We start from the raw sequence: 241639 nt of genomic DNA, 5'->3' as shown, positions 1-241639 counted from the left end.
GGACTTACGCCGTAAAGACACAGAGTTCCACCTGCAGTTGGGGTGAAAATCCAAAGTTAACTCTCCCAGAAGTAACCGGGGCAGGCTTATGTATAGGGTCCCCACCTAAAAGTAAACAACGTATATGTACCCAGATAAGGGAAATTAATGTTACGCAGGGCTTTGTAGTCCCCGAGAAAGGAACCTGGTGGGCATGTGACTCAGGATTAACTCCTTGCATTTCAGTCCAGGTGTTTGACAGCTCAGTAAACTATTGTGTGATGGTGCAGGTACTCCCCAGGGTGCTTTTTCATGATGCAAAATCATTTGAGGGTTTAGTAGGGGGACAAATAACCCGTTTCCGTCGGGAACCAGTGTCCCTCACTCTGGCCATACTATTGGGGATAGGAGCTGCTGCAGGAGTTGGTACAGGAGCTGCTGCCATGATCCGGGGGTCGCAGCAAATGGCCCAATTGGAGACAGCAATAGATCAGGACTTGAAGACATTAGAGACTTCTATCACAGCCTTGCAGGAATCTTTGACCTCTCTCTCTGAGGTTGTTTTGCAAAATAGACGAGGGTTAGATCTTCTTTTTATGAGGGAAGGAGGCCTCTGTGTAGCTCTAAGGGAAGAATGTTGTTTTTATGCTGACCATACTGGAGTTGTAAAAGAATCCATGAGTAAATTAAGAAAACGCCTTGAAGAGCGCCAGAGAGAGAGGGAAACTCAGCAAGGGTGGTTTGAATCTTGGTTTGCTCAGTCCCCCTGGTTAACTACACTCCTATCAGCTCTAGCTGGACCCTTGATCATTCTTACGCTGTTACTAACTGTGGGTCCCTGTTTGCTTAACCGCATAGTTTCTTTTCTCCAGGCTCAGATTGGACAGGTGAAACTCATGGTAATCAGACAACAATATGCTTCACTGGCAGAAATGGAAAATGAGACCCACCAATAATTATGATTCCGTACTTTTTAAGATTAAAAGTGGTCAAAAAAAAAAAAAAGTGGGGAATGTAAAGGTAAAATTTCCAAGCTGACTCTAAGCTGCAAGAGTTTGAGTTAAAGTGTAAAAGATTGGGCATTGTAAAGTTTCTAAATTGAAAGGCTTGGGCTAAAAAAAGAAAATAATAGACCAGGTATTGTTAAAATTCCTCTGCAACTCCCGGAACCTGTAATCTCTGTAGCTGTTAGGACAATACCTGAACTGCTCAGTAATATTTCCATTGAATCCCTGGTTGTTCATTAGCTAAGGGCTCCAAATAACTCGGTAGGAAAACATCCAGGCCACCAAACCAATCAGTTTAAATGTGTACCCCACTTAGTAGTGACCAATCGCCCATGCCCAGACTGTTCCCGCCAATAAATGTACTAATCAGGGCTCAGGGTTGTTGTTCAATTTTCCCGCGCCTCAAGATGATTTGTTCTGATGTATGCAAAGCCCCTTACCCTCTCCAAAAAGTGTACTTAAGCCCTGCTTGACCTCTGCTCTGGGCTCTGGGCTGCTCTCCTTTTCTGAGTGAGCCTTGAGCCCCAGCATGCTGGTTCAATAAACTCCCTCCTGCCTATTGCATGAAGCTGGTCTCTTGTGTGGTCTCTTCCTCCGACGCTCCGCCGGACCCTTACAAAAGTATTAATGTGTCTTTTGTAACAAGTAAAGTTATCCAAGTAGGCTGTTGGAGCACAGGAGATAGTGCAGAGGAAGTGATGACTGATATTTTAAATCTCCTAGAAGGAAAAGGTGCAGGGAGAAGAGAGTTCACCAGGGTTGCTTATTGGGGCAGACAAGACAGAACTGGGGGGGATGACAGCTCTGAGCAGCTTGCTGCCCACCGCATGCTCCGATTTCCTCCTAAAGGAGACAGAAATGGCCCCGGCTAGTGCTTGCTGCGTTTCGGCTCTCTAAACTTGCCTGCCTGCAAAGCCCCGGCCCTGGCAGCATCCAGGCAAGAACCATCAGGGCCCGCGTGGCTGCACGTGCGAGAAGCAAAGCGCGCGAAAGGATGCGGGAGCTCGTTCGATTGCGCTGGCGCAGTAGCAGGCTGTCGGTTAGGCAGGCACAGGCAGGCCCCTGCGGAGCATGGCGGAATGGCGCAGCCACAGGACACCCCGAAGATTCCCGCCTCGCTCCCTGCTGATACCCGCAGCGGGACACTTAAACTTCCCACCGCAGCCGATAACCGCAGCGGGCGGGTCCATTCCCTGTTCACAGACCCAGTACTTAAGAGGAGTACCCTGGCCCTCCCGGAAGCCATACACCTGAGGACGTCGGATGGGAAGCCGGTGGAGTTGAGAGGATCAGAGACCACTTACTTCCGCAGTGCCCAGGAAGCTGAGAGGTCGTCCGGGGTAACGGACAAGGAGAAGGAGACCACCGGGCATAGGCTGCTGAACGTGAGTGCGGGCCTGGTGACTGAAGGGTGGGGTCTAGCCGAGGGGGTGGGGGCCGAGAACCTGGGGCCAGCGCAGAGGGCGGGGGAGACCTGCCCGCAGCCGGAAGTCGGTAATATCTGAGCAGTTTACTCGTTGGCACCTGGACAGTTAGTTAACTTCTCAGAGCCTCATTTGCTAATTGTTAAAGACAATAATTGCTACCCACCTTACTTAGGGACAGCTAAAGGGGCTGATGATATAACGTGATTAGGGGAGTGCAGGGACAAGGAGCCAATCAATGTTAGCTGCTGTCCTTATCATCATCTCTGGGATCTCATCTAAATGATTACAGGGCTACAGTCTGGAAACTTTAGCTACTTTTGTTTTCATTCCCAAGGTTCTTACATAGTGAATCTGCAGAATCTCTGTCTGTCTGCAGAGTGAATTATTGGCCTCCTGAAACTTCTGGGAGTTTTCCAGTGTATATAGCGGTACCGTTAGAGCCTGGGGACCTAAATGGCAAAGGAGAATCAAATTGAAATTTGCTTTGTGAAAGTTCTTAGAAAAAATTTGAGGAGCTTTTATATCCTTGTTGGTCTTAAGCTATTAAATTCTAGTATTAGGAAATAAATGTTATGCAAAAGATGAAATCCTTCTCAGTGACATTAAGGAGTTGAATTACTTGATCTTTGAGCTATCCTTTTAATTCCCCCAATTTAAAACGCTATTGAAGCATTGTTATGATAAATTGAGATAGTATTAGGAGTAAGCTATAAGGAAAATCATCAGGGAAAAAAATCATAAATGTCGTGTAAGAGAGGTGTGCTTGGAAATCTAGCCCATGGGAGGTATTAGTTGTGTGTCATTTTAAGGAATTTGGACTTTTTACTATAAAATGGTGATTTCCAATATTTTTTTGAGTATGAGGGTCCCTTTTTAATGTAAACAATGAAATTCACCCACCTAAAAATAAGTGGTTATTTATTATTATTATTTATTATTATTCACTGATTGGGAAAATATGTAATCACAAAAGGCTGCCAAGTAGTCAGGGTGTTATTAAAGGAGTTTGCTCCAGACCAGTGTTTCTTTTTTTCCTGGATCCAGCTCTTCTGGGGCATTTGTTGAAATGAGCCTCCACCATAGTCCTCCTGAATCGAAAGGGTGGGTCCACAGTCATGTGTTCAAATTTAAACCTATTCAGGTCTTAGATTCAGGCTTGATAATCACTAGAGAGGGAAAGGATTGACATTAATGTTGTAAATTGACGATGTAGGATGGAGAAGGAAGCAGATACAGCCAGAGGAATTGGATGACTGGATGAAAGAAGAAGGAGGGATAAAAGAGAAGTCTCAAAGAGTTTTTAAAAAAGGTTTATTAATCCAGGTGCAGTGCTGCATGCCTGTAAATAGTAACTCAGGAGGCTGAGGGTAGAGGGATTGCAAGTTTAAGGCCAGCCTTAGCAATTTAGTGAGGCCCTAAGCAACTTAGTGAGAACTTGTCTCAAAATAAAAAGGGCTGGGGACTTTCAGTGGTGAAGCGCCCCTGAGTTCAATCCCTGGTACCAAAAAATAAAAATAAAATAAAAATAAATTATTAAATGGAGGTTACTAAGAGAATTAGATCCACTAGAGATAGTGCTTAAACTGAGAGATATTGTGGTTTATAACTTAAGTAAAAATGTGGATAACCTACCTCACATTTTATTATCAATTCTTTGAACCTCCTTAATTCCTTTCAGTAACTCACTGTAATTCTTCATATTGAACTTATCTTCACTCTGGTGATTTCACTGTCAAATCCCATAACTTAGTATTCTGTTTCCTGAACTGTAATTACTTCACTTTTCTTGCATATGCTAGACATGGAGGATATGATGGTGAACAAACCAGACAAAGCACTTTTTCTTAGGAAGCTGATATTCAAATTGGATAGTGTAGGTTATGCTGTGATAAAATGAATTAACAACAGCTGTGGTGGAGGGACAGTTAGTACTTTGGATAGGGGATCCAGAGAAGGCTTCTTTGAGGAGGTGGCTTGTAAGTGAAAACCTGAAGAATGAGAGGAGGTGAGCTGTTCAAGGAGTTGGGGGTAGAACCTTAAGGTGAACAAGCATCACATATTCTAAACTTCCTTCTACGGAGGAAAAAAGTTTAGAATATTCTAGGAATACAATGAATGAGAGGAGGAATGACTTGAGATGAAGTTATAACATATTTTGTATGTTTAAGTCCTTTTAAAATATTTTGTGTTTGTGAATTGTTGGTTTGAGAGTCATGTTTATTTTTTTTTCCTATCAGATTATGTTCTTTCCCTTTTCAGTTTTTCAAAAGCTCTATCTTTATTATGGGCATCTGAACTCATCTCTAATAAACATCACAAATATTTTCCTACAACTAACAGTTATCTTTTGACTATGGTACTTTTTGCTATTCAACTCTTAGTTTCGTTGATTCTCAGAATTTCTATTCTTTAGTGTGTTTCTGCTCTGGGATTTATTATTTCTTTCCTTCTGCTAACTTTGAGCTTACCTTTTTGTTTTTTACTTAGTTCATTTAGGTATCAAATTATCTTGTTTATTTGAGATCTTTCTTTTTTGATGAGGCTTTTATTGTTATAAACTTCCATCTTGGAGCCGCTTTTGCTATATTCATAACATTTGGTATTTCATATTTCTATTTTTTCTCAAGATATTTTTGTTTCTCTTTTGATATCTTCTTTCATACGTTGTTTGTTCAGAAACATGTTTAATTTCCACATATTTATAAATTTTCCAAATTTCCTCCTATATTTATTCCTAGTTTCATACCACTATGATCAGAAAAAAAATACTTGATATAATTTCAGTCTTCGTAAGTTTATTAAAACTTTCTTTTGGCCTAACATACGGTCTATGCTGTAGAATGTTCCATGTGCCCTTGATAAGAATGTGTATTTTGCTGCTTTTCGATGGAATGTTCTGAATATATTTGTTAGATCCATTAGGTCTAAAGTATAGTTGAAGTCCAATGACTTCTTATTGATTTTAATTGAAATTAGGGCATTGAAGTCTTGTACTATTGTTGTGTTGCTATCTCTTTCTCCTTTCAGTTACATTAATATTTGCTTTCTATGTTTATGTGCCCCAACCTTGGGTTTGTATATGTTTATAGTCATTATATCCTCTTGATTAATAGAATCCTTTATTATCATATAATGATCTTCATTGTCTCCTTTTACATTTTTGACTTAAAGTCTATTTTGACTGATAGTATGTATAGCCATGCCTGTTCTCTTTTAGTTTCTATTTGCATAGACTATAAGCCTATGTGTGTTTTGCCTTTTTTTTTTTTTTTTTGACAGTGCTAGGGATTGAACCTCAAGTGTGCTAGGCTCTACTATTGAGCTATATTCTTACCCCCCATGTGTGTGTATTTTTTTTTGTACTGGTTATAAACCCAGGGGCAGTTAACCACTGAACTATATACCCAGCCTACACCACCCAACATCCCATCCTTTTTTTGGGGGACAGGATCTCACTAAGTTGCTTAGGGCCTTGCAAAGTTGCTAAGATTGGCTTTGAACTCATGATCCTCCTGCTTCAATCTCCCAAGTAGCTGGTATTGCAGACATGTCACTGTGCCCAGCCCCAGGTGTGTTTTTAAAGCTGAAGTGAATCTTGCAGTATATACTTAGGTTTTGTTTTTGTTTTAGTCATTTGACTTCCTGTGTCTTTTGATTAGAAAATTTAATCCATTTACATTTAAAGTAATTGTTAATAAGTAAAGACTTATTGTCCTCTTGTAACTTATTTTCTGGCTATTTTGTAGTTCTTTTATTCCTGTCTTCTTCTTTTACTGTATTCCTTTGTGATTTGATGATTTTCTATAGTGGTTTGTTTTGATTTCTTTAACTTATCCACTGTAAGTTTTTTTCTTTATATGGTTACCATGTGGCTTACATAAAATATCTTATTTTCTTGTATGGGAGGGTGCTGGGCATTGAACACAGAGGCTCTGAACCACTTAGCCACATCCCCAGTCCTATTTTGTATTTTATTTAGAGACAGGGTCTCACTGAGTTGCTTAGTGAGACCATTGCTGAGACTGGCTTTGAACTTGTGATCCTCCTGCCTTAGCCTCCCGATTACAGGCATGTACCACCACACCCATCTATCTTACAGTTTTAATAGTATTTTAAGCCTGTAGCAACTTGATTTTAATACACAAGAACTCCACCTTTTTAATGCTTCCCACCCATTTTATGTTTTGATGTTACTATTTACATCTTACTGCATTGTGTATTCATTAACAAATTATTGTGACAAAGTTATTTTTAATACTTTTGTCTTTTAACTTTTATACTAGGGTTTAGTGATTTACATATCACTATTATAGTATTAGAATATTCTGAATTCAACTGTGTAGTTATCACTAACAGTTCATACTTTTGTATATTTTATGTTATTAATTAACATGTTTTTATTTCAGCTTTAAAAACTCCCTTTATTATTTCTTATAAGACAATATAGTGGTGATGAATTCTCCCAAATTTTATTTGGAAAAGTTTTATCTTGCCTTCATTTCTGAAGGATGGCTTTGCTGAATAAAATATTTTTGGTTGACAGGTTTTTGTTTTTGTTAGTCTGTCCCCCCCCCCCCCACAACCCCATTCAACACTTTTAGTATATTATCTCATTCTCTCCTGGCCTGGGAATTTCTGCTGGGAAATCTGCTGATAGCCTTATGAGTGTTCCATTCTATGAAATAAGTTTCTTTTCCCTTGATGTATTCAAAATTATCTTTGTTTTTTAACGGTTTTATTATAATTTGCTTTGGTGAAGTCTTCTTTCAGTTGAATCTGTGTGGGGACATATGAACTTCATATAGTAGGATGATCACATAACTTCCCAGATCCAGAAAGTTTTCAGCCATTATTTCTTTAAATAAATGTTTTTTCCTCTTTCTCTCTTTTTTTGGACTGCTCATAATGCATATACTGGTTTGCTTGTTGGTGCTCCATGACTCATGAAGGTTTTTTTCATTCATTTTTTCTCCTCTGACTGAATAGTTTCAAGCAACTTGGGTTTGAGTTCACATATTCTTTCTTCTGCTTTATGAAGTCTACTTTGGGTATTCTTTGTTGCATTTTTAATTGCATTCCTTGTGTTAATCAAACTGAAGAGTTTGGTTCTTTTAATAATTGCTTTCTCGATATTGAACTTCAAATTTTATTTCTGATTTGCTTTTCTGATTTTTGTTGAGTTGTCTGTGTTCTCTTGGAGTTCACTAAGTCTCCTTAAAACAATAATTTGAAATTAGTTGTCCAGCAATTCATAGATCTTCATTTTTTTTTTAATTGGAAAATTATGTTTCCTTGGTGGTATCATGTATTCTCTTTCTATTTTTTTTGGGGGGGGGGTGTTTCTTTTTCTTTCTTTGTTTTTGGCAGGCAGGGGTGGGGGGGTGTTTCTTATAGCCTTATGTTTATCTGTGCATTTGATGGAGCAGTTACCTTTATGAACTTTGCAGATTGGTTTTGATAGGGTGGATGTGATTAGGCTGACTGAATGGGCTGTTGGCTTCTGGCTCCAGGGAAGACCAGTGGCATAGCCTTTGTGCATCTCTATTATCTGGGGTCATAGTTGGTGAAGGGGCTCTTAACAGTCAGTCTTCAGACACTTTTGGTGGTATTGAGGGCTCGTGGGGTATTCAGTGATGATGGCTTCTGGGAATCTCCTGACAACTTTTTCTTCCATGAGGGATGCCATAGCTGAGGAGAACACCTCTTGGCACCAGGTTTAACTTGAGGACTCTGAGATCTGATGTTCAAGCACCTGAGCAGATTTGGAACCATTGTCTAGAGTGTGGGTGCTCATAAAGCAACAGCAACTCTGGGGTCCAGAGGCTGGGTAACTATAATGGCAGGAGCTTTCTTACCTGAGATGTGGGCGTCCACAGTAGCCTTTGAGCTGGGTCTGGAGAACAGGTATGGACAGAGTGGCCACAGAGCCAAAGTTGGATTGTGAGCATGAACAAAGCAGTTGCAGAGCCAAGATCTGAAGTGCAGGTGCATGTGGAGCAGCATTAGCTCTGGGATCTGGAGTATATGTGGAGTTTGGGGAGGAATGGAATCCCTGGTCCTGGAGTGGTGCAATAGCGGCTCGCTCTTCAAGAATGATTGCAGTAGTGGTGGTTATCTCAGTAGTGAAAGATGTGTCCACTGTAGAATGGGTCACTGGGACTGATACCAAAGAACAGTATTGCGTCCTGTTCTGGAAAGTTGTGGGTAGTCTTCAGCTGTTTTGGTAATCGAGGTCCTGAGCAGCAAAGGCTACCAGGTTCTCCATGGAGCAGGCCAGTGTGAATCATGATAGCATTTACTCTGTAGTTAATACAGATAGTTTGTGCCCTTCCTCATTGCTCCTACATATCTCCATTAAACTGATCTCCCTAGTGACCCACTGTTGCTTTACTATTTTGATATAGGTTTCTAATTGGACTCTTTTGTCCTCCTAGAGCTATTTTTGTTTGTGGTTAGCTGATTTTGTGTGTGTGTGAGTGTGTGTGTGTGTGTGTGTGTGTGTGTGTGACGGGAAGAATGCTAGTATCTCCTACTCTGTCATCTTGCTGATATCACCTTTCTATTATTTTGCCTTTAAATGTTTGATAGAATTCACCAATGAAACCATCTGGGCCTGGGTTTTTTATTGTGTAAAATTTTTAATTATTAATCCAATTTCTTTTTGTAAATCTTTTCATATATTCTTTTTCTTCTTGAATCAGTTTTGGTTATTTGTGTCTATTTCTTTCAATTCATTTAAAGTGTCTAATTTTTTAGTATAAAATTGGTATAGTTGTAGTAGTTACCTTACACAGCAAAATAGACTTTGGAAATATAATGAAATTTAGAATACTGATACGGAGAGATTATTCTGTGCCCTAGATGTAATCAATGTGTCATTAAATGAGAGTGTTGGAGATTTGTACACGAACAGAAGGGGAAAAGGCAATGTGATTACAGAGGAAGAGACAGTCACAAATCAAGAAATGTTGGTTGCCATCAGAATCTGGGAGAAGCAAGAACTTCTTGTAAACCCTCCTGAGGGAGAATGCCAATGGTAGTCATCTGATTTCGGCTGAGTGTTAGACTCAGACTTCTGGCACATGTTTGGAATCTGGCAGTTTAAAGTCTTCAGAAAGGCAGATTTAGCAAAGCAAGATATGATAATAGACATCTAGGGCTGGGGATATAGCTCATTGGTAGAGCACTTCTGTAGTGATTCATGAGACCTTGGGTTCAATCCCTTAGCCCTGTAAACATATACACACACACATACACACAGGCATCTAGTTGCAATACTATAGAAGTAGTCTAAATTTCTTTGATTGTGTAACCTTTATTAGTAGAAACATGAGTATTTATCAATTATCAATTTATCAGTGTTTCTATGTATATTCATACATTATTTAAAATACTATAATTTATTTGTAAATTCTGAAATACAAAAAATTAAAAAGTACATGTATGAAGACACGAATTGGTGTCAACATACTTTATATATAACCAGAGATATGAAAAATTGTGCTGTATATGTGTAATAAGAATTGTAATGCATTCTGCTGGATTTGTTTTTTTAAAAAAATCAATAAAAAATGATCAATAAGTAATATTTTTAAAAATGACTTTTAGCTGTATTTTATTTATTAATAGTATAAAACCAAAAAGCATTACTATGTTTAAAAAGTGTGATTTAACACTTTGTCATAATATGATTTGAAGGTCTGGTTCTAAAGTCAATTTATTTCAGTGTTTGATTTTCAATTCTGTTACATTTGAACATGATATCTTTAAAGATTTGAAATTCCATATGGAAGAAATGCTTCTTGGTTGGTAAAAATCATTATTTTAAGTTTCTATTCTGTTATACAAAACTTTTAGTTTCAGTAAAATTCCATCTCCTATGATTAAATTAATGCTTGTAAACCAATTGGGAAGTATTGCATTTTATTTATATTAAAAAGAAAAATGATTTCTAATCTTCTGAAACTCTTGGAGACTTTTAAACAAATAAGAAAGTTGTTTCCAAGTTTTTAAAATATGAAGCTATGACGCTGTGCATTGATTGGCACATCATTTTCACACACTCAAAATAATGTTAGATGGAAATATTCCAAATGCTTTCAAATATTCTCACTTTAACGTGAGTATATTTCAAAAAGATGTTTCTTTTCCTATTAATTATTAAAGTACCATGACCTAACTCTGGAAGGACAGATTTTTAAAAAATGTATTTTAAAATATCTACTAGTTTACATACTAACACCCATTTGTCATCACAGAAAAGCCAGTAAATTTGGAACATTTGTCTTTTTATAAAATCAAAGTGTGTGACATTTCTTTACATTTTTCAACTTTTTTTTTCCTGTGCTAGGGTGGGAACCTAGACTCTGCTATTTGCATACTCTACCACTGATCTGCACTTCCAGCTCAAAGAATTTAAATGTTAGGGTTAGGAAGAAGAAGTAGAAGCTAACACACCTATATGCCTGGCACAAGGTAAACATTTAGTTAAAAATGTTTTCTAATTTTTTTTGAAGCAGGGTCTCGCTGAATTGCCCAGGCTGGCCTCAAACTTGTAACTCTCCTGCCTCAGACTTTCACATAGCTGGGATTACAGGTGTGCACTATCATGCCCAGTTACATTTGCCATCTTTGTTATTATTTTATTTCTTATCGGTTGTTTAGCAGACTAGACATTCAGTTATATAAGGTAACACAATTGATCAGTCCACTTAATTAGCAAATGCAGTGCCCTGAAAAAACAAGGAAAGTATGAGGCACTGTTATGAACCCAACTGAGTGTGAAACACTTCCTTAGGGTATTTGTCTGCTGCCCACAGCCAGCCAATTTACATTTACTTTCTTGTTGATTAAAAATGAAATTTCTAATATTTTCTCCTGCAACTGTAGGGATAAAGCCTGGAACCTGTTGTGGGTGTTCTTGTTTTTTCTTAGTTACAGAAAACTCCAGAGGATAAAGAGGAGTCATTGCTCTTGAGCTTGGTAGGGAAAAAGAAGATTGAAAAATATCTTTTTTGGGCTAATTCCACATACCTATAACTTGTGTGATGAATGGTAGGATCTGGATAATCAAATCAGTTAACTCATCTTATGTGGAAGTTGAGTTGGAGGAAGGTTGACAAAATTTTCCCTTTTTGGCAATATTTTTTTCTCTTCAAGCCAATTTTTAAAAAATATTTTTTAGTTATACATGGGTACAATGTCTTTATTTTGTTTATTCATTTTTATGTGGTGCTGAGGATCGAACCCAGTGCCTCTACATGTGTGAGGCAAGTGCTCTGCCACTGGGCCACAACCTCAGCCCCCAAGTTGTTTTTTAATCAGAACATTATATATATTAATAGTGGGATTCATTATTGCCATATTTATACATGTGCATAATGTAATTTGATCAATTTCATCCCCCAGTCCCTTCCTAATTCCTCTCCTCCCACCTCATGTTCTACATGCTCTACTCTGCTATTGTTGGTATTGTTACTATTTTGGCAACCATTTTTATATATTGAAACTGCAACTAGTTTTTACTTATCTGTCTTCAATACCAGACTGAAACTCTTTGAGAGTAAAAACACTTCAAGTTGGAAACTACCTTGTGCCAGGCATATAGTTGCGTTAGCTTCTACTTCTACTTCCTATTAATTATTATAATAATTAATTAATATAAGAATAGTGAGTACTCATTAGGGTTATAATTAATTAATGTAAGGATAGTGAGTGCTCAATTAGGGTTAGGAAGTAGAAGTATTCTAGGAAAATGCAAACATGTAGGCTAGTAGGTCTTCAAAGAAAAATATGGAATGGAGCAGAGTGGATCAAAAAAAGTCATTGGAGAAGGAAGTGCAGAGAATGCATATGATACACAGACTTTTTAATAGAAGTGCCACAAGGGGCTTCTATTCAAGGTGGAGCAAGAGGTATAGAGATGAATGGCATGGTGAAATTAACTGAAATCAAAATTCTCTGCAGGTTCAGGAGAAATTCTAGGTGGAGTCAGAGGCTTTATGAGATATGTTTAGAACTGTTGCTCAAGATTCTGATAGGAATTTGGCAAAGGCTTATTTTACTGATGCTGCTGCCACTGAAAAGAGGTCTGTCCAGCTGAGGAAGGAAAAAGGTAGTAATGTGAGCAGGGAGGCTCTATCTCATCTACCCACCCCCCTCTCAACCTCCAATAACCAGCCTTCTACTCTCTACTTCTGTGAGTTCTTTGTTTTTAGATTCCATATATGAGATTATGAAGTTTTGGTCTTTGTATTCCTTTATCAGTTAGCATGATGTTCTCTAGGTTCATCCATGTTATTGCAAATAACAGAATTTCCTTCTTTTTATTTTTTAAATAAAAAATATTTACTTCATTTGGTATCATGCAGCATCTTTCAGAGTTCCATATAAATTTTAAACAAAGTGCTTAAGTAGAAACATTCAACTAGCAACACAAATACTTACCTTTTTTCCATATGGGAGGGAGTTATCTATATTACATCCATCTTATTCATTATAGAGGGTTATGTGAAACAGATTGCCTTGAATTTTAAAATTTCTATTAGAAAATCCGACCTGGAGTTTTTTTTCTGCAAAAATTACATATAAATTTAACATATTCATTGAACCTTATTACAGGCATTTTAAAATTATTTTATTTTAAAATTATAATTATTAGTGCATATTAGTTGCATGAAACAATGGTATTCATTATGAAAGTTCTGTACATACACATAATGTATTTGAATATGCATCCTCCCTATTTCCTTCTTTTTCCCTTTTCCCCCTCTCACTACTCACTTTTCCCTTCCCTAATATCTCCCTTCTATTTACATGTTATCTTCTTTCTCCTAGATTCTACATATGAGAGAAAACAGTGTAAAACAGTGTAATACTTGCCTTTCTCAGTTTCACTTACTATGTTGTCCAGTTCCATCCATTTTCCTGCAAATGGCACAATTTCATTCTTATTTCTGAAATAAAACTCCAGTGTGTGTGTGTGCACACATACATATATCACATTTTCTTTATCCATTAATCTGTTGGTAAGCTAGGCTGAATCCATAGCTAGGCCATTATGAATAGTGGTACATTAAACATGGATATGCAGGTATGCTGATTTCTATCCTTCTATCCTTCAAGAATAATTGAATAGCTGTATCATTTGAAAACTCCATCTTCAGTTCTTTCTTTTTTTTTTTTTTAAGGAAATTCCATTCTGATTTCCAAGGTGGCTGTTCTAATTTACATTCTAACCAATAGTATACGAGGGTACCTTTTTTCCTTCAGCTGCAATAGCACTTATTATTTTTTGTGTTCTTGGTAATAGTCATTCTTACTGGGGTGAGATAGAATTTGAATGTAATTTTGATTTGTATTTTCCTAGTGATTAAAGATGGTGAACATTTTTTTTCATGTAATTATTGGCCATTTGGACTTCTTTGGAGAAGTGTATATTCAACTAATTTATTTATTAGATTATGTGTGCTTTTGGTAGCAAAAATTTTTAAATGAACTTGTATTTCTGATTCATGTTATGGTATTTAAAAAATTTAGTGCATTGTAGTTTTACATAATATATTATAATATTTTGGACATATTCATAAATGTATATAGCATAGTTTTCTTCATTTCAATCCCCATTATTTATCTCCTTCTGTTCTTCCTCCTTCGCTTTGATTGCTTTTCTCTATTGGTTTTCCTTCTGTGTGTTTATTTTTAATTGCTGCCTTATAGTTACATATAAAAATACAATACATTGTGATATACTCATATTGCACATAATAATAATTTGGTCAACTTTATTCCCTGGTTCTTCCCTTTTGCCTCCCCTCCTCACTCACCCTTTTCCCTGCTTCTACTTTGCTGCTCTCCATTCTATTTTTATGAGTTCTCCTTTTTTTATTCTTTTTTTCTAATTTCCATGTTTGGGAGAAAACATTTGACTCTTGACTTTCTAAGACTGGCTTATTTCACTTAGCATGATTTTCTCCAGTTCTATCCATTTGCCAGCAGATGACATAATTTCATTCTTCTTTGTGCTGAGTAAAACTACATTGCGTATATATTCCACATCTTCTTTATTGATTCATCTACTTCTGGGCACCTAAGCTGGTTCTATAACTTGGCTCTTGTTGATTGTACTGCTATTTATATTTATGAATCTATCATTATATAGCATGCTGATTTGATCTTTTGGATAAATATCAAGAAGTGGGATAGCTGTGTCATACGGTAGTTCCATTCCTAGTCTTTTTTTTAATATTTATTTTTTAGTTGTAGGTGGTCACAATACGTTTATTTTATTTATTTATATGTGGTGCTGAGAATCGACCCCAGGGCCTCACAAGTAATAGGCGAGTGCTCTACCATTGAGCCACAACCCCAGCCCCCATTCCTAGTTTTTTGAGAAAACTTGACCCTGCTTTCCAAAGTGGTATACTAATTTGTAGTCCCACCAACAATGTATAAGTGTACTCCCCCTAATATCCTAGCCAGCAATTCTTGTTATTTGTATTCTTTTTTGGATGGTGGGTCCTGGGGATTGAATTCAAGAGCACTTGACCACAGAGCCACACCCCCTTCCTATCTTGTGTTTTAGAGTTGCTTAGCACCTTGCTTTTGCTGAGGATGGCTTTGAACTCCTGATCCTCTTGCTTCAGGCTCCTGAGCCACTGGGATTATATGTGTGCACCACTGTACCCGGCTTGTATTCTTTTTTTTAAGTCGTCAGTGGATTATTTATTTATTTATATGTGGTGCTGAGAATTGAACTCAGTGCCTCACATATGCTGGGCAAGTGTTCTACCACTGAGCTATAACCCCAGTCCTTGTTATTTGTATTCTTGTTGATTGCCATTTTGAGGGTTGAAATGAAATCTTAGTGCAGTTTTGCTTTGAAATTCCATGATTGCTAAGGATGTTGAATATTTTTTCATATATTTGTCGGCCGTTTGTATTTCTTCTTTTGAGAAATGTCTAGATCATTCATCCATTTATTGAGTCAGTTATTAAGTCTTTTTAGTGTTAGGTCTTGTTCATGTGCGAGGAAAAAGTTCCTGTTGGAGGATGGGCTGGCTGTCAAATAAAAACTATGTAAATAGTACCATGAAATAAACATGAGAGATCAGAAATAATAAATGATGGACTCAACTGACCAGAGGTGTACAGCTTCTAACACAAAGAAGGAGCCCATGCTTGCTTTATATATAGCGGTACAGATCAAAAGGGTTTGATAGGAGCTTCTAGAAAAACAGGAATAGGGGTAGGGGTAAACAGGATCTTTGGTTCTTAATGGGTCATGCCCATCTCTGGTGTTGTGCTTAACCTCTGATGGAGCTATATAGGAAGTCACATGAATTGGGCATTCTCAAACCAGTAGAGTTATGCTGGGAGTTCCTGATACCAGACTTTCCTGCATAATGGCTTCCATGTTGATTCATGCACAGTTCATGGATGGCTCCCCACACATTTTTTAAATGCAAATGATGGACCATTATTTTGAGTTCCTAGGTCCTTGTTCTGAGCGTATGCACCAAAAAGAATTAGTAGCAAACATATCATTCCAATAATATACCATGCAGAATGTTTCAACATATTTCCAGGATTAAAGCCATTCAATTCATGAAGTATCTGATCAGCTTGAGATGCAGAATCCATAAGATTGATTTTACTTTTCTGAATATCCTGGATGTGATGATGTAATAAATGAATTGAATCTTCTCCAGAAGAGCCGAGCTATTATTATTGCTATGCCAAATACCCAATAGATGATTTTTAACCTTTTACCAATCCTATTGGGAAGCATTATATTTGGCAGTAACAGACATACTTGGAGTCAGCATGGCATTTAAGCCTTTGTTTAAATTTGAGAAAGGAAAGCTCATTACTTGTATTTATGACAGTAGTTTCCAAGGCATTTTAGTTTCAATCTTCTCATCAATATTATCTGATTATGGAGGGCTTTAGAAGTATTTTGAGCAAAATTATTAAGAAAATTTGCGTGTTGAATGTTTTGAGATATAGCTACTGAAGCTATTACTGTAGATGCCATAAAGGAGATTAAAGCGGCCACTCCAAGAATTATGAGACCAAGAGCTCATTTGGCTCTGGTTATCTGTTTTAAAAGTTGAACACCAGCATCAGCATACCATTGTTGTGAAATATTGGCTGGCAGTGAGACAGGAGAGTTCGTGAAGGATTAACATTCCTCTCTCTGTTAAATCTAGTGATGTAATTAGATTGCATCTTTTATAGGCTACAAGATATTTTTTACCTTTTTTTCTTAAGTCTTACAGTTACAGTAATTAAGGCATAAGGAAATTGAACACAGGCTCTCAGGCCACAGAGATGCAAAAATTGCCCTTTTTGCAATTCCTGCCTACAAAGTCAAGCATATGGCCATCTGTTTAATGTAGAAAAATTGAGGCTGCAATTAAACACCAGAGATCTTTTTGGATACCACCTTCACTGAAGATTAGAATATTACCAATGAAACCTCCAGGGGTCATGACATCCTTATGTAGTTGTCTTTTATCAATTCTTGGAGACCAATCCAAAATATATCCACCATTTCCAGAAGCTTTAAGTTGTACTGGAAAGACGTTTGCACATTCCATCCATTTAGGAAAGGTGCAAAATTCTATTGCAGAATGATTAGGGCAGTAAGGTATTGGTGGATGTTCTGTGGACTGGCTTGTTATGAGAAAGTCCCATTTTAATAACTGTCTGGACATATAATCTTGAGTCCCATGGGCCAATACAATTGGCTGGTCTAGGTCCCCCAAATGCTGTCTTTTTCTTTAAACATCCAGCATGTTTATTATGGGACCAGCATATAGGTAGTTGCCTACTGTAGCCAGTATAATTAGATTCAGTCACATGGATGGGTGTAATGTGAGTATCTATAAAACCTTCCATCATATGAGTAAATACTGGGATGGATTCTCCAGTCCATACCACTGGATGCACTAAAGGTAAATGGGTCCAATAAGTTTCTCCAGGGCCCCTACTTACGTGACAGCTCAATAGCGCTATCATGGCCACAAACATTATGGTTGGAGACTTTAATTTTTACTTGTTGATGAACCATCTGCTCGGTCTGTTGCATTAGATTCTTTAGTTGTTTCCACAAGGGCACAAGGGCACATGTTTGATCCAACAAGATCTTCCTCACCCTTTTCCTCCTTATTAGCTTCCTGATCTTGCTGGGGATCAGGGCTGACATCTCTGGATTGATCTTTAGTCATTTGAACTTTGGCTCCAGGTCCTCCATGCCTGATGGCACAATCAGGTACCCAAATAGGATGAAATGCACCTTCTGGGAAAACACAAGTATGACCTCTACCCCTTATGATCTCTACCCCATATGATCACTGAATCTTGTTTTTTGCATTGTCCTGTTTGTAGATCTTTCCACCAAACTAGGCCCAAACAGACCTGTTATAGCAGAAGATATGTGTCTCTTGGTAGCAGTGTGACCTTAGGAATAACAATTTGAAAACTTTAAAACAAAGCATGATTAAGGTTATTTTGTGGGGTCTTATTTCCCACTTTTTGTTTTTTGTGATTGCAGCTTAATAAATAAATGGCTTGACCTTGAGGATATAAGGAATGCCTGTTTTATGATCAATATGAAATTGGTGGCAAAACTGTTGACAAGAACTAGTATAAGATGGAGCATTGTCAGTTTAAAACTAATAAAGGACAGCACAATACTGCAAAAGCAGCTAGGCAATGAGAAATAACATGTTGAACATTCTCTTTTACACAGGCAGTGGCAAAGATAAATCGAGAATAAGTCTCAACAATAACATGAACATAGCAATTTTTGCCAAACTGAAGGATGTGAGTTACATCCATTTGCCATAACTAATTTGATCATAAACTGTGTGGAAGAATGCCCTGGGTAGTTTGATGGGAATTGCATTGAATCTATAGATTGATATTAATTCTACCTCTCAGTGAACATTGTAGGTATTTTCATCTTCTGTTCTTCAATATTTTATAATTCTCATTATGAAAGTCTTTAATCTCTTGTTAGATTTATTCTCAAATACATTTTTTGAGATTATTGTGAATGGAATAATTTTAAACTTTTTTTCTCAGTGCATTTTTTAATGGAATATAGAAACAGTTATTGATTTTTGTGTGTTGATATTGTATCCTATAACTTCAGTGATTTGCTTATCTAGATATCTTCTGGAGGAGTCTTCTAAGTTTAGCATTATGTCATCAGTAGAGATGTTTGACTTCTTTTACTATTTGTATCACTTTAATTTCCTTCTACTATCTGATTATTCTTGCTACAGTTTCAAGAACTATATGAAATAGGAGTGGTGGAATGAACATCCTTGTCTTATTTCTGATTTTAGAGGAAATGCACTCAGTTTTTCTCCATTTAGTATCATGATGACTATGGGTTTAGCATATATAGCCTGGATAGTATTCAGGGATTTCAGGGATGTTCCTTCTATACCTAGTTTCTTCAGTGTTTTTTTTTTTTGCCAATTTTAAATACAGTTATTTAAGACATTATATTTTCCCCTTACAATACGGTGTTTATAAAAAATATGGAATGCTTAACGAATTTGCATGTCATCCTTGCTCAGGGGCCATGCTAATCTTCTCTGTATCATTCCAATTTTAGTATATGTGCTGCCAAAGCAAGCACTCTTCAGTGTTTTTTACATGAATGGGTGCTGAATTTTGTCCAAGACTTTTTCTGTATTTATTGAGATGATCATATGATTTTTGTCCTTGATTCTATTTATGGGATGAATCACATTTATTGGTTTAAATATATTGAACTAAACTTGCATCCCTGGGATGAAACCCACTTGATCATGACATATAATCTTCTTAATGTGTTTTTGGATGCAGTTTGCAGATATTTATTTAGGATTTTTGCATCTGTGTTCATCAAGGATTATGGAGAACAGTGACTTGAACCATAGTCTCTGATCGCCTGTGGCTGCTTTGCACTGGAAACTTCCTGTGAAAAGGTACAGGTCAAGATGTCTCAGTTGCTATGGTGATGCTGGGCTGAGGAGGCTCTGTTCAAAGGTGCAGAGCTGTTGTCAGTTGAGACTTTGAGCTCAGGCACCAACTCCTGGGGATAGAGAATTCTGGGCATAACAAGATAATCCTAATATCTTGCCAGTCCTGCATTCTTCAGATTTCCTTCTTTGCTGAAACTTTCCCACAAATAACCTTTTAATGAAAAAAATCTATGTAATAAACATGCTGTACTAGCTCTGGGTCATTATTCCTCTATCAGAAGGTTATATTCCACCTAGCCCCAGAATTTTCAATCTTGTTGCTTGATATTGGTCTATTTAGGTTTTCTATATTCTCTTGGTTCAATTTGGGTAGGTAAAATGTGTCTATAAATTTGTCCTTATCTACCAGATTTTCCATTTAGTTTTAAAAATAGTTCCTTATGATCTTCTGTATTTCAGAATAGTCCTTTATTCTGTATAAAATAGTCCCTTATGATTGATCTTCTGTATGTCTGAGGTTATATCTCCTTTTTTAAATCTCTAACTTTGTTGATTTGGGTCTTCCCTCTCTTTTGGTTACTTTAGTGAAGGGTTTATCGATGTTGTTTATCTTTTCAAAGGACCAACTCTTGGTAATACTAAAAATACATTGTATAGTTTCTTTCCACCTCCTCCTCTTTTCAACCCTTAGTTATTTCCTGTGTTCTCCAGGTTTTGGAATTAGTTCACTCCTGCTTTTATAGGACTTGAGATTAAAGATTAGGTTGCTTATTTGGGATCTTTCTTTTAATATGGTCAGTTAATGTTATAAACTTTTCTCTTAGAACTGCTATCATAGTACCCCAGAGGTTTGATATGTTTTATCACTATTCTCATTTGATTCAAGGAGTATTTTAATTTCTCCTCTCATTTACTATATGATACATTCCTCTTTTAAAAGATTATTGTTCAATTTCCATGGGTTTATGTAGTTTCTATAGTTTTTTCTTCCTAATTTCATTCCATTATGATTTGATAATATGCACAAGATTATATCAATTTCTTTGTATTTGCTAAAACTTATAAATTGCCTGTTTTGGAAAAGATGCCTTGATTTGCTGAGAAGAAAGTAAATTCGGCTGTTTTTGGATGAACTATTCTATAGATATCTTTTAGGACCATTTTATTTATAGTATTATTTAGGTTAGAAGTATCTTTATTGATCTTATGTCTGGATAACCTGTCTATTTGTGAGAGGGGTGTGCTGAAATCCCCTAGTATTATTGTATTGGGGTCTATCTTGGATTTAATGTTGAGAAGTATTTATTAAATATAATTAGGTACACTGACATTTGGAGCATATGTATTTATTATTGTTATATCATCATGTTGGATTTACCCATATGTAGTGACCTTTACCCATATGTAGTGATCTTGTCTCTTTGGATTAATTTTTGCATGAAATCTACCTTGTTCCATATGTCCAACCTACTCCTACTTGTCTTTAGATTTGCATGGAAAATCTTTTCTTTTTTCCTTTTTAATCCTACATTTAGCCTGTGGATATCTTTGGTAATGAAATGAGTCTCTTGAAAACAGCATGTAAGAATGGGAAGTTATACTTAACGTACGTGTAATATGTCAAAATACACTCTATTGTCATGTATATCTAAAAAGAACAAATAAGAAAACAAAACAGCATATAATTGTATCTTCTTTTCTTCTTTTATTAAATCCATTCTACCACCCTATGACTTTAAGAGTTGAGACCATTTACATTCAGTGTTATTATGGACAGATGTTTGTTATTCCTGACACTTTTGTTTGTCTGCTGTATTTCTTTGTGAGTGTTATACAGGAGGGGTAGTTATTTTTTAATATTAAATCATATAAACTGCACAGATTAATTAATGGGTTTGACTGACATTTCCACACATGTGTGATGTACTTTTATCATATCCACCTCCCTTATCAGTCCCTCTCTCAGCATTCTCTTCCCCCTTTCCATCAGTCCCTTTTCCTTTTTGTTTTTGTTTTTTTAAAGTTTAGTTTCCACTATGAGAGAAAACACTTAATACTTGTCTTTCTGAATCTGGCTTATTTCACTTAACAAGGTGACTTAGTGGGGAGAGGGGTAGAACAGTGGTTCAAGCACCAGATTTTGAAATGGGACAAAATTGGATTTGAGCTACTTTTTGGGGGGTTCTTTTTAGTTATACACGACAATAGAATGTGTTTTTACATGTCATACATATATGAAGTATAACTTCCCATTCTTGTGGTTGTACATGATGTGGAGTTACACTGGTCATATATTCATATATGAGTATAGGAAAGTTATAATCTAATTCATTTTATTGCCTTTCCCAGTCCCATTCCTTTTCCTTTCCCCCATTCCCCACTGTCCAATCCAATAAAATTCCACTCCTCCCTCCCCTCCAGCCTATTATGAGTCAACATCCACATATCAGAAGATTTGGCCTTTGGTTTTTTGGGATTGGCTTATTTCACTTAAAAAAAAAACTATCTATTTACCAGCAAATGCCATAATTTCATTCTTTATGGCTGGGTAATATTCCATTGTATATATGTACCACATTTTCCTTATCTATTAATCTACTGAAAGTAACCTAGGTTGGTTCCATAGCTTAGCTGTTGTGAATTAAGCTGTTATGTACATTGATTGATATGGCTTTATCACTATAGTGTGCTGATTTTAAGTCATTAGTATATATGCCGAGAAGTGGGATAACTGGGTCAAATGGTGGTTTCACTCCAAGTTTTCTGAAAAATCTCTATACTACTTTCCAGAGTGGTTGCACCAATTACAGTCCCACCAGCAATGTATGAGTGTATCTTTTCCTCCACATCCTTGCCAACATTTATTGTTAACTTATATTCTTGATAATTGTCATTCTGCCTAGACTGAGATGAAATCTTGATTTTGTTTTGATTTGAATTTTTCTAATACTGGAGATGTTGAACATTTTTTCATATATATGTTGACCATTTGTATTTCTTCTGTGAAGTGTCTGCTCAGTACCTTTGCATATTTATTTATTGGGGTATGGGGTTTTTTGGTGTTAACTTTTTTGTGTTCTTTATATATCCTAGAGATTAATCTGAGGTACAGGTGGCAAACATTTTGTCTCATTCTGTAGGCTCTTTCTTCATGTTCTTGACTGTTTCCTTTGCTGTGAAGCAGCTTTTGAGTTTGTATAGTATTATTTATTGATTTTTTATTTTACTTCTTGTGCTTTAGGAATCTTGTTGAGAAATTCAGTTTCTAAGCCAACATGATGGAGAATGGGGCCTACTTTTTCTTCTAGTTAGGCACAGGGTCTCTGGTCTAATGCCTAAATCCTTGATCCACTTTGAGTTGACTTTTGTGTAGGATAAGAGATAGGGGATTAATTTCATTTTGCTACATATGGATTTCCAGTTTTCCCAGCACCATTTGTTGAAGAAGCTATCTTTTCTCCAATGTATGTTTTTTGGCACCTTTTTTTAGTATGAGATAACTGTATTGATGTGGATTTGTCTCTGTGTTTTCTATTTTGAACCATTGTTTTTTTTTTTAAATATTTATTTTTTAGTTTTTTTTTAGGTGGACACAATATCTTTATTCTTCATTTTTATGTGGTGTTGAGGATCAAACCCAGTGCCCTGCGCTTGCCAGGTGAGCGCACTACTGCTTAAGCCACATCCCCAGCCCCGTACCATTGGTTTTCATGTCTGTTTTGGTGCCAATACCATGTCATTTTTGTTACTATAGCTCTGTAGTATAATCTAACATCTGGTATTGTGATGCCTCCTGATTCATTTTTCTCACTGAGCATTACTTTGGCTATTCTAGGCCTCTTATTTTTCCAAATGAATTTCATGATTGCTTTTTCTAGTTCTATGAAGAACATCATTGGGGCCTTAATAGGAATTGCATTATATTTATATAGCACTTTTGGTAGTATGGCCATTTTGACAATATTAATTATGCCTATCCAATGACATGGGAGAGCTTTCCATCTTCTAAGGTCTTCTTCAATTTCTTTCTTTAGTGGTCTATAGTTTTCATTGTAGAAGTTTTTCACCTCTTTCATTAGATTGATTCCCAAATATTTTATTTTCTTTGAGGCTATTATGAATGGAATGGTTTTCATAATTTCTCTTTAAGTGGATTTATCAATGATGTATAGGAATGCAATTGATTTATGGGTGTTAATTTCATATCTTGTTACTTTGCTGAATTCATTTATGAGTTCTAAATGTCTTCTGGTGAAGTTTTATGGGGTCTTCTAAATATAGAATCGTGTCATCATGTCTGTTGTATTTCATTCAATCTTAATTTTCATTTAATTAATTACTCTATTATAGAACTTTTTTCCATTTTGGGGCTTAGGGGCTTGTTTTTGAGTTATTTTTGAATGTAGTATTTTCCTAAGTATTTTTTGGTAGAGCCTCCTTAGTGGTCAGGAATTCTTACCATGAAATGTTTTTATTTATCATCCTGTTTAGAAATATAGCTTTGCTAAATGTAACAATCATGACTGGCAATTGTTTTTTTCCACCCCGTAGAGCTTGAAATATCTCATTCTAAGCCCTCCTTGACTATATGGTCTCAATTGAAAAGTCAGAATGATCCTCACTGCTTTACCTCTAAATGTGACCTGAAATTTTTCTCCTGCAGCCTTTAATATTCTTTACTTTTTTCTATGTAAGGCATTTTAATTATAGTGTGTCTTAGAGCAGTTCTTTTTTTTTTAAGAGAGAGAGAGAAAAAAATTTTTTTAATATTTATTCTTTAGTTTTCGGTGGACACAACATCTTTATTTTATTTTTATGTGGTGCTGAGGATCGAACCCAGCACCCCACGCATGCCATGCAAGCATGCTACCACTTGAGCCACATCCCCAGCTCAGAGCAGTTCTTTTTAAATTTTGTCTATTTGGATTTCTGTATGCCTCCTGGATGTGAATAGTTCCTCTCATTTCTTTTTTTAAACTATTTTTTAAAATTTATATATGACAGCAGAATGCATTATAATTCTTATTATACATATAGAACACAATTTTTCATATCTCTGGTTGTGTACAAAGTATATTCAAACCAATTCATGTCTTCATACATGTACTTTGGATAGTAATGTCCATCACATTCACCATCATTGCTAATACCACACCCACTCCCTTTCCCCTTCCACCCCTCTGCCCTATCAAGAGTTCGTCTATTCCTCCTATGCTCCCTCTCCCTACCCCATTATGAATCAGCCTCCTTATATCAGAGAAAACATTCAGCATTTGGTTTGGGGGGATTGGCTAACTTCATTTAGCATTATCTTCTCTAACTCCATCCATTTACCTGCAAATGCCATAGTTGTATTCTCTTTTGTTGCTGAGTAATATTCCATTATGTATATATGCCATATTTTTTATCCATTCATCTATTGAAGGGCATCTAGGTTGGTTCCACAGTTTAGTTGTTTGAATTGTGCTGCTATAAACATTGATGAGGCTGTGTCCCTGTAGTATGCTGTTTTTAAGTCCTTTAGGTATAGACTGAGGAGAGGGATAGCTGAGTCAAATGGTGGTTCCATTTCCAATTTTCCAAGAAATCTCCATACTTCTTACCATATTGGCTGCACCAAATTGCAGTTCCACCCTCAGTATATGAGTGTACCTTTTCCCTATATTCTCATCAAACTTATTGCTGTTTGTCTTCATAATAGCTGCCATTCTGACTGGAATGAGATGAAATCTTAGAGTGGTTTTGATTTGCATTTCTCTAATTGCTAGCAATGATGAACATTTTTTTTCATATATTTGTTGATTGATTATATATCCTTTTCTGAGAAGTGTCTGTTCAGGTCATTTATTTATTTGTTTTTTTTGTGGGTTTTTTTTTTTTTTTTTTGGTGCTTAGCTTTTTGAGTTCTTTACATACCCTAGAGATTAGTGCTCTATCTGATGTGTGAGGGGTAAAGATTTGATCCCAGATGTAGGCTCTCTATTCACCTCACTGATTGTTTCTTTTGCTGAGAAGAAACTTTTTAGTTTGAGTCCATCCCATTTATTGATTCTTGATTTTAATTCTTGCACCAAAGGAGGCTTATTAAGGAAGTTGGGGCCTAATCCCACATGATGGAAATTAGGGCCTACTTTTTCTTCTATTAGACGCAGGTTCTCTGGTTTTATTCCTAGGTCCTTGATCCATTCTGAGTTGAGTTTTGTGCATGGTGAGAGATAGGGTTTAATTTCATTTTGTTTCATATGGATTTCCAGTTTCTCCAGTACCATTTGTTGAAGAAGCTATCTTTTCTCCAATGCATGTTTTTGTAACCTTTCTAATATAATTGTAATTTTGTGGGTTAGTCTCTATGTCCTCTGTTCTGTACTGTACCATTGGTCTACCAATCTGTTTTGGTGCCAATAACATGCTGTTTTTGTTACTATTGCTCTGTAGTATAGTTTAAGGTCTGGTATAGTGATGCCGCCTACTTCACTCTCCTGCTAGGGATTGCTTTAGTTATTCTGGGTCTCTTATTTTTCCAGATGAATTTCTTGATTGCATTTTCTATTTCTATGAGGAACCTCATTGGGATTTTGATTGGAATTGCATTAAGTCTGTATAGTGCTTTTCAAAGGATGGTCATTTTGATAATATTAATTCTGCCTATCCAAGAGCAAGATAGATCTTTTCATCTTCTAAGGTCTTTGACTTCTTTCTTTAGGGTTATATAGTTTTCATTATATAGATCTTTCACCTATTTCATTAAGTTGATTCCAAGTGGTTTTTTTTTTTGAGGCTATTGTAAATGGGGTGGTATTCTTTGTTTTCCTTTCTGAGGATTTGTCACTGATATACAGAAATGCCTTTGATTTATGGGTGTTTATTTTATTTTATATCCTGGTACTTTGATGAATTCATTTACTAGTTCTAGAAGTTTTCTGGTGGAACTTTTGAGTCTTCTAGGTATAGAATCATCATCAGCAAGTAGTGCCAATTTGAGTTCTTCTTTTCCTATGTGTATCTCTTTAATTTCTTTTGCCTGTCTAATTGCTCTGGTCAGTGTTTCAAGAACTATGATAGTGCATTCCTATCTTGTTCCAGTTTTTAGATGGAATACCTTCAGTTTTTCTCCATTTAGAATGATGTTGGCCTGGGGCTTAGCATAGATAGCCTTTATGATGTTGTGATATGTTTCTGTTATCCCTAATTTTTCCAGTGTAGGAGTGCTGTATTTTGTCAGATGCTTTTTTTTTTGCATCTATTGAGATGATCATATGATTCTTATCTTTAAGTCTACTGATGTAATGGATTACACTTATTGATTTCCGTATGTTGAACCAACCTTGCATCTATGGGATGAATCGCACTTGATCATGGTGCACGATCTTTTTGATACGTTTTTGTAATCGATTTGCCAGAATTTTATTGAGAATTTTTGCATCTATGTTTATTAGAGATATTGGTCTGAAGTTTTCTTTTTTTGATGTGTCTTAGCCTGGTTTTGGAATCAGGGTGATATTTGCCTCATAGAATGAGTTTGGAAGTGTTCCCTCTTTTTCTGTATCCTGAAATAAGTTGAAGAATATCAGTATTAGTTCTTCTTTTAAAGGTCTTGTAGAACTCGGCTGGGTGTGTATCTGGTCCTGGGCTTTTCTTGGTTGGAAGACTTTTGATGGCATCACTTAAAATTGATCTGTTTAAATTGTATATATCATTCTGGTTCAATTTGGGCAAATTATATGATTATAGAAATTTGTCAATGCCTTCGATATTTAGTTCCTCTCATTTCTAAAGGTAGAAAATTTTTCTGCTATTATTTCACTGAAAATGTGCTGCCACCCTCACAGTATCAACAAAGGATCTTGAGTAGGGGCAATGAGAGATGGAGAAAAATACCAAGACAAAGAAAACACACAGATATTTTTAGGTAAAGCTAGGTCCAGGAAGGACAGTGCACTCTGATGGAGGAACAGTGACTTAGAACTCACTCTGCAGGTTTATTATGTAGGGTCTCATAATCACAAGTTAACTATAGGGGCATTGTAAATAGTTTAAGGCTTGTGAGTTATCAAGAGGTTTCTTTGTGCACTAAAAAGTTACTGAGCTGGTAACATTTTTGTAGCTATCCTACTGTTGCAGTGCTGGGAACATTCTTCTATTATCCTGCTACACCTAGGGAGCCTATTGTCCTGGAATGTCTGAAAACTGTTAGTGTAAGAGCCAAGTGTTAATAACATCCTTGCCTTTTTGAAAAGGAATTTTTCCCCCCAGGCTTGGCTTTTGCTGACTCTGCAGGATCAACCAATGACCAGGGACTTATCTACTGTCCACAAAAATGTTTCTTAATGCCATTGCCTGTATCTTCAGGGTCTCTTCTAACCCAATGACTCTTAAATTTTGTCTTTTGCTGTCCCAGAGTTCTTATATATTCTTGTTGTATTTTTTTCCTTTATTGCATCCTGAGTATTCAAGTTTATATACTCTCTTCAAAGCATGAAGTTCTGTGTTTGAGGCCCAAAGTTCTATTTTCTACATAATCTAATCTGTTGGTCATACTTTCAAATGGAAGTTTTTATTTGATTCATTATGTTTTATTTTCAAAAAGTTCTGAATATTTTTAGTTACTCTTTTTTTTTTTTTTTAAATTGGAATGGCCTTTTACCTTCTGTATTTGCTCCTGTAATTTTTTCCTCAATTCTTTTAATGGATCAAACCTTTCAATAATCATTTTTATAGTCTTTTATAGAAGTAGAATTTCATCCACTTCTGTATCTATGGGTTCCTTTGTTGGGGAATTATAAATGGTAGGGGCTTAGCTGTTCCTTCATGTTTTCAGAGGTCTTGAATTTGCTCATCTGTTGAGATGGATTCCTCTTCTTTAGGTGTATAGTTTTTTTTTTTTTTTTTTGTGTGTGTGTGTGTGTGTGTGTGTGTGTGTGGTAAGTTCTGTGTTCTTTGTATCTTTTAGCTTTAACTTCTAAGCTCCATGTAATCTGAGTACTAATTTGAGTCTCCAATGCTACTCAGTTTAAATCAATTATTCTCCAGTGCCACTAAGTTTTCTGCTGTTGAACAACTGATTTAATTTATTCTTAGAGAGCTTCTGCAATCCTCTGGGTTTTTCTAAGCTATTTGCCACCTGCAAATTACTTCTACCTCAACTTTGTGACTTCTTTTTTTTTTTTTTTTTTTTCTGCTGTATGAGTAGATATCCAGGAGTGGGAACTGAGGTCTTCTTATAGCTCTTTATACTTGGGACCTGGTTTTGGTTTGGAGTTTTTATCTCCCCTATTCTTTGTGTTGAAGTATTGTTGGATCTCAAATGGGACTAGTTTGTGCATGGAGTGAGGTTCACTGATATTTGGCTGAGTTGTAGCTCTGCAGTAGGATCTCTACCCTGGGAACTTGTAATTTCTCAGTCACTGCTCAGACCCTTTTAGAAAAAGGAGGGGCAAGCAGTAGCAATAACGGTAATGACTAATACACAGCCTTAAAATAAATGTCTGGTGCCTACTTTGATGTCTATAACACTGATTGCCACATTGAAAGGAATGGTGTTGTCAGCATTTAACATCAGTATCAGTAACAAATACCTGTGAACTACATTTTCTCCTTTAACAACAGCTGTAAACTGTATCCTCCATCATACTAATAATTACAACAGCATGAATGGTGGGGGCAAGAATTCTACAGACAGTTAGTTTGTAGAATAGCTGACAGACAGTAAAGTTACAGTTACTTAAGTGAAGAGAAAATGAAGTAGGCAGGCATGAGAAAGTTTAAAAATATTTAAAAAGTGAACAGAGAGGAAGCAACGGAACAATTACTGATAATGCTACAAAGAATGAAGAATGAAAATAACTCAAAATAATAATATAAAGAGGAAGAGGAAACAAAAGAATTTGGCTATTAGAGGAGAAAGAAAGTGAGGAGGACATAATGAGAAGAACAAAAACAGATAAACAAAAAATCAAACCAAGACGAACCCACAAAGAATCTGCCCTTCCAAAGTTAAAAAAAAGGCTAAATAATAAAGAGGTAATTAAAATATGATTAAAGTGAAAGAAAAATTATCAAACAGATTAGTGCAGTGATAACACACAGAATAAAACAGAGTAAAAAAAAAACAAGTAAAAGAGACAGAGATGGAGAAAAACCTAGAGAAAAAACTCTCAATGAAAAATGAAGGGCTTGTCTGCACTGAGATGGTTAAAAACTGTTTTGCAAGGATGCATGTCACTGCCTATGCTGTTTCATCCTTCTGTGCATTTCTTCGAGGGCTATGAATCCCTTGGATCAAGGACTGACCTCTTTATGTTTCTCACCAAGATGCCAGGCTGTGTGGCCTGGAACTGGCATATGTTGTAGTAGCTCTCTGCTTCCTATCTTATGGTGTAGGGTAGTACAGGTTGGGGAGTACTGACAGTTGGAGTTTTGTCTGGATGGGAAGGTCCATGCTGTCACAGGGCTGATGCAGAGTTCTAAATGGAAACTTCCAGCAGCTGGGTTTAGTTCTGACTGTTCTTTTAAGTTCATTAGGAGGTATTTATTCCAGAGAGATTAGGTATTAGATTAGTATGGACTCCTGTTGCTGTGCAAATGCCAATCTCTGCTGGGTGTCTGGGTCTCACGGACCTCCTGAAAACTTCACTTATAGAATCCTCTCCATGTATTTCACTGCCATGGATGTGGATTTACCAGGATTAGACATGGAGTTCAGACATATCTATCTGATCAGTTTCTGGCCTTTCCCAACCTGGTCACATGAAACACCAGAAACAAAGGTAAAGCAAGCCTCTCTCCTCCCACTGTCCCCAGCCTGAATCTCCAGGGACACAATCCTGTCTGTGCCTATTTCTGGTTCCCATGGCAGACTGGCAGTGCTTTTTATGAACTTATGAGCTCCTGTCACTGAAAACTGCCACATGGCCACCTGCAAATTACTTCTACTTCAACTTTCCACTTGCCTGCAGAGAGATTTTGAGCTTGCCCTCACCACCTCTGGGTTGGTTAAGATAGCCACTTTTACTCCACAGGTTCTCCCACGCCAAATTTATTCACAGTGCTTTTTTCTCTTTCTACCTCAGTTATCCCTCTTCTCTGCAAGGAACAAAGCTGATGCATCTCAAATATATTTCTTGTTCTCTGGCTAAAGCTTTTGAATTTCTATATCTCTATTATGATTTTACTGTCAGATGTTGAATTTTATCACTAAAATTCTCTTAGAAACTCTCACCTTACTGAGAAGGAATATTCCTACTGCTTGAATCTGAAACTGGAGTAACTACAAAAATCTGTAGTGTTTTATACATTAATAGCAAACTATCTGAAATGTTGCATTTGTACTAGCTATAAAAAACAAAATATATGTGAATAAATTCATCCAAGGAAGTGAAATATTTCTACCCTGAAAACAACAAAACACTGATAAAAGAAATTGAAGTGAATACAAGTAAATGGAAAGGTATTTCCATGGATTAGAAGAATTAATGTTTAAATGGTTGTATTACCCAAAGCAATCTATAGATTTTATTTTTGGTATATAGGACATTAACACACTTTCAAAAAGTAAAAACCACTAAATAATATACTTAGGAAATTATCACTTTCCCTTTCAGCTCATTCTCTCCACTTCACCCTACCTTCTTTCCAATTTTGGTAACCTGTTTATGATTTATTCTTCCTATATGACTTCAGATGTGTACTTTATTTTTTCCCTGTAATACAAAATATGTTTTGCTTTTGTCATTTAATAGTAGTGTAAATCACTGTTATTTCATAGCAGTCTTCCTTATTGTTTTAAGTATATGTTATAGTTTATTCAACCAGTGTCCTATTTTGGCTGTTAGGTAGTTTGCAACATTTTGCTGTTGCAAATAATACTGTAATGAAAAACTTTGTGATGTGATTTCACATTTTAGCAGTGCATACTCAGGGAAAATGGTATAACTTTTAAATCTTTATTTCTGATTATGTCTTTTGGCGTTAAAAAGTGTTCTCATTTGTCTTGTGCAGTAGATGTTTTGCCTGAATTCTACTGTCTCATGTCATGGTCTAGATCTCTGCTTTCTTATTGTTTTCTTTTTATTTAGTGTATTTGTACCTGTCCCTTTACACTTGCCTTTTTGAATCACTGTTTTAGGTATATCTCTCATATTAATAGAGTGACTGTCTTGCTAAACTATCCTATCTGAAAGTCCAGAGTCCTAGACCTCAGTTCTGGGCAAACTGGAATGGTTGGTTACCCAATAATATTTATGCATAGACTTGAGTTTTGTGAATCCTTGAGCCCATTTAAATATCCTTTTCCTTTAGTATATAATTGATGTAACTGATAATGTTTGGTTTCAATATGTCATGTCATACTTCCTATGTCTTTTTCATATGTTGTGATTATCATTTTTCTTTAAAATTTTCTTTGGTACTTTGCAAAATGTTTTAATTTTTGTTCCTTGATCTTTTATACTTATTTCTCTGTATCATTTTCATTCTCTTCATTGTTTTCCTATCTTTTCCAGTGCCCTGTATCAAGTTTCATTTGAAACCATGCTATCTTGGGCACCTTGTCTTTATTTCTAAGATGGTTTTTCTTTTTTAGAAAATTTATTTCTTGAGTTGATACATACTCATTTTTTTTCTTTTCAGACATTGTTGAAATTGTGAATGTAGGCATTAAAAAATATCTCCAAATGCTTGTTTGAAGATCTTTAATTCAGTTTGAAAATTTGTGCTATAATTTACTTCTATTTTGTGTTGTTTTTGGAGGGCAGAATTTTTGTCAGTCACCCCCCACCCCCATTTCTTTTAATAAGAGCTTTTAATAGAGTTTGTCTGGGTTTTCTTATTTCTAATTACTTCACGTGTGCCGTGTATATGTGTGTGTGTGTGTGTGTGTGTGTGTGTGTGTGTGTGTGTAGGGGGGCTATGCATGCATTTAGGTGCAGTTAAAAAAAAAGATGAACTTGTAGATGATGAGAAGTGAGGGGATAGGTTGAATACAGTGGCCTATGGTTCCTTGTTATTTTGTTATTCTTAATTTCCCCTTGTCACATCCTTCTTTCTCATTACTAGATGTATTCAAGGGACACCTCTTTCTTCCTCAGCCCAGAAGTAGTGCTTTCCAGAGAAAGCCACCTGTAATCCTTCTCTTTCACTTCTCTTCTCTATAGCTGTTGCTATACCTCCAAATCCTAGACCCCCGGTCAGAATTTTTACTTAGTTTTGAACTTTCTCTTTCTCAGGATAATTGTGTCTGTTCTTTCTTTATGGTTTCCACTTCTCTCTGCTCTTTCCCACAGATTCTTTTAAGAGTTTTCTTCTCTTTATCTCTGTCCCCATAGGTTGTGGCAGGAATTTCAGGGAGAGCTCTGTTGGGATTTGTATTTATTCCTCTCCTTTAGGAAATTTGAAGTTTGTGACATGCTTTTTCAAATAATGTTGGAAGCATAAGCCTTGTGTGGTCTCATTTGTATTCCTTGTTTTGACATACTTATATTTGAGTAGAAATTCAGATTCAGGTGATTCCCATTCTAGGACCAATTGGAACTCTTTTTTTTTTTTATAGTTTTCAATAGGTCTTACTGTATGTTCAGTCTTTTGACAAACTGATTAGGTCATGCTTATACTAATATGCACTTTTCTCCTTTTTCATGATTCCCTTATTGATTTTATATTTAATTGTGTACGTTTTTATTTCCGTGATTACTTATTGATAAATTTATTGAGGATGGGAGTGAGTTTCTTAGGTATATTAGTATCTCACTGCTTAGACTACCTGCTACTTACTGGATACTCTTGAGATAATTACTGAATTAATCTTTTATCTTGTTGTATTCTTTTTCTTCTAAACCCTTTGTTTATTTACATGGTAGATGTTGAGAAAAACTCTTCAAGGGTCTGAGAGTGAAGAACTGGAAATAGCACCATCTGAGCTACCATCTTTGGTGCCATTTGGGGATGTGGTATGTATGATTAACCCTCAAAAACCCAGTGTAAATTATTTATGATTGGATATAAAGCATCATTGATGTTTATAATTTGGTAATCAAAGAGTATGTGCATAAAATGATATTCTCTGAAAACATACTCATGAAATTATTCTTTTTATGAGTCAGAGAAACATTATAATAGTTTCTGAAATTATGGAAATCATCCTGATTTCACAGAAACAGTGATTTTTTTAATATTTATTTTTATTTGTACAAAATACATTTATTTTGTTTACTTACTTTTATGTGGTGCTGAGGATCAAACCCAGGGCCTTGCATGTGCTAGGCAAGTGCTCTACCACTGAGCCACAACCCCAGCCCCAGAAACAGTGATTTTTATACTTAAGATTCCCAAATCCAGTTGTATCAGAATTACCCGGGATACTTTTTCAAATCATTGATTTGGGCATCATCTTAAGATCTGCTAAGTTGGAATCTCCTCCAGAAGATGGGCCTGGGAATCAGTGTTTTACTGAGCTTTTCTATTGATTTATATATTTATTGCCAGATTGACTTTTATTTTGAAATTGACCCCACACCCCTTTCCTGTCCAAAAAGTTCCCACAGAAACAAAAGCCAACATAGTCATCAGACATACATACACTGGGTCTGTTATTGAGGCAGAAAATCAGAAAAGTCTATCATTCTGTTTTGGGTGGTTTTGAGTATAGGACATGAGAATCTATGCATATTTGGAACTGTGAAATATCATGGCATTCCTTTACAAGAATAATGAATACCTTTATTCTTTTATAGCACTATTAGAGAAGTTACTGGGTATAAGAATTTCCCTTGTCCCTCTTCTTTATTTCCTGTCATATACAACCTTTAATATAATATTTCTTCTAATTTAATTGTTTTCTGATACTAAACATGGTTAAATATACTTTAATAGTAAATATTAGAATTAAAGTTTCCTATATTCATTTTATATTTGATTTATGGTTAAAGCACAAAGCACAATTTTCTTTAACATTTAGAAAAATCTTTTAAAGTGAGAATGACTATTTCTTAATCTCTGGTGTGTTGTAGGCAATGAATGATTGTTGAATGAATTAAGTGGTTTTAGGATACTGAGTAAAAGAGCTTATTCAAAACAAAGTATATTTCTTATTTTTAATGTGCAGTATGCTGTATTTTATCATTTTCACCTAATATAAAATAAAAACAATTCAAAGAATGATGATTAGATTTAAGTTTATAATGAAATATTCCTTTGCTTTGTGTTCTTGTTCCTGTAAGTTTATTGGGAACATAATCCTGCTCACTTTTTTTTTCCCTCTCTGCTTCTTTCTAATGCTTTCCATTAACTAGATATTTTAAATGAGAAGTAATATTTCTAATGAGAAAAAAATAATAAAGTGAACTTCATTCTTAAAATTTTAAATATAGTTCAGTGTGAAGTGGAAGATAAGTTAACTTTGTAAAACATGCATTTACTATCTGTGTTTTTGCTTTGATGGTTGTAGGTTGGCTGCCTGGCTGTTCATGTAAAGAACTGCAGAAATTTTGCACAGAGGAGTATCCTTTCTTTGGGTTTAAAACTCATAGTATGATTATATCTCATTGTTTTAGTTATCCACTGCTGCATTCCAAACCTCTCCAACGCTTTTAGGGCTATAAGACTTTAGCAGTTTTATTGTCAATAATTATCTGTGCATCCACTTGATGGTACCTCTGCTTCATAGTAGCATAGCTTGGGTAGCTGTAGTTACCTGGCAGTTCAAAAGGGCTGTGATATCTCAAGTACCATGTTCGCATGATGGTGCTTTAGTGAGGATGACTGGAAGGTTAGGCTTAGTTGGGTTGCTGAAATTGTTGGAAGTCTCATGTACTTTTTTTTGTGTGTGGTGCTTGAGTTTTGCATATGTCAGGTATACATAAGTCAGTGTTTTACTGAGCTTTTCAAGTATACTGAACTGTATTAGTTGAATTTTTCAAAACTTCTCTTTATATAAAAAGAAACACCAAGTCTCCATAATGAGTGGTTTTATGCCATAAGTTTAAAAATAAGCATTCAGTTTATTTAAGGGACTGATATAAAATAAATCTTTTAAAAATATTTAAAGGAAGCATATGTATTACTTACAAATTAGTATTATATCCAAGAAAAACTTTCATTCTTTCTGTGTGGTCCATCATGCTTATTTTTTTCCTGTACTAATTTTGATTTTAAAATGTTAATATTTTTTATCTTGATTACTAAGATTTTAGTATTCTATTAATTTTACACCCTAGGTGAATGCCATTTTAGTCCCAGTCCTAGTCATGTCCATTGCAAACAGTAATCATAAGGCCAGCTCAGATTCAAGGACAGAGAAGGTAAACTCCACTTTTTATGTGGAAGTGACAAAAGAATTTTGAACATCTGTAATCTATTCCAATCATCATGCAAGTTAAAGGAAAAGATATTATCTAGGATGTAATACTAATTTGTTTGAAAGTAGTATATATGCTTCCCTCAAATATTTTTAAAGGATTTATTTTATACCAGTCCCTTAAATAAACTGAATGCTTATTTTTAGACTTATGACATAAAACCATTCATTATGGAGACTTTGATGTTTCTTTTTATATAAAGAGAAGTTTTAAAAACATTTTGTGTGGAGATTTGTAAAAGATAATTAAATCATGAAAAAAAATTGTTTTAAAGCCTGGAGTACTATGAAAGATAATAAAACAGATCAATACAGTATAAACAGAGTGTATAGTAAGGTGAACTGGACAGTAGAACACTTTGCTCCAAATTCTGTTGCCTTAAAATTAAAATAATTCTTCCCAAGTGACAATTTTCTGACTATATAATTTTTCTACATAATTATGTTGTTATATATATTACATATACCTGGAAGTTAATATGTAGAAAATTTTGCAAAGAAATTATGATGTATATCATATTGTATCTATCAGTGATGGGCAAAATATTATTTTAAGATTTCTTTTCTCTTTTTAAATATACTTTACAATTACCTTGTTTACTTGGTTGATTTATTTTTTTTAGGACTTAGCCTGAATTCTATAATGAATTAATTTTATAATGTGTATTTGTTCAATTACAACAAAAATTTATTTCCTAAACATTCTATTTTCAGTCACTTCACAACCTTTCATCGATTTGTTCATTCGCATCTCTGTAAACAACATTATGAAATCTACAAAGCGTCGTATCTTACTGCTTAGAAGTAGTGAAAAGAGCACTGCAGTTCGGTTTGATGAAATTAAGTATTTTTCTGTGCAGGTAAAGTTATAATTCTCTTTAGGATATAATATTTCTTTATAGTTTCAAATATTCTACTCTAATTATACCTTTTTTAATAGGTAGGAAAGAAAGATAAGTAGTGACTTTTTATTTGGTATTTACAGTATTCTATTTCTGTACTGTGGTCTATAATGGTATTTTTAAATAAACAGATTGCTGGGAAATGCATAATTTAGTGGATTCTTTTTTGAGATGTTATAGTCTGTGATTTTGAGTGTTTCTTATGTATGTTTTTTCTGTAGTTTGGTTTTCCTTTTTCATCTACCTTCTTCTACCCTTTTTTATTTTTATCTACTTTCCTTCTTTTCTGATTTCCCCTTATATAAACTCTTAATTATGTTTACACAGATTAACATATTCAGTCTTTATAACAACTCCAAAAGATATATTTGTAAATCTGTCACACACATGGAGATAGACACAGAGATGTACATATACATTCTTTTATTATCATCCTTATTTTACAGGTGAGGTAACTGAAGTGCTGTGTGGTTAAAGAACTTTGTTAAGGTCATAGGGCTAATATGTGGTGAGCTGTAATATATGCACTCTGACTCCAGACCACCCATCATTAAAGTGCCTCTCACACCAGGACTTGCTGTGTTTCTATTTATAGTTAAACAGATTCTTAGATTGTAAAATGTATCTCAAACCTTTTTTTTTTTGAATAGTGACACTATTTCATAGACTTGTAGGATTCATTGATTAAAGCCCAATTATTTCTTAATAGTTTTATTATATTAGTTGAATTTTAGCAAAATTCTAAAGCATTTCCTTTATACACCATGTGTTTTTACAAAGTTTGAATGTTGGATATGAAAGCATGAATGGAAAAATAAAAGCAACAAATAAGACAGTTTTGCTTCAGGCAGTTCATATGGTTTCTTTTATTTTGCAAATAGCTTTCCTGAATTGATAGGCAAGTTCTCAAAAACACCAGGCATGGTGGAGCATTTTTTTAGAAAGAAACTGTGCCACTGTCAGGTATGTGAAGGTTCAGTGGGGGAGGGGAAGCTCTCCTTCTGTGAACCAAAAGAAAAAATTTTACTGATTTCAAGGAATGCACATTCCACCATCTGGCAAATACATAAGGAAACTATCATCCTGCATAGCTGCAGTAACAGAGAAGAGATTTCCAGCATTTTCCTGTGTATTCAGTGAGAGCTGGGGTGGGACTTTGTTGTCTAGGCTTTCTGCATGGGAGATGAGAAGTCCCTGCAGAGAGAGAGTAGGGGAGAATGTGGAGAGGAGAGAGGAAGAGAGAGTCTAAGACTCAACAACCTCTGATTTTCTTTTCACTGGGTTGGTGAGCACCAGCCCTGAAGGAAGAAGTCATTGAGCTGGGAGAATGGACCTGTTGGAGGCTCTGGGCAGCAGGAGTGAGATTGATTGTCATGCAGAGGAAGATGGAGCAGCTTTTCTTTTGAAATTAGCAGTCTGAGCTTTGCTTTGTGATAAGGGTCCAGTTTGTATGGATGTGGAATGAGATTGGGAATGGGTGTGCTTTGATTGGGTTTGGTGGAAAGCATGCCTGCCACACTCCACCCAACCCCAGACCTAGTGGGCAGCTACCTTCCCCATGCTCAGAGGTATTTGGAGGATTTGTTGGGGTAACTGAGACCCTAGCCATCCCTTGTTACCCCCATAAAACAAATGGAGGCTCTTGAGATATGGAATGCAGCACAATCAGGATCAATCTGCAGGTGAGTGTGTTGGTCAGAAGTTCTGCTATAGCCATGCCCTGTCCCTAGGCCTACTGAGGGTGAATTTAGTTTTGCAGTGAATAGCATACTCTTAGGACTTTCTGTTGTTAAGGAGGAGTGGAGCTCACCATACAAACTCCCCTAATAAATTTTGTCTATTTGGGTTGGAATTAATGAGGAACAAACTCGGATTATATCCAACACACCTACCTGTAGCTGGTGGATTCTAAAATGAAGCCCTGGAAAAAAGGGCTTAATTTTAATTACATTTTAATTGCTTCAGTAAGGAGAAATTTTAATCTTTTGTTTGTTTGTTTTCTGAGTTCATTTTTTTTGTAAATGATTTTGATCTATTTTCTCTCATTTGTTTTCCATATTTACATCTAATTTTATGTATATTTTTAATTAATTGACTCTTTTCAGTATTTCTTTTCTTTCTCAACTTTATTTCTATCCCATCCTTCCTCTCCACTTGCTCCTCTCCTCTTCCTTTCCCTTCCCTTCTTTTCCCTTCCCTTTCTTTTCCCTTGCTTCCTAAGATGTAATTTAAGATTTACATGCCTTGCCAGGCATAGTGGCACATTCCTGTAATCCCAGAGGCTTGGGAGGCTGAGGCAGGAGGATGATGAGTTCAAAGCCAGCCTCAGCAACTTAGTGAGTCCCTGTCTCTAAATAAAGTATTTTAAAATGGGGTGCTGGAAATGTGGCTCAATGATTAAACACACCTGAGTTCAATCCCTGGTCCCCTTTCCCCCTCAAAAAGATTTATTGGTCTTGAGGAAGGACTAGAGAATATAGGTTAATAGCATAGATAACCTATTCAGTGAAATAATGCCATAAAAGTTCCCAAAATTTGGAAATGAGATGGACATTCAGTTATGGAGACATTTAGAATCCCAAATAGTCAAGACTTGAAAGAAACCTCTCTATATTATAGCAGGGTTAAAATGCCAAAAATTCAGAACAAAGAAGGAACTTTAAAAGCTGCAAGAGAGAAATGCCAAGGCATCAATGGAGACAAACACATCAGACTAACATGTTTTTCAGAACTCTAAACAGGAGACCATGGAACTATGCATATCATACCATGAAAGGAAGCAACTGCCAATGCAGATTACTATATCTTGCAAAGTTATCCTTCAGGATATAAGGAAATATAAAAACCTTCCAAGATAAACATGAACTAAAAATAAAAAATTCATGACCACTAAGACAGCATTGAAGAAGATACTTAAAGGAATCCTGCTCACAGGATAAGAAGATAAAACATCCAAGTGAGCATGGAAAGGATAAATATCATTAGCAGAGTAGATAAGCATGAGAATTAGGAAAAAATAAAGCATTAGAAATAAAATGACAGGAAGTATACATACCTTTCTGTAGTAATACTGTAAATGGTCTTGATTCTCCAATTAAGATATATACTGTCTTATTGGATTAAAAAATAAGACTCAACTGTATGTTGTCTGTTTACACACACCTCACCAGGAAAGTTACTTTCAGACTGAAATTGAAAGGATGGAAAATTATATTCCATGCAAATGAAATCTGGAAGCAAGTGGGGGTAGCTTTTTTTAATCATAAAAAGCAAACTTCAAGCCAAAATTAAAATAGCCAAAGGTCACTATATTATTGATAAAAAGAACCATCCAACAAGAAGATATAACAGTTATAAATATTTGTGCCCCAAACGTTGGTACAATTTCATAAAACACTAATCAACATAAAGGAGCATATAGATCCTAATTCAATACATTACTCTCAGTAATGGTCATTCAGACTAAAAATTAAAAAAAAAAGACACTGCAGAGTTAAAGCAACACCTTAGATCAAATTTACTTAACAGACATCCTCAGAATATTTCATCTAACAACAACTGAATATACCCTCTTCTCAACTGCTCACAGAACTTTCTCCAAAATAGATCATATAATAGGCTACAAAGCAAGTTTTAGCAAATATAGAAAAAAAGAATTCCTTGCTTCTTATCAGATCATAATGTAATAGAAATCAACAGTAATAAAAGCTACAGAAACTCTACAAAAACATGGAGATTGAATTATTGTTCAGACTTTTGAATTATGACTGACAGGGTCTTCAAAGAAATCAGGGGAAAAATTAAAAAACTCTTATAATCAAATGGGAATGGAACCACCATTTTGACCCAGCTATTCCTCTTCTTGGATTATACCCAAAGGACCTAAAAACAGCATGCTACAGGGACACAGCCACATCAATGTTTATAGCAGCACAATTCACAATAGCTAAACTGTGGAGCCAACCTAGATGTCCTTCAGTGGATGAATGGGTAAAAAAAAATGTGGCATTTATACACAATGGAATATTACTCAGCAATAAAAAATAAGATCATGGCATTTGCAGGGAAATGGATAGCATTAGAGAAGATTATGTTAAGTTAGCCAATCCCCCCAGAACAAATGCCGAATGTCTTCTCTAATATAAGGGGGGGTGACTCAAAATGGGGTTGGGAGGGAGAGCAAGGGAGGAAGATTACCTCTAGATAGGGAATAGGGATGGGAGGGAAAGGAGAGAGAAGGGGAATAGCATGGATTATGAAAGGAGACCCTCATCATTATACAAAATACATGTATGAAGATGTGAATTTGGTGTCAGCATACCTTCTATATAATCAGAGATATGATAAATTATGATATAATGGTGTATTAAGAATTGTAATGCAAAAATAAAAAATATTTAAAAAACCAAATGAGAATAGAATCACAATATAGAAGAATCCGTCGGGTATAGTAAAGGCAGTTCTAAGAGGGAAGTTCTAAGAGGGAGTGCCTACATAAAAACAAAACAGAAATAAAATGAATGACCTAATGCTGTACCTCAAGAGTCTTAGAAAAATGAGACCAATTCCAAACCAGTACAAAGAAAGAATTAAGATCAGAGATGAAATTATTGAAGTAGAGAATTGAAGAATAGCACAAACAATAAATGAAAAAAAAGTTGTTTCTTTGAAAAGGTAAAAAAGATTGATAAAGAGAAGACCCAAACTAATAAAATAGAAATGGAAAAGGAGATATTATAACAGACACCACTGAAATCTAGAGGATCATTAGGGACTGTTTTGATAAACTTACATGTCAATTAAGTGGAAAATCTCTGAGAAATGGTTGCATTTCTAGACATATATTTCATTTCAAAATTGAAGCAAGAGAACATAGAAAACATAAACAGACCAACAAGCAATGAGATTGAAGCAGTAATAAAAAGTCTCCCATCAAAGAAAAAAAAAACCCAAGACCAGATGGATTCATGACTGATTTTTTAAGCCTTTTGAAGAAGAACTAACACCAATTCTTCTCAAATTATTCTGTGAAATACAAAGGAAAGAAACACTTCCAATGCTCCTTAAATTATTCCATGAAATACAAAGGAAAGGAATACTTCCAAACTCATTCTACAAAGACACTATCACCCTGAATTCAAAACTGGACAAGGACACATCAAAGAAAGAAAATTACAGGCCAATGTCCTTGATGAACATAGATGCAAAATTCTTTTTTTTTCAGTTGTTGATGGACTTTATTTTATTCATTTATTTATATATATGGTGCTGAGAATCAAACTCAGTGCCTCACAATGTGAAGCAAGTGCTCTATTACTGAGCCACAACCCCAGCCCACAAAAATTCTTAATATATAACATTTGCAAACCAAATTGAGTGGTGCATTAAAAAGATCATACACTATGACCAAATGGGTTTTATTCCAGGGATATAAGGATGATTCAGCAATGTAATTCATATAAATTAAATCAAGGACAAAAAGCACATAATTATCTCAGTAGATGCAGAAAAAAAATCTTTGACCAAATTCAGCACCCATTCATGATACAATCACCGAAGAAATTAGATTGAATGAACTTATTTCAACATTATAAAGATTTTATTATGACAAATTAAAGCCAACATTATAGTGAATGGGGGAAAACTGAAAGTATTTTCTCTAAAATCAAGAGCAAGATAAAAGTGTTCATTTTCACCATTCCTTCTCAGTGTAGTTTTGGTTTGCATTCTCTAATGCCTAGTGATGTTGAACTTTTTTTTTATATATTTGTTGATTGATTGTATTTTTTCTTCTGTGAAGTGCCGAAACAGTTTCTTAGCCCATATATTGATTGGGTTATTTGTTTTTTTGATGGTAATTAAGCATGAGAAAGAAATAAAAGGGATGACAAAAAGGGAGAAAAAGTCAAAATGTCAAGTGTTCCCTTTTTACACTTCATGAAATAGTTTGTGGAGCAATGGCATTCATTATTATTTAAAGGTCTGATGGAATTCAGCTGGGATTTGCTTTGTTGGAACGGTTTGTATGATATATTCAGCATCATTGCTTCCTATTGGTCTGTTAAGGTTTTTTTATATACTCTTGGTTCAAATTTCACAGGTCATATGTATTTAGAAATTTATCAAATTCCATTCAATTTATTGGAGTTTTCAAAATAGTCCCAAATGATCCTCTGGGTTTCAATGATGTCTAAGGTGATTTCTCCTTTTTCATCTCCAATTTTCCTTATTTGTGCCTTCTCTCTTTTTCATTTGGTAGTTTGGCTAAGGGTTTATAAATCTTGTTTATCTTTTTAAAGTACTAAATCTTCATTATGTTGTTCCTTTGTATTATTCTCTATTTTATTATTTTTAGCTCTCATATGAATTATTCCTTCTAATGGTTTTGAAATTGGTTCTTTTCTTTTTCTAAAACCTTAAGACACATCATTAGGTTCTTAATTTGTGATCTTTCTGATGTTTTAATGTGATACTCATAGCTATAAACTTTCCTCTTAGAACCATCTTCATCATGTTCTAGAGATGCTGTGTATGTCTCTTCTCAATTTCTTATTTCTTCCAATTTCTTTTATGACCCATTCACCATTCAAATATGTATTGTTCAATCTCCCTGTGTTTATATAGTTTTTGTAGTTTATTATACTATTGATTCCTAATTTCATTCCATTATACTCTGATAAAATAAAATGCAAGAAATTATATATTTTTTTTGTATTTGCTAAAACCTCTTTTGTGACCTAAAATATGGACTAATTTGGAGAAAGTTCCATGAGCAGCTGTTTTGGGATAAGAAATTCTGTAAATATCTGTTAATTCCATTTGATTTAAGGTATCTTTGAGGTCTGAGATGTCTTTGCTGATTTTATATCTTGATGACCTATTTTTTATTCTAATTAGTTATGTATGACAGTAGAATGCATTTTGATACATGATGTAGAGTTACACCAGTCATGTAATCATATATGCACACAGGGTAATAATGTCTGATTGATTGTACTATCATTACTACCCCCATATCACCCCCTTCACTCCCCCTCTGTCTAACCCAAAGTACCTTTATTCTTCCCTACCCATCCCCTGTGGTAGATTAGCTTCTACATATCAGAGAAAACATTTGGTCTTTGTTTGGTTCTTTGGGATTGGCTTATTTCACTTAGCATGATATTCTTCAGTTTCATCCATTTACTGGCAAATGCCATAATTTCATTCTTCTTTAAGGCTGAGTAATATTTCATTGTGTATGTATACTACATTTTCTTTATCCATATATCTGTTGGAGGGTACCTAGATTGGTTCCATAGCTTAACAATTGTGAATTGAGATGCTATAAACATTGATGTGGCTGCATTACTATAGTATACTGATTATAAGTCTTTTGGGTATAAACTGAGGAGCGGAATAACTGGGTCAATTGGTGGTTCCATTCCAAGTTTTCTGAGGATTCTCCATACTGCTTTCCATAGTGATTGCACCAATTTGCAGCCCCACAGCAATGTTTGAGTATACCTTTTTTCTCCCTACATCCTCGCCAACATTTATTGTTACTTGTATTCTCTTTTTAAAAAATTTTTTTTGTAGTTGTAAATGGACAGCATGCCTTTTTTTTAATTTTTATGTGGTGCTAAGGATAGAACCCAGTTTCTCATACATGCTAGGCAAGTTATTTGAGCTACAACACTGAGCTACAACCCCAGCCCTGCGTATTCTTTTCTTTAATTTTTTTTTAGTTGTAAATGGACACAATACCTTTATTTTATTTATTTTTATGTGAGGCTAAGAATTGAACCCAGTGCCTCACACATGCAAGGCAAGTGCTCTGCCACTGAGCCACAATCCCAGCCCCCCTGTGTATTCTTGATAATTGCCATTCTGACTGGAATGAGATAGAATCTCAGTGTAGTTTTGGTTTGCATTCTCTAATGCCTAGTGATGTTGAACTTTTTTTTTATATATTTGTTGATTGATTGTATTTTTTCTTCTGTGAAGTGCCGAAACAGTTTCTTAGCCCATATATTGATTGGGTTATTTGTTTTTTTGATGGTAAGTTTTTAGAGTTCTTTATATATCCTGGAGATTAATGCTGTATCTGAGTTCCATGTGGGAAAGATTTTCTCCCATTCTGTAGGCTCTCTCATCATGTTATTGATTGTTTCCTTTGCTTTGAAGAAACTTTTTAATTTGATTCATCCCATTTATTTAGTCTTGCTATTACTTTTGGGGCTTTAGGAGTCTAGTTAAGGAAGTCAGTTCCTAAGCTGACATGGTATAGATTTGCCTACTTTTTCTTCTAGTAGGCACAGAGTCTCTGGTCTAATGCCTGGGTCTTGATCCACTTTGAGTTGAATTTTGTGCAGGGTGAGAGATAGGGCTTTAATTTCATTTTGCTACATATGGATTTCCAGTTTTCCTAGCACCATTAGTTGAAGAGGTTATTTTTTTCCCCAGTTAATGTTCTTGGCACCTTTGTTTTTGTATAAGAAAACTGGATTTATGTGGGTTTTTCTCTATGGATGATGTATCTGTTGATGAGAAAAGCATGCTGAAATCACCCGCTATTTTTGGAATTTATCTGAGCCTTTGTTTCAATTACTATTCATTTCATGTACTTAGATACACCAATGTTTGGAGCATAAATATTTTACTTTCTGTGTTAGTCAGCTTTTCATTGCTGTGACCAAAATATCCTACAATGAAAATTTAAGAGGAGGAAAAGTTTATTTTGAGTTCATGGTTTCAGAAGTTCAGCCCATGATTGGCTTAGTTTTCTGTAAGCCCAAGCTAAGGCAGAATACCATGGTGACAGAATACCATTGGGGAAGAAAGATGTCCACTTTATGGTGGGGGGTGGGGGGGAGAGAGAGAGAGAGAGGGAGAGAGAGAGAGAGAGAGAGAGAGAGAGAAAGAAGAAGGAGGAGGAGGAGGAGGCAGAGGAGGAGAGAGAGAAGAAGAAGGAGGAGGAGGAGGAAGAAGGAAGAAGAAGAAGGAAGGGGAGGGGGAGAAGAGGGGAGGGACGAGGATATGTTATCTATCAGTCTTTCATTTTTGAAAATAATGTATCTTTTTCTATGTGTGAGTGTGTTTTTTTTTCTAGTTTTACTCTAATGTATTTGTATTTGGATATCTTTTTGTTATGTTGGGATATATTGACTACTTAAACCGTATTGCTGATATTCATTGGTTCTGGAAAATTTTTAGCTTTTATTTTTTCAAATAGTGCCTCTCTTGCCCATTTTCTTGATCCTCTATTTTATTTTTTGGCACTCTGAATAACGTGTGTTAGATGTTCTTATGTTATCTTTCATGTCTTTTTTTTCTTCCTCCATCTCTACCATTCTTCCTATCTTTCTTATTCTTTTTCTTTCTCTCTTGGTTTTTTTCCTATCACTTTGTGTCTCTGCCTTGCATTTTTGGGGCTGGGACTGTAGCTCAGGACTTGCCTAGCACATGCAAGACCCTGAGATTAATATCCAGCACTGCAGTACACACACACACACACACACACACACACACACACACTCACACTCACTCTTGCACCACACCTTTGAATATTTATTCCATTTCACTAATTTTGTTAAAATTTGAGTATTTTGTCATAAAATCCATTCAGTGAGTGCTTTTATTCAGTTATTTTAGTTTTCATTTCTTCAAGTTCTGTTTGAGTCTTCTTTGTTCAGGTGTGTTAAATGGTTTTTACATTTTCCTGTAAGAACATATCAGGAGGGTTTGGGGTTGTGGCTCAGCGGTAGCGCGCTTGCCTAGCATGCGTGAGGCACTGGGTTCGATTCTCAGCAACACATACAAATAAGTGAAAATAAAAGTCCATCAACAATGAAAAATAAATAAATAAATAAAAGAGCATATCAGGAATGTATTTTCAGATTTTTTTTACCTTAATTATTCTAAGCCTATTTCTCTAAAATTCCAACATTTGAGGATTTTGTGGGTCTGTTTCTACTGATCCTCATTCATGGTGTTTTATTTCCATGCTTACTTAGTTATTTTTTACTATGATCTTTCATTTTCTATGGAAAATTATTTGTGGAACTCCTTTGAGGCCTAGAATGAAAGTGGCAAATGTAAAAAAGATCTTTGTTTGCTTTTAAGGCATGTGAGACTACTACCAATTCGGGACCACTTTAAAACAAATGTTATATTTGAGAATTAAAAAAAAAAATTATGCCAGACATGGTAGTGCATACCTGTAATCCCGGTGACTGGAGGCTGAGGCAGGACGATTGCAAGTTCAAAGATAGCCTCAGCAACTTAGTGCTTAGTGAGGTCCTAAGCAACTTAGCAACATCCTGTCTCAAAAACAAAACAAATGGTCTATGGATGTGATTCAGTAGTTAAATGTCCCTGGATTCAATCCCTATTACCAATAAATAAATAATTGAATGAATGGATGAAATAATTAAGTTGTCCTATTTTAATTTTTTAATTTTGTGGCAGAATATACATAATATAAAATTTATCATCCATTTTAAATGTCAGGTTCAAGAGTTTTTATGCCATTAAGTGGATGTGAATTTAGGCTACAGTTTACCAAACAGGTTTTTGCTTATTACTTATTAGGAACTCCTTGCCTCCCCTTCTTCTGTATAGTGCAACTTTCCTTGCAGCCTCTATAAATGGGATGGGAGAATGGTTCCCCATTCACTGAAGCCACAGCTCTTTGAGTTCCTAGCATTATGGAAGAAGGGTTGAACAGGAAACCTTTGTTAATGCCTAAATGCCCCACTTGTTGTCTTCTTTTTTCTGTACCTTTCAAGGTCTTAAATACTGCAATTTTAGGTTAACTGATTGAGAAATACCCTATGGGAAAATGCAACTTAAGGATCAAGTTTACCTCTCTGAATGTTTACTGATACTTGGAGTTTATGTAATTACTTCTTACCATTTTATTTACACTTTCATGCTTTTAAGAAGATAACTTTTAATTTTTTATTTAGCATTGATAATTGTAAACAAACTGGTTCTAATAATCTATATTCCACATTGCTGAAAAATTGAGCCTGCTGCTCGCTCTCTTAATCACTGCACTGCATTACAGGGCCTCATTTCCTTTTTCTCATTTCTCAGGGGAAAACAGTTACAAACATAACTTTCAGAAGTTTCATACCAACTGTGTGGTATCAACCATGGGAAGAAACTTTATAGAAGGAACTAGGATCTCGGGAATGGGGAAGCATGTGATTTGTTTCTAATTAGCAAAATTGTATATAAAATGTAAACATTATATAATAATGGTATTGTACTTCAGACATCACAGGGTTGAGAATTTCACATTCAAGTTTAATGGTATGAGTTAAAAAACAAGGGCCAGAGTTATAGCTCAGTGGTAGACCATTTGCTGTACCTTAGGTTTGATCCCCAACACTTTAGGATTAAAAAAAAAAAAAGAAATGTGGCAAAATGTTAAAGAATAGAGACAGAAAAGGATATTAGATATTCTTTAATTTTGAATATATGGGTAACCTTAATTTGAATTACCTGGATTATTTGGATTTCATATTAGATATTGATGGGATTACCTTTGATAATATAGTTTCAGTAGTTCAGAGTGAAAGTTTGTGTAGCATTAAAAAAAGGATTGTTGGCAATGGATCATAATTAACATTAGATATAAACAAGGTCCTGATTTTATTAGTTATAATTAGTTATGCACATAATATAATTTATAGTATTGTACTTCAGACATCACAGGGTTGAGAGTTTCACATTCAGGTTTATTTGGAAATAATATCTGGATTTAAGACTGAAAATCTTATGGGTTTTTTTGTATATATTTTGATATTGAGGTTCCCCGACGTCAAGATGATACACGGAATAATATTTCCTTGGAACTAATGCAACATAGCAAGACAGAAGTTTATCCTGTCTTATTAGGGAATGCTGAGGTACATCTTTATGAAGTAATTCAGGTATGTATAAAAATCTTTTTGTTTTCACCTTGATTCCACATTGTCCAGTTGGTACTTCTTGTTGTGATTCTTTATACCTAATAGACTCCTTTTGTTTTTTATCTAATAAGAATTAGTGACGCAAATATCTGAAAAACAATAGAATCACCAAAAAGCATGAGACTTAAAAGAAGAAACTTTTTTATACTCCTTTGTAATAATACAATTTGAAAGCAATTGAGGGTTATGTGAAGTATACCTCTTGACCTGGAGGGCTTTGGAGAAAAAGTACCTTCACTTGAGCAGTCTATAAGAAAAGCATTGTATCTTCCATAGTGAGCTGGATCTTAGGTAAAGCAGAAAGGTAGAAGATATGTTTAGTGAGGCAGTTAAATGTAGGTTTGTTAACCATGGAAGTAGCAGAAGATTCTGGGAGAAAAGGGAAACATGGTTTGGGTGGATGTGGAGAGAAGACTGAACCCTGTTCTGGGTCTTTCCATGATGTATAGACCAATAGTTCTCAGACTGTGCCTAATTTTGTTCTCCATTTTATAAAGCAGTAGTTTACTATAAGCTATTCCATTCTGAGGTTAAGTAGTTAGGTAGAATGATTCTACACCTTGTTTGTACAAGTAAAAAACCACCATCTACCTCATACAGTGTATGGTACAAATGGATAAATAAATTAACCATGCTAATACAAATGACCACCTGTGAACTTATCAAATTAACCAGAAGCACAGGGATGCATGAATATATCAAACTCATATGGAAAAACCAGGCCCCTGAGCTTAATGAACATACTAGACCAGTGAATGAAGCAATCCCTCACTTAAGACTCACAAAAGAAGGAACACCCTTAGACTGAACCCTGTAGCACCTGATCACATCACCTGGTCACTTGTGATGAGCCTTGCCCAGGAAAATCACCACCGTGATGTAGTTTATGAATTTATTTTGGAAAGACATAAATTTGTTTGGTCTGTTAATGACATGGCTCATTCATAATAGTGGTCTAATTCAGGACATTAGAGATAAGTACAGATGGTGACCAACATACCAAGATTTATCTGGTTTACAAGAGCACAGCAGTTCTAGGGGGAGAAGCAAGGTATTCAGTCCTGTCAAGAATCAGATCATCATGTAGATTTATGTATAAGGAACCCCCCCTCACAAAGAATACAGGCATAGCAGTTGCTCTAAGATTTGCAAAATGGGGAACTATTAACTAGCAAAAACATTTTTGTCTAAAATATAAATGCAAATATTGACATTTCTGTTACTTGTACTCAAAATTCTTCTTTTGAACATTCATTTTATTTGTATTTTAGCTATTAGCTTCATATGTGCATTTGAAAAATCATTACCTGATTCTTTCTTGCTATAATATGTTTTAGATAATATATGGGAAAACATAGATGAGTAATTCTACATTGAAGAATTTTATTTTATTTTTTTCTAGAAAGGGTGCTTTACTGAAGAATTACAGTTATTGAATAAAAATACAGTAAGAACTTTACTAAAACTTTCTAAGTTTTGTGTGCATGGAATATTCTCTTAGCAGTTTATAGAACTTTATTCTGATATTGTTTGTATTCTACATCTTTTTGTTTTTTTATTATCCTAACAGTTACTTGAATTAGTAAATTACATTTAACTAACAGTTACTTATGTGTAAAATTAGTAAAAATGTAATTAAATATAAAGTACAAATATTTGCTCACAAAATTCTCACACCTCCCCTGCCCCTTTTAAAAGCTGCTCTATTATTGTTAAGTTGTGAAGGAGAAAATTAGAAATCCTCATGTGAGAGAATAGAATGGCTCTGACTGCTGCTTGGACCATGGAGCCTCAGGAACAACCCCCGCTGCACTGAGGGAGGATTATGTTTCTCCTTGGGGAGTTTCTGAACAGATATTCTCAGTGCTTTATTTGTAATTAAGTTCTTAAAATTAATTAACTTGATTATTTGCTCTTCTATTCCAAGAGACTTCTGTCTCAAGGCCAAAACAGGGGCAAGGAACACAGGGTTATCTCCTTTGACATCCTTCTTCATTTCACACATAAGCAACCTGGGATTCACAGGGGTGAGATCACTTACATAAATCAAAATTTTATCTGAAATTGGGAGTGGAGGTGTGAGGAATATGAGTAAATAATGTACATATATGTATATGAACATGTATTTATGCCAGTGTCTTTGCCTGTTAACAATTTTGAGTTGATATTTTCCATACTTTAATCATACAAAAATATTTAACTCTAACATGAAAGATTTTAACATTTCAGGAAATGAATAGGTTTTCTATAGGTACTCCTTGTGTAAATATTTATTTCTTAAAATCTGGAGATTCATACTTGGGCTTTTGTAACTTATACATTTGTGAAGTAAAACTATCACTTGCTATCACCTTTCTAGTGAAATACCATTCTGATCAAACAATAAAATACAGTTGCCATTTTTAGTTTATCTGCAGGTTGGAGGTGGAATTTATGTTCTCCTATGGAAATTTTGGTTATGGATTTTCACATCAGGTTAGTTCCCCTCTTTTAAAAACTTTGATTCTATTTTGGCTCTTCATTCAAATCATTTTCTTTTGAGCCTCTGTTTTTTTCCAGTTTGTTAAATTCTTCAAAATTAGTATTTTGCTGGGTATGGTGGTTCATGCCTATAATCCCAGCAGCTTGGGAGGACTGAGACAGGATGATCTCAGTTTTGCTGCCAGCCTCAGCAACTTAGAGAGAGGCTCTAAGCAACTTAGTGAGACCCTGTGTCTAAATAAAAAATAAAAAAAGTCCTGGGGAATATGGTTTAGTAAGTAAGTGCCTCTGGATTCAAACCCTGGTACCAAAATAAATGTTTTTGAAAGAATGCTGCTCTACTTTCTGCCCTTGAGGTGTATAGACTTTTCTTCTGCCTAAAAACAAGAGACTTTACCATTATTTCCTTATACATTTTTAAATGTATCTTTCATATCAGAAACTTTATTACAAAACTTGCTTTTGTGTTAAACCTACAACACGTTTATGAAATTAAAATTGAAAATGAACGTATTTTAAGTATTGAAGAAATGAGTGTGGATTTTTACACTTAAAAATATTAAAAATGGAGTTATTAAAATAATGTTATTTAGATAATGTTTTCTACTTTGATTTTTCCTCCATGGTTGTTTTCAATTGAAAAAACAACCATGATTGTTTCTGTTGTTGTTTGAACTTTTTCAATTCATCAAGAGAGTAATATACTGAGAGAAGATAGCTTCTTGCCTGTTCAAATTCACTACCATATAAAAATATTTGTGTACTAACCTGTATTCTTTTCTTTACATCCTTAGGCTAGATTCTTAGAAAGAAAATTATTGTTCAAAACAAGGGCCTTGTTAAGAATTTGTTCTAGAAAAGTTATACTAATATATACTCTTACCCACTGTTTAAAAGAACTCTTGATATCTTTGAGTATTATCACAGTTTTGGGACATTTAAAAATCCAGTCCCATTAGTGCTGCTATTAAATAGGGGAAATGATCCCTATATTTCAATATTTTTTAAAGTGTTGAGTGTTTTAAAATTAGTAATTGAAAGTGGGAACATCAGCCTTATTGACTAAGCATATTGCAATGTTAACTGAGAAATCTATATATTTTAAAATTTTGCCTATGGTATATCACAATTATCTTTAATGTATTTTGAAGAAGTAAATAATATACAGACAGATGAAAGCTTCTAGGAACAGGTTTTCTTTTCTATTTTGTTTTTCTTTCTGTTTTCTTATGATAAGTTAGGCTATCTAGGAACCCTTAATTATCAGACCTTTTGATGATAGTCATAGTTTATGAGCATGAATTTCAGAAGTAGGTTTTGAGTCCAGATAAAAGCATATCATGTAAACACAGCAATGCTTAAGGAGATAGATACTTTTCATATAAAACTGAGCAGGTATTGTCTTATATATGTGGAATTTACTAAAACAAGGAACAAAGATATACATATAGAAAAGAATGGGTTGTATCATAAAAATTCAGCTGATTTTATGCCTATGAACTATTTAGTTAGCCTTATCTATCATGATACAGTAAAAATAATACCATACTCAAGGAGAGAAAAGGCTATGTTCACATCCTGGCTCTCATGCTTATTGTTTAATTTTAAACAAATTACTGATCTCTGGTATCATCTGTAAAATAGGCAGTTACTACCTACCTCATTGATTTATTAAATGGATTGAATAAGATTAAAGTTATGAAAAAGCTTGTAAATATTTAATACCCCCAAAAGTTTATTCCTTTCTTCATGCCTTTTCTTCTTATATTGTCACTTAAGTACTCTCTCATCGTCGTGAGGGATTAATAATAATAGGATAAGTTGTAACTAAATAGTGTTAAAATATAATTACATTTTTCTTCAGTTAAAACCTCTTCAAAAAATTGTTGAACCATCTATGTTTATGAATATTGCACCACCTCCAGAAAGAACAGATCCCCTAACGTAAGTGTTTTAAGTCTCGTTAATATGGTCAGATCATGTACAATTTTAGTAAAATTTGACAAAGCAATTTAGTTATCTTAAAAAGCCTTGAGGACATGACCAGGATGGGCTAGAATCCAAGGTAAAGAAAATACTGACTTGTTTTGTTTAATAAGGTGGGAAAATATTTGAATTTCTGGGTGTAGTCTTGGAGAAAGGAGATGAGAAGATGTGGAGTCAAGAAAGAGAGAGAAAGAGCCTCCTTCATGCCTGAAGGAGGAGCAGGAGAGGCTTAATGAGAAAGTTGTCCAGTGAGAGACTCCTTTCTGGGAATAGAGGTCAGGGACTTTTAAGATCAGGGTGTCAGGTAGTTGTCAGTTTTCTGTTCTGCAGTATAGTAATGTTACTTCCACCTCCACAACACTCCAATTGTTACTTCCAAATCAACAGTAAAAAGACAGGTAAAAACCATCAATAGCAAAATAAAAGTAATTTAAAATATAATATGCTGATCTATCTTGAAATTTCAACAATAAAAATAAATTAAAGAAAAATGAGCACCCAAGAAAGAGATTTAATCTTTAGTGTTAAAGAATAAGAAGTGGAAAAAAATCTGAAATGGTATTGAGGGAACTCCATATAGAATGCAAAATTGTTTTCTAAATGCCTATTTTCCCTAGTCACACCAATACTGGGTATTAAAATATATATCACCTGTTTGGTATTGTGATTTGTGAAAATAATAAAGTTGTTGTATTGTTTCCTTTATATATTGACATTTTCCCCTCTGTTTATTGATTAAGTAAGAATTTACTGAATGTCTGCTATATCCCCCAGGCACTGAAACTACAAAGATAAATGAGATCTGGTTGCTGACCTCAATCTCATGGTTTAATGAAAAGATAATATGCAAAAAATTAATGATAACTAGCATTATAATGCAGATAGGATAAGAACCCTTCTAGACCCCTTCCAGAGCTAAACATAAAGAACCATGGGACAGTTAATATGCTTTTAATTCTCTGAGGAGTTGGGGAAGACAGTATTATCAAGTAAGGCTACAAAAAAGGAAATGTTTGAGGTAAGATTTTGGGGAAAAAAAAAAGATACATTGAGCTGATTTCAGAGGGGTGTGGGAACAAAATCTCCAAAGAGGGCACATATATAAGGCTATGCTGTACTGCAGTAGCTAGTTGTGAGTGGATAGTGAGTAGTTAGCTGTGAGTAGCTAAGAGCAGCACAGGAGCAAGGAGGGGAATAATGTGAGAGAGAGGAGTAGGTATAAGCAAGGTATAGCGATTAAGAATTCAGGAACAGGTGTGGTGGTGCCTGTGTAATCCTAGTGGCTCAGAAGGCTGAGATTATGAGTTCAAAGCCAGCCTCAGCAACTTAGAGAGGCACTAAGCAACTCAGTGAGACTCTGTCTCTTCTCTAAATAGAATACAAAATAGGGCTAGGGATGTGGCTCAGTGGTTGAGTGGCTCTGAGTTCAATTCCCAGTACCAAAAAAAAAAAAAAAAAAACAAACCAGGATCTACACTGGATAGTGTATGCCTGTAATCCCAGCAGCTTGAAAGTTTGAGGCAAGAGGATCATGAGTTCAAAGACTGCCCAGCAACGAAGCAAGGCCCCAAGTAACTAAGTGAAACCTATATATAAATAAAATATGAAAAAAAGGGCAAGGATGTGGCTTTGTGCTTAAGCACCCTAGGTTCAATCCCCAGTATAAAAAGAATTCAGGCACTAGAGCCAGACTAGTTGGGTTCCAGTACTAGCTATATGACTTTGGGCAAGTTACCTAGGTAATTGATCCTTTATTTATTGAATATTTGGTCTGTGCAGAGACATATGGCTTAGAGACTGACAGAGGATTATTGTGATATTAACTAGGTGATGAGTCCAGTTGCAGCTGTGGCACCAGTTTTGGAGTAAATTAACCCATCTGGTGGTATCTGGTATACAGCTATAGATCCAGTCAATGCTTCTTCTTCCTTAGTTGCTAGTAAAGACTATCAGAATCAGTTTGCATTTAGCTGGCAAGAAGAGAGCTACACTTTCCTTCTCCTGCCTCAGAGGTATATCAGCTCTCAGCCCTAGGTCATAATTTAGTTTCCCGGGATCTTGATCACGTTTTCCTTCTGTAAAATCTCATACTGGCCTATTGCATTGGTAAAATTTTGCTGATTGGACTAGTGAATAAGAAGTAGCAACTATCCTAGGTTTATCAATGAGACATTTTCACATCAGAGAGTAGGAAATAAATATGCAGAAATTCAGGAGCTTTCTACCTCAGTGGAATTTCTAAGGGCCAGTGATATTGGGCATGTTGAGATATCCCTTCTAAGGAGATTGTTGCATTTGGTCCCTCCTAGTTGTGAGTGGGCTAATTTGGATTTGAAGGTACCCTGTTCTTCATTTGAGTGTGTTAGTATGGCCTATTTACTGAGTGACCCCCAAAGCTGGTAGTTTTGCATGGAACCCAGAACACGAGAAGGCTCTGCAACAGTTGCAAGCTGCTTTGCCAGTTGCTCTGCCACTTGGACCCATATGATACAACAGATCTAGTGGCATAATACATATCAGTGACAGATGGAGACAGTATGTTTGGAGATTTTAGCAAGCCCCTATGGATGAATCATGGAACAGACCCTTAGAATTTTGGAATAAAGCCCTGTCACCACCTGCAGATAGCTACTCTACTTTTCAGAAAGAGTTCTAGTCTGACACTGGACTTAGTAGAGACTGAATGTTTAATCATAGGCTACCAAGTTACCATGCAAACTGAGCTGCTGTCATTAACTTGGTTGTCTGACCCACTAAGCCATAAAGTTGGCAGTGCACAGTGATACTTCATCATCAAACAGAAATGATATTATGTGACCAGGCCCAATCTTACATTAGTTACATATTTTTCTTCCCTACATGCAGTGCTTCTGACAAAACTACAGTTTATGAACTTGAAAGATGCCTTTTCCATGATCATGGTATTCCACACAGCATTGTTCTAATCAAGGAACTCACTTCATAGCAAACAAAATGCAGCTTTGTTTCCATGATCATTAAATTTGTTGGTCTTATCATGTTCCCTGCCATACTGAAGCATCTGGATTAACAATGGAATAGCCTTTTGAAGATTCAGTTACAGTAGCAGCTGGGTGGCACTTTTAAGTCTGGGGCAAGGTTCTTTAGAAGGTTGTTTGTGCTCTGAATCAGTGACTGATATATATTGTTTTTTTCTCCCATAGTCAAGATTCATGCATGGGTTCATGCATAAAGGTGTGGAAATGGAAGTTATGCTACTCAGTGTTACTCAGTGTTACCCATAGGGATCCTCTAGCAAAATTCTTGCTCTGTTTCATGTAACCTTATCCTCCACTGACCTAGAAGTCTTAGTTCTAAGGGGACAATTAGACATAATGACTTCCACAGAACTGGATGTGAATACTGCTATCTAGCCACTTTGGGCTCCTCATTCCTCTGCATCAGCAAGCAAACAAAGGAATTACTGCACTTGTAGGTGATTGATGTGGTGCTATTACTTCCTGAACCAGAGAATTCTGAGGCAATAATATATTTAAAGAAGGGGAAAAATGGTGAGCTCTGTTTTAGACATACTGAGTTTAAGGTGCTTACTACTATGCATAATACAGTTTAAGAACATGAGTTTTATTGTCATAGAAGCTGTGTTCAGATGTTTGCTTTGTCATTTCTCAGCTACAAGACTTTGGGGGTAGTTGCTTAACCTCTTTAAACCTAGCTTTTTTTTTTTTTTTAAAGAGAGAGAGAATTTTTTTTAATATATATATATATATATATATTTAGTTTTCGGCGGACACAACATCATTGTTTGTATGTGGTGCTGAGGATCAAACCCGGGCCACACGCATGCCAGTCAAGCGTGTTACCGATTGAGCCACATCCCCAGCCCCAAAACCTAGCTTTTTATATGTAAAGTAGGATCTAATGATTTTCATCTCATTACATGCATTTACTATGAAAACTGAGGTAATATTTTATATGGAGTCATATGAACACAGTGTCTAACACACAATATATTCCATAGAATTAATAGATTTAAAGATTGAGATACTTGGGAGACAGATTCAGCTGTAAATATTGGGAGAGAGGTCTGGGCTCAGATATTTTCTATTTTTCTTTCTTCAGGTCTCTCTTTTCCCCCTTGCTGCTCATGATCTTAGTAGAAAGCAGAGTGAAGTTAGCACTTTTCTCAGCAATAATTCCTGATTATTTTCTTCTTTCTTAACTCTATACTCTGATGGCTTAAGGTAGATAGGCAAGCTGAATAAAAGACAGAAGGTTTCAGAAGTAATAGCTACCACTGGATTTAGAAGTGCACTTTGATATATATCAATATTTAACTTTATTACCATTTTTCAGAAATGTTATTACACCACGACCAGTAGAATATCCAGCATTTTTATCCCCAGACCTGAATGTTACTGTTGGGACTCCAACTACTTCGAAGGAGACAAACCAGACACCTGTTGTGCGGCTTGAAAAACTTGAGCAACAACCCCGGGAAAGGTAAAAAACACAAAAGTTTTCATTTATTTATTATTTATGACATAGGTTAATTTCTTCCTTTGAGACATGGGCTTGGTATAGGTCCAGCCACATTGACTGTGTTATTTCATGGGTTCATGGATTATCCAATTCAGATGTTTTGTTTAAAAACAACAACAACAAAAAAGTCAGTTTATAGCAAGAAAAGAGTTGAAAATTCACTTATGAGGAAGAAAGCTTATTATTTCTTACTGTCTTCAATCAAAAATGTTTTCCGTAGCCTCTTGTTCTTTTGTGTATTTCTTATCCTTTTTTTTCTCTATGCTTCAGTCTAGATATTTTCTTCTGATTTACATTCTAGTTCAGTGGTTCTTCTTTGTTTCTAACCTGCTGTTAAACCAGTTGAATTCTTTATTTCAGTTACTTTCTTTTTCTGGAATGTCCATGTGTTTGTATACTTTCTATTTATCTTCCCAAACCCCTAGCCTTGTCTTCTAACACCTTAAACATATTATTTGTGTTGGTCAGCTCAGACCACTATTAAAAAAAATATCAGAGAGGAGGTGGCTAAAACTTTATACACTTATTTTTCATAGTCCTGGAAGTTAGGAAGTCCAGAATCAAGGTGCTGACTGATTTGATTCCTGCTGAGGGCCCTGTTCCTCATTTGCAAATCACCTTCTTGCTGTACCATCACAGAGTGGAAAGGGGGGGGGTATGTGATTTCTCTCATGTCTCTTCTTATATGGACACTAATTTCACTCAGAAAGAAATTACCTCCCAAATATCATTACATAGGGGATTAGGGCTTCAACATATTAATTTGGGTAGGGGGAGAGCACTCAAAGTACAGGAATTATTGCTGTTTTAATGTTAAGATCTAATGACTCCATTATCTGAATCTCTTATAAATATGTTTCAAATGTTGGTTTTTATATTAGTTTTCAGTCTTTTTATTTTTTATTTTTGGCACCCAATGCTGCTTAATCACTGAGACACATCCCCAGCCTTTTTTTGTTATTTTTATTTTGACATAGGTTCTTGCCAAGTTGCTGAGGCTGGCCTTGTACTTACAATCCTCCTGCCTCAGCCTCTTGAGCCTCTGAGATTATAGGTATGTGCCATTGCTCCTGGAAGATTTTACATTCTTTTATACCTAGTTGTGCTACTGGATATAGGTACTGTATTTGAAAAGTTTTAGAACTAATTTGAGGCTCTTAACTACATATTATTACAGAGAAAGTATTTATTTGCATCTGATAGCCAGTTAGGCAAAGAATACAGGAAATTCCCAGATCATTTAATGCAATTAAGATCAAGACTGAAATGATTTGTAGCTGGTCTTTAGTTCCTGTGATGATTAATCTTTTTCTGCTTTACTCTTACTCCTAGTGACAGAACTGGAATTAGGAGGAGGAAAGACAACCAACTCATGATATTTAAAGAAGCTAGATAAAATATATTTTTCAATTTTGTTAGAAAGCCTCAATGAGGGCCAGGTGTGGTGGTGCACACCTGCAATCCCAGAGACTTGGGAGGTTGAGGCAGGAAGATTACAGGTTCAAGGAGAGTCTCTGAAATAGTAAGACCCTAAGCAACTTAACAAGACCCTGTCTTAAAATAAAAAAATAAAACGTGTTAGAGATGTAGCTCAGTGACAAAGCACTCCCGAGTTAAATCCCAGTACCTTTCTCCCTTAAAATCAATGAGTTGTAGAGGTAGTGAAGGGTTGCAGATCCAAGATTCCATACAGAAAGCAAGCCCAGAGATGCTGAGCCCACAATTTGGTGCCATTTATTTTTCAAGGCATTTGTTGTGACCAAGAAAGTAAAGAACTGGTTCCATGGTTTGGCTATTGTGAGTTGTGCTGCATGAATGGCATGCATGTATCACTGTAGTATGATGACTTTAATTCTTTATGATGAATACTGATAAGTGGGATAGTTGGGTCTTATGTGGTTCCATTCCTAGTTTTTAGAGGAACCTCCATACTGATTTCCATAGGGGTTGTATTTTTTTTTTAATTTACAATCTCACCAACAGTGTAAAAGTGTTCCCTTTTCTCTACATCCTCTCCAGCATTTAGTATTGTTTGTATTTTTGATGGCTTCCATTTTAACTGCTGTGAGATGAAATCTCAGAGTAGTTTTGATTTGTATTCCCCTAATTGCTAATAATGTTGAGAAACTCACACACATATCATTGTTGTTCATTTCTGTATCTTCTTTTAAGAAGTGTCTTTTAATTCATTTGCCCACTTATTAAGTGCATTATTATTTTTATTTGGTGTTGAGTTTTTTGACTTTATATAGACTAGATACTAATCCTCTATAAGAAGAACAGCTAGCAAAGATTTCTCCATTATGTAGGTTTTCTCTTCACATTCTTAATTGTTTCCTTTGCTGTGCAGAAACTTTTTAAATTTGATGCCATTCCATTTATTAATAACTCTTGGTATTATTTCAGGAGCATTAGTAGTCCTGTTGAAAAAGTTGTTGCCTGTGTCTATATGCTAAAGTATTGACTATATATATATATATATATATTTTTTTTTCCCTAGCAATTGCATAGTTTCTGGTCTGATTCCTAGGTCTTTAATATGTATTTAGTTGATGTGTTGGGGCAGGGTGAGAGAAAAGATGTAGTCTCATTGTTCTACATATGGATAACCACTTTTCCCAGCTCCATTTGTTTAAAAGGCTGTTTTCTGCAGTGTGTTTTTGGTGCCTTTATCAAGGATCAGATGACTGTATCTGTGTGGATTTGTCTAGTGTCTCCTATTCTGTACCTATTTTTGGTCTATGTGACTGTTTTTATGTCAGTGACATGCAGTTTTTGTTACTATAACTCTTTAGTATAATTTGAAGTCAGATATTGTGATGCCACCAGCATTACTTTTTTGGCTTAGAATTGCTTAAACTATTCTGGATCTTTTATTTTTCTAAATGAATATTAGAACTGTTTTCTAGTTCTGTGAAGAATGTTATTGATATTTTGATGGGGATTGCATTGAATCTCTATATTGCTTTGGTAGTATGGCTACATTAACATTTTAATTCTGCCTATTCATGAATATGGGAGGTCTTTTCATCTTTGTGTGTCTTCTACAATTTCTTTCTTCAATGTTCTATAGTTTTCTTTACAGAGTCTTTCATCTTCTTTGTTAGATTTATTCCTAGATAATTTTTTGAGGCTATTGTGAATAGGATTGTTTTCCTGATTACTTTCAGAGCAGATTCATTGTTGGTATAAAAGAGATTTTTGTATATTACTTTTGTAATCAGCTACTTTGTTGAATTTGTTTATTTGATCTAGCAGTCTTTTGTTGGAGTTTTAATTTTTTTATCTTCTCAATATAGGACCATATTTGTAAGCACTGATAATTTGACTTCTTCCTTTCCTTTTTTTAAAAATTTTTCCTGTGTGTGTGTGTTTGATGCTAGGGATTGAACCCAGGCCCTTGTGCATGCAAGGCAAGCACTCTGCCAACTGAGCTATATCCCAGCCCTTTCCTATTTTTATTCCTTTTATTTTCTTCTCTTGCCTAATTGCTCTGACTAGAATTTCTAGTACTAAATAGGAATAGTGAGAGTTGACATCCTTGTCTTATTCTGGATTTTAAAGGAAATGCTTTTAGTTTTTCCTGATTTACTATGATGTTGGCTTGGTATATGTGTGTGTGTGTGTGTGTGTGTGTGTGTGTGTGTGTGTATATATATATATATATATATATATATAAAATCTCCTTTATGATGTTGAGCTAAGTTCCCTAGTTTCTTCAGTGTTCTTATTATGAATGGGTGCTGAATTTTGTCGTGTTTTTTTCTGAATCTATTGAGATGACCAAGTGTTTTTTGTCCTTAATTCTGTTTGTGTGATGGACTGCACTTATTGATTTGCATGTTAAACCATTCTTTCATCTCTGGGATAAAACCAAATTGGTCATGATGGTACAGTCTTCTTAATATGCTGTTGAATATGATTTGCTAATATTTTATTAAGTATTTCTGCACCTAAGTTCATCAGGAATATTGGTCTCTAGTTTTCTTTCCTGATGTTTCCTTATCTGGTTTTGGTATGAGTGTGATACTAGCTACATAAAATGGACTTGTAAGTATTCCATCTCTATTTCATGGAGCATTGGCATTAATTCTTCAACACAGATCTGGTAGAATTCAGGGTTTTTCTTTGTTAGACCTTTTTTTTTTTTTTTGCTTCTATCTCATTACTATTTGTTGGTCTGTTTACGTTTTTTTATGTCTTCTCAATTCAATTTTGCTGGTAATTTTTGTCTAGAGATGTTTCCATTTCTTGTAGGTTTTCCAGTTTATTAGAGTATTAAGTTTTCAGAATAGTTCTTAATGATCCACTGTATTTCTATTATATTTGTGGTGATTTCTCCTTTTTTCATCTCTAATTTTTAAATTTGGGTCTTGTCTCTTTTTCTTTTGGTTAGTTTGCCTATAGCTTAACAATGTTGTTTACTTTTTGAAAGAGTCAACTCTTTGTTTCATGGATTCTTTGTATTTTTTTTTAATTCTCAATTTCATTAATTTTGGTTCTGATTTTAATTATATCCTTCATTTTGCTGGTTTTGGAATTGGTTTATTGTTCCTTTTCAGGGGTCTTTAGATGCATCATTAGATTGTTTATTTGTTCTGATTTTCCTTTGTAGATATTCATAGCTGTAACATTTCCTCTTTGAACTGCTTTCCTAGTATTCCAGAGGTTCTGACATCCCATAGGAATTTTTAAATTTCTATCACACATTGATCATTCAGAAGTAAATTTTTCAATCTCCATCTGTTTATACAGTTTCTACAGGGTTGTTTTTTTTGTGTGTGTGTGTGTGTGTGTTGATTTCATTCTGTTATGATCTGATAAGATGTAAGGAATTATATCATTTTTTTTTAACTTTTAGAGAGTTACTTTGTGGCCTAAAATATGGTCTGATTTTGAGAAGGTTCCATGATTCTCTGAGAAGAAAGTATATTCAGCTGCTGTTGGATGAAATATTCTATAGATGTCTGTTAAGTTCATTTGATTTATAATATTTTTCAGGTCCAAAGAGTCTTTACTGAGTTTATATCTCAATGATCTATCTGATAGTGAGAAAAGTATGTTGAAATCACCCAGTATTATTGTACTAAGTTCTGTCAAAGGCTTTAATTTGAGTAGTATCTCTTTAATGTATCTCTTTTAGACCTTCTTTGTCTCTTCTGATTGATATTATTTTGAAGTCTGGTTTGTCAAATATAAGAATAGATACTTCTGCTTACTTCCAGGCTTTATTCACATGGTATATTAATTTACAGCCTTTCACTTTCAGCCTGTGACTGGCTTTGCCTAGAAGGTGTGTCTCTTGCAAACAACATATAGTTTGGTCTTGATTTTTTTCTTTTTTCTTTTTAAATTTATATATGACAGCAGAGTACATTACAATTCTTATTACACGGAGAGCACAATTTTTCATATCTCTGGTTGTGTACAAAATATATTCACATCATTTTATATCTTCATATATGTACTTTGGATAATACTATCCATCACATTCCACCATCATTTCTAACCCCATCTTCCCTCCCTTCCCCTCCAAATCCTCTGCCCTATCTAGAGTTCATCTATTCCTCCTATGCTTCCTCTCCCTATCCCACTATGAATCAGCCTTCTTATATCAGAGAAAACATTCAGCATTAGGTTTTGGGGGATTGGCTAACTTCACTTAGCATTATCTTCTCTAATTCCATCCATTTATCTGCAAATGCCATAGTTGTATTCTCTTTTGTTGCTGAGTAATATTCCATTATGTATATATGCCATATATTTTTTATGCATTCATCTATTGAAGGGCATCTAGGTTGGTTCCACAGTTTAGCTATTGTGAATTGTGTTGCTATAAACATTGATGTGGCTGTGTCCCTGTAGTACGCCGTTTTTAAGTCCTTTGGGTATAGACTGAGGAGAGGGATAGCTGGGTCGAATGGTGGTTCCATTTCCAATTTTCCAAGAAATCTCCATACTCCTTTCCATATTGGCTGCACCAAATTGCAGTTCCACCAGCAGTGTATGAGTATACTTTTTCCCCATATCCTCACCAACACTTATTGTTGTTTGTCTTCATAATAGCTGCCATTCTGACTGGAATGAGATGAAATCTTGGAGTGGTTTTGATTTGCATTTCTCTAATTGCTAGCAATGATGAACATTTTTTCATATATTTGTTGATTGATTGTATATTCTCTTCTGAGAAGTGTCTGTTCAGTTCCTTGGCCCATTTATTTATTTGGGTTATTTGGTTTTTTTCTGTGCTTAGCTTTTTGAGTTCTTTATATACCCTAGAGATTAGTGCTCTATCTGATGTGTGAGGGGTAAAGATTTGCTCCCAGATGTAGGCTCTCTATTCACCTCACTGATTATTTCTTTTGCTGAGAAGAAACTTTTTAGTTTGAGTCCATCCCATTTATTGATTGTTGATTTTAATTCTTGCGCCAAAGGAGGCTTATTAAGGAAGTTGGGGCCTAATCCCACATGATGGAAATTAGGGCCTACTTTTTCTTCTGTTAGACGCAGGTTCTCTGGTTTTATTCCTAGGTCCTTGATTCATTTTGAGTTGAGTTTTGTGCATGGTGAGAGATAGGGTTTAATTTCATTTTGTTTCATATGGATTTCCAGTTTCCCCAGCACCATTTGTTAAAGAGGCTATCTTTTCTCCAATGCATGTTTTAGAACCTTTGTCTAATATAATTGTAATTTTGGGGTTAGTCTCTATGTCCTCTATTCTGTACCATTGGTCTACCAGTCTGTTTTGGTGCCAATGCCATGCTGTTTTTGTTACTATTGCTCTGTAGTATAGTTTAAGGTCTGGTATAGTGATGCCGCCTACTTCACTCTCCTGCTAGGGATTGTTTTGGTTATTCTGGGTCTCTTATTTTTCCAGATGAATTTCTTGATTGCATTTTCTATTTCTATGAGGAACATCATTGGGATTTTGATTGGAATTGCATTAAATCTTTATAGTGCTTTTCAAAGGATGGTCATTTTGATAATATTAATTCTGCCTATCTAAGAGCAAGATAGATCTTTCCATCTTCTAAGGTCTTCTTTGACTTCTTTCTTTAGGGTTCTATAATTTTCATTATAAAGATTTTTCACCTCTTTTGTTAAGTTGATTCCTAAGTTTTTTTTTTCTTTTTGGCTATTATAAATGGGGTAGTTTTCTCATTTTCCTTTCTGAGGATTTGTCACTAACACAGAGAAATGCTTTTGATTTATGGTTATTGATTTTATATCCTGCTACTTTGCTGAACTCATTTACTAGTCCTAGAAATTTTCTGGTGGAACTTTAGAGTCTTCTAGGTATAGAATCATATCATCAGCAAATAGTGCTAATTTGAGTTCTTCTTTTCCTATGTGTATCTCTTTAATTCCTTTTGCCTGTCTAATTGCTCTGGCCAGTGTTTCAAGAACTATGTTAAAAGAAGTGGTGAAAGAGGGTATCCCTGATTGTTTCAGTTTTTAGAGGGAATGCCTTTAATTTTCTTCATTTAGAATGATGTTGGCCTGGGGCTTAGCATAGCCTTTATGATCTTGAGATATGTTTCTGTTTTCCCTAATTTTTCTAGTGTTTTAAACATGAAGGGGTGCTGTATTTTGTCAGATGCTTTTGCTTCGTCTATTGAGATGATCATATGATTCTTTATGTCTGTTGATGTGATGAATTACACTTATTGATTTTTGTATGTTGAACCAACCTTGCATCCCTAGGATGAATCCAACTTGATCGTAGTGCATGATCTTTTTCATATATTTTTATAATTGATTTGCCAGAATGTTATTGAGAATTTTTGCATTTATATTCATTAGAGATATTGGTCTCTTTTTTTGATGTATCTTTGCCTGGTGTTGGAATCAGTGTCATATTGACCTCCTAGAATGAGTTTGGAAGTTCCCTCTCTTTTTCTATTTCCTGAAATAAATTGAAGAGTATTGGAATTAGTTTTTCTTTAAAGGCCTTGTAGAACTCAGCTGTGTATGCGTCCAGTCCTGGGCTTTTTTTGGTTGGTAGATTTTGATGACATCACTTGAAATTGATCTGTTTAAATTGTGTATATTGAATCCTGATTCAATTTGGGCAAATTATATGAGTCTATAAATTTGTCAATGCCTTCGATATTTTATATTTTATTGGGAGTACAATTTTTCAAAATAATCTCTAATTATCTTCTGTATTTCTGTAGTGTCTTCCTTTTTCATCACGTATGTTAGTAATTTGAGTTTTCTCCTTCTCTTTATTAGCATGGCTAAGAGTCTCTCAATTTTATTTATTTTTTTGAAGAACTAACTTTTTGTTCTGTCAATTTTTTTCAATTGTTTCAATTTTATTGATTTCAGCTCTGATTTTAATTACTTACTGCCTTCTACTGCTTTTGGTGTTGATTTGTTCTTCTTTTTTCTAAGGCTTTGAGATGTACTATCATTTATTTGTTGACTTTTTCTTCTTTTAAGGAATGAACTCCATGCAATGATCTTTCCTCTTAGAACTGCTTTCATAGTTTCCCAGAGATTTCGATATATTGTATCAGTGTTCTCATTCACCTCTAAAAATTTTTAATCTCCTCTTTGATGTCTTCTGCAACCCATCCTTCATTCAGTAGCATATTATTTAGTTTCCAGGTTTTGGAGTGGATTTTACTTCTTATTTTATCATTGATTTCTAATTTCATTCCATTATTATCTGATATAATTCAGGGTAGTATCTCTACTTTTTTATATTTTCTAAGATTTGCTTTGTGGCATAGTATATGGTCTATTTTAGAGAAGGATCCAAGTGCTGCTGAGAAGAAAGTGTATTTGCTTGTTGAAGTATGAAATATCGTATATATGTCAGTTAAGTCCAAATTATTGATTGTATATATTAATGAGTTCTATAGTTTCTTTGTTCAGCTTTTATTTGGAAGACCTACCTAGTGATGAAAGAGGTGTGTTAAAGTCACCCAAATTTATTGACGTTATGATCTGTTTGACTCTTGAACTTGAGAAGAGTTTATGTGATGAATGTAGATGCTCCATTGTTTGGGGTATATATATTTATAATTGTTAAGTCTTGTTGGTGTATGGTTCCCTTGAGCAGTATGTAGTGTCCTTCTTTATCCTTTTTGATTGACTTTAGTTTGAAGTCTACTTTATTTGATATGATGAATTACACTTATTGATTCCACTGCTTGCTTCCGCAGTCCATGTGAGTGGCATGATTTTCCCAACCTTTCACCTTCAGTCTGTGGATGTATTTTCCTATGAGATGAGTCTCTTGGGGGCAGCATATTGTTGGGTCTTTTTTTTTTTTTGATCCAATTTGCTAGTGTATGTCTTTTTTTTTCCTTTTTTTAAATTTATTTTTTATTGTTGGTTGTTCAAAACATTACATAGTTCTTGATATATCATATTTCACACTTTGATTCAAGTGGGTTATGAACTCCCAATTTTACCCCGTATACAGATTGCAGAATCACATCAGTTACACTTCCATTGATTTACATATTGCCATACTAGTGTCTGTTGTATTCTGCTGCCTTTCCTATCCTCTACTATCCCCCCTCCCCTCCCCTCTTCTCTCTCTACCCCCTCTACTGTAATTCATTTCTCCCCCTTGTATTATTTTCCCCTTTCCCCTCACTTCCTCTTGTATGTAATTTTGTATAACCCTGAGGGTCTCCTTCCATTTCCATGCAATTTCCCTTCTCTCTCCCTTTCCCTCCCACCTCTCATCCCTGTTTAATGTTAGTCTTCTTCTCATCCTCTTCTTCCCTACTCTGTTCTTAGTTACTCTCCTTATATCAAAGAAGACATTTGGCATTTGTTTTTTAGGGATTGGCTAGCTTCACTTAGCATAATCTGCTCTAATGCCATCCATTTCCCTCCAGATTCTATGATTTTGTCATTTTTTAATGAAGAGTAATACTCCATTGTGTATAAATGCCACTTTTTTTTTTTTATCCATTCATCTATTGAAGGGCATCTAGGTTGCTTCCACAGTCTTGCTATTGTGAATTGTGCTGCTATGAACATTGATGTAGCAGTGTCCCTGTAGCATGCTCTTTTTAGGTCTTTAGGGAATAGACCCAGAAGGGAAATAGCTGGGTCAAATGGTGGTTCCATTCCCAGCTTTCCAAGAAATCTCCATACTGCTTTCCAAATTGGCTGCACCAATTTGCAGTCCCACCAACAATGAACAAGTGTACCCTTTTCCCCGCATCCTCTCCAGCACTTGTTGTTGTTGGACTTCATGATGGCTGCCAATCTTACTGGAGTGAGATGGTATCTTAGGGTGGTTTTGATTTGCATTTCTCTGACTGCTAGAGATAGTGAGCATTTTTCCATGTACTTGTTGATTGATTGTATGTCCTCCTCTGAGAAGTGTCTGTTCAGGTCCTTGGCCCATTTGTTGATTGGGTTATTTGTTATCTTATTATCTAATTTTTTGAGTTCTTTGTATACTCTGGATATTAGGGCTCTATCTGAAGTGTGAGGAGTAAAGATTTGTTCCCAGGATGTAGGCTCCCTATTTACCTCTCTTATTGTTTCTTTTGCTGAGAAAAAACTTTTTAGTTTGAGTAAGTCCCATTTGTTGATTCTAGATATTAACTCTTGTGCTATGGGTGTCCTATTGAGGAATTTGGAGCCCAACCCCACAGTATGTAGGTCATAGCCAACTTTTTCTTCTATCAGATGCCATGTCTCTGATTTGATATCAAGCTCCTTGATCCATTTTGAGTTAACTTTTGTGCATGGCGAGAGAAAGGGATTCAGTTTCATTTTGTTGCATATGGATTTCCAGTTTTCCCAGCACCATTTGTTGAAGATGCTATCCTTCCTCCATTGCATGCTTTTAGCCCCTTTATCGAATATAAGAAAGTTGTAGTTTTGTGGGTTGGTTTCTGTGTCCTCTATTCTGTACCATTGGTCCACCCGCCTGTTTTGGTACCAGTACCATGCTGCTTTTGTTACTATTGCTCTGTAGTATAATTTGAAGTCTGATATCGCTATACCACCTGATTCACACTTCCTGCTTTGCATTGTTTTTGCTATTCTGGGTCTTTTATTTTTCCATATGAATTTCATGATTGCTTTCTCTATTTCTACAAGAAATGCCATTGGGATTTTGATTGGCATTGCATTAAACCTATAGAGAACTTTTGGTAATATCGCCATTTTGATGATGTTAGTTCTGCCTATCCATGAACAGGGTATATTTTTCCATCTTCTAAGATCTTCTTCAATTTCTCTCGTTAGGGTTCTGTAGTTTTCATTGTATAAGTCTTTCACCTCTTTTATTAGGTTGGTTCCCAAGTATTTTATTTTTTTTTTGAGGATATTGTGAATGGAGTGGTTGTCCTCATTTCCATTTCAGAGGATTTGTCGCTGATATACAGGAATGCATTTGATTTATGCGTGTTGATTTTATATCCTGCCACTTTGCTGAATTCATTTATTAGCTCTAATAGTTTCTTTGTAGACCCTTTTGTGTCTGCTAGGTATATAATCATGTCATCTGCAAATAGTAATAATTTAAGTTCTTCTTTTCCTATTTTTATGCCTTTAATTTCTTTCGTCTGTCTAATTGCTCTGGCTAGTGTTTCGAGGACTATGTTGAACAGAAGTGGTGAGAGAGGGCATCCCTGTCTTGTTCCAGATTTTAGAGGGAATGCCTTCAATTTTTCTCCATTCAGAATGATGCTGGCCTGTGGCTTATCATAGATTGCTTTTACAATGTTGAGGTATGATCCTGTTATCCCTAATTTTTCTAGAGTTTTGAACATAAAGGGATGCTGTACTTTGTCGAATGCTTTTTCTGCATCTATCGAGATCATATGGTTCTTATTTTTAAGTCTATTGATGTTGTGAATAACATTTATTGATTTCCGTATATTGAACCAGCCTTGCATCCCACGGATGAATCCTACTTGATCATGGTGCACAATTTTTTTGATATGTTTTTGTATCTGATTTGCCAGAATTTTATTGAGGATTTTTGCTTCTAGGTTCATTAGAGATATTGGTCTGTAGTTTTCTTCTTTGAAGTGTCTTTGTCTGGTTTAGGCATCAGGGTGATGTTGGCCTCGTAGAATGAATTTGGAAGTTCTCACTCTTTTTCTATTTCCTGAAATAGCTTGAAAAGTATTGGTGTTAGTTCCTCTTTAAAGGATTTGTAAAACTCTGCTGTATACCCATCCGGTCCTCGGCTTTTCTTAGTTGGTAGTCTTTTGATGGTTTCTTCTATTTCCTCCATTGATATTGGTCTGTTTAGGTTGTCTATATCCTCCTGACTCAATCTGGGCAGATCATATGACTTAAGAAATTTATCTATGCCTTCACTATCTTCTATTTTATTGGAGTATAAGGATTCAAAATAATTTCTGATTATCTTCTGTATTCTGAAGTATCTGTTGTGATATTGCCTTTTTCATCCTTTATGCTAGTAATTTGAGTTCTGTCTCTTCTTCTCTTGGTTAGCATGGCTAAGGGTCTGTCGATCTTATTTATTTTTTCAAAGAACCAACTTTTAGTTTTGTCAATTTTTTCAATTGTTTCTTTTGTTTCGATTTCATTAATTTCAGCTCTGATTTTAATTATTTCTTGCCTTCTACTTCTTTTGCTGTTGTTTTGCTCTTCTTTTTCTAGGATTTTGAGATGAAGTATGAGATCATTTATTTGTTGGTTTTTTCTTTTTTTAAGGAATGAACTCCAAGCAATGAATTTTCCTCTCAGAAGTGCTTTCAATGTGTCCCATAGATTCCGATATGTTGTGTCTGTGTTTTCATTTATCTCTAAGAATTTTTTAATTTCCTCCTTGATGTCTTCTATAACCCATTGATCATTCTGTAACCTATTGTTCAATCTCCAAGTGATGCATGATTTTTCCTTCCTTCTTTTATCGTTGATTTTCAGTTTCATTCCATTATGATCAGATAAGATGCATGGTATTATCTCTACTCCTTTATATTTTCTATGATTTGCCCTGTGACATAATATATGATCTATTTTTGAGAAGGATCCATGTGCTGCTGAGAAAAAAGTGTAACTGCTTGATGTTGGGTGGTATATTCTATATATGTCAATTAAGTCTAGGTTATTAATTGTGTTATTGAGTTCTATAGTTTCCATATTCAACTTTTGCTTGGAAGATCTGTCCAGTGGTGAGAGAGGTGTGTTGAAGTCTCCCATGATTATTGTATGGTGGTCTATTAGACTCTTGAACTTGAGAAGAGTTTGTTTGATGAACATAGCTGCACCATTTTTGGGGGCATATATATTTATGATTGTTATGTCTTGTTGGTGTATGGTTCCCTTGAGCAGTATGTAGTGTCCCTCTTTATCCCTTTTGATTAACTTTGGCTTGAAATCTATTTTATTTGATATGAGTATGGACACTCCTGCTTGTTTCCGAAATCCATATGAGTGATTTGATTTTTCCCAACCTTTCACCTTCAGTCTATGTATGTCTTTTCCTATCAAATGTGTCTCTTGTAGGCAGCATATGGTTGGGTCATGTTTTGTGATCCATTCTACTAGCCTGTGTCTCTTAATTGGTGAGTTTAAGCCATTAACATTTAGGGTTATTATTGAGATATGGGTTGTTCTTCCAGCCATATTTGTTTATTTATGTTACTAAACATGGTTTGTTTTCCTCTTTGATTATTTCCCCCCCTTTACTGTTCTACCTCCCACTGTTGGTTTTCATTGTTATTTCCCATTTCCTCTTCTTATAATGTTTTGCGGAGGATTTTTTGGAGAGATGGTTTTCTAGCTGCACTTTTAACTTTTGTTTATTGTGGAAGGTTTTAATTTCATCTTCCATCCTGAAGCTTAATTTTGCTGGATACACAATTCTTGGTTGGAACCCATTTTCTTTCAGTGTTTGAAATATGTTATTCCAGGATCTTCTAGCTTTCAGAGTCTGTGTTGAGAGATCAGCTGTTATCCTGATTGGTTTACCCCTAAATGTAATCTGCTTCCTTTCTCTTGTAGCTTTTAAAATTCTCTCCTTATTCTGTATGTTGGGCATCTTCATTATAATGTGTCTAGGTGTGGATCTCTTATGACTTTGCACATTCGGCGTCCTGTAGGCTTCTAGGATTTGGGATTCTGTCTCATTCTTCACGTCTGGGAAGTTTTCTCGTATTATTTCATTGAATAGATTGCTCATTCCTTTGGTTTGGACCTCTATACCTTCCTGTATCCCAATGACTCTTAAGTTTGGTCTCTTTATGTTATCCCATATTTCTTGGATGTTCTGCTCATGGTTTCTTAACAGTCTTGCTGAACTGTCTATGTTCTTTTCAAGTTGAAATACTTTGTCTTCATTGTCTGATGTTCTATCTTCTAAGTGTTCTACTCTGCTGGTAGTATTCTCAATTGAGTTTTTAAGTTGGTTTATTGCTTCCTGCATTTCTAGGATTTCTGTTTGTTTGTTTTTTATAACCTCTATCTTCTTGTATAGTTGATCTTTTGCTTCCTGGATTTGTTTATGTAATTCATTGTTGAAGTGATCTTTCATTGTCTGATTTTGCTGTCTAATGTCTTCCTTGAGACTCCAGATCATCTGAAGCATGTATATTCTGAATTCTTTATCTGACATTCCATCTGCTGCAGATATTACCTCTTCTAATGTTGAGTTGACCTGCATTGCTTGTGGTCCTTTCTTTCCTTGTCTCTTCATACTGTTCGCGTTTCTTTCTGCTTGGTGAAACTGTTGTGTTATTGAATTTTCCCCCTATATATTTGTATTGCTCTTGTATAGTTGCAAAGTCTCCTGTGGAGGCGCGGGCGGCGGCTGTGCTCCTCCTCCAATTGGGGCAATGTGCCTACCACACTGGCAGGCCGCTGGGCCTGTTCTGCCAGTGGGTAGCATGTCCGCCTAACTTGCAGGCGCTTGGGGCGGCTCTGCCACTCCACGGGTTTTCTGGCCTGTTCTGTCTGTCGGTTGCAGGTCTGGCCTGTTCTGTTGATGGTCGCAGTTCCGTCTACCTTGCAGGCGCGGGGGGGGGGGGCAGCTCTGCCCCTCCGCAGTCCGCTGGGCCTGTTCTGCTAGTGGGTTGCAGGTCCGCCTACCTTGCAGGCACGTGGGGCAGCTCTGCCACTCCGCGGGTTTCTGGGCCTGTTCTGCCAGTGGGTCACAGGTCCGCCTACCTTGCAGGCGCGTGGGGCGGCTCTGCCCCTCTGCGGGTTGCTGGGCCTGACCTGCCGGTGGGTCGCAGGTCCGCCTACCTTGCAGGCTTGGTTGGCGGCTCTGCCCCTCCGCAGGCCACTGGGCCTGTTCTGTTGGTGGTCACAGTTCCGCCTACCTTGCAGGCACTGGGGGAGGGGGCGGCTCTGCCCCTCACCAGGCCTCTGGGCCTGTTCTGCTGGTGGGTCGCAGGTCCGCCTACCTTGCAGGCGTGTGGGGCCGCTCTGCCCCTCCGGGTGTTGCTGGGCCTCTAGTGTATGTCTTTTGATTGGTGAGTTTAAGCCATTAACATTCAGGGTTATTCTTGAGACATGATTTTTATTCCCAGCCATTTTTGTTTATTTTTGGTATTTAACATGACTTGGTTTCTCCTCTGATTAGATTTTCCTTTAGTGTAATCCCTCCATCTGCTTATTTTCATCATTGTTTTTCATTTTCTCCTCTTGGAATCTTTTGCTGAGGATGTTATGTAGTGTAGGCTTTCTAGTTGTAAATTCTTTTAACTTTTGTTTATCATGGAAGGTTTTTATTTCATCATCAAATAAATCTAAAGCTTAGTTTTGCTGGATATAAGATTCTTGGTTGGCATCCATTTTCTTTCAAAGCTTGGTATATGTTGTTCCATGATTTCCTGGCTTTAAGGGTCTGGGTTGAAAACTCTCCTGAGATACGAATTGGTCTCCCCCTATATGTGATCTGATTTTTCTGTCATGCAGCTTTTAAGATTCTATCCTTATTCCGTATGCTAGACATTTTCATTATAATGAGCCTTGATGTAGATCTGTTCTAATTTTGTACATTTGGTGTCCTGTAAGTCTCTTGTATTTCGTTTTCCAATTCATTCTTCATGCTTGAGAAATTTTCTGATATTATCTCATTGAAGACATTGTATATTCCTTTGGTTTGAAACTCTGTGTCTTCCTCTATTTTAATAACTCTTAGATTTGGTCTTTTGATGCTGTCCCATAATTCTTGGATGTTCTATTCATGGTTTCTTACTGTCTTCACTGTGTGATCAACTTTATTTTCCATATTGTGTACTTTGACTTCATTATCTGATATTCTTTCTTCCACGTGATCTAGTCTGTTGGTTATGTTTTCTATTAAGTTTTTTATTTGATTTATTGTATCTTTAATTTCAAGGATTTCTGACTGTTTTTTTTTTCAGATTTCTTTCTCTGTCTTGAAGTAATCTTTTGCTACCTGTATTTGCTCTCTTATCTCTTTGTTGGAGTAATCAATTCTTAATTGCCTTTATTTGCTCATTAAGATCATTCTTTAATTCACAGATCACTTTAATTCTGAACCTTCTGATCTCCTTCTCTGACATTTCATCAACTTTGCTGTTCATGGGTTCTGTTATTATAGTATCCTGGTTTGTTTGGGGCACTTTCCTCCCTTGTTTTTTCATGTTGTCTATGTGTCTTCTTTTCTTGCAGTGTGGATCTGAGATATAGTTTCTTCCCGATATTCTTGTTGTATCCGTGCTGATTGTCTATACCTCATCTTGATGTTGGACTTTCAGACTCTGCTGGTATCCCTCAATGTATGCTACTGTATCCAAAAGTAATGGCAGCAATAGCTGAGGTAATTCGAGATAATAGTTAAGGTGCCCCAAGATGGAAGCAATGTCTTACAGAGATGGGGCTGAAAGAGTTGGCCTCACACTCCCTTTGGGATGCCTTCTCTGAAATGCAGCTGCTTCTAGGCCCTGTCTGTTGTTAAAAAGTTAGGGGCTATTGCATGGGGAAGGCTATGGCGATGACTACAGTGTCCCAAGATGGAATTGGGTTAGGCTTAGGCTCCCAGGTTGTGGGGGTGGGAGGTGTACTCAGACCTACCCTGGACCTGGGTACTGTGCAAGTCGGTGTGGATGGATCTTGTCAGGTTCTGGGTCCTGTGATAGTCTCTGGTGGTCAGAAGAGGTGGTCCTTTGCCAAAGGCTGGGCTCTGGTGGATGTCTTCGCCACCGGTGGATGGGTGGACCTGGGCCTACTGTGAGCCTGGGTCCCACGCAGGCTGGTGTGGACAGTCTGGGCTGGGCCTAGGCTGTCGCAGTTTGGTCTTGAATTTTTGGCATTCTGCCAGTCTAAGTCTTCAGTTGAGACCATTTACGTTCAATGTTATTATAGAGAGATTCTTATTAATTCTGGCCTTTTTTATTAATTGTAACATTAATTTGGTCCTGTTTCTCATTTGCATGGTTACTCTTCAAATAAGTTTTGTTCATTTGTGAGCACTGGGGTTTGTTTTTGATTTCTTCTGTATGGAGTATTTCTTTTAGTAAGTTCTGTAATGCTGGTTTTGTAGTGATGAGATCTTTTAGTTTCTGCCTATCTTGGAAGATTTTCTTTCTGCTTTAGTTTTTTTTTTTTTTTTTAAGAGAGAGTGAGAGAGGAGAGAGAGAGAGAGAGAATATTTTTAATATTTATTTTTTAGTTCTCGGCGGACACAACATCTTTGTTGGTATGTGGTGCTGAGGATCGAACCCAGGCCGCATGCATGCCAGGCGAGCGCGCTACTGCTTGAGCCATATCCCCAGCCCTCTGCTTTAGTTTTGAAGGATAGCTTTGCTGGAAATAACAATCTTAGTTGACAGTTATTTTTGTTCAGTGCTTAGAACACATCATTTCAAATCCTCCTGGCTTTGTGCTAGAAAATTGGAACGAATTTTGATTGTCGTGCCTCTAAATATGACCTTATGTTTTTCTCTTGAGGCTTTTACAATTGTGTCCTTTTTCTATGTGTTAGGCATTTTAATGTGTCATGGAGAAATTCTTTTTTGATCTTGTCTATTTAGGGTTATGAATGATTCCTATATCTGGATGTGTATCTCATTCTCAAGGTTTGGAAATTTTTCTGTTTTTATTTTCCTGAAAATGTTACTCTTGCCATTAGCCTGCCTCTTACAACTCTCCTCAATTTCAATGATTTAGTGTCTTAATATTGTCCCAGAATTCTTGTTTATTCTGATTATGGTTACTTATTTTATTTTCTTTAAATCCTGTCTAAATTTTCAAGGTTGGCCACTTTGTCTTCCTGCTCTGAGATTCTCTCTTCAGCTTGGTCAACTCTATTCGAGAGACTTTCAACTGAACATTTAAAAAAAATTAATTTATTGTGCCTTTCATTTCCAAGATTCCTGTTTGGTTCTTTTTCAGTTATCTCTATTTCCTTTCTAAATTTCTCATTCATATCCTGAACAGACAATTGTTTTATCTGTGTTCTCTCAGAATTCATTGATCATTTTTATAATCATTTTAAAAATTCTTTCATCCACTTCAATACCTTTGGGGTGTGTTTATGACAAATTATATGCTTTAGGAAATGTTATGTTACCTTGCTTTTCATATTTCTTGTATTCCTTTATTGGTTTTTATGCATCTGTTGGGGTGGATTTCTCTTCCAGTCTCACATGTGGTCCTTTTTAGGGTTCTGCCTTCTCTTTCCAAAATTTTCTCAGAGAGTGATTACTTCTCAGAGAGTGATCTAGATTGATATCCCCTTATAGGTGTGTTACCCACAGCCTTTGTGCTAATTTTAGCTTTTTGCTCTTAGCAGTGAATGTCTGTGTATGTGACCTGAGGGCCACACCCTAGCCATTCCTACTGGGTACCTGGTCATTAGTTTGGGCTTTTTCCTCTTCTATTCTTTGTATTAAAGTATAGTTGAAGTTTCAATGTTAATTTATGTGAAGCAAGGTATATTCTGTGTTTTGAGTTACTTTAGCAACATAGTCCCTATAGGTTTCCAGCACTTCACAGAATAGGAGTAAATAAATAATAGCAAAAACTGATGCATTAATATAAATACCTAGTTTCTAGGATGACATCTATAATGGTAATTCCCACAATGAAAACCAGTCAACAAACAAACAAGGAATGGTGGAGTCAGCAAATGTCACAAACATACATAGGCTTTCAAGACTTAGTCCCTGAACATAGTCACACCTACATATTCAGATTTCCTACCCTATTCAGTTGGTCACAGAAGCCTCTAGACATAGGGAAAAGCAAGTTGGACTTTCCTTCATTTTTCTTACTTTGAATCCCCCTGGGTACCTTTTTTGTGTTTTTGTTTCATTCATATCCTGGCAGGTAAACCCTAAGCCACATGGTAGGCACTTAAGTGCTGGGAGAGTATGGCAATGTTTGCCATGAACTCTTCGGCTCCGCAGCAGCAAGCTACAGCATGAACTCCTCAAATGCTTCTCGCCTCAATTCTCCAATTGCCAGTTGAACACTTTTCAAACACCAGTTTATGTTGCAGCCTCTGAATCAGCTAAGTTACATGTTTTCTGTGTCAAATCTCTTCATTGTGTTTCTCTCCCATCCCTATGTGGTAGACTAGAACTATTGCCACTGCCACTGGTGTAGCTGGCTTGGCTTCAATGTACTCTTTCTTTAATAGATTCAAATCTCTGAGTCTCTTAGACACTCTGACTGTCCAAATATTGAATTTTAGTGAAATCCCTCTTTTACCTATCACACTGACAAGCAGTTTTCCCACTTTTGAATCCCAAGTAAGGGAGCAACAGAATGCAGCCTTCCTCTAACTCACCATCCTAAATCCCCTCATCAGCTCTTACATGAATTCTTTGTACTCAACTACTATTTAAATGAACAAACCCCTCCAAATATCAACTGCTTTTCTCAAATTGGCTCTCTGTGTTCTCCAGTGACCTCCTATTGGCTATTTTGGGGGTCTGTTGTTCTCAGGGCTATCATATTACTCTTTTTACACTAACTGCTTTCTCCCACATATACGTTGAGCCATGAAGGTCTTATGTGTGTATATACTTTCCTGCATGGTTTCTTATAAATGTTGTCCATAGGCTTTTGGGTTTGCTACCTCAATATTCTTTATAATTTTATGTGGGGAGTTAAGATGATTCAAAAATCATGCTGCCTTTGCTGCCACTACCTTCCCAGAAGTTCCCTCTCATATCTGTTTCACTGTTTTCATATTTAAAATTATTTATATTTAATTTATAGTATCAGGTAATTTATTTAGACAATCGTTTCATCTACAAATAACAGTAGTTTCGTTTCTTTATCCCCAAACCTTATCCTCTTTGTTTTCTTGACATATTACATTAGCTATAAGCACCAATCAGGGTCTGATAAAAGTGGTAACAGTGGAGCTCTTTTTTTTCCTTCATGATCTTTAAAAGTAATACTTCTAATATTTAACATTGAAGAACATTATTTATATAGGTTCTTTTGTGTATATGTGTGTGTGCATGTGTGCATGCATATGTGCATGTGAGCTGCAGCCAGTTAACTATATTGTTGAATATTGTTCCTAGTGATCTAAGAATTTTTTTAAAAAATCATGAGTGGGTGTTGAATTTTGTCTAATGATTTTTTTCTCTTTCAGTCAGTTAAATGACATTTAAATTATATTTTCTAATGTTAATATCAAAACACCCTTGTATTCTTGGGATGAATTGACTTGTTCATTGTATATTATTTTGTTTCTACAATACTGGATTTTTCATACTGAAACTATATTTTATTCATTTATGTTTATGAATGATATTAGCCTAAAATGTCTTTGTCAGATTTTATTGTCAAGGCCATAGTGTCCTCATGAAATGAATTGGAAAACATTCTCTTTTCCATTTAATTTTTAATGAGTGCATCCTTAGATTACTCAGCCTTTTGAAATTTCTTGGACTAAAGGCTAAATTCCTTTTATTAAAAACTGTTTTTCTATTTTTGTTTATTTTTTGCAGTGGTGGGGATTGAACCCAGGGCCTTCCACATGCTAGGCAAGTGCTTTACTACTGAGCTAAACCCTAACCCCTTAAACCTGTTTTAAGGAAACTATCATATTATACATTGATTAATTTATAAAATATGTATGTAGAGTGCTATGAACTGAATTTTTTGGCTTGCTCATCCTAATTCATATGTTAAAAACCTAATCCTCAATATTATGGTGTTTGGAGGTGGAACCTCTGAGAGATAATTAGGAATAGTTTAGGTTTGATGGTGAGGCCCTATAGATGGGACTAATTCCCTTGTTAAAAGAAGAAACATGAGATCCATCTCTCTCCACTCTGAGGATACAAGAAGATGGACATCTGAAACCAGAAAGAGTACCTTACCAGATACTGGATTTGCTGGCACCTTGATATTGGACTTCTCAGCCTGTAGAACTGTGAGAAATAGGTGTCTGTTGTTTCTGTTGTTTAAGTTACCCAATCTGTAGCATTTAGTTCAAGCAACCCAACCTGACCAGGGTGTGTGGTTAAAAACACTTAGAATGATATGTATTGAATAATTTCTGAAACATGTTTATATTACCTAGATATTTATGTGTCAGATTAAGATATACAATACCACCAATATCAGAAATGTGTTTTATATGCCCTTATGATAATCTCCCTAACCATCTTCAGGTAACTACTTTACTCATTTTTGTTGGAAGCATTCCATTCTTTTGACTGTATCCCTAGACAATATAGTGTGTGTGTCTCTTTTAGAACTTTTTAGAAGTGTATCATACTATGTGAATCATAACATACATATATTCTTTTGTTACTGACTTATTTCATCTATGACTGATTACTTTCTTTAGGCTGGAAAAAATGAAAAAAGAATATAGAAATCTGGGTACATGGAAAGAAAAAGTTGACTATTTAGAAAACATTCTGAACCCAAAATTGGAACCTAAAGAATCTTCGGTAATTGGCATAATACATTCTTCTACCTGGAGCTTTGAATACTTTTTTAAAAGAAATATTATTGTCATTAATAGTGATGATCATATGTCGCTTATTTTTGGAGAGCATGTAAAATGTTATTCTTGGCCCACACACTTTCCTATTTTGATAATGTTCCATTCACTAAGTATTTAATGATAAATTATTAGGTTTAACAATATTGATCCATTTAAAATGTACAGTTTAATGGCCTTTATTGTGTCCACCATCACAATCAACTTGAGAATATTTTACTCTCAAAAGCACACCCATACCCTTTAGCCAGCACTCCCTCAATCCACCCATTGTCCTCTAGCCCTATGCAACAATAGCCAATTTTCTTCTCTATAGATTTACCTATCCTACACATTTCATATAAATGGAATCATAACAATATATCGTCCTTCGTGATTTTCCTTTTCAGTTGCCATAATGTTTTCAAAGTTTATTCTTGTTGTAATATGTATAAGATTCCATTTCTTTTTATTTCCAAATGACATTCCATTGAATGGATATGCCATCTTTTGGTTTATTCATAATCATAAGCTGATGGACATTGTTTTCACTGTTAAGCTAGTTTGAATAATAATGCTTTTGGACATTTATGTGCAAGTTTTTTGTGTGAATGTATGTCTTTATTCTCTTGAGTACCTAGGAGTAGAAGCTGCATCATATGGTAATTCTCAGTTTAAATTTTTGAAAAAGTATCAAATTGTTTTCCACAGTAGTTTTGTATTACCTTATATTCCAATCAGTAGAGAGAGTTCCAAGTCTTCACTAACTCTTATTATTTTCCATTTTATTACTATTATTACTATAGCCATCTTTGTGGGTTTGACATGGTGATTTATTGTGCTTTTGATTTGCATTTCTCTGTAGATTAATGTTGTGAGCATCTTTTCATATGTTTACTGGCCATTTCTTTCTCTTCAGATCTTTGCCAATTTTTAAGTTAAATGATTTGTCTTTTTAATACTAGATCCTTGTCAGATAGGAGTAAAGGTTAATATTTAGAAATACAACCTTACCTATACTGATCTGGAAATAAAGAATTTATAGCTATCTCAGTGAAAAGATGAAACATTGACTGAGATCATAACCCTGAAAAAGTAATATTTTCATGTGTTTCAATTTCTCTATAATAGGCAGAGTTCATGTTGCTACAGGAACAATTAAGTATTTTTTAATACAGAAGTAATACTTTAGGGAAAATTTGGAGGGTTATTAATTAAAAGAACTATGGACTTTGGGTTGTTACTGAAAGATCAGTATTTTATAAAAAGCCCATTGTCATTCTGTCTTTTAACTATTTTTAAACCCAATTTTCCTTAGAATTTTATAAAAATATACATCCTTTTTCAAGTCATAAGCCATAATGGATTACAATAAAAATAATAATCTGTTACCTACGGGTACCCTTTCTTAGTCCTTGAAGTTACAATATTATATAATTTACCCTATGTGTATCATGTACATTCATTATTCAAATACTCTACCAATTATTGGATATCTTCTCTCTAGAATATCAACTCCTCTTTAAAATGGTAGTCTTTGGATTGAATTTCTTACAAATAGTTCTCTGTCTTATCCTCTATCCTTTGTAGATTTAGCAGGGGATGGGGGAGAATATTGCATTAAAAAGAAGTTATGAAAATAAGGAACTAAAACCTTTTCCTCCTTAAATATTTTCCCCAATATTTTTTCTTTCTTTCTGTGATTTTAGGAAAGTAATTTAGATGAAGACCTTGAAAGTGAGAGTAATGATTTAGATGAAGAGAAGCCTGAAAATATCACAACATTATGTAAGAAACGAACTTGATTTCTGTGTTTATTATGAAGATAATTAAAATCAAGGTGTTATATCACAAAAATTAGTAATTTGTTCTAAGTAAGTGTTATGGTTTTGTGAGAAGTTCCCCAAAAGCTCATGTGTGAGACAATGCAAGAAAGTTTAGTGGTGAAATCATTGGGTTATGAAAAGTTTAACCTAATCAGTATATTAATTCCCTGAGAGGAATTAACTGGGTGGAACTGTAGGAGGGTAGGGTATGTCTGGAGGGGGGTGGAGAGTCATTGGCTTTGTGCCTTTGGGGTTTATATTTTGTCTGTGGTGAGATGGGAGCTCTCTCCCTCTCTCCCTCTCTCCCTCTCTCCCTCTCTCCCTCTCTTCCTCTCTTCCTCTCTCTCTCTCTCCCTCTCCCTCTTCCCCCCTCTCTACCTGTCCCCCTCTCCTCCATCCTTCCTTCTCCTTCCTCGTGCTATGTCCTGAGCTACTTTGCTCTGCCGTATTCTTCTGCCAGGATGTTCTGCCTCACTTCTGGCCCTGAGAAATGGAGTTGGCCATCTGTGGACTGAGACCTCTGAAACTATGAGCCCCAAATAAACTTTTCTGCCTTTGAAATTGTTCTTATCAGAACTTTTGGCCACAGTAGTGAAAAAAACTGACTAAAACAGAAATTGATACCAAGAATTGGGGTCATTTCTGTGGCTAACCTGACCACGTGGTTTAGAAGCTTTTAGAGTGTTTTGGAATTTGGGAGGAATTTTTTTGTTATTGTTGTATCAGAGATTGAATCCAGGGAATGCTTAACCACTGAGCTATATCCCTAGCCCCTTTGTTTATTTTATTTAGAGACAGGATCTCACTGAGTTGCTAAGTACCTTGATAAACTGGCTGAAGCTGGCCTTGAACTTGCAATCCTCCTGCCTTAACCTCCCAAGCCACTGGGATTATAAACTTATGCCACTTCATTCCACTATGGAAAGAATTTTGCAATATCTAGAGATGCAAGCTAGGAATGTTCTAGATTATTGTAGGTTGAGCTTAATGGGTGATTATGGTGGGAGTTCAGAAGACCAGAATGTCAATACAACTATGGACAGTAAAGACTGGGCTTGTAAGATTTTTTTTTTATTGTTGGTTGTTCAAAACATTACATAGTTCTTAATATATCATATGTCACAGTTTGATTCAAGTGGGTTATGAACTCCCAATTTTACCCCGTATACAGATTATTGTATCACATCAGATACACTTCCATTGATTTACATATTGCCATTCGAGTGTCTGATGTATTCTGCTTTCTATCCTATTCTCTACTATCTCCCCTCCCCTCCCCTCCCCTTTTCTCTCTCTACCCCCTCTACTGTAAAACATTTCTTCCACTTGTATTATTCTTCTCTTACCCCTCCTTTCCTCTTATATGTAATTTTGTATAACCCTGAGGATCACCTTCCATTTCCATGCGATTTCCCTACTCACTCCCTTTCCCTCCCACCTCTCATCCCTGTTTAATGTTAATCTTCTTCTCAAGCTCTTCTTCCCTACCCTGTCCTTGGTTACTCCCCTTATATCAAAGGAGTCATTTGGCATTTGTTTTTTAAGGATTGGATAGCTTCACTTAGCATAATCTGCTCTAATGCCATCCATTTCCCTCCAAATTCTATGATTTTGTCATTTTTTAATGAAGAGTAATACTCCATTGTGTATAAATGACACATTTTTTTATCCATTCATCTATTGAAGGGCATCTAGGTTGCTTCCACAGTCTTGCTATCGTGAATTGTGCTGCTATGAACATTGATGTAGCAGTGTCCCTGTAGCATGCTCTTATTAGGTCTTTAGGGAATAGATCGAGAAGGGGAATAGCTGGGTCAAATGGTGGTTCCATTCCCAGCTTTCCAAGAAATCTCCATACTGCTTTCCAAATTGGCTGCACCAATTTGCAGTCCCACCAACAATGAACAAGTGTACCCTTTTCCCCGCATCCTCTCCAGCACTTGTTGTTGTTGGACTTCATGATGGCTGCCAATCTTACTGGAGTGAGATGGTATCTTAGGGTGGTTTTGATTTGCATTTCTCTGACTGCTAGCGATGGTGAGCATTTTTTCATGTACTTATTGATTGATTGTATGTCCTCCTCTGAGAAGTGTCTGTTCAGGTCCTTGGCCCATTTGTTGATTGGGTTATTTGTTATCTTATTGTCTAATTTTTTGAGTTCTTTGTATACTCTGGATATTAGGGCTCTATCTGAAGTGTGTGGAGTAAAGATTTGTTCCCAGGATGTAGGCTCCCTGTTTATCTCTCTTATTGTTTCTTTTGCTGAGAAAAAACTTTTTAGTTTGAGTAAGTCCCATTTGTTGATTCTAGTTGTTAACTCTTGCGCTATGGGTGTCCCATTGAGGAATTTGGAGCCCAACCCCACAGTATGTAGATCATAGCCAACTTTTTCTTCTATCAGATGCCATGTCTCTGATTTGATATCAAGCTCCTTGATCCATTTTGAGTTAACTTTTGTGCATGGCGAGAGAAAGGGATTCAGTTTCATTTTGATGCAAATGGATTTCCAGTTTTCCCAGCACCATTTGTTGAAGATGCTATCCTTCCTCCATTGCATGCTTTTAGCCCCTTTATCAAATATAAGATAGTTGTAGTTTTGTGGATTGGTTCCTGTGTCCTCTATTCTGTACCATTGGTCCACCCGCCTGTTTTGGTACCAGTACCATGCTGTTTTTGTTACTATTGCTCTGTAGTATAATTTGAAGTCTGATATCGCTATACCGCCTGATTCACTCTTCCTGCTTAGCATTGTTTTTGCTATTCTGGGTCTTTTATTTTTCCATATGAATTTCATGATTGTTTTATCTATTTCTACAAGAAATGCCATTGGGATTTTGATTGGCATTGCATTGAACTTATAGAGAACTTTTGGTAATATCGCCATTTTGATGATGTTAGTTCTGCCTATCCATGAACAGGGTATATTTTTCCATCTTCTAAGGTCTTCTTCTATATCTTTCTTTAGGGTTCTGTAGTTTTCATTGTATAAGTCTTTCACCTCTTTTGTTAGGTTGATTCCCAAGTATTTTATTTTTGGGGGGGATATTGTAAATGGAGTAGTTGTCCTCATTTCTGTTTCAGAGGATTTGTCGCTGATATACAGGAATGCATTTGATTTATGCGTGTTGATTTTATATCCTGCCACTTTGCTGAATTCATTTATTAGCTCTAATAGTTTCTTTGTAGACCCTTTTGTGTCTGCTAGGTATATAATCATGTCATCTGCAAATAGTAATAATTTAAGTTCTTCTTTTCCTATTTTTATGCCTTTAATTTCTTTCGTCTGTCTAATTGCTCTGGCTAGTGTTTCGAGGACTATGTTGATCAGAAGTGGTGAGAGAGGGCATCCCTGTCTTGTTCCAGATTTTAGAGGGAATGCCTTCAATTTTTCTCCATTCAGAATGATGCTGGCCTGTGGCTTATCATAGATTGCTTTTACAATGTTGAGGTATGATCCTGTTATCCCTAATTTTTCTAGAGTTTTGAACATAAAGGGATGCTGTACTTTGTCGAATGCTTTTTCTTCATCTATCGAGATGATCATATGGTTCTTAAAGAAAAAACTAACAAATAAATGATCTCATACTTCTTCTCAAAATCCTAGAAAAAGAAGAGCAAAACAACAGCAAAAGAAGTAGAAGGCAAGAAATAATTAAAATCAGAGCTGAAATTAATGAAATCGAAACAAAAGAAACAATTGAAAAAATTGACAAAACTAAAAGCTGGTTCTTTGAAAAAATAAATAAAATCGACAGACCCTTAGCCATGCTAACGAAGAGAAGAAGAGAGAGAACCCAAATTACTAGCATACGGGATGAAAAAGGCAATATCACAACAGACACTTCAGAAGTACAGAAGATAATCAGAAATTATTTTGAATCCTTATACTCCAATAAAATAGAAGATAGTGAAGGCATAGATAAATTTCTTAAGTCATATGATCTGCCCAGATTGAGTCAGGAGGATATAGACAACCTAAACAGACCAATAACAATAGAGGAAATAGAAGAAACCATCAAAAGACTACCAACTAATTAAAGCCCAGGACCGGATGGGTATACAGCAGAGTTTTACAAAACCTTTAAAGAGGAACTGACGCCAATACTTTTCAAGCTATTTCAGGAAATAGAAAGAGGGAGAACTTCCAAATTCATTCTACGAGGCCAACATCACCCTGATGCCTAAACCAGACAAAGACACTTCAAAGAAAGAAAACTACAGACCAATATCTCTAATGAACCTAGAAGCAAAAATCCTCAATAAAATTCTGGCGAATCGGATTCAAAAACATATCAAAAAAATTATACACCGTGATCAAGTAGGATTCATCCCTGGGATGCAAGGCTGGTTCAATATACGGAAATCAATAAATGTTATTCACCACATCAATAGACTTAAAAATAAGAACCATATGATCATCTCGATAGAGGCTTGTGAGATTTTATAGGAGAAGGAGGACTCTGTTAGAAATTGGACTAGAAGCCATTTGTATTATATTCTAGCTAAGAAGTTGCCTGAATTTTTGCTCATATCATAGACTCCTACTCAGAGCAATTAGTCAAGAAAAATAAATAGGAGGATTTCAAATTGGAAGGAATGAAGGAAAATTTTCTTTGCCGATGTCATGATCTCATATGTAGAAAATCCTAAAGCCTCTAGAAGAAAAACCCCATTAGAACTAATTCATGGATTCAGTGAGGTTTTAGGATACGAAATCAGCATACAAAAATCTGAACACCAACCATGAACTATCTGAAAAGGAAAATGGATTAAAGACTTAAACATAATTTCTGAAACTCTAAAACCCCTAGAAGAAAATAAAGAGGAAAAATTCAATGACATTGGTGTGGGCAGTAATTTCTTTAATAGACAAAAAGCACAAGGCAACAAAAGCAACAATGGAGAATGGGGCTACCTCCAGCCAAGAAGTTTCTATGCAATAAAAGAAACAACAGAGTGAATAGATAACCTACAGAAAGGGAAAAAATATTTGCAAATCATATATCTGATAAGGGATTCACATTTAAAATATATAAGGAATAACTTCAACTCAAGCAACAACAACAAACTAACTCAATTAAAAAATAGGCTAAGACTTGAGTATGTACTTCTTTGAAGAAGATATACAAATGATCAGTAGGTGTTTGAAAATATGCCCAACAGGGGTTGGGGATGTGGCTCAAGAGGTAGCGCGCTGGCCTGGCATGTGTGGCCCGGGTTCGATCCTCAGCACCACGTACAAATAAAGATGTTTTGTCTGCCGAAAACTAAAAAATAAATATTAAAATTAAAAAAAAAAGAAAATATGCCCAACATCTTTAATCATCAGGGAAATGCAAATCAGAATCAAAATGAGATACTATCTCACAGTTGTATTAGTATAGCTGTTATCAAAAAGTCCAAAGATCACACATTTGTCAGGGGTGTAGAGAAAGTGGGACCCTTGTACACTATTGGTGGGAATATAAAATGGTGTAGGCATTTTTGGAAATAGCATATTTATTAAAAATAACAGGAAAATCTTATCCCTTCATGCATGTTTTGATCTCATCCCCATACTTGTTTGATTATTACTCCTCCATCTTCCCAGAGATTCATCACCCTATTTTAACTAAGCAGTGTTTATGTTAGGATAGGTGCTTTGACTTAAGTTGATATTTGTTTGTAGTGAGAAAAAGTGTAATAATATTTATTGTGTACATAAATATAAATAATTTTTTTATTGTTTTGTGTAACAAAGTACTTCTATTTGCTTTTTTTTTTTTTTAATAGATATCCCTGTTAAAGACAATGAACCTGAAATTACTCCAAGTGAGGTAAGGGAAGTTGGAAGAAAATGTCTAATAGTCATTATTTTATGAAGGGGTGAAATGCTTGTTTTTTGTTTTGTTTATACTAGGAATTGAATCTAGGGCACTTAACCACTGAGCCACATCCCCAACCTTTTTGTACATTTCATCTAGAAACAGGGTCTCACTAAGTTGCTTAGGGCCTTGCTAAGTTGCTGAGGCTGGCTTGGAACTTGTGATCCTCTTGCCTCAGCCTCTAGAGGAACATGCCTGGGATAACACACCCAGCAGGGGTGAAATATTTGTGAATGGAGAAATAGTTACATATGTAAAGAAAAAAAGCACCTGAGAAATTATTCAGTTGTTTCATGGTTATTTCTATATGAGAACATTTATACCATTGTACAATTTTTTAAAGTTAAATTGCCCTCTGAAAATATTGGTTTCAGCATAAAACAGTAGCCCTTAAGAATATATATGAAGATAGGAAACAAAAAAGGTTTTCAGGAAGAGAAGAAAGGAAGATAAGAACTAACTATGAAATTCTACATAAGACCTTAGACATGGTTGCCATAGACCTACCCACATTCTGGGCTCTTTCTCACCAAATCTTTTAATTTATCATATTATAAACTTTGTTCATGGAATAATATCATGTATTTTACAGTAAAAATCAGCAAAAAGAAATTCACTTAATATAATTTGCTCTTCAGCTAATTTTATAGCAGGCATCCATTCTATTATAACAGTAGATCCCATGTAAACAATAGGAAAAGTTTTTTTCTACTGCTTGACAAGTAGGATTTAATGATTTCCATTTTTTGGTCAGAGGCTTATAAATACAAATTTGAAGAATCAGTGTGTACTGTCTTTCCCAGTTCAAGGAGAGAAGAAAAAAAGTGAATACATTGAATTTTTCATAAAGCTGAATTTATTTAACTAAACAGGCTATCCTTTACTTTATGACATGATTCTTTGTAGTACTTTGCTACTAAAGTTTCCTTTCTTTTATATAATATCTTGTTATTTTATAATATTGTTCTTTGTGTTATTATGCTATTAAAATTTCCCATGTTTCATAACATATTGGTGATAGTATAACACTAAAATGTCAGATCCCAGATTTTCTTTTTAAAGATGTTACTGATTATAAAATCCTGACCTAAGAGAACCATTATTTTATAAGCCACTGTTTTATCTAATTCTGATTCCAGAATTAGAGAATTTCTCATTCCTTTTGTTAATTAATGTAGTCATTACCATGTAGTCATGGTAACATGATAAAGGATAAGGGTACAATCGATTTTAATTTGTTTTCAGTACTTTCTAGTGAATAACATTTAATTAGTAGCTTGTTTTATTGCTATATTTTCTAGTTGCTGGGTGATGATAATAAAGAAGGCGTACCTCCATCAACTTCGAGCCTATTGGACCAAGATTATTCAATTCTTGCTACTCCTGAGAGTGTTATGTCAACACCTCTACCCTCAGACTCTCTACTGCCCTCTATTCCTAGGCAGGAAAAAACCCTACTGGAAAAAATACCATTTTTCAGTGAAGGCCAATCAGAAGTCATGCCAGAGGAAAGGAGAAGTATACCATTTCTAACAGATGCAAAATCAGATGACACACATCGAAGCATTTTAAAAGCAATTTCAGCTCTATCAGAGGTAAAGTTGAGTAGTATCTGTATGGAGCCAGAGTCAATAAGGAGGAGGAATTTGGCTTCATCTTCAAGAGGAACTAGGTGGCAAAGCTGCTATCTAACCTTAGCTGAAAGGAAGAACACAAGCTTAGTTTCCCCAGATTTGAAATTGAAAGGTAGCTTTCAAAGCCATGATTTAGAAGATCTTGAATTAGCCTATCTTCATATTTGAAGTACAGACTAGTGGGAAAATGATTTATTTTTAAAAAAATTAAAGACAAATAAATTGAAAATATATTCATATGTCTCTAAGTAGAAATGTGTCTAAGGGTATTAAATATTTCTACACCCAGTTTTTACTGATAAATGAGGAAAACTTTTGAAGAAAAAGCAAAGTGATCTGAGATACAAATTATATAAACTAATCTCATAGGCGCATGCAAAATTCTGCTGAAAGTGTTACTTTTTTAAAGTTCATTTTTAAAATTAACATCAGTAGCAAAATATAAATTCAAAGGAAATGTAAAAGCCTGGGAAGTTATTTCAGTAGAAAAATTAATAAAACTGTTGTATTTTATATTACAGAAAATAGTATATGTTATCCTTGTTACAAATAATGTTATACTTTTAAAAGAATATAAATTTAAAGGTACACCAGAGTAAAGCCTTTCTCAAAATGATAGTATTTTGCTTAGATCTTTGCATCCCATTTGAATCACTATTACAGGTAGCTCTTTTTATTTTGGTACCAGGGATGAAACCAGGGATGCTCTACCACTGAGCTACATCCCCAGTCCCAGTGCTGTCCCACCTTTATTTTTTATTTTGAGACTGAGTCTTGTTAGGTTGCTCAAGTTGGCCTTTAACTTTGTGATACTCCTGTATCAACCTCCAAAGTAGCTGGAATTACAGGTGTGTACTAAAGGTAGCTCTTTAAAAAACAGTATGAAAAGGTGTATGGATCAAGTAAGGGTTCTAAGTAAGGCTCTGCTTCTAAATATTTCAGCTAGCTTTGTCACCTAAATCTGTAGACCTATTTCCTCATCCTTTGATATATCAGACCAGATCATTTCTAAATTCCCTTCCAAATTTCAAAAGATACAATTTTATTAAATATCTCTAGCTAGGGAGTTATTCTTTTTACTAAACAAGAAAGTAATGCATGATCATATAAAATTTAGAAAGTTTATATTTTATTATATCTATTTATAGATCTATCTTTATCTTCATTATGCCTATATATACTTTAATTTTACAACTTGGATAAAACTATACATATAATTTTATATTTTGCTTTTATGAGTTAACATTATAAGCACACCTGAATTTTCAAAAATTTGTAAGATGCAAAATATCCTCAAGTATGGTTATTCTATGATTTTTTTAAGACAGTTTCCATATTCTTGAACATTTTTTAAAGTTTGAAATTGGTGTTCTTTTACTATTTATTTGAATATGTGATTATCTAATAATACAGAAATGGTATGTTGACAAATTACTGTCCAGAAAGATTATATGACTTTACATATTCACCAGCAGTATTTGAGTATTAACAGTCTCTAAATAATGATTAAAACCTTTTCATGCTTAATAGTTATTTTCATTTTCCCTATAAGTAGAAGACCATGTCCTTTGTCTATTTTTTCCTCTTTTGAAGACATATGGATTATATATTTTTAAATTATTTCTGTTTAAGAATAGTGACAACTTGCATAGTCAAGTACTTTTCCATAGTTTGTAGTTTGCCTTTGATTTTATTCAGTCTGACTTCCAAAATGTTCATTTTTCATTTCATAAATAATTTGTTGCTGCACAACAAACCACTCTAAAACTTAGTGACTTAAGACAGTTATTATCTCTCAAGATTTTGTGGGACTGACTATGCTTAGCTGAGCACTTTTGTTTCACATGATATTGGAAATTTGTTGGACTTGTGGTCATTTAGGGGCTCGATTGGGTTGAAATACTTAACGGTGGCTCACTTACATGATTGACACTTTGATGGGAACAGCTGTAAGGCTGGGCTGAGCTGGGCTGTTTGGACATCTAGTTTGATACTGCATATACTTTCTCAGGAATTGGCCCTCAACTGTGATCTCTTGTGGTCTATGTGGTCTTTTTAACAAGGCAGCTGAACTTATGTGGCAGCTGAGGCCTTCCAAATTACAGAAATAGAAGCTTCAGGACCTCTGAAAACTTTGGCTTCATACTAATTCAGGTTTATCTCCTCTGAATCTGTTAGTTATAGCAAGTGCCAGACTTAGTTCAGTATGGAGTATAGCAAGTGCCAGGCTTAGTTCACAGAAGGGTATGAATCTTGGGAGGTATGGTTCATTGTGGACCATATTTGGAGATTAACTACAGATTTTTAATTACTTAGCAAGTAATTTCCATCCCACATGCAAAATATATTTATTTCCCTTCCCATATCCTCAGTCTTTATGCTATTACTGCATTAAGCTTGGGCTTGAAATACAGAATTTCAGCATCTAAACCAAGTCCAGATGAGAGAGGCTCCTTGGTTGTGGTACCTCTCAGTTTTGAAATCTGTGAATTTATCAGTTTTCTATCCCCTACATACAATAGTGAGTCCAGAACAGAAAAACTGGAATAGAAACGTAGGATTCCAAAGATGGAGGAGGGCCAACATGAAACATGTAGCTGTCAGTAGACCATAATAATTCTGAAGTTCTTGGCTTTTCCTCAGATTAATCTTTTTCCATAAGGAAGAACTTCTGTTTGTAGTTGAATATCTTTTCAATTTGTGTTCTGCCTGAAAGTTGGGGGTTTGAGTGTCTCTTTTTACTTTCAATTGTTCCTATTCTTTTTTTGAGGGGGTACCAAGTATTGAACCTCAGGGATACTCAACCCTTGAGCCACATCCCCAGTCCTGTTTTGTACTTTATTTCTAGACAGGGTCTCATTGAGTTGCTTAGTTAGTGCCTTAATTTTCCTGAGGCTGGCTTTGAACTTGTGATCCTCCTGCCTCAGCCTCCTGAGCTATTGGGATTATAGGTGGGTGCCATGGTGCCCAGCTGTTCCTGTTCTTTTCAGTTCAAGATACTATGATTCTTTTTAAAGATTTTGTGGTCATTTTATGTAATAAATTCTGATCTTAATTAGGCAATTATCATACCCCTGTATATCTTTAAGAAAGGCCTATATTTCCTTGAGTTGAGAATCAGAGTACTGTGACATAACATCCTTAAGAATTTTAGAAATGTTCCTGTCTAGCAGAGAGGGATTGAGATGCTACCTAAAATTCTGAGAATAAATTTTATCTTCCTCAGTGGGTCTATGAGGTACAACCTTACATCTTTTTGAGATTTTAACAACAAATCTTATATCCATACCCCTGTGATCTTGACCTTGACATCACACTTTACTGGTATTGCTGTAGATTTGATCTTCACCCTGAGGTCATTTCCTACTTTGATGGTCATTGACTAGGAGAGGTGTGTATGAGACACACTTTTATATTCCAGAAAAATTCTGGTTCATAAATATTTCTCCTGGATTCTGCTAGAAAAGGTCACTTCTTTTTATTTGTATTTTGTAATAGACATCTAAAAGAATCCATTTGTCACTTTCATCATGCTTCCTAGAAATTTCTGTAGCCAAATACTCAGTGCTTTTATTTCCTGTTAACACAGGGAGCAGGGTTGCCACACTTTTCACAACTAGAAAAAGTTGGTTACCATTTTTGTCCCTAGTAAAAATTACCTACATGTCCTTCCAGCATTATCTAACAGTTTTATTGAAGCTCCCTCGGCTATTGTCTAACATGCAGTCCCCAAATAAATTGCAATGTTTTAGGTTTTTGTTGTGGCAGCAATCTATCTCTAGGTACCCATTCTTATATATTTGCGCGCCAAACCACCCCAAAGCTTAAGTGTCTGAAAACATTTTTACCACCATGCCTTTGGTGTGTTGATTGTACTTATATGGGAAGTTCTGCTTCACATACAGTCTTCTGGGACTTTCCTAAATTGTCCCCAAGATGACTCATTCATATATCTGGTGCCTCATTGAAAATGACTGGAAAGTTTATCTCAATTAGGATCCTGAGATGAATGAGCCTTGTAGTCCATGTAGTTTCATAGTCTTTCCTACTCTAGTGGCCTCCATGTGTTTATTTACAGTAGGGTAGCCAGACTTCTTATATGATAGCTTAAGGTTTCAGTCAGAATTATATTTATATTTAACATAAAAGTATATGTAATCTACCCTGTAATATCTTCAGGTTCCACGTCCACAGATTCAATTAATTGCAGAATGAAATTATTCTAAAAGAAAATATATCTGCACAGAACATGAACAGATTTTTTTCTTGACATTTTCCCTAAGCAATGCAGTATAACAAGTTTTTTCATGGTATTTAAATAGTATTGATTATTATATGTAATCTAGAGATGACTTAAAGTATAACATGAGGATAGGTGTAGGCTATATGCAAATACTATACATTATTTTGTAAAAAGGTCTTGAGCATCTCAGAATTCTGATATCATCAGAGTACCTGGGACCACCCCCCTCTGGATACCAAGGGACAACTATTTGAATTTATTCTGTAGTAGGATGGCTAATAGTACCCAAAGATATCATATTCTAATCACTGGATCCTGTAAATGTTAACCTTATATGACAAAGACTACAGGTGTGATTAAGTGGTGGACCTTGAGATGGGGAAATTATAGTAAGTTGCCCAGGTGGGTACCATCCTTACATAAGAGGCAGAGGAAGAACATACCTATTGCCTCACATACATTTTTTCATTACATAGATTTAAGGTATACAGCATGTTGTTATGAGATACTTATAGGAAGTAAAAATGTTACTGGATCAGTCAGGTTTCTGTAGCTGTGACAAAATACCTGAGAAAAACAATCTAAAGGAGGAAAGGTTTATTTTGAATTATAATTTCAGAGGTTTGAGTCCATAGTCAACTTGACTCCATTTTGTTTCAGTCTGTGAGAAGGCAGAACATCAAGGTGGCAGGACCTGGTGGAGAAAGCAGCTCACCTCCTGGCAGCCAGGAAGGAAAAAGAGAAAGGTTGTTTTTCTCCACCTCTCAATAGTCCATTCAGCTATGAATCTATCAATAGATCAACCCATTGATGAGGTTAAAGCCCTCATGATCCAATTACTTTCAAGAGCCTCACCTCTGAACATTGTTACATTAAGGACCAGGCCTTTACCATTTTATACAATGCTGTGATTCCAATAGTTAGAACACATTGGGTCTGAGAACCAAAGATTGAAAGCAGGAGTGACCCTGCTTAGTATCATTCACAGTGATATACTCGCTAGGGTCATCATATATTTAGTAAATAGAAATACAGAAAACTCAGTAAAATTTGAATTTCTTATAAACAAAAAGTACAGTTTGGATCTAGAATGTCTCATTTGTTGAAGACTTTGTCCCCAGTTGGTGGCACTACAGGGAAATGTAGAAACTTTAGGGGCCTAGGTAGAAAAAGGCATGCCTCTGAAGGGTATGTTTTGTTCCTGGACCTTTCTTCTCTCCCTCTTCCTCCTGGCCACCATGAGGTGAGCAGCTGTACTGTACCATGCCTTTCTGCCCTGGTGCTCTGCCTTATCATGGGCCCCAAAGTAATGGGGCTAGCCAACCATGGACTGGAACCATGAGCCAAAATTTATTGTTTTTCCTGTAAAATTGATCTTCTCATGTATTTTAACCACACCAACAGAAAGCTAACACATTGTTCTAGCAATATTTGATACTTAAAAATATATTTATATTTACATATTTAAAATATTTTTACTTAAACATTTCTTATTTACCTGAATTTCAAATTTAATTAGGAATACTGTTTTTTAATTTTATTTATTTATTTATTTATTTTTAGTCATACATGACATCAGAATGTATTTTGACATAATACATAAATGGAATGTACATACATCAATCATATTGTCTATTCTATTCTGCTGCCCTTCCTATCCTCCCTACTCCTCCCCTCCTCTCCCATCCTTTCTCTCTATCCAATTTAATGTGACACACTTTTTTTTTCTTTTTCTCATCACAGCGTCATATATGTATTCTGTATAACAATGAGGTTCTCCTTCCATCTTTCGTGCAACTCCCTTTCTCCCCTTTTTTCCCTCCCACCTCTCTTTCCTATTTAGTGGTAGTCTTCTTCTCATGCTCTTCCTCCCTATCCCATTTTGAGTCACCCCTCTTATATCAGAGAAGACATTAGGCATTTGTTTTTTAGGGATTGGCTAACTTCACTTAGCATAATCTGCTCTAATGCCATCCATTTGCCTGCAAATGCCATGATCTTGTTATTTTTTTAGTGCTGAGTAATATTCCATTGTGTATAAATGCCACTTTTTTTTATCCATTCGTCTATTGAGGGGCATCTAGGTTGGTTCCACATTCTAGCTATTGTGAATTGTGCTGCTATAAACATTGATGTGGCTGTGTCCCTGTAGTATGCTCTTTTTAGGTCTTTTGGGCATAGTCCAAGAAGGGGAATAGCTGGGTCAAATGGTGGTTCCATTTCCAGCTTTCCAAGGAATCTCCATACTGCTTTCCAAATTGGCTGTACCAATTTGCAGTCCCACCAGCAATGTATGAGTGTACCTTTTTTCCCACATCCTCTTGCCTTCTATTGTATTTGCTGTTGATTTGTTCTTCTTTTTCTAAGGCTTTGAGGTGTAGTATGTGGTCATTTATTTGTTGGCTTTTCCTTCTTTTAAGGAATGAACTCCATGAAATGAATTTTCCTCTTAGTACTGCTTTCATAGTGTCCCAGAGATTTCGATATGTTGTGTCCGAGTTTTCATTTATCTCTAAGAATTTTTAAATTTCCTCTTTGATGTCTTCTGTAACCCTTTGTTCATTCAGTAGCATATTGTTTATTCTCCATGTGATGTTGGATTTTTTCTTTCTTATTTTATTATTGATTTCCAATTTCATTCCATTATGATCAGATAAAATGCATGGTAGTATCTCTTCTCCTTTGTATTTGCTAAGATTTGCCCTGTGACATAATATATAGTCTATTTTTGAGAAGGATCCATGTGCTGCTGAGAAGAAAGTGTATCTGCTTGATGTGGGTGGTATGTTCTATATATGTCAATTAAGTCTAAGTTATTAATTGTATTATTGAGCTCTATGTTTTCTTTATTCAACTTTTGTTTGGAAGATCTGTCCAGTGGTGAGAGAGGTGTGTTAAAATCTCCCATGATTATTGTGTTGTGGTCTGTTTGACTCTTGAACTTGAGAAGAGTTTGTTTGATGAACATAGCTGTTTGGGGCATATATATTAATGATCGTTAAGTCTTGTTGGTGTATGGTTCCCTTGAGCAGGATGTAGTGTCCTTTTTTATCCCTTTTGATTAACTTTGGCTTGAAATCTATTTTATTTGATACAAGTATGGACACCCCTGCTTGCTTTCGAGGTCCATGTGAGTGGTATGATTTTTCCCAACCTTTCACCTTCAGTCTGTGTATGTCTTTTCCTTTTTTTTTTTTTTGTATGTCTTTTCCTATCAGATGAGTCTCCTGTAGGCAGCATATTGTTGGATCTTTTTTTTTAATCCAGTCTACTAGCCTATGTCTTTTGATTGGTGCATTTAAGCCATTAACATTTAGGATTACTATTGAGATATGGTTTGTACTTCCAGCCATGTTTGTTTGTTTATGTTACTTAACATGATTTGTTTTTCCTCTTTGATTAGTTTTTCCTTTACTGTACTTCCTCCCGCTGTTGGTTTTCATTGTTATTTTTCATTTCCTCTTTCTGTAATGTTTTGCCAAGGATGTTTTGAAGAGCTGGTTTTCTAGCTGCAAATTCTTTTAACTTTTGTTTATCGTGGAAGATTTTTATTTCATCTTCAATCCTGTTTTATTCAGCAACCCATCACTTGGGAAGTTTGTGCTTTCTGTTTCACAACTCTGGGCTCTGTGAGTTTAGAGGTCTTGCTTCCCAAATAGGGGGCACTTCCATCAGGAGGAGGTTCATTTTACTATAAGCCTGGCCAGGTAATTCTACTTCTTGGGACAAGTCACCAGTAAATAGGAATAGGAGTCACCATCTTGTCAGGGATAATTGAGTTTGATCACCCAGAGGAGGTAGGGCTGCTGTTGTGCAATGGGAGCATGGAGGAACATGGGACATGGAGAAGATCTAGTTTGGTGCCTCCTGGGAATTCCTTGTCCAATTTTCATCATAATCAAACTAGCTACCTCAGCCCGAGAAGTGACCAAAGGCTCAGACCCTTCAGAAATGAGGCACTATAACTGGGTAAACCATCAAGATCAGCAGAAATGCTAACTGAAAATCAGCAGAATCTAGAATGGATAGTTAAGGAGAGAAATTTTGATTCAGTTATCTCTGAGACCAGCTGCAGAGGTGGGAGCTACAGTATGTCCCAATAATTTTCTTCTTCTAGATTTCTCCTAGGAAGAGAGATCCCCTGGAATCCTTGAGGATCTGCTTCCAGAACCTGTATGAAGGATTGGATTTTTGCAGCACAAAGGATGGACTTTGTGGATGTCATAATTTGCCATTTAGAGCCTATTTTATGAATATAGGACTTGCTTCCAAGCTGTTGGGGTGCTGTTGGAGGAAAGCCTTTAGCTGTCAACCCTCTGGGAATTGTTTCAGCTGAAGAAAACTTTATACAAGCATTTGCTCATCTCTCAAGCCACTGGACACCATCAATTGACATCTGTCTCTATGGATTTACCTATTCTGAATATTTAATGTAAATGGAATTATACAATATATAACCTTTTGTGTCTGACTTTTTTACTTAGCATAATATCTTTCAAGTTTCATCATGTTGTAGCATATATAAGCACTTCATTTTTAAAGTTTTTTTGGGGGGAGCAAATAAAATCATATTTGTTACAGTTCGGATATAAGGTGTCCCCCAGAAGCTCACGTATGAGGCAATGTAAGAAGGTTCAGAGGAGAAATGAATGGGTTGTGAGAGTGGTAACCCAATTAGTTGATTAATCCCCTGATAGGGATTAACTGAGTGGTGACTGAAGTGGTAGGGTGTGGCTGGAGGAGGTGGGAATTGGGGCATGCTTTGGGGTGTATATTTGTGTCTGGCAAGGAGACTCACTCTCTCTGCACTTTCTGATCACTGTATGAGCTGCTTCCCTCTGCCACACTCTTCTGTCATGATGTTCTGCTTTACCTCAAGCCCTGAGGAATGGAGCTGGCCTTCTATGCACTAACACCTCTGAAACTGTGAGCCCTCAAATAAACTTTAACTCCTCTACTGTTGTTCTGGTCAGGTCCCTTAGTCACAGCAGATAAAAAGCTGACTAAAACAATATATATTTTTGGTGTACAACATAATGTTTTGTAATATGTATACATTGTGGAACAGCTAAGCCAAGCTAATTAACATATGGATTTACTTTGTGTGTTAGGGAAAAGAACATTTAAAATCCCTCTTATCCAGTTTCAAGCTGATACATTGTTACTAACTATAGTCACTGTGTGGTATAACGAATCTCTTTAAGGTATTCTTTCTGTTTGACCAACCCTCACCCTAATTTCTGGTCATCATCATTCTTCAGATCTACTTTTTTACATTCCACTTACACTGTATTTGTTGTTCTGTGCCTGGCTTATTAGTATACTGTCCTTTAGGTTCATCCTTGTTGTCACAAATGACAGGATTTCCTTCTTTTTTTTGAGGCTGAATATTATTCTCTGGTGAATATGTACCATATTTTTTTTATCATTTCATCTGTTGGTGTATACATAGGTGGATTCCATAGCTTAGGTGTTGAAAATAATGCTGCAGTGTGGACATGGAAATGCAGATATCTCTTCATATCAATTTCATTTCTTTTCAATATATATTCGGTAGAAGGATGCTGCTTCATATGGTATTTCTAATTTTAATTTATTGATGATCCTCTATATAGTCGTCCATAATGACTATCTAATTTAAATTTCCACCAACAGTGTATTGGAGTTCTCTTTCCTCAACATTCAGGAATTACATGTTGTGTTTTTTCATCTTTTTAATATAGACACTTCAATATATGTGAAATGATATTGTGATTTTAATTTTCATTTCCCTGATGACTAGACATGATGAGCACTTTTCATATACCTGTTAACTGTATGTCTTCTTTTGAGAAATGTATACTTAGGTCTGTTTTTAAATTGCGGGGGGATGTCTTACTATTAAGTTGTTTTAATTTCTTATATATTTTGAATATTAACCCTTTATCAGACATTAAGTTTGTAAATACTTTATTCCGTTCTATAGATTGTCATCCTGTATTGTACAGTAGCTTTTTAAATCCCATTTGTCTGGTGTTTTTTTTGCTTGTGCTTTTAAGATCATATGCAAAAAATTATCACCTGCACCAATGTTATACACTTTCCCACTCTATTTTCTTCTAGTAGTTTTATAATTTTAATCTTACATTTGTCTTTAACCCATTTCAAGTTGATTTTTATATATGGTATAAGATCAGATCCAAATGCATGCATTCATCTGCAAGTAGGACATGTTTTTTTCCTGTCACTATTTACTGACGGAACTATTTTTCCTTATTGTTTGTTTTTGGCTTCTTTGTTGAAAACTAATTGAATACAAATGCATGGATTTATTTCTAGGCTCTCTATTCAGTTCCATTCATCTATGTGTCTGGTTTTTATACCAAGAACATGCTGTTTTTATTGCTATAGCTTTGTGTAGTAGAAGTTAATATCAGGTAGTGTGATGCCTCCAGTTTTGTTCAGTTTGCTTAAAATTTCTTTGATTAATCAGAGTCTCTTCTTATTCCATATAAATTTTAGAATTTTTTTTCTGTGAAAAACAAATGACATTGGAATTTTGACAGAGATTGAATTGAATCTGTAGATTGGGGTAATACAAACATTTTGCCAGATTTATTCTTCCAATTGATGACCACAGGATATCTTCCCATTTATTTGTGTCTACTTCAGTTGTTCCCATCACTGATTGTGGTTTTCAGTGTACAGATCTTCCACCTTGTTAAAAATTTATTCCTAATGTTTTTAGCTCTTATATAAATGGGATTGCTTTCCTGATTTCTTTTTCAGTTAGCTCCTTGTTAGTGTAAAGAAACACAATTGATTTTTTTATGTTGATTTTCTATTCTGTAAATTGAATTAACTTTTTAGCTATTACAGAATTTTGGAGGATTCTTTAGGTTTTTTACATATAAGATCATATCATCTGCATACAGAAACAGTAACACCTCTCTTTCTATTCAGTATGCATTTTCTTTCTTTCTTTTTTTCACTGTTCTGGTACTATGTTGAATAGAAGTGGGAAGAATGGACATCCTTGTTTCTGATCTTAGAGGAAGAACTTTCAGCTTTTCACTGTGGAGTAGAATGTTAACTAATGGTATTATGGGCTTTGTTGTGTTGAGGTACATTGCTTTGATGTCCAATTGTTGGTCACTTTTATTATGAAAGAGTGTTGAATTCTGTCAAATGCTTTTTTTGTCTATTGAGATGTTTTTTGTCCTTTACTTTGTTAATGTTATATAACACATTCATATATAAATCCCACTTGTTCATGGTGAATGATCCTTTTAATATGCTTTGAATTTGGCCTGCTAGTGAATTATTGAGAATTCTTGCATGTGTATTCATGATGAATACTGATCTGTGGTTTTCTTTTCTTGTAATGTCCTTATCCAGCTTTGGGTATCAGGGTAATGCTTGCCCCATAAAATGAGAATGGAAGTATTTCCTCCTATTCATTTTTTTGGAAGAGTTTGAGAATAGTTGATATTAGTTCTTTAAATGTTTGTTAGAATATAGTAAAGTCACGTAATCATGAGTTTCCTTTTCCCCACTTTTTAATAAAAAGTGAAAGATTTTTTTTTTGGTTGACTTATTTTCTTTTTTTATTGATTTTTTAAAAATAAATGACAGCGGAATGCATTACAATTCTTAATTTTTTTAGAGAAGAGAGAGAATTTTTTAATATTTATTTTTCAGTGGACACAACATCTTCATTTTATTTTTTTATGTGGTGCTGAGGATTGAACCCAGCGCCCGGTGCATGCCAGGTGAGTGTGTTACCGCTTGAGCCACATCCCCAGCCTACAATTCTTATTACACATATACAGCACAGTTTTTCATAACTCTGTATATAAAGTATGTTGACACCAATTTTGTGTCTTCATACATGTACTTTGGATAATGATGTCGATCACGTTCTATCACCTTTGATAATCCTCTGTCCCCTCCCTTTCCCTCCCACCCCTCTGCCCTATCTAGAATTCATCTATTCCTCCCATGCTCCCCCTCCCTACCCCACTATGAGTCAGTCTTCTGATATCAGAGAAAACATTCCGCATTCTTTTTTTGGGTATTGGCTAACTTCATTTAGCATTATCTTCTCCAACTCTATCCATTTACCTGCAAATGCCATGATTTTGTTCTCTTTTATTGCTGGGTAAAATTATATTGTGTGTATATGCCACATTTTTTTAATCCATTCATCCACTGAAGAGCATCTAGGTTGGCTCCACAGTTTAGCTATTGTGAATTGTGCTGCTATAAACATTGATGTAGCTGTGGCCCTGTAGTATGCTGTTTTTAAGTCTTTTGGGTATAGACTAAGGAGAGGAATAGCTGGGCCGAATGGTGGTTCCATTCCCAGATTTCCAAGAAATCTCCATACTCCTTTCCATATTGGCTGCACCAATTTGCAGTCCCACCAGCAGTGTATGAGTGTACCTTTTCCCCACATCCTCACCAACATTTATCATTTTTAGTATTCATAATAGCTGCCATCCTGACTGGAGTAATTCATAATAGCTGCCATGCTGACTGGAGTGAGATGATATCTTAGAATAGTTTTGATTTGTATTTCTCTAATTGCTAGCGATGATGAACATTTTTTCATATATTTGTTGATTGATTGTATATCATCTTCTGAGAAATGTCTGTTCAGGTCATTGGCCCATTTATTGATTGGGTTATTTGTTTTTATTTTGGTGCTTAGCTTTTTGAGTTCTTTATATTCCCTAGATTTTAGTGCTCTATCTGATGTATGAGGGGTAAAAATTTGCTCCCAGGATGTAGGCTGTCTGTTGGGGATTTCTTTGATGGGAGATGTCTTACTATTGGCTGATTCAGTTGCATTCCTTATTACTGGTCTATTCAGGTTATCTGGGTTTTTTAATTGTTGTTGTTTTTTATTAAGACTTGTTAGAATGTTTCTAGAAAATTGTCCATTTCTTGTAGGTTGTCCAATTTATTGATATGTAATATTCATAGTAGTCTCTTGTGGTCTTTTAGAATTCTAAATTTTAGTTTCATGGTTGTTTCTGGTTTTTTATTGATAATGAAATTCATTTAACTATGCTTGGATTTTCATTATTTTTTCTTCCTACTCACTTTGGATTTTATTTGTTTTTTTCCTAATTTGTGAAGGTGTAATGCTAGTAGTTTATTTGAGGTCCTTCTTGATTTTTGATGTAGGCACTTATTGCTTTCAAATTCCCTCTTAGATATGTCTTCTGCTGCATACTATAAGTTTTGTAATGTTGTGGGCCCATTTTCATTTGTCTCAAGATATTTTTCAGGAGAAGTTGTTTAATATTCATGTAATTGTGATTTTTCCAAAATTCCTCCTGTTATTGATTTCTATTTCATACCACTGTAATCGGGGAAGATACTTGATATGGTTTTTGTCTTCTGAAATTTGTTAATACTTGTTTTGCACCCTACCTGGAGAATGTTCTGAGTATACTTGATAAAAATGTGTATTTTGCTGCTTCTGGATGAATTTTAAGGTAATTATTGATAGGTAAAGACTTACTGCTAACATTTTGTTAATGTTAGCAGATAGAAAGTTCTGTGTATATCTTTTAGGTCTAATTGGTCTAAAGTGTAGTTCAAATCCAATGCCTCTATATTGACTTTTTGTCTGGATTATCTATCCATTTTTCAAAATTGGGATATTGAAGTTCTCTACAATTGTTGTATTACAGTCTCTCTTTCTCTCTTCAGATCTATTAATGTTTGCTTTATATTTAGGTACTTCCATATTGGGGGCATACATATATTCCTGCAGTTATGATAGACTTACATCCTGATAAACTCACTGTAAGCTGAAAATTTTGTTAAGCCAAAAAATGCATTTAATACTGTACACCTAGCCTACTAGTAGCCTACCTACTTTGCAATACAGTGCATTATAGAGTGCTGCTTGCATGAGAGATATGTGGTTCACTGCCACTGTTCAGCATAATGAGAAAATATCATATTGGTCATTACTAGCCTGGGAAAAGATCAAGATTCAAAGTATAGTTTCTATTGAGTGTGTTTTGCTTTTTGAACCATCATAAAGTTGAAACATCATCAGTCAAGTCATCATAAGTTTGAGGACTGTCCATTTAGAATTATTATATACTTTTGATAAATCAACCCCTTATCATTATATACTGACATTCTGTCTCTTAAAACTTTTAATTAAAAAAATCTCATTTTATCTGATATATGTATAACTACTCCAGTTCTCTTTTGGTTTCTACTTGCATGTTATGTCTTTTTCCATCCCTTCATTTTCAGTCTAAATTTAGTGTCTTTAAAGGTGAAATTACTTTCTTGTAGGAAACTTTTGGGTTTCATTTAATCCATTCAGATACTCCATTCTTTTGATAGGAAAATGTTGTCCATTTACATTTAAGGTAATTATCGATAGGTAAAGACTCACTGCTAACATTTTGTCAATTGTTTTATAGTTGTTTTGCAGATCCTTTGTACCTTTCTTCTATTGCTGTCTCCCTTTGAGATTGAATTATTTTGTTTATTTTTTAGTGGTAGTATGCTTTGATTTTTTACTTTTTATTTTTTCTGTTTCTACTATAGGTATTGCTTTTTGGTTAGGCTTACATAAAACATAGTGGTAATAGGGTATTTGAAGTTTATGACAACTTAATTTTCATTGCTTAAAAAACAAAAAACAAACAAATAAACCTCTGCAGTTTTGCCAGGTGTGGTGGTACACATGCTGGAATCCAGCAGTTCAGGAAGTTGAGGCAGAAGAATTGCAAGTTTGAGGTCAACCTCAACAACTTAGTCAGGCCCTAATCAACCTAAAGAGATCCTCTCTCAAAACAAAAAATTAAAAGGGCTAGGGATGTGTCTCAGTGTTTAAGTACCCCTGCGTTCAATATCCAGTATCAAAAACCAAACCAAACCAAACAAATCTCTACATTTTTACCACCCCCACATACATTTTCTAGCATTCTTTATTTACTAATATGGGTTTAAGTCTAATGTCTGTGTCTACTGTCGAATGTCCTTTCCTTTTAGCCTGAGAACTCCCTTAGCGTTTCTTATAAGACAGGTCTACTAGCAGCAAATTTTCCCCAGCTTCTCTTAGTTTGGGACACTCTCACCTTCTTCATTTTTGAAGAATACCTTTGTTGGTTATAAAATTTTTAGTTGAGAGATTTGCCCCCACCCCCAGCTTTAAAAAATTTTTTTTTTGCCATTTTGACTGAAGTGAGATGGAATCTCAATATTTTTTAAATTTGCATTTCTCTAATTGCTAGAGATTTTGAACATTTTTTCATATATTTGTTGACTATTCATATTTCTTCTTTTGTGAGGTATCTGTTTAGTTTCTTTGCTCATTTATTGATTGGGTGTTTTTGTTTTTGATGTTAAGTTTTTTTAGTTCTTCATATATCCTAGAGATTAATGCTCTGAGTTGCAGGTGGCAAAGATTTTCTTCCATTCCATAAACTATGTCTTCATACTTTTGAATGTTTCCTTTGCTATGAAGAAGTTTTTTAGTTTGCTGCTATTCCATTTATTGATTATTGATTTTACTACTTGTGCTTTAGGGATCTTATTAAGGAAGACCATTTCTGAGGAAGGAAGTCAATTCCTGAGCCAGTATGGTGTAGTGTTAGGCCTACCTTTTCTTCTAGGATGTGTGGGATTTCTGGTCTAATACCTAGGTCCTTGATACAATTTGAGTTGAGTTTTGTGCAAGGTGAGAAATAGGGGTTAAAATTCATTCTACTACATATAGATTTTCAGTTTTCTCATCACCATTTGTTGAAAAAGTCTATCTTTTCTCAAATGAATGTTATTGACAACTTTGTCTTGTATAAGGTAAATGTATGTTTGTGGTTTTGTCTCTGTGTCTTCTATTCTGTTCCATTGGTGGTCCTACCTGTTTTGGTGCCAATACCATGTTATTTTTGTTGCTATAGCTCTACAGTATAATTTTAGGTCTGGTATTATGATGCTTCCTGATTTGCTTTTCTCACTAAAGATTGCTTTGGTTATTCTGGACCTCTTGTTTTTCCAGATGAATTTCATGAGTGCTTTTGCTATTTCCATGAAGAATATCATTGGATTTTTGATGGGAATTGCATCAAATATACACAGTGTATGTGGTAGTAAGGTACTTAGCCATCCCACCATCTTCTGACCTAAATGGTTTCTGATGAAAATCTAGCTGTTAATCTTATGGAGGATCACTTATACATGATAAGTCATTTCTTTATTGCTACTTTTAATTTCTCTTTCTGTCTTTTGGCAGTTGACTTATAATGTGTCTTTGAGTTTATCTTCCTTGGAATTTATTGACCTTGGTGTATAGATTTATGACTTTCATCAAATTTGGAACATGTTTGCCATTATTTATTCAAATTTTATTTCTTTTGAAAAAATATTTTCCCTTTTCTTGTTACTCCATAATGTGTATTTTGGGAGACTTGGTTGTTCCATAGAACCTTTAGGCTCTTTTCAATTTCCTTCATTCTTTTTTCTTTATTCTCCTCATAATGAATAATTTCAAATTTCTTATTTTTAAGCTCCTTGATTCTGTCTTCTGCCTAATTTAATCTGCTATTAAACTCGAGTAGATTTTTCATTTCAGTTATTGTGCTTTATAAGTTGAATTTCTAGTTAGTTCCTTTGTATAATTTCTATTTCTTTATTAGTGTTCTCATTTTTCTTTATACTTCCTTTTCCTGGTATACTTAGTTATTTGTCAATGGTTCCCTTTAGCTTTTCAGCATATTTAGAAGAGTAGTTTAAAAATATCTGCTGTTGAGTTCAAAGTTTGGGCTTCCTCAAGAATGATTTCTATTTTTTTTCCTCTAAGTCAGCATATTTCATGTTTATTTATATATTTTATAGTTTTTTTGTTGAAAATCAGGCATTTTAAATATTATACTATGGGTAACTCTGAAAATCAATTCTCCTCCTCCTTCAGGAATTACTGTTGTTTAATGTTGGAGGATGCCAATCATCCTTCTCCTTTATTATGATCAATTTGTTTTCTATTCTGTTACCTCTTCCAGGTCAGCTAGTGACCTGGAAGAGATTTCTTTACACATCAAAATTTACCCTCCTCTTATTTCCTTTATTAAGCAGTTCCCTATTTGTTTTAGATTTTATACTGGAATTCTGAAGTAGTTAATCTCTTAGGTTTTGACAGTTCAAGTTCATTTCATGATTCTTTAAACATGTGTGTTACCATTTTCCCTGATGTAGTTTCTCCTTCCTTCCCTCCTTCCTTCCTTCCTTCCTTCCTTCCTTCCTTCCTTCCTTCCTTCCTTCCTTTCTTCCTTTCTTTTGATATATAGTTTCATTGATATTAACCTAGTTTTTTTGTTGTTGCTGTCCTTTAAATTACTATTCCCCCCCTGGAGCTTGGAGAATTAGAAGAGGTTTAATGATGTATGATGCAATATCATGCATTTTGTTTTAATGTTTGGGATACCTTACCTTAAATGTTTCAGTCATAGACCCCCCCCAATGCACTTGTTGTAAATAAATTTCTTTTTTTTTGTATGAGATAAAATCAAATGCTAACACTTACTCTCATTATAATAATAACAATAATGCTCTTTCAAGATTATATTGACATTTAATTATTTTTTCCTCTCTATTTCCTCTGATCTGCTTTCATTTCAGACTAGCCCAAAAAAAAGTTCAAATCTTCCTGCTTTTGTAGGTAAGTTTTAACTTACATATATATTATTATAATTTTCAAATATTCAATGAAATTTGGAATATTAATTCATATAAAATAATTATCAGTACTTTCTTTCAAAAGTAAGTAATACTTTTTTATTATGGGTATGAAGAGTGTGACACACTATCAGTAGGAAAATAATCAAAATTAAATACAGTTGGCCTTAAAATCAAGAAGCTCATAAAATTTTTATTTTTTATCTATTATAATATAATATTGGTAAATAACCTCTTACATTTGTTTATCTTTGTTTCTAAACTTTTATCTACCCTTTAGTTCTAGCTAATGAAATGGCTTTTCTAATTTAAGGATTAGATCAGTAATATCATTAACTTATCAATAAACCCAAAGGTGATAATCAAAATATTTAACAATAAATCCTTCATAAGCATGGAAAAAACAGATCAGTGTTCCAGAAATCCCGGATGTACCATTTTGGATTTGAGGGAAATGGGAAATTCCCAGGGAATGAAGGGCAATTCATATAAAGGAAAACTTGGGATTTCTTGAAGGAGCAATGTTTTACCAATATTTAGCATAGAAATATTTTTTAAATTCTAGCAACTAAAATAGTCATAGCTATGTAGTGTCTGCATATCCATTTAGAGGTGACTATAATAATCAAAATGAAGATGAAATAGGAAGATAGCTGGACCATGTTCTATAAGGGGACAAGTGAGCAAGCAATCATATTTCTTTATAACGTACAAGCATCCTTGGATTGTAGAGAGGTCTCTCTAAGGATTTATGGGGAAAAGAATCATATCAAAATTGTAAATGACAAGGCAAATTTGGCTTAGCTTTAATAGTATAATATGATAAAATTGAAGGATTTTAGCATGATTGTATCTGAATACTTTAGTCATATGTGTATTTATTCATCTGTTCCATGCAGAAAGCCATTTTGGAACATAATATATCAATTTCTGGAACCAATGCATGAAATGGCAGGAAAAATCTAAAATACACTTCAACTGTTTTTTTATTTTAGAAGAAAAAAACATTTGGAAAAATATTCAGGATTAATAAGATATCTTGAGAGACTGGGATTACTTGGTTGCCTATAAAATGATAATGCTGTGATTAGAATGTGTCTGCCAAAAAGCATGTGTTGCAAACTTCATTATCAGTACAACAGTATAAAGAGGGGGGCTAATAAGAGGAAATTACACCATGAGGTTGGAGGGAATGGATTAATGACTTTTTCTTGAGAGTGGGTTTGTTATCATGAGACTCCTCTGCAATAAAAGGTGAAGCTGGTTTCCTTTTTCTCTGTCTCCCTCCCTCTCTCTTTGTCTCCTTTTCTCTTGCTTTTCCGTCTTCTGTGTTGGGAGATCCCCACCAGATGCTGGCCCCTTGATCTTAGATTTCCCAGACTCTGAAAGTATCCAGAAATATATTGCCATTCCTTATAAATTACCAGTCTCAGGTATTCTGTTATAGCAGTACAAAATAGACTAAGACACAAAGTTGCTATAACAAATACCTGAAAATATGAAAGCAGCTTTGAAGTTGCACAATGAATTAGAGGTGAAAGAATTTGGAGTAGCAAGCTGTAGGTTGAACTGGGTGCAGGGGCACATGTCTATAACCCCAGCAACTAGGGAGGCTGAAGCAGGAGGTCTGCAAGTTCAAGGCCAGCCTCAGCAATTTAGTGAGACATGAGGCCCTCAGCATTTCATTGAGACCCTGTCTCAATGAAATGAGACTCAGTGGTAAAGCACACTGGGTTAAATTCCTGGTGCAAAAAAAAAAAAAAAAAAAAAAAAAAAAAAAAAACTGGAAATAAATAGGCCAGCATGTAAATTTTAGTGAGGGCTCAGAAGAGGAAAGCTATAGGGAAAATCTGAAAGTTCTTAGAGATTGCTTAAGGGGTTGTGGTCAGAATATTTGTAGAACTATGGATGGTAAAGACAATTCTGAGGAAATCTAATTGGAAATGGGGAACAAGGTTTAGAAACTGGAGAAAAAAGTCATCCTTATTATAAAATGGCAAAGGACTTGGCTGAATTGTGTTCATACCTAGAGACTTTATAATAAAGAAAGAAGAATCTGGCAGAAGAAATTTCTAAGCAAAATACTGAGAAACTTCATGGTTTATTTTAACTGCATTAGTAAAATACTAGAGGAAGGAAATAAATTTAAAGAAGGAATTTATAATTACACAGGAAGCAGAATGGAAAGATTTGGAAAATTCATAACCAGGTCATGCACATAGTGAAACACTGTGCTTAGGAAAGCAAACCAAGAGTGTGGCCAAGCAACCATTTGCTAAAAAGTTTAGTAAAGGTAGAAGGGAGCCGAGTGCTGTTCATTAAGAAAATGGGACAGTGACTCCAAAGGCATTTTTGAGAACTTCTAGGACTTTCATGGCAAGGTTTCCAGTGAGACATTTATAGGACCTCTAAATTTTCTGTCCTGTGCCACCTCAAATAACTGCTCCCTGTATTCTGGCACAGTGCTCCTCAACCACACAACCATGGTGGAAACCAGCCACTACTCCAGAAGGTGAACATCATGGGCCCTTAGTAGCATCATATGTTGTTAATTCTGCAGGCACACGGAGTTTATAAACTGTGGAGGCATGGTTACAGTCACCTAAATTTCAAAGGATATCAACCTGAAGAACCCAGTAGAAACTTGTCACAAGGGCAGAGCCACTACAGAAAACCTTTACAAGGGAAATTCACAGTGGAATTGTGCTGTCAAGGCTGATGCGAACCCCCAGAACTACCAGCATGCAATGCCAGCCTGCAAGAGCACCAGAGACTCTGAGACTCCAAACTGTGAGAGCTGCAGGCTGCCTGAGGCCTAGACTAAACCCACATCCCAGATGGACACAGAATAGGGCATGGAATTAAGTAAGACTATGCTGTAGTCTTAACATTTGATGTTGGTTTTCCCCTTGGATTTTTGGGCTGACTGGGAACCAGTTGCCCCTTTCTTGACTATTTCTCATTTTTGGAATGACAATGCCTATCATATGCCCAATGCCAACATTGTATTTTGGAAGTTGAAAACTTGTTTAATTTTCCAGTCTCACAGCTGGAGGAAAATTTTTGCATCAGAATGAATCATGGCTTGAGTCTCAACCATATCTGATTTGATGAGACCCTAGACTTTGGACTCTTCTGAGTTTCTGGACTGAGTCAAGACTTTGGGGCTATTGGGACAGAATTATATTTTACATGTGAGAAAGATGAATTTTGAGGGTTGGGGGCAGAATGCTGTGGTTGAATGTGTTTTCCAGAAAGCTTGTGTTGGAAATTTAATCCTTAGTGCAAGTATTAGGAGGTAGAGCCTAATGGGAGATGATTATGCCATAAGGGTAGAGTGACATTATTGTAAGAGTGGGTTTGTTAAGGAGTGGATTCCTTAACAGGGAGAGTTTGGGACCTCCTTGTCTGTCTTCATTATCCTCTCTTGCCCTTCTGCCTTCTGCCATGGCATAATGAAATAAGAAGGCCCTCACCAGATGCTGGCCCCTTGATCTTAGACTCCAGAACTGTAAGAAATAAATTTCTGTTCCTTATCAATTACTCAGACTCAGGAATTCTGTTATAGCAGCACAAAACAGACTAAGATACTGATAAAAATTTGTTCTAATATCTTTTGGATTCTTTTAACCATAGAAGAACTTTTGAAGTGAAATTTTGGAGATTCTCATTCTATTATTCTCAATTATTTGTTGGAAAAGGGGAATTATTGTATCAAGTAAAATGAAGTTATAAAGTAGGTCTCGCCCCTGCTTTTCCATGATGTCTGTGACTTAGACAATTATTTGTTTTATAAAAGCCTCAGTTTTCCCACTTAACTTTGGAGAATCTCTCAATGTGACCTTCTCATGTGTGTGTGTTTGTATATGTATGTGTATATATTTATTTCAGCCTAGCCCTGTAACTCACTGAAAATCATAAGTCATTCCCCTCCCTACTTTAAAATTCTCTTAGTTTCTTAATAAGATTTCTCTATAGAATCATGAATTGAATTCTTAAGAAAATAGTTATCAATGAAAAGTATCTGGACTATAGGTTGTGTTTTTGCACAGCTTTACCAGGTTGAGTATGTGTACCAAAGATATGATTGAAGATTACCCAAATGACTGACAGAGGAAGGCTAACCTGTGGTAGCTCCAAGAAAGATGATTAAAAGCTATTCTTAATATGTTCAGTGAAGCACAGCTTTGACTAATGTATATGATATTTAGCAGCCACAAAAATGGTCAGAATCACCAGAAGTGCAATAGTGAGATATTCTTTAAAAGTTTTAGTTTAGTTTAGTACAAGTACTGTATACCAACATTTACTCTAATCTAACTAAAAGATAGTCCCTAATGTACATGAAAATACAGAGAGCATAGTGACATTTAATTTTAATCACTTAATGTATACATTTCAACAATACAATTGAAAATAGCAGTTAGAGTTATTAGGTGACAAACCCAAGAGTATAGTGTATTCAGAGATCAGAGAAAAGAGTGGCATTGTAATGATATCAGCAAAACTTACATTCACTTTGTGCTTCTCTTGTTCCAGATACAGTGTTAGATGCTTTGGTCCACTGAACTACATAGCAGCCTTAGGAGAGTGTCTTCATTCTTTGATAGATGAGGTACATGAAGCTGAGAGAGGCAATATTAGTTGCCCAAATTTAAATGGTTAGTTGCAGGAACTGTCCAAGCAGTCAGGTCCAGGGGCTGCACTCAGACACTATGCTTCCGTATAATCACTAGGGAGGCATGAGCCTTTACAAAACACACGTCAAATGCCAAACATGGAATTTACTTATGTACTCATTTTTCTCATTCTTTTTCAGATATGGACATGAAAGATAAAGGCATTGGATATAAAAATTCAAATAGAAAAGGAAAAACAGTAAGTAGATTGCTGTATCCTTTAAAAACAATTGTTAGCATTTATATTCTTTTGAGTCATTAATATTTATTGGTAGCATTCTGTCATCAAGAAAGTTATTTTATAAAAGTATGATTTTATTATAAATCGGTTTTATCATATATTCATTTTTACTTATTTTTATACATTTATAAATTATTATAAAGCAATAGAAACATCAACTTTAGCAGGCTACACTACTTAATTTATTGCTTCTGCCTTCCCACAAATAGCTATTGCTTCCATTGTGAGATGAACTGTTTTTAAAAAAACATCCTCCTGGGCTGGGGATGTGGCTCAAGCGGTAGCGCGCTCGCCTGGCATGCGTGCGGCCCGGGTTCGATCCTCAGCACCACATACCAACAAAGATGTTGTGTCCGCCGAGAACTAAAATAAATAAATAAATAAATAAATTCTCTCTAAAAAAAAAAAAAAAACCATCCTCCTTATCTCAAATGCCTACTGTCTATTAATACTTGAATTTGAAACTTTTTAATTATTCAGTTGTATAAATATCATGCCACGCTAATAGTAAGTATTTTAGAAACACAACAGGTGTTATATGGCTTGAGATAAGGATCAGGCAAGAAAGAAATATTGAGATGAAAGGTGAGAAGAGAAAGAAAAATGTGTTTTACCTCATATTTTGCAATCAGAAGGCAAGAACTATGCTCACACAGGGTAGAAGATTCTGACTCGTAAAAGAAGTGTCAGTGCTTTTCCTTATAATTTCTTTTTCTTTTTTTAATTTCCTTTTTAAAAAATTGTTATTGTTGTTGTACTGGGAATTTAAGCCAAGGGCACTTTACCGATGAGTTACATTCTCAAGTCCTTTTTAATTTTTTTTTTTTTTAAATAGGATCTTGCTAAATTTCTTAGGGCTTCACTATTTTGCTGAGGCTGTTCTCAAATTTGTAATCCTCCTGCTTCAGCCTCCTGAATTGCTGGGATTACAGGCATGCATCACTACACCTGGCAATCTTATAATTTTTGGTGATTAACTGATTCCTTAATCCAAGACAGTGCCAGCTCATGCTAATATCCTTGTAGAAAATGGAATTTGATGTGAGAATTTCCAGGACTCCAAGCAATAGGATATAGTTACTTTAAAAGACTGCAATTTCCAAATTGTGCAAGACATTAGTAATTCTAATATTCAGTCCAGTTTTTCCAATAAGACATTAAAATGTCCTGGAAATATTAATTTTTGTATTTAAGCTTCCTGATTGACTTATGCACTTAAAAATATTACAAAAAAATGCATCTGACTACATGGTCTAGGTATGTATCTATAAGTTGTTAACACATCCATACAGAAAGAATGCATATCTCAGAAGACTTGAATTCTGGCATTAGTCTTTTCACTTGTTAGCTGGAGGATAAATGTGTACAGTTTATGAAAAATTTATAGAAATACCTATTATGTAGCAGACACCATGCTAATTAATACTTGATGAGATTATAATGTATGATATCCTACTAAACTTTTTATGAACATGTTTTATTTAGTTCTCCTGAAATTAGGCATTTATATTATTTACATTTTGAAGATGAAAAAAACTGAGGCTCTGTGAGGTTAGATAACTGTGTAAGGATGTTAGGACTTGATCCTAGAGTGCATATATTTAACCACCTTCTCTTGCTTTCCAATCTTAAGAAATTAAAAATATTCATTTATGAATTTATGCATCACTTAATGATGGGGATAGGTTCTGAGAAAAGCATCATTGGGCCATCTCATTGTGCAAATGTCATAGAGTGTACTTACAAAATAAGACAGCTATGTTATCACTAGGTGATATAATCTTATCAGACAACTATCTCATATGTGGTCCACCATCATTGACTAAAATGCCATTGTGGAGCTCAAAACTGTATTAGTGAATGTGACAGAAAAGTAAGAAAGAATTATTATATAGCTATATTAGATGAATGCACAGGGTTCCCTTAGAAGCATCTTATGAATAATGTACTTAATGGGGACCTAGAGTAGGGGAAGGAGAGTAAAAATAGGTAATGAAAACTCTTTTTAGTCAAAAGAGGTAATTCATAGAGAATATAAAATATTGCCTAGTGCCTTGCACATACAACTTGCATTGTGTAGGTTGAATTGAACTAAAGCCTCCAAGCAATAAAATTTCTAGGACTATTTAAACAGGTCATGTTGTGGTAGTATCACTGAGCAAAAAAAAAAAAAAAATGGAAATTATATGTTCAATCCAAATTTGAATATTTTGACAAAGATAAATTTTAGCAGACATATGTAGCCATAAGTGTCTCCAAGGGATTCAGAAATGGTTTTCTAAGCAAAGTACAAACCGTTTCCTAAAAGCTAGTGTACCAAGGTCTTCAGTCATTCTTGTCACTCTTTTTCATCAGAATGTCAGCTCCTTGAGTGCGAAGAGTTTGTGTACTTTATGTTCCCAGCATCTAGGACAGTATCTGAGCCTCCAACAAATACTTTTTGAATGAGTACCTACTAAATGCCAGGCACTATGGATACAAAAATTAAAAGAATACAGCCCTGAGTTCAAAGACCTTTCAGCCGGATAGATTATTTCGATAAAAAAAATAGTTTACTCAAGTAAATCTATTTGTTCTAACGGAGATGCGCTTACAAAATACTTTGTATAATAGGTATAGGAAAGCAGCACTTAAAGATCTGATAGCTGGCTTAAGATTGGGCTTGACTTCATATTAGGTGATTTGGCACATTATACCACTGCTATAAAAAAAGGTCATAAACTGAGTGGCTTGTGAATAATGGAAATTTATTTCTTACTATTTTGGAGACTGAGAAATCCATGGTCAAGGCACTTGCAGATTCATTGTTGGGTGAGGGCTTGCTTCCTGGCTAATAGAGAGATTCCTGTCTTCTCTACGTGTTCTCACATGGTGATAGGGGTGAGAGAGACAGATTTTTCATGAAGGTAGTAAGGGCGTCCAAAATACTATCCTCATGACCTCCAAATACTATCATATTGAAGATTAGGTTTCCACATGATTTTTGGAGGGCACATAAATATTCTGTCTATAGCATTTCATCCTCGGCCTCCTAAAATTCATGTCCTTCTCACATGAGAAATGAATTAATTCCATCCCAACAGCCCCAATAGTCTTAACTCATTCTAGCATCAGTTCAAAAATCTAAAATCCAATGTCTTGTGTAAACACCATCTAAGTCAGATATGGGTGAGATGTAAGGTATCCTGACATCAATTCCCTATCAGTTATGAACCTGTGAAGCCAAACATATAATGTCTACCAAAATACAACTGTGGAATAAGAATAAAAGGAACATCCCATTCCAAATGGAAGAAATATGAAGGAAGAACGGAGTAGAAAGTCCAAGAAAGTATAAATTCTGCAAGCAAACTATAAGGTTTTGAGGTTTAAAACAGTTCTTTTGGGCTTTTCTGCACTCAAGGATGTTCTGCACTCAAGGCCTACTGGGCTGAGATCCTGCCTTCTAACCTACTGGGACAGAGAATGCTCCCACAGCATTGCCAGAAAGAACTTAGATCCCAGGATCCAAGTAGCCCTCCTGCTCCTATGGCCTTGTGTGATCCCATCTCCACAACTTTGAATAAGGACCATCCAATCTGTTGAAAATTGAATGATCCCCTTTTTGAAACCTAAGAGGGAAACCTAATGATTTCTGAATTCTTCTGGGGCATTCTTCCTTGTTTTGAATAGTAGTGCCTGACTTCTGTTGAGATGGCTGATAAGGCTGTGATTCTCACCTATATACTTATCTCCTTATTATATGGTCACTTGGTCAAGTCCTTAGTGTCCGTGCTTTCTCATCTTCTGCAATATGAATAGGCTAAAAATTGACCAGTTCTAGTTCCTTTTTACTTAACTACTCAATCTTGGAAGTCATTATTCTCTGATGTTTATAATTAGTGGTTAGGATGAGCCAAGTCATGCCTTCAACACTGCTTAGAAATGGCTTCAGCTAAATATCCAATTCCATAGCTCACAAGGTGTACCTTCTGAAAATTCTAGAACATAAACACAATGCAGCCAAATGCTTTACCACTTTATAACAAGGATCACCTTTCCTCCAATTTCCAATAATATGTTTGTCATTTCCATCTGAGACCTCATCAGAATGAACTTTACCTTGTGACTTGTGAGGCTAAGATAGGAGGATCACAAGTCTGAGACCAGACTCTGCGACTTAGTGAGATTTTGTCTCAAAAAATAGAAAGGGCTAGAGATGTGGCTCAGTGGTAAAGTACCTGTCTGCTAACTGGGTTCAATCCCAGTCCCAGAAAAAAAAATGGATTTTACCACCCATAGTTTACCTACCAACATTCTGTTCAGGATTACTTAGGTATTATCTAAGAAGACTGATTTTCTACTGCTCTTTTCTTCCTGAGCCTTCACCAGAATCACTTTTTAAGTTCTGTTTGTAGAAATGTAGGCTTAGTCTAGCTTGTGTCTCCATTTTTAGATGTTTGTTATAGCAGTACTCCACACCTGGTACAAATTTCTGCCTTAGTCCATTTGGGCTGCTATTTTAAAAATGCCATGGACCAGGTGGCTTATAAGTAGAAGGAGTTTTTGTCATGGTTCTAGAGACTAAGAGATTCAAGATAAAGGAACTGGCAGACAGGAATCTGTTAAGAGATCCCTTCCTGGATCACATATGGGCATCTTCTCATCCTGTTATCACATGGCAGGAGGGACAAGGAAGCTCTCTAAAGTCTCCTTTCAGGGCAGTGACTTAGTACTTTCTGTGCTACTATAAAAACAATACTATAGATTGGATAATTTATAATGAACATAAATTATTTGTTCATGGGTCTGAAGGTTGGGAAGTCCAAGGTTGAGGAGCTCACATCTAGAGAGAACTTTCTTGCCTCATCATCCCATGGCAAAGGGTCACAGAGAAGGCAAGAGAGAACAAGAGAGGGACAATTGGTCATTTTATAAGGAGCCCACTCCCAGTCCTAACCCAGACAACTCCCATGAGGTCCCATCTCCCAATACACTGGGAATAAAACTTCCAACACGTGAACTTTGGGGAACACATTTGAATCACAGCTGGTATTAATCCCTTTCATGAGGGATATGCCCTTCTGACCAAATCGTCTTTCACAGTGTACAAATATCATGACTTTGGAGATTAGGTTTCAATATACAAATTTGGGGAAGACATAAAATTCAGTATATAGTATCACCAAAGCAACATCCCATTCTTTATAACTAAGTTTGTGACCATATCCCTTACTAGATTGGGACAAGAGATTTATCCCATTCAATCAGATGTTTAAATTATCTAACAAGGATCTTAAAACAACCCTCACAGAAATTCTTCATCAAGCATTACAAGCTCTCTAGAAACAAATGAAAAAATAGAATTTCTCAGCAGAGAAATAAAAGTATTATAGCTTGGATCTGGAATGTATTCCAAAGGCTCATTTGTTGAAGACTTGGTCCATGAACAATGAACAATGCAGCAGTGTTCATAGGTGGGGCTTTTGAGAAGTGATTTGATGAGAAAGGCACTAAATTCATTGGCAGATTAATTCATTAATGAATTCATAATTTGATGACAATATAGGTTGTAGAAACTGTAAAAGGTGGGGCCTAGTTGGAGAAAGTAGGCCACTGGAAGCAGGTCCCTGTAGGGGATATCATATGCCTGGGCCCTTCCTTTCTATCTCCCTCTCTTTGCTTCCTAGCCATCACAAAGTGAGTAGCTTTGTTCTGCTATGCCCTTCACCATGATGTTTCCGCCTTGGAGTCTGCCAATCATGGAATAAGATTTCTGAAACCACAAACCAAAATAAAACCTCTTAGTTGATTTTCCCTGATATTTTGTCACAGTGACAAAAAAACTGACTAACAGGGGAGGGAGGAGGAAAGGCTGGGGAGTGATATTGGTCAAATTATATTGTTATATTGTGTGCATGTACAAATATGTAACAACGAATTCCATCAGTAGGTACAGCTAAAATGCACCAGTAAAAAATGTGGGAAAAATAGCTAACAATAATAAATTACAAAAATAGTAATAAAAAGATTATAGAACTGGAAAAAAATCTGTATCCCTATCTCAGTCAGGCTTAATAGTAAACATATGACAGAGGAAAGATGCCGAGAACTTGAGGAAAGATAAATAGAATTTAGCCAATCTGAACAACAGAGAGAAAATAGAAGAAAAAGAAAATAAGCAGAGCTTCAGGTACTGTGGAACAATAACAAAAAGAGTTAATGCTTATATCATTAGAGTCTCAGTAGAAGAGGATGGGGAGAGAGAGAGGACACATAGAAATGAGGAGGGAAGGAGGTCAGAAGAAGGGAGGAAAATAAAATGAGCAAATTGGAAGAAATAATTGTTGAAACATCCCCAAATTTGGTGAAAGACATAAAACTACAGATTCAAGAAGCTGAGTAAAATTCAAATAGAATAAACCCAAAGAAATCCACAATAAGACATATTATCATTAAAGTTTAGAAAATCAAAAACAAAAAAATCCTGAAAGCAGTTAGAAATAATGCATTACATATAAGGAAATACCAATTTTAATGACAGTGATTTTCTTATTTAAAAACCATGGAGAACAGAAAGATGTGGCATAATATTTTTTAATATTGAAAAAAAATCTGTCACTTGTAACCCCTATACCTAGAAAAATATATTTTATGAATAAAGGAATAATAAAGACATGTTCAAAGTAAATCTAAGACAATTTGTTGACAGCAAACATATTATTAAAGAAAGGCTATGAGAAGTTCTCTAAAAAAAAAAAAAGGAGAAAAGGCAGCATTTCAGAAACAAAAGAACATTAGAATGATAATAGATTATCCTACTTCTTAGGAGTATTAAATAAGATGTGATGGTTGAAGCAAAGATTATAAACCATCTGATATCATGCTCAATGGAGTTAGAGGAAATACTTTAGACACTTATATTTAAAAAGTGGAGATGGCCAAAGGATCTAAATGGATAAGATTTCTATCTTTTTCTTGAAGTGATATAATTATCAGAAGGGTATGATAAGCTACACAAATATATTTTAATATGTAGAGAATCACTACTAAGGAAACTATACATGGTGTATGCTCAAAACACTGTAAATAAATCCAGGTAAAATTCTTAAAAAGTAGTTCAAATAGCTCACAGGAAGGGAGAGAAAGAGAAATGAGGAATAGCAGAAATAAATAGAAATAACAAAATGGCAGACTTAAATTCCAACATGCCAAATATTGTCTTAAATCTAAATGGTCTAATAAATTCCACTTAAAAGTGCTGATGGTATGAATAAAAAACATGATCCAATAATATACAGTCTGGAAGAAGCTAACTTCAAATACAATGACATAGTAAAGGAATGGAAGAGATTATTATAAATAAAATTTATAAGAATTTCAAAGAGGATTAAATACTTGTAAGTTTAACAAAACATATGCAAAATCTGTATGATAAAACTTAAAATGTTAATGAAAGAAATTATCCACATAGTAAATATATCAATTTGCCCCAATTTATCTGTAGATTTAATGCAAATTCTATCTAACTTACAGCTTTTTAGAAGTAGGCAGAGACAGGATCATTCCAAAAAGTGCGTACAAAGGCCTAGACCCTAGGATAGCTAAAACAGTCTTTAAAAAGGAAATAGCAGGAGAAATCACTTTTCTTGAGATTAAGTAATCAAAATTCAAGAGAGCATGGTATTGGAGGAGAGGTAGACATGTAGATAAATGGAACAGAATAGACATCACTCGAATAGACCCACAAAATATGTTAAACTTATTTTGACAGTTCTACCAAAAACAGTTCAGTGGAAGGAAGACAACATTTCGACAACTGGTGCTTTTATAACTGAATATTCATGTACGAAACAAAGAAGGAGAAGAAGAATGGCCTAAGTCTCATATCTAAAATTAAAAACAGGATGAAACTCAATACTGGTGAAATGTGGAGAACTTTTTGGTGGATAATTAAATTTTAAAGCCACTCCTGAAAACAGTTTGACAGTTTCTTAAAAACATTATATGTACAGCCACCAAATGACCCAGCCACTGAACTTGGTCATTTATCCTAGATTAAGATTTACCTATTCACAAAAAAAATGCCTCCATACCTGTATGTTCATAATAGCTCCAAACTAGAAACAACTCACATATCCTTCAGTTGGTGAATCAACAAACCACAACACATTCATATCAGAAAATAATACTTGACAATAAAAGGGAACAAATAGTACAAACAACAATCTTCAAAAATTTTCAGAGAATTATAATGAATGAAAAAAAAAGAAAATGCCCAAATATTTTACACTGTGTGATTCCACTTATATAACATTCTTGAAATGAGAAATTATAAAAAACAGAAAGCAAATTAGTGGTTGGTAGGGATTATGCAAGGTATGGAGGCAAGAAGGAAATTAGGGATCCTGAGGAAATGTTCTTCGTCTTTTAACTGTACAATGTCAGTATCCTGGTTGTGAAATTGTACTATAGTTTTGCAAGATGTTACTGTTGAGAAAATCTAGATAAAGAGTGCATAGACTCTGTTATTCCTTATAACTGCACGTGAACCTATAGTTAGGGCCTATAGAGTTTAATTTTAAAGAAAATTTGATTTTTAGAAGAAAAAGAAAACTTACCTTAAAGTTGTTCTTAAGGGTGGTACTCAAACCTGTACAAACATATAAAACTTCATGAAAATTAAAAGACAGTTTAGTTGGCAACCCATAAAACAGATCTTATGCAATCAACAGAATTAGAAGTTTGAAAGAATCTATCACCTAGGGCAACAGATTTATAAACTGAAGACATGTCAGAGTTCTAGAACAAATTTCTAAAAGTCCAAGTTAATTGCTTCACAAACAAGTTGCAAAATCTTCAGAATTCTATGAAAATAAACCTTGGAGTTGTTGGAAGTTAAAAGAAGAGTTTTCTATGAACCAAAGTAGACAGGAATGCAAAATTGCGAGACAAACTTCTGGAGTACTAATCTGAATTGGAAAGGATTGAAAACATCTCTTTCAACTCATAGCTGATGCAGGTGACAGTTTTTCAATAGTTCCTTCACATTTTTAGAGCCCCTCCATAAAATAAGACTTTAAAGATATGCTAAATTAGCTTCCGTTTAAACCCTGACCTTGTCTGGCCTCAAAATCAGTTCCCCAAAGGTCAGGATGCAAAAAGGTGGGGAGAGATGAGGAATTTAATTTTACTCACCAAAGAAAGAGACTGTTTGGTGGTGGTAAGAGAAATAATATAGTAAAAAGAGCTTGGATTTTACAGGCAGAAATACCTAGATTCAAATCCAGATTCTTCCATTTCCATTTACGTCAGGCAATTTACGTCTCAGTTTCAGTTTTCTCATCTGCAAAATGTGTACACTCTCACCTATTTCAGAGAATTTTAAAGGGCTTGGAACATAATAGGCACTTATTAAATGGTAAGTATTATCTTTATTAACTTGTACAAGTATATTGTAGGATAAATACAAGAAATAGAATTGTTGGATCAAGGAGTATGAGCATGTTTAATTTTGATAGGCACTGCTAGATTAGCCTTGAAACCAGATATACTACTTTGCATTTGTGCTGAAAATATAGGAAAATAACCATTATCCCACAGTCAACAGTTTAGTTTTTTTTAATTTGATGCACAAAAATAATATTCCATGATATTTTATTTGCATTTTTCTGATTGTTAATAGAGAGTAAATAATTTTCATGTGCATCTTATTCATTTGTACTTCTGTTGACTTTATAATCTGCCATATTAACAAATTCGGTTGTATGTTTATTTGTGAGAATGCTTTACGTATTCTGAATTATAAGATTTTGTCATCTGTGCTGTTTGTGATCAGCAAAATCTGTATGATTCTCTGGGGTTCTAGCCATTTCAAATGTTTATATGATCAAATCTGGTAACTTCTCCTTTGTGGTTATTAGTTTATAACTTGTTTAGAAGGTCTTTTCTCTCCCCAAGATTATATAAGTATTCTCCTACAAGTTTTTCTGTTGTATGCTTTTTATGTTTAACTATTCAATCTACCTATACTTTATTTTTTCTGTATAATGTAAGAATCTACCAATATCTTGCTGAAATGGATAGACTATTGTCTCAATGTCATTAAATTTTCCATAGTCAACATGTTTTAATCTGCTAGGATCCCTTCCTGAGGAAATCATTTCCACCCCCCATCTAATCTCTAGTTGGTTGGCAATCAAATACTTATAACATTCTGCTTCTGTTGATGCCAGGATGACCAGGAAATTTATATAAGAATGGTAAAAGAAGAAGTCTTTATATTTTTATAGCAGTAGCTGCTAATGGTGGTTTTCCTACCAAGTGAAGAAAGATGCCTATGAAAACAAATATGGAGAGATGAACAGTCATGGAGAGTTTCCTGATCATATTGAGTCCGTAGAACTTAATGAACCAATACATTCTTTTTTTAATGAAATATATTACTTACAAAGCAAATCATAAATGCATTGGTATCTTTAAAGTCAAATGGACATGTTAAGGATGATTATACTTAGGTGTTATTCCATTATTGGGGTAAGGAAGGGAGAAGAGAGCAACTGTCACCCAGCATTTAGGTTGCTGCCTAGTATTTAGCATTTGCTGCATACATTTGAGAGCTGGAAACTAATTAATTATTAAGTAAAAGATGACAAATGAGTAGATTCATATAAAAATTCACTAAGAAGCATTTTAAAAATAAAATTAAGATAATTGATAAAACTTCTAAGTGTGAAAATAGTGAGAATAATATCTTTATTTTTATTTATTTTTCCATAGCTTTTTTTGAGCTAAAATTGCAATGCAATAAAATGCACGTTTTTCAAGTTTGCAATTTGATCAGTTTTGAAATGTATGTTACCAATACAATCAATATAAAAACATTCCCATTCTTTTTAAAATTTTCAATCATGCAGACTGTGTTTCCTGCATGATTTATTACATTAGAATCCAATCACCTTAAGATATATAGAATTCCACACCACATGTCAACTATTTCAACATTAAATAGCTCACTTACAATTTTTTTTAATTGACAGAATTCACTGCATGAAATAATAAACACCATTTGGAGTTTCCATTTAAATGACAAATAGAACATGGGTTTGATGTTAAATTTGAGAAAATTGTTAAAATCTTTATCTGGAAGTGGCTTCTGAGATCTAAATTTCAGAGCACTTGAAATCATTTGTAAACATAGACAATTGAAACTATACCAAACTTAAAAACTTCCTTGCATCAATGAAAACAGTCGACAGAGTGAAAAAGTAACCTGTGGAATTTGAGAGAATATTTGTAAATCAAGTATCTGATAATGGGTTAATATCCATATTATGTAAGGAAGTCCTACAACTCAACAACAAAATATCAAATAACTCAGGAAACCAAGAAAATATACAATTGCTTATAAGCATATGAAGAGGTGCTCAATATTACTAATCATATGAGAAAGGCCAATCAGAACACAGTGAGTTATCAGCTTACACTCATTAGATTAGTCACTATCAAAAGAAAGAAAAAGTGTTAGTGGGGATATGGAGAAATTTGAACCCTTATGCACATTGATAGGAACATAAAATGATGCAGTCGATGCAATTGCTATGGAAAACAGTATGGAGGATCGTCAAAAAACTATTATTACCATATGATCCTATAATATCTTTTAGGTATACATTCAAAAGAATTCAAAGTAGGATCTTGAAGAAATAGGTGAGCACCTATGTTCACTATAGCATTGTTCATAATACTCAAGATGTAGAAGCAATCCAAATGTTCTTTGACAGGTACATACATGGAGTGGAATATCAAGTAACCTTAAAAGGGAAGCAATTCCCTTTCATGCTATAGCATGTTTAAAGTTTGAAATCATTGTACCATGTTTAAAGTTTGAGATCATTGTACTGAGTGAAACAAGCCATTCACAGAAGGACAAACACTGCATGATTCCCCTTATCTGAAGTATCTAAAGTACCCAAAGCCATAGAAATCAAAAGTAGAAAGGTGTTTGCCAAGGACTGAGGGAAGTAATGCTTATTAATTATAGAGTTTCTGTTTTACAAGATGCAAAATTCCAGATATCTGCTACACAGTAATGTGAAAATACTTAACACTACTGAGCTGTATACTAAAATCATGGTTAATATGGTAAATTTACTATTATGTTCTTTTAATCACAATAAAAAAAAGAAAACAAACTCAATTGTAGGAAATACTCATTGTCTATAATTCCTTAAAGTCTAAACTTTGACATCTTCATTTTTATTATTTTAGATCAATTAATGTTAATTTCAGTGATTCACTGCATTTATTCTCAAACATAAGTGTACAGTTTCATACACAAAAACAAATTAGAAATTTCCTGCAATTGTCACCTTCCTTATGCATTTTATAGTCCTTTTGTTCTCCCAGTCTACAAAAGAATCTTTTATTCTTTGAAGAGAGATAAGAAATCCATTTGTCAGCCCACATGTGTTTCTTAAAATTAATTTCCCTAATTTGCAAATGAGAATCTTGACTACATATACCATCTTTTCCCACTGTGTTGACATTTACCTTTATCATATGCTAATTTGTTATGTTAATTACCACATGCTAATTTCCTTGTTTGCAGGGGGATATTTTAGTAGTCTGCATTATGTTCCATTAATATAATTTTGTTGTACTATACTACTATACAACTTCAATTACTATGGTTTTTTTTTTTTTTAAAGAGAGAGTGAGAGAGGGGAGAGAGAGAGAGAGAGAGAGAATTTTTTTTTTTTTAATATTTATTTTCTAGTTCTCGGCGGACACAACATCTTTGTTGGTATGTGGTGCTGAGGATCGAACCCCGGCGCACGCATGCCAGAAGGGTGCGCTACCGCCTGAGCCACATCCCCAGCCCCAATTACTATGGTTTTAAATTCATTTAATGTTGATATGCAACATACTTAATTACCATATCAACTTTTTCAACTTCAAACAGTAGGAAATTTTTGTGACACTTTTAGTCCCCTTCTCCCAGGTACTAAGAAGCACTCTTGGTCATGAGTAGTGGAACACTAGTTCCCTGTTTCCCTCATGAGACTGGAGGGAATGTAGCCAACCTTTTGGGGGGATCATTGTGTCTGTCTGCCCTAACTTGGTGGAGATCCTGGCTTGCTTATCTCCATCTTGCATACCTTGGAATGCAGGTAGGGAAAGCAGTGGGAACTGGTCATAAAAGCTATAAGAGGCCAACAAACTCACATACAACTGGGTCAGGAGATTCTGAGTGAGGATTTATGATAGAGCATCTAAGATGCAGAAGGGATCGTTTTTTGTTTTTTTGTTTACAAATTCAGTCTTTTTATTGGAAGTTATTCGTATGGTCTGCTTTTTCTTGAGTCAGTTTTGGTAGTTTGGATCTTTAATTTTTAAAAAATTTTTATTCTTTTTAGTTATACATGACAGTGGAATGTATATTGACATACATACATGGAGTATAACTTCCCATGGTTGTGGTTATACATGATATGGAGTCACACTAGTCATGTATTCATATATGAACATAGGAAAATTATGTCCAATTCATTCGATTATCTTTCTCATTCCCATCTCCTCTCTCTTCCCCTGATTCCCCTCTGTCTAATCCAGTGAACCTGCACTCCTCCCTGCCGCCAACCGATTGTAAATCAGCATTTACATATCACAGAGAACATTTGGCCTTTGGTTTTTGGGGATTGACTTATTTCACTCAGCATGATTGCCTCCAGTTCTATCCATTTACCAGCAAATGCCATATTTTTTTCTTATTTATGGCTGAGTAATATTCCATTGTGTATACGTACCACATTTTCTTTATCGATTCATCTATTGAAGGACACCTAAGTTGGTTCCATAGTGTAGCTATTGTAAATTGTGCTGATATAAACCTTGATGGGCTGGGTCACTATATAGTATGCTGATTTTAAGTCCTTTGGGGATAAACCTAGGAGTGGGATGACAAGGTCAAATGGTAGTTCCATCTAAGTTTTCTGAGGAATCTCCATACTGCTTTCCGGAGTGGTTGCACCAATTTGCAGACCCACCAGCAATGTATGAGTGTGCATTTTCCCACACATTCTCACAACATTTATTGTTACTTGTATTCCTGATAATTGCCACTCTGACTGGAATGAGAAAGAATCTCAGTGTAATTTTCCTTTGCATTTCTCTAATTGCTAGTAATGAACATTTTTCGTGTATTTGTTGACCATTTGTATTTCTTTTTCTGTGAAGTACCTATTTAGTTCCTCTGACCATTTATTGATTTAATTATTTGGGTTTTTGGTGTTAAGTGTTTTGAGTTCTCTATATATCCTGGAGATTATTACTCTCTCTGAGGTGCATGTGGTATAAATTTTTTCCCATTCCATACGCTTTCCACATTATTGTTTCCTTTTCTGTGAAGAAGCTTTTTAGTTTGAATCCATCCCATTGATTGATTATTAATTTTACTTCTTGTGCATTATAAATATGGTTGAATAAGTTGGTTCCTATGCCAACATGGTGTACACTTGGGCCTACTTTTTCTTCTAGTAGGCACAGAGTTTCTGGTCTCATGCCGAGGCCCTTCATCTACTTTGAGTTGAGTTTTGTGCACAGTGAAAGATAGGGGTTTAATTTCATTTTGTTACATATGTTTTTCCAGTTTTCCCAGCACCATTTGTTGAAGAGGCTATCTTTTTTCCAATTATGTTTTTGATGCCTTTGTCTAGTATGAGATAACTATATTAATGTGGATTTGTCTCTGTGTCTTCTATTCTGTAATTGGTCTTCTTGCCTGTTTTGGTGAATACCATGCCATTTTTGTTACTACATCTATGTAGTATAATCGAACATCTGGTATTGTGATGCTTCCTGCTTCACTTTTCTTGCTAAGGATTGCTTTGGCTATTCTTGGCCTCTTATTTTTCCAAATGAATTTCATGACTGCTCTATTTCTGTGAAGAATGCCATTGGAACCTTAATAGGAATTGCATTAAATCTGTATAGCAGTTTTGGTAGTATGGCCATTTTGACAATATTAATTCTGCCTATCTAAGAAGATGGGAGATCATTTCCATCTTCTAATGTCTTCTTCAATTTATTTCTGTAGTTTTCATTATAGAGGTCTTTCACCTCTTTTGTTAGATTGATTCCTAAGTATTATTTTTTTGAGGCTATTGTGAATGAGATAGTTTTCTTAATTTCTCTTTCAGTTGATTCATCACTGATGTATAGGAACACAATTATTTATAGGTGTTAATTTTATATCCTGCTACTTTGCTGAATTTATTTATGAGTTCTAGAAGTTTTCTAGTGGAGTTTTTGGATATAAATATACATAAATATAGAACATATAGAATCATATCATCAGAAAATAGGTATAGTTTGAGTTCTTTTTCTATTTGTATCCCTTTAATTTCTTTCTTTTGTTGTTGCTCTGGCTAGAGTTTCCAGGATGTGTTGTATAGAAGTGGAGAAAGAGAGGGCATCCCTGTCTTGTTCCAGTTCTTGGAGGATGATTTCAATTTAGAATGATGTTGGCCTTGGGTTTAGCATATATAACTTTTACAATGTTAAGGTATGTTTCTACTATACCTAGTTTTTCTAGTGTTTTGAACATGAATCGATGCTAAATTTTGTCAAATGCTTTTTCTGCATCCAATGAGATAATCATGTGATTCTTGTCTTTAAGTCTACTGATCTGATGAATTATGTTTACTAATTTCCATATGTGGAACCAACCAACCTTGCCTCCCTGGGATGAACCCTACTTGATCATGGTGCACTTTCTTTTTAATATTTTTGTATGTGATTTGCCAGCATTTTATTAAGATTTTTTGCATCTATGTTCACCAGGGATACTGGTCAGAAATTTTCTTTCCTTGATGTGCCTTTGTCTGATTTTGGTACTAGGGTGATACTAGCTTTATAGAATGAGTTTGGAAGGGGTTCCCTTCTTTTCTATTTCATGGAATAATTTGAAGAGGATTGATGTTAGTTATTCTTTGAAGGTCTGGTAGAACTAAGCTGAGAATGCATCTGGTCCTGGGCTTTTGATGTTGTCTTCAATTTCATTGCTTGAAATTGATCTGTTTAAATTTACTATGTACTCCTGATAAAATTTTGGTAGTTCATATGTTTCTAGAAATTTGGTAGTGTCTTCAGGATTTTCTATTTAATTTTATTAGAATACAAATTTTCAAAATAATTTCTGATTATTGTCTGTATTTCATTAATGTCCTTTTTGATATTTCCTTTTCCATCATGAATTTTAGTAATTTGGCTTTTCTCTGTCTCTCTTCATTAGCTTAGCTAATTTTGTCCATTTTTTTTCAACTTTTTGTTTTGTCAATTTTTTGGAATGTTTCTTATGTTTTAATTTCATTTCTGATTTTAATTATTTCCTGACTTCTGCTTTTGGTGTTGATTTGTTCTTTTTTTTCTAGGACTTTGAAATGTACGGTTAGGTTATTTGTTGACTTTCTATTCTTTTAATGAATGAGCTCAATTCAATGAGCTTTCCTCTTACCCCTGTCTTCATAGTGTCCCAGAGATTTTAACATGTTGTGTCATTATTCTCATTTACCTCTAAGCATTTTTTTAATTTCATTCCTGATTTCTTCTGCTATCCATAGGTTATTCAATACTATATTATTTAGTCTACAGGTGTTAGAGTAGTTTCTATTTTTTATTTTGTTGTTGATTTTTAATTTTATTCCCTTATGAGCTGATAGAACACAAAGTATTATCTCTCTCTTTTTTCTATTTGCTAAGAGTTGCTTTGTGACCTAAGGTCTATTTTAGAAATCATTTGTGTGCTGCTGAGAGGAAAGTGTATTTAGTTTTTGATGGATGAAATATTCTATATATGTCTGTTAAGTCTAAATTATTAATTGTATTTTTTAGTTCTGTAGCTTCATTATTTAGTTTTTGTTTGGAGGATCTATCTAGCGGTGAGAGAGGTGTTAAAGTCACCCAGTATTATTGTGTTGTGGTCCTTTGGATTCTTGAAATTAAGAAGGGTTTATTTGATGTATGTTTATTTGATGTATGCTCCATTGTTTGGGGCATAAATATTTACAGTTTTTATGTCTTATTGCTGTATAATTCCCTTAAGTAGTATAAAGTGTCCTTTTGATTAACTTTGGCTGGCTTGAAAAGTCCACTTTATCTGATATGAGGATAGAAACCCTGCTTGTTTATAAGTTCTATGTGAATGATATATTTTTCTTCATCCTTTCACTTTCAGTCTGTGCATGTCTTTGCCTATGAGTTGAGACTCTTCAAGAGGGCATATTGTCAGGTCTCTTGTTTTTTTTTTTTTTTTTTTTTTAATTATTTTTTAGTTTTCGGTGGACACAACATCTTTATTTTATTTTTATGTGGTACTGAGGATCGAACCCAGTGTGCCAGGCAAGCACGTTACTGCTTGAGCCACATCCCCAGCCCTCAGGTCTTGTTTTTTAATCCAGTGTGCCAGTCTGTGTCTTTTGATTGGTGAGTTTAAGCCCTTCACATTCAATGTTATTATTGAGATATGATTTTTATTTCCTGTCATTTTGATTTATTTCTAGTTTTTAATTTGAATTAGTTTCTCCTTTGATTGACTATTCCTTTAGTGTAGTTCCTCCCTTTGCTGGTTTTCACTTTTGTTTTTTATTTCTTCTTCTAAAATATCTTATTATTGAGTATGCTCTGTAGTGCAGACATTCTAGTGGTGAATTCTTTTAATTTTTGTTTATCATGGAAGGTTTGTATTTCATTGTCAATTATGCAGTTTAATTTTGCTTGGTATGGTATGCTTGTCTGGCATTCATTTTCTTTAAGAGCTATATTATTTCAAGATCTACTGGATTTGAAAACTGGATTGGTTTCCCTCTAAATGTTACCTGTTATTTTTCTCTGTCAGTCTTTATAATTCTATCTTTGTTCTGTATTAGGCATTTTCATAATAATGTGCCTTGGTGTAGGTCTATTTGTATATTTTGGGTCCTGTAAGCCTCCTATATTTGGTTTTCCATTTCATTCTTTAAATTTTGGAAATTTTCTCATTTAATTGAAAAGATTGTATATTCCTTTGGTTTGTTCACCTATCCTAATAAATCTTAAATTTGTTTTTTCAGGTTATCCCATATTTCTTGGAAGTTCTGTTCATGGTCTTTTAGCATCTTTTCTCCATGGTCAACATCGTTTTCAAAATTATATATTTTGTCTTCATTGCCTGAAACTATGTCTTCCAAATGATCTAGTATATTGGTGATGCTTTCAATTGAATTTTTAATTTGGTCTAGTGATTCCTTCATTTCAAGAATTTCTGCTTGATTTTTTTCCCCCAGAATCTCCATCTCTTTATTGAAGTAATCTTTCACTTCCTGTATTTTCTCTCTGATTTCACTCCTTATATCATCCTTTACCCCACACATCAGTTTAACTATGTACATTCTAAATTCCCTCTCTGACATTTCTTCCACTGTGGTGTCAATGGATTTTGTTATTGAAGTATCTTGGTTTATTTGGGGCAATTTATTCCCTTACTTTTTCATGTTATTTGTGTGTCTACCCATCTGATAGGATGCATCTGAGGTAGTAGAATTTCTACCCTGTGTCCCTGGAGGTTTCTACTACACCACCACTTAGGGGGAGACAAATAACAACAACCAATGCAAACAATAAACAGCATTAAACTAAATAGTTTCTGCTATGACATCTACAGTGTTAATTGTCACAATAAATGAAATGATATGATCAGTTATTGCCTATAATAAAAACAGAAAGTTTGCAAAAGATTTCACAATTTCAAATGATGAACAGGGGGAGAGAACAGAAATTATATATAATGTGATGATTATACGGGAGAAGGAGAGAAGATACAAGTAAAAAAAATAAAGGAAGAGTTCATAGAGATTAACTGTTAATGGAAGAGAGAGAATCCAGGGAATCAGGTAAGAGAAAAATAAATTTATTTATATATGTATGTGTGTGTGTATATATATATATATACATATATATATATATATACACATACATATATATGTATACATATATATATATAATTTTAAAAAATAAAAATAGAAAACCCTGAAATATACTGATCAAGCATCCTAGTCTTCAAAAAACTGACCTATGAAAAATAACTGGCTTCAAAAATGCTAGAAATGAGAAAAAATATGAGTATATATAAATGTTCATGAACCATTAAGGTCACAATTAGAGAAAAGAAAGAAAAAAGAAAAAACAAATCAATGGAGTTCCAAAAATTCTCAGCTTCTCGGCAGAATTACTGAGGTGTCTGGAACGTGATGCTCCACAATCTGGATTGCTGGAGTGAGAGAGGTATTCCCGAGGTGGAGTTTAGATTTAGTTGGACTACAGGCTCTTTGCTAAATGCCAATTGATATGGAGATTTTAAATCAGTGCATCTCTAGGGCCCAGCAATTGCTGGTCCATTCTAAAAGACTGCACCCCAGGGATCTCTCCTGAGTTCTACTCTTGTGGTGGGGAACCCAATTTTTAGTCCCCTGTGAAACCTGTAGACCCCACATTTCCTGTCTCGGGTTCAGTCTTCAAACAATTTCTCTTGTCCCAACCCTTCAAATTCCTGGCCAAGTGCATCTATCCCAGCTAGTCCTACAAAGCAGCCAGATTGGAATGGAAGGGGGAGATTAGGATGGGTTTCCATGAAGTAATCTTTCACTTCCTGTATTTTCTTTCTGATATAAACGTCACTCTATGTTTGATTTTCTCTTGTCACTTAGGCATATCTATGTCATGTTGTGTGTAGGTTTGCCAGATCTGTATTTTCCAGAAATCAACTCCCCCAGCTACTAGACCCTCCTCAGCCACCGCAAAAATGGTTCCTTCTGTTCTCTCCAGGCAGCCAGGAAAGAGGGTGGCTTCTTCCACACAGAAGGATATTGTTCAGCGTGCCTTTCAGTGTTGTCAGGCAGTGTCTTTGATCTCTAAACTCTCCATATCCAGACACACCTCAGGCCTCCTTTAAAATGTAGGTTCCTTTAATTGCCTTTTCCACTTTGCTCGAGGAGGGACTACTATGGCTAGTGTTGCTGGAGGCAGCGGGTATTGCTGGGGATTTTTTCCTTATTTTATTATATCCAACCACCTGAGTCCCCAATCTGCTTTGAATGTCCAGTTTTAAATCCCTGTAAAGTCCTACCCCCTGCCATTTTTTTTTCTTTTTCCATCCACCTTGCTGAGAAGCTGTCTGTCTGCTTTCTTGGTTTCATGCCACAGAGTAGTCAGGAAAGTGGCATCTCTATTCTGCCATCTTAAAACCCCATTTTGGCTCTTTTGAAGGATTTGTCTAAGTTATTCCCCTGGGTATACAGATGTTCATAGAATGCCCTGTAATCCTTATTTCTATAATATCAGTAATAATATCTTGTCTCCATTTTTGAATTTAGTAATTTTGAGTATTTCCTTTTTGCTTAGTCTAGCTAAAAGTTACTTATTTCTGTTGGTTTTTTCAAAGAATCAGCTTTTAGTTTTATTTATATTCTCTGTTGTCTTTCTATTCTCTATTTTATTTTCCTCTAATTTTTATTATTTCCTTCTTTATCTTAGCTTTGGGTTTAATTTTCTCTTCTTCTGGTTCCTTAAGGTTTATGATTGAATTGTTGATTTGAGATCTTTCTATTTTTTAATGTAAATCTTCTAGCCATACATTTCTCTCTTAGCAACTGATCTTACTGCATCCCCTAAAATTTGAGTATGTTGTGTTTTCATTTTCTTTTGTTGTAATTTCTCCCATAACCCACTGATTGTTTAAGAATTATTTAATTGTCAGGCTGTGATTGTAGCTCAGTGATGGAACACGTGCCTAGCATGTGTGAGGCACTGGGTTCCATTCTTAGCACCACATAAGGTTAAATAAATAAAATAAAGGTATTGTGTCCATCTACAACCAAAATAATAACAATATTTTTAAAGGAATTATTTAAATTGCCACATATTTGTGAATTTTTCAGTTTTTTTGGATTAGTGATTTATAGCTTCATTCTACTGTGGGAGAATAAATTCAGTATGTGTGAAAATTGTTAGATTAGTTAAGAACCATGTTGAGTTCTGAGTAACAAAAACTTATAAACAGTGGTGTAAACAGTGATGCAGTGGTTTCAGGATGTCATCAGGGACCCAGGTTCCCTTTTTGGACAGTGATCCTCAGCATGTTCTTGTTACTTGCCAAAAGACTCCCTAACTCCAGGCATCCCAGTGTTTTCCAAGCAGGAAGAAGGAAGTGTATTCTTGTCAGCTTAGTCTGTCTCTGATATTCTCTCTGAGCCTTCTCCCAGCAGCTCCCAATTATATCTAGTTGGCCATAATTTTGTCATGTGTCCTCTCCTGTTTGCAAGTGGCCAGAATATCCTTTTTAGCTGTGGATATTTCTGCCCCATATAAGCTTTTGAGGTTCTTGAAAGAATATATTCTCAGAAGACAACTAGCAGTCTGTCACAGGGAACAAGAGTCCACTGTTTGGAGAGAGATGATGGTGGCTGGTACTATAGTGATAGTGGGAGTTATAATGAAAAGTGACTGTATACTTGATGTATTTTTAAGGCAGCAGTCATAGGACTTAATATTGGATTAGCTATAGAAAGGAAAAAGAGGAGAAGAATAAAAGGTGACTCTTAGATTTCTGCCCTGACAATTCAGCAGATGTTAGCATCATTGACTGAAATAAGGAAAAACAGAAGCCAAGGGTATGTTCTGTTTTGTTGGTTTGTTTGGGGGATGGGTGGTAATCTAGAGTTATGTTTTATATACTTTAAATGTAAGATGATGGGGCTCATGATATAGCTTAGTAGTAGGTGTGTGCTTAGCATGAGTGAGGCCCTGGGTTTAATTCCTAGTATCCCATCCCATACCCCAGTTGAGATGACTGTTATATAGTTAAGTGGAAATCAATATTCTCTTGAATATTCCAGAGGATACTATTTGGGATCTTTTTCACAACTCACTACCCTCCTCAGAAATATTTCTCTATTTACTTTGGAGTTAATTCATTTTGTTCTTATAGAAACTTCACTTGTATGTGTTGACTTTCCACATATATCTGTTAAATTTTGTTCACTTAAATTTGTAGATAGAAGAGTATGTTGGTGGTAGAAGTATGCTCTGTGTAAGTGACAGGCATGCTTCCCTGGAGGATGTGTGCAGATGGAAGACCTCAGGCTGGATGGCTGGAAATTTCCAAAGAATCTGTCTCTTTCATGGATATAACTTCTTTTGTAATGCTGGGAATTGAAACCAGGAACACTTTATCATAGAGCTACATGCCCAGCACGATTTATTTAGAGACAAGTTCTTGCTGAAGCTGGACTTAAATTTATAATCCTTCTGCCTCAACCTCCCAGTCCCTGGGATTATAGGTGTGCTTCACTGTGCCCAGCTTTTCTGTTCTTTTTTTTAAATCCCCTTGTAGTTGTCTGATGTGGAACTATGAGCTTCAGCAGGCTGTACTCTGTTTCTCTGTCAAGGTCCAAAAGTCACATGAAATCTCACCTAGGAAGATGGCACTTTTTAAAAATTCTTTTTATATATACATGACCATGGAGTGTATTTTGACATATTATACATACATGGAGTATAACTACCCATTCTTATGGTTGTACATGATGTGGAGTTTCACTGGTAGTGTATTCATATATGAATACAGGAAAGTTCTGTCTTTCCCATTCCCATCCCACTCCTTTCCCTTCATTCCCCTTTGTCTAATTCAATGAACTTCTATTCCACCCCACACACACCCACACCCACACCCACCTACTTTATTGTGTGTCAGAGATGGCACTTTTTGTTGAGAACAGTTTATTGACTTTTGGGTGAGTGATTAGGGAAAGATAGTAGGGCCAGCAGTGTGTTCTCTGTTAAGCACAGAAAAAGAGAACAATGTGAAGGGCCCAAGTGATCCTTCTGTTCTAAATGCAGCTATTTCATTAAAAATTGAAAACTGCCCTATGATCTGACTTTCTTTGTATATACTGACTTTGAATTTTTACTTCACCTGATTTCTGATGTTTAAAGTTGTACTTTTCCTGATTTTTTCCATTAAATCAATTCCATATTTTCTGAATTTTCTCAAACTTTCTGGATCCTGAAGTCTCACCTACTGATTTCCAGTATTACCATAGGTTCTTTCCTTTTGAAATAATGCTTTCAGTTAAGGCCCTGAAGCCTTGGAAAGTGGGAGAATGGACACACGTGTGCAGTCCACTGTGCTGCAGCTCCTATGTGGGTTTGTTTTGCTTTTTCTGGCTTCCTAATATGAATGCCTATAGCATTTACTCTCACTGTAGTTTTACTGAAGCTTTGCATTTACAGAAGTATCAGATGACCATCCAATTAATAATAGAAAGTTAAACAGAGTAAAAGTAGGGGAGAAACTCTTCCCTCCTCCAGAGTTACTCCCTTGAGAAAATGATGTATTTCAAATCCATTTACACATTTTCCCATGTTTATGTTAGGGGGTAATTCTTGTTTTTTTTTTTTTTTCAAAAATGAAATCTTATTTTTCTACTTCATTTTCATAGATGTTTCATTTATTTTCATTTTTTAGTAAATTCAATTAAAACAAATTTTTCAGTGTAAGAAGTTAAACTGTTTTTAAGAGAGATTTTTGGAAATTTAAACAAAAACATTATGAGCAAAATAACAGGTATAGAAGTACAAGATGTATTTCAGGAATTTAGAATTAGACACACTTGGCTGGAGGAGAGGGACTGTTGGGGAATGCTGAGGAGCTTGAAGAGGTGGAGTCTGTGTGAGAAGGCAACAAATAGCAGCATAAGTGGGAAACCACTGAAGATGTGAGTGTAAGGTCATGATGTTAACCGCTTACAGTAAAAATCTTAAAATAATCCAAAAGTATTTCTAATGAAAACATCATTCACTGAATGATTTTGTTGACCAGGTATGTAATAAATCTTCCACAGACTAAAGGAGATAACATATAGGATGGTGGTTTGAACTGTCAAGTGTTCTACAATGATGTCAAGTTTTCCTTGGCCACGTTGACAATGTAGAGGTACATTAGGATGCTTCTAAGGCCACCCAGTCTCCCTCAATGCTGTCTTGATTGTGTGGTGGAAGAAGTACCTGGTGATGACTTAGGACTCACAATCTAGGCTACTAATCATCTGGGTATTTTGGGGAAAAGAACTTCAACTTTCTATTCTTGTGTAAAATAAGGATTAAGACTAGATTATCTCTAAAGTGGCTTTATCTCTATCAATGGTTCTATGATTCTAGAATAGTTCTTACATACCTTGCTTAAGTACCAATTATTTCTTTAGGCACTTTATAGTATTCATGTAATAATGCCAAGATGAGAATCATCAGGAAATGCTATGTCAGTATACTTTCCTTCCCTCCCTCACTCCCTCCCTTCCTTCTTCCTCCCTCCCTTCCTCCCTCCTTCCATTCATTCCTTCCTTCCTTTCTCACAGTTCTGGGAATTGAATCCAGGACTTGAGCATGCTAGGCAAGCACTCTACCACTAAGCTACATCTCCAGTTTTAGAATATTTTCACAACCTTTTAAAAATCACATGACATTTGTTCTGACAGTTCTATTTTATTTTTACTTTTCTTTCTGCTTAAAGTGGCTGTGCATTATTTTGATTTTACAAAATTATAATACTAAGGAAGCTAGTAGTACATATACATATACATTTATTTGAAAAAGTTTGAAACAGCAATTATAAGAAAAATACTTTTTTAGGTTCAAAAACTATTTTATATCTTTAATGACTATTGGAGGGCTGGGGATGTGGCTCAAGCGGTATCTCGCTCGCCTGGCATGCGTGCGGCCCGGGTTCGATCCTCAGCACCACATACAAACAAAGATGTTGTGTCCGCCAAATACTAAAAAATAAATATTAAAAAATTCTCTCTCTCTCTCAAAAAAATAACTATTGGAAGAATAAAGTGACCTTAACAAATATCCTTTTATTACAAGTAGTTTAAATTAAAACTTCTTCTTTTATAAGGTGGCTTTTTCATCAAAAGAATACTTTCCATCACATTTCAGACCAGAATATATAGAATTGAAACCAAAATATCAGGTGAGTCCTGAGTTATCCTATCTCAATATCAAGTATAGTTAATTACTGGGCTTCTCCAATACTTAATTGATACATATATACTTAATTCATACACTACATATACAATACAGATGTAGAAGTACAAGGTGTATTTCAGGAATTTAGAATTAGACACACTTATATGTGATTTAAAGATTCCAAAACCATGCTACTCATTAGAAACACCTGTCTTTAAAAGTATTTAATCACAGGTCTCATCTGACTTAATGAATCTCCATCTGGAAATGGAAACTGGGAACCTGCATTTTTCAAGAAACTTCAGGGGATTCTTAGTGTGACCCACTAGCATTTCTTACTCTGTATCCACCAGCATTTGTAAACCATTATAATATTTACATCCATTAAAATAACCTTGAACTACTAAGTTAAAATAAAACAAATATTAAGCTGATTATTTCAGATTTTGCATTTTTTAATTGTATAATGTAGAAGTTGTATGAAAAGAATTTGAATGAAAAACTTCATTTTGAAGACTTTCAGTGATAGAATAGCTTGATCCCAAAACTACAAATTGCTTATTTTTTACACTGAAATTTCACTTTTAGCCCAAGTTTTTGTATGCTATTCTCTTTTAACCATTTCTAAATCAAATACATTATGCATCAAAAAGCAAGAATCCACTGTGACATGTTGAGGATTGGGTTTCATCAGTTTTGAAACTCTCTGACTTAAGGAGATGATATTTGTCCCCAACAAAGTCTTAAATGATATTATGATACTTTTCATAGGATGTCTACTATTTGCTTGCATTCTTAAAAAATTTCTTACATTGCTGATAAACACTTATATGGCTAAGACTTAAATCCTGATATTAGCCACTGTTTTACTATCTAAGCAAACACAGCTAACACTGGAAATTCATTCAGTAAGAAGCTTTTTGTGGGTGACTATTCCAAGTGCAAAAGCATTTAGATACGAGGTAGTGTCAAAATTAGGAATTTGATATTTTTGCTTTAAAAGCTTTTTTTAATTCAAGTTTTAAAATAATTAGTTTGTAGAAAGTAGGAGGGTGAATCGATAAATTGACATTGTTCAAAGAAAATTGACTAGAAATTTTATTATGAATTCAAAGTAAATGCTACAGAATTTCTTATTTATATTGCAATTTCAGAAATTCAACAAAGGCGGTTTTGATCCTTTTCTAAGGAACATAAACAAGATGTCGGTCAGGAAAAGGAAAGACCAAGATATATACCAGTTTAAAAATGTTTTAAGTCAGGAGGTTATAGAGCATGAAGACCAAGATCCTCCTTACCCAACACGTTCAAAACCTGGAGGATATAGCAGTGTATCCTGGGCCCATGATCCTGATACCTTCCCAAAAAAGAATAAGTCAGCTTGTGATCCTACTATCAATGCAATGAAAACTTTGGACCCTAAGAGTAAGCCAGCCCATGATCCTGCTATCAATACAATGAAGACTTTAGACCCTAATAATAAGTTAAAAGAAAAACTACCAAGTTTAACTTTACCAAGCTTAAGAGAACCACCAATGACTGGAAACATAAATACCTTTTGCCTCTCAAATTCATTAAATTTTACCCCTCATATAGAAAATTTAAAACAATCAATAGTGCTCAAGTCAATTTTAAGTAAAAATCTGCAAGATCTTTCAGATAAGTTATTTTCTAAACCAGAAGTTTGTCTGAACACTGAAGCAATGAAGAAAAGTAGTTCTTCACATCTATGCATTCAGGACAAACCAGTCAGTGATTTGGAAATAAAAGTATTGGAACCAATTCAAGATTTAAACTGCCAGCTTTCAGAAAAAGACATTTCAAAGTCAAAGTCTCTTTTAAATCAAGTAATTAAAAACATCACCTCAGATTTACTTTCAGAAGGTAAACCAGGAAAATCTCCAGATGTAGAAGACGTTGTCTCGGAGGCTGATGGAATAGATTTTTCAATGAAAAAGAAAAGTTGTTTCAAAAAGAAACATATAACAAGTGAAGTGTCTAGCCCTATGCTGGGTTTCAGTGGAAGTATACACGACTATATTATAAAGCAAATATTCACTGCACCTATCTTTTCACTGTTGGAAAAAAGCATGAAAGAACTGAGTGAGACACAGATGAACCTGCAGGATCAGTTACTCAAATCTTGGGAGACAAAATTGTCTTCCAATATTCTAGTTAACTATGGAGATAAGGATGATGAAATAAAATTGCCACAGCCCAAATCTGTGATAAGCGAGATAATACAAGCATTTCCTATAGATACACTTTTAGAATCTGGGATAATCAAAGTGATGGAACTAGATAAAGAACAACAGATGGGTGCTTTGGTAGATACAGAGAAATCCTCTTCTGAAGAAACCCTCAGGGATTCCACAGAAGATGATTCAGAAATCAAATGCAAAACACAATTTCTTTCAAGACCCAGTGTTCCCAAAGAAGGCACTTCTTCTATACGTAGAGTTGAATTTGTAGAAGACAGACAAAACATGTTCCTACATGATTCAGAATATCATTCAACACCAGACATAAAAACAGATTTGTCACGTCAGGGGCTTGATGGAGAAGAAAGTGACCTAATGTTTGATTTAGAAAGTTTCAGTAACTTGCTAACAGATAACCTTCATGAGTCTGATCCACCAATGTTACAATCCTTTTTAAAAAACGTATTTAATGCTTTTTTCAAATATAATCAGCCTGAAAGAAGACAGCAACCAGAAAAGGAATTAGAAAATCTAATTCAACATTCTTTTCCAACTTACATAGAACACTCTGAAGAAATTCAAGGGGATTCAGATAAAGCAGACAGATTAGACAGAAAAGCTGTTTTGAGTCCAAAGCTACGTGTGTTTCTAGAAGAACTCTCAGAGTCAGAAATTAAAAATTTAAAATCTGAATTGAGTAAACATATACAGCATTATCTTGTAGAAAGACTTTCAGAATCAGGACATATCACCAAGGAGGATTTACCAAAAATCTACCAAAATCTGTATCTGATGAATGAGAAAGAACTGAAAGAACAAAATGCTTTTCCAGGGAAATATTCAGAAACTGTTAAAGAAATCATGTCTTTTGTAAATAAATTTAATCATCAATTCATAGATAAACATTTAGAAATAAAGCTAAGATCTTTTTTAAATGAAATTCTCCAAAACTATTTCCTTACAAACTTTGCAGAGAGCAGTTTATTTAATGAGACAGAATCCATGACTATCCACTCAAACATGTCTTCTCTAAGAACCCAAAGTGCCTCATTATCTCCTCATGATATTTCAAGGGGGAGTTTTGGTAGAAGGCTTGAAATAAACATGAAATATCCTTTAAATCAACCTCTACAAAGCCTACTTAAAGCTTTATCAGAAAATGACTTCTTAAATTTAAAAGATGATTTAAGCAAACAGCTCCAGAGACTTTTTATAGAAAAGCTTTCAAAATTAGGACTAATGACAGAGAGGCAATTAGAGGGGGTCAACGAGCATGTAAGCTTAAGTGATTCTGATTCAATACCATTAAAATATATAAAAACAGATTTACCTTTCCGAGATGAAAATTACTTTGTGGGGGAGCATTCAGAAAAGCAAAGTAAATATTCAAAACTTGGTCAAAACACTTTACCAAAGGTTTCTGAGGATAAACGTATCAGACCAGAATTGGTCAGAACTGAAGAAAAGGACTATTCTTCTTTGAAAAATTTAAAAGAGAATCCATCAACAATTAGGGAACAGAAAAATTATTTCCCTGGAGAAGGAATTAAAGCAATAAGTTTAATAAAAGTACAGCCTTCCAACAAAAATATCCAGGCTGTTCCATTAAATAAGTCATCAGACAGAGCTACAGATATATTGTTTAAGAAATACAAGAAAGAACATGATTTCCTGCAATTTCCTCGAGCAGAAAATTGTATTTATACAACAGAGATTCAAGACCCATACAGTTGGGAGGGTAAATCAAAAATAGTTTCATCAAAAGTTTGCTGTGAAAGGACATTGAAATTGAAGCCCTTTGATAGAAAGGAGAACATTAACATTTGCAAATTTACTGCTCAGGAAAAAACAGAAACAGTACTGCCATCGTATTCAAGAATTCCTAGTTGCAAAATGCCAAGGGAAGAGGAAGATTATTTAAATAGATTCGCCTCCCCTTTCTGGCAGAATAACTCTTTATCTGACTTCAATTTAGAGGCTGAAGAACAATCGAAGTTAGACCTGTACTGTCAGAGATTGAAAGGAAACAATAACAACAATAAAAAACATTTAGTAACAGTCACACAAAATGAAAGAGAAATTCAAAATCTTTCTATAAGCCCAAATGAAATTTGCAATGAAAAATATTCCAAGGTCCCCAAACCACAATCCTTTAAATATAAAGAAAATAAGAAAAACTCAAAACCATCCTTCTTCCCAGAAGTATTAAAGAGAGAAAACATAAAACCCAAGGTTCGAAAAGAAAAAGATCATGCCACCAAACCAAAAAAGTCACTTAACAAGGTAGTTAGGATCCTACCAACCACGCTGCCTACTACAAGAAGTCATTTAAGGAAATCTGCGCCAAGGACTTTGCTTCACTGGACTGCACGGAAGACTATACACGTAATATTGTTTTCCCTGTCTTCTACTTCTCTTATTTGTCAAAGTTCTATCAATAACTTCCCTTAAGCCTGAATGCAAGTGTGGGTATAAATTTAATTGCCCCAGGAGATACAGACCTCCAAGCTTAAAAATTCTTTTGGAATTCAAATTATCACCTTGCCTGATTGATAGTCTAACCACAAAATCAGGGGGGACTATTAATATATCTAATACCTTTTTATGAACTAGATAAAGGGCAGCCTCTCTGGGACAGGATTTAGAAAATGATGTCCTTTCCTCTGGGCGGACCCTCCATCTGGCATAGCCTAGAACCTCTAGGAACCTGCTGCATATTTGCATGGGTCAAAATTAGCCAGGGACCTTTGTGCAACAGCCTGCGTGACCTTTAGTAGTGGTGGAATACTGTAGAAACATAATTCAGATTTTCTTTTCTGAGAGATTTAACTATAAATGTTTAAGGCTTTTTTCAGATAGCTGAATTTATCTGTAAATAAATGTGATACTCCTATGTGCTAGTTATTCTGCTAAGAACTAGGGATATGCAGAATTTACAATCTGTGGATAATGAATTGAAAATTTTTAACTTCTTTTTTCTTCTTTTACCACCACTCCTCTGCTATATCATATGCTGAGATCTTGAGAATTCAAGTCTATTCTTAGCATTAACATAAAATAATTAGGAAGGTGAATCTGTTACTAGACTGTACAAATGGTTCTAAAGCACTTAAAATTTAGGAATAGAAGGTACTTATTTTAATTTTCGGAACCAATACTTTTCTCAGTATGTATTACAGGCATAACTCATAAATTTAAAAACTCATAAGATCAACAGTTGATCTCAAATTGATATTTTGATGTGCAAGATCCTGCCTCTGAATGAGAAAGTAAATATAATTTCAAAATATTTGCTTTGAATATGTTTTCCACAGTAAATAAAGCAGGTTATTAGCTTTACAGTGGCAGGGCAAAAATTATATACCTATATATTATATACTATATATTATATAGCTAAATATTCTATTAGCTATATAGTGGCAGGGTAAATATTCTTATCACTTGTACTCTTGAGTTTGGATTTTTTCTTTTCTATCTAAATTCAATCATTTAATATTGAACAAGCAAATGTTGGGGTGAGTGTGGGGGGGTGTGCATATGAAGAAAAGGAAGTTGAAGATAGGCTCATAGTTTTTGGCGAAAAAAAAAATTTCTGAAGTTCCTTTAGACAAATGGAATCTTTAATACAACTTCTTCAAATGAAAAAAAAATTGCATTTATGTCAAACACTGTAACAACCCTTTACTTAACAGCGGATGAGGGAGTTAGGATTCTCATTCTTGTTATTTCCCTCTGTTAAGCCAAGTGTTTCTTAACTTTAGAATTGAGTGATAAGAGGCAATTGTCAGATGATCAGAAAGGTACTCATTTTATTTTCTAAACCCTAGGAATCTTCAAAAGCCTCTAATCAGAAGCAAGATAAGTTGAGCCATAGGAGCTCTCAGAAAAGGAAGCAGTGGTGTGGGTCTCCAAGGCCTTCCACTGATCCTTGTAGTTAGTGATCAGCTGTGGAACCAGTTAAGCACTACTCACTAACATAGCAGAAAGTCTTAAAATTTGAGCTTGCCTTATTATTCCAGGAAGGTAAGAGGAAGGAGGAAGTTCTCCCTGCCTTCTCCAAACCCAGGCACAGAGGTAAAGTAGATGGAATTGGCCTTCCTCTTCATACCTTCTTTTTTCTAGATCTTTTTCTGGCTGTCTTAATTCTTAACAGTTCCTCCCAACCTTCCTGACCGCTCAATTTTATCAGTGCACTCTCCCCATGTCTCCACTCAAAGCAGCCCATTTCTTTGCTGTGGCTGTCTCTGCGAGGTGTCGAGGAATGGACTGCTCAAACTGCTGAGAGAACTAGTTTATACTAAAACTACCCAAAGAGGTACTTATAGATTATTATGTTTTTAACTATAAAATATTTGTTATAGAAAATTTGAAAAAAGAGAATTAACATTTTTCTCTTATTATTTCAGTGTATATCCTTCCAGTTACTTTCTTGAATGTTATACTTGTTTTATTCTCAGAATGTACATTGAAATTTTTATTTGAAATTTTTTATTTTAATGTAAACATTACAACCACATTCTTGCATGCTGTCTGTGCTCTCTTTCTCTAAATACACACACACACACACACACACGTATAAAGACTAAAGATTTATTAAAGTAACCTTTAGAGAATGAAAGGTCAAAGTTTGGATGATGTAAAAAGCTAAATATAAAAGTTAATCATTTATATTTGGGGTTAGGGCAACAGAAGTTTTGTTGGAAAAAGAATTGCAACGTAGCTGGCCAACTTTGCCTAAGAATCTGACCCCTGAGTATAGCTCCCTTAGGCTTTTCTAGTTTCCAGATTCATCTCTTCCATCCCTTTTGAAATACAATATTTTTTGGAACAGTAAGATTTTTAAAAAGCCTGGTTTCTAAGGTAGCATCTAAGGGAAATCATTGAGTGTAGAGTCTGAATCTGGGGATGGCCCAGGAAGTATTCGGTGCTTTCATTCTCTTTGTCAATATTACAAACTTTAGTCCTTGTAAATTTCAAGTGTACTTTTTAACTTACCAATTTGATGTTTTATTTTAAAATTTAGGATTGTTCAGATAGATTTGAGGATCTACAAGAGCCCTCAATGCAGCATCTTAATAAAACAAAATCAAGAGTAAGACTTTTAGCAAAGAGCCCAGATGATAGCCATATTCAGGCAAAACAAGCTGCAAGACCTTATACTGCTCCAGAGCCTAACAAACGACGAGAATGCTACACTGGAAAATTCACAAGTCCTCGAGTGGTTTCATCAGGATTAGCTAATACAAATGATACAACCCCAGATTATGAAATACGTAAAATGCAACCAAAAAAAAGATTAAAAGAGGATATTGAAAAATGTTCGCTCATTTGTGATATTATCCAAATGTTAAAAAGTTCAGAATGATATGTGAGGCCAACAGTCAGAATTATCACTTCTCCATTAACAAAATGGTTTGGAACTCTGTCCTTGTATGTGATAGAAGTTAGCAACCAAATTCCATCTTGTTAGAACCATTTTGTTACAATTAAAATGAAAAATAAACACATTTGATGTAAACGTGTTTTTGTTTATAAGCCTTAGGGAACCAACCCAGAAGTATATATCTAGTTGATATTCACTAGAAAACTTGTTTCCCAGCTTTCCCCCTTTTTCACAAATATAAAAATATCACTCCATATTTCTTTGACTTCTCCCAACCTTTGTGACACTCTAAATTATCGATGTCCACCCAGTTTTCAGATTCTCTTTTTGTAGTGATCTATGTTTAGTCTTTTTTGTTATGAACAAATTTTACACATCAGCTCTAGTTATATTCCCTAGACTAAGCAGTTCTCTGAGTCTGTAGAACTTCTGCTAATTTAACATCTAATAATTGCTTCCCCCCACCTCCAGTGCTGGGGATCAAACCCAAGACCTTGTGCTCTACCACTGAACTACACCCCCAGCCTTGGTAATATATCTTTTTACACTATAAATAAGGATAATAAAAGCTTTTAATGCTAATTCCTGAGGCATCTCCACCTAGAGTGACTTTAACTTTCTAAATTGAAAACTCTTGAATCTTTTTAATTGCACCAAAATTAGGAAATGGCACAACAACATATAATCTAAAATCAAAGGATTTAAATCAGAGATGTCTGAGAATTGGTTCTATTTCAATAAAGTATAGTCTTTACTGAACTTTACTTTTGAAAAAAAACAAAAATGTCAATTTACAGAATTTTTGTCAGTTTTAATCTTTTTACAAGAATTTATAAAGACTTGAAGGTTTAAATACGATTGCCTAGTGGAAAACATAATTCCTGGTCATTCATTCCATGTTATTAACAGGGTGGTAATTTTTTTTTTTAATGGAAACCAAGAATTTCCTGCAATCCTGAAAGTTGTCAGTACAGATAATTTGACTTAGGATTTTTTACCTTTATGATAGTGTGAAACTGATATGCATTAAATAGAAGCCATACTTTGAATTTGGAATTTTGATGTTTTCCTGGGTTAGTGGTACACACACTGTCCTCACATGCTGGTAGGCAGAAGCAGTGAGCTATCACTCCTAGTCAGCTACACAGTCATCAGAGGAAGCTATGAACTCTGCACCGTGCTGTTCGGCTAAGCCCTGAGGTTTTGTAGGTTAGATGTCTTAAATGTGTTTTCCACTTGGAGTTATTTTCAATTTACAATGGATTTATTAGGACAAAACCCTTTAAGACAAGGAGCCATTATACTTGTACCAGTTAGCATGGAACTGGGAAAACACAACTCCAGAACTTTCGGGTAGAAGGAATACAGGAAATTGGTTTTATGAACAATGGAACTAAGGCTAAGAAAACAAAAGCGTTAGTGAGGGAACCCAGAGATTAGCAAGAACTGAAAGTGCTCCCACCTCTGAGCTGAAGGGGAAGCAGGAGAAGGTGAAGTTATCAGAGTCTTAAAGCTGGAAGACAAGATACAGCCATTGCCAGGAAACAGGAATGGGGCACAGGGTGAGAAATACCATGTTTCTTCCCTGGACACCGGAGAAGGAGGGTGCATGGGAAACATAGTTCCTGGTTCAGCAGAGTGAAGAAATGGATTTGAGAGCTAATAGGCAGTTGATCGATGGTGCTTAAGAGGAAAATCTCTGATCTGGCTTGAAGTAAAGGAGAAATTACTTACTAGATGGAAATCTCAAGTTCCTTTAGCTCATTACAATTTTAATGACAATATTGTGACCCACAATGAATTAAAAATTTCTTACCATAGAAATCTCTAAAATTATCAAGTCCTTTTTAAAATTCATACACTTTATTCAAGAAAGAATTTGTTAAATATTTATTAAACATCTATAATACGTCAGACATTTTTGCTAAATACTAGGAGTATCCTACTATTTAGAATAAGACTATAGTCTTGAAGAGTCCACAGACTGACTAGTCAGAGACATAAACACAGAAGTCATTAAAATAGATTTGTGTTAAGGAAAGCTCTATAGAAGCTTACAGGTGTTTTAACTCAGACGACTATGCTAGCTTGGGTCCTTCAAAAAGCAGGCATCAAGATAAAGTTAGACATTATGCTACAGTCAAACTAATGGCCCCCAAACCTGTCCGTATCCTAATTCCAGAGGGGATTTTGCAACTATAATTAAGGGTCCTGAGGTGGGAAAATTCTCCTGGATTACTTGGCATAAGGGTCAATCAGAGGTGATGTGTCCACAGAAGTAGAGGTTGAAGTCATGCTGTGTCATGAGGCAAAGGAAATCAGGAAGCCTCTAGTCGCTGAAAGGTAAGAGATTCTCCTTTAGAGGCTCCAGAAAGAATAGCCCTGTCAACCCATTTTAAACTTAAGGCCTCCAGAACTTTTAAGATAACAAATTGTGTTAAGCAATTAAATCTGTGGTAATTTGTCAGAGCAGCAGTAAGAGACATGAAAAAGATTTTTTTGGAGGAGAGTGGGGAGCCTTTAAGGAAAAATGAGGAGACTGGGAGATCTGTCAGTCATGGAGTAGGTCTGACCACTGTGAAAGAGGGAAGAACACAGGTTAGACCAGGAAATGTCAGAATGCTGTGTCACTATGTTAATATCAGCACAGCTGATGGAGAGTCCCCTAGCCAAAGGCACTCATCACAAAATGCTTTTGTCTACTAGGAAAGTTAGTTTAATCAGCCTTTTCACTGCTGTGACTAAAAGACCAACCAGAATACCTGTAGAGGAGGAAAAGTTTATCTGGGGGCTTATGGTTTCAGAGGTCTCAATTTATAGACAGCAGACTCCATTCCTTGGGGCTCCAGGTGAGGCAGGATATCATGGCAGAGGGAAGTGACTCAAGTCATGATCAGGAAGCAGAGAGAGAGAGCCATACTTGCCAGATACAAATATATACCTGAAAGCCATACCCCCAATGCTTCACCTCCTCCAGCCACACCCCATTTGCCTTCAGCTACCACTCAATTAATCCCATCAGGAGACTAATTCGATGACTGGTTAAGGACCTCATAATATTTCTTGTCTGAATCTTCTTTCATTGTCTCACATGTGAGCTTTTGGTGAATACCTTACATCCAAACCATAAAAGAAAGATCTGACTTACTATCCTGGCTGCCAGGAGTAAGGACTGGAGTGAGGAAAGTATAGTAGGAAGAATTATATCATCCCAAAGATGACAACACAGTAAACATCAGAACCTATGAATATGTGAGGTTGTACAACTAAGGGGAATCAAAGTTGCTTATCTCTTGACTATGTGGCAGGGAAATTACCTTGTATTATTTGGCTATGACCAGTATAAATCACTAGGGTGTTTAAAAAGAAAAAATGTCTGGGTGGAATGTGATGGACATCATTATCCAAAGTACATGTATGAAGACATGAATTGGTGAACATACTTTATATACAACCAGAGGTATGAAAAATTGTGCTCTATGTATGTAATTTATGGGAAAAAAAAGACTCTTCCCAACATTGCTGACTTTGAAGTTGACAATAAGCTGAGGTGGGCTATAAGCTGAGGAATATGGATAACTCTAAATGCAGGAGACATCAGGGTAAAATGGATTCTCCTACAGAGCCTCCAGAAAGAATGCAGCCTGCCCACACCTCAGATTTACCTGAGACCCAAATTATAGAACTACAAAACAATAAGTTGGTATTGTTTTAAGCCACTAAATTTGTGATTTGGTATAGCAGCCATAGAAAACTAATACAGCAAGTGAGGTGACTATGATAGAAAATTCAAGGTACTCATGCAAAAGATGAAGCTGTCAATTATAATACCCAATGTCATGGTTAATTTTATGGCTCAATAGTACTAGACCACAGGATACACAGATATGTGAAATATTATTCTGGGTTTTCTGTAAGGGTGTTTCTGGAAGAAATCAACATTTCAATTGGTGAGCTAGTAAAACAGACTGTCATCCCTAATGTGGGTGAGCCTTACACAATCAGTTAAAGACTTGACTAGGTCAAAAAGGCTGAACCTTCACCAAGTAAGAAGTTCCCCTCACCCAACTGCCTTTAACTGGGACACTGGTTTTTCCCTGTCTGGCCTCAAACTGAAACATTCACAATTCCTAGGTCTTAAGCCTGACAACCTTTGGACTTGAACTCTACTACGGGCTCACAAAGCACATCAGGAACCTGTCAGCTTCTGCAATTGCATGAGTTGATTCTTCAAAATAAATGTGTGCATATATACATATATTTGTATACAAGTTAATAAAAAACTTGAAACACAATCCTTTTTATATTATTGCCTAGACCTTTCTAAGAAGGAAGGTTGGGATTACTCATAATGCAGCTACTAAGACCTTCCAAGGAGAAAACATTCAGAATGGATAGGAGGGATGAAGAGGATGAAGCCCCAAGAGCAACTGCTGTACATAAAGATTTTATGTATTTTATTACATAAAAAATATACATTTTACACATGTATATATGACAGACATACACAAATATATTATATACACACACATTCTCTTGTTTCTCTGGAGAACCTTAATATTCCCATAGATCTGAGAGGCACCATTTATGAGCTCTCAACCCACCTTTTGCACTATACACATGCAGAACTACCCTACAGATGTGGGAAAACCTGTGAGGTACCCCTGGGACTCTAAGGGGAATTCAGAAGGGAGAGGTTTGTGGGAATGAACCTCAGCCCCCACCACTGCAGCTGCTCCCAGGGCCTTGACTGGTCTTTATCCTCTCCCTCCTCTACTACCAGTCTAAATTCTTTCACCTTGGCAGGTTTTGGTGGCTGCACTAAAAGGAGTAACCCAATCTTTGTTCTTGAAAGGATCTAACCAATAAACATAAAAGGGATTATGTTAAAGTTGCTTGTGAATTTGTATATTATTTATCATTTTGGTTTTAATTTTTTAGTCTTAAGATAATCATTTAAAAATAATTTTTAGTGTAATATAAATAAAAGTGTAAAGATTACGAAAATCAACTGATAGGCTCCAATTCACCACCACTCAAACTACACTTTTTGAGATGTAGTATCCCTCTTTTACCAATAAGGAAATATCATTAATTAAGACCTCTATGCCCTTAAGTGTTGCACCTGTGACAGGAGCAATAATTATGTCAAAGGCCAAAATGCCTTCTGCTTCCATTGGGTTGTCCCCAGTCTATAAGGTTATGTAAATCAGTTTGAGACACAGCTTTTCTTGACTAAACAAATTGAAATCTGTTTCAACTTTATCAAACCACACATGGAAAATAAATAAAAGCATAAGCTGGATTCAATAAATTTTTATTGAGCTCCCTCAGGGTGCATGAATTTAGGATCTATAATTTACATAGGTAGAAAAGTGTCACTTTAGCCCCCCTTTTTAAAAAAGCAAATTATATCTTCTCTATGTGTTTCAAGTGAATCATTTAAAGTGAGTGAGGCTCAGTGTGATGTTACCATATGTTTTAACAGAAGAAAAAGGAATAGGATAAACATTTTCCCTTTCCCAGAATAAGGGTTTAGTGCCAAGATAGACTAGCCTTGGTCTAACAAGAGCTGATCAAAAAGGCTGGAGAATTTGGAAGATAAAGATGTACTTGGAAGCACTATCCTCTGAGGACAGCAAAATGTCAAAAAAACTAACTGGCTCAAAAATTATACTGGGAGATCAAGAGAAGAGTTAGTCACAGCTTGGGAAAAAAACTGAAAATTAGATGACACTATCTGTAGCTAATTCTGATGTTTCCCTGGAGTTGTGAAAGCACTCTAAATAGAGGGGTTATGGCTTCATACCCCTGTGAGCAGAGTGGTTTTAAATGGTAGATTCTCCAGTGCACCAACTGTATTTTCAAGTATAATTCTGGTATTTATACCTAGCAATATAGAAGAAAAAGCAGCAAGGAGAAAGTGTCAAGTATACAGGACATAAAATGAGTTGGTAGCCCTAAAATTCCCAGTACAAGTCTTTTTCGGTAGGAAAATCACATTCTGGCTCAGTCCAAGGCAACACTGGAGGTACTGTTTCTGATGGCTTATTATAAGCAGGAGGCAGTAGTGAGAGTATTGAATCCTGGCTTTCTTCTTTCATCTGTTAAGGAAATCCAAAATAGGGCTGTTGGTAGATGAATTTAATATGTCAGTTCTGTTACCAATAAAAAAAAAATCATCAAAGAAACTGTTTTAAGTGTTTAAATTGTTCTTAGGTATTTTCCCTAAAAATGCTTTTGACTGATAATCTGAAAAAAAGAATAAAGAGCCAAGTAAACTGATTTTTATCAGAATTATTTTGTCCTTTCATCATTTCTAGCCAATACAGAAAAAGAAAATGTCTCTAATGAAAACATACACTGAACATATAATAGCATCTGATGGTAGTCCAATTTGCTTTTACTCACTTTGTTTTACAGAATATGAATCTTTTAGAAAGTCTATATGTACTTAAATTACCGAAAAATTTTTTTCTTGTTTTTAGCTTTATTTTGTAAGAAAGTTACTAGTCAGACTCTTGACAACCATAAGTATTCCTTTAGCCAATGAAATGACTTTTTAATAGTACTTAAAAATATCTGGACAACAGATCAGCTTACCTGTTTGAAGAATACATGGGACAATAAGCTGCTTGCTGATGGCCTGAAATTTTTAAAAAGTTATTGAAAAAACAGAACCTCATATTAGAATGTAGATTTAAGATATATACTAGAAATTAGGTTTAGAGCCATAAAACCCAACTAAAAATTACAAAGAAAATGAATATATGTCCAAAGCCAAATTCTTAGCTCCAATCTTGACTAATGGGAAGCATTAATTCTAGAAGTATCCGTCAATTAATCTATACTCAACATTTATTGTGCACATACTATTTATAAGGAACTATATGAGGCACTAAGGGGCTAAAAACAGATAACTAAACATATCTTCTTTCCAAAATACTAATGTTAATATATAGCTATGTAGAGTAATAATTTATATTAGTATAATAGCAGCAATTTATATTTTTATACTGTTTGGAGGTTTCTAAAATGTCTTAACATAAATGTCCTAATTAATGTCCAGGAAAAGGAACAGATTTTTACAGGTGAGTTGGCTAGGAAATGTACAACTAATACTGGAGCCCAACTCGTGCTATTAATTCAATTTTCTCATTTGCTTTTCATCTCAAGTTGTCCTCAGCATTGATATTTTCTATATTAGGCTAGTTTTTTGATCAAAAGATTTGAATTTTATAGGAAGGGTAATATCACAAATCTTCTATATGAAATCAACATGTATATTTTGTGCTATTTATAGATAACCAATATTACCTTTTCTCAGGATCTTGCTGCAAACAAAGCTGTACCAAGCTAAAGAAGGCAGGAGAGAAGGTTTTTGAGGATGGCGTGTGCAGTCGGTCACTATTGACTGTGTGAGTTCCGCTGGAGACAAGTACACTCTCTCCAATTCCAGAGTCTATGCCTGACCGGGAATTCTTCATTCTAGAGTCTGATTGTGGGAAAATACTGATATCCAGTGGGCTATATGGAGGACCTTTCAGTTTCTGTAACAGCATCTAAAAAACCCAAAAATTTCCTTCAACCCTTTTCAGGCAAAATATTAAAACAACAATAATAACAATAAAGTTCCTAAGAGTCTACAATAAACATGTTTAACAAAAATTATCTACAGTGTAAGAGAACCTATGAAAGGGAAGAAGTTCAGTAATTTTAGTAGCACTTACCTGAGTTCTCTGCATGTCCTGGAAAGGTACTTGCCCACTGGCTAATTCACATGCTGTTATCCCAATACTGTAAATATCTGACTTCACATTATATCCATGTAAATCCTAGAGAATACAATTAATTTGATGTCCTTTAGTGCAAAAAAATTAATAAAAAGTTAACAAACATGTGCTCTTTTGATAAAATATGGTGAATGACAGTGGGAAAAAATACCCGTAAGCGCAAAATCAAGATCTACCTAATGTATGGCTTATGATTAAAAATTCCTAACATAATTTTGACAAGAAAGAGGGAAAGTCTTGTAGTAGGCCATTCATCAATCCAAATATAAGGATGCAACTGTCCTTTAATCAAACTCAGAAGACACTCGAGACGCACAGACAACCCAATGCCACGGCCACACCTGACCTGTCTCAGTAGTTCTGGGCTCAGCCACGGCTGCACTGATGTGCTGAACTGTGGGAAATCAAACACAGCCCTATGCCTCTGTCCGTGCTTAACCAAACTATGCAGGTGGGACAGGCCAGAGAGGGTCACTAGGCCATCACCAGAAATGAGGATGTGGCTGGCTTTAAAACTCCTAGAACAAAAAGAAACAGTCCTAAGTACTAGGAATCTGGCCCATAAAGAGAGAATAAAAGTCTAGTCAGAATGAATCTATCCTTGGAACTTAAATACCCTTTATAAAATAACAGTGCCTCATATACACTGCTCTACATATGGAAATGTTGAGGGAATTAAGGAAGTCTTCCACCTCCTTAATATAGCACTAGAACAAAGAAAAAATACAAATGACAGCTACATGTATGGAACTGGTAATTTTTTTTCAAATGAGGAATGGAATAAAGTTATTAATTTCACTATTTTAGGTTGCTGTTGCAAAAACACCCAAAGTGTCCAAAATATCAAATAATATTTGAAGAGATAAGGTTATAATTTAAGGTTAAATGTGATACTATCCATTAAAAACAGTCTCTCAAGATATAACATCATTTATTAAGATATTTTGTATAAAAATTCCCTTTGTCAGATAAATAATAAAAGAGTCTTATTTTTTTTCCCCCAAACACTGAATTTGGACACTAAGAAAGCAGGTCAGCCAAGACACTGGTAAGGTATATGGAAACTTCAGTAAATTAGAATATACCATTTGAAATCCTCAGTTAACAAAATGCTGCTAATAAACAAATTACAAGTCAAAGGCTTCAAGGAAATTGAAACAAAACAATAAGAAAGCAAGGTTATTTAAAAGCAACTTAATTAAAAAGCAAAACAAAGTCCCAGCATATCTTAAAAGAACACTGCTTTTCACATTCAATTACTTCTGCAACTGCAGTTTGGTAATGAGAATTTATACTTAATATGATAATCTCAGGGTGCTGCAAGATATTTCAAAAATTAAGAAAGGATTAATTATAATTGGATAATGATATATATATATATGTGTGTGTGTGTGTGTGTGTGTGTGTATGTGTGTATGTGTGTGTGTATAAAAGCTGGAAAGCAGATAAAGAAACTCTTTGTTTGCTTAAAAAAAGAGAAACCAACAAAAAACTCAGCTAATGAGGACCCCCTTCCCTACAACTGATACTCTGAACATACAGGTTCTTATATCCCTCATGAGATTCAGACTGCATGCTCTGTTAGGTCAGGTACTCCACCAGCACCAAGGACAGCACTTGGCACAGATGATGTGGTCTCAAAATGGTTGGATAAAAGGTAAGCATCCACTGGCTCCTTCCTTCCTAAATTTTTGTTCATATATTTCTCATCCCTTTTTTCTTTTTAAACTTCTTTTTTTACTTCCTCCTAACAACTTTATTTCCTAAAAGATGTCTTTCAACTCTTTCATTTTGTAAAATGCAAATAAGTAAATACCTATGAATACAGCCATTTTGGTGCAGATAGTTCAACCCACGCACTGCTCCAAAGAGAATGTTTCTTATTAAAGCTTCGCTCATTCCTTCAGGAAAGTAGGTCCTCAAGAGCTGACTTGCTGAACCTGAAAGAACCCTGACATCTTTACATGAACATTGAAAGTGATTTTGCTCCCATCTATGTTTTTTAAATGTATTTATCTGTTCTAATTATTTATATATGACAGTAAATTCATTTGGACACATCATACATAAATGGAATCCATCTATGTTTTAAAAAGTGTTCTTTCAACCATAAACTCACACATACACCTGTTAGTTGGGAACCTATCTACTTTCCCATGTGAAAGTGAGTTTTCTTCAAGAATCTATAAGACTCTTTTTTCTTGGCTGGGGATATAACTTAGTGGTAGAGTGCTTGCCTAGCATGGTTCCATCCCCAGCAACACACATATACATACACAGTTTTTTTCTAATGACCTAAAAAGTTAGGAAAGAGAATTAATGATTTTTCATTATTACCAGTAAAAATACATATTGCATATGTATGTAATATGTAATGTTTTAAATCCAGAAGAAATTCACAAAAGCTGTTATAAAGATCCAAGCTATACAATTTATTCACTTATTTATTCAACACTCTTGAATAAATAAGTCTTGGGGGACCCAAAACAGAAAATATAAATGCTCCTTGCTCTCAAGAATCACCGGTGAGGGAGATGGGCATACACACACATTTATAATCACATGAAATTGGTTCACAGTGCAGTGAACATGAATGGTATGCATAGGTGGGAAAACTATTTTCCTGCAAAATTACAGATGCTCTCTGAAACAGGGGAAGAGATAGCTTGAGCAATGGCATAAAATTCTTAGAGAATTAATGTTGGTTTCATTGATCATCATACCCATTATACTTTTTTCTGAAGACTGAAAGTCAACATGATAGAGAAATATATCATAAAATATAGATATCATAAAATCTAGAATTGGTCATTAGATATATAAATTAAAAGCAATGAATAATAAATCTAAGATCTCATTCATCTTTGTAATGATAGCATCCAGACTAAACAATGATTTATTTTATTTAATACCAGTTTTCTTACCATAAGCCATAAACGGAGAAATAACCCAAAGCCAGCTGCCCACAGTGAAAACTGTCCAATAAGTTGTAATATTGGGGTGCCGGAAAAAGTGGGATAGAATCACTGCTTTCTAGGATAAACATACAAGAGACAAGACATTTTTACAACCTTTATTTTTCTTATAAGAGAGCAGCAGTAGTGGCAGCTAAACACCCAGGGAGCTTCTTACACTAAGCTCTGTTCTTATTGCTTCCATCCCTCTAAATCTCGCAGCCATGCCATGAAATACATGGTTCCCATTTTATAGAGGATAGCACTTTTTAATACGAGAGTCACTTGAAGGAATTAACAGTCGTTACCAAAGTTTGAATGTATTTGTTCTTTCACAGAATGGATCTGGCTGTCAAGTGTGTTTTCCAATACAGTAACTTTGTGTTGGTAAGAGGAAAGAAATCTATCCCCTCAAACAGACATTCCATTAAGTATGTCCTTTTCTTCCTACTGTTACCTGCAAAGCTTTTAGGCGTTCTTCAGTGCAGTTTTCCAGATTTGTAATTTTTATAGTCACCAGTGTTCCTGTAGGAGTATGCCGTGCGAGATGGACAGAAGTAAAATTATCAAATCCTCTTCCTGTAATAAGACATAAAATTAAAGATAGCAACAAAAAGAAAAAATTGACACTGTGTACTTTATCAAAATTAGAAACTCCTGTTCTTAAAAAAATTATTAAGTGAGAAGGCAAACCACTAACTAAAAGTATTAATAATACTTATATCTGATAAAACTTCCATTCAGAATACATAAAGAACTCCTATGACTCTGTAAGGTGACAAGCAGTCTAATTAAAAAAAAGACAGAAGATTAACAGGCAATTCACAAAATAAAATATGGGAAAGTCCAAAAAGTGAGTGAAAAGAAATGAGATAGGGAAATACAAATTAAAATAATGCCAGACCATTATATATCTACTATAACAGCTAAAATTGTAACTTTAGCAAGTTGTGATATAGTCAAAAAAAATGGAGGGCTAGGGATGTGGCTCAAGTGGTAACGCGCTTGCCTGGCATGCACGGGGTGCTGGGTTCGATCCTCAGTACCACATAAAAATAAAATAAAGATGTTGTGTCCACCGAAAACTGAGAAATAAATATTTTAAAAAATTTTCTCTCTTAAACAAACAAAAACAGAATGTCATTTGGCTACCTCCTACTCTATTTCTAGGGCCTGACAATTATTGATCTGATTTTTATTTATCATCTAAATGATATCAAAAAGGATGTAAACTTTTGTGTTTAGCTTCTTTCCCCCAGCATAATGGTTTTGAGATTCACCTGTCATATCGGTAGTTATTTTTCTGTTGCTGAGTTATGTATGGAGAATTTATTTATCCATTCACAGGTTGGTGGATACTTGACCTGCTTTCAATTTTTGGTGGCTAGAAATAGAGCTGGCAAAAACACCCCTGCACAGGTCTTTAAGGAGACATATGCTTTCATCTCTCTTTGACAAAATACCTGAGGGTCAAACTGATGGGCCATGGAGTAAATTATGTTTAAATTTATAAGTTGCCCAACTGTTTCCAAAAGCGGCTGAACTATTTCGCATTCTTACAATGTATGAGACCTGCAGTTGTTTGGCATACTCACCAGCCTCTGGTGGTACATTTTTAAGTGTGACACTGTGCACCTATTAACAAGCACCTGATCGATGTCAGTTCTCTCCTTCTATCCAGTCACCAAAATCTGTCTGTTTTACCTCTGAAATGAAATTATGCTCACCTTCTCCTCTCCAGAGTCCACTTCCTGCCTTAATTGAAGTCTTTCCTCTCTCCCTGGATACATACCACTCCCTGTATTCTCAACCATGGCATGTACTAGAATTATGAGAGAACTTCTTCAAAGTGCCTATGCTTAGGTCCCATTCCCTAGAAATATTGATTAAGGGCTCTGTAATGGAATACAGACATTGCAATTTTGTAAAAGACACAGGTAATAGGGATGATTTTTCTGGTTGTGAATCACTGATCTACTGTATCTTCCAAATTACTACCCGAGTTGTTCTAAAGTTGGCATTTTATCAGTAGGAGGGTACTGTGGTGCAACAGTTGAAAGCTTAGACTCCACAGTCAGAAAGATCTGGTTTCAAATTTCTAGCTATTATAAATGTATCTATCTATCTATTTGTATAAGATAATATATAGATGATTTGAAATCTCTAGCTATTATAGCTGAGGCTACTGAGACTCTGCAAAATAAAAGTGATAAAGGGTTAAATGAAGAAAACACATATTACTGTTCAGCATAATGACTGTTAGATGCCACCATTACCAGTGCCATTATCAACAATGTCTCTCTAGCACTAAGAGGATAAATTCCAAACTTCTTCCTTAAATCCTTAAGAAAGTGGGTAAGATGTGGGGGCCAGCAGTCTGAACTTCTAAATATATCTTATAAAGTCCTTCACAATGTGTTCCCTACATGCCTTTGCAGATTTATTTCCTACCACTGCCCACTCTTCTTTCCACTTCTATTTACAGAGGAACTATGTAGTATTCTCCAACCATCCTTCTGCAGTCATTTACTGTGGTAAACATTTTTACCTTTCTTAGACTGGCACCATCTGAATTGCCTTTCAGATGCTGATAAATTGCCTTTCTAATGCTGATAAATTTGCTATCAGGTAAGATTCTTATTCTCCCTTGATCTCCTTGACACTGGCATGTGCTCTATGCATGGCCAACTGGAGGATAGAGGGAGTGACATAAGAAGTAGGGGTAATCAGAACTCATTGCAATGAGGCCCCATGTCTGTGGCAGCTATACCCAACTAAGTAGTGCACCATGCTGCCTAGTCCATGGCTCTCGTCTTATTCACTCAGCTCCTTTGGGATTCTTCCAAGCCTATTTCTCTAGTCAACAATTCTGTGAGTATTGTTCTTGAACAGTATTGTTCAAGAATTCCCTTTTTGCATAAGTTACCAGTATTGTTTTTTGCTGTTTACAACAAGAACAAAAACTAACTAGAACATGTAGCAAACTTTTCCTGATTTTTTTCTTTGACTCCTAGAGGTTTGGTTGTATGCTCAATCTTCTCTGCTCCCAGAACATTTAGTACATACCTCTACTGTAGTACTCTCAAGACCATGAAACAGCACTATCTAACGTCATCTTCCCAGAGGTGCATTTTGCATTGTGAGATGTACGTGAGATTTTGGGTGCCAGAGGATAAAATGTTATGGTTTAGATGAGGTATCCCTCAAAAGTTCCTGCATAGGAATATTTTGGAGGTGAAATGATTGGATTGTGAGAGCGCTAGAATCTAATCAGTCCATCCTAGTTTGAAAGGACAAACTGGGTGGTAATTGTAGGCAAGTGGGGTGCGGCTAGAGAAGGCAGCTCATGGGGTCAGAGTAGGTGCTCTGGAAGGGTTCATCTTCCCTGCAGCCCACTCTCCTTTCTCTTTCTTCTTCCTGGCCATCACAAATGGAGCAGTGCTCCTCCACCTCAGGCTTCCACCATGATGTTCTGCCTCATCTTGGGAGTCAGTGGAGACAGACCACCATAGACTGAACTGCTGAAACAATGAGCCAAAATAAACTTTTCCCCCTTTAAGTTGTCACAGTGATGGATTTTTTGATCGTAGTAATCATAAGCCAACTAACACAACTCCTCAAGTGTTTCAGAGGCTTTGCATCCCCAGAACCTACCACTCACTGATTTAAAAGGTATTTCTCAATGTTCAGAGTTATATAGAATATTTCATATATAGAAAGCTATAAATGAATACTCATTTTATTGCACACTTAACTGAGAAATATTTCTACTATAAATGGAATTTTGGATAAAATTTTAAATTAGAAAGTAATTGGTTAAAGGTCTACGACTGAGAAAATTTACATGATGTAAGTTGTACACAGTGGTATTCGCCTGTATTCTCAGGATGATGAGGTAGGAGGATTGTTTGAGTTTAGGAGTTTGAGACTAGACTGGGCAACAAAACCCAGTATCAAAAAAATTTACATTATGTGATTTTAATCCATACTCAGTATAAAATTAAACCCACAAAACTAGAAGCTTCCCACAATAAAGAAAAAAATAATAAGTTTTTGAATTTGTGTCTTCCTTCTCTGAATGTACTTCAATGGAAACGTAAAACTTCTAGACAGTAATCTTAAATTCTGGGTCATTATTTTGAGATAGATATAAAATTAATTCAATATTTGATTGACATTATTAATACCCAGTTTTATGCTACAGGTTACAACAGAAAAAGATTTGCCTCTAAAATAGTTTTTTGTCATTAATTTTATTTCTAGCAATGAAGGGTCAGTTATGTGAAATCCAGGATTATTACCTATTTCTACTTGTAGTTCATAGTGAGAAACATTGGTGGAACATATCACTTCATGGGCTCTAGCAGATGGAGGCGACCAGGAAACAGTTGGCTCATTGACCTGTGTTTTTTTTTACAAGATGAAAACAAAATAAGTAAAATTTTTTGTTAGTTCCCCAAGTAGGCTCCCCCTCCTCAATATAAGTACTGATGTATTTTCAAATAGGTACTCATTAGGAAGGCACTGAAAGGTGCTGAAGAAATTTTTAAGATCTAAAAGAAATTTACCAATTGCTAATTGATGTGAGTTGGGGAGCTCTTGACCTATAAAGGGGAAGTCCACAGGAAAAGCAGAATTATAAATAAGCAGGAATACTATTCAATGAAATTTCTTATAAAATTTTTAGAAGTTGCTGAGAATGCCTGATAATTCTTCAGGGTATCTAATAAATGTATCATCAGAAGAGCTGCAGCAACCTGTGAGGGAAATCTCATGCTTGTGCTCTTTACTCTAGTAGTTGCCAGTTATATCCATTTCTCCTACAAGGTACATGCTCTACTAGAGCAGCTGTTAACAGGAAACAATTTGCCTATTAAAATTGATAAAGAAGTTTTTCATAAGATGAATCAAAAGGGAGGTCAAAAAGAAAAAAGAAAAAAAAAGTCAAGAGATGGGAGAATAGGGTACATCCCTAGCGAAGGACCACCAGGTCTCATGGGGTGCTTTGAAGTCAGGGTCAGGTTTGCACCTAAATATAGTGGCATTGAAATAAACACACATACAGGAGAAAGAAGAAGCCTAAACCACTGGTGTCATATGATAGCCATGAGGATCTTCTAAAGGACATCAGGACCCTAAAGAACACTTAGAAGTCTTTACTGGCACCAGCAGGTGGCAGGAATCTTGTTACTACCTTCAGGGCAGGGAAGCAGACAAAGGGGGAAAAAATAACATTACTATGTGCTAGGAATTGTGCTAACTTCTTTTCACATTCTTGACTCTTTAATCAGAAGAAAGAAATGGAGTCTGAAAGTGACAGATGCACTTCTATACACAGTGGTAGAGGGAGCCCTAATTTTTTTCCTTTTTCTTTTTTTGGGGATGCTGGGGATCAATCCCATGGCTTTGCACATTACTAAGCAAGCATTCTACCACTGAGCTACACTTCCAGCCTTGTTCCCTAAACTTTTAAGAGAACAGAAAAAATAATAAAAATTTCAAGCTCATGTCTAAAGATGAAAAAGGTGAATATTGTCCAAGAGGAATGAAATATTGTAGAGAAATTCTACCAAGCAATTGGAAATAATCCCAATGAAAAGAGAAAAGAAATCTAAAGAAATCAATTTAGTTTCCTAAGAACAGGTAGTATTCAGACAAATTCAGATTTAAAGAAAAAATATAAGAAATAAAAAAGCATATAATGATTTTTTAAAATTTTAAAGTCATATCAACCCATAAGCTCACCAGGAAGGCTAGAAACATAATGAAGTGAGGCTTTACAGTTCATTGCTTACAAAATGGTCTCATGTTACTGTGTGACAGATTAATACTACAGTTCAGCAAATGGAAAAATAGAAACAGAAAATATCTGATGCATACCAATGCCTGCTTACAGCAAAAGAAAAGTACTGTGATATGAATTCCAAATAATCTGAAACCTCCATACTGCCTTTAATTATTCTTTGGTCTTTCTTACAATTTTAAGGAAAAAATGGATTGATGGTGCAATGTAAGAGCACCATTTCCTGTGACAGTGGGAGACTAGGTTTACACCGGTCTAATGAACTTGCCTCTATGGATCTACTCTAGATTTCCTAACTAAACCCAGTTTCTGATCCTAAGAGACTAAGGAAAAAACCCCAAATCACAGTTTAAAAACCAAGACACGAATGGCCCTTAGTGAAATATTTTTGAAATATTCTGCTAGACTTTTACTTGTGGTGAAACATATCTTTCTATTTTATTTCCTATGATGAAGTTTTTTAAAAATTTGGATTTATACAACTAACTCAATGATATTGCAGAGAACACTCCCTGAATGGGTTGAAAATTGGACTGGGTGGCCTTTCAGGAATTATTACACTGCTAAAATCCTATTTATTTATTTGGTACCAGGGATTGAACTCAGGGGCACTCAACCACTAAGCCACAACCCCAGCCCTTTCTTATATTTTATTTAGAGACAGGGTTACATTGAGTTGCTTAGGGCCTCACAAAATTGCTGAGGCTGGCTTTGAACTTGAAATCCTCCTGCCTCAGCCTCCCAAGCCTCTGGGATTATAGGCATGTGCCACTGTGCCCAGCTAAAATCACATTATTTTAAAAAGCAGCATTTCAACTCAGTCATCATAGCCTTTCATTTGTAAAGGCTAATTAAAGAAAATGGGCTTTGTAAAAAAATAGGCATAGAGGTTTCCAAAGTGATAAAAGAACATAAATCATTTGGAAAACTAAAGACTATTCTGGAAACATGATCTTTTAACCTAACATGTAATCCTGTATTTAGGATCCATGTTAATGAAGAATTACACATTGCACAAATAGAAGATCACAGGTAGTGTTTTGAAGTGTAACTCAAGGAGGGCCCCAGAAGCTTATTCTAATCATCAGGCACCAGTTTCCAGCTGGTGTCAATTTATGTTACATAACTTCTCCAGTTTAGTTTCTCTACTAGGGACTTCAGACAGATTATACCTCTGCTTCCTTAAGACTTTGGTCTAACTCCAATAACAGAGCACTCCTTAAAATATAAAGTAGTTCTATTTTGGAAGTTTGAAGTATTTCACCATGGAAGTTTCCTGAGTTCTAAGTTCCTGTCTTGGTAACAGCAGGACACAACAGTCAGGTGACTCTGAATTACCTTGGCCATAAAGGTGTTACTTGAGCCAAATCTTAGATTGGACACTATCTCCTACTGTACCAGAAGGCAAGCACCTAGAAGGCTTTAGAGTACTAGTGCCTAAAAAGTGAAATGACAAAAATGAAGACAGTTCAAGATAAAAGTGGGATACATTATAAGCAGGAGCAAATGGAATTACCTAATTTTATAGCAAACTTAGTAAGACATGTTCCATTTTGTAGTAAAAACTGCAGCCTAAATTAAGGATTAAAAGGAGGAAAAGATCCCAGATAAATATTTATTACCAAGCATGTTACTTTAAATATTATTTGATATATCACATACTGCCAAAGGGAGATAAAGATGAATAAGACAGGATGCTTCTTTTATAAGTATCACATTATGGTTGAAGAGACATACACATCAACCATTGTGAGATAAAATACATTATGAGAATGTCTATGGTAGATGAAAGTATAATGGAAAAGATGTCACAGATCAAACTATTTGACCAATTCTTTATAGATAAGAAGGAATTTCTAGGGGAGAAAAAAAAGGGCATTTCAAGCAGAAAGATGAGTGTGAGCTAAGATTCACTAACAAGAAACAAAACTCAAAAACTAGACATATTCCATACCATTGAGAGTATGTTAACATGTTAAGAAGTTTAGATTTTTGTCCTACAGGTTTTAGGAAATCAATGGAAATTTTCAAACTGCAAAATGAAACAAGCAGGCCTATCTTGGTAGAATACTGATGTGGGAGAAGATCACGTGTGTGTCTTGGAGACTCAGGCAATGAGTCTACCTGTAATAGGCCAGGTGGAAGATGATGAGACTTGAGTAGAAGCAGTGCTCCGTTAAGTTGGGCACAGACTCAAGGACTTTCATGGACAGACTCCTAAAATGCGGGATCTAAATACATATGGGGTCGGGGTAGAGGCAAAGTAGGATAGCTTCTAAGTTTCTAAAGTAAATGACTAAGAAGATGACTTAGTAGATAACTTAAAGATAACTTAATGGATGGGTTTTCAGTAACTAAAAGAGGAAATACAATGGGTTAGTGAGGTTTGAAAAAGGATTAAGGTTTTAATCAAATTCAGCAGAGATTCCTTTGACAAATATAACTGGACATATTCTATAGACACATTTGGTTCCCAGGAAAGAGTAAAAATCTAAGAATCATCAGTTCTGTTTGATGCCAGTGTCTCTTCAGGACACCTGACTTAGCACCAGGACAATCTGAAACTTGAGCAACTGATAAGTGAGGCTGCTTCAGGGAGAGCTGGTCTAGGAAGAGAGGAGGTCAATTATAGTAGCAGGAGAGGAGTAAGAAACAGTAAAAGACACTGCAAAGAAAAAGAGCTGTAAGAGTTGAGGAGTGAATGGTATTACAGAAAAGCAAAGGATGAGCATTAATTATATTCAACGATTTTCTTACCAAGTATTGATGGATACTGCTTTCAGATTGTTTTTCAGGTCTGAGTGATTCAACTCGTGTTCGTGAAGTACAGAAACAATCCTGGAAGTCAAAAATACATTAAGTTAAAAGTATGGTGCAGGATAAGCAGGAGTGGCATATGGATAAAAAAGGTCTTGAAATGAGGAGCGGAACAGAGAGAAAGAACAGCCCAGACTTGAAGCCAGGATCCATACCATGGAGGTCCTCAGTATGGGGGGAGAAGGAAGGAATAGCTAGTTGTGCAGAAGGCAAACTTTATATCTGTTAAAAGGTGCTATCTCTGATCCTTGCCCTCTCTTTTCTTGAGGTGATAACATTAATTAATTTTAAATGCTGGTGTTAACTTTTGATTCTTTGGGCACTTTTGATGAATTCCTGAATATTTAGCTAAAAATTATTCTGCTGTATTCATTATAATAATTTTAATTTTGATCCTCATTTTTCTTCTTCAGTATAAGGATCATGTTTATAACATTAAACCACATATTAAGTGTATTGGGAACCAATTTTTTTTCTTAAGGTGACAAGCATGTCTCAAAGCAAATTAAAAGAGACTTACTTCTATTATCACAATTATGTTTTCTTGCATGTTAACCCATGATTCTATCATGTATTATTAAAAGAAATTTAACATCTGCATGTTATCTATAACCTCATCAATTAGTGGGTACAGCTGATCTTATACCATTTAAGAAAAAAGCATATCAAAAGAAAAGCATAAACACATTGCATGAGAGACTTTTATAATAAATTATTTTCAAACATCTCATCAACATTCATATTTATATGAACATTAGAGTATAATATAAAATGAGTCTTTTAAAGTCCATCCATGCCTACTTAATATTTTGTAGTCAGTTACTTAAAAGTAACCAAAGTTATTTTCTTTTAAGATATGTCAGCATTTCTAGATAATCAAACTAGTCATTTCTGCAGTTTACCTAGTTTACTGATTATTTTAAGTTGAATTCAGTCTCTGCAGCTCAGAATCTTCATCTATCAAATGGAGGAACTAACATAAACAGTCTTTTCTATCTTCTCCAACTTACAAACTGAAAGAAAATTACCAATCTTAAGTAATCCTTTAAAGCAGGGATCAGCAAAATAGGGTCCATGTGCCAAATCTGGTTCATGGCCGTTTTGAGAATAAAGTCTTATTGGAACAATCATTCACTTTTATTCATTAACAATGCCTATGATATGGCTGCTTCTCTGCTACAAAGGCAGAAAAGCAGTAGTAACAGAGACAACAAGGTGTGTAAATACTGTTTGGACTTTATAGACAAGTTTGCTGATCCTTGCTTTAGAGAATGAGGTATTTCACTTCAATGCACTTCTGAAGATATAAATTTAAAGTAAATGACTTATGCATTTTTGCACATAAATAATTATATAGTATTCTAACTTCATAGTTCTGCCTATCAGCCCTGGTGACTGATGGAATGGAGTAAATTAGCAGATATGAGTTTGAACCCTGGCACCATTCTTGGCAAATTCAAATTAGGATGATGCTCTCTCTCACAATTTTAAAGACTACGATTATTGTCTTAATATAAAAAAATTCCCTGTTCAAGTTATACTCCATTTATGTATGATGAGTCAAAATGCATCCTATTGTCAAGTATAGCTAATTAGAATAAAAATTTTAAAAATGCCAAAAAATTCCCTGTTCAAACATTATACTTTATATAAAACAAAGTAAAAGTCCTCAAGATATTTAATCTAAAGTGGATATCATGGATCTAATATAAGCAGAAAACAAGGAGGCATCTATACCTCATTATTATATATTGATCCAAATGTTTTTGTCTGATTAAGTCAAAGAGCTTACTTTTAACACTACCTTGCTTGCCTTTATTCAGATGAAAATTTTCGAAGGGATTTTTGAAAGATTTAAAGGATGAGGCATAATTAACTGGATGGAACTAACATAGTAAAACATATATGTAAGAAAAACTGGACACGGGATAAAGGGATGAGTATAAGGAGTATATAAAAAATATATAGGAGAAGCTCTTTTCAGAAAAGACAAAAACTCACTAATAATTCATTTCTCAAAACCACAAATCATTCAGGTAAAAACATCTTAGAACATAGTGTACTCCATCAGAATAAATGCCTTCTGTTATGGCTCTGCACAAATATCTGACTGCTCATGACACCAAGTTAGATCCTGTTAATAAAAACTTACCAAAAGAGACATTGAATCGCTTTAGTTCACAGAAAATGACAAAAATCCATCTATTTCAAAGAAGAGTTTTGATTTATCTTCCTTTCGAGATGCAGAAATATCCTACTAAAAAAAACACAAAAGCCAAATAATTTAGATTTATATATAAAAGTTCCTTGAAAAACTAGTTGTCATAAACTCCTTCAATATGTAGGCAGCTATTCCTTGACACAGGACTAGAGACATTACTGACAAATATCTTTAAAGAGCATTTCCTTTTACTGAACACTATTTGGGATCACCACAGAAAGGTAGAGTGAAGTTGAAGGGAGGTTCTGAATATTTCTGAAACTTCGGTATACTCAGTATATTTGCATCTCTCCTATCTTCTCTGTACTGGTTTTTGAAAGAATCCTGGGCAAACATGAAAGCAATGTAGAAATGCAATTTTGGATTCACTTTACAATTTTGGACTCAATATACATGGGCCCATTTACAATAAACTCCAAGAATTTCCAATATTTTTATTTATTAGCAAACTTTGAGACTTTCCAAAACTTTCTGATTGAATTAACCTATTAAATCATATGGGGTCCCTGATTACCAAATCTGGGAAAGAATTAGAATTAGTAACAGATGAAGAAACAATGTTTTCTTGTTACCATGTTTAAAAAATGGAGAAAGGCATTTTTTTTGTTGTTTTTATGTAAAAATGACATTTTTTTGTAAGAAATTGTTTTACCTTATAATTTTTAGTTCTTAATTCTACTCTTAAAATTTGTTGATATCATATATATATATTATTATGCAAATATTCCTATCCATTTTCACTAATAAAATATTAATCTCAATACTCTGTGAAATTCTGCAACAGATGAGAAATTTTTTTTCTTTTTATCTTTTTTGGGGGGCTAGGGGGTACTAGGGATTGAACTCAGGGGCACTTGGCCACTGAGCCACATCCCCGGCCCTATATTTTGTGTTTTATTTAAAGACAGGGTCTCACTGAGCTTAGAGCCTCACTGTTGCAGAGGCTGGCTCTAAACTTGTGATCTTCCTGTCTTAGCATCCCGGGGCCACTGGGATCACAGGCGTGCACCACTGTGCCTGGCAACAGATGAGAATTTTTACTTGGTAACATCTTTGGATTCAGGGAGATACAAAAGCACCAGACTTCTACTAATAAAAAAGGGAGCCATGTTCTAAGCTTGCTAGCACTTGGTGCTCCCTTATTTCTAAACAATGTCATTTCTTTCATTTAAATTGTACTCAAGTCCACAAATTTCACGAAGGCATCTACAAATATCTGAGCAAAATGAGAAAAGTAAGAGTTTATAGACCATAAATATTATAGAGCAGTATCCAATTTTATTGCTAAAGGAAGAAGTGAATTTACTCAGGATGTTCATTATTAACCAAAAGCAAAGAAAAGGAGGAAGAAGAACCTGAAAGATGATGATTATTTCATTGCCAGCCAGGCATTACTATCAATTAAGGCACTAGAGTTTCCTGTACTACAAAAGGGGAAAAGCAACCCTCCAGGATGACTGAGATCAAATGGGATACTTCATCTGCAAGTGCTCATAACTACCAAACACTGTACACAAGATAGAGCTGATGCTCTGAAAGATGCAATGATGGCAGTACAAAATGCTAAGGCTTATTTGGAAAGCAAGTTGGCAATGGTTTGATAACCATGAAAATATTCATACTTTGTGACCCAGTAAAATTCCCACTTCTAATAATCTGTTCCAAGGAGACATTCAAGTAAATGAATCAAACACACAAAGTCAATGCACTGTTACTGGTAACAGCTAAGTATTCATTCCACACATGTATAATGGGTCAGGCACTGTGTGGGACACTGGGGACATCCAGGGTTAATCAAGACAGACAAGGACCTGACTACTTGGAGTAGTTTTTTCCCATAAACAGAAAGTTTAGGGATATCATGATGAATTGAATTTTCTGGATACCATGATTTTGAATCCTGTTTTTTTCACTTAATAGCTGCCAAGTTGTTACTGATTTTGTTGTCTTAAACAGTTTGAAAGTCCATGACATCATTTATTTTTCAGAAAAATCCACAAGAAAATCTGTGAGAATTGTTAGTTCTAAAAGGATTGTCCCTATGGGGTGGTTTAATCCTACAGGCTTGTACACCAGACTATTAAGAGATAATTTTACAAGACATTTTGAGGTCAAGGGAGCAGCTGCACCTGGCAAAGGAGTGGGGCAAAAGATTTGCTGTCAATTTTATTGGGCATGCTCTTTCACTAGTTATGAATATAAATCCTTTTTTAAAAACTCATACTTAAAAGACTTATATTTATGAAGGTTTTCATGACCATTTCAGTACAGCCCCTTGCACATGAATCTAGAAGCTAATTACAATAAAGCTTTATAAATAATATGTTCCATAACCGAATGGTTCATCCTAAGGCTTTAATCTGAAAGTTGAACACTTTTAGTGGAAACAAAGGGCAAATCTATTTACAGAACTCGGGTTCTGAGTTAATTTAGGCATCCAATGCAATGAGCCAACACCATAGGGAAAACAAACAAAACAAAAAGAAAGAAAAAAAAAAAAAAAGCTTTAACTCTTTGTTGAGCTTCGAAAATACTGTAATTTTCAAAGTGATCTTGGGAACCCATAAAAACATAGATTAGAGCGACGCACAGCTCGGTAGAATTTTCCAAACTTAGTATCATGACTCATGCTTTCAACAAGTGTTTACTGAGTGCCTACTGTGTGCCAGGCTCCGTGCTAGGTAGGCGCCGTGTGTCATATCCTGACCAAGTTTTGAGGAAATAGGTATTGACACAACAAACCTACAACGCTAAACTCAAATGCTGAGGACAAAGCGACGGACCCCAGAGCATTTAATTTTGTTAAAGTTTCCTTCCTAGACCTGCAGACAGATCGAGCCAGGGCCAGTGTCTTCGGTTTGGAAATTCGCCAGACCCGTGAGCGCGGCTAAAGGTGAGAGCTGGGGGAGAGGAACCACTAGTGGCTCCTGCCTGCATACCTGGCGCTGTCAACCCTTCGTGGTACCAGTCCACCCGCACTCAGGAGCCTGGACCACCGCACGCGCTGGAACTCGCGGCCCAGGGATTCCCGCAGAGCCGCTGCCGCGCGGGCGCAGGGGCCGCTCGCTGAGCCACACTCCAGCCCGGGTTCCAAGTGGGCGGCCGGTTCTAGCCCCTGGCTTCCCGGGGCCAGAGTGGACCCAGCCGCACTCCCTCTCCTCACCCACAGACCCCAAGTCATTCCCCTCCCCTTATTACCCTAGCGGCGACCACGGCCAGTGACTCTTCAGGTTGCCTGCTGTGCGGGGCCAGGGCGGGCCGGAGCCCCAGAATCCGGGAGCCCAGCTCGCAGAGGGGCGAAGGGAGAGCGCTAGGCCCGCTCCCAGCGCGGGCCAAAGAGCACAGAGTGCGGCACGACGGCGACAGGAGACCGTCAGCCTGGAACTCTGTCCCAGAGCCAGGCAACCGGCCCGGACAGGATCCGCCCCACCCCTGCCCAGGTCCCGGTCCGGCCCGCCGCCCCGCCTCTCGCCCCTGGGCCCGGCAACCAGGGGGTCGGGGGCGGAGCCTCCGCGCAGGGGGCGGGGCGAGCAGGAAACTACAGTTCCCAGTAGGTCGTGCGTTGGGGCTGTGGGGGCTGCTGGGAGAGTGGGTCTCCTTGGAGCTTCCCCTGTTGTGCGGGGGCTGTCATCGACCCAGCGTCACTGCAGAATCGAGGTCGCCGAGTGATGATGTGAAGTCGCCCGCCCTTCCCTGCCACGCCCGAGTGGTTACTGGCTGCGGCGGCAGCTTGGGCTGCTGCTCTCAGGCTGCCGCCGCTTCTGGGGCTTATTCCTGAGGTATTGGGGGCGGAGGACGGCAGACGCCGGGCCATTCCAGTGAGTAACCTTCCCGCGCGCGACTCGAATTTGCCCTTGCCAACTTCGCCGGAAGGCGGAGGAGCCACCCCGCCCCGCGCCCCTTCAGTTCTCGGAGGTCGCGCGCGGACACCGGGTTCCGAGGCTGGGTACCGGGAGTGCTGGCTGCACGCCAGGTCCTCCCTCCGAGGTGGGAAGGAGACTGTTTCCGAAGTGTAGGTGCGAAGTGATGGTGGCTCTGGCCTCGGGATTTACCCCAGCTGCCGCTCTGAGGATTGGCAGCCTCTTATCCTCTGTCCGACAGCATCCATCTGGAGCCCTGTCTTTTAGGATGAGTGGCTTTAGTGTCTGGACATTAAACCTTAAGCCTCGGTGGCCATCTGTGATGCAAACGGGAGGAGAGGATATTGGAAAGAGCACTTTCTGAGTTGTGTTGGGCTTTTCTTTGCAATTGATTTGAAGCCAGACGCCACATTAAAAAGAAATGGTTGGCTATAATTTTAAGCATGAATAATGGATATTGGCATTGTCCTTTTTAGCACCAGCATAAAAATAATCTAAACAGTTAAAAAAATTGTCATGGCAGTAGTTACATGCTCATACAGCTTTTACTTACATCTACTGTTTCTTTGCTGGTAAAATTCATCAAGCTGAAATGGACCATAAGAACAAAGTGAAACAGACTCTTCCAGTTCTAGAGCTCTCTAAGTAAATTTTTTCATGACCTTCAAATCTTTGCTGTTGCCTTGTAAGTCTGAGCTACAGTTATCTCCAAATTGCATGGTAATGGTGGTGAAGGGCACTTAACAAATGGTGAAGGGCATTTGGTGGTGAGGAAGGGCAGAGATGAAGACACTATCATAGCAACAGTTCTTCCAGTTTTCTATTTTTAAAATTAAGTGATGTCCAACAAGTCTCAGACATTTAGCAGGCACATAGTATGTGAAAGAATGTTTTATAAATCTTACAAATTTTGTTCATATGATGGAAGAGGTAGGAAAGAGTCAGTATTTGAGTACTTGTAGTCTGCCAGGCACGCCATTTATGAGCTCTATATACATAGCTAACTTAATCACTTAACAAACCTGTTGCAGTAATCAGGCTTTGCTTATGTAACAACTAGAGATTTAAATCTAGATCTGCTTTGTTTCAAAGTTATAGATCAGGTAACTTACCTACTTCAGAAATTATAGATCTTAAATACTGGCTAAAAAGGAGTTTGGGGTATTATTTCCTAATACTGGTTTCAACACATCTGGCCCTTGCTTTGGTACTTTTGAACAAATTTTTTCCTTTGCCTACAATTTCCATCCCTCCTGTTAAGACCCTAAAAATTCATTCCAAATATACTTCAATCTATTTTTGTAAGAAATTATAGAATTGGACTTTTATCTCAAAGGTCCTTTCCAGTTCATAGGTTTTATGGTTCTACAGTTCAAATTATAAGCCAAGAAGTGTTATTCTCCACTGTGAATGATTAACATATGTAGTCACAAATAGTAGAAAAATTTTTATTTCAATGCCCCAAATATGTTAAATACCTATATAAGGAATGAGGCAGATGATAGTGTGTTATTTCATGTTCATTTTGAATTTATTTTTTTGTTTTTTTAAACATCATCAGCACTGACTTTTGATCCTCTTTAGTTTGTCCTATTTGGTTGAAAAGAAACCTGAGGCATTAAGGTAATCGTCACATTTAAATGAGTTAGTCATGAAAGGAGCTAAATTATTCATGGTTTTCTGTCATTTCTGTTCAGACCTGAAGTGTTCTTATAATAATAATAGGAAACATTTGTAGACTTACTATGTGATAGGTACTAAAAGTCTTACCTACATTAACTTATCCTCATGTTAGCACCATGAATTTTTTTTTTTTTTTTTTTTAGACAGGCAACTAAAGCAAAGGGAATAGTAACATACCCAAGGTAATTTACTGTGTGGTAAAACTGGGTGTCAAACCAGACAAGATCAAATCTTTAATATTCGAGTATCTATTACCAACCTAATAATGGTATTTTTGTTGTGATTAAATCATATATTTGTGCAGCTACCTTTTTAGAATGCAAATTCAGCATTAAATGATTTTGTTACAAAGTAAATGAACAGAGCCAGGATTTGAACCCATGCTTCCCTTACTTCAAGGTCCATGTTCTTTTCCTCTCCTTCCTGTTAATCAAATCTTTATTAAATTCTTTCTGTGGTTCACTGTCCTAGATGCTAGGACATAGTCTTTGTTGTTAAGGTATACAATCTGAAGAGGGAGACACAATTAAGATAATGTGTTGAGAAGTGTACAGAGGTCCTACAGGAACACAAAGAAAGAGCACTGAAATCAGCCTGGAGTGAGAAGGCTTGGGCCAATCCTGAGAAAACAAATTAAAATTAGCCTTGGCAAAGAAAGGGGGTAAGTTTTATTTGAGTTAAACTGTGTCATTCCAAAATTTTCATGTTGAAGCCCTAAGCCTCATAACCTCAAAATAAAACACTTTTGGGATAGGGCTTTTGAAGTGATTGAATTAAACTGAGGCCTTTTAGGGTGGCCTCTAATTCAATCTGACAGGTGTCCTTATAAGAGGTAGAAATTTGGACACAAAAATTTACCAGAGATGCACCTGCACAGAGGAAAAGACCCTGTGAGGATATGTCAAGAAGACCAAGGAAACAGGCCTCAGGCCAACACACTTACCTTGGACTCTACCCTCCAGAATTGTAGGAAAATAAAGTTCTGTTGTTTAAGCCTCTCAGTCTGTGGTATTTTGTTTTGACATCCCCAGCAAACGAACAAACAGCTATATTCTAGTCAAAAGGAATGACATATAAAAAGCCTTTTAGGTGTGGCCAGGTATTTAGGTTTCATGGTGAGAAGTTTTGAGAGATGAAGCTGGAGACTAGGCTGGCCAAGTTAGGAAGATTTTGTTTGAGAACCTGAGGGGTTTAAATTTTATACCAAAGGAGATGGAATGGTGGAGGGATTTTTAGCAATGGAAAAACAAATTTACATTTTAGAAACAGTATTCTGAGCCTTGGGGGTGGGATAATATAAAAGGGATAAGATTGGAGTCAGGGAGACACAAATTAGTGGCTATTGCCATAGGAAGCTGAACTAAAGATTTTCTTAGACTATTGAGATGTCAAACTAAAACACAACCATTGTTGATATAAGGAAGACTATAACAGGAGTAGTAGCTAACCTTAGGGCATACATAAGAAGATTTAGAAAGAATTTGTATATAGCTCATTGTACTTAGACACTGGCTTTGTTTTGACCTTTTGCTTTGCTTATATGGGTCATAAAGCTTTATACAACTATAGTTGTATTTTTCCACTATGAACAATGATTTTATGTATTTAACAGACATTTATGATGCTTACATCATTTAAGCCCAATCCTCTGAGAGATTTATAAACTACCTACTGTTATCTCCATTTTATACATAAATATATAGTAACATAGAGAGGCTATGAAACTTGCTTAAATTCATGTTAGCTAATATACAGCAAAGACTCAACTCAAGCAGTCTATCTTCTGAGTCTTAGCCTTTCACTACTTGAGAATCAGGGAGGAATACAAATATAAATTGAGTATGTTTGGTGTCTGGGATAGACAGTTTGTAAGTGAAAATGATAAAGAGATGATTTGAAAGTATTTTATAGAAAAGTAGAGTGATGGAAGAATTACTTATTTTGAATTGGGCTTCCCAAAAGACTTGGTAGAAAAAGTGGCATTTGAGCTGCTGTGTGAAGAATAGTTAGATTTTGGATCTGCAGAATTGGGAGAGAACATCAGAGATAGACAAAATTGCATGAACAAAATTACAGAATTGGGAACTTGCTGGTGTGTCTAGGGACCTAGTAAATGCAGTCCTTTGTTTTGGCTGGAATATATTGTGTGGTTGGGGAAGGAAGTTGGAGAAGCCAGTTTGTGGGGTGGGGAACAAAACTCTGGAGAAGAGAACTTTCAAGTGTGAGATGCAAGGAAATTGAAGTTTCAAGCCTGAATAACTAAAGTGTATGCCAGATGTGGTTATCACTGAAGACAGAAAAATTATCAAATCCCAAATCATTAGTTGATAAGTTCTATTTTCACTATTTCACAAGTCCCTCTCTCTTACTGTTGCCATTCACCTGTTTTATGACTTTATGAAAGTAATCCATATATAATGTGATAAAATGTCCTAATTATTTTTCTGTCTCCATTCTGTCTATTCCTGAAATTTATCACCATTCTGCCTCTGGATTTATTTTCCTCAATGTCACTTTCCATTTAGAAATTTGTTTCCTACAGTATTAAGTTCAGACTTCTTATGTTAAGCTAGTCAGATTTAAATCTCCAAATACCTTACCCATAATCCTTACCACTCAGATTGGTCTTTATACTGCTACCTTGCTTTTGGATCTCTTTTTGGAGGCTTGTGTGTGTGCTTTTTTAAAATTACATTATTCTAACAGATATACTCCATTTTCATCAAAGTCTTTTCATCCTTAAGAAACCCATAAAAATTTTACATCCTATGTGAAGCCAGAAAAAGGTTCTCCCCACAACACTATCTATGGAACTGTTAGGTTGTAATACCCATTAAATATTTGTTAACTAGTGGTGTTATCTTATTTTCTTAGGTTTCTTAGATATTATGTCTAATCTAGATCATAGAGATCATTAGTGCTTTCCCCATAAATACTAGATTTCTTAAATCTTTAACCTTCTTTTGCACGGAGGCTGTATATCTCTTTTTAGTACTTTTCAGTTTAATTCACATGGTATTTATTGAAAGCTGTTCAATAAAAAGCTGACTGACTAATTTTTGATTGAGATCATTTTATTGGTATTTATTTTAGAACTGACTGCTTCGTATGTAATGTTCTGACTTTATTCCTAGCTTTACCACTGACTAATATAACCTTGAAGACATTCTGTTTAACCCTGTATTTATGTTAGAAAATGAGCATACAGAAATTGCCAGAGGTATAGAGGTAGAACTAATTCACTTTATAATGGTTGTTGAGATTTTTGAAGTTTATCTATATTTTTCTGCCAGTGTTTGCCAAACTTTGAGTTCTTACTCTTAAGAAAGCTTTTTGAAATCATAGAAGGTAAAGGAGTAGTTAAAATAGGGCCTAAATTAAGAATGTTATACTATTTTTTGTAACAGTGGAGTTGATGAATTATACTTGGTGAAAGTATTCATTCATCCACCAATTTAGTTAGTAATTCATTTCAGCAAGTATTTATTGAGTTACTTGATCTCCTGCCATTGTATTTGTGTTCTGATCAGTAAGGAGAAGGAAAGGGAGGAGATGGAATCTTCTCTTTTCTTGCAAGAGGACTTCCAGGAAATAAATTATAGTACTATGAAAGATGCAAATGAGATGCTTTGTTATAGAACAAAGGTGGGCAGGGAAGGCCACTTCAGATCAGGTGAACTGGTAACTTCTCTCCAAGCATGACTTTTAAGCTGGGACCTGAAGCTTGAAAAGTAGTTATCATATAAAGAACAAGAAAGAAGAGTATTCTAAGTATGATAAATGACAATTACAGAGGCCCATAGATAAAAGAGAACAGGAGAAGGAGGTGAAAAGAAGTGACAAAAGGCATTTATCTCAGTGGCTTACTATGACCAGGAGGAGAGTGGTGCAAGAAGGTGAGGGAGGAGGAATGGGCAGGGACCAGGCTGGGCCAGACCTTATGAGACTGTGACTAGAGGTGTGACACTTATTGTAGGTATTATGCCACCTTTTTTTTTTTTTTTTAAGAAGGAGTTTAGTTTTTAAAACATGATTCTTGCTGCCTTATAGAGAAGGAAGAGGAGCAAGAAATTTAAGCATGAAGTCCTGTTAAAAGGTTGGTTTGTAAACTGAAGGATGATAGTGGCTTGACCTCTGATGGTGGTAGAGAAGACAGAAGAGTGGGTAGATTTGAGGTGTATATTGGTAGTTGACTGTACAGGATTTATTAATGGATTGGCTGTGGCAGGGTGAGGGAGGAAGGAATCTAGCATTCAGTATATTCTAAATAGCCTGTGGGAAATTTGAGGGGAGCTCAGGAAGCAGTCTGAAGAGCCAATTTGAGAGTTATTAACTGAAGTTGCAGTGTAATCTGGGGTGGTAGTTGGCTGGCACAACGGTAAATGAAAAAAAAATTAAAACCAAATCCAACAGCATATAAAAGTATAAAATTTAAGGATCAAGAGGAGAGTGTTGGATGACCCAGCGAGGGATCTGAGAACAAGCCTGGGAAGATGTAGGTTCCAGGGGAGCCATGGAAGGAAACTTGAAGTAGAGAGTCATCAATCAACACTGAACCAGAAGTGAGTTAACCATTGGCAAAGTAGGGTTAGATTGGTTGGCAGGGACTCTCGGTAGAGGAAGAGAGAATGATTTCAGAAGTATTAGGTTATGGTGGAAATGATGTGTATGAAGAGAGATGGGGTGGAAAAAATAAAACACTCTTTGGAGAACCTATGCAAGCATCTCCTGAGAGGAAGTTGCTAGAGGGGAACCTATAGTCTTGGGAAAGGGAGACTTTTGTAACTTTATCTGTTTTTAGTAAAGGGGAAGATTTTGAGCATGTTAATAAGCTAAGGAAGATGGTGAAGCTAGTGGAGGACAAGGATAGCCAGTGGAGCAAGGTTTAGATAAGGCAGGAATTATGTAAAATAACATGGAACTCATGTTTAGTGGTTTTTTTAAACTGGGTATGAATATATACACGGTCAAAAAATTGCAAAAAGATGATGAAAAGTCAGTTTCTCTCCTCTTTTTGTCTTCTAAGCACCTACTTCACACCCCCATCAACAAGTGTGCAAGAGCATGATTGAAATTATGCTTACACTTAATGCTCAGTATTTAGAGAGAATGTTAGCTGTAAATTTTGTGAATTTACTGGAGGAATGAGAGAAATGGAGAACAGAGAGGGGGTCAGAGAAGAGTGAGAGAGATGTGGTATGGAATTGTGTCAGAAGAAAAAGGGCATTTAAGAGAATCATGGAGTACATGCCTGTGGTGGGAGGCCTGTGGTTGGTGACTGTTTTCAGGAGCTTCATTCCATGTGGTTTTGTGACCCTTCAGGAGAATTAACTGTTCCTGTATAATTAAAATGGAAGTGAACTTAGAAAATGAACTGCTTAAAAATTTATCTCTTATATCAAGTAAATAATGTTTGGAATCCAAGTGGCAGAGCTCTGCTCTCTGCTCTTACTACTTTCTGTCATAGGCATGTCATGTATAGTGCTGGAGTTCCTCAGGCCAGTGTTATAAATCAAAACAAAGGGAAGTTTGTTGGTTAAGAAAGAGCACTCTGTCTGGAGGAAGGGAGGAGGAGGAGCCTAGAAACCAATACAAATGTTTCTGAGATGGGCTACTGTTCCTAAAGCATATAATTTAACAACTTAAAAAAAATCTTTTCAACCCTTCTCATCTTTCTCAGCTAGCATTAGGCCAAACCTCTGAATTTGCTTTTATTTTCTTTTTAGTCATGAAATTCAAAGACTACAAATGAGGCTTATTTTAGCAGTTGTGAATTTTTAAAAGAAGATATTGAATCATTTCTCATTTGATGCAGGGCTTATTTTAAATGTGTTTATAATCAGCTGCAGATGCCTAGTAGATAGCATAAAAAAACTAATCAAAGCCAAAGAAAGTTTCAATTCTTTTAGCTATTTTAGAAAAGTGGTACTGTGTCGTTACTATAAAAATGATAGATCACTCTAACACAACTCTTTTTATATAGAGTTTTTCATAAAACAAATAACAGTGTTTTCTTCAAATGTTCTATCTTAGCTGGATTTTGTTTTTCGAGGCAACTCATTTAGTTGATGTTGGATTGAAAATCTATTTAAACATCTAAATGTTATTAAATGTTGACTAAATGTTGACATTTTAATCTGTAAGCTTAATGCATTACGTGTATTACAACCTTTCACGTGTCAGTTGCTGTTAGATTTCAGACACATAAAAGATATCTTCCTTCGAGGAGCTCAGAGTGTAATGAGGGAGAAATGACAAGGGAGCACATTGTCCTCTGGGATAATCCAAGAAACGGCTTCATTAAACACTGATAAAGAACAAAATCACAGTGAGAAATTTAAAGATTTCCCAAACCTTTTTTTTCCATGTTTGTAATGCACTCTGTATTTCCTTGTATCAACAGTAAAATTCTCACAAAAGAAGAGGAGGACCTGTGCTTTTCTTGGGAGGCAGTAAAGAAAGAACAGTGTGTATTCAGAGCCAGCCTAGGAAAAAGAACACAGGTGAGAAAAACAGTTGACAATAGTGTGAAAGGAAGAAAAGAATGCCAGCTAAATCCCTGGTGCTGAAGGGGTGAAAGACAGAGGTTCTTGGGAAACCAGCCAGGGGTAGAAAAACAGGTCCTCCGGTTCAGTCTCAAGCAGACACCTTATGGGTTCTCTGATAACCTGGTTATCTGGTTTCTTAGCCCAACATCAGGTTAGAAAGGGGAGAAGCACACTGGCAACACTGAAGTGTAATGCCTGATAGCCTCCTCATAGGAAAAGGAAACAAAATTAGAAGTAGATGTACAATCTAAAAAGAAAAAAATATTAATTTGGGATCATTTAATATATAGAAAAAGAACTCTAAAAGCTTATAATCCTGGAGGATATCAGCATTATTGCTGTAAATGCTATTCATGATAATGACTGTGAGTCATCTGGTTATTTTCAGTCTTTTTTATACAAAGACATATCTTTTTCCTGCTATAGCAGTTTATTGGACTTTTCCTCATTATCACGTCTTAACAGTAGATAGAAAACATTTTACCATCAATGTTTTTAAAATAAGAAGACTACCACCATTTGACCCAGCTATCCCACTCTTGATCTATACCCAAAGGACTTAAAATCAGCATACTTTACTGATATAGCCATACCAATGTTTAAAGCAGTTGAATTCACAATAGCTAAACTGTGGAACCAACCTAGATATCCATCAATAGATGAATGGATAAAGAAACTGTGGTATAGGTACACAATGGAATATTATTCGGCATTAAAAGAGAATAAAATAATGGCATTTGCAGATAAATGGATGCAGTTGGAGAATATTATGCTAAGTGATATAAGCTAATCCCAAAAAACTAAAGGCCTAATGTTTTCTCTGATTAGTGGATGCTGATCTGTGATGGAGGAGGGGGGATGGGAAGAATGGAGGAACTTTGAATTGGTAAAAGGGAAGGGTGGAGATGGGTTATAGGGGTAGGAAAGATGGCAGAATGAGATGGACATTATTACCCTAGGTACACATATGATTGCACGAATGGTGCGTCTCAAAACTGTGTACAACCAGAGAATTGAAACGTTGCGTTCCATTTGTGTATGATGAATTGAAATCCATTCTGCTGTCATGCACAAGTAAGTGGAACAAATTTTTAAAAAGATAAATGCAGGTGATTGCAGGCGGCTTGCTAGCCAGGCTCCCCAGCAGCCCTTCAGCAGAAATAAAGGTTGGTTCTGCCCACCCAATTTCAAGCACATGTTTGATTTCTTGTGGCACCTCATTATTTCTAACATGATGAATTCTCAGGTGAACTTATCTCATTACTAAACATCTATTTGAATTTGAAAATATTTATGTTTTATTAAGGCATGTAATAAACTATTCTTTGAAACCTGTTGAATAGAATAAAATTTAAAGCCATATTGTAAAAGATGGCATACTGATTGCAAAATAAACAAAAATAACATCATTTAAAGAAAAATAAGATATGGAAAACCAAAAATATATGTATATATTGAAGGTTTGTGGTGTTTATCACAATGCTGTTAATTCCATCTCCAGGGTATGTTTGCAACTATAGTGTAAATGATGGGCTTTATTGATATACCCCTGTACATACACATACAACTATTACTCAAGCCCATAAGAGGCCTAGTAGATTTTTGTAGATTGGGCTAAGAAAGCGTCAATTTTCAAATGCTCTTAATTCTCATGTTTCTCATGTAGTTTAATTTTTGTCCTATTGTAGACTGCAAGGATACAACTAAACTATAGCCTATTCATTTATTTAACCTATTTTTAAACTATTTTTTAGTTGTGGATGGACATAATATCTTTATTTTTTTTACTTATTCATTTTCATGTGGTGCTGAGATTGAACCCAGTATCTCATTTGTGCAAGGCAAGCGCTCTACCACTGAGCTACAACCCCAACCCCTAACATATTTATTGAATGCCTGTCATTTACAAGATAGTACTATGTAAGTAGACTGAATTTACTGGAATAAGGATTTATTTTGATCAGTATTCTGCTTATTACTGTTAACAGCTCAAAACAAGTAACAGAATTATTTCTTATTTACAATAATGATCTGTATTTTTGTTGTAGTTGTTGTTGTAGAATAACCATTTAAAGGCAGAATTGAATTTAGATTTGGGACTGTCTTTTTAAAGAGGCAAATAATGTATTTAAAAACACAGATCACTTCTGCTTCGAAGTAAATTTACTCAACTTTGGGACCAGATAACTCATTTTTAAGAGCAAATGTAAACTACTTGACAGAGTTTATTTCCCCCTTTTTTATTTCTTCTTTCTTCAGTAATCAGTATGTGTTTTAAAAAATTGGAATGGAGAAATAGAATTGTATTGGAATTATCTGAGGCTTTTTTCAAACTACATATATACTTCTTGTCCTCCACATTTCTAGTCTTGTACACCTTAGAGGTTAGAGGTCCCCAGCTTTAGAGAAACAGTTGGACATCATTCCTAGTTTTTAAGCAAGGTAATTAAAGAGAATTATGGGCAAAAAGCATTTAATGTGATTCTAGGCACACAGTAAATGTTCTGTCAGTGTTAGCTATTATTATTAGAAAAGACAAAAATCGCATCAGAAATGCAAATATATTTAACATTTTCATTTGAAACTCAGAAAGCTCTTATGCTCATATTATAAATTGTTTACTATTATAAGCTGATTTTAGAAAACTTCTGCAATATAATTTCATTTGGTATATTCTTCAATAAAGTCATGCGTTATCTAAAAGCCGTTATTGTCAAAGAGCTAGTTCCTGCTCAGGAAAACTCTCATGGTGCAGTGTTATCTCCTCCTCAGTTGTGCAGGTCTAGTAACTGAAGTTTTCTCAGTATACTCAAAGTTGAAGAGGTCTGGAGGTATGTCACAATAAACAAACTCACTAACAAATGGTAATTAAGCCAGAATATCTGATCTTAATATATAATGTAATTGTTGAATGAATTTTGTATTTTGTCTCCCATAGAGTTAGTACATTTTTCCCTTATAGGAAAATCTGCACCAGAAACCCAAGTTGCCAGAAATTTAGAGGCGAAAGACACTGGAATTATAGGAACAGCATACTGAAAGAATGGGGAGGGCAAGTAGGGTAGCAATTTGTATTCCAAGAGCTATGCTAGCTTAGAGTAAGAAAGCCAGACCAGGTCAGAAGCTCTTGTAGTACCCAAGGATAGAGAAAGGTTTAAAGTAAGACCAGCACAGTAGCCTTGGGAAATAAATCCACAGGAACCAGTGACCACATGGTTGAGGAGAGAAAGGATGACTTATTATCAACTTATCAGTGAAGCAGGAAAAAACAGATTTCATGCGAGAAGGAATTCAGTTTAGAATGTAGGGAATTTATGGTACCAATTATAAATTGATATTGAGATTTCCAATTTAAAGTCATGAAATGCCAGTTGGAACTAAAGAGAAAACTTGAGGAGTGACTCATACAGTGGGAAATTAAGACCTTTGAAGTAGAAGGATTCCTGAGGAGAAAAAAAGGGAGAGTCCATGAGAAAATGCTGTAGAACTGGTGAATACTAGCCATTAAAGGCAGGTCAAAGAAGAGAATTCCTGAATTTCCTCAGCTACCTACTAACTATATCTTCAAGCTCAGAATCTCATGATCTCCTGAGGTGCAGATAGCCAACAGCTATCCAAAACATTATCTGTTCTTATTTGTTTCCAAAATTTCATTGGCAAATCAGAATCATCCAACACATGTCAATTCTCATTCAAAAGTAACTTTATCTTGAAATCCTGGAGATGATTGTGACAACTGGTTTTGAAAAAACAAGTATTATGTCTAATCATAATATAATTAGAAAGTCTCTTGCCTAGGAGAATTACATTATTAAAGTAGTTACATGACAGACAAGCAGGTAATTCGAGAATAGTTCTTAAATTACATGTGTTTATAAATATGTTTGTAATAACTATTCTTCCATCCTGAACGTCACTCCACCCCCATTTTTAAGTTACACCCTGTTCCTGGTCATATAAGATTGCATGTCCTAGTGTCAGTGATAATGTTTACTTGTAGAGCAATATTGCTTACAGTTTTGCTTTTGGCATCTATCACCTGGGACCTTCTGCTTTTAAAGGCTTTAAGTACAATAATTTTTAAATAACTGAAGAATTTAAGATCATTTTAAGCAACCCAAAGCAATTTACATTTTATTGTTGGGATATGATCAAATTATATGCATGTATGAAAATATTACAAACCCATTATTTTATATAATTAGTATATGCTAATAGATATAATAAAAAACACGATTTTTTCCTGGTGTTCTTTTAAAAACGTGTATATTTCTTACTGTTACGTGAAAGCTCCATTTCAAGGGGCCTTCTTAGCTGTTTTATTTGACACTAAGTCCTGAAGAACAGATTATAAAGTAATACCCTTAAGTCTGACAGCATAATTATATCTATTGTTCAGTCCATTTCTTAATCTTCCATAAAGTGTTTCTAGATTTTCCAGTTGATAGTGTCTTTTGATTTAATCTACTAACTAAATTTTGCTAGTCAACATTGAGAGAAAATACTTTCTGACTTGCTGGAGAAGGATTTATTTGATTCCAGAAGTATAGAACATATTTTAATAACCCCAGAATCAATTGTATAAAATGCTTCTGCTTGAGGTGTTTTTTCCATTTTGCAGGGTGGTGGGGATGAGAACAGGAAACCCACAAAATCTGTAGTGCCCTTTACTCTGCTTTACTCATTTTTTGAAGATCTCTATTCGTCTTTTCCTTTCTTCAACCATTGCTTTTATCAAAGGATCTTATTTTCTATGTTTAAGAAAAAGATGAAGCCAAGGGTACGCACTTGTAGACCCAGCTACTCTGGAGTCTGAGACAGAATATTCACTTGAGCCCAGGAATTCAAGGGCAACCTGGGCAACATAGTGAGACCCTGCCTCAATAATAACAAGAAAAGATTTAAAAATAAAATAACATCATTTTATTAATATTCTGGATCTTAATTCTTGGTAGCAGCTGCCCTTATAAGCTAATAATATATCTGTAACCTAATGTCAGCAAGTGTCCAGATCCTTCAAGAGGTAAATAGTTGGCTCAAACTTTCAGTTTCATGTTAGGGGGAAGCCAAAACACTCCCTAGGATTTCCTTGTGTTTTTTGAGCTGTTACCATCTCCATTGGACCTCTCTTCCTTTAAAAAAAAGATAAATATTATTCCCCTCATCTCATGTAGATCAGCTTAGCTGCTGAGAAGCTATCAGAAATGGTTTTGGCAGAGGATCATTATTAAAATAGAATGCCTACTTAGTCAGAGGTTAATTCAGGTAAAGGTTAGGATTCAGCACCTTAAAGGCTGAGTGTAGTGAATGAAAGTGCTCTGTGGAAACTTAACGAAAACTACAGATGGCACCATGGGTTCTAGGCCTTTTATCTGCAGGCAGAGCTCTGATGCAGAGGTTACCACCCTTCTGTTGGTAAAGATTGTAGCAGGGAGGGGTTTTGCCTCCACAAATGTTTATTCTAAACAGAAAAAAATGCTCAAAATATATAAGATAGGAAGAAATGCTGAGCCCATTAGCCTAAACCTCTTTCATGGTTTTGGATGTTTAAGCTGATGGATTTAACAGCTTTTTGGAATCCAGTGTTTGTAAGTAGAGCTACCTCTGTGTGTTTCATATTCTGAAAACTCTAGTGATCAATAAATTGAATGACAATTTAAAAAAAAAAGAGGAAGAGATTGCTAGAAGAATAGCTGTGCTGTTCTGTACAATTGCTGGTAGAATAGCTATGCTGGAATGTAGCCAGTGTAGTTCTCTATGGACTCACTGCAGCTGGACATGGTGTATGGTCTCTGCCGTCAGGAGGTCTGCTGATTCCTAGCTGGGCTGGATTTTGGTGGTGACACCCTTTCACACACATATTGCCATTTTTCCCCCTCTAACTTTTAGCACAGAAGCCCTGCTGGAATCTTCATGTGGCTCATTATTTGATTTTTAAATTACTGTAGCTTTGGAGTACATTTTGTCTGGTGTAGCCAGGTATAGTACCATTAATGATTCTTCGTCAACAATCTGTTATGTAATATAGGGTCATGGTGAATTTATTTTATTTTTAAAATTACATAGCTTATGTCTGGGTTAGTTTGCTACTGCCCGGGGAGCTGCTGCAGAATTGGTGATCGGCACTGTTTCCACTCCTACATGTAGATCAGCAGCCAAATTAATACCCAAAAATCATTTGTAAAATAAAATTTGGAAATATATTTCCAGTATCAGTATTTCATTAAGTCATTGCATTTACTGTATTTCCACACTTTACATTCCCTCAAGTTTGTTCTCCTTGAGTTATTTTATCCCTTTCCTTGTTTTCACCAGAATATCCTGTTTTAAGGAAGTAGCAAGATTTTTTTTTTTTTTTTTTTTTTTTTAAGGCACAGGGCCTATGTTTAGGCATTCACTGTTGATCAGTTAGTTCCAGGGCTGAGCTAAACTAAGTAATTTGCCATGGGCTGGGGATGTGGCTCAAGCGGTAGCGCGCTCGCCTGGCATGCGTGCGGCCCGGGTTCGATCCTCAGCACCACATACCAACAAAGATGTTGTGTCCGCCGAGAACTAAAAAATAAATATTAAAAATTCTCTCTCTCTCTCTCTCTCTCTCTCTCTCTCTCCTCTCTCTTTAAAAAAAAAAAAAAAAAAAGTAATTTGCCATGTTTTTTCTACCAGCAATATTTATATTACTAACCTGTTTTTGGTTTGTCTTTTTAAGTCTCATTCTTTTATTTTTTTAAATATTTTTAAAAATGTCAATGGACCTTCATTTTATTAATTTATTTATATGTGGTGCCGATAATCAAACCCAGTGCCTCACACATGCTAGGCAAATGCTCTACCACTGAGCCACAACCCCAGCCTTGAAGTCTCATTCTTATTAAAATGAGTTTTTTGGTTAATTTATTTTCTTTTTTTCTCCTATATGTGCATGAATTACAGAGGCCTGCTTTTTCGTTAAGTAATGCATACTTGACTTTTTTTTTTTTTTAAGAAGAGCAGTTGTTTCTAAAACGATTGAATTAAGATCTAGCAGAAAAAGTAGGTGGCTGTCAAAGAAGTACTAAGAATATGTGTGTACAAACTAGGAAAGATACTGAAAATGTGTTGTTTGTGCTTGTCAAAATTTAGCTTCTACTAAGTTCAGAACTCTGACTGTGCCTTCTGTTTATTCATACATCTAAGAGACTAAGAGAAAATGATTGCCCTGAACTTAACCTAATTTGCCAGAGGGCAGGAAGTAAATGTGACTTATATTGAGAGAAGATGCCATCAAGCTGTCAATAGATTTTCCATTGCACCCAACATTGTGTAAGGTACAATAATAGTATCATAATGACAATAAGAATGCACTTTGATGGTGATAGAAATAACAAATAATACTCATATAGCATTTACTGTATTCTGTGGCATTATTCCAAGATGTATGTACATGTGAACTCATGTAATTCCCTCAATAACACCCTGAGGCTGATGCTACTATTACTTCCTCATAACTCATTTAATCCCCATTATACCTCCACAAAAGTAAGTCCTGTTATTAGGCCCATTTAATAGATGAAGAAATGAGATTAATTTGACCAAGGTCATATAACGAGTAAGTGGTGGCTCTGCAATTCAGACTAAGGCACTGTAGCTGCAGAATTCATGTTCTTAACCACAGTGGTAGGCTGAAAAATGGCCCTCAAAGGTATCCAGACCTGACTCCCACAACCTGTGAATGTTACATTAAGCAAAAGGGATTTTGCAGACATGACTAAATAAAGATCTTGAGATGGATTATCCTGGATTATCCTGTTGAACCTTAAACATAATTACAAGTGTCCTTATAAGAAGGAGGCAAAGGGAGATTTTGGCAAAAAAGGCAGCAGTGGGACAATGGAAGCAGAGAAAGAGATTTGAAGATGTTGTGCTGCTGGCTTTGAAGATGGTGGAAGAGACCCTGAGCCAAGAAGTACAGCTGTAGAGGGTCAAAGAGGCAAGGGAATGGATTTTCCCTTGGGGCCTTCAGAGGGAGAGAACACTGCCCTGCCAACATCTTGGTATTTGGTCCAGTGAAACAGTTTCGTCCTTCTGACCTCCAAACTGTAAGATAAGACCTGGGTGGGTGGTTATTTAAGCCACTGAGTTTGCAGCAATTTTTTGTAGCAGCTATAGGAGCTAATATAACCACTATGTTATGGAGAAAATTAAGACTTTCTATTATAAGAAAACCTTCCTCAGAATTGCAAAGGAATGAGCTTTGATAATAATACCCTAGGTAGTTCCAACATTATGACACTGTTACTATATTCCCGAGTTACTTTATTTCCAGGATCACAAAAAAGATTACTCAAGTAATCTTCAGATGCATTGGTTCCATACTTGAATATTGCAGAAACCTAAGAAATATTAGGTAGAAAACATCATCTTTTCTTCAGGCCCAAGCTGTAGTAGGGAGAAGCTGAAAGGAATGGGCATCTCCTATGTGTCAGGTTCCAAGAAGGGAAGTTTTTGTTTGTTTGTTTGTTTATTTTTTAATTTAATCCTCATATATGACCTTTCTCTTAAGGGTAGTTAATATTCCCATCTTGGCAATAAAGAGTGAGACTCAAAAATGGTAAATTATGTGCAAGAAAAGCAGAAAATGGGATTAAAATTCAGACTTGAATTATGCCAAGGTGCATACTTGTACTGTGTTTACTGCTGCTACTCCAAATTGATTTTACTGAGTTCAGATTTAGACCATGGCATGTTCTAAGTAGTTACCAGGAAGAGCATTCCATTTGCAGGTCTCTGACCTGCTGCATAGTGTACAGGATGGACAGGTTCCTGGATTGTCCTGGAGATCTACATTCTTCCTACATGACTCTTAAAGTGATCTTAGTTCTGTGTTCAACTTGGTTTTCTCTATTCTTGTGTGTAAGGGTTCAGACCAAACCATTAACAAAACCTCCAGAGCTAATTAAAAAGCAGTTCTCTAGAACAAAGTCTGGAATCCATTGTCAAAACTTAGATACAGTTTTTTGTGTTTTTGTGTGATATATAAATACAAAAAAAAATAGAAGTTAAAAAATAGAAATGGTAATGTAAACATAAGATTAAACTAGCTTGTATGTAACTAACTGGTGGATAGAAGATCTCAAGGTTATTATTAGATTTTCACAGTGGTTTTTGATTAAAATATGATTAAAAGAGTCCCAGTTCTTTTTAAAAATCAGTTTAAATCAGACCAGTATGAGAGTACTTAGCTTTTATCCTTTTCCTTTTTATCCTCTTCCTCTTCCCTGCTTTTCACTTCCTTCTCTTTGCTGTCTCCCTCCCGACTCTTCCCTTTTCACAAGCAAATCTGTAACTTATTACTTTTTAAAAAATGCTTTCTTAGAAGTTGAAAATAATTTTTCTTTTTTAAATTGATTTTATTTTTTAATAACTGTCAGCAGAATGTATTACATTTCTTATTACACATTTAGAGCACAATTTTTCATATCTCTGTTTATATATAAAGTATGTTCACACCAATTCATGTCTTCATACATGTACTTTGGATAAATGATTTTTTCTTATAACACCTGGTCAGTACAGAACAGAGATACTGCTGAACCATGTTACCCAAATGACTAAAGATGACAATAGTGGCCAGGCTGAGAAACCTAAGTTGTTATTCCATTTCATCTCTGTTGTTGACTTGGTATATATAACTCTTGATTTATGTCATTGCTTACTTTCAGGTTTATAAAATACCTGTTTAACTTATCACAGTCTACCTCCCTTTTTAATTTATCACAGTCTACCTTTAAACGGTATTTTACTATTTGACATAAAGTATAAAAGCCTTATAGCAGGATTCGCCTGTTTTTCCCTCCTGGCCTCTATGCTAGTGTACTGCATTTTACTTTTCTATATGTTCTAGTCCCTATACTATGTTATTATTGTATTTCTTTAAACAGTTGATTTCCTTTAAAAATAATGTAAATAGCTATATTGAAAAATAATTAACATGCACCAAACTGCATGTTTTAGGTATGCAATTTGATCACATTTCACACACAAACATACATAAAGTCATCACTACAATCAAAATAATGATCATATTCATCATCTCCCAGAGTTTTTCTCCTGCCTTTTAGTAATTTCTCCCCCAATCCAGGCAGCTTCTGATCTGCCTTCTGTCACTGAAGATAAGTTGAATTTTTTCTAGAATTTTTATTTAAATGGAATCATAAACGATATACTTTTTCAGTCTTGACTTTTTTCAGCATAATTCCTTTGAGATTTATGCATATTATTATGTATATCATTAGAAAAATATTTTTAATGACAGACTTGCCAGGTAGATTACTGTTATTAAAGAACATGCTGAATCCTAGTCATGTGATCTGTTCTTTGTTTTAGGTCATGACTGTCCAAGTGATGATAATCACATGAGAGCACTCATTGCTGCAGATGCTGTTTGACTCATCAGAGAAAATCTGTGCAAAAGAAAATATCCATATGCCTATTTCTATTTCTTTATTAAATGGCTTGATGGATTTCCTTTACTCTGATTCATACCAAAGCTGTCCTTTTCAACCAAAGCAAGAAAGGATCCTGCATGAGTCAGTCGCAGAATGCCATTTTTACATCACCAACAGGTGAAGAAAACCTCATGAGTAGCAATCACAGAGACTCGGAGAGCATCACTGGTAAGTCCAATTTGATAATATCAAAGTGATGTTGCTTATAGGATAATATGCAGATACCTCAGTCTACCCTATATGACCTGCCATGATGAAACTTCAGCTTCCTCTCTGGCCGGGTTTCCTTGGACTGAATTAATCTCTCCATACCCTGGTCTCCTTTCGCATTATCAAAATCTCCCTTGTATGCTATTCTGTGTCTGTGTCTGACTTCCATATGCCCTCTGGTGCGCTGGTGAGCAAGGACTGCCTCACCAATCTTCTTATCTCACCACAGGACAAAAACAGGGTTACCTGTGTTTGTGTACCCTACCAGCACCTGACAACAGTGCCTCACATGCAAACATAGGTACAGGACCTTAACACCTCATATGCAATGCTAAATTTAAACAAACAAACAAACAAACTCAGAACACTCAAAAAAGTTTTTTCTAAACTTTGTTCTAAAACTCATTTCTCTGGTTTCTGTGGTCTCTTCTAGATTTATCTGAGAATATTCATGTTTGCTGAAGATGTGTTAATGTATTAAATATGGGATGTAGCTACAAAACCAGATGGGAATGTTATGTAACACACAGTACCACTTTTTTAAAAAATCAAAAAAATTCCAAATACTGACAGCCATCCAAACCCAAAGTTATGTTTTTTTGTTTTGTTTCTTTAGTTCAGCTGTATGGCTGTGCTAACTACTTGGGAGGCTGAAGCAGGAAGATTGAAAATTTGAGGCCAGCCTGGGCAACTTAGTAAGACCCCATCTCAAAATAAAAAATAAAAAGAGTTGGGGATATATAGCTTAGTAGTACAGAGACCCTGGGTTCAATCCCCAGTATTGTTAAAAAAAAATTTAAAAATCAGCTTTATTGAACCATCTTTATTAAAATACAATAAAAACACCCATTTTAAGTGTACAGTTTGAGTTTTTACAAATGTATACACTCATATAACTACCAGTACAATCAAAGTTTTAGAACAGTTTTTATCTTTCTACAAAAGTTTCCTTGTAACCAAATCTTTCCACTCCTTACTTCTGGCTCCAGACATCATACATCTACTTTTGCCACAATAGATTAAATTTGCTTATTCTGAAATTACAGATAAATTAAAAATTTTGTGCTGGCTTTATTTGTGCTACAAAATGTTTTTGAGATTTATCCACTTGTGTTAAGGTTAGCATCATAGTTCATTTGTTTTTACTATGAAGTTGCAACATCTCTGTTATAGCAGAAAACCAACCATAGGGGACACATAAAAGAAAGAGTGTGAATATGTTCCAGTGAAATTTGATTTATAAAGCCAGGCAGAGGCAACAAGCTGGAGTTGGCACTCCAGGCTGCAGCTTGCTCACCATCATCAGTACTGATAAGGTCATTGCTATTGTTCATCTAGTAGATGTATACTGGCTTCACTTTGTTGTATTATTTTAGATTTTGTTGATGCCTAATGATGTTTAGCATCTTTTCATATGTTTATTGTCCATTTATGGATATCATTTTGAATTTTCTATGCAAGTCATTTGCATGTTTCTTTAAAAAACCTTTTACTATTGAATTGTAAGTACTGAATTATAAGTGTTCCTTATATATTCTAGATGTAAGTTCTTTGTTAGACAAATGGATTGCAAATATTTTCTCTAACTAGCTTCCTTCCCTTTTATTAATGATGTCTTTTAAAAAGCAGAGATTTTAAATTTGATGTTTATTTTAGCAATTTTTGCTTTCACAGTTCATTTTTTGTGCCATTCTGAGAAATCTTTGCATATATAAGAAATCACTAAGATTTTTGTCCTGTTTTCTCTAAAAGGTTTTATAGTTGTTGATTCTACAGTTGGGTCAGTGGTCCATTTAATAGTTTTGTTTTTTGTTTTTGTACCAGGGGTGTTCAAAACTGAGCCATATCCTAGTCCTTTTTATTTCTTATTTTGAGATAGTCTTGCTAAGTTGCTTAGGGGCTCCCGATAAGTTACTGAGGCTGGCCTCAAAATTGAGATCCTCCTTCCTCACCCTCCCAAGCTGCTAGGATTACAGGAATATGTTCAATGCCTGGCTATAGTTACTTTTAAGTATAAAATGAGGTTAGGATCTAGGTTTTTTTGTATGTATATTTTTTTCCAATCAAATATTTAGTTGTTCCTGTACCATTTATTGAAAAAACTATCTTTTAAATTTATTAATTTATCTTGGTAATTCCATTGCAGATCACTTAGTTCATATATATGTGTGTCTGTTTCTGGACTCTATTGTGTTGCTTTACTCACCAAGTCTATGTTTACAGAAATACTACATTGTCTTGATACTCTAACTAGTAAATCTTGAAATCAGGTAATGTAAATCCTCTAATTTTGTTTTTTTCAGAAATTATTTTGACCATTCAAGATCTTTCACATTTTTACATAAATTTTAGATACAGCTTTTTAATTTCTACCAAAAAGGAGTGTTGGAATTTTGAATGGAATTGCATAAATCATTTCATAGAGTATTGACATCTGGAGAATTTTGGATCTTTCAGTCCGTGAACTTGAGATATCTTTTCATTTTTTTAAGTTTTCTTTAATTTCTCTTAACAGTATTTTGTAGTTTTTATTGTTCAGGTCTTACATTTTATAAAATTTAATCTTACATATTTTTGTTTTTAAAGGGCATTACTTCTTTAATTTCATTCCTCAACTGTTACTGGCATATAGAAATGAAATATTTTTATATTAACCTTGTATTCTGCAATTGCCTAGATTTTTTATTAGTTTTAGTAACTTTCTGGTAGATTCCTTTGTATTTTCTATAGATACCATCATGTCATCTGAAAATGGAGACAGTTTTACATATTGCTTTTCAATCTGGATGCCTTTTTATTTCTTTTTCTTGCCCCATTGACTAGAACAGGATCTCACTATATTGTTGAATAAAAGTAGTAAGAACAGATATTCTTTTTTTATTATTTTTTAATTTGTTCTAATTATTTATACATGACAGTAGAATTCATTTTGACACATTGTACACAAATGGAGCACAACTTCTTCCTCTGGCTGTACATGGTGCAGAGTCATACTGGTAGTATAATCATAAGAACAGATATTCTTGCCGTATTTCCATTCGTAGGAGAAAAATTAGCCTTTCACAGATGTTGTCTCAAGAATTCCCTTTATCAAATTGAGTCATCCTAAGTAAGATCAGAAATAAAAGTAATAAATAATAAAATATTTATGATAAAATTACTTAAAGTGAATAAAATTGAAATATTTTTGCTCTCCACATATTGCAAGATTGATTTACTAATGTTTTGTTAGAGAGAGAGAGAGAGAGAGAGAGAGAGTGAGTGAGTGTGTGTGTGTGTGTGTGTATATAAATCTTTCCATTTAAAGAACACCTTGTACAGGTAAATTGCAGTTGAATTGTTGTCTTTTTTTAACCCAGTCTGACAGTCTCTGCTTCCTAATTATAACATTTAGATTATTTACTTTTAATGTAATTATTAATTTAGTTGAGTCTACTGTGCTACAGTTTGTTTTCTATTTGTTCTTTCTTTTGTCCTCATTTTGAAAAATTGAGTATTCTATTAAAGATTCCATTCTAATTCCATTGTTGGTTTAGTAGCTATATCTTCTCTTTGTCTAAATGGTTGCTCTAGCTTGCAATATGTATCATAATTGATCACAGCCTATCTTCAGATAACATTATAGTATTTCATGTAGTATTCTTAAAATAATATTCTTTCATTTTCCCCTACCATTCTGTGTATTACTATTGTCATGCCTTTTATATCTACATGTTATACATGTTATACTTTTATTATTTTTCTTTTAAAACTTTAATTATAAATTATGAGACCAAAGGCTTATTACCCACAGATTTACCATTTCTATCACTTTTTATTTCTTGCTTGTCTGGGAAAAAAAAAGAAAGAAGAAATTCTCACCTTTTTTGAAAGATGTTTTCACTGGTAAATAATTTTAAGTTGACCTTTTTTTTTCATATTTTAATGATGGTTTCCATTGTTATCTACGTTGCACTCTGTCCAGTGAATTAGTGTTAGTTCATTCTTTTTTCCCTTAATGTAATGTATCCCTTTTCTCTGCTTTTAGGAGTTTTCTCTCTATCATTGGTGTTTTGCAGTTTGGTTTAGTCTGGTTTTCCTTTTGTTTATCCTGCTTGAAGTTGTTGAGTTTCTTTAAACTATGGGTTTATAGTTTTAATTAAATTTGGAAGTTTTGGGCTATTCTTCAGGTATGTTTTTGATTCTCACCTCTCTCTCCCTCTTCTATGACACTGATTGCATGTATGTTTGGCATTGTGAAGCAGTCACTGATGTTCTTTTTAATTTCCCCCAGTCTTTTTCATCCTATGCCTAATTTTGGATAATTTCCATTTCTATGCCTTTAGATTTTCCTGTTCTTTTGTTCTAGAGAAGATCTAATTGGTTAATCATCTAGTGAATTTTTCATTTTTGAGATTGTACTCCAGTTTTATCCTGGTTTTATAATTATAGATATATCTTTTGTTTCTTGTTAAATTCATGTTTCTCTTTTAAATCTTTTAAAAGGGTGGGTTGTAAAGTTTGTTACAAACAGAAGAATAATATAGTACTTCAGAATCCCAGCAGCTTGGGAAACTGAGGCAGGAGGATCATGAGTTCAAAGCCAGCCTTAGTAACAGTGAGGCACTAAGCAACTCAGTGAGACCCTGTCTCTAAATAAAATACAAAATAGGGCTGGGCTGGGGCTCAGTGGTTGAATGCCCCTGAGTTCAATCCCCAGTACCAAAAAAAAAAAAAAAAAGAGTACATCAGAATATGTAAGCAAGTAGGAGGAACTAGTCTGAAGAATATTTATCTACTAAACCTGGATTGTACCCTAATTTTTTAAATTACATTTTAGAAGCAGGAAATTGGTGAGTTTGAATTTTTGGAGGATTTCCTTAACACTTACTAAAAGAAAACTCCCAAATTTTAGCAGAATTATAATTAAAGTTTAAATGAACCTCATCTCTCCTTGGGATTATGAAGCCACTGCTTATTCTTCTGGGTGCATAGGAATGCCCGATATTGCTAGTCTCATTGTATTTGACTCATTAAATTGTAGTTGGTGCTGGTGCGAAGGTACACGCCTGTGGCTCAGTGGTTGAGTACCCCTGAGTTCAATCCCCGGTACCAAAAAAATAATAATAACTGTAATTGGTAAGTTCAGGTCAAGTAGTATAAGTTTACTCTTTTAAGCTTTGTATTCTTAAATACTTTGTTGGGGGCTTCTTGGTTAGTTTTGTTGTGGTGGTGGTGGTGATGGTGGTGGGTTTTGTTGTTGTTGTTGTTGTTTTTGCCAGAGTTAGGGCATGTTCCTTTATACCACCCACAAAGGAAATATCAGAACTCTTAAAAATGAGAGGATAGATACCACATCCTGTATTTTCTCTATTTTAAGCCCTAGTATTTTAAGCATGTTAAAAGGGATAACTCTTTCTTTTTTATATAAATGGCTAAATTTGGAAGGTGTTAAATGATGGATAGTCTTGGGAACAGGAAGCCAGGAACAGACACAAAAAGAAGAAAATCCAACTTGTATTCAGGGACAGTGGGCCTGTGAGAGAATAGTGATATGAGTAGTATTCAGTGGGTACCTACTATGTGCCAATCATTACCTTGGGTGCCTTAATAGTTTCTTTGTTTTTTTTTGTTACTTCTAACTGCTGTGTGTAGAAAATGATCTCTTTATTTTACAAATGGGGAAAATTAAGTTTCAGAAAAAGTAAGTCATATGTCTAACATTCCATAGCCAATAAGTGGAGAAATCAGATTTAGGAACTAGGTCTAATGCCAAATTCCATGTTCTTTCTAGTATTAAGAATGAAAAATAAGCCAGGTACAGTGGCGTACACCTGTAATCCCAGGAGCTCGCAAGGCTGAGGCAGGAGGATCACAAGTTCAAAGCCAGCCTCAACAAAGGCAAGGCACTAAGCAACTCAGTGAGACATCCTGTCTCTAAATAAAGTACAAAATATGGCTGGGGATGTATCTCAGCAGTTGAATACCCCTGAGTTCAATCCCCAGTACCAAAAGAATGAAAAATAAGTTAGGCTAGGCACCTGAAGGAATTAGGAGGTACATGAGACTAATGTGGAATGGTAGAGACATGATATGTATGAACTTGCCTTCTAGGACAAGTGTAGTGGTAAGCCTTTGTCCTATAAGTAAATGGGAGACAGCAATAAGACATGGCCTGTAGTTGAGTAGGCATTGTGCTGGATAAGAAATTGAGACACAAATCCAGTGGTCCTCAGCAACTCACTTATTTTTAAGTCTTAGTTTCTTTTATCTAGGAGGCAATAGTGGATGATTTCTGAAGTGCCTTCTACCATTGATTTTTTTGTGATTATTTAGATTCTATGGGAATTGAAGCCTTGATTTGATGTCTAGGTATAAAAAAAATTCAGTTGCAAAATAGTAATAGAAATAACTAACATTTAGAGATGCCTTCATGGTGTGCCAGGTATTGAACCTAAATATAGGTATTTTTCATGCATTTATCTCACTTAGTTCATAGAGCAGCCATGAAAGCACCAGATACTGTCACTGTCTCCATTTTATAGATGAGGAAACTGATGCATAGAGATTATATAAGCTATCATGCAGTGGCAGACTCAAACTCAGGACTATCTGACTTACAAGTTGATGTTCTTTGTATCATACTAAATTTATATTATGTTAAGGCTATAAAAGTGAAGAAATTTTTTCCCTCCCCTTTTAAAATTTCTTCTAATATAGTAAGGGCTTCTGTATATCACATTTTTAAAATAAAAGATGATCAAGTACTTACTTCGCTGTCAAATATACTAAAATGTAATTTTTCCAGATTTTGAAGATTCCTTCTATGATTGAAGTTTTATTATTAGAGAAACTGTAATTTAATCCCTTTTGAATTGGCTATTTTCTGCTGGTGGTTTCATGTTGCTCCCCTTGCCTCTAGCATATAAGTTAAGGTGAGAACTCTTAAAAACAGTGTTAAATAGATTGATAAGGAAGAAATAAGAAATTTGTTCCAATTCATTTAAAATTTTAAGAACATAGTTTTATTATCACTAAGCAATATATTTTTAGATAATGTGTAATTAAATTTTATGGTTGTCATTTTTAAAAAAAATTTTTGTTGTTTGATGGACTTTATTTTATTCATTTTTTTATATGCAGTACTGAGAATCGAACCCAGTGCCTCACAACTGTGAGACAAGTGCTCTACAACTGAGCTACAACCCCAGCCCTGTGTTTATCATTTTTACCTTGGAAGTTCTCTTTTTAAAGAAATCTAGAGAGAGACTAACGGTAGTACTAGAACATGTTAATAAAGATCAGTAGAGAAGTTATCTTGTCTCATGTCTCTTTGGTTTCCTACTTTTAAAAAACTAATTTCATCAATTTTTTTTCTGTAGCACTGGTTCATTTCATGGTATCTCCTCTTTAGATGTCTGCTCCAATGAGGATCTCCCTGAAGTTGAGCTGGTGAATCTGCTAGAAGAACAGCTACCACAGTATAAGCTAAGAGTAGACTCTCTCTTTCTGTATGAAAATCAGGACTGGACACAGTCGCCGCAGCACCAGCACCATGCATCTGATGCCCTCTCTCCAGTCCTTGCTGAAGAGACTTTCCGTTACATGAGTGAGTATTTTATTTATTTGTTTGTTTTACCTATTTAGAGTCTGACCAGTACTAGAGGGAAAAAGAGAGAATCATGAACTGAAGTCAGTTTCCATGCATGTATAAGTTTGTCAGAATGAACCCAATTACTATGTATAATTGTAAAGCTCTAATAAAAAAATGGGAAAAGAAAAATAGAGTCTGTCCATGGAAATGAAGATCATGAGTATCTTGGTATTTACTTCTGAAACATTTGACATTTAGTAGCATTGCTTGCTGTATACCTGCTTTAATTCTAACCGAGTTAATAGAAAGGTTATCATCCTTTTGATGCTGAGTGGCCAGCATTGCAAGTATGCTTTTGTTTCTTTCCTCTTTTACTTGATATCTTCCTCAGACTGAATAGAAAAGAGAACTTTTTTAAAAAGTAGTGAAATTTTTAAAAATTTTAATATCCCTGTGTACATCAACTTTTATTATCCCAATAGTGTGCCATTAGCTTTGTAAAACACAGTCCCAGAAATTTTCAGTCATTAAGGAGCACAATTCATAGATACATAAGTAATTTGATCAAGCCAAGGAGAAATACATGTACTACTATATAGTAAACATCATTATTTTCTTAAGAATCTAGAGAGAATAGTTCTTTGAGAGGGTAAGCCTAATTTGTTCTGAAATAGTTCTGCTTTATACCAAGCTTCCAGAAATGACAAAATTAAATAAAGGAGTTTTTAAATTTTGAAGTATGAAAACCTCTTCCCATTTGTTCTTCTCCCACAGTTCTACATTAAGGCTAAGCTTTTTCTTTTCCTTTTTTTTTTTTTCTTCCCATTTACTTAATTCAGTATAAAAATGTTGTGTGCATAGAAGCTGTTAGAATTTAAAAGGAAAGTCTAAATTCATTATTGATATGTTTGTGAACTTCTTTTAATTTAAACTAAATGAGAGATTTCATCAAGTGCTAGACATTTTTCCCAGTGAGTGCTTCGTGTTTTTAATGGAAGATTGTTGCTGGAGAATAATTGTTATGAAAGTTTCAATTCCATAGTAATCATTAACTAACTGGTTTTTACTGGTAGTTTCCTAGAACCACAGTCTCTTATTTACTTCTTGTAGAACTTATTGCCCAGGGGGAATAATTATAAACATTGTTTAAACTTGAATTGAAATATCACAAAGCCCAAATAAAACTGTATTTCTGTCCATAAGTTTTCTTTTAAGTAGCTGAATTAAGTTAAACTAAAGCTCTCATGGTTTTTGTTAAGTTTTTATTTGAGAAATTTAGTTTGTCATTATTTTGATAAAATAACACAAACAGCCTTTTATTTTAATGTTTTTTGTACTTCAGGCCATGAAGAGGGAAGGGTGGGCTAGAAAGATGACTCAGGATCATGTTTTAATGAAGTCTCTTCTAGAACAATTTTAAATTGACTAGAAATAAAATGTAAGGAAATTCTAAAATACTTCTCAAGACTTTATACAAAATGACCAAGGAGCAAAGTTTTCAACTTGAGATTATTAATGGGATACAGGTCTGTACGTCAAGGTTCTGAAAAAGTATTCTATTCCTTTAGTCTAATGGTACTATTTTCACTTCAACAAATTTGAAAATTGAACTATAAATGATATACCTAAGATCAGGAAATAAATAGGCTATGATTTTTTTTTTTTTTTTTTTTTTTTTGTACCAGGGATTGGACTCAGGGACACTCAACCACTGAGTCACATCTGCACCCCTATTTTGTATTTTATTTAGAGACAGGGTCTCACTGAGTTACTTAGTGCCTCACCACTGCTGAGGTTGGCTTTGAACTTGTCTCAGCCTCCAGAGCTGCTGGGATTATAGGCATGCACCACCGCACCCATCTACTAATCTATGATTTTAATTGTCATAATATTTTTTTTTCTCTGTACTGTAATTTCACTGATTTTAAAGGTATCAATTCTTTGGGTTAATAATTCAATCAAATATAAATAAACTTCATTATGGATTTGCATCCAATGAATGTAAAAAACACGTGATTCATTTTATTTAGCAATTGAGCAAAGTTTGACATGTAAAACATTCTTCTACCCTTTCTCAGAATTTTCTATCCCCCTGAGACATCAAAATTTATTATTATTACATACCCTGGCAGGACATCTAGTGTTCTGCTCCCTCGAGCTGCTTTAGCTCCTTATCTGTGCTCCTCTCCTGTTGCAATGGGTACTTGTGCTCAATAAAATTAAATTTTAATAACTAATACAAAGAACTAGCTGGCATGGTGGCACTCGCCTATGATACTGCTGGTTACCTTGACAAGTCCTTGCTTCCCTAAATGCTGAAGCAGGAGAGTAGAAAGCAAAAGGCTTTATTGAAGGATAGCAGAACAGACTCCCCCACCCCCCACCCCCAGGATGCAGGGGATCCAAAAGGCAGAATCTGTGGGATGAGGAAGTCCCATCCCTTTTATATCTAAGGTTTTCTTTATCCTTCTACATTCCTGTCCTTTATCTTGCTTATTTCCCTTTATCCTACATGTGTTGGAGGATGCAGGTGGGAATGCCAAAAGGTGGGAAACTGGTGGGCCAATGTGGGGGTGGTGTGGGGCTTAGGCTGAATTGATTAGCACCTCCCTATCTGCTGGGAGTTGCTTCATTAACAGTTCTTTAGGATGGTCCAGGGGACCCTGGGGACAATAACATTTCAATCTCCCAGGTGCGGTTTCTGATTTCCCAGACTCAGATAGACTCCATTTTCTTTATTAGACTCAAGTCTATTTTTCTCTGTATCAGACCCGATTTACCTAGCTACACTAACTACCTATCTTTAAATCTGGTGTCACCTATAATCCCAGTGGCTTGGGAGCCTAAGGAAGGAAAATCGCAAGTTCAAAGACAACCTCAGCAAAAGAGAGGTGCTAAGCAACTCAGTGAGACCGTCTCTAAATAAAATACAAAATAGGGCTGAGGATGTGGCTCAGTGGTCTAGTGCCCTTGAGTTCAATCCCCAGTACAACCACTCCCCCACATACACACACACAAAAAGGGGTGGCACAGGCAAAGGCACTTCCCCTAGTATAACAAAAAGAATTAGAGCTGTGAGAATAGTGATTTAGTAGGAAACATTTGGGTTTAGGAGCCTATGTCACATGAATGAAGGTCTATGAAGTCACCCAAACCAGAAATAGATTATTTATTTTTAAAATAGAATGCTTGATCCAGGTATGGTGGCACATGCAAGTTGCAGGCTAGCCTCAGCAACTTAGTGAGACCCTGTCTCAAAAAATAAACAGGGGTGGGTATGTAGGTCAGTGGTAAAGTGCTCCTGGGTTTCACTCCTAGTACCAAAATAAATAAATAAATAAATAAATAAATAAATAAAATGCTTGAGAGCTGTGAGTGGGCCCAAAAAATAATGCCGCGTCACTTACAAAACTCAAGATGCTTAATGAATGTGTTACTGTGCATGCAGGTTACTCCAGGTGTTTCCTTATCTTTTTACAGGTAAGCCCTAGCTATGGGGTTAGCTGTACAATAAAAACACATAAGGTATAGAAAGAACCTTGTTCATGTAAAAGCTAAAAATAAAAACCTGATATGCCTTTTTGGAGATTTTATTTGGGAATCAAGGACCACTCTCTAAGGCATAAGAAGAGGGAAGGGGCATGGGATTTATTATATATAAGTTTTATTTAAGGCAGCATTCCCCAAATGTGAACCCTGCCGTCCACATCACTTGATAACTCATTAGTAATGCAGATTCTTGAGCCCCTAATCCACCTACAGAATCAGAAACTCCAGGGGTGAGACACAGCACTCTGCTTCAACATATCTTCCTGGTAATGCTGATGCACTGTTAAATTTGAGAAGCACTGATACAAAGCATTATAAACCAAAGTTAATGACCTTTTTTACAATGACCTTAATTAGGAAATTAAGGAATTAGGGAGAATATAAAACTTTGCAGAGAAATACACTTGTAGAAATTATTACTTCTTATTGGTACATGCACTTTCCTTTGTGTTCTGCCCTCTAAAGCCATTAACGGTATGGAAATGACTGATAATGTTCAGAAAACATTAATTATGAGCCAGGTCCTAGATCAACCCTCTCATTTTCATGAGAAAAATTTAGCTATATGTCCAAATACATCTCAGTTTTTATATTACAGTTTTTTATATTGTAGAAATGTTTGAACCCAGGGCCTCACACATGTTAGGTAAACACTCTACTACTGATATGTCCCCAGTCCTTTTTATTTTATTTTGAGACAGGGTCTCCCTGAGTTGCCCAGGCCAACCTTGAACTTGTGATATTCCTGCCTCAGTTTCCCAAGTAGTCAGAACTACATGCAGTCACTTCTTTAGGGTTAAAACCACAAGACCTGCTTATAGTTGTCAGAAACTGTTTTACTATGCAAGTGGTACATGCTTTTCTTTTTTTCTTTTTTTTTGCGTTGCTAGGGATTGAACCCAGGGCCTTGTGCATGCCAGGCAAGCACTCTACCAACTGAGCTATATCCCCAGCCCTTTTTTTTTTTTTTTTTATTCAGTTTTGGGTTTTGGTGAGGGAAGGTTGGAGACTGATGAAAGATTAGAGTTCTTTTTAAAATTCAGACATTATGATAAAAACCTATCTTGGAAGGGACATATTAAAGAATTATTGAGCACCTCATATAAATGACAATTCAGAATGGAGTAACATTGGTGTTTCCCATCCTGAAAAAAAATATGAGAATGGATTAGACAGGGATGGAACACAGAAAGTAAGGATTAGTGAAGCTCTTCTATGTACTAGCCCCCCACACCATATTTTCAGAAACATTAGATTTTCCATCTATTATACCCAAAGTGTGAACATTAGCAACTCTCAGAAACCAAGTGGCAAAATTGTTCCATAAAAATGTTTATTATCTCCCTGATGTATAAATAAATAAATATTTATTCATTTATTTATTTATTTTTAAGAGAGAGTTAGGAAAGTTCAGTCTGGATCATTGCTAATGATCAGCAGGGATCATTCCTAATTTCTGAGCCATTTAACATATTTTTTGTTTTAACAGCTGAGCAGTAAAGGGAAAATAGATTTTGATAGGATTGATTGGAATAAAGGCTGCCTTCTTGCCTCTCTCAGTGTATGACTTTTGAAGCATTTAATTACAGTACCTAAATACCAAGAGGATTCTAAGAGCTTTTCTCTGAGCTCTTTTGGAATCATCCCAAGAAGAATCTTTACTGAGAACCTTGTGTGAAGGAAGAGAAGACCACTGATTAGGTTGCAGAGAGGAAGCCATTGTGTTCCTTATCTGCTTTGAGGCTGACTTGGAAGTGGTCCAGTCTTTGGGGCCTGGACCATAGGCTGTTTCACATAAAACATAAGAATTGGAGATTAAGGTTGTTAGCTGTTTGACATAATAAATATTTAAGCATTTTAAAGTTCATTTTTGTGTTTTGAAAATAAGTGTTGCTGTTTTTTTTTATAATCCCTACTGAGATAACATCTGTTGACATTTTAATGTATGTCCTTCCAGCCTTTCTTACAAATAGATATGCATAGATATCTTCTCACTTTAAAAAGCAAAATGGGGATTTATACTGTTTGATGTATTCATGAGTATGTGGTTTCTTTTTTTTTCTTTTTTTATTAGTGTATTATAGTTATAAGATTAGGATTCTTTTTGAAGTAACTATACAGATGTGGAACGTAATTTGCTACAATTCAGTCCCCAGTACTTCTCCTGTCCCTCCTCTTCTCCCTCTCCCTGTTCCTTTTCCACTACTCTAGTGGGCTGCATTTGTTTATAGTTTTTTTAATTAGTGCCTTATAGATACACATAAAGGTGAAATTCACTGTGGTGTATTTATAAATGTGCATATGATAGTTTGGTCAATTTCATTCCACTGTCTTAGGTATATTGTACTCTGGTATTCCATTAGGGCTTTTTAATGTTTTTAATGGAGCTGAGGTAGAAAGAGCAGCATAGTAGGAACACAAAGCACTGACTTCATTTGGGTCTGCAGATACCCGGTGGGGAACTAAAAACAGAAATGAATCTTGGCATTTCTGCCTTCATTTTGTGTTAGTCTTCAGATTCATACTCCACTCTGCACAAAGGCATGCTAATCATTTAAGGAGATTTTATCTAAACACTGTCAATAGAAGATTTATTGGCCCTAAATTTATCCAACCTATCTTGTCTTTCTTCAAGACTGAGGACACTAAGATAAGAATAGGATATTTTCAAGATTTTCAAGGACCTTCATCTGTCAGCTGTATGAAGTCCTCTTAAAGACTGCTAAAGTGGCACCTAGAACTCTCTAGTTGTTGCCCTAAGCCTTCCATGAATAGCAGAGTCTTAACAAGCAGATCACCTGAGGATGAAACTGCTCCCCTAAGCAGGAGCAGTTGCTTCCTGAAACTGAGTTGCCCCCTCCCAGGATTACAGGTCTGATAGATAAATGTCTATCATATAACTAACAGATACAGCTAATAGAGGTTTCTTATAAGGACATCCCTGGAGCCACTCACAGAACCAGAACTGAGATAACAATCAGCCAGACAACAGTTTGACCAAGACTGTTTAATTGTGCCTGCCTCTTGCCTCCTGCCCCAATGCTTCCTCTATTTTAACCTAAAACCTGTATCAATTCCCCCAAAGAAGTTGGGACTGAGATGCTTGATCTCAGTTTGCCGTTCTCATTATGGCCATATGGATTAAAGTTCTTTCCTGTTTTCCCCATTACTTTTGTTTGTTTGTTTGTTGGTGAGTGGCTGGGCCTGACTTGTTGGGACCCCCAGAGTCTGGCCTGTAACCTGGTAACAGGAAGGGCTCCTTACTTTTCTAATGACCTTGTGAGTTGCACATTATCACCTGCATGTTAAAATCCTGTCCTTGCCACTAATACTTTGCTTTGTGGTCTTAAAATATGTCATGAAATAATTTCTCTCAGAGAAGATTCCTCATGGGAGAAAATAAGATAAGCTGAATAATTTCTTAAGGTTTAATTTGAAATTTTCATACTATTCCTACAAATTGCCTATAAATGGTAAACATTTTTAGGCACTATGTTTTCATTTCTCTTGTCTAAAATAAGTTTTATTCTTAATAGTTCTAAACTATATTAGTATCCTTTTCTCCTTCTCCTTTTATCCTATTTGATTTATGATTCACAGTTGTTTATTACATGCTTTAGCTTACTGGCTTTACTCCAAGTTAAATCTGCTACTTCATCTCCACTCTGATTGGAAATTTTTTAAAAAATTATGTAAAAAATGTTTTTAACTGATTTTCTAGGATTCCTGGTTCTCCCATTTGTGCATTTGTTAGCTTTAGTTTTGGGAGGAGCAGAGGGGGTGCGGTGTTTGTTTGGTTTTTGGTTTTAGAGGTTTTTATTTTTATTTTTTTGGTACTAAGGGTTGAACCCAAGGGTGTTTAACCATTGAGCTACATCCCCAGCCATTTTTATTTTTAAATTTTGAGACAGGGTTTGCTAAGTTGCTAAGGGCCTCCCAAGTTTGCTGAGACTGGCTTTGAACTTATGATCCTCCTGCATCAAACTGCCGAGCCTCTAGGATTACAGGAATGTGGTACCACACCTAGCTAGATTGGTGTTTTTCATCCCTGGCTTCATGTTAGAACACCAGGGAATCTTCTACGTGCTATCAGTGTCCTAGAACTCCTCCAGATACATTAAATATGAAGCACTGCTCCAGATTATATTTGGTTTTGCAATCATTGGCTGGCTTTCTGTAACTAATTTACAGCATGAATATTTGGTTTTTTACTTCTGATTTGTTATTGTGTGATCAGAAGTAGAGAAGACCACTTACTGTAGGTATCTGTCTTAATTTTTTAATTCTTTGTTCATGCTAAGAATTTAAGTGTCCCACTTAAATTATTTATTCCTATAGGCCCAAATGCCCCTTTCCCTTATCACTGTGGTTAAATTATGCAACTAATAACATGGCATACAATTAATTTTATAGCAAAGATGTAGAAATTATGTAGATTATTACAGATAAAGGGTTTTTAATTAAATTTAAAAGGATTGTGGCTCAAAGTCCTACAAAGTTTACATTAGATTACATGTTAGCCTGGCTCGGTGTGCATGCCTGTAATCCCAGCAATTTGGGAGACTGAGGCAGGAGGATTCCAAGTTCAAAGCCAGCCTCAGCAAAAACAAGGCACTAAGCAAATCGGTAAGACCCTATCTCTAAATAAAATACAAAATAGGGCTAGGGATGTGGCTCAGTGGTTGAGTGCCTCTAAGTTCAATCCCCAGTACCAAAAAAAAAAAAAAAAAAAAAAGATTATATGTTAGATAATCTTTCATGGTCAACAAAATCACAGGAGAATGTTAATTAAATTCCTCTCTAACTGCATTACCCCTCACTAACTCAGCCCTCAGTAACTTTAATTTAAATAGGGCTTAAACTATAGTGGACAGCTTAATCCATTCTCCCAGGCCACACTCTCAGATGTGACTAGGCCAAGCTTCTTATTTTCCCAAGGGCAGGGGAAGTGGTCAAGAAGTGACTGCCTTCTGATCATTTGATACTTTTAAATTCTTTGTATGATATGGACTTTGTAATGGTTAGTCTGTTTCCTGATTGGCTAATACAAGAAAAATCTTTCCTTTTTTCACATACATTTTAATACTCCAGAATGACTTTTTGTAAAAATATGGAGCTTTTGTTGTTATCTTTTAATTCTTATGAGTATTTTAAATTTTCTCTTATTTCTTAAGTTATTTTTAACTTAGTTCTAGGTACAGACAGAGTGGAGCAGATGACCAAAACTTACAATGACATTGACATGGTTACACATCTCCTTGCAGAGGTAGGAGTTTGTCTTTTATTTCTCTAATACAAAAAGCTAAAACTGGAGACCCGGGTTGTAGCTTAGTGAGTGCTTACCTAGCATGTGTGAGGCACTGGGTTTAATCCCCAGCACCACATACAAATAAACAAATAAAGGTAATGTGTCCATCTCCAACTTTAAAAATATTTGTAATCTATCAGATTTGCACATTAGATGAAAAATGGTGACGTCTGTGCTCTGGGTTCTTTTTGGGTAAGATTGTTACAACTGAAACATCTGGCATACCATCTCACATTACAAACTAAATGGTTTCTGAACCGTTGATTGTTGTGAAGTTATAGAGGACTGATTGATCTATCAGTTGACTGATTGATTAATATGGTGCAGGCTGGACTGTCTCTTCTAGAAAAAGATCTTGTTTTTAAATTGTCCCTGCTGTTATGCTGGAGTAGAGCCGCCCATTGAAGAAGATCCATTGCAAATGGGGATCCATTGCAAATAAATAGCTGCAGTGTTTCAGTCAGCTTTTTTGTCACTGTACCAAAAGACCTACAAGAACAGTTTGAGAAGGAGAAGTTTATTTGGCATTCATGGTTTCAGAGGTCTCAGTCCATTAACAGCAGATTCCATTCCTCTGGGCTTGCGGTGAGGCAGAACATCATGGTGAAAGAGTGTTGTGGAAAGCAGCTCAGGACACAGCCATCAGGAAGCAGAGAGAGATCTGCTCACCAGGGACAAAATGTATACCCCAAAGGCATGTCCCAGTGACCTTCCCCCTCCAGCAACATCCTACTTGATTACAGTTATAACTCAGTTAATATATTCAAGTGAATTAATGCACCTGTTAAGGCTTTCATAACCCAGTGATTTCACCTCTAAACTTTCTTGCGTTGTCTCATACATGAGTTTTTTGGAGGACACCTCATATCTAAACTATAACATGAAAGCATTTCCTTTTTTATTTTCAATTTGATCTATTTGATCTTAGTTTGTTTATGGCATTTTAAACATGTATAGTGTATCTCTTCCAGTTAATAGTCAATAGTGTTCTCTTCTTGTATCTGTTTCGTTTGACTTTCTCTTTGACATATACCTGCCCCCTCTCCTCCCCAGATTTTCAGACTAATTTTTGTATATGCCACTTAGCCTATATTTAAATGAGATAATTGACCTTGATACTTGGGAGATAATCCATCCATTTTTATGTGCTATGGGAGGGAAACAATTTTATTCATAATGATTAATGCAAACTGAACTCATATTTTAGGCAGTTAGAAATATGTGACAGTTTTCCATGCCATGAATATAATCCTTACCACTACCATACAGATGGGATTCCAGGGCTCTAACTGACTATAACTCTGAATTAAGGCTTGTTGCTTGGCCTCCCTGCGTCACTTACCACCAACTTCATTAGACTCTCTTCTCCTAGAGGCAGACCCCTGAGCCTTAAATTTCCAATTCTTTATTCCTTATTTTATTTCACATCATTATTCTTACACCATTTGTCAGTGGGGCTCTTCACTGTGTTTTCCTCTAAGCTATTGGCAAGAGTGCATATAAACTTTGCCTTAAACAAAACTATTTTCAATATGATATGATCCCCATATTTTAAATGGCTAATTCTGTATCATTATCATACTTAATACACAATTATGCTTAACAGATATTTGGGCTTTTATGGTATAGTTTCCATCTTGTGGAGGGGGAGTGGGGGTTGTTCACTGGGGGTTTAACCCAGGTCCCTGAGCATGCTAAATGCACGTTCCACTATTGAGCTATATTTCCATCCCCCATCCTTATTTTTTTTAAAGCCTCTATTAATTTTTCTAATTCTCCAGTTATAAGTTTAAGGGTTTAATTGTTGGGCTCTAGTGACTAGAATGATCAATAAACTGTCACTCAGTCTCAAAAAAAGAGATGCTCTTCTGCATTTATAACTATAGTAGTCATCCATTTGATTAATTTTTTTAAAAATTTTTGTAGTTGTAGATGGACAGCATGCCTTTATTTTATTTATTTTTAGGTGGTGCTAAGGGTCAAACCCAGTGCCTCACCCATGCTAGGCAAGCACTCTGCCACTGAGCTACAGCCCCAGCCCTGATTAATATTTATTAAACACTACCTGTGTGTGCCTGACCCTGTATTCATTTGCAGTATCTGGTCATTAAAATGAATCTCAGTGTTTTATAGGAGATTGCTTTTGAGTTTATCAAAATTGACTGCAGAATTTCTAAGCTGACATCTAATTCTGTTAGTACTCAAAGAAGTGTGTTTATTTGGTGTTTTAACAGAGGGATCGTGATCTGGAGCTAGCTGCTCGAATTGGACAAGCTCTCTTAAAGCGGAATCATGTCTTGTCTGAGCAAAATGAAGCCTTGGAAGAGCAATTGGGACAAGCCTTTGATCAAGTAAAATCTTTGATCTAGTATTTGCAGCATGAAACTAAACGTTTAGGTCTTGTGTAGTGGAGACCTTTATTTTCCCAGATATCCTTGAAATGATGGTAGTAGGTAAATACCAGTCCCTGTTGGCAACCATCAAACTAAATAGTAGAGAAATGAAATGTTACTATATATAACACTCAGGTGACCCTACCTTAGTCAATTAAAGCCTATATTCAGTATCCATAGTGCTTCTAGCACCCTGCTTAGATCCTAAGACTGTCCTTACCCCTTTGCATGAAGTCTTTGTATGTGATCATAAAGTGTAGGTATCTTTACTCTGAAGCCAAAACAAAAGGCAGAAAAGAAAAAGAAATTTTTAAGAATGCATTTATTCCATATCAATAAATATTTGTATTAAGAACTAATTTATTGTCAACTTGAATGGTTAAATTTCAGATTTCCTATAACTTGTTATTTTTATCAGGTTTCATGTATCTTTTATAAATATATTATAGTTGATAATATTTATGTCTATGTTGAAAATATTTATTTCCTAGAACTAAAATTAATATTCCTAGGAAGACATGCAAAGTTATATATAACTTAAAGTATAAGCTCTTAGGTTGAAAATTTGAAGTAGGGGGTCTGTTCTGGTACTTTGAAGGTTGTTCTGTATTGTTTTCAACTAAGATTGTATCATCATCTTAAGTGAATTTTCTTCTATTTTCTTATCTTTTAGAGTATGAAAATTGAATTTTCTTCTTACCTACTAAATAAAAATCGGTATTAGTTGAGTTAATGGTCAAAAACTGTATTTTAGGAAGTATCTGGGATTTGTTATTATCTTTAACACTTGTTATTTTTGTCATTCAAATCTAGCATATGATTTTATAATTTTTTATGGCAAAAAACATTGTTCCACATAGTAGAAGCTATAATCAAGCACTTTTTATACGCAGGTTAATCAGCTACAACATGAGCTATCCAAGAAAGATGAATTACTTCGAATCGTCTCTATTGCTTCTGAAGAGAGTGAAACTGATTCCAGCTGTTCTACACCTCTTAGGTTCAATGAGTCCTTTAGCTTATCTCAAGGTTTGCTACAGCTGGACATGCTACAAGAAAAGCTCAAGGAACTGGAAGAAGAGAACATGGCTCTTCGATCCAAGGTATATTTGACCTCATTCTCATTGTCCTTTACTTTAAAGGCTACAAGGTTCAGTTGCAGGTAGAATTGAGATAAATTATGGCATAACATTCTTATTAAGGGTTGGCAGACAAGGAACTGTTTGCCTTCCATTGTTACTTAGAGCCCACTGAAAAGTGGATGATAGCAGGTTGACAAGTAAAATGGGGATAGCCATAGCATAGGATGGACATCAAATGGAGCTTATATATATAAATAAATAACTGGAAGAAGAACTATGTCCAAAAAAATTCAAGTTTCTATGAGCTGGCATAATGTAGTGAATCAAAGATGTCCTACTTAAGCAAGTGACATTTTAACCAAGCCTGGAGATTCATTAGAGATGTAGATTACAGGGGGCATGAATGGGTGTGTGCAAAGACCCTGAGAGCAATGAGGAGAGATGCTTTTCATTTTCTTTTCCCTATATTTATTTTGTGGTAGGTAAAGTTTGACAGACTGTTAGTATTTTTTTTTCCTTTGAAAGTGGTGAGCTTAAATTTTTAAACAACAAAGCCTTTTGTAGTTGTTAATACAAAAGCATTAGACGATATTGTCACAGACTGATTTTTTTTTCTTGAAGGCTTGTCATATAAAGACAGAAACTTGTACTTATGAAGAGAAGGAACAACAGCTTGTGAATGACTGTGTTAAAGAACTTCGTGAGTAGTAATATATTCTGTTTCATAGCCTTTGTGCAATTCTTTGTTAGGAAATCTCTAACTCGGAAATTTGATTAATAGTTTCAGTAGAAGTATCTCAAGAAACAGTTTAAAATTTACTTAGTCTATTTTGTGTTGCTATAACAAATACCTGAGAATGAGTAACTTACAAAGTAAAGAGGCTTATTTAGCTCACAATTCTAGTGGCTAGAGATTCCAAACATTGTGATGACTACATCCTGGGCAAGGGTCCTGGCTGGCTTACAACATGGCAGAGAGGTGGAAAGGGAGCTAGCTGTATGCAAAAGGGGCCAAGCATTTGAGGTGTTCTTGCTTTATAACAACCAAAATCTAGAAATCTAACATAATTGGAGAGACCAGCTTTAATCCCTTCTGTAGGCAGTGTCCTCATGACCCAAATACCTTCCACTAGGTCCCACCTCCTAGAGATCTCACTACCTCCACACCACCACATTTTTCCAACACATCAACCTTTGAAAGACAGACCACATCTAAACCATAGCAATTACTAAAAGTTCTATAATATCACATTGAGCCTACAACCCTAAATAAGATACCACATGTATTTTTAAGAAATACATGTTTCAAATAACCATCATCATTAAAGAAGGCCCTGAATTTCTTTTTTTCCCTCCTTTCACATGTTTTTATTGGTGCATTATAGTTGTACATAATGAAGAGATTTCTTATTACATATTCATACATGCGCACAATATAACAATATAATTTGGTCGGTATGGCTTCCCACCACCTCTCCACTTACTCCCCTTTTCCTACCCTTTTCTCTGCTGATTTCCCTTTGATTTCCATGAGATCCAAGCCCTGTATTTCTATAAATAAATTATAACATAATAGCAAGAAAAGAATTAAAGCTCTCATTTTGTTGCTGAGGAAATAATCCTAGAGAGGATATGATTTGCCAAAGTCAGAAAACCGATTAGAGGCAGAACAAGGGCTTAAAATATGGCATAAAATCTAATGTTTATGGAACACCCAAATATTCCGGTAAGGACAGGAATATGATTTAAAGTATTGTTCTCTAAAACAATTTAAAAAATAAATCATAGAAAAAGATTGACTTCACCAGAAAAAGATTTAATTTCTCTGTAAACATAGCCTTTTATATTGAAAGACAATATGATAATGTCACATCAATTCATTTTGGTTGTGCGTCTCAAAATATGACACCTTAGAGTAACAGAATGTTAGAGAACCAAAAAGAATGTAATTGAATCTTCTCTACTACCTTTACCAACTTCAGAAAGAAGTGACTTTCCCCAAAGCTCAGCTCCAGGTCTCCTCCCTTTCTATTATTATCCTTTGAAATACAAGAGGCTCTCCATCAAGTTAAAAATAACTTTCATACAACAGTGCAAAGTAGTTTTTCCACTTGTAATTAGATGTCAAATTTTTCATATGAAATACAGGTTTATTTCTCCAGTGGAATTCTGAAGGTTCTATTTTATGTACATGCAAGAATGCTAGGCTGCAAGAATTACTCTGGAGGTCCTACTTAGTTTTCTGGGTAGCCCAGAAAGTCTGTCTCACACAGAAGCATCTCAGTAGCTTTATCACATTCTGTCACAGATTGTGACTGTCCCATTCTGTAACTGTTCCTTTGTTAGATTAGTTAAGATTAATTATCATTGTTTGTGGGATTTAAGTTACATATCCCTGAAGAGTTCTCAAAGACAAATGAAATTGCCTGTTTAATGCTTGCAAAAATATGTAATTCACTTAGCTCTCCTTTTAGTTTTTTAGTCCATCATTAAGAGAAATATTGGAACAACTGTCTTACATAAAGAAAAAAATTGAAGTAAAACATTTAGCCTTTGGCCTTTATAAGTCATCTCTTTTCAGTGTCATTGTCTCCTGTATAATTCCCAGCATTTGCCTATCTCAGAAAAAGCTTTTGTAATTTATGTTAAAGAAAAATGTATTTATGCTTGTCCAGTCCTTGTTACTAATCAGAATTCAGCCTATAGGCAGTAGTTTGCTAACCCTTGCTATACCTTTTAATTTTGCTTCCTAGGAGAAACAAATGCTCAGATGTCCAAAATGACTGAAGAATTGTCAGGGAAGAGTGATGAACTGATTCGATACCAAGAGGAGATCTCCTCGCTTTTGTCTCAGATTGTAGATCTGCAGCACAAACTTAAAGAAGTAGGTGTATTCATTCATTCAGCTAATGTTTGCTAAGTGCTGACCTGGTACTGTTTGCTAAGCAGCACTAGATACATGGAGCAAAATATACAGGTCCCCAGCCCTTTTTAATGCCTTAGTCTAATTACTGTTTTAATCTTCCTTATTTCCTAAAATATCTTAAATAGTTTGGAGTCACTATTTTTCTCTTAAATGGTGTTAGATTTTCCTTAGAAATTTTGCTCACTTTGTTGTTCTTAATTGGCTTTTAAAAGCCTTTTAAAGGACTTAAGAATACATGTCCCACAGAGAAACTTTTAAGATGTTTTTAAAAGGGAAGGAGTAGCCATTTTTAATATGGGAAAGCCTCATGTGTCTCTTTTAATATATTGTTAGCATGTGATTGAAAAGGAAGAACTAAGACTTCACCTACAAGCTTCCAAAGATGCCCAGCGACAACTGACAATGGAGGTAGTAAAATCTTCCTTGATCTCGTGTAATTCAGGAGGGCTGGGATGAGTAGTTTTGTTCTTGTTTTTTTTTTTCCGTCTTTGAGACTAAATTGTTAAAGGGGAATTACCAGGTTTGAAAAACAGCCAAAGATTAAGATGAAATTATAAGATCTGTGAAGAAAAGCATTTTTAAAATTCTGTCTCTAAAACTAATAATGGCAACATCCTTCTTGTTTAGTAGGGAAAACCTTGACCTTTGTAAGATTCTTTAGAAATATAGGACCCTTTTACTGGTCTGCCTTAAATAGTCCAGCAGTTTTTAAATAAGATCATTTCTTAGTAGTAAGAGAAATAGCAAAACTTTTACTTTCTGTCTACATAAACATTTTATATGTTAGATATAACTTAGTGGTAATTTAGTATGCATAAGAATCACCTGGGAGAGCAGGTTTTCAATGGAAATGCCCAGGCATCATCCCAAGAGTTTCTAATTCAGTTAATTTAGAGCAAGGGCCTAGAATGTACTTTTTATTTTTTGATACTAGGGATTGAACCCAAGGGTGCTTAACCACTGAAACACATCCCCAGCCCTTTTTTAAGACAGGGTCTCACTAAATTGCTTAGGGCCTTGCTAAACTGCTGAGCCACTGGAATCTTAGTGTGTACCACCATGCCCAGCTGCTAGATGTTCATTTTACTGAACATCCCTGGCTCTGGTGATTCTGATGAGTAACAGTACACATACTAGAAGACATTTTTTCAGTTCTGAAAATTATATACTCTTTTACCAGACTTGTGTATCTAGCTGTAAAAGAAGATTCTGAAACAAGAGGGAAAAACTACTTGTTTCGGATGATTGAACAGCCTGATATCAAGTACAACACTTTATGGACTCTTGATCTTGTCACTTAAAGACTTCAGAGTGATGTTTAAAGGAAAGATATGACTTGACCATATCTTTTAAACCTCCTCTGTAAGTTTGATAAAGTTAGCTTAACCCTCTGGATAAAATTAATACTTATCCCCAGGATTTCTGTGGTTTTTTCCCATTGTTGTTTTGAGAAGATAGTGAAGTACACTGCTGTCCTTTCTTTCAGCTACATGAATTACAAGACAGGAATATGGAGTGTTTGGGAATGTTACATGAATCCCAAGAAGAAATAAAGGAACTTCGTAGCAGGTCTGGCCCTGCTGCTCATCTGTACTTCTCCCAATCTTATGGAGCTTTTACTGGGGTAAGAAACAGAAAGATGCCATGAATTTGAGGAAAAGATTAGATTGTCCTAAGAGTGAGAGGATTTATGATGGCATAAGTTGTCTTGAGATAACATGGTTTGTTCTTGTTTCTGAGATCCAGTTATAGATTTAGACTTCAATTTGATATATATTTCTATCTTAATACTCTTACTAATTCTAACAGATGACCTTCTAGAGTATTGTAATAAGTAAGATGAACTGTAAGGAAATTACATTTTAATCTGTGTACTAAGAGCTACTTAAACATGGTTCATCTCTCCTGAGGCCCATCATCTACTTATTATTTAAACAGTACTTTAAGCATCTAAAACCTCTTTCAGTACCTCTTGAAGTTTCTTGTTATGTTTAACTCCATTTAGAATGTAAGCCCCATGAGAACAGGAGTTATTTAATTCATTAGTAGACAGTATCTTTTTTTTTATTTGTTTTACTTAGTTATAGACGACAGAATGCATTTTGATACATCATATATAATGGAGTATAATTTCTCATTCTTCTGGTTGTACATGATGTAGTAGACAGTATATTTTTAATGGTAGAAGTTAATAAAAGCTTCTGAGTTTATGCCAGAATTTGTGATGTTGGTTCAAAGATTTACCTTAGCAATCTGGTTCTTAAACACTTACATGGAATCCTGTGAAATTTTTAAAAAACCAAAACTCTAAATTTTGGTAGATTTTCTTAAGGATATGAGGGTAGAAGTTTTGTTTTTTAATTTTGAAATAAATTTGGATTTAAAATTCCAAATATAGTAAAGAGAACTCTCATATATTCTTCAACTATTAACATACTACTGTATTTACTAATTACATGTCTGTCCTTTTTTTATTCTGGACCATTTAATAAGTTGCAGATACAACATAGTACCCCTTAGTATGTAAGTGTGTGTCTGCTAAAAGCAAGGACACTCTGGAGGACTTGCCTACATAATCACACTATGACCATCAGCATAAGGAAGTTGACTTGATGTAATACTGTTGTCTAATCCACAGAGCCCATAGATATTTTCCCAGTTCTCCCAATAATGTCCTTTAAAAGATGCATAGCATTTAGTAATTTAAACCAAGGGAGATTCTTTTGTTTTTTTATTTCATAACCTTTATAGAATGTCCTCAATTTAATGCCATATTATTCTCAGTGCATCATAACAGGAGGCTACACAATGTCTATATATTACTTTATTCATGATATTAGTATTTTGTGCAGAGAGACTTTGAAATTAAATGTCCTGTTTCTCCTCAGACTTTCCATCCATGGTATTAGCTCCATTGATTGTTCTCATCTGGTTTGTTATTACTATTGTGATTGCCAAATGGTGATTTTCTAATTCCATTTTTCTACATTTTTTAATGACATTCTTTTGTAAGAGCTTTTCTACTCTATTTATTTATTCATTTGCTCCTTGAGTTATATCAATATGAATTCCTATTTTATTCAATGGATTATAAAATATTATTATTGTGTATTTTGATATTTAAATTGTCCCAGAGATGGCCAGTGGGATTTCCTTCAAGCTTATGTTTACTTTTTGCCCCAGCCCTGGAATTGGCCCTTTCTCCAAGGAGCTCTGATGACATTTTTACAGAGGAATGGTATTCTGAATGCAAGACTGGGTGCTGGGTATACCCATTACCACTAGAGTATTTTTGCTTCTAGGCCCTCTCAGCAGATAAAGCTAGGAAATATTTTCTATTTCATATCTATACCTAGACAATACATAGGTCTATTTTTCCACTCATATTTATATTGACATATGTATATATAATAAAAATCTGAGTTCACATGATTGGCTGTAGTTCCATTTATTCTCAGCTCAAATTACTGAGCATGTCAACCATGCTACTTGAAACCTCATCTCTGACCAGTGGAAGAAATAACTTACTTAATTTCTTAATGATTTTTCTAATGTTACAAAAATTTACACATGTATGATATGGATAAGTTAGAAATTACAGAAAACAAGAAGTAATTGTTGCAGAGAATCACAGTTCTTGGCTTATGGTCTTTCAGACCTTTTTGTTTTTGTATATTTGCTCGTGTAATATTTTCTGTTTATCATAATTCCCATTGCTTTCTTATAAAAATATTTCATGAAAAGATAGTTTGTTCTTGTTCAAATGTTTTATTTCCACAGTGTCTCTTTTTATTCACCCTGAGTTTTAGCTTGTGGCTATTTTCTTGTGTTTTCTTTTATTATAACACCAAAAAAATAGGCTGCTTGAAAATCTGTTGATTAATTTAAGGGCCATGTTCACTTTAGGGAGCACATACTCTTTTTTTCAGGAATCTTTGGCAGCTGAGATTGAGGGGACCATGCGTAAAAAGTTGAGTTTGGATGAGGAATCTCTCTTTAAGCAAAAGTAAGTACAGATCACAAGGTGATCTCAACCACTGGAATGGACATTAAACAGAAGCCACAGGTCTGGGGATGTTGCTCAGCCTAGTATGTGCAAGGCCCTGGGTTCAGCCACCAGCACTAAAGGGGAAAAAAGAAGCCACAATCCAAAGTGGTAACTATTATGAAATTCAATAGTAAATCTTCTTACTATTCATTTTTTTTCCTTCATTATACTGACTTAAGAGAATTTTCTTGTTCTTAAAGTTTATTTTCTACTAAAAACTAAACAAAGAATTAAACTGAGAGTTCTACTAAGAACTAAAGTCTCTAAACTTTAGAAACTGTTCAGGGTGGCTTTATTTCTAATGAACTGTACATTCAAGACTCTGCTAAACACCCTAGTGGATGGCAGAGATAGTAACGAATGCTTCATTTTTTGACAGAGCCCAACAGAAACGGGTGTTTGATACTGTCAAGGTTGCAAATGACACACGGGGCCGCTCTGTCCCATTTCCAGTTCTGCTACCCATCCCAGGCTCAAACCGTTCAAGTGTCATCATGACAGCAAAACCTTTTGAGTCTGGTGTACAGCAAACAGAGGACAAAACACTCCCAAACCCAGGGAGCAACTCAGAGGAGGCTCCAGGGTAAGAAACAGATGACAGCAGTGATTCTGCATTTCTGTGGCATTGGCATACCAGATACATACACTGAGTATTCCAGCACTCCTCTATTCTATTCCATAAAGGTTCTATAACTCTCCATTCTCATTCAGTTTCGATGTCCTACATTATGTGTAGGATATTATCAATTTCATCAATGTTTTTGAGTGAAAATGTGTGTTCAAAATAGAGTTTGCATTTAACTTCAAAATTTTTCACTTCTTATAAGTCTAAATCTTCATGTTCAAAGTTGATTTGTTCGAATCAATTTGGTCAGTGTTACAAATGCATCAGATGACATTTTCTCCTATCCCATGTTTATAATCTCAACCACTTTGGTGCTTTGGATAAAGAATGAATTTAAGTACATATTGTGAAGTTCCAGGTTGCTTCTGATTTCTTACTTGTTTAAACTCAAATTATTTTCCTTCTTTTCATTAATTCAGTTCTTTAAATTACATATAATTAGAAGCTAAGCAGCTTTATTAGAAAAAGTCAACTGGAAACCTTTGAAACATGAGTATATGGCACTTTGGGAAAATCTTACCTAATGCAGAAATCCGTCACACAAGGTTTCATTTGTGTTGCTTGGTCTGTCATGAGCATGGTGTGTCCCTTATTATATAGTTGTCTTAGGAGAAGCTCTGAAACAGATCTATGTAAATTCACACAGTTACTAAGCAAGTATAATCTTTCCTTTGATGTCATTTGTAAAATAATTTCTAATTTTCCAGTGTTGAAAAGTTTAAAAAAATGTGCACCAGAGAATTATGAAAATTCAGTATTATACAAATCTTATTATCTTTTAAATATTTTGCAACATTCACAGCCCAAAGGAAATTTTTTCATAATTTCATATTTTTAAACTGTTGTTTTGCAACTAATGACATGTCATTTAATGGATAGCATGTTCTCTTTTATCATATTACTTAAAATAATGATACCTCTTATAATCAAAGGATAGATTCAGTAAAATGTGATATTTACTTTTCTGACTACCTGAATATATAGATGGACATATCTATAGCTTCATAAATCAAATAGAAAAATTGACAAACACAACATAACAATAAAATATATGTTTTGCCTCTCTAAAGTAATTTGAAATATCTGTAAAAATGACATTTAGTAAGTATTGCTGGTGATTTGGATTTGTTGCTATTGTACTCCAGATATTCTATGAGAATACCTCCCTTTTAAAATCAGTCTCTTAAATGTTCACCCTTATAGGAAGGAGAGGTCATGACTTTATGATCTGATCAGTGAATTTGATTTTCCTGCAGGAGCTCTCAGTCGGTGAGCCAGCCAGAACCTTCAGAAGACAGTGATTTGGCTACAGCACTACATCGCCTCAGCCTGCGTCGACAGAACTACTTAAGTGAGAAGCAGTTCTTTGCTGAAGAGTGGGAACGGAAGATCCGGGTTCTAGCTGACCAAAAAGAGGGGGTTAGTGGCTATGACACCCCCACAGAGAGCCTTGCATCTGTTTGCACCGACCAGTCAGAGATCACAGACCTCAGCAGTGCCAGTTGCCTTCGAGGCTTTATGCCAGAAAAATTACAAATCGTCAAGCCCCTTGAAGGTAATAAGTCAGTAAGGGCTCTGTCCAAACTAGGCAGCATTTGGACTTTCCTTTCCCTGGACTTGAGATTCTGTTGTAACTATAAGAGCACTGTGTGTGGAAGATATATTTTCAAATCTCACTGTTTGGCTGATAGGGCATTACGTGTTTTGTGGAAAATTAGTAAATGAGATCAGCGTTCTCTAAGTCATCGTCCATCGGTTCTTTTCTGATACTTTTAATATAAATATGAGGGGGGAGGAGGAGGAATCTTTTCCTGTCCTTTGCTAAGGACTGTCATTAATAGCAGTTTCCATGGAATGAAAAATGAAAATGAACTGGAGATGATGCCTCATGTCCATCTTCCTATTCGAAAAAGAACTCTATATCCAGGAACAATAATTACTTTGGGGTTTGTATGCCTGCATTTTTTTTTAAATTTCTGTTTCAGTTCAGTTTTTATTCTAAGGTAGTACTTGAATTCAAAATAAATTTCTTTGTTTTATGGGATATTGACAGTTCTCAAATGAGACTCTGCCATTATCATAACCATTATTATAAAAGAATTATGCATTAAACAAAATTTGGGGTAGTTAGCCTATAAGGATCCCTCAACTCAAAGGTTCCATAACTTAGTTTGATGTAGGCATTTGTCAGAGTTGTCATTCTTAGGATGAAATGACTGTAGTGATATAATTAGATGCTGCATCTGGTGCAGGTGCTTGGGATGAGTGTTCACCAGGGACCCATACACTAGAACCAAGGGAATGTATCCTTTTTATCATTTTCATTTTCATTTGCTTCCTGGGAACCCAGAGGAGAAAGAATCATGAGCAAGATGGGGAAATACATAAAGAAATTACTGAAAATTCAACTTATCTCCCAACCTAGGAGCCTGGCTTTTGGCTTCCAAGTTTATAAGCCCTGTTCCAGGCCAGGGGAGTATTGATTTTTATCACCAGGGAAAACACAGCCCACCTCTCAGGTACATCCCATCCTTTTCCTCACTGCTTCAGCATCCTGATTCCCATTAAGAATGTCTTCTTGGATTTTTTCCCCTCCCCTTCTTTAAATATCCTTTTATAAAATTTACTTATTTATTTATTTTGGAGGGGATACCAGGGATTGAACTCAGGGGAACCCAACCACTGAGCCACTCTCCGAGACCTATTTTGTATTTTATTTAGAGCCAGGGTCTCACTGAGTTGCTTAGTGCCTTGCTTTTGCTGAGGCTGGCTTTGAACTTTCGATTCTACCTCAGCCTCCTGAGCCGCAGGGATTACAGGAGTGTGCCTCCATACCCCGCTAATTGTCCTTTTTAAAGTTGACTTTTGAAATCGGTTATTACACCCCCAATGTCTTATCAGTCTTTCACAGAGAATTTTAATTTGCCAAGCTTATTAACAAAATATTAAGATCAATAAGTAGTTTTATTACTATCATTATTACTATTGCACACATAATTTTAACTTCTGTTTCAAGATTTAAGATGCCTCTCTTTTCCCTTGGCTTGTACATTCAGGATCACAAACTCTACATCACTGGCAGCAGCTTGCTCAACCAAACTTGGGAACTATTCTTGATCCACGACCAGGTGTCATTACTAAAGGCTTTACCCAGTTGCCCAAAGGTGCCGTCTATCACATCTCAGATTTAGAGGAGGATGAAGAGGAGGGCATCACTTTTCAGGTTCAGCAGCCTCTTCATATGGAGCAGAAACCTACAGTATCCAAACCAGTAACAGGGATCTTCCTACCACCCATTTCTTCAACAGTTGGACCAGTTGCAGGTAAGAAGAGTGCTTGGTTGAACATGGCCTAGTAACCAGTAGCTTTTTGCATTCTGACTGATCAACTGGCTTCCTCTGCTCAAATCTCACTGGAATGTATTCAGTATTAGATTTAAGATAATGCATATCTGTGGCACTAGTGACATTCTAATTCTCTCTACTTTATCTCAGCCATGCCTTCATGGATTGGGCAGAGATAGATCAATTCAGTCAGTTTGCAAAAGATTTGCATACCTTTTGGTCTCAGTATCTGTTAAAAATTTTTGAGAATTCAAGACAGTGTTTCTATGAGGGTTGTGTTACATCAGTTGATATTTGCTGTTAGAAAACAGCTGGCAGAAGTAAGAGATTTTTTTTAAATATTAAATCACTTAAAAATAATTACCTGTTACACAAATACTATGCTTTTTTTTTAAGAAGTAATAAAAATTGGGGTTTTTTTTAACAGTTTTACAAGTCTTTAGTTTCTGACTTAACAGAAGGTAGTGGAATTCTCATTATCAGTATCTACATTCAGTCTTTCACAGTATGTTGTTTTGATTGAGCAATACAAAAAAAATTGCAGCCTCACATAAACATGTAGAAGTTGAAAAAGGAAAGAGTATTTTAATAGTCTTTTCAGGTGTTTATTGATATTCTTCAACATTATAACCAAAACTTGGTCCGTGGTAGTGTCTTGAACATTTATAGCAGTGTAGATTCTGAAATTCTATCAGTGAATTTTCATACTTTTGTTACATAAAACGGATTGGTCCTGTATTTTTAACTTATTTACACAGGCACAGTTTTGAAACATGTATTGGTCATTAATAAAATACTGGTTTAGTGAGTTATGCAGATCTTCTAATGGTTGACACATTTCATTATTTTATATTGAAATTGTATTAATATCACCACCTCCCAAAAGAAAATTCTTAAATATTAAGAAACTTTCAAGCTCTCTAGTGGTAGATACAAGTTTTCCAAAACTCTGATTTTTATTTGAAACCTACAATTTTGTCAATGGCAGAAAATATTATTGTTATTTCTTTTGAAGGAGTAGGTTCATTTCATTCGTTTTGGAGAAAAATGCCTTCCAGATACCCAAGACTGACTAACTATAGCTTACCTCTTATTCTTTCAAGTGAAAATGTGGCTTCCTGGCAAAATTTCAACTCATCTGCACAAATGCTTTTTCTTTTAGATAATCATTACCTTGATGTGCAACAGAAGTACTAACACATACTTCATTTTATTGCATGGCATTAAGATTTATGGGCCAAGATTCAAGATTTAGTAAAGAATTTTTACCACTTCATCAAGGGCATTCTTAGCTAAATCTGGCTTCTTTTTTTTTTTTCTATTACTATGAGTGCATGAGAATGAAAATACAAGTATAGTTTGGAGACATTGCCTTGATTTGTACTAAAGAGCCAGCAGTTTTACCCACCATTGCCTTTGCACCAACAGTGCAAAAGTCAATTCCCTATCATAGCATTACTGTAAAAGCAGCTTTGACCACACTTTGAAAATCACAGAAGTAATTTAGATGACTAGATGTTGATTTTTTTAATGTATTTTTTCAGAGTGTATTTTTCTCTCATTGCTAAACTATTTTTATGCCTTTTTATTTACAGTTTTAAAGTTTTGAAGGATTAAGCTAAATACTAACCAGTTAATATTTGTGCATGCAATCTTTTTATTTTATTTCCATATTTGGGGATTTTTACTACAAAAGGCAGATGATAAGTGCTTTAATATTAATAAATAATGATGAGCTTCTTATAATATTAACCTAGTCTTTCAATTTTGTGTTTGGCTCCCTGAAAAATCTCATTTCAGTTTCAACCTCAAACCCAGGAAAGTGTCTGTCATGCACGAACTCGACATTCACCTTCACCACCTGTAGGATATTACATCCCTCTGATATCACTCAGGTTACCCCTAGGTAAGAGGGCCTGGGAAATCCGGCGCCTCACATAAATTTCTTTATAAAATTACCTTCATTTTAATTCCCAGAATTTTAAGTAATGTTCTGTATAATTTGTCTTTAGACTATTTTCACATTTTATTTTCTCATTTGATCATTTTAACTCTTTTTTTTTTTTTTTTTTTGTGGTACTGGGGATTGAACCCAGGGCCTTGTGCATGCAAGGCAAGCACTCTACCAACTGAGCTATATCCCTAGCCCCATTTTAACTCTTTGAAGTAGACAGGATAAGTGAGTATATATTGTTTAAAATGAAGAAACTGGGACATTGAAAGTTGAAGTGACTGGTCCAAGGGCAGACAGCTAGTAAATGACCCAGCCAAGGCTATATCCAGAGTTAGCCATACTGCAGAATTTGAGGGACCAGTGCCCTGCACAATACCACCTTCACTTCTGACACCACCTATAAAGTTCAAGGGGTTTCTACAACTCTGTCAAGTTTAGTAATTTGTTAGAACTCACAGAAAGCTGTTTTACTTGTTTTATTACAAAGAAAGAACATAGGTTAAAATTATCTAAATAAAGAAATGTATAGGGCAGAGTCTGTGAGGTTTCTACACATGAAGAATCTCTTGTCATTAGGGAGATTCTCTTGTCATTACACTCCTGGCATCAATGGGTAACAGTGTGTGACTCAAGCATCAGTGTCCAGAGTTTTACTGGTGCTTCATTGTGTCAGTATAATTGGTTGATTTCCCACATGGTTGAATTCAGCCTCCAGTACAACTGATATTGTATGACCCAAAGCTTCAACCCTAAATCACACTATTGGTCATTCTGGCATGGCCAGTCCTCAGCCTAAGACTATTTGGTGTGGCCAGGCCCATCTTAAGATCTGTGACTAGCTCCCACTCTAACCAAAGACGTTCCTATAGACTGCTTCCCAAAAGAGCTGAGGACAAAGACCAGACCTCTCTGGGCAAAGCCAAATTATTTACTGCACAAGCTTCTCTTGAATGTTGTTTCCATCCTGCCAATTCCCAAAAGAGTCTGTGGTAGCTTTCAGAGACCCATTGACTGTTGTAGGGATATTGTTAACTAGAAGTAAAAAAGAAAGAAGATGTAAAACGGAATCAAGGGTACAAAATGGGTACAGGAATGAAACCTACTGCACAAAATGTACCATAAAGTCTCATATACTAGATAAGATGATTCATGCATTTGAGTCTTACTTTCTAGCTTCCAGTGTGCAGGGAAATAAGATTATGATTTTTAATATCTGTAAGATAGAAATAAATCAATTGTTTATGGAAGCATTTAAATGATTCCAATCTACAGTGTTCTTACAATCACCGAGATAATTTTTATAAAATTCGTTCTTGAAGGGACTTTTAATTCGGGTTGGTACTATCATATGAAGTATATAATTTGGGAAAGGACAGGCAAATCTACAGTGAGATAAGATTATTAAGTGTAGAGATGGCATAGAGAATATGGACTGCACCAGATCAGAGGTTCTCAGTTGGATTAATTTGACCAAGGAAGGAGTCAAACTTGCTTGACTAGCTTCTATACGAGTTGGTGCTACAGAAATTTGCATTTTTTTTCTAATCTTTAAAAATATTGAAATTGTGATACACTGAGCATTTTGTAATAAAGTGAAAGTTTATTAAATACTGATAACATTTGTTCAGGAGAAAATTGGCTAAAGAACTCTCCATTCTGTCACCATTTCCTTAAGTACATGATTTCTTATTTAGTTTTTCTTCTTAACTGAGCATAAAATAAGAAGAATGAGACTAATGGTTGCCAAATTTTTAATTATTTCTAACTTCCTAAAAACACATGTTCTAAGTTAATGTAGAGAAAAATTTATTTCTCAAGTATTCATGTATTACTACTGTTTGGAATTAACATTTCTTGGAAAATGGGAATTGAATAGTCAGAGGTTTGTTATTTCTCAGTGATATAAAACTGAAAATTTGCTAGGCACAGTGGTACTTACCTATAATCCCCGCTCCTTGGGGAGACTGAGGCAGGAGTATCATAAGTTCAAGGCCAGCCTCTGCAACTTAGTGATACCCTGTCTCAAACTAAAAAATAAAAAAGACGGGATATGTAGCTCAGTAGTAGAATGCCCTTGGGTTCAATCACCAGTATAAAAAAAAAATTAAACACCAGTTTGGGATTGCTGTTTTATTCTTAAATACTCTCTTCCTGCTTCTTTCTTTGAGCTCTGGATTCCCTTCGCTATCCTGTGGAAGTAGTGGGAATAGTTCATCGAACACAGCTATGAATTCTCCTGCCATGTCCTATAGACTCAGCATTGGTGAATCCATCACAAACCGACGAGATTCTACTGTAACCTTCAGTAGCACCATGAGCTTGGCCAAACTTCTTCAGGAGCGTGGCATCTCTGCTAAAGTGTACCACAGCCCAATTTCAGAGAATCCCCTTCTCACGCCTCTTCCAAAAGCCCTTGCTATCCCTTCCACACCTCCAAATTCCCCATCTCATTCACCATGCCCCTCTCCCTTGCCCTTTGAGACCCGAGTGCATCTCTCTGAAAATTTTTTGGCCTCCCGTCCAGCTGAAACATTCCTCCAGGAAATGTATGGCTTGAGACCTTCCCGGAACCCTCCTGATGTTGGCCAGTTGAAAATGAACCTAGTGGATAGGCTGAAGCGACTAGGGATAGCCAGAGTCGTCAAGACCCCTGCCAGCCAGGAGAATGGAAAAAGCCAAGAGGTAGAAATCAGCCTACAAAAACCAGACTCTGCTGTTTACTTAAATTCCGGTAGCAGCTTAATGGGTGGACTGAGAAGGAATCAGAGTCTTCCAGTCATGCTGGGTAGCTTTGGTGTCCCTGTTTGCACATCCTCACCCAAAATGAGTATCCTGAAGGAGGACTGAAACTCATCATTAACTGAACCCTTGTACAGATTAGCACATGAAGGATTGATATGCACTGATACAAGCAATCTAGTCTGACTTGAGAGAAAAGGAATGTTGCAGAAGGGTTGTGAATGTGGAGAGGGCAGTGGAGGTGTGGAAACAAGATTGGGCTGAGGTCCCTGTGGATGAAGTCTGGTAAATTGAAAGTAGAAACGAATGAGCCATGAGTGTTTGGAGAAAGAAAAGAAAGGTTTAACAATCTTTCAATTGAGTTTTCTTGTCTTGAAAATAAAAAATGAATAGAAATTCAATAGTATTAGAACACACCAGAAAACTGAACTTGCCGATACCTTTACTTCTGATGAGCATAGCAGGATGGGAAGAGAAAAAGAGCAACTTTGACGGTCACTCAGAGAAAGCTCTTCCAAAAGGTTGGTGTGGTGATTTCAGTCTGTTACTCGGATGGTAGCGAGATGCTCAAATGTTACTCTGCTAATGTCTGGTTAAATCATGCATCCATCTAATGGTGTGCTCATAGCATTCGCAAAACAAGGAATTTTATCTTTTTAGTTAGATCATAAGTTGAGACTCCTTTTTTCCTGTTTTCAGGCCTTTGAGCCACTGTGAGCTCAAACGCCATCCAAATTCCTTCATATTAATGATTATTGAAAGCTCATTTCTAAATTTGTATTTTTATACAATATCCAAACAACAACAAAAAAATGTGGGTAGGAGTTGGGAGAGATTTTCTTTAAGAAGGAAAATATGGGTAAGTTGGAACCAAGGAAACTTGTTTTTAGAATATTTTTGTTGGATAATACAGTGGCCAGGAAAGACAAACATCAAGTGCATGTCTTTCAAATTTTCTTGGAGGCTAGAAGGGGTTAAACCAAAAGTGCAATCCATAGGAATTAGGTTATGTTGTATATTTACATGCGTAAAAAATTTTTTGTAAGGAAAGTTGACCACAACTTTTTCCAAAGTGCGCTATGCATATTTTTCATGAAAGATGATGTGTATTTGCACAAAAATTCTCAGGCACATTAAATTATTATAAACTGAAGTAAAACCCAGGTGCTTGCTTTGAGACTATATTTTGTTGTTGGTGGTGGTGGGGTTTTTTTTCCTAATAAAACATACCTGCCTCATACTTAGTATCCATAGAATTAGAGGACAAACTTTATCATGGAAAAGTTAAGCTTCTTTTCTCTGGGGTTCTTTTTTGACAAACTGAAATAGTAAAGTGAGACCATGAGATTAGGTTTCAGTATTCAGCAGTGTGATGAAAGCCTGTGAATTGGGAAGAAGTCTTTCTGTTTTGTGAGTGTTGCTGATCAGGGTCTGTCCCTCATCAGGTGGCATGGCTTTGTATGACTGGGGCTGGAATATCATTACATGAAAAATATGATAGGGAGAAGGTGGGGGAGGAGACTTATTACTTTGTTCATGAAAACAGGAGATGCATCACTTGATCTTTCTGGTGCTTAATTTGCAATTGCTTTGTTGCTTTGTCCTGAATTAACTGAAAGACAATTTTCAATTGCTCTGTCTCCTGTGGTACCACTAGTACACCTATTCCCAGGCCAGGGATGGTCCTTCCTCTCTCCTTTTGAGGTGCCTCCCCTATATAAAGAGCTACAAGCTCCAAAGAATTAAAAAACCAACATGCATACCCAGTGGTAAGAATGTATGAGTTTTTCATAATTTTTAGAATCTTTTAATAAAACTTTTCTAAATAAATTCCTCAAAAACTAAGGGTGGAGAGAGAACTCTTCCCATTCTTTCCCCTTCGCTCAGCCGTGCTGATGTCAGCAAGCATACACGCACACAATCAGAAAGGATTCCAGGCAAGTCAGTAAGGCATTAGAACAGAATTGTTGAATTTCCTAAATATCCCAACTCACTTTTTTAAAAATGGCATTTGAATTTCTACTCTGTAAAGTAGCTCTGGGGTGCTTACTTTAGCCAACTCTTAAAGCTTTTTATTTGTTTCCTAAGAAAGTAATCTTCCTGTTGCCTGGACATTTATAATTTCAAAGCAACATCAGGAAGTAGGAAAACATAAGGTTAGGAAGTAATAAAGAATGTTAAATTACCAGATTTACATGCATATTATATAAATCCCTTTAAATTAAGCTAGATTTTGTAGTGTTCTGTGTTGAGCATAATTTTTTATAATCAATGCCTAAATGATCACTGGAAGCAGAGTGGGTATATCAGCAATCAAATAAGAACATCTGATTAAAGAAAACCAGACCTGGGTTTTTGAAAATTCAATTGATACTGATGTCATCGGAAACCATAATTATATGCTGGTGCATGCTTGTCTCTAGAAATGTATCCTATCTTAAAACTGGGTTTTGCTATTTTTGAAGTTTCCACTAAAATCATTTTTGGTACAGCCTGAGAATCTGCAAAGTATAGTAAGAACTAGAGCCTCACAGCAAGTTCTTCCTCAGTTTATCTTATATGCTTTGGTTCTATTTGTGGTTTTTTCCCTCTGGTGTTAGCTGTATCTGTAATTTCGTGCTAGTTTAGGAAATCCCAATCTTTTTTTTTTTTTCCTCCAACAATGTTTTCAGTGATTAATACCTCAGGTATTTCTGAGTATCCTGTTATCTAGTAGGAGAGATAACTTTCTTGAGCTCAGAATTAAAAGTTCTCCTGAATTAGGAAGATCCCAAATCTTAAGTAAATAGCTGAAGGCATGGATCTTTAGGGAGAAGTTAATGATTATTGTTAAAAGTCATTTTTTAAAAACATTTTTGTGCTGTATGCTCTTGATTTGACATAAATGGTCAGACTTTGGCAAGAGAGGAAATAAATTAGAGACGCACAACAGAAACCTATTCTCTTTTATAAAAGGTATATTTTGCACAGTATTCAAAGTTTGTTTTTTTCTGACCGTTCTAGTACGTAGTTAGTAGTGGGTGGTTCTAACATCTTTGGACATCTGGAACTAGGGCTGTCAGTATTTAATGTGCTGTCCCTTGCACAGGGATCTGTTCTCTATGTGTACAACAGCAACAGCACAGTGTTGTAACTGAGCTGTTGCGTCACAGAGCACAGACCCCTGGGAGTAGGCACAAGTACCCTCTGTTTGGGACAGCCAGAGAAATACCATTTTGTGATGTCTGGGATTTGACTTTGTCAAACAACTCTTTGTGCACCTTCCTTTGCTTTGTAAAATGTAAATCAGATAATAAACATGAGAAGCTTCTTAAATTTTCCTTTGTCTCCCTGTGTTTTGTCCCAGGTCTTGCTCAGATGAGCCTGCACTGTCTCTTCTATGTTGTTTTTAGTTGAAAAACTACATCTACTTGTTGAGCCAATACACAAAACAGACCAGTAACACAGTCAAGTAGTAAACAGATCTTATTGTATGTCACACATACTTTTTTAGAAGTAGTGTCTCTCTATCCCATATTTCCTTAGCAAAGTAATAGTAGTAATAAACTCTAATGACTGGGGATGCAGCTCAGTGTAGAGCACTTTGGTAGTGTGCCTGAGGCCCTGGGTTGAATCCCCACCACTGCCCAAAAAAATAAAAATAAAATCTGAAGTTATTGGCGTGCAGATATTAAGTATGAGAAGATTCAGAAGTGTGAAATAATTCTTTTCCACAATTTTCTCTTGAGATTCTTAACCAGTTAGAAATGGTTTCCAAGAAACTAAATTTAAATATTCTTGGCCTCTAAAGAAAAGGTCCTTCTATATTCTCATCTCCTTCACAATTTCTGTATTTTGGGGACTGAGGTTGTGGCTCAGTGGTAGAGCACTTGCCTAGCATGCATGAGGCACTGGTTTTGAGCCTCAGCACCACATAAAGATAAATAAATATGATATTTTCTCCATCTACAACTAAAAATATATATACATATATTTTTAAAATTCTGTATTTTTAAAGACTCATCCATATAGAATTTTGCACAATTTTGTGAGGAATAAATTCAATATAAGACTCTTCTTTTGGGCTGGGGATGTGGCTCAAGCGGTAGCGTGCTCGCCTGGCATGCGTGCGGCCCGGGTTCGATCCTCAGCACCACATACCAACAAAGATGTTGTGTCCGCCAAAAACCTAAATAAATAAATAAATATTAAAAAATTCTCTCTCTCTCTCTCTCTCACACACACACACTCTTAAAAAAAGAAAAGACTCTTCTTTTGAGGGGCTGGGGTTGTGGCTCAGCGATATAGCGCTTGTCTGCATGTGCGAGGCACTGGGCTCAATCCTCAGCATCACATAAAAAAATAAATAAAGGCATTGTGTCCAACTACAACTAAAAAATATTTTCAAAAAGACTCTTCTTTTGATATGAAATTCAGTAACACTCTTAGCATCTTTAATAATGTGTCTTTTTTCATAAATGAATATCAGTAGATTAAGTCCAGAGACCTTTTGATGGGGGTAAAGATTTGGGACTTTGCTCATTTTCTTTTCTGTATATTAAGTTGGAATTATGCTGCTGTCAAGTTTTGTGTGTCTTTTTTCATTAGCTTATAAAATTAAGGGTCAGAGGGCCACAGAACTTTCACATGAACAAAAGATGCCAAAGTATAACAGCTGGTTGGCAAGCATTGTCCACAATAGCATAAAGGGATTTTGTTCTTTATTTTAAGAAAGTGTAAGTATGCATAAAATGATATTAGATGTTAGTAAAAAATATATTACCTGAATATATAAAAATCAAAGTATTATTTCACAAAAGTTAACTTTCTTACCTCAGCAAAACACTAAGTGGTTAAAAAGCAAGATTTTCACGTCACATGCAAACAATCTCATATAGCCTCTTATATGGCTATTTTCACCATCACATAATGCTACTGGGGATTGAACCCAGGGGCACTTAACCAATGAGCCACATCCCCATCCCTTTTTTATATTTTAGTTAGAGACAGTTCCAAGTTGCTTAGGGCCTCGCTCAGTTGCTGAGGCTGGCTTTGAACTCCTAATCCTCCTGTCTCAGCCTCCCAAATTGCTGGGATTATAAGTGTGTGCCACCACACCTGGCCCATAATCTCTTGACCTATCCAGTGGTATGAAGATTTGGTACTATGCTTGGTTCGAGTCCCATCTGGACTTACAGATGAGGAATCAGGATTCTTATTGTAAATTGTTCTCCAGCCACCATATGCAGTTTTTGCAAATATTACTCCAATATCTAAGTACCTGTGGAATTAAAATTAATGCATTAAAAGAAGCAAAAAAAAAATGTTGAGCACATCTGGAAAACAGTATTCCCTCGTACATGAATCTGACGCTAATGCTGAGAGGTTTTGTAAGTTACCTTTTCTGTTACCTAACTCCTGCTGCCCCAATCCCTTCTCCATTCTAAAGCAATGTCTATCTGCGACCTTAACAGATGAATAAATCACAAATATCCATAGTATTTGGATGTAGTCATCTTGTTTTGAAAGTATTGTGGTTTACATATGTGGTATCCCCGAAAAACTTGTGTGTGAGTCAATCCAAGAAAGTTTAGAGGTGAAATAGTTGAGTTATGAGAGTCTTAACCCAGTCAGTGGATTAATCCATTGAGATTAATCCGGTGTTAATTGTAGACAGGTGGGGTGTGGCTGAAGGAGGTGGATCACTGGTATGTATTTTATTCCCTGGTGAGTGAAAGCTCTCTCTGCTTCCTGAGTCGTGTCCTGAGCTTTTCTCCTCCACACCTTTCCACCATGATGTTCTGCCTCACATCAGGCCCAAAGCAATGGAGTCAGCCATTTATGACTAAGATCCCTGAAACCATGTTTTTATCACATCTTTTGGTCACAGCAACAAAAAAGCAGACTAAAACAGAAGGTAAAGAGCAAGAGATGTGGAAAAAAGCATTCCCTGAGGTCTGAATGATGTTCATGATGGGAGCTGATGTTTAGCTGTGTGGATCTTGCTGTTGCAGAGCTGAGCTCCAGATCAATGAACCAAGGTGTCTGTGTCTGTCCCTGCTATGCCAGGGCTCAGAAGAGTGTCCCCTCTTTCTAGACATAAGGCTTTCACATGATTCCTGCACCTCCTGTTTGGCCATCAGGAACAGCTAAACGAGTCCAGAAGAGTTAGCATGGCACCCTAAATTAGATCTTGAAATACAGGAAATGATCAAAGGGAAGGGAGAAGGTTTGAGACAATTGCAAGCTCCTTAAGAGAACACTGCCTTTTCCACACTGGGAATAGTTTCCTCTCACTTCCTCGCAACTGATCACACTTGAGGGCCACAGCATCAGACAAGATGGTGTCCCTTCCCCCAGTGTACACAGTAGTTTGGGTAATGTAATCAGATTGTTAAGACATAGTTTCTCTCATTCATCTCCCTTACACTTAAACCCTCAGTGTTCTGGCCTCCTCTCACCTCTGTTCCAAACATAAAGCCATGTTTTTTGGCAGAAGACACTGAGAATGCCATTTCCCTGAGCCCAATCAAAAAGAAGAGTGGCTAACCCTCGGTCCTGAGAGCTTCCCTTCCCTCCCCTCTGCCGTTTTGAGAAGCGGTAATCTCTTGGCCTCCTCACATGGTGGATTCCCTTCAGCAACCTCTGCCCTCCTGCCTTTGTTATCAGCCTCGCCACTCAACCCAAATCCTGCTGCTGCTAATTAATCATAAATAGAACTTAAGTACAGAATTTTACATGATAAACGGACTCTATTATCTGACCCCCAGGTGGAGATGGACTTGACTAGATCAATAGTGAAATCTACCAATTTTCCTCTTTGTACTATTTCCTCCTTTTGAGCTTTGAACACCTGTCTTCAGTTGTGGCAGTGCCAGAGGAACCATGAGGCTTCCCTCAGTCTGTAAGGGTCCGGCGGAGCGTCGGAGGGAGAGACCACACAAGAGACTGGCTCCATGCAATTGGCAAAAGGGGATTTATTGGGGATCCATTCCAGCGCGCTGGGGCCCCGTGCTCACTCAAGAAGGAAGAGCAGCCCGGAGCCCCAAGCAGAGGTCAAGCAGAGCTTAAGTACACTTTCTGGAGAGGGCGGTGGGCTTTGCATACATCAGAACAAATCATCATGAGGCGCGGGAAAATTGAACAACAACTCTGAGACGTGATTGGCACATTCATTGGCGGGAACAGGTCGGGCAGGGATGATTGGTCACTCCTAAGCGGGATACACATTCAAACTGATTGGTTCGGGCCCTGTGAGGAACTGCACAGGGCCCTAGGCTAAATGGCCAGTAGGGCGTTGTTTTAACTATCTCAGGAATCTGGGTGTAACAGAGGAACTTAATAATACCTAATCTTTTACATTCAAGCTTTCCAGCTTAGAAACTTTACCCTTTCAAGTCAATACGCTGGGCCTTAGAGAGTCGGGTTTGCCAAATCTGTGTACTGATACGGATGGCATTGCCTTCAGACTTCGTATTTCATAAAGTTAATAAGCCTCTTTGACTTAAGCCACTAATAGGCAAGTAATAGTTGTACATATTTTAACTAACCCATGGCCCACCTTTTGAAAAACGTCATTGTAAATACTGGTGTTTCTTAGGGCTCAGTTCTAAGAAGACCCTGTCTTCTTATATGATACCATCTTCCTGCATCTGCTGCCTCAGAGTAATGTTGCCTACTACTTTTAGATTGCCTTGTATACCCCTTATAATGGAAAGAGGGCATCCATAAACAATCTCCTAAGGGGAGAACCCAGTCTTTCTAGTAAGGATAGACCTAATCCTCAACAAAGCAATGGGAAACACCTGGTCCCAGTGTAGGTAGGTTTCCTCACACAGTTTGCTTAATTGTAACTTTAGAGTTTGGTTCATTCACTCCACCTTCCCAGAACTCTGAGGACAGTATGCTGTGTGTAACTTCCAGAGAAGGAACAACCCTTTTGCTACCAATTGTATCACCCCAGCCACGTACCCTGGCCCATTACCCAGTCCCATAATGTTTAGGATTCCAAGCTGAGGAATGATTTCCTTTAGGAGAAATGGGGCCACTCATGTGCCTCCTCTGTGACAGTAGGGAAGGCCTCTATCCAGCTGAGAAATTACACACAAAGACTAGCAAATACTTAATTAACCCCAAACCCAAGATATCTCAGTGAAGCCCAAAACTATATACTTTTTTAATATTTATTTTTTAGGTGTAGATGGACACAACACAATGCCTTTATTTTTATGTGGTGCTGAGGATCGAACCCGGGTCCCACCTGTGCTAGGTGAGTGCTTTACTGCTGAGCCACAATCCCAGCCCCCCAAAACTATAATTTCAAATGGGCCCCCCCAACATATTGCACCCCAGGAATTAGGTCTCTGACACAGGTTACTTCGGCACATGTTTCACACTGTTTGCACGCCACTCGAGCTATGCTGGAGAGCTGGGGAATGTAGAATATGTTGGCCAAATGTGTCCTCAAGAGCCATTCAGCCAATGTGGGTCTTCCAGTGGAACTGCTTGGCTGGAGCTAGGCTAGGGACTCAGGAATTGCTTTTGGGCCATTTCCAAATCTTCATCTGCCCAGGAAATAGCTCTCATTTTCAGTTTTAAACCAGGTGTTCTCACGTTGTAAATATTTTAGGTCCCATTCAGAGCCATTGATTCTATTGCTGCCTTGGAGGTCATGAGTTTTGCCTCTCAGTCTGCTTTACAGTTTTCCCAAGTGATGGTGGCATTTCCCCTCTTATGTCCCCAACAGTGCATGACTGCCACCTTTTTAAAAGCCCATACAGCATCTAAGGTTCAAGAATTTCTTTGAATACTTTGTCTTTTCCTTTGTATATTTTTTAAATATACAAAGCTCTGTCCATGTGGAGGGTGGTGAAGGCATATTTAGAGTCTGGTATATATTGACACATATCCCTGCTGACAGCTGAAAGGTTCAGGTTCAACAAGTTCTGCTTTTTGTGCTGAGGTTCCTTTTGGCAGAGGTTTTGCCTCAATGATGGAATTTAGGGTCACCATGGAGGACCCAGCAAGGCATTCTTCTTCTCCACAAAATTGCTACCATCAGTGAAGTATTCAGCATGAGATCTTTGAGAGGCTGGTCTGTTAAGTCCAGTCATCTGGAAAATTCCTCATCCATGACTTCAATGCAATCATAATCTGATTGACCTTGAAAAATAGGCAGTAGGGTCCTGTGGTTTAAGGTCCACACTACTTCCAGGTGGAGGTACAGATTTTTGCACAACATTCCCTGGTATCTGACCATCCGGGCATTAATCGATATTGACCCTTATACTCCATGGATGTCAGTATGGAATGTGGCACTGTTCTTGTCCCATAGTCATCAGTTTGTCAGCCTCTGACATTAAAAGGGCTGTGGCCACAAGTGCTCATAAGTAGGGTGGCCAGCCTGGGCGACAGAGTCAAGTTGTTTAGAGAGGTGTTCCACTAGATGATGCCATAACCCCAGCATTGCATCAGGACCCCCATGGCAATGCCAGTATGCTTGTATGTACAGGAAAGGCTTCGACATGTCTGGGAGTCCCAAGCTGGGCTGCATTGGGAGGGCCAAATTAATATCCTCAAATGCCGCAGTCTGGCTGGGCACAATTCAGGAGCCACTTGTCAAAAGAAACAAACTTTATTTTTAAAACTACAAACACCAAACAAAACAGCTCCTCAGGAAAAACCCTCAGAGCCCAACTGCCACCACCGGCTTCCACAAGCCTCTCCCGCACACCCCAACAACCACCTCCCACAATCCTCCTGCTCTTGAGGCCGATTGGCTAGGTCGCGTGGGCGGAGCCAAAGAAGTCCCCCAATGAGCAGTTCCGTAGTCTGAAGGGCAGGGAAACAGCCCAATGAACATGACTGCAGAGGAGCCAATCAGCTAGATGTTGCTGGGGCCACTGTGAGCCAATCATCAGCTGGCAGCTTGAAGGGCAGGGAAACAGCCCAATTGCTGGGGCCACTGTGAGCCAATCATCAGCCGGCAGCTGGAAGTTTGCTGGCAGCTGGAAGTTTGCCCCTTTGGCTGTGGCTCTCAACACTCAAAGGCCTTATTTGGGGCTCATTCCCAACAAAGTTGGGAAGTTTCTCCTTCTCCCCTCTTTGTAGTCTCATAAAAGAGTTTTTTTGCCAAGATAGAGAAGTTAGGTATCCAGTTTCTACAGAAACCTGCAGCCATTTGGAAATCTTGAACCTGGTGTTGGGTTAATGAAACCGGGATTGAGCAAACAGGCCATTTATTCTCTAGGCCAATGTCCTTGGGATAGGTAAAAAACGGAGGTATTTGACTTTTTCTTGAGAGATTTGGGCCTTTTTCCTCAAAATCTTGTAACCAGCTTTCCATAGGAGGGTGGGGAGTAGTGTTCCTTCATACAATCCTCCTGTGTCTGCTCAGCCAGCAGTAGGTTGTCTACGTACTGGAGCACTGGACAGTTATGTTGGTCCATTGGGAAAGCTTCTAAATCAGAGGCTGTTGTGGTGGCAGAAATGGTTGGAGAATTTTCAAATCCACCACAGCCGAGCTTTGTCTTCATTTCAGAATTTTCCCACTGGAAGGCAGAGACTGTTTGACTCCGAGGGGCTGGGCAGACACAGAAGAAGGCATCCTTGAGTCCAGTCAGGTGAAGAAGGCAGCTTCAAAGGGGATAAGACCCAGGAGAGTATAGGAGTTAAGGACTACTGGGTGTAGGGTAACAGTGGCCTGGTTTACTGCTTGTAGGTCCTGGACTAGCCAATAATCATCTGTTCCCAGCTTCCAGATTGGCAGGAGAGATGTGTTCCAGGACGACTGGCAGGGTCAAAGGATTCCATACTGTTAGCTGCAGAGTGGGCTGAACACTCCACCCTCACCCTTATCCATCCGTTCCTTATCACTTGTTTTCTTCAAGTCTGAACACTCAACCCCACTCAAGGCTGAACACTCAGCCCCCACCCATCTGGTGCAACGGAAACTTACATCTGACCCCTGCCCCGTCTGCCTGAAGGCAGATGACACCCTTAGCAACTACTGTATGACCCAATCACTGTAGGCCAACAAGGCAGCTTGAAGACCCAGAGACCCCATTAGATTTTGGCTATAAAAACTCTCTCCTGCTGGGCCTCCCTCTCTTACTCTTTCTTTTCTCTCTCTCTTCTCTCTCACACTATCACCCCACTCTCTCTCTTGCTCTATTTCATGCTCTTTCTCCTCTCTCTCTCTCTTTCCTCCTCTTTCTCACTGATGCAATAAAGATCTCTTGGTGGCGCTGAGTGTCATGGTCACTTTCCTTTCATCTGGTCCAAAACCTGGGAAGAGGGTGAAAACCCACTTTTGGGTCCCTCTTCCTTCTGAAGTGCCACTCACTGGATGACCTGAACCTATTTTCTCAACCGCCAGAATTACATCCACCACTGGCCTTTGATTGGCGAGTTTCCCCTTCCTGGAGTCCTAAACCCAATGGTGGTGTCAGAAGGATTTGACTGTTGATTATCTGGCAAACCTCTTCGCCCACCTTCGGGGAAGAAAGCACCCCACCACAGCCTTCAAGGCCACAGTGGTCCTCAGGGACTCCCTCCTCCAGCAGATTCAACTCTCGGGTCCAAAATTATTTTCCTTCCCCTTCCCCGGCAAAGACTTTATACATCATCTTCAAAGTACAAAGGACTGTGCAACCTCCAGGAACAGAGAACTGAGGATCACACCCCACCCAGACCTTCACGGTCACAGTGGCCCTCATATAGTCCTCTCACTTTTAAGACTCGGCGGCTAGAGATACGCTTACCCTCCCCTTTCACTCTCCTTCTCCAGCCTTGGGAGTCATCGGCCTCTCCAGAAGGGATCTTGAAAAGCCTTGGACATGGCTCCGGCCCCATCCAGGACGGGAGCCTCAACTGTCAGAAATTGGTGACAACCAATCTCTGTAGCTCGAACCTGCCACTGGGCACTGTCTGATTTTGGCTGTTGCAGGGACATCCCTTTTGCCAATAAATCAGTTCCTTTCCCCTCCCTTTATACTATATTTGCAACATGGGTAATGTGTCCTCTCTGCTGGTTGACTCTCCCTTTTAGCCAACCTCAAAACCCTCTCCTTAACACCAGACATCAAACCCCCCAAAATTGATCAAATATAGCACCCAGGCTTACTTGGCCCACTTATCCCCTAGACAATCAAAATAAATGGCTCACATTTGGGTCTTTAGATCCCTGTATTCTAGGGGGTCTCTACAATTACTGTGAGCATTCAAAAAAATGAGTAAAGAGCCCCTATGTCCAAGCTTTCTTCTTGCTCCGACCAATCCTGCTCTCTGCACCTCTTACAAACCTCTACAGATTCTTCTAACTTGCAAACCAACACCCACTCCAACCACCAAGCCCCAACCTTCTCCTCCTCAAGACTCATCCACTACTTTTGACCCTGCTGATGAACCCCACCCTATTGCCCTGCTCAAATAGGTCCTCATCCTCAACCTTATGCCCCAGCCCCTCCACCATCACCCCTGCCTCAGCAATCTGCTTTCTTCCCCCCAACTACTAGATAAAAAACCTACACCTCCACCCCTCCTCAGACCGTTGACCCCTTGCGTGAGGTAGCAGGTACTGAAGATACCCCTCCACCCACTCACTCCTCTCTTCTGTCAGTGCCCACACCCGGTCCCACCAGGTCCTCTTACCAGCAAACCCAAAGCTCAAACGAGCTGAGGAGGTCCCCCAGACCCCTATCCAAGATCTGATGAAAATGGCGTTTAAAGTTGCTTTGTCATCACTGAAAACAAGGTTACTAAGAATTTAAAGTTTCTTATACACTTTTTGGTATATTCACTCCCGTCTTCCCCTCTGCTCTACCTGTTCTACTGCTCACGTTTTCCTTGCTAGGGAAAAATCCCAAACCCCTTTCCCATTATTCTTTTGCATCTCCTTCCTCATTGTTAGATCCAACTGAGCTGCTCTCAGCCCTGTCTTCCTGTCTCCCCCTCCCTACCCAGGCCCACAGAAAAGTCTTAACTGAACTTCTCCAGAAATCTTCACCATGGCTGATTTTAGGATTGTCAGCAAAAGAGTCTCTACAAAATAAATAAGTTTATCTACAGATAAACTTCCTCTTTTCATGTTGCTCTATTTTACTTGGCCACTAGATGGGAAAAAATCAGCACTCCAGATGCTAGACACTCTCTAACTAGTTTTTCACAAAAATATGTAAACAAGGCCTCTGGCCTTGAGCTGGAACTTCACAGAGATGTCTACATTTCTATGAGAAGTTACCAACTGGGCTCCATGGGAGAAGCTGGCAGGGGGAAGGAAAAAAGGATATGGAAGAAGCTCTCCCCTTCTCAGGTGCTGTCCTTGAAGGGTTAACTTGCCCAAAACAGTGGGGGGGGGGGGGACTGCTTTTATGTGAACTTCTGAGTCCCTTCCCTTACATGCTGGGTATAAAATTCTGAAACTACCTAAACTCGGGGTTCAGAGGATTAATTGATTACAGAAGAAGCTGTGCCCTCTGAACCTGGCTGCAGCCAAATAAAACTGTTTCCCTATCTTTGGTGCTATCTTAAGTGCCTCACCTTGTCCATTCCTATAATAGTATAGTGCTATAAACTTAAACATTGTTTATGTTTTCATGAAATGGTAAACAGATGTGATTAACTATATACTATAAATAACAAAATATTTCTTATTAAAATGGAATAATTTGCCTAAATTTAGAAATTTACAATGATTGTTTCAAAATGTGAATAAAGAAGGGGTTAACAGATGGGAAAGAGAAATTAGAAGGTTCTAGGTATGGATTTAATAGAAGGGAAAAAGTGTTTCTGGATAAGAGAGTCTATGTGATTAAGTAAATAAGAGGATCTAAGTAAGTGATAAAGAAGGTCTGTGTAAGTTGGCTGTATAAGGTCTAAGTGATAAAGAAGGTCTGTGTAAATTGGTTATATATGTGAGTTTTTTGAGCAAGTAATCTTGAAGGAATTAAGGATTATACAACTGTGGTTAAATGACAACTGTTATTTTGCAATATTATAATATTTTTTTTAAGAGCTAAACTTGATTAATATAAAGACATCAATGTAATTGTGGTGCTATTACTCTTCTTTGTATATTAAATTTTGTTCATATTTTCCAGGTATAAAGTCTTTAAGGTAGAAGCTTTAAAAGAGCATTATATCAAGCTGATGTTCTCCAAAGGTCGCATGGTAATTTTAGGCTTATAAGACATTTTGGAGATTTATTTATATCATTTAATGTTCTATAACTGGACCTGTTAACCATAAGATTAATATAAAGTCTACATACTAGGATACAATTTAAATGTAATATCATATTGTGTTAGCTAATATTCATGTGACCTCAAACAACAATATATGTAAACTCTATAAAATGATATTTAAGAAGCAAAGATCAGCTTCAATACGAGAATACTTTACCTAAGATTTAAAAAGAGTCCCACCTTACCTGAGATAAGGCTCTGCCTTCTATCTTACTACATGTCAGAATGACTCCCAAGTAGGCCAGACTTCAGTTAAAGCCCAGTACTCTTAATTTAAGACTGTTGAGATTGACTTGCTAGATGTTTAAGATCAAGACATAAAATTAAAATAAATTAAAAAGGCCTAGAAAACCAATATTTGGCTCTTACCCTCTCAGTCAGTCTGAATCCAGGGAACAGGGAACTTCTTTAAAGAGCTTTGAAACTCTGGGCCACATAACCTCCTGATTAGGGAGATTAATGAGACCACTGGAGGATGAAAAGCCAATCAGTGCACTTGCTGTGAATCGGAGGGTCATTGGAGAAAGGAGACATCCCTGATGCTTCCAAGGGAAGCCACATGGTCAAGCAAGACCTGGACCCATCCTAGCGCAAATGGCACTAGCAGAACTAAGAAGCTGCTCTCAAGTTTCCCCACTAGTGAGTTCCTATGAGAACTCAGCTGACTCTGAACAATAGAAACAAAGTCAATTTTGACCAGTTTGATCTTAAACACCTAACAAAAACCAGTTAAACCAAAACACAGTCATTCCTGGGGGTAATGAAGGACGAGAACAGCTAGAAAAGAGGAGACAGCAACTAGGCCAACAGTGTCCATGAGGAATGTTCAGTCAAGTATGGCCTTGGCTTCTCTCCCTCGCAGGACCCTTATTAGTCCTCTTTATGTTTCTCCTAATTAAATTGCCTACAAAAGTTCCTACAAGATTAGATGCACAAATTCACCAAACAGTTGGTCCATCAACTACACCTTTAAGACTACCAGCCTCTGCTGCTCAAGACAGAGACCTATGACTCATGACCAACTCCTCCAGCTCCAGAGATTCTTCCCCCATCTAAAACCCTCCCTGACCCCTTTTCCAGTTTTTACCACCCCTCTTTCACTTCCTAGGAATGAGAACTACTCTCCAGCAGGTCCACTCCACTTGTTCTGTCTGCTCTACAGTATCTCCACAAGGAAATATCAAACCTAAACTCCCCACGCATCAGATGAGGGGCCACCAGCCAGGTGAAGACTGGCAGATTGACTTCACTCACATGCCTAGACACAAAAGCTTCACTACCTACTTCCTTTGGTTGATACTTTTTCAGATTGGATAGAAGCCTTCCTTACCTCCAGGGAAATTGCTGACACCATCACCTCCATTCTCATCAAGCAGAGCATTCCCAGGTTCGGACTATCTGCCTCCATCCAGTCAGACAACAGTCAGGCCTTCACTTCTCCAGATTGTTCAACTAGTCTCCAAAGGCCTCAACCTCACTTGGAGGCTCCACATTCCCCACCACCCAATCCTTGGGTAAGGTTGAGAGGCCTAATGACATTCTCAAGGATCATCTCACTAAACTTGCTATTGAAATCAGGCTCTCCTGGCCCAATCTCCTGCTGTTATCCCTCACCCCAATTCAGGCAGCCCTTAGAGCTCCCTCAGGCCTTAGGCTCTTTGAGCAACTCTATGGGTGTCCTTTCTTAATCAACCAAAGCTTTCCAATCATTCCTCCTCCCCTTGTGTCCTATCTGCCCAATCTCACACTTCTATGCAAACTCCTAAGGGAACATGCAGACCTGTGCCTTCCTGTGCCATCCATTGCCTCAATCCCAACGCAACCACAAACTGAATCGGATCCTCTTCAACTGAGTGATGCAGTCTTACTTTGGGAACTGCATCCTCAATCATTGGGACCTCAATGGATGGGACCCCATACGGTCATACTTACTACCCCAACAGTGGGTCAAGCTGTTGGGCTACTCCCCTGGTATCATGTCTCCCACCTTAAAAAAGCACCTGTTCCAAATGACCAGTCCTGGACTTCCACCATGCCCACCAAACTCAAGATTTCTCGCCAACCCTCTTCTTCTTTTACTAATCATTAATCTCTCTCAAGCTTCTATCCCAACCACAGATGGCACTTCTACATCCAAGCAACATGGCACCAGGATGACACCACCCACTATCAGTTTATGGTCAAGGTGATTGCCCTTCCACTGGCTGCAAACGGACAGTCGTCCTTAACATTACTGGATTCAACCAAGCCACTTCCCATATTTCCTAGAGTCCCTACCACAGGACCAATGGCTGATACCAAGGATCTCCACCGCTCGGGAATGGTTTGATGCCATTGACAACTATGGCTTCAAGGAATCTTTATGGACTTTGCCCCTTCCGAGATAACTGTCTATAGCCACTGGATATTATCTCTAGCTGCCCTGGTATTCCCAAGCCCGTCCCCCAAACATTTCCTCACTCTCCCAGGTAGGCCCCAAGATGCCCCCACTCAGCAGGAGATAGCCAGATGGAATTAAACTGTCCCCACACCACTAAAAAAAAAATAAAAAGGGAGGAATGTTAGTTTCGGAGCAGGCTGAACAAATGTTAGCTGCAGAGTGGGCTGAACACTCCACCCTCACCCTCATCCATCTGTTCCTTATCACTTGTTTTCTTCAAGTCTGAACACTCAACCCCACTCAAGGCTGAACACTCAGCCCCCACCCATCTGGTGCAACGGAAACTTACATCTGACCCCTGCCCCGTCTGCCTGAAGGCAGATGACACCCTTAGCAACTACTGTATGACCCAATCACTGTAGGCCAACAAGGCAGCTTGCAGACCCAGAGACCCCATTAGATTTTGGCTATAAAAACTCTCTCCTGCTGGGCCCCCCTCTCTTGCTCTTTCTTCTCTCTCACACACTCTCTCACCCCTCTCCACTTTTTCTCTCTTCTCTCTCTCTCGCCCTGCTCTCTCTCTTGCTCTATTCTCTCTCTCCTCTCTCTCTCTCTCCTCTTCTTTTTCAATGCTGCAGTAAAGATCTTTTGGTCACTCCGAGTGTTGTGGTCACTTTCCTTTCACGTACTTTAGAAGTCTCTCAGGTGCCTCTAGACTTCAAATTGTGCTTTGTGAGGAATGAAATATTGTTTTGGTCAGGCAGGGCCAGCCCCTATTTTTAGTTCTACTACTTTTAGGCATATGTTTTGGACCAGTCTAAGAGGCTTTAGTCCACATCC

At 36.0% G+C, this 241639-nt stretch overlaps 3 protein-coding genes and 1 non-coding gene across 8 annotated transcripts; 2 read left to right on the top strand and 2 right to left on the bottom strand.

The window, feature by feature from the left end:
- The first annotated feature begins 17667 nt into the window (after nt 1-17667).
- Nucleotides 17668-144213, top strand: Catspert (catsper channel auxiliary subunit tau). Its single transcript, XM_026405358.2, is given in 18 exon segments — nt 17668-17728; nt 18168-18241; nt 33249-33338; nt 34835-34886; nt 36458-36603; nt 48444-48566; nt 50008-50052; nt 51012-51080; nt 52951-53030; nt 57408-57554; nt 79342-79447; nt 81189-81267; nt 87078-87121; nt 88471-88764; nt 136629-136703; nt 137827-141285; nt 143924-144187; nt 144190-144213. Coding segments are annotated over 18 exon segments (5232 nt in total).
- On the bottom strand, nt 18961-19067 carry LOC113194335 (U6 spliceosomal RNA). Its single transcript, XR_003302267.1, has one exon. It is a non-coding gene; the product is annotated as a U6 spliceosomal RNA (small nuclear RNA).
- A 5479-nt stretch (nt 144214-149692) lies between the features above and the next one.
- Nucleotides 149693-169158, bottom strand: Stradb (STE20 related adaptor beta). Of its 3 annotated transcripts, none has more exons than XM_026405318.2 (12): nt 169070-169158; nt 165803-165907; nt 163591-163671; nt 159332-159431; nt 155488-155609; nt 155001-155109; nt 153893-154016; nt 152423-152594; nt 152014-152118; nt 151601-151845; nt 150887-150929; nt 149693-150387 (listed from the first exon to the last, which is right to left on the bottom strand). In XM_026405318.2, the coding sequence occupies exons 2-12, from the start codon at nt 165812-165814 to the stop codon at nt 150244-150246; spliced, it is 1257 nt and encodes a 418-aa protein (XP_026261103.1). In that variant the 5' UTR covers nt 165815-165907; nt 169070-169158; the 3' UTR covers nt 149693-150243. The 3 variants fall into 3 exon arrangements, with proteins under 3 accessions (XP_026261103.1, XP_026261104.1, XP_026261105.1); XM_026405319.2 differs by having other exon boundaries at nt 165803-165904; nt 169070-169152; XM_026405320.2 differs by having other exon boundaries at nt 150343-150411.
- A 281-nt stretch (nt 169159-169439) lies between these two features.
- Nucleotides 169440-227516, top strand: Trak2 (trafficking kinesin protein 2). Of its 3 annotated transcripts, XM_026405314.2 has the most exons (17): nt 169440-169689; nt 177818-177917; nt 188325-188614; nt 196050-196244; nt 204968-205044; nt 207321-207437; nt 208373-208582; nt 209183-209261; nt 211315-211445; nt 211821-211895; nt 212974-213111; nt 215417-215493; nt 215915-216118; nt 217417-217715; nt 219217-219483; nt 221305-221410; nt 223627-227516. In XM_026405314.2, the coding sequence occupies exons 3-17, from the start codon at nt 188524-188526 to the stop codon at nt 224303-224305; spliced, it is 2745 nt and encodes a 914-aa protein (XP_026261099.1). In that variant the 5' UTR covers nt 169440-169689; nt 177818-177917; nt 188325-188523; the 3' UTR covers nt 224306-227516. The 3 variants fall into 3 exon arrangements, with proteins under 3 accessions (XP_026261099.1, XP_026261100.1, XP_026261101.1); XM_026405315.2 differs by lacking the exon at nt 177818-177917; XM_026405316.2 differs by lacking the exons at nt 169440-169689; nt 177818-177917 and adding an exon at nt 179863-179882.
- Nucleotides 227517-241639: the final 14123 nt, after the last annotated feature.

This window comes from Urocitellus parryii, chromosome 1 (genome assembly GCF_045843805.1).
Source record: "Urocitellus parryii isolate mUroPar1 chromosome 1, mUroPar1.hap1, whole genome shotgun sequence".
Lineage (NCBI taxonomy): Eukaryota > Metazoa > Chordata > Mammalia > Rodentia > Sciuridae > Urocitellus > Urocitellus parryii.
This window is presented reverse-complemented; position numbering and strand designations above follow the sequence as displayed.

Excerpts from the sequence above, each read along its gene's own strand:
- Stradb (XM_026405318.2), bottom strand. Across the intron at positions 152,595-153,892 it reads CAAAATGGCTGTATTCATAG|GAGTTTTAAAGCCAGCCACA; the intron begins GTATTTACTTAT and ends TTTTTGTTCTAG. Across the intron at positions 150,388-150,886 it reads CCCATGTATTCTTCAAACAG|ATGAAAGAAGAAAGCCAGGA; the intron begins GTAAGCTGATCT and ends TTTCCTTAACAG.
- Trak2 (XM_026405315.2), top strand. The coding sequence starts at position 188,524 with ATGAGTCAGTCGCAGAATGCCATTTTTACATCACCAACAGGTGAAGAA. Across the intron at positions 208,583-209,182 it reads ACATGGCTCTTCGATCCAAG|GCTTGTCATATAAAGACAGA; the intron begins GTATATTTGACC and ends TTTTTCTTGAAG. Across the intron at positions 211,896-212,973 it reads AGCGACAACTGACAATGGAG|CTACATGAATTACAAGACAG; the intron begins GTAGTAAAATCT and ends CCTTTCTTTCAG.